Source organism: Lampetra fluviatilis, chromosome 21, assembly GCF_964198595.1.
Source record: "Lampetra fluviatilis chromosome 21, kcLamFluv1.1, whole genome shotgun sequence".
Classification (NCBI taxonomy): Eukaryota; Metazoa; Chordata; class Hyperoartia; order Petromyzontiformes; family Petromyzontidae; genus Lampetra; species Lampetra fluviatilis.
The window spans coordinates 1,752,724-1,996,516 of record NC_136295.1 but is presented as its reverse complement, the minus strand read 5'-3'; the positions used below and the strand labels follow the sequence as shown (position 1 = coordinate 1,996,516).

Here is a 243,793-nt window from a genome sequence, read left to right as displayed (position 1 = left end):
ACTCTTTTATTTACTCTGTCGAATGAACCACAAAGACAAATATTGGTATTTTTGGTTTATTTGTTATGGAGTCCGTCGACTACAAAAACTCACCAATAACTAAGACCATTTAGAACTAAAAACAATATTGAAATTAAGCAATGTTTGATTCGGAATAATGTTTGAGATTATGATATGAATATTGCAATAGTTTATATTCTGGACGGCCTATTTAAAGTTACCGTTTTGTCTGTGAACCCTGAAGGGACTCTGGAGATGCCTTCATATAACGTTGCCACAAGCGTGCTATATTGTTACATAAATTAACTCAAATTGCTACTTAACAATATCGTGCGTTAACTACAGAAAGGATGGAAGACAAGGAAGAAGTATCTACAAAGCACTTTGAGCCCGCCTTAAGTAGACAGTCTACAGGGATTATTCGAATTATCCCAAAACATTACCACTCATCCACAGCATCGGCACGGGAATTCATATTAAGACTATTTTCAACAACACTTTCTGAACTTCGTTAAAAAAATATTTGTTCCCATAAAGGCATTACAAATAATATGTAGTTTACATTATGTAAGCCAGTAGGGTATGTTTAAAAGTGTTGATTTGTTGATGCTGAAAGAATCCTGAAGTGATTGAGAGTTTAAAAAAATTCCATACTTCTGGTGTATTACAGCAATAAATTACCAACTTCAGGAAAGGTTTCCAAATACTGTCCAGATGGAAGACAAATCTGAGAAGCATGTACAGCAGCTCTACAGCTTCGAGTCTGTACAAAAGGTCTTCACCCTCCATAAAACCTTACAAAAACACATGAATCCTGTCATTTTAAGTAACTTTCCATCGCATTATGTTCTCAGTATATGCATATTTATGATTTTCAGGATCAAACCCACTGTCAGCGATATCCTTTACAGGGGAAATATTGCCAATCATACTTATACTTTTATATATACAGTACATATATTGACGTTGGAATTTCTGCTATAAGCAGTGACACACAACGGCTTGATCTTAATTTCCATATGGGTGGTGAACTGGAGCAGTGGCATGCACGGTGGTTCATTGCCTGCACTATTCATCTCGCTACCTGAGTTTGATTCTTCACCAGAGCTAATATTAGGCGGCGAGTGATATCTGCGCACTAGCCCTGGACCTCACCCATCAACACCACACTGACCAGCGCCGTGAGTTGAAATAAATCCAGTAACTGACATTGTACAGGGAGGCCTTTATCCAGCAGTGGATTTCATATCGAAATTTGCAGTATGTTTTGCTGCAAAAAAACCCGTTTCAGCAACTCCTCTCAGAAATAACCAAGAGGTAGAAATAAACTGTCAGCCCTGCACACATCGGGGCAGTGCCAATGCGTCAACTATTAATGCTGTCCAGCTGTTAAGACTTGATTCGTCAATGCCACTCAGCAGAGTTCAGTGATTCGCAAGGTAAAAAAAAAACAACCATTCAAGTAAATTCACTATCAAGAATGCGTTTCAAAACATATACCGATTAATAAGAACAGTTTCTCGAAGCCTTTATTTTTATTATCTTGAAAAATAACAAAGGACTCATAAGTTATACATGGTTAATGTCGAACATTAAGTGTCTCGATGTACTGTAATTTTAAACATTTAACACCATCTTAATGCTGCCAACTCTCAGCTTTTCACAAAAACCCATCCAACAAACTCAAAGTGCTGAATCCTGTGCACTATCACACAAATACAAATGGGCCTTTCATTCCCAATTACTATACAACAAATGCGTTTACTAAGTCGCAATGTCGCACACTAATTTTTACTGTGTGGATGACCCAAAAAGGGTTGAATTGTATTTTTTATGGACTTTGATAATAGTTCTAATGAAAGTATCATTCCATAGACATTGCATGTAACTGTGCAACAGTAGTGTTTATATGGCAGCCAAAATACTAACAAAACAATATAAGGAGTCACACTCTCAGTTTTACATAGGGAATCATAAACAAAAATCTTATAAAACGAACGCAAACATTCAAACCACAATATGCCAAAACAATAGTAAAACATCACAAAGCCAGACTTGAATAAGGCAGAGTTCTGGGTAAGCACATGCACACTAGCAATTCTAAAGCTACAATACAGTACTTATCTTATCTGTCATATGGAATTCAGTGACCTTGCCCGCTTGTGCAGGTCCATTTACTGTTAGTGCTCTCAAGCATTTACTTCACACTTTAGAAATATAATTAATTACATGAAACTCATTCGAAAATATCTTCAGCCTTCCACCTTTGCTTCAGAGTGATGGTGATGCAGATTAAACTGTACAGTGTTATGAAAATGTAGCTATGTAGTATTACGTTATAATAAGTCCGTTAGATGTGTTGGGTGTTCCGGTTAAATAAAATGAAACTTTAAGTATTATTTGCTTAGTTTCAATATGCCAGGCATACCCAAAAAACCAGGCAACTCTCTCCATTGTTACTCTGGCTTCGAGAGATTTCACTGTACATGAAATCTGTTTACATTTGCTTCAAGCAATTAAAACACACGTGGCAGGAATATAAAATGTTAAAAGAATATCATACACCACTGACAAAAAATGGTAGTTTTAAGCCAAAGAAATACAACGCCCTATGTGCATATATGAAATAGTGTCAGACATTATTTGCTCTTACAGTAATTCCACGATAAGTCCATTAGGCGAGACTTTAAAGAGTAAATATGTTAAATAAAGGCCTTTAAAAGAATAGTTCATGTTAATCCGTAGACTTCATCGCTTACTCCGATGTACTTTTCTTCAAGTAAGCAATCAGGTTGTTACGTTCGTCTTTTTTCTTTATTCCGGAGAAGATCATCTTCGTGCCAGGGATGTACTTCTTTGGGTTCTCCAAGTAGACATAGAGTGTATCTTCCTCCCAGGTGATTCCTTGATATATCAGTGTAAAGCAGATACACACATATACACATACGTTAAATTATACCAACAGAGATACAAAAAAACAAGATGTTTGACAATAAGATTTCAGGTGTCCACAGCCTTTATTATGTTCACATTTAAACTTTACTTGGATCGCACTTTAGCGTGCGACTTCATCACCAAGTTACTGCTTAAGTCTCCCTCCTCGTCGACAAGGTCAACGGTCAATTGGGAGTGGGAATGTGATGAAATGGCAAATTACATACCCTTTGACTTGTTGGCATCAGTGTACGAATAGCCTGGAGCCTGGCCCGTCTTGCGACCAAACAGGCCCCACAAATTGGGCCCAGTCTTGTGCTTGCCGCCACTCTCAACGGTGTGACACTGCGAGCATTTCTGCACAAACACTTTCTTGCCCTTCTCCACATCTGCCATCGCTCTGCATAAAACAGGGAATTCAATTTGTATTGCCAGAAAGGGTACAATATATTCTTATTATTAATCGTTTTTGATACTTGAAAAAAAGGTCCCATAGATATAACTGCTCGCACCGATCTGTAAGAGTTTCGATACTTGCATCGTCTTTATCCTGTTCACCTTTGGCGTTCTCTGCTCTATCACTGGTGAGACAAGGCCATTAAGAAGGCTGTCTCTGGTGTAGGCCAATCAGTTTCAAGGACAATGCATCAATTATCAGAGCATGTTCATTTTCACGTTTTGTCACAAGTATGTATGGTTAATGCAGACTTGATGCCTTAGAAAAGGTATCTATTTTGGTGTTTGAACATCTTAACACCTGTTTTATTGCCGAAAAGGGTACACAATATTCTTATTTTTCATAATTTTTGATACCGGCAAAAAGGTCCCATTAATATAATTATTCATTTCCAGAATTTCCATGTCGCACATGTTTTCTCTCGCCAGCACCATGAACTCATCAGGCACACTCACTACCTACTAAATATACCTGACAACTCACCAGACATTCACCATGCCTCTTACAGTCACCAGACACTCACTCGACTCTCACCGCTCACTCACCATTGACTACTCACTACTCATATAACACAACTCCCTCCGCAGACACACTCAATACATACCTGACACCACGCCTCACTCGCTACGCGCCACTTACCAGGCATTCACTATTTGCATCAGTCACCAGACACTCACCACCCACCGAACACCCCGTCCAAACACACACCACGCACCTATGACACTTCACACTTCAAGTGCTTATCTGGTACTGTGTTGGTAGCGTCACTGGATAACGTGAAATGACGCACGTTATCAAGCAGGCGATGCACCAATCATTGAGAATAGTGTGTGGTCAGGGATTTTAGTTCACCCATGTCAAAGGTGAAATTATAGTCCCACGGTTACTGGTTTTCCACTGGACCGGGGATACCAACAAAAATACTCAAGCAAATTCGTGAGAGACGGGTACAACTAAATGGTATATAAGGTGAGTGACGTCACCAAGAAGTCCAGTGACGTTGGTCAAAACGCAGAGCGTGCACATCCGAGCGAGATGACAAAGATTGACGAGTGGTGGCAGTGGTTGCTAGGGATTACATCGTGACTCTCGTTACACCTGAGGGTGCCTTCAGGGGCGCTGCAAGAGGATACAATGAATATGCGAAAGAATTAATGATAAATTATGTTAATGATTTAGGCCCATGCAATAATTTGTTTCGTGGCTATGCCCATATAAGGAATACTGGAACAGGAATCTATGCATTTTAACGATGCAATGCTCGATTAAACGGGAATCGATCGATTGTTTCGATAAGCGTTCGAGCATGGATCGAGCTTTGACATTTTGAATACAATAAAAAAAATCGGTACAGTAAAGTGATTCTGTGTGACGTTATTTTTGGCTCAAAAGAGACGATTTGTGGATCGAAAAAGCCACACGTTCGACCGCTCCTTGACGCCGATTGGCTTCCCTCATTAACATAATTGATCATTCATTGTCGCGGATTCATTATATCCTCTTTATACAGCGCAACGACCTATAGCTACTACGGATGTTTTTAACACGTATACAATAATATTAGGCTACAACTTTGTTATTTTAGTTGCAACCGTGTATTGGGTTGAGAGGAAGACAGTCTCACAGTGGCAGTATTAATAATAACGATTTAAAGGTATAATAACTATTTAAAGGTACAATACCCCCAATTAAGTTGTCTTGTGCATGTGGGTGAGCAAAACATCCTGGTGATCAGTGACAAACACCAGTAAGCGCTAGTATATTTTAGGCCTCGTATTTTTCGGAAATATTTGTTTAATTTGTAACAATGTGTTTTGGCATTCATGGTGAATTGTCGGAATTAAAAAAAATATTTTCTTTTGAAACTTGTTTATCTGTCGAGTATGGCCCTCCCGTGTTGCCTACTGGGCCCCTATGCATCGCATAACGCTGCCACATACCCCATTGGCTGCGCCCCTGGGTGCGTTCAATAGGCAGGGCGCCCCAGAACGCGTTTCTATTGAACGACCTATTAAGCTGCCAACGCATAAAAGGAGCTCACGTCTGGGGTGCCGTCTCGCTGAGCGTTGTGTACAAATTCAGTCAATTGGAGGAAACCGCACAATTCCCATAAACTCCTCGCCGTTATGAGGCTTTTGGCGTCCTAAAATAATAAGAGCCAACTTGTTCAATAATAGCCAACTTCTCTCGTAAACGCAATGGGTATTGAACGCACCCCAGTCCCTATACAACATGGCCGCCGTAAAAGTCCCCATGCAACATGGCCACCGTGAAAGTCCCCATGCAACATGGCCACCGTGCAGACCCTATGCAACATGGCCACCGTTAAGTCCCCATGCAACATGGCCACCGTGAAAGTCCCCATGCAACATGGCCACCGTGCAGACCCTATGCAACATGGCCACCGTGAAAGTCCCCATGCAACATGGCCACCGTGCAGACCCTGTGCAACATGGCCACCGTTAAGTCCCTGTGCAATATGGCCGCTGTGACACCATTGTTCTGAGTGTTGCAAATATATCCATGTTATTACTGGTAGGAACCTCGTGGTTACACCAGCCCATAGGGGATTATTGTGTCCGTCCGTCGTGCATCCAAAAATGGGAGGGGTGGGGCTGAGTGGAGAGGGGAGGGTGGGGAGGGTGGGTGGGGCTGGGTGGGGAGTAGGGGTCGGCACGGTTTGGCTCAAACCACCAAACCGCGGTTTGAACCGAACCAAATCGGTTTGGTTTGGCTCTGTTTGAACTGGTTCGGTTTGGTTTGGGGCTACGAAAACCGACTCGGTTTGGCTCGGACAGGGTGGAACCGGCTCAAACTAGTTTGGTTGGTTGTAAAGGTGACACGAAAGGACATGCTGTAGTTGCCTTTGCCTGCGAATTCACTTTGCAATTGCATCTCCATGGCTCGAGCGGCTCAAGACGGCGCCATCCCCGGCGGCTCCAGCATCACAAGGTATCTCATCCACGACGTGGAAGAGACCAAACACGCCGGTAGCGACGAGGAGCCGATGGCGAGCGAACGTGAGAGCCCGGACGCCACGCGCGGCGACACGCGGCAGAGCCTCATGCGCACCCTCGGCGCCGCAGCGCTGCAGACCACGACGCAGCCCAAGCCCAAGAAGGCCCGTGTGTCCCGAGCGCTGTGGCACGACGAGTACTTTGAGACGAGCCAGGCCGCGGGCGACGTGCAGAGCCGGACCTGCAAGATCTGCACCCTCCAGTACGCGGGCTCCACCTCCTCGGGCACCCGTATCAAGCATCTCAAGACCCATGGGATCGTCGACCCCGAGTCGCCCACGGTCGTCACGTCGCCGCCGACGGGGAAGGGTTTGCTCGTGCAGTCCAAGATGGCCACGCCCATGTCAGCGCACGCGAGCAAGGCCATGGACAGCTTTGTCGCCGAGTACATCGCGACGAGTGGTCTAGGCCATAAACACGTAACATCGGATCCCTTTACGACTCTTCTTCAACGAGCTGCCCCGGGTTACGAGCCCAAGTCTGAGCGCACGGTCAAGCGCCGCATGCTCGAGATGTATGTCGTCCTCAAGCTACTCGTGCTACAGTACTTTACTACTTTTGGCTCTTGCGTCTCCTTGACCTACGACGGTTGGACAAACGACGCCATGACCGGCTTCTTCTCGGTCACCCTCCACTGGATGGACCCGGCGTCGTTCTCCATGTGCAACTGCATCATTGACTTATTTTGGGTGGCCCCGGGCGAAGGCGTGGGCAAGCGCATGGCGCAGCGCCTGCACGAGCTGCTCGCCGACTTTGGCATGTGGCCGCGCCTGCTCGCCGTCGTCACCGACAGCGGTTCTGACGCCGTCGCATCCGCCAAGTCCCTCATGCTCCTCGAGGGGAGCAACCTGCGCTCGACGTGTTGCTTGCGGTGCATCGCGCACTGCGTCAACCTCGGCGTCAAGGCCTCATTCGGCGCGTTCGAGACACTGCTGCGCAGCCTCCGCGCGACGCTCGGCGCTATCCGCAAGACGAAGAGGGCGGCCTACACGTCGCTCGCGCGGCACTACCTCAAGTGCCCGCTGCAGCCGCCTTGCCTCGACGTGGTCACACGTTGGGGTAGCACGTACGTGATGCTCACGGCGTCGCTAAGGCAGCGCCAAGTGATCGACGCCATCTGCCTTGAGCCCGGCTGGTCGCGGAGCCAGGCCGGCTTGTCGGACGAGCAGTGGGAGCAGGCGGCGCTGCTCTGCCAGTTCTTGGAGAAGCCGGCGGCCATCTCCGATGCCATGGGCGCCGAGGAGTACTGCACCATCTCGAACGCCATCACGACGCAGGAGGCTCTCTTGAGCCACTGCATGATCCACCGCCCGAGTCCTCATGTGGTCGTGAGCTCGGCCGCCGTGACCATCTCCGACTACATGGTCAAGTACAGCGACCTTCTCTCGTCCGAACCAAGCCGCGTCGCCCGCTTTCTCGACCTGCGCCACCCCAAGCCCGCGGCCTCGAGCACCGAGTACAGCAATATCAAGGACATGATGACGGACATTCTCAACCAGCGCTACCCAGCATTGACGAAGGCGGCGCCGCGTGGCGGCATTAACATCCTCTTTGACATGGTCTACGCGCCCAACGCTCACGACGGCGCCGCCTCCGAGGTCGACCGCTTCCTGCTTGAGCCGACTCAGGACCTGAGCATGGACGTCGTCGAGTGGTGGAAGCTGTACGGCGGCAAGTACCCGCGCCTACGACGCGTGGCCCTCGACTATTTGCCTATCCCGGCGCCGTCCGTGCCCTCCGAGAGAGCAAACTCGGCCGCCAAGCGCTCCTTTCTCGACCGACCAAACCTGCACAAGTGCACGTTCAAGGCCGAGATGTGTGTGCGCTCGTGGGCGCGGATGTTGCCTAGTGTTGGGGTTTCACTGCCATTGAACTACCACACTGCGTTCAAGGACATTGGGCGTGCCAAGCTTGAGGAGATGGCTGTGGACGACATCGTCGTCCAGTACTTGCTAGTGAATCTCAATATGAAGAAAGCCTGCGTAGAAATTAGCGATTAATACACTTGATATTTGTATTGAATGTGAATATTGTTTGCCGCGCATCTTTTCGGTTCAAGCCAACTCAAGAGGTTTGGTTTAGCTTAGTTTGGTTTGGTTTTGGTTTGGTTTGGTTCAGTCGTCGCTGGTTTGGTTTGGTTTGCTCAATTTGAAACCAGTTTGAGTCGGTTCAAACCGTGCCGACCCCTAGTGGGGAGGGGCTGGTCACCCCGTGGTGCCCTTATAAAACTCAACGTTTAACCTACTCACGCCGGCTTGTGCCCGCCCTCACAGTCGGCCATATTTTCGGAATACACCATGCCGCCGTTGACCCTGGCCATTGACCAAGCAACACAACGTTCCTACCAGCTCCCTCCGCAGGAATGTGTTAACAATGTGTGATTTTGTGTGCACTTATTTGTGCGAATGTGTGAGCGCGTGCGACCACTCATGTGTGTTATTTTGCATGGGGATGTTGACTGTGCCCCTACTGGAAATCCGTGAAAAAGAGTTTCATAGCTCATCAGATTCTGATTTATGTTCGTGCCTGAGTGTTTTTGTGTATACCGATGTATGTAACTATCGTACGCCGTGTCGGCCTTCACGGGTACTAGCTCAGAGTTTGTTAAATGCCTATACAGTATGTGGAAAATGTGTCTAATTATGATATTATTTGCTTTTGTGCACGCATGTATTTGCAGGTTTTGGTGCGTGTCTCTGCGTGTGTAATTGTATCTGCCAGTCTTGCCAAGTCAGCCAAACAACAACACCTGGGCCTGTCTCGTGCACCTAGCCTGGCACAAGCGCCGTAATGTCACGGTGGTGGTTGTTGTGTATTTGGTGTTGTGTATTTGTGAGTCTGTTTGCGTGTCCGTATTGTTTGAGAGTACGTATGTGTGGACGTAATGATGGACTAAGGGGTGTATCGAGCAGCCCTTAGTTATCACAGCATGTATGAGATTTATTTCGCGTAAATACCTTATGGAATTAGGAGTTAGGATAAATCTCAGGTTACACAATTTCTAGAATTATGTAAGCTGTTCGGGTTCTTGGGTCCCAGACCGCATGCTGTGTGCTTCCTTCGAAACGAGTGCCATGGGCCCAATATTCAGCATCCAGTGACTCATCACCAGCACGAGAGGAGGGCTTTGTGGCATTGTGAAGAGCCGGCCCATCATTTGACCAATGGTGGCTTAATTTTGGCCAAACAAGTCCCATCAACAGAATGTTATCGATGTTGCCATCAAAATTTGATGGCTGGTTTTCCTTGTGAGATAACATTTAGTCCACTCCTTGTTTGGTAACAACCCTGCCAAAGTGATCGTGACAATCATTGAGAATTGATGTAAATGTACCCTAATTAATACGAGTGGACTATGCGGGATGGTATCTCGGTTGAGTAATAGCAGGTTCCAAATTGTAGAACTGTACACGTGGCCAAGGTCAACCTAGCCGCAGTGTCTTTGAGGGGTTGGCAAAACGCGCATCATGGACGTCGTGCGAGTGTGCACCACCACTTAATGAAGACTGTGGCAAAGAATATACTTGTCCCTGTCATAGCAAGATGGAAATCCCACCATTTTGGGTCTATAACTTTAAGACTACTGTACTCCTGCTGTGTTCAATTTTAAAGGCCCGTGTACCAGTACGCACTGAGACGCAGACTTTTCCTAATACATACGAGCAAAAAAATGCAGGAAAAAAAGTGTGTAAGTATCGTGCTCTGATAAATAGCTCGACAGGGCTCATGCTTAATATCCAAGCACCATGGTGGAGGCAGCGATAACCCGATATTGCTGACGAAGGACAAATCACAAAACGCCAATCGACAAACGTCTCGGGCAATGACCCTTATTCAGTGCAGGTAAAGGTGGCATTGTAAAAATGTGTTCTGCAGACAGAAATGTCAGAGGAAAACAAATCAATCACCATTGATTTTTCCACATTAAGTTAAATTGGTGTTCCAGTCTGACGTTAACCAATAGCAATAGATGTCAACCGTGTAGCTATCAGATGGGTCAAGATTCCTATACAAAAGTGGTTTTCACCAGGCATTAGATGACTTAGCGTGCTGTCTAAAGTTTAAACGATGGGACCCTCACAACACACACAGCATGTGCTCCAATTTATAAAAATATTTATTTAACAATATTTTATCAAATAGATTTTCTATAGGTCTAGTCTGGACATAAAGGGGGGGGGGGGGGGTGGGCGGAAAGTCCCTATACCGCATTAACATTCACGCGCTGTGATAGCCTCTTGGGCAGGGGTATACGGACTTCCCGTCCACGCTATCGAGGCATGTCGCGAATGGCGCCTTCACTTACCTCGTGAGTCAGCGGTAAACACTGCGAACCGGGCTGCAGCACAACCACCAGGGGCTTCCCCGCTCTTCCAAGTAACTCGCAAAGCAAATAAACGCAGAGACTTGCTCCACACTCGCTGCAATCACCGTGTGGCCAAAGCCCGCACCGGCGTTCTTATGAGTGTCGCGTTGTGTAAGTGGGAGATACCAAGTGCACTGCACGGGGTGAGGATATACATCTTTAATCACTATCTTTTAAATACTGCAATCCATATAACATTGTTTTAGCCCATTAATTAAGCTGGAATTTTTTTTTTTTAAATTGTCAAACGTTGTTAAATAGTAACTTTCTATGAATATTGTGTGATGTTGTGTAATGTAAAAAAAATGCCCTCCCCGCTTTGAATGGATCGGTCTCGCGGCATGTGGGGGGTGATGTCAGTGGCGGTGACGTCACACGGAGTCACCCTTCAACTGCCCGGTGATGATAATTATTTTTTTACCCTTTTATCTGGCAACAAAACTGACACCTTTTTTACAAGGAGTCATGTTTGCATAGACTACAATACCTGCGATCAAAATGCAAACAAAAAACACAACTCTGATAATGTATGCACTGTCCTTGAAATTGATATCAATTTCAGTTTTGTTGCCAAATAAAAGGATAAAAAAACCAATGATCATATTTTGCTACTGGCAAAGGAGGTTCTAATGGTGTCAGGTGATGTTTTTGCGTCGTCAATGCTACACAAATAACAACATCAACATTCAACACGTGTCAATTTGAAACAACAAAAATATCTCACAACAAAATAAGTTATGCCCTATAAAGAAGGGCTATTGCCCGAAATTTCACCTCCGATATATTGTCTGTGTTACGAAGGAGGGTCATTGGCCGAAACGTCGCCCAATATGTATTTTTTCATTTTAAGGCCAGTGTTTTATATTCTATTGATAAATGCGTTGTTCCCCCCCCCCCATACACGCAAAGAACATACTCACCCCGCCAGTTTAAGCTATCATGAATAATTAACGATTAAAATCACGCCGTAGTGACGTTTGTGAACCGACTCATTGAAATGTAAAAGTGATGTCATTCTAAACAATAAGAATACGTTTTACCCGTTCAGGCAAACATATTCTTACTTGTTCATACTTTGATACTGGCAAAAAGGTCCCATTTTGTGATGCCATTCATCGTTACTGTTAAAAAACTCACATTTCGTCAAGAGTACTACGGCCTTAAAATGAGAAATGTATAACAATCGACGTTTTAGGACAAAGTCAATCTTCACAGCACATGAATAGAGGTCAAATATACAGTGGAGAGTGAGAGATGCAGGTTACACTTAACACCATTGGGCCTTGCTGAGAATTACATTTGTTTAAATGTTTTCTGATTTCTATGATATTGGCATATTAAGTCACCTCAGTCCCCTCGTAGTACGTAGTGTAACATACAAACGCTTCAACGTTACAAAAAAATCGAAATACATTTATTTATATTAAAAGTAAAATTATAACACTGGCACACTGCATTTTTGGAAGCTTTGTTCTGGTGAGCACAAGGCACAATCCACTTATCAATGCATTGCTGGGCCTAATCACCATTTCAATGACAGTATTTTTAACTGCCCTAAGTTCCTGAGGCGGATAAATCTGAGAAATACAACAATGTAGACATTCATGAAAGTAAAGTAAATCAAGTTAGTGAGCAATACTTTTTGATTACGGAAGGATTTGTCTGTTACCCAACAGCTACTATTAGGTAACTATTCATATATCACCAGGCCCCATGGTGTATAGTGCAGTCTCCAACTCTATCCTGTTTAATACGTAGGCTTTTGCGACCAATATTCACATTTCACAACAAAGGTTTTATGGGTTAGATCGCGTAAATATACGTAAATGTTATGGGTTTACTTTCCAACACACCGCTGTGCTGAACGTGTAACTATTTGGCACGTTTTTGTTTACATGACAAACCTAAACGACACATGTATGCGATCTAACCCATAAAACCTTTATTATCTTACTATCCACTCTGTCACTCCATAGAGTGCTATGCAGAAAGGTCTTCGCTCAAAACATCGCCTTTTAGATATGTTGATTTTAAGGCCGCAAAGCGTTATTGAAGAATGTGTTGAGTTTTAGTTTGTTACATATCGTTATATTTAGCTTCATTCTCCAAAGGGTTTTGTGGAGCGGATGTGTTCTAGAAAACCAATTGGGATGTATGAAGTTAGTGGCAGAGCGTATCTTTACCCATTATAAACACTCTCATGTTTAAGCTCATTATCACGTAGATCACTATTACATAGCATTAAAAGGTGGATTATCAAAATGCAAGATTGAGAGACCATCCAGTAGTGGATTGACCATGGCTGATATTTTTTAAGTGGATATGCAATCACTGTAAAACATTATCTATACTGTACTACTGTATGCATTTCCGACGAGGTGACGCATTACGACTGTGTCCCTTTGAGAAGAAGACGAATAAGAAAAACACCCCGCGGCTCAGTTATTATATAAGGAGTGCTCTGTGTTCACGTTGCTGCGTGGCTCGTGTGTTTAATAAGGCCCCGTTGTGAAACACTTGGCACGTTTTACAGAACACGTTTTCTGTTAGCGTTGTACTGGATAGGTGGGGATGTCCGATTCTCAAAGTAAATCGATTGATCACTGGTTAGAAATATTTGGGATAAGAATTGCGCCTTAATAAGACACGGGAGGACATATCCTCACTTACGAGAATATCATTAGGATTAAGCTTAATATCTTTAATTATATTTACGAGATGTTCAGAGTTTTTGATTAACGAAGAGGTCCTACCGATGTAGAGCTGTATTTGTTTCGTTACGTATTGTGCTAATTTGTACATGGCACAGCCTATTGTAATATGGTTCTTAATGGGACATGAGGTTTGTGAAATTTTTGTTGCCCCTAAAGTCTTGTGGTTTTGATGCCCTTGGTTTGATCAGGTATTGCTCTTCCGTGGGAATTGATGACTTGGCAAGAGCGCAGAAGCGTGGTCACCACATCTACACCTCAAAATAAGGAACGAAACAGTTACACTTCTCCACAAATCTGGCTGTCGCCTGATGAAGCTAGTTGTAATTAGTGGCGAAACGTCGTACTCAGATTGTAAATGTTGTGGCTTGGCTCTCCAACGCACCGGTGTGCTGTACTAGTGACGAATTGGCATGTTCTGTTTACGTGAAAACCCTTACTAGTTGGCTGTGTCGGGTGGTTGCGGGTTTAACGACACATTTACGTGATCTAACCCAAAAAAACCTTTATTATGGAGTATACTGTATTAATGCGGAACAGACTATACCCCAGAACTGATGCCAAATGAAACCGTATTTGTTGTAGATTAGCAGCTTCCAATTTTCCCATTTTCTGTCAGATAGATATTATTTAAACCAATACAGAGCAGTTCAAGTAGCAACAAAAACGGTTACTAGTCTTATCAAAATCGTGGAGTATCCATTGGATCTCAATGGCCTGATTGTGCAACGGACAGGCCCTGAAAACAGCTTGTGACAAGGGGCCACGGGAAATAAGGGGCGCAACCATAGTTACTCCGGAGCTCTTGCTTTATCTCCCTACATGAGGTGCGCATCTCATAAACACCCTCTCGAGACCTCGCCCACGTATGCCAAGCTTCCTTCAAGTGTAATATGTTTTGTGGCTCTGGTTCACATCTTACCGGAATGCTTCCAGGATGAATTAAACCACAATCTTGCTTGAGGTTTCTCTGAGACGAAAATTATAATTTTGCTGCATGCATCATTTGGTCTGACTGTCTCGGTTACTATTTAAAGAGCAATTGAGTGATTTACCTATTTTTTTCCCTCTATTGTCAGCCATCTTGGATATCAGTGTCAGATCAGGCACAATTCAGGAGGGCTTCTAACCTACATTTTTATGCAAGGACCCGAAAGACTCAAGCAAAACGGAGTGCTTTTATTCACCCAGGAACAGTGATTATTCTCACCTAACTATGCTACATGTACTGTCTATTGGTACAATTAGAGCAAAAATTGGTGACTTGAATAGAAGTTGAGAGTTCCACCATATCGCACCACTGCTAAGTGCGCACTACTTTGCATTGATTTGCGCGTGTTAATTGCATATTGACGGCATGAGGACGTTTCCCTGGTGAAGCTGATTGTTGTAATCGCCAGCAATACGTCGTACTCAAATTGTAAATGTTGTGGGTTTACTCTCCAACACACAAGCGGTGTTCTGAAGTAGTAACTAATTGGCACGTTTTGTTTACGTGACAAACCTTGCGAATTGTCTGTGTCGGGTGGTGGCAGGTTTAACGACACGTTTATATGTATGCGATCTAACCCATAAAAGCTTTATTATGGATTAGGCAAGACACATAATGACCAATAGACACGAGTGTTGACAGAATAGCAGTAATATCAGTGACCACACTCAAGGTGCAGAGATGGAGTGACCAGCAGATTGAATACTGGAATACTGTGCACCAACAGCGAGAACTGAACAATATATCTCAATGAAAAGACATTGGAATTGATAATGTAATTCAATGGAGTATTTATTATACACATTACATCTTAGCACTAACATTAATATACTAGTTGTATATTCACCATAGACATATAATTGGGTCATATAATTGGGTCATATCACTGCATATATACAAGTACATATGTCTACACAACGAACCACACGAGTATATGTTGTTTCCATTGCAGGTGCTCGATGTAGGATTGCCACCTTTTTCCAGAGACCAAACCCAGATTAATTCTCACTCAGCCTAGGTCTATCAGAACCTTGCAGTACAGCACATACTGCAATACATTTAAACACAATGACCTCCAGATCTCATTAACAAATAATTCATCCGACCAACCAACCGAACACAGACGCCAATTCCCGGACCGTACGGGTCCATAACAACGGGCAGGTGGCAAACCAAATAGCGTCACGTGAATGGGGCTCTGGGTGAGAGATCACATTGGGCTGGCGGAGTCCCCACCCCTCTTGCCGAAGCGCTGCGGCCGCGTGCGGTGCCAGAAGGGCTCGGAGCGGCTGGCGCGGTCCGCGTTGCCGTCCTGGAGCCCGGCCCAAGACGCCGCACTCTCGGGGCAGTCGGCAGCCGGAGGAGGCACGCCGCGACCAAACCTGCATCGTCCCCAGTGCAACAAGCAAAGCACCCGTGCTGTGTCAAACCAAACCAAGGTGCCAGGGGGGGGGGGGGGCAGCGGTGGCGCAGTGGTTTACGCAACAAATACAAGAGCGTCACATGGCCTGCACGATAGTCACATTCTCAATATTGTCTTAAAGGAATTTAGTTAGCGCCTTAACTAAGGCGCTTTACACAGACTTAACAATGGTACATATGGATGTAATGATAGAGATTAGGTGAATGTAATAGATGAGAGGGAGCAATGGGGGGCACATCTGTGATGCGTGAATTTGGTGAAAGCGAAATTGATGGCAGTAAACGATGATGAATGGAATGAATGAATGGGGAATGAGTGAAAGCCATATCATGAGAATATGAAGAGGTAAAAGTAACGGTGGTGGTTAAGAGGGGGTGATTAACGGCTCGTGGGGTGAGCTCTGGAACTATAAGTGAGTTCTGAGTGGAGCAGAAACGAGCGAGCGAAGGTGACTGCTTAATGTGGAAGGGCAATTTGTTCCAGTGAAGGGGGCGAGAAGAGCGAGAGAGAGCGAAAGCGTGCATTGAGCGCAAGGAGAAGGAGGAACAGAGAGGGAGAGAACAATGTAATTGCGTCTCGACACTCAAGCAGTGGTTCTTCACTCATTTTCAGAGGGGCCACATTTAGTTATTGCTTCTTGAGCATGGATACCAATGTGAGGAAAGCTTAACTTTGGCAGAAACCCACAATTATATCGGAGCGTATAAGCATCAGCATTGTGCTTTATCATTATAAGTTTTGGGCCTTTTAGGATCATTAATATATATTTACACCATTGTCATACGATTTAATTGTTTATCTCAATTCAAACTCTACACACTCTGTCCCTATGCAAATGATCAGTCTCTCCATTCGAGTCACTAATAGTTGCTCACATTGCTCTAGATTTCTTTCCAATTTTTTGTTAATCAAATGTTTTATGGATTGATCAGTGGGACAACAATTTAAAAATATGACTTCCGCATCATACAGATGAGCTTTTATTCCTGCCATTTTAGTTGTACTCTTAGCATCACCTAAGTAAACAAACCATCTAACGGAGACCCCAACATTTCTCGAAAATGTGAATAGAAGACACAGCCGCCGTGTACCTATTACTGGAGGTGCATATACTGTACTGTGATAGATTGACAGTAATGTGAATTCCATCAGATGATTAGAAAGAGGAACACACGGATCAAATGCAAATCAGAGACAACGTATTGACCGTTAAGTAAAGTAAGCGGCCTTTTGGCAGGCACACACGCGGTGTCCGGTGGACAAGACTGGTGACAAAATAGCAGCCAAAGCAGAGAACGCAACCCGAGAGCATGTCCACCACGGAGATGGGGCCTTTAAGTTAAACTCAGGTGCAAATATGAGAATGGGCTGTGGGTGACGGTGTGGCGAGACCCCCGTCCAGCGGGCGATAGACAGTGGCCGATGATGAACATTGCTCTACGTATGTACGTTGAAATTATTTTGCACCGTATGTAGTTAACCGTGCTAATCGGAGGTGTGGAGAAGTACAACATACACTTAGACACAAAAAGCAGTTTTAAAGGTGGGGCGACTGTGTGCACAGGTGAGCGAGGGCTGCGAGGAGATGGGCCAGGTAATTTGACGACGATGATGATGGTAGTAGCAGTAGTGATGGTGGCTGATAATGGCTTAATTCCTCACTCGATATTTTCTGGGACGCTGCAAGACCGACAACAAACTAAACACGACAAAAGCATTTCTCAAAGAAAAATTTAGCGATCAACGTAAATTGGGGGAAAACCCGTGTGCGCGAGGGTTAGGAGGGGTTCGAGAAAGTTTCCGTGTGCAGTCGCGTACCGCTGAGGCTGGAAAAGGGTTTTGGATGAGCGACCCTGCCCAGCTCCGGAGCGCAGGGCGGCACGGTTCTCACGGCTGCCTTGGACCTCGTCTGTGGCAGCAACGCCGCAGTCCTCCACCTCCTCGACCATGGCTCCTTCCAACGCCGTATTCATCTGCAACACCAGCAGGTTGTTGAAGCGCCATTCGTTAATCCAACAAACACACACACGCGCGCACGTGTCCTGTCCACCATCTGGTGCTTTCACGTTTGCCCGTCGGCAAAGTGCAACGTTACCGATTGTGCTCATCCGGGAAAGTCTTAATTAATCTAAAGAACATTTTTTTTAAATCGGGGTCCTGCATTTGAAAGCTTTGCCGTTGACCTTTTTAAAGGTGTATTTTGCGTTGAAGTAAAAATAACAGAACCTGGAGAAATGCCACACGTCCGAGGGGAATGTTCACAAAGATCACGAACCCACTTGCTGCACTGCCCTCTTTTGGCCACGTCGCCCACCCAGAAGGTTCGAGCATCACACAAATCTGTGTGATCCACCAACCCTCGCGTCCAAGGGATGCACCGTTACGATTAAGATTTCGCTTTTGCAGCATTGATCGCTTACACATAACAAAGCAACCAAAGCTTTGTTTTTTGAACCTACATTTTGATTTATCCTGCTTTTCAAAGCTTTTAAAATGTGTGTGTGTGATTCCTAACTATATTCAGGGGTACGAATAAAAGGTAAACTATTGTGGGGAGCAAAGGAAACAGACAACGTTAGAACTGGGTGATCTTTGTGGAATACTGTGGCAAAGGTTCGTTTTGCAGACACGGTTCTGACGAGTTTGAGATTAAGTTAATGGAATCCACTGAAGTGGTCATGGGATGTTACGATTCACAGTTGTCGATCTCTCTTCTGATTCTAAAATAAACAGAGCTCTTCTTCTCAGCTGTCCACTGGTCTGATAAACTCGTATATCTCCCCATAACCCATTTGGTTGTACATACACTTGTCGATTCATATATTAATACATGTATATTGGATTTGTACGTGTGAATATATTAGCATATTGATAACATGTGGGCTACATATCGACGTTGTTTCAGATATTAAATGTGAACTATACTGCACAACACCAAGGCAGCCCCCCATATCCGTGGTGCACTTCAACGCTTTGTGGACTCAATGAACATTTGTTCGAGTCAACTTTCGAGACAGGAAATTTATTTAGATTAACATTGGATTATATTATTTGTGTTCACCGTTTTCAATTCCTCCCGTAATGCGGCTGTTAATACGATGATTTTTACTCGCTAAAATTCTTGAACCTTTGTTTCATTTGATTCCTTTTACCATTTTGGTGAGCCCACATTACTCTTGCAAACGAGACTCTATCCTGGTCTCTTGAGTTCTCGCTTGGGTTAAACTAAATCAACCTGAATCGACTGCATCGGCGGATGCGTGTGGGTAAGCGCGCTTAATATACTCACGCGAGACTGCAGCTTGCGTATGAGAAGAGCATCGTCCTCGGTCAGATACTGCAGGGCTTGGCTTTCGAGAGGGCTTCCGCGAGCGCTCTCGGGATAGGGCGCAACGAATGCGAAATGCAGGCAATGCAGCAGCAGGAAACCAGCCAACATCTTCCTGGCTCGCAGAGTCTTGATTCCCGAGCGGAGTGGGATGTCGAGGACTCGAGGTCAAGACTCGAACACGGCTGTAAATGCGATTCGGAAACGCAACGCTGCGGACGTTCCTTTTAAAGTCAAAATCATGAGCCGGGGACAAAAATACCTGGGGCAAGCGTGACGTCGGTCAGACATGCGTGGAAGGTGAACATAATCCACGGAATGTTAATCTCCTGTAGATTGTATGCCCTGTGATTGTTCAGTGCCTCGTTAATTGGAATGAAATATTTTACGAAGCGAAAGCATCAATCCAGCATTCCACGTCTTCTGCATTATGAAGGCTCGACAATTAGCAGAGCCGGTGACATTACACAACTCACAATTAGGGGACGTATTCTACAGCAGGCTATTGTGCTATTCCTCTAGAGCATGTGTGTTTGAGGATGCATCCAGCAAGGGTGGAATTGCACAATGACAGCATAAAATGTTGAGTTTTCACGTAAAAACATTGCAATGACTGGTCATTCGTGACATGTTCTCCTGATTGACACGACATTTTTGTTTATAGTTGCAGACCTGTTTCAAGAGTATGTAGGTGATGTGCCTGGTGATCGTCTGCTGCATGGATCTCTGCCGAGACATCCGCACCTCTGAATAGCACGGCTGGCTACGTATGGTGTGAAAGAAGTTCAACATACGTACATTGAGGCGTTTCTCCATGTTTCAGGATTAGCCTCCGCACAGGGTATTTTTCCCTGCTGTCTGAACATGAGTGGTCTTGAGTCCGAGTTAACAGAGGTTTTTAGTCATTGCAGTTTCATTGGCTTCCGTATGTACTGTATGTTGAACTTCTTTCGCACCAACCGTGCTAATCGGTTTCTAATTTTTTTTATTTTTTTTTATTTGCTCGAACAATAATGTCCTGCAAAGTTTTCGCTGGACGTATTTCAGATATTATTACAGACATCGATTGTTTGTACGAGTTGCCCCCATATTGGGGAATACCCAGGGAGAGTCCGCATACCATGGGGACTCACTGAAATGAAGGGAATAGGGTCCGACTAATTACCGCACATTTTACTGCAAACTACCAAGAGGTGACCGCTCCACGGCCCCGCTGTACAACCAGCAACCCCCCCCCTCCTCCCGCGCCCTCCCAAAGGCTCTCCAAGCCCCCCCCCCCCTGCCCCAGGCGTGGGTGCTGTGTTTGGGAGGGGGCATGAGGGGGTGGCAGTGAGCCCTTTGCAGTACTAGGAGGTAGTTTTGCGAATTGTCATGACAGATTCTATTTTATTGTTTACTTATTACGCTGGTTTACTCAGGAAAGCCTCGTATGTGTGTATGTATGCTGAACTTCTTTCGCACTGTGCCAATCGGAGGTGCCTCACTGGAAAGTCCTGCTAGGTTACCGCAGTATGGGACAATTATTACTTTGCACAGGGAAGATAATACTTTATGTGCAGGTTTTCATTAATAAATATTCCTTTATTATGTATCATCCACTTGGGTGTTTTGTGGACAATTGTAACATTTGTACCGTGTTCCTAGGTATTCGATCCAAAGCTGCTTCCATTCATAGATATGGACTGTTTTCATTTCCTTAAAAAAAAATGACACCTGCATTTAGAAGTCTGTGTCTGGATTTTGGGAACATTACCTTTGGAAATATTGTGAACGTATGCGACGGATAATTGAATTTCTTCTGCACTGGCAACAAAAAATGTTCCCCGAAATGACGCCTGTCTTTTCTTTTTCTCCAGACTGTTCCAGTCCTATCGGATGATGAAGAGAATTCAACACCTCACCTATCAACGTGATTGGAATAGCACCGCCACAGCCAATGCACTGGCAATGATCTCACACCTAATACGGCTGAAGTATTTGGCATTTTCGTCGGTATGACACGCGATGTAATGCCACGAGGGAGGGTTTGACCTCAAATGGTTATTTTAGATTGCCAACCGCACCGTGTCATAATCAGAATGTATTTATACTGCTGTAATCCGATGAGCTATAAAGCTCTTTTTCACAGAAGAAGACACGAGCTTCGAATTGTTCCACAGTTGTGCAAAAAGCCAAACAACAAACATCCTTTCCAAACGCCCGACTTTGCTAGCATCGTGTAATCAACATTTTTCACCTCTCTCTCCCCCTAGCTCTCGTCGCCACCGCATATCTTATTCTGCCCCCCCCCCATCTCTAGCCCAACCCATGTACCCTACCTATATAGTCTATATAACCTCGTGCCACGGCAGCTCTGTCGCCTACTTCAGCAGTTTTTTCTTGCTGTGGTTGTCCCACCTGATAACGTGTTGCGATCGAAACGTCGTGATTTATTTTATTTCTACCTGCGTGACTTTACCGAAAGAACCAAAGAGTATGGATTCCTGCAGTCACGAAAGCTCCAAATCTAGATGAAAACATCTCTCGAGCTTCTAACACCACGTGTGCCCTCGGGACGCGTTGCCATGCCTTGCCCATGCTCCGCTGGCCCCCTTCCCTTCCCTCCCTTGCCGCGCAGGTCAAGATTTGGTTCCAGAATCAGAGGCAGAAGGAGAAGAAGCTCATGCGAAGGCAGCAGAGTGGAGCCGCGGCCAACGCCACCAACATCAACAACGGGAGTGGTGGCACGACCGGCTCGGCCACTCTCCCGTGAGACTCTCGCCTCGGCCTCTCCTCGCCCGGCTCCCCACGTCTCTCCCCCCCCACCCCCAACTCTCTCTGCTTCAAAAAGCTTAAAATCAAGATTGGGCGAGTGCAGTTACGAGGGAATTTTTCCCACTGTCCCCATGACATCCCACACAAGAGGAGATTGACTTTTGACGATTACGAGTAGAGAACCCATTGCTCTGCAATGGGAAATAAGAAAACGAGCGTCACGTTGACACCCTTCTCACAACCATGTACTCGGAGTACAAAAAGTAATCTGCTATTTTATGTAATACAATGGCACTATGTGTTTAGTTTGTTGTCCTTCCCCCGCACCTCCAATTAACACGGTTGGCTACGTATTGCAAAACAAGTTCAACATACAAAAATACGTATTGGGGTGGTTTTTTAAAAATAAGTATCTAGGATTTAAATAATGTTATGGCGAAAAATTGCATTAACAGGAACACAAGTATTAAATTTTGAACATTTTTAAATTAACTGTCAGCCTTCTGTATTCGTTACTCCCACCTCTTCTATTATACGTTGTCTGAATGTCTTCGTCTTTCTTCCGCCGTTTCAATTAAATGCGATGAAATGTGTATTCGTTCCATGAAAAATCCCAATTAGCCAGTTACCCAGCTTGTTTTGGTGACAATGGCCCGTAACGACTAACAACAGAGATGTTGTTGGAGTGGAGAGTAGCCCAGCCAGCAGTCAGCTGGGAAATTTGAGGCATGGATTAGTATTAATAGTATAATCTATTAGCATAGCTAATTAATTAACCAATTTAGTACTTTGGGATTCTGGAAGGGTGTGAAGATCATCATACTGTATTCATAAATTGGTTTATTCCAATAAATGTTCTTCTTGATGAAGCTAGTTGTAATTACTGGTGAAACACTCGGATTGTAAATGTTGTGGATTTGCTCTCCAACACACCGGTGTGCTGTACTCGTGTAGTGACACAGCGCTAACAGCTGTACAGCTGTACAGCAGCAGCAACTGCAGGTGGACACAGCGCACACGCCGTTCAGCATATACACGGTGTGTGTGCCGGCAGGGCGGAGGAACTGGGGCAAGGGAGACCTCATCGGGAGGCCCTTGGAACCTTCTGGTGGATTCGAGAAAGGAGGCGTGGCTAGGGCGGAGCCAAGCCGCACCGAGGGGAATATAGCAGCGGAGAGCAAGAGCTCCGGGCTGCCGGTTCTGGGAGTCGTCTCGTCGTTGCGGTCGTCATCGCCGCCGCCTTTGCCCGATCATTGCGCGGCCGGACAGTAGCTGGCCGTCTCGGTCGACGCCATCGGTGCAACGCGGACAGGGTCGTGTCTGGGCCAGGCCATACGGCAGCATGGTCGTGAGAGAGGGGGCTGGAGTTGGTGGCATGAACCTAATAAAAGAGAGATGGTGCCGAGTGCGACTACCTAGTCTCCGACTGTGTGCGCTGCACGCCACCCACATAGGCACGCCTCGAGGGAGAAGCAGAGAGTTACGACACTACATTTGGTGTCAGAAGTGGGGTATTAAAAAACCCACCTGTAGTGTCGTTGGGACAAGGACGGCGAGATGGTCATCCCTCCAACAGCCCTGGGACCCGGGACCCCGGTTACGAAGCCCGTTGGCTGCGGGGCAGCAGAAGAGCCACCATGGATCGGCGGGAATTGGCATGTTGTTTACGTGACAAACCTTACTAATTGGCAGTAAAACATATGATAATTGGTTTTTACCCTTCTATCTGGCAACAAAACTTACTGGCAAATGAGGTTCCAATGGTGTAAATGCTTACCTCGAGCTCTCATACTCTGATGGTGCATTGTCTTTGAGTTGTGCGCCTTTTGGCGTCATCTGGTCCAACCCATATGAGACTAGGCTCTAAGGAAAGCTGTCTCGGGTGTGGACCAATCAACTTCAAGGACAGTGCACATTATCAGAGTTATGTTTTTTGTTTGTATTATGACTGCAGGTATTGTGGTCTATGCAAACATGACTCCTTATGAAAAGGTGTCAGTTTTGTTGCCAGATAGAAGGGTAAAGAACCAATTATCATATGTTTTACTGGCAAATGAGGTTCCAATGGTGTAAATGCTTACCCCGAGCTCTCATACTCTGATGGTGCATTGTCTTTGAGTTGTATGCCTTTTGGCGTCATCTGGTCCAATCCATGTGAGACTAGGCTCTAAGGCTGTCTCGGGTGTGGACCAATCAAGTTCAAGGACAGTGCACATTATCAGAGTTATGTTTTTTGTTCGCATTATGACTGCAGGTATTGTGGTCTATGCAAATGTAATAATCCTTCGGGAGACGGCTTCGGAATCAGTCCTTTTATTTCCACTCCACAATACACTTTGCTCACTCACTCTCCGTTGCTGGCAGACAACGGAGAGAGGACAGACTACGCACTAAGTCCCCACCGCGCACGTGGCACCCCGAGCCCCCGTCCGCGCGTGACCCTGCTCTTGTCAGTTTCAGTCTGCTCCCGATCGTTCTCCCTCACTCTCTCTTAATACCTTCGTCACGTGGTTCCCCCAGCCAATCGTTCATGGAAAGCTTCGACCATTCTCGATGGTTCCCTGTCAATCCCGGGACCACGCCCCTCATCCGGCTCCCCATTAGCTGGGGCCCCGAATGGCTAGGCCAATCACTCCTGATGACCTGTCGTGATCACGCGTGGGCCATGGTCCCTATCTCAACCCTTATTGGCTACAAGCAGGACCGGCAAGCCAATCCCCACGTGAACCCTCTATGACTGTTATTACATCACCCCCCACCCCCCCCCCCCGGTGAAAAAATTTAGCCGTCTCGGCTGGGAAAAGGGTGAAGAACCAATTCCACAACATCTTATTAGGGCACCAAGGTGCGTTTAACAATTTGAGGGTGAACCGGCGTTCCCGCGCCTAACAACATTTAAAACAGTCACCCATAATAATAAAAAAAAATCACAACATACATTAGGGCGCCCCTGCAGCGCGGTAACGACAGGGAATCAGCGAACGATCAAACGTTAACGAAACGGAAGAGATTTCGACCGCGTACGCGACGCGGGACCCTCTCCGCTCCCAGCGCAAGGTCACTTTGCTTCCGGATGGACAGGAGGTGGCAGGCTCGAAGAAGAAGTCGGTTGTTGGTGCTTGGTCACGTCCAGGGCGGGCCCCGTTGGAGGGGGGGCAGCGGGGGCTTCCTCAGCCCTCAGAACCTGTTCATCTGCAGGAGGCACAACACAGTCCCCCCTGGGATCAATGGGCGTGTCAAGCGGCGTAGTCGGCCCAGCAGAACCCGGCAGGTCAGCTATTGGGGATGAAGGACCGACACGCGCGTCAACATAGGGTTTAAGTCGCGAGGACTGAACATACCACCGACGTTTGCCGTATTGAACGCGGATACTTTGCGAGTTCCGAACATCTACGAGCGTCACAGGCCCCCGCCATGGCCTGTGCAGTTTAGGGGATGTGCCCGCCGGTACCTGGGGGCAGTGGAGCCACGCCAGGTCTCCCACTGACCAAGGCATGCGAGTATGCGATCGACGCGCGTACCGTTCGTTCCTTGCCTGAGCACGGGCCGTCGCACACCGGGCAGCCTCTCGCGCTTCCGTTACTCGTTCAAGCGAGTCACGCACGTGGTCAGGCAGGGAGCGGGACGGTTGTTTACTCGGCGTACCCAGTTGCACATCGATGGGAACATTTTCAGGGCCATACATAAAAAAAAACGGTGAGTATCCCGTGGACGTGTGCGGAACCATGCGGTATGCCACCAAGACGCCTGGTATGTGCAAGTCCCAATCGGTTTGCTTTTCACTGACCGTGTGACAAAGCATAGCGGAAAGGGTACGGTTGAATCGTTCCACCATACCATCTGTTTGTGGATGGTATGGGGAGGTGCGAACTTTCTTTGTACCTAGCACGTCACAAACTTCCCTAAGCAATTTAGAGGAGAAATTCTGGCCTTGATCTGTGAGCAGCCTTTCAGGTGCCCCCTTGTCCATGACATACCCATTCAAGAAAGCGTCGGTGATGGACGCTGCCGTTTGGTCGGGCAGAGGCCAGGCCATCGGCCATCGAGAAAAATATTCCACCCCGACCAGAAGGTATTTATTGCCCCTAGCTGACGGGGGAAACGGCCCCAGAATGTCGAGAGCCACTAATTCGTTGATACGGGACACTTCAATGGAACGCAACGGTGGTACATAGTGGTTCCGAGGCGGCTTCCTCTTCACACAATCATGGCACGAGCGGACAAAATCATTGATGTCCGCCGTCATACCGGCCCAGAAAAAATCCTTTTGCATCGTGGCCACAGTCTTTTGGACGCCGAGGTGCATCAACTTATCAGCGTGCAGAGCACGGAGCAGGTCGTAGCGAAGCGAAGTAGGCACCACCAAGCGTGGTCGGTCAGACACCCCGTCGGTACACATTAGCAATCCCGACTTACCCCGGAACATCTGCCACTTCCAGCCCGCCAATTGCGATTTCTGTTTCCCAACCAATTTACGTAGCGGAGACAGCGAGGCATCGGCCTCCTGCTCGCGCAACCAGACCGCGTGCGGCAGCCGTAAGGTATCATCGGTGTCCACCGACACCTGCTGGTCCTCCTCCTTCGCTTTCGCCCCTGCGTCGTCCTCATTCGCTATCGCCCCCATAACCGGGCAGGGCGACGTGGGCGGTGCGGCGCAGCGGTGCGTGCCCGTCAGGCAAGTGCACGGAGGAACGGGCGGCAGCCTTGAGAGCGCATCAGCGTTCGCATGACGGGCCCCCTTTCGGTATGTTATATCGAAGGAAAATTCCTGTAACGATTCCAACCACCGGGCCAATTGGCCTGACGGCTGATCCAATTTGAGGGAATATTGCAAAGCCGCATGATCAGTGCGGACCAGGAATTTCCGTCCATACAGGTATGGTCGGTACAATCGAACAAAATGGACAATTGCCAAAAGTTCCCGCCTTGTCACGCAATATCGCGTTTCCGCAGGGGACAGAACCCTGCTGCCATACGCCACCACCCTCTCAACCCCGTCCTTACGTTGCGACAAAACGGCCCCAATGCCGATATCACTAGCATCCGTATCAAGGATGAACGGCTGTGAAAAATCTGGGTAATCTAACGTAGGCGCCGTGGCGAGGTGGTCCCGAAGTGCCATAAAGGAACTTTCTTCCTCCGCCCCCCATTTAATCCTTTGATTTTTGCCAGTCAGAACGTGTAATGGTTTTGCCAACGTCGCAAAGTTCTTAATGAAGCGGCGATAATAGGAAGCGAATCCAATAAACCGCCGAACATCACCCACTGAAGTAGGTGTGGGCCACTCACGTAGACACTTCGTTTTCAGAGGGTCAGTGGATACACCGTCCGAACTGACAATATGACCCAGGTAACGGACGGAGTGTTGCAGGAGGTGGCATTTCCTCGGTTTAAACTTAAGGTCAGCCGCACGCATTCTTTGAAAAACTGTCTCAAGGCGTTGGAGATGTTCCTCGAACGTGCGGCTAAAGACAATTATATCGTCTAGATATATGAGGCACGTTTCCTACTGCAGTCCCGCCAACACCAATTCCATGAGCCGCTGAAACGTGGCCGGAGCCGCGTTCAGGCCCATCGGCAACCGATTAAATTCAAAGAGGCCTTGCGGCGTGCGGAATGCCGTTTTGGCTTTTGACTCGTCATCGAGGGGAAGCTGCCAGAAGCCCGAGGACAGGTCAAGGGTGGAAAAGAATTTAGCACCCGATAAAGCATCCAATGAGTCATCCATCCTCGGTAAGGGGTACGCGTCCGCTACCGAGATTTGGTTCAACCGGCGGAAATCAACGCAAAACCTCGTACCACCATCTTTTTTCTTAACCAAAACGACGGGCGCGCCCCAAGGGCTGTTGGATGGCGAGAAAATATCCGCCGCCAGCAATTCATCTACCGCCCCACGCACGTGTTCCCTTTCCGCCGGGTTCATGCGGTGAGGGTGCATACAGACAGGAGGCGCCGCACCGGTTTCAATATGGTGCGACAAAAGCGATGTGCGGCCGAGGTCCAAATCATTTCTGCTGAACACATCAGCGTACTGCAGCAACAGCGAACGCAAGGCGTTCCTATGTTCATTTGACCAGGAAGAATTCTCTCCGCATAAATCCGCGATCCAGCGTTCTTGTGAACGATCATGCGGAGGCCCATCCGCGGGCATCCGAGCGCGCGGCGGTTTTTCACAAGAGGCGAAATCGGTAGTGGCGTGAGCCAGCACCGATCCCTCCGGAACAACAACGCGATCAGGTCCCCCATTCAAGACCTGTATGAAAGGTGCCTGACCTGGGCGCACGATCGTTTGTGCCGCCGCCAAAGAAAAAGATTTCGATACGGAATTCGATGGGGATAATAGCACGCCTTTCGCACCCCTTCCCATTTGAAGTGGTTTTCGGCAACGTAGCGGAATAAGCATTTGCGCTCCCGATGGAACCTCCACCGTAGCCGCAACTACAGCAGTAACTGCGTTACCTGTAGGCGCCTTGGCCAGCAGGGAAGGCAGGAACGCCATCCTACGACCCCCCAGCATTTCCAAACAGTCCTGGTCGACCCGTATTCGCAACGGCATCCGGCGCAGGAAATCCGTACCCAACAAGCATGGAACAGCTAGCGAGCGAGAAATTAACACAGGTCCTGCGGCGGTAATATTTCCGATAGCGATGCTCACATACACCTGTCCGCAGATACCTATGCTCCCCCCATTGGTGGCAACACACGCATCATTAACCTTGCGTATTCTCGACGCAGGAATGGACAACAAATGAAAAATTACATCCGAAATGATGGTAGCCGATGCGCCAGTGTCCACCAAGATACGGACGTCAACGCCGTCGATGGTACCGCGTACCGTCGACGAGCCCGACGCCGCAGCCACAATCCTGCGAGCCAATTTCTTCCACTGTGTAGCAGAGCATGTCAATGGAGCAGGAGAAGTAAAATTATCCTTAGGAGTGTAAGAATGAGTGCGAGTGGATGAGTGATGTGACACGACCTGCCGGGTGTCCGATTTGTGCCGACTCGCCCGAGGTTGTTGCAGCTCCGCAGCAGGTAGAGGAGATGGAGGTCCCCTTGGCGGAGGAGGTGACAGCAGAGGTCGGCAGCGGCAGTCACGGGCGAAGTGGCCCCGTCTGCCGCACTTAAAACACGCGGCCGACGTCGGCCGGTGGTCGGACGACCCGGCCCTCGCACGCGGTCGGCCCGTGTAGTCGCCCCGCTGGTCGCGCAGCCGCCGTCCCGGAATCCTATGCAGGACAGCAGCAGTCAGCATGTCGTCGTCGCCCGAGTCGTCGGAGCAGTGGACAACCAGTCGCGGAGACCACCCCAGAAGCGGCCCGTCGATCTCGGGTTTCCCCGTCCACGCCGCCATCTGGTCCCACCGCTTGATATTAAACTTAGTGTCCAGGCAGCGCGCCACCCACCGCGATGAAAGCGGTTCGTGGCCGCACACTGGTAGAGAGATGTTGAGCTCCTGAGACAACTCCAGCATGCGGGAAAGGATGAGTGGATCCAAATGCTCGGCCGTTGCGTCGGGGTAGGCGGCCATGGCCATCGCCATCAACGCCCCCCGATAGGCCAACGGCGATTCCTCCGGTGCCCGGCGACGCGACATAAATTTTCTGGTGGCCGATGTCGGCGGGTCGTAAAATTCCACCATCTCTGTGAACGCATCCCGCAGTGTCTTCTTCTTGGACGCCGGGATGGAGCGGAAGACTCCCAGAGACACATCATCGAGCAGCATAGGTAGCGCTCCCAGCACTTCTTCCTCCGTCCAGTTGACAGATCTAAAAGCTGACTCGAAGCGCCACGTAAAAGCACTCCAATCGCCCCCGGCGATAAATTATTTTATTTGTGGAAGGCGATGTCCGCGGTGGCAGGCGCGTGCCGCGGGCGTCTCCGGCCGCCGTTCCCGCTCTCCGCTCGGTGCAGACAAAATGGCGTCCGGCGGCCGCGTGGTGGTAGGCGCGCCCAAAATGGCGGCCGACGACTCCGGCGCAGCCGCCCCACCCAAGACGACGGCGTCCTCCCGCGTGGCAGGAGCAATGGCGGGTCCCGCTTCCATAGCAGGACCCCTTCCCGCGGCGTCCAGCTGATCGGCGATCTGGCGACCCACGGCTGGTGAGGACGCCACCACGGTCACCAGGCTTAGCAGAATCGCGCGCAACGACTCAATCTGCTCCGCTATCAGCCGCCATTTGTCTCTCGGTCCTGCGGTGGTCGCATCCTCCCCCGGTCGACGCTGAGAGGCGTCGAGGCGAGCGTCATCAGCCGGCGGCACCAGGGCTGTAGCTCCCAACAGCTCATCTTCATCCGTCTCGACCTCTTCGTCCGATAGAGGCACGGGCAGGTTCTTTTTTCTGAGGTGCTTAGACATCTTGACGATCGTCCAAACAGTCGCAGAATTACTTCTGACACCAGTGTAATAATCCTTCGGGAGACGGCTTCGGAATCAGTCCTTTTATTTCCACTCCACAATACACTTTGCTCACTCACTCTCCGTTGCTGGCAGACAACGGAGAGAGGACAGACTACGCACTAAGTCCCCACCGCGCACGTGGCACCCCGAGCCCCCGTCCGCGCGTGACCCTGCTCTTGTCAGTTTCAGTCTGCTCCCGATCGTTCTCTCTCACTCGCTCTTAATACCTTCGTCACGTGGTTCCCCCAGCCAATCGTTCATGGACAGCTTCGACCATTCTCGATGGTTCCCTGTCAATCCCGGGACCACGCCCCTCATCCGGCTCCCCATTAGCTGGGGCCCCGAATGGCTAGGCCAATCACTCCTGATGACCTGTCGTGATCACGCGTGGGCCATGGTCCCTATCTCAACCCTTATTGGCTACAAGCAGGACCGGCAAGCCAATCCCCCCGTGAACCCTCTATGGCTGTTATTACACAAACATGACTCCTTGTAAAAAAAGGTGTCAGTTTTGTTACCAGATAGAACGGTAAAAAAACAATTATCACACTTTTTTATATTTCGACAAAAATCTTGGTGAAAGCAAACGCATTTTCTAAATAAAATATAAACAAATCTTGACTTAAAGCTTTCGTGACTGCAGTAACTCATATTATTTGGGTCTTTCGGTAAAGTCACGTAGATAGGTTCAAAGAAAATAACAGAAAACTACGACGTTTCGATCGCAACACAAGCGCTCGTCATCAGGAAAAGGGGGGTTAGCTTCTAAAGACAACTGCTTATAAAGGTTTGAAATGGGCATAGCCCAAAAGTCAGCAGCCAATGCTAATGCAAATGGTGGGTAGCGACCACGGCGGTGGTGGGCTTTCCACCAATCAAAGGGCTGCCAGGCAAAAATTGGCATGTCAATGCAAGATCGCCGAGCATCCTTCACGGCAAGCGTGCCAAGGTGGCCATGAGAGATCAGCATGTTAATGTGAGAGATTAGCATATTGATGTGAGAGATTAGCATGTTAATGGCAGATCGTGAAGCAGCAGCCTCGAGGATGGCGCACGAGGTAGCTGTGTTAGTGAGAAATGCAATCTGTTAATGTAAAAAATCAGAACCGAAAATAACAACTAACATCGGAAGGCGATAGGTTGGGAACATCACAGCCAGTTATGACTTAAACTGGTTATTAATAACGTCATTCCAATGATTGCTCAGTTTGTACCCATCTTCTCGGTTGAAATTGTCTGTGTTTGTATATCTGGATGGCTTCATGAATGAATCTTTGTTGATAGCCAGTGGGTTGCAGAGTACCTTCGTCTTGTAAAAATCTATTTCGTGTGAGCCCACCGCATTAAAACAATGATCAGCCATGGCCGAGATACTGGCCCGACCATGTTTAAGATCTGCCTTATGTTGACGAACACGGTCCGAGACATGTCGATTAGTTTCCCCAATGTAACTACTGCCGCAGACACATCTTAGTTTGTAGACGCCGGGGTATTGCACGTCAGGGATCACATCCTTCACAGATGGGATCAGATCACGAATTTTACGTACTGTGTTGAATCGAACCTGGATCTTGTTTGTTCATGATTTGGGAAATCTTTTTGGTGACCCCCTGCTATGTATGGCAAGGTGATGGTTTTTATTGGGTCCTCAGATAGGTCTTTCCCACTGGTTGGGGTAATAGCTTTACGGATTGTGTAGTTTTAATATTCATTCATCTTGAGAGCTTGGTGTACGTGTTCCAGTTCACTGGCTCGTTGATGGTCAGAAATACATAGAGCTCTATGGTGTAGAGTTTTGATGAGGGAATTCTTCTGGGATGGACGGTGGTGGGTGTCAGGTTTTAGGTAGTCATCCGTATGGGTGGCTTTCCTGTAGACAGTGTCCCATTGAGCCATCTGGTCTCTTTTCGATTAAAACATTAAAGAATGGTAACTTGCCATCCTTTTCCACCTCCATGGTGAATTTGATGGCTGGGTGCTGCTTCACGATCTGCCATTAACATGCTAATCTCTCACATTAACATAGCCACCCTGGTGCAATCACCATGAAGGATGCTTGGCCATCTTGCATTGACATGCTAATTTTTGCCTGGCAGCCCTTTGATTGGTGAAAAGCCCACCACCGTCGTGGTCGCTGCCCACCACTTGCATTGGCATTGGCTGCTGACTTTTGGGCTATGCCCATTTCAAACCTCGCTGCTTCAGCAGTTCCACTGCTGGATTTTTTTTCCGCCCGAGGACGAGCGCTTGTGTTGCAATCGAAACGTCGTGATATATTATTTTTTATTTTATTTTTCTACCTACGTGACTTTACCGAAAAAAACCAAAGAGTATGGATTCCTGCAGTCACGAAAGCTTCAAATCAAGACTTTATAAGCAGTTGTCTTTAGAAGCTAACCCCCCTTTTCCTGATGATGACCGCTTGTGTTGCGATCAAAACGTCATAGTTTTCTGTTATTTTCTTTGAACCTATCTACGTGACTTTGCTGAAAAACCCAAAGAATATATATAAATGAATTGGAATCTTTTAACAACTCTGATTGAATTTTGATACATGCGGGATGAAACTGGAGTACTCGGAGTAAACCCATAAATGCAAGGTGGGGGTGGGGCAACGCTGTCCATGTACAGATGGCAAAAGATGGAGATTAATTTTGCAGACAAGATGCAGCTAGAGCTCCTGACAGCATTCTAAACTAGACTATTTTAAATTTTAGCAGGTAAGGCCCACTGAGCTATACAGCTCTTTTTCAGACATAACCTGGCTATCACAAATGGTGGCTCATAGAAGTGGCTTACCTTGTGGAAAATTTATAACAGCCAAATACACGAAACGCATGTTGATTCTAAATGTGGAGAGAAAACGCAGAGGACCCGTAGAAAAATCCACGCGACCACAGGGAGACGGGAAACCTCCAAATATACAGCAGCAGGCGTCAGGGTTGGGATCGAAACCACGACCTGTATACCAGGCAAGGTAGTTAACATCTCGCCATCAAGGCACCCCTACACAGGTCAACCAAATGGCATGCTTGGGTAAAGGAGTTCCAGCCTGGGTGAGCATTGAAGCTCGTCTTTATTACGCATTCCGCACAGCACGTCACAACATTAGGGGACCACTCTGTCCAGGCGGCCCGAAACCCCTTCTCTACCCCTGCCGTTATTCCCTTCACCATCTTTTCTGGAACTTTCCACGACTCTCCACAGATCCCATTCGTTTCTCCCAACGGTCTCCCCCAACCCGACCCCCTCATTACCATTTAAGTTACCCTGACGACCAATCCGATTTGAATGTTTTCCACCTTCGAATCCGATTGGGCGTGCCCTACGTCGGCCCCTCCCTCCTGTGATAACTCCGAGTCAATTAGAATCGAGCGCAATATTCGAACCCATGAGCCGCTAGACCCAGCGATTGTATACTTATTTCCGAATAGGGTTCAGACTCTCCGTTATCCCTTACACTTGTATCAGTGTGAGATTCTTATTAAATGTCGGGTTAAAGCCGCCTCACTCCTCGACAAGGCAAGTGTACCATCATCATAACAACGCTTGTGTGTCAAGCCACAGCATTGGTGTACATTCGCTTGGGATGTACCATACCTAGTAGCTGCTTGCAGTCGGATAAGTGAAGAGGTGTGTGTGTGCTCATGGGAGAGTAGAGTGGAGCAACCTTCACAAGACATGGAGGCATCCGAACACGTTTTCCACATGGCAACATGGATTCCTGTTGCACCGGTTGAAATTCTGGTCTGCACTCAAGGTTCATTTGTATTGTCACAAAGTTAATTTGTAATGGCACCTACTGCCGTGGGCTTAGGTCCATTATGTATGGCACTATCCCATATATTCTGTACTGTTTTGACAAATGAGTGCAGAAGATCCCTGGTTTTGTTCTTCCACGAAACTCATGGTCCACCCTAAACTGCATCGCACAAACCATGGCAGTAGATGCGGATACCTGATGCACAAATGGAAAATTAAAAACTCTCCAGTGTGCGACGAATCATCCAGAACAGACCAATACAACATACGACGCAATGCCTCGATCCACAACTACGAAGGAGACATCACAGCGATGATACACTCCGCTGTTCCTGACGCGGTTAATCTGGTTTACATCAGCCGTACGGAAGGCGTGCACATCTGCAACTGCTGCATCAGTGGGCACTAAAGAAATAAACAAAATGTTAAAGAAAAAGTGTGCTTCTCTAATGGTCCCCCTAAATTGAGAAAAATATTAGCAAATTGCAACATTAAACATCTTAGCAAATTGCAACATTAAACATCTTAGCAAATTGCAACATTAAACATCTTAGCAAAGTGTTTTTGTCAGATGTTTTAAAAATTAAGGTAGCATATGTAATTAACAAAGACTTACAAATGAATCCCAACTGTCGAACAATTTTGAGAATGCAGCGAATATAATTAATGTCTAAACGTTAGAACATAATTGCGCATGGTGTTTTTTCTTCATAATTGCTAATTTAGTTCCTTTATAAGTTACCGTTTCTTGAATAGTTGAACGAATATTTTGTTGTATGCCAAATGAGTCGATTGCCAATTACACATCATCACAAAGTGGACTCCGTAAATGCGTACAATGCTCAGAAACCAGGTAACAACGCATTTTTGCGAGAGGTATGTGACATTTTCTAATGCTGAGAATGTTAATGTGGTTTGTGAGCGAATCGCCCACAAAGGATGGAATGCACGGCCATCAACTGCAATGACCGGCGTCTCATTCCAACACGACAACCGCTACTGCACACATGGCTTCAGCTTTCAGAATAAAATTAGGAAGTAACTTTTCCTTTGCTGTGCTTATTACTCACTTTAAAGCCTTATTTTGAAGTATAAACATGTAGAATACATTTTGAAGAGTAGTCTGTTCGTATGGCATTTGAAAAGCAACTGACAAAACATTGCAACTGTGTTTGGAGTTCAGCAATTAATTTGATGGCTTCGGGAGTTGCTTGATATGTAGCGTTAATACCTCCTGTATAAGCATGTAATGGGAAGTGGTTGGTTGTACTTGAATAAATACATAACTAACACAGTTGCGTGCAGCAATGTATCGACAAGGCTCAATTATTGCAATTCACTACTCTAGGGGACGTATGGCAAAACATTACCAAGCTGCAGCGTGTACAAAATTCTCTGGCACGTGTCGTGATGGGGTACTGCAAGATCCGACTATGTCCGTCCAGTGCTCAGCGAGCTGCATTGGCTTTTGGTTGCCGGACGAATACATCATTATAAGGTCGCGCACATTACACACAAAGTGCATGCCACAAATGAACCACAATACCTCACCAATCTCGTCAAGGAGCATAAACCATCACGCGAATACCGGTCATCCTCGCAGCAGCTTGTGGCTATGCATTGAACAAAGATGGTCACCGCATCGCGCGCTTTCATATGCACTTCTGTGGCCGTCTAAAATGCTCTTCCTTCCGATATTAGAAAGACACTGGAGTTATGCATTTTTAAATCTAGTATGAAAACTAATTTCTTTAGAACTGCTTTTGGCGTTTAGATTGTTGTCCTTCCCCACACCTCTGATTAGCACGGTTGGCTATGTACGGTGCAAAAGAAGTTCAACATACATGCTTCATCAGTTAGAATAGGGCGACTCATTTATTATGTGTAGAAAGTAGCCGCACCTGCCATGTGCCATTTGAATGCAATTGAGCAGCAGTGCATTGCGCTCTCTGCACGCTGAAGCTAGGTGTACTTCCTGTGTCGGGTCTCCAATAAGTTGCTTGTCCAGGACATCGCAGGCCATCCAACTTTCACGCCACCAATCGCGGATGTCATTTTTGCTCTTTACAAGCGTCTCAGCATTACTCCAGAATGGCGTGCGGGACTTTTGCCCCGCTTGGTGGCACATATCCTGATGTCCTAGTGTATTGGTAGTTGTGTTGGCCATGATCGTATTGTACTCTAACAGTGCAGTGGCATCTTGCCTAATGTTCTATGGCAGGTTATTGGAGAGAACTCTTAGGGCGTGATGCTGATCGTTCTCATTGTGGCATCGATTTGTCTGTAAACACATTTTTTTATGTGAACTGACACAGACACAAGAAAAGTAGTTTAAAGGAAATAGCCAGAAGCTCCAAAGTGTGACAAAATACATATTGAAATGTTGCCATTTTAATTCAGGCAGTCAATAAATGGATTTGAGGGAAGGCCCATTTCAGCCAAGAAGCTATTTTTCAATGGCGATCCATAATTGGCTTCAAAACAGAATTTCCTCTGCTTACTTCCGTTCCCATCTCTAGGGTTTACCCCCCTTCGCCGTTATGTCAAATTGACACTGGTGAGGGGGAAATGCATACTGTATTCTCACGTGCTACGTTCATTTTACAATGTAAAAATCTGCATTTTTTCCAAAATAAAAAATAAATATCACTTCAAACAAAAGTAGAAAAAACATTTATTTTTTTCCATACGAAAAGCAAAGACAAAGGTAACATGTAAGGCATTAAAAAAAGTAATTTAAAACATCAAACTTGTTTTTAGTAAACAGTGTTTAGTTTGTAAGCTCCACGTGGATTTCTAACATCTACCGTTGGTGGTGTACTCGTTACCTTTCACTGTAGAGAAACATTCAAAATACACGAAAGCTAAAAAAGGCATAGGCCTACTGCAGGTGAAACTAATCACTTAAATTGGTTAAATAAGCAAGTGAATCATATCTAGCACGTGAGATTAATACTTACAGCAAAAATCCTTAAAAAGTAACTCACTGCAAAATCACTTTAGCACTGTCTTGTCAATGGTGATCACAATGATCATTGGATGTTGTTCTTTGATAGAAAAACAATCTCCAACAAACGACACAGCGCAGATAACAAATTAAAATGGAAAAAGGCACTTTCAAACACTGCTATTATTTATTGCGGTGTCCCTGCCTTAATACCATGGGCAGGTTTAGAGCTCAGCTCTTAAAATTGTTAAATTTCATAGCGAGTAAAGATCAGCCTCGGTATGGCCACTGATTTAAGGATCCTTGCAGACTTATTTCAAGAACGCTACTTGCCCTACACATTGAATCCTGCCTTTTAACGATTAAAAACATTGGAAGTGGAAGCTTAATCCGACTTTTTTTTTGCTTGAGTAGGTTTCATTATTTTACCACGTGTGGACGACGCGGTTGCGAGGATGGGCGAGGGGATTTGGGATGGGGCTCGTTGCCCAAAATGTTTCTCATCTGCAATTGAAGGCACAGTTGGTTCCCTGTAAAGAAACAAAATAAATACTGAAAAGTGTCGCAAGCCAACCACTTTCTTCACGAAACATGAGCAGTTTTTTTTATGACATCCAAATTCACATTTCAGCAGGGACACGATACAAAGAACCAAATTACGAGTCATTGTCAAAAGGTAATGCCAGCCCAGATGAAAACCTAACCCTCGAGGTTTGTTCAACACGAGTTTGAATCTTTAGCAATTAGAGACAGACTTGCAAGTCATATACATTCTAGTGGTAACAATTGTAGTACAGTTACACGGGATTTTAAAACCTCTTCCAAGACGTGGAAAAGTAGCCCCCAAATACCCTGTAGAGGGGCCCTCGAAACCAATGGTTCTCAACCAGGGCTACGTGGCAATGTCCCACGGGCTACGCGAGGCGATTTATAAGTGTGTGAAATTACATCATACATGACAGTTATTGGTGAATAATCATGTATGAAAAATAATAATAGGGTTTACCCTTTCTGGCAACAAAACAGATGTTAAAATGTGCAAAGAGAAACCTTTTGCAAGGAATCAAGTCCGCATTAACCACACGTACTTGTGGTGAACATGCAAACAAAACATGCTTTGACAATCATGTATGAATCTCCCAAAAATTTAACTACGAGAACATTTAAATTAATATGGTAACCTAGAATGATATAAAAGATCTTTCTAAACTCACTGATCGTAAACAGTGGTTACCAAGGGTAACCAGCGAGCGCAAACACATTATGTTACGCATGCAGAGCGTCCGTCGATTTTTGTTGTTGTTATTTCGCTTGTAGTTACTAGCTCGTTTGGATACCTCACAAAATGGACAATTGGTTTAAATATTGGATGTTCATTATTCATACGTTTATTTCTCAGAATCATGTTGGGTCCAGGCAAGGGGGTTAACTCGGTTGAAACAAAATTCAACAAGGGGGGTTCACAGCCAAATAATTTGCGTCATTGTGGAGAATTAGTAACAAAAACTAGCAGATGGTAATGCCTCCTTCCAATTGCAGGGCTGCAACCTTTACCGCTTGTCGATTCTAAAAAGGTTTTTCCTAATTTAATGAAGCTTCAAGCTTGTGTTGGACATCCCCGGGACATATCTGGGCCTCCACTAGAGGGAGCGCGCTCAAAAGGTATTTGGTCAACTCTACCTCCACTGTACCCCACAACGCGCAACCTGCCAATTCAACTTACTGCAGTGGACCCATTCATATTACTGGCTGGGGCAGAGGCAGATTGATAACCTAGCCCCATGATTGCAACTGCTGTGCCGGAAGGTAGAATCGAACCGGTGACCTCTGGACGGCAAGTCCATTACACCATGGGGTAGCTCCGTAGACTTTATTTAAATTAAGAGATTTTTTGTTGTATTTCTTTTTAGGAACAAACAAAAAGACCGGAAGAGGATTGACGAGCACTGGCCCACAGTCTAATTCAAAAAATGGCGTTTTGTGTCCTACAGTGGCGTGGGAAGTACTCACAGCGCTCCGGCGAACACTCTGGATGTACTGGGAGAAGACTCCCTGGGAAGCAGAAGACGAGTGGGAGGCTGCTGCAGCAGTGTGGCTGCTCCCTGCATCCTCCTCACTGGGACTACGGCATTCCTCACATCGCCAACCCTGCCAGAATAACAAGCACGGCCGTGCCACGTTGGACAATGTATCGGGGGGGGGGGGGGGGGCATGTTTTCTCAGTCACGTTAAGTGTACGATTAAAAAAGGAAGCCACTCAAATTGACAATCGTTTGAACGTTAAATTGTTTGGCGATGCCGCGTTGGGCAGTGGTGCACAAGCACAAATAACAAGAGACGTCAAACGTTCGTCAAAAAACAGTGGCCTTACAAGGTAAATAAATGTAACCGGTGAAGATTCAGGCAATTTCCCTTCTTCAAACCATATATATAGTAATGTTTAATTTATGTATGTAGAATGTCTTTCGGATCGTGCGTAAACATCCATGCTAATCGTAGTTGTGGGGGGCCATTTCCCAAAACTTCACCTATGATATATTTCCCTTTTAAGGCCACAGTCTTATTGACGAAGCGTTGCGCTGCGCTCGATTCGAACGTCGCTGTATGTGAAGAAGTGGCAGTGCAGTGCGCAGTGAGTGCAGGCTGGTGGTGGGGGCCTTGCCTGCTGCCCTCCCAGGCAGGTGCAGGTGCACATTGCACCACGGTAGAGTTTGCGCCACTGATCGCCGGCCTGGTACATCTTCCCTTCATCGTAACACGACGCCTCATCTGCATTAGCAACAAAAAATATAGATTTTTTTAATGTTTTGTATTACATTTAAATAGGAGCCCGGTAGAAAGCACAAACCGCAGCGTAGGGGAGAGGGCTACAGAAACTCCGCAGACACAAGTCCCAAACGCTGTGCTGCCGAGTTGAGAGAAGGGGGCAGAGACTGGGCTAGCTGCTGCCCCACCGAGTGGGGACCGCGAGTGGGGCGTGTGTACTTTTATATAGGAGGGGGAAGGCGAGGAAAAAAATTACTTAAGGGAGTGTGGGGAGGGGGGAAGGGGGGGAAACAAAAAAAAAATAAAGATGCATCTTGTTTCTTAAATCAGAAGTTCAAATCACACTGCAGTATTTTGTTCACGACTTAAAAAGCTTCCAGCACGTGCAGTAAAACAGTTGGGCGGCACGGGGTACACATAACTCGTAAGCACGTTGCAGAACTATACAATGCATCGAGCAACACCTATGCAGCCGTAAGGCTGGAGTTGAATTAACCCTTTCCCGTTACGATGCCGTATGTGTACATTATTTAAACAGTTTGGCACCAGCTAATCACAGAGTGCGATCTTGTCGCAATAGTTCTCTGCGGTGAGGACGTTTTTAAAAATAACGGCGCTACCACTACGCCTCTCTAAACAAAATGAACGCAGAGCCGCTTGTGTGTTCCGAGATTCAGCGGTGGAACGGGACACCCACCACCCTGAACGGGGACAGGGGGTTTAAAATGCTGCTCGCAAACAGGAAGCGGGCACGGCACTTACGCGGCTCGCACTTGTACTCCCCCTTGCCGCGGCCCAGACACGTGCACGTCAGCATCTGCCCATTGTCGGCCGGGCGGTCCCAGGTCTCGCCCTCCCTGTAGTTCTTACCACTGTCGTGGCACCAACCTGCAAACGTACGGGGGGGGGCACACATTTGCCCAGCAAAGGGAGCCGCTTGTTTACACGGCAGAGGTTATTGGCTACAGAGTACGTACATGTCGAAGAGAGTTCCTGCTGGAACGAGTTGAGGCGTACATGCTCATCTCTTGTGTACAACCCCCCGGGACAGTGGTGGAAATTCCACATTCCTATGGTGGGGGCTAAGTCTGTGCGTAGGAAAACCACTGTTGACTTCCCCACAAAGTGGTATCCGTGTCTATATATATGGATACCATTGCAAACATTGTTACATTTTTACGTAATGTGATTTCTGAAAATGTCTGACAGTCAAGCAATGCAAACACTTTTACCTAAATAAAACTACAATAAAACAAGTCACGTAAAATACATAACAAAAAATCTATCATGAGTAAAACGAGAAATAAGTGTGCTCATAAACTTGATACGTTCCCGGTAACCACAATTCCACTCCATAAATCAGTAATGAGCATTATGTATATCTGCGATAACCATATGGCTCTCTAAGAATCTCAAGGAGGCATATGGTCATGGAAGTATACACATGGGCTCATTGGGGCGAGCAATGACTCCAACAAAGCTTTGCAGAACCGCAATGTGACTCATTGTGTTCACTGTGAGGACAGGCAAGCTGGGATCGGACTCCCATTAGACAAGCACCGTTAGAGGTTAGTGGTTCCCAAATTCTGTTGCAGCGTAATCTCTAAATATAACATCAAACACGGTTCCCCATTGGTCTACTCAATTGTTATTGTGTCTGCCCGTGACCGAGTCTACAGTCACCGTTCCCGACCTGAAGACATCTGCTAGGATGGGTGCCAAATGGAAAACATGTACTCAAAATAGTTCCCTTACTGTTTAGCCTCGACAATAATTACAACCTGCCGAATGCTACTGTAAAATATTGATCTTGCAACGGTTACTCATTTCTACAAATGTTGGTACTTGCTGAAAGAGTTCACTCAATGTTTATAGGTTTAGTGCATCCATTGTTAGAGGCTGACTGGAGGCTGACAGGCGGTGAGGGCCTTGGTTACTGAAGAGCCAATTGCAACCGAATCTTTACCCGTGAATATTTCCTGCCACAGGGCCTGGTCGTAAACTAATACGTCATTTAAACTTTGTATTGCTCGATCGTCATGCTCAGTAATGGGCCCCTACAATAGCTACACACTCGGCACGCTGTACCCCCCAGTTTCCTCCGTGGCTCTACGTCGAATAACCGAGAACTTTGTTAAACCTTCAGCTGAACACGCTGACCAATTAGGTTCAGTTCGGTTCTGGCAGACCCTGCGTTCACATTTGGGAACCACCGCGCGGGAGGGCTCACTCACGCGACGAATCACAGCGGTAATGGCCATTGCCGAAGCCCAAGCAGCGGCAGTAGAGCATGAAGCCGTTCTCGGAGAGACGCTCCCACTCTTGGCCCACCGAGTAGTAGATACTTGTGGCTGTGTCCAAGCACAGGTCTTCATCACTCTCCGTCATAGAACCCTGGCCCCCTGCACCACACGTCAAATTCAGAAAGGCAATAGGAGTCCTTTAAATACTGTTACACGATTTTTTTTCTACGGTCAGCAGAGCGTGCAAGAGGGGAAATTTGGGGATCGGCTCCACGCCTAAGCGGTGCTTGCATTAAACCGACTCGAACGCTCTCTCTTCCTGTAAACCATTAGAAATGTGTCAGACAGAAAAAATTAGTGCAGGCGGGAAACAAACGTAGGTAATTGTACACACAGATGGTTATTTTGTAGACAACAAAAGGTGACATTGCGACCTTAAGTTCAATCCTCCCAGCAAGCCATGTGTGTAACATGACATGCCCATGCTGCACAAGTAATGTGCACACAGGCTTGCTTTAGAACACTGCTCAAAATTGTAGCCACGTAATTTTAAGCAGCAGTAGAAAAAAATAGACAACTGTAAAACCTGCTTCCGTTGCCCCCTTAAAACTCATCTCTTCTCCCGAGCCCATCCTACTGCTACTCCCTAAACCCGCCCCACAGCTACAACCAGGCCTACCCCCCATCACTACCCCAACCCCCATCACTACCCCAAACCCCATCACTATTCCTACCCAAACCCCTCCATAACCACTCGCACCTCTTCTCCTAACTGGCACAGTCCACGATAACACGTGAGATGCGTACGCAGGCTGAACAAAGACTGAGGCACGTGGGTAGCATCTAGAAGCATCCAGCAGCATCCCACAATGCCTCGTGCGATGCTTCGCTGAGGCAGCCGCACGACCGCTTATTCCTACTCGCGCGACGTAGTTCCGTTCACTCAATCGCGTTATATCCAATTTTGCATCGGCGTTATAAAAAATGTGTTCCCTTATAAATTCATCGCGTTATATCCAATTCACTTCATGAAAAAATGCAGCGTTATAGGAAAACGGACAAAGACTCCCCTATAGCCTGAAGAGACTGTTGGGGAAAGTGTTGTTATAGTGAGCACCTATGAAGGCTGCCACAGCAAGGGGGTGGGCGGCCAACATCACGCCCAGTCGCCTTTGTCTCCCCAGTGGCGATGCTTATACACCACACCAGGTACTCATTTGAGGCCGAGTCGACCTAGAGGAGGCCCAGGAAGAGCTCAGATAATCGTCATCGGTCTTGGCCGTGAGCGGCAATCGAACTCGAGTCGCCGGGTTTGTAGCGCAGCGTGCTAACCACTACACCACCGCTCCCCACAACAGACTCTGTACATACGTACAGACAGGCGTCCCTGGCTGCGGTACCGTACCTACGCCGTCGTGAGGGGTGCTGCTGACGGCGCGCGCCGTCACCACCTCCTCGTGCACGCGGTAGCGCTGCGTGCCCTGCAGGGCCTCCACCACGATGCTGTACTGCATGCCGTCAGCCAGCCCCGCCAGCGTGGCGCTCGACGTGCCAGCCGGCACGCGGATCTGGCTCACAAGTGACGACACCACATTTACCACCCACCCATCTATTTAAGACCGAAACAAAAGGAGGGCTTCTCCACAATTCTGGCTGTCGCCTGATGAGACCGCTTGTAGTTACCATTACTACGTCACACCACACCGGTGTTGGAGAGTAAACCCCCATTTACAATTTGAAAACGACATTTCGCTGAAGCTGGTTGTTGTAATTACCGGCGAAATTCACGGTACTCAAATTGGTCAAGGTTGTGGGTTTACACTCCAACACACCGGTGTGCTGAAGTAACAACAAATCGGCATGTTTTGTTTAAGTTACAAACCTTACTATTGGCCGTCAAGGGTGCCTGCGGGTTTAACGACACATTTATATTTACACGATCTAACCCAAAAACAAAACCTCTTTAATGGATAATTCCAAATTGTCCGCTCCCATCGAATGCAACTTTCATGCATTGTCAACCCTTCACACGCAGAACATTAGTTCAGTGTTATGTATGAATTGGTTGAAGTTTTGCCTGGCTGTGATATTCGTTGAATAAATTCACACTTTATAAGTTATAAGTTAAATATGTTTGTAGAGGTGTCATCACATTGGCTATTTGTGTCAGTTGATGCCCTGAACAATAGATGTTCCAAACGAAATATTTGAATCAATAAAAATATTATATTTAAACTATTTAAATTTTACCAGGTAAGGGCCACAGAGTTGTATAGCTATTTCCCAGAAGCGACCTGGCCACACATGATAGTCCAATGAAGTGGCTTATCACGTGGAAATTTATAGCAGCCAAATACTCGAAATGCATGTCGATTCTAAATGTGTAGGGAAAAACTGGAGGACCTGGAGAAATATCTACGCAACCATGGGGAGAGAGAGACACGTAAACTAAAATATACAACAGGCGTCAGCTTCGGGATCGAACCCACGCGCTCCTGTATACCAGGCGGGAGGTAGTTAACATCTCGACACTGTGGTACCCATATTTCACAGTATTGGTAACTTTTAAAACCTTTTTTTGCCCAAAAAATTACCAAAAATATAGGGAAGACGAAATTTTATGCAGTAATTAATTTATTTTGTGCTAAACATCCTACTTCAGCTAACTGTTCTACAGCGCCTCTATCCATAAATTGGTTCCAATGCCATATTCTCTGAATGCCTCTCACCACTACGTCTATTTGCTGCCAAGAAAATTTTGCTGGCCTTCTTTTGAGCAGCTGCAATATATATAATGGGGACACATGAGGGCAGCAGGAAATAGGAAGAGTAACGTTATGGAAATAGACTGCCTAAAGTTTTTTTCCGGCAGCAATTATGTCGTAACCAGTTCCAAAAGAATGGTGACAACATGACGTGGTCATCACCAGCACCGATTACAAAGGGTGAGTGCAAGGGTGTCCCCTGCTTTCAAGAGTAGAATTCAAGAGAGCTGCAGATATAGATCACAACCTCATTACCTCAGAATCACAATTAAGAATAGCAACGCTGTCAGAGGCGATGTCGTATTTTAGACAAGTCGAGATAGGAGCAATTTTAGCAATAACTTGCCGATGCCGACACTTTGACAAATGGTAAAACTCAAAAAAGTACAACTGAAGTTTCAGAGAAGCATTGCAAGCCCTTTGCAGGAGGTAGCAAATTTGAAATCATAAAACAGAGAGGGACATTTTAAAAGCTCCCCCAAAGGCACAAACGAAGATTCAAAACTCAAGGAAGTTGAAGATGCTTGGCATGGTTACCAAGGGGGAGATTGGAGAAGGGGAAATGTTGAAAGAGATAACATGCAACTGGTTTAAAGCATGAATAGTTGATTCATTGTTGGCGGAAGTAGACCGAGGAGATGAATAATCTCAAGAAGGAAACTAATATACAGGATACCAGGGTAGGAACAATGCATTGATTGAATAATATTGATACTTAAGCTAGTGCATTAATTGCATAGATTCCCAGAGCCGAATGTTATCATGAGATACATGCACTAATGTGGCTGATATTTAAGAGATTCCTCGCAAGCTAGTTTATGACTCAATGAATAGAACTGCGCGCTCTGTAGTAAAAAAACGATGCTATAAGATGTGAAAAAAGACTATCACACGTTTCCAAGAACATTTTTGTAAATAAATTTGCTTGACTAGACGTCAGAGGCCAGGTTGAACAGGAACAATCTTACATTGACCATGTCAAGCCAGATATAATAAAAAAAAACACCAATTAAAAAAATACAAGCACAATACATTTGTATCAACGCTATGCTTGTGTAAAATATGTGAATACAACACGACATTTGAAAATGCCGTAATGTGTATTTAAGTGCAGGATAATGCAGTTTTTTTGCAGAGTGCGCTATGTTTGATATAAACCACAAAAGAGCAAACACATTACCTGTGTTGTTTCTCCCTCTCCGCTGAGTGGGTAGCAGGACAATAGGTACTCGGACGCCTGTGGCTGCGGAGACCAGCTGATAGTGGTCAGAGTCTTTGCAGCTTCTTGGGGGCCCAGAATTCTGTCCTCAGTCTTGATTGGTACCAGGCCACGGTCCATGAACACCACCTCAGATGGCGTAAAGCCAGCCGCACTTCGGTCTGGCGAGTGGCTATCAATCGCAGCGATTCTGGCTTTGAAAGGACGGAAGTTACCGAACACTGGCTGCTGTCCTTCTGGATGCGACCCCAACTGCGGCCGACCCCGTTGGTGTGCCTGCGGTTCGTATGACGGAGTGACTGCGCTCTCCGCCAACTCGTCGGGTCGCACGAACCTCCCGGGAATGATACGCCTGGTCGTCTGCGAGTTTGCTGGCTTGTACTGCGCATTCGCAGGCTTGTGCTCGTCCGTCGTGTCTACGAACCTCGGTGTCAGCGCGGCGAGGAAATCGCCGACAGTTCTCTGCCCAGACAGAGGCCTGCCACTCTGCCTGTTGTTCAGAGGCCTTTGTCGCGTGTGATATGTCGGGTTACGCGATTCGCTGCTCGGGTCTCTCTCCAGGACAGTGGACGAATGCTGGGAGGACGTAGGGATGTCTAAAAACGGGGGAATGTATCGGGCGGGAAAGTTTGGCGGTCTAGTAGCCAATTGCGGAAGCTGCAGCTCTTGTTCTGCACAAAAAACCCAATGTGGATTGGAGAAGGGAATGGGGAAGAGGGGCGAATGTGGTTTGAGGGTTAACAAAAAAGCAAGCAGATCACATGTGTACGCATAACCATGTGATCAATGATTACAAGATCGCGTTAATAAAGCACCATTAAGCTTTTATTAAAGCCCAAGTTTGTGTATATATTCATGATATAGTTTTAACCATGTTAATTTACATGGCATCATTTCAATAAGGTAGTTGCTGTATCGCAACAGAAAACATATAGAAATGTTGAGTTCATTCAACACATCTCCACATGAAATATTAATTGCATCGATGTCCATATGCACTGTCCATTGATGACAAGAATTACAAAGTTAAATATAGTTCACATAGATCTGACCACAGCAGATCTGGTAATAAAAGGCTGGTACGTATTTTTCAGGCCTTAATATACAGCATATGTGTAGGCCTGCATCCTGTGGTCATCAATGAATTGAAGATAATAGACATTACAAACTAGGGCTTTAATATATAGATGTTGTACCAGTTGATAAAGTAAAACGCCACAGATAAACATACAAACACTGGCAGTGGGAGACATTTAACCATAAAAAAACAAACTATTTCAAGATATTAAAACATGTTCAACGGGGATGTGGGAGGGTGGAAAAAGGTCAAGGACTCTGCTCGGGTAGGCAATGTACCGAGAAAGGTGCAGTACATGGCTTACCATGAGCTATGCCCTTCTTTTACCAGTGTTCATAAAAGGTTTACCGAGCGGGTTAATACGCACAGAGACACATTGCACCGCCACTACTTCACCTCGCCCCCGGCGGGCTCAAAACGCCGCCATTACACGGCAAGGAGCCAGCCGGTGGCGTCGCGGCGCCGGCCACTCGCCGTCGGTACCTGTGCGGTGCTTTCCGGTGAGCTGAGCGCTGCGCATGCTGTTCTGCACGGCGTAGATGCCGATGGTGTAGCGCGTGCTGGGCTGGAGATCTGTGAAATGGGAGGGGTGCCGACAGCAGCCGTGTGTGGGCGAGCATTCTCTCTTGTCTACCAAAGCCAAAGTTAAACCTACGTTATAACATTTCCTCTCGCCCAATGACAAAAAAGGGGGGGGGGGGAGGTACGAGTAACGCAGATAGATGCCAAAAGCAATTTGCATTTGAATTCTCTTGTGGTGCAAAAACAGGTAAAGGCGTAGCAGCCCCCGCAATTGCTTGTGAAAGTCACTGCTGTCAGAGAGTGTTCTAGAACCCCTCAAAGGGTTAATTTGGCCTCTTCTTCCACACTGGGTAGATGTTTTGGAAGAGGTAGTACCCGCACTTTACCTCATCACAATTAATTTGGCTTTGTGCTTTGGCCCAATAAAAATATATCGTACAGTACTTCATTACATATCCACCTGAATATAGTATGGCAGTCACTGCGAGGATGACCAGAGTTCGCGTGATGGTTTATGCTCCTTGACAAGATTAGCGAGGTATTGTGGTTCATTTGTAGCATACGCTTTGTGTATAATGAGCGCGACCTGATAACGTATTCGTTCGGCAACCGGAAGCCAATGCAGCTTAGCGAGCACTGGACGGACAAGGTGGATCTTGTCTCTTGCCAAACATCTACCTAAGGTAACTATTTATATGCCAATTCAAAAACTTGTTGTCAGAATTGTTTTTTATGAACTTTAACTCTCATCGGGCACAATGGCGTGCAGTGGAGTCTCCAATGCTCATCGACAACATCTCTGGCCTCGGTATTTATGTGCCATGAAGTATGACCATGACCAGAAACATCCCCTATTGCAGTCTGTTCTCCTATAACGCAGTAGAAGAGTTGCATTCCTGAAGAACAGCGCGTTGTGGACAAATCGCGTTATAAAATATGAGATACGACTGCAGGCTGAACAAAGACTGAGGCGCGGGAAGAAAATCCAGTACTCAGATTGTAAATGTTGTGGATTTGCTCTCCAAAACACCGGTGTGCTGTACTAGTGTTGAGGAGTGGAGTGCTGACGTCAGGTCACACTCGCCTCGGGGGAATGCCGTCAGGGTAAAGTGACATCATGCCCCCCGGGGTATTTGAGGGGAGACCCGTGACGTGGACGGGGTCTTCGCCGGGAATTGAGAGAGTGAGTGCTAGGGGAGTAGGGGGCTCCGGGATAGAGGGTAGACAGACAGGCTAAAGGGCTACTTTACCGGGCTGGCCGAGTTGGATGAACCCTCGGTCAGCGCTGTGGGAAGAGCCCGATAGCCTGGTGGGGTGTAGGGAACTCCCAGTACCCTTCCCCTGGGGAGCTTAGTTAATAACCGTTGTGTTAACCCCTTCCCCTGGGGAGATTAGTTAATAACCCTCGTGTTAACCCCTTCCCCCGAGTTAGGCGTAAGCCCTAAATAAACAGTTTGGCGTCAGCCCCTACACGACCGGCTTCAGCGTCCTTTTCTACCACACAACACTAGTAACGAATTGGCCACGTTCTGTTTATGTGACAAACCTGACTAATTGGCTGTGTCGGGTGGTGGCGGGTTTAACGACACATTTATATTTACGCGATCAACCCTAAAAACCTCTATTATGGGCGTTATACCCAACTTGCATTATGATAAGACGCAGCGTTACAGACTGTATATATTATTCCTTTCATGGCCACACAGTGTTGCTGTTGTTGTTATCATAGAACGTGTCGAGCGTTTTGTTCACTCTACTTGTAATGGTGGCCGAGGTGTCCCTGGGCCCGGGAGCTGGCGTGAGCCGGTTGAGCGAGCCGACTTCGGACGAGTAGGTGACGACGTAGCTCATGATGGGCGCGCGCGGCGGCTGCCAGCTGAACGTGATGCTGTCCTGGCTGGCCGAGTCGAAGCGGAGGTCCTTCGGTGCATCCAAGGCTGGGGGGGGGGGGGGGGGGGCAGGAAGGTACTCGTACGTGAAACGACTCCGTTGCATCACTAAAGCTACGAAACTGTTTTTATTTTACCAGGTGAAGCTCACCGAGATGTAGAAGCTTTCTTTTTTTCAGAAGCGACCTGCCTATCGTAAATATTTATCTCAGCGAAGTGGCTCATCATCATGCGGAAATTTATAGCAGCCAACGAGGTGGTTGCGTTCCTGCAGAACACCGCTTTGGAAAAATAGCATTATAATAAATAATATATAATATAGGGTAGTGCACAGTCCGCGACAAACACATGAGATGCGTACGCAGGGTGAACAGACTGAGGCGCGCTTATTCCTACTCGTGCGACGCAGTTCCGTTCACTCAATCGCGTTGTATACAATTCACATCCGCGTTATAAAAAATGTGTTCCATTATACATTCATAGCATTATATCCAATTTGCCTCATGAAAACACGCAGCGTTATAGGAGAACAGACAAAGACAAAGACCCCCCCATAGCCTGAAGAGACTTTTGGGGCAAGTGCTGTTAGCGAGCACCTATGAAGGATGGCACAACACACGAGGGGGTGGCTGACCAGCACCACGCCCGGCCACCTTTGTCTCCCCAGTGGCGATGTTTATACACCGCACCAGGTACTAATTTGAGGCTGAGTGGACCTAGGGGAGGCCCAGGACCGGTTCAGATAATTGTCACTGGTGTTGGCCGTGAGCGGGAATCAAACTCTGGCCGACGGGTTCGTAGCGTAGCGAGCTAACCGCTACACTACCGCTCTTCAATCATTATATATACACACACGCAAGGCCGCATAGCAATTATTACCTGTGGTAGCGGTCACTGTAGCAGGCTGACTTCTTGTGTTTCCGCTGACGGCATAGATGCTTATGGTGTAGTGAATGCCTGGCAGCAGATCTAAAATATAAAAAAAAAATGCACTTTAGATGTACACGTCACACATCTTAAAAGACAATAACAGAAGACAAAGACAAAGGTTTCTCCCATATAGCCTTTATAGACTTTGGGGCAAGTGCTATTAGTGAACACCTATGAAGGCCTGCACAGCACACGAGGGGGTGGGTGACCGGCACCACGCCCGGCTGCCGTTGTCTCTCTCGTGGCGGTGTGTTCACACTGCATCAGGTACTCATTTGAGGCCGAGTCAACCTAGGCCGGGGGTCGGCAAGCAAAATACCAAATAGAGCCATTTTATTTCGAATTCGGTAACCAAAAACTCAATATTTCAAGAGCCGCAATGCAATGTGAATACGAGATGGTGGTCCATAATAAATAACGTCATTAAGAAAGTTCCTTAAAGAGCCACCGCACGCGGCTCCGGAGCTGCAGTTTGCCGACCCCTGACCTCGGGGAAGACCAGGACCAGTTCAAATATTCGTCAACAGTGTTGGCAGTGAGCGGGAATCGGATTATATACATAGACACACACACACACACGTCCTCAATATGTTAATTTAGTTATGCAAACATCTAACAGAGAATAAATACATAAACACTACTTTTGAAATAAACTCCACACCCCTTGCCACTCAACCATAACACATGGCACATGGCACACATTCGATGTCAACAGTTTTTTTCATTTCAGCAGCCAAATTGCAGGAGTGATGTTTACACACCGCACCAGGTACTCATGTAAGGCTGAGTCGACCTAGAGAAGGCCCAGGAGCGGTTCAGATAATCGTCACAGGTGTTGGCCATGAGCGGGAATAGAATTCGGGTAATAGCCGGGTTCATAGTGCGGCACGCTAACCGCGACACTACTGCTCAATCCCCAATACCAATACACACCATTTCCCACTAAGTGACGTTGAAGTCACAACGGCTCCTGTGCCAGGCCAGGTGCAATGAGACCACATGAAGTGTCGAAGACTCGCTAACAGGAGGTCACGGGGACAGACCCAGGTGCCATGGGTTGGCTGACTGAGATGACTGGCAGATGCACCACCTGTGCACCCCCTACTGTGCCAACCTGCTGTATTTCAGCTGCCCGGCGCGTCACTCGTTGTTGTGAGCGTCGCTCCTCTGCCCTCAGTTGTTGTTAGAGGGTGACTGCCTCCAACTGCCCAGTAGCGTCCTTCACGAGCCTCCCCCACAGAGGCCTATCTTGACACTGTTGGTACCAGTCTTAGGCAAGTCCACTCAGCTTTTTCCCCACACATGGACACACACACGGACACCCAGAAGGCATGCCCCACCAGCGATGGTGAACTGGCGTGCATCTGGTGAGAGGGTCTTCTCGACACTGGGAGCGGTGGAGGACGGCACGACGGAGATGAGAAACCCAGACAGTGTGTCGCTCTTGGCCCGCCAGTTCACCGTGATGGAAGTCTCCGTCACGTTCACCACGCGCGGCTTGCGTGGAGGGCTGATATCTGCTCAGGTCGAGGATGAACACAAAACGGATGAACACAAATTGTTGAACATGAACGGATAAACACAAAACGGATAAACATTCTCCGCAACCAAGCGACCTCGCCTCCAATGTTAACTCCACATTCAAATGCATGCTGTTACATAATCCAAAGAGTGAGTCGACTCAATATTGTTTGAGCTTTAGGGACTTCTAACCCCAGACTAACTTGGGTTGGGGAATGTGAATTATTAACATTACAACTAATAAGCAAATGCATTTCTGAAATAAAGCCAAGTATCGTGATACTTGGTAAATCCAGCAGAGGAATTCACTTACCTGCCCCTACTGGACAGCTGTAAAAAAGAGCTTTATAGCTCATCAGATTCCTCGAGTATAAATATTCTGATTTGGATTCTGCTTGAGAGAAGACATATACCCTCCAAGTAACCACATGACCTCACGGATAAATATTCAATATTGATTGTATATATGGAGAACCATAAAGTAGCTAACCGTGCTAATCAGAGGTGTGGGGGAAGGACAAACTAAACACGAAAAGCAGTTTTCAAGAAATGAGAGTGACTGTCTTTGTTCGATCACGAGCCAGAAGCAGCTGGAAGGATGACGCCGAGTTCACAAGTGATAAAATTGTCTGGAAGGTTTCTAAATTGTAAAGCATTCCACCTCTCTCTCTCTCCCGAGAGAGAGAGAGTAGTGAGATTGAAAAAAAGATGAGGGAATAATTTATTGAAATTTTTTTTCAGGTAGGAGAATAAAAAAGTAGGCATTTAGAACTAAAAGCAACAGAACAGCATGTACAACCAATACCCTAAATATTATTCAAATTGATACCAACCACAGATGTGCACTCCAAATGAGGCATTAAAAGTCAGTGTGGAGATGGCTCTGAAGGGAATGGAAGTCACTGGCGTGCGATTACTGGTGTATCTGCTTGGGAACGCCTGTGGGAAGATTCACACATGTATATTGTAAACTCAATGAATGCATTTGGGAATTTGTTTCTCATTATAGGTTCAACATCGGTCAGCCATTGTCTATCCACTGCCAGATGAAGGCCTTGCCATCTATACATCAGCTCAAGCCTCCTGTGAGCCACGTGACTTGTGTGGCCACTCCCACTCGATCTCCCCCCACCCTCTGAGAAAACATGCTGCGCTCGGTGCAGCTCTCACTTCTGCCCACTCCATCCTTCTCTCCCCACCTCTTACCTCCCCCCCTCATCATCATCATCATCCCCTCTCATACCCAACATCTTGACCCGGTCATTCCTTCTCCCCTTCCTCTCTTTCCTGCTCATAGCTCCTCCCTTCTTCCACGGATCATCTTGCTGGAGCCGTGCCCTCCGCCGTGGGGACTTTGATCCTGGAATCCCCTTCCCTTTCCCGGTCATCTTGCCCCCCCCCCCCCCCCCAACTGCTGCCTCCTTTGCACAACTTTCCTTTAGAGGAACAACAAGTAAAAGCCACCCAAAACTTTGCACAGTGCATTTCTCTACTCCCTATCAACTCGGTGTATGTCTATTGAACTTCTTTTTCACCGTAGGTAGACAATCGGAGGTGTGGGGGAAGGCCAACAAACTAAAGTGTGCCACAAAGGTTTTATTCCACCCAACTGTTGGCTGCTGCCCGGAAATTCGTCCCTTGTAACGGGAAGGCAGTGAGGGTGATGCATGTGTACAGAATCATGGGATGTCTTTTTTTAACGTGTTGCATGAGCTCACACGTGCTAAGCTGCTGACAACTATACAGCAGCTTGTATAGAATGTCAGAGTTGACTATCACTTGACAGGACAATCCATGCGCACTGCCTGTAGAAGTGTTTAAGACAGAGGGGATCGGCATGGAAACTGTCAACTCACTCTCCAGCGTTGTGAAGACATCCTGCAACGGCTTGCTTGTGTGACCGTTCTTCAGCGCGTACACGAACACGTTGTACTGCGTTGCCACCTGCAAACAAACACCAAATAGTTAATTGTACGCAGTGCCAGCGCAAAACGGAATCGTAAGATTTCACGGTTCTCATTCAGATTTTTTTTATTTCACGGTTGTCAAGCACAGGCCCCCAAGGCCCCAAAAACGCCAAAGCGGCCAGCAACAAGCAACAGTCTCGAAGTTGTAATAGATCAGAGTTAACTCGCTTCTCATGTGGAGCTAGATTACGAGAGCTTGAGTAAAGGAGACGATGGGAGGAAGGGAATTCTAAAGTGGAGCGGTGCGAGGGAAGAAGCAGAAAGATAAGCGCTGTGACCTGCAGTACGGTGTGTGCGTGCGTGAACACGGTGTGAATAAGACGACGACGACACAACCGTCACGCTAGGGGCTCACCATGAGGCTGGGCAGCGTGAACGAATTGACATCGGCAGGCACCATGTGGTCCCGGCTCGGTCCGCTCTTCTCCCGCGGCGTCACCACCACGCGGAAGCCGCTCACTTCGGCCGAGGGCGGCTGCCACTGGATAGACAGGCTCGTGGAGGTGGCCTGCACAAGCTTCAGTGCCGTGGGTGGAGGGATGGCTGTGTGGGGGGGAGACACGGACAGCGGTGCCTGGGGTCAGTGTGTGGGGAGGGAGCTCTGGAGAGAGATTTGAGGCGGTGTTGGGTGCGTGGACGTACCGAACGCTCTGCCTTGGTAGAATGTCTCATTCTTTTTATAAAATCGGAACTTTTTATGAACCTAGAAGCAAACGTTCATCGTCCCACCTATTGTGCCAGACATACAAATCCAAAAACGTCTTGAGGGAAATCTATAAATATGGACCTTAACGGATGACGAGTTGGCTTTTGCAGCCAATATTATAATTTGTTACAGATTTTTTTGGGTCTGGCCACATTATATCGCCCAACCTAATAATCAACTATTAACCCTATTACAAAAATGTACATATAAATATGGAACACATTTAATTTGGTGATCATAGTCTATGCTTTGAAAATGCTGGACAAGTAATGCCAGACGTTTCATGCAATGCTCCTTCTGAACAGGCGAGATAAGAATCAATGTTGCTTCGCCATTTCCCACAATGTTGTTAAATAAATATTACTTGACTTTTAAGGCCCACGGTGTTATTGACACATGCGCCGAGTTGGTTGTTGGGTGTTGCTTGCGCACCACTGCCGAGGCAATCTCTCCAAATAGCTGGTCCCAAGGTGATTCCAGGTTCCAGTCATTTAACTCTGTTAGATTCACCTGTGCCGCTAGAGGGGGACATGGCTCACTGGGTTCCTCCATCACAGAGACAGGAAGCTTCGGCACTCTGTCCACTAACAGTCGACATAAAATCTAACCAGAAAACTATAAACAGACATATTAGCAGACATATCACCAAGATACATAGAGAGAGCAACACAGGTAACAGAGAGAGGTGATCGTCTCTGTGGGGTGGCCTTAAATAGACAGAGGAGGGCGGACGCAGAGAGAGGGAGGGGGGTTAGAGAAAAAATTAGCATATCAATGAGTGGACAACAAAACGTGGTGCTGCAAGTGCGATGACACGGCAAGCACTCATTGATATGCATTTGCACTAAAGCTCTATTTGTGTTTGCCGTCAGCACAAAACGAAATTATGTCCTTGACGAGCGGCACAGACCCAACTGAGGTGACAACTTTGGTGGCACCAATGTATGTACGGTATGTTAAACTTCTTTCACACCATACCGTAGCCAACCGTGCAAATCGGAGATGCGTGCCAATCACCTCGTAACATACGTGAACTTAATAACAAAGCTAGAGAGCCCGCTGAGACAAAATTATATTTCGCTATAAAACAGAATGAAACCACTCGGGGACTGACAAGTCTTATGCACTGCACGTGAGACGTGTGATTTGCAGTGCAGCTCCTGTATATTTTCACATGCGCGCCTCTAATGGTCATGGTCACTCAACCCTGCACTTGGGCAAATAAAAGGAACACAAAAGAAACCACGCACACACAGGGGCTACAACGATATGCAGCAGGTGAGAGCCATCGACTGGCACGCTTCCCAGCATGAAGCCAAACGGCAAAACTAAACACTTGGTTCGTTAAAACGCGAATTATTTTAATGTTTTTGGATGAGTCCAAGTATGGATTTCCACGATGGGACACGTGAAATGAGCATTTTTTCTCTCAAGCTTTTGCAACGGACCACTAAATTGCCGCCCCCTATAGTCCGTATAAACCGCCGTGCCCCAGTAGTCGTACCGACGCGTGGGTCTGTGGTGCGCGCGCGGTCGTGGTCGCGAAGCCTCACCGGTGGCCTGCGTGCCCACGAGCGGGAGGCTCTCCGTGCCGTGGTGGAGCGCCGTCACGCTGACCTTGTAGTCCGAGCCGGGCTGCAGCTGGGAAATGACGGCCGTGTCAGCGTCGCCGTCCGGCGCCGGCGACAGTGTCTGCGGCACGCTGTCCTCCAAGGACTCGTAGAGCACACGGTAGCCCGTCACCGTGCCCTCCGGAGAGTCCCACGAGATGGACATGGAGTCCACGTCCACGTCCGTGAAGGTCAGGCCCTTGGGGGCATCGATACCTGGGGACCATCGACGAGCGAAGAAAAAGGAGATAATCGTTGCTATCCACGCTTTTCCACAACAACGCTAATTATTGCGTTGAGCCACGGTGTCATATCGTTTAGGATCCGTATCTAACAGAGGGGTCCTTTCCGATAAACAACTGTCAGGTCACCAGCATTCGGTTTAAGCAAGCCTGATCCTGCCGATGAGTCGACGAATGTCAAAACTGGCACAGAGTTTGCTTGTAGTCAAATAATTATGCTGGTACAATACACTCCCAGAAAGGGCGTGGGGCTGATGGAAAGTAGAAAACAAAAAAGTTTTTGTGGTGCAACAAACACGGGAAGGAGGCGTGTCGTCTCTGTTAATTTACAATGTATGAGAATCTGGTCCCACAGATGGCATTAATCAGCAGATGCAGAATGCAACAAACATATCCAATCCTAACTCGACGGGCTAAAGACAGAAGTCTGTTAGCGATAAACTCACAGCGACCAAACCCGGGCAAAACTCACCTGTCACCACGTTCTTCGAGGCGGGCAGGCTCTCCCCGTGGTCGCTCAAGGCGTACACGTTCACGGCGTACTCCAGGGTGGGCAGCAGCCCGTCAATGGTGACGTCCGTACGGCCTGGGGGGGGGGGGGACATGGGCCCACCGTCGCTCACACAGCTCGCTCCACTGCAGCGCAAGAGCGGCAAGCGTTCGCAGTGCTGCCCTGTTCGTGACACAGCAATGTATTCGCATTGCGCACGTTAACCAGATCAAACCAACGGCGTGCTGTGCGATTGTTTAAAGTAGCATTGTGGGTTAACTGCTCTTGGCCAAATGACGTGGCAATGCTGTGAAGTTCCACCGCACATTCACTCCATGTGGTATCTTACGGCCGCAGCAGCAGCAACTGCAAAAACGTGGCAGGATTCTCATGAAAAGAGTCTTGAGACTCGGTGAGGCTTCCTCGGGTAAACATAATGTACGAGTTTGACAATAAAATATTTTCCGTTTCCATTTATCTTTTATGTACTCTTTAAGTAAGGACTCCTAAAAACTGGCATTAAACAAACTAAACATCTGCATTATCGATAGTCTACTTTACTATTCATATGCAAGAAGCATTCCCCTGCAAATGCTATTTATATTCCAGGTGATAGACGAATTGCCAACTTCAACTCGCAACAAACTGCGTGAATTTTTGGTGAAGTAACCCGCGAGACCGACACGAGGCATGGGGGGAGGCCCTCATCCAGCAGTGGATTGACAGGGATGGGCCATGTGCAAAAACTGAGTTTTCCCACACTGATTATTTTAGATCAGGGGTCGGCAACCTGCATTTCCGGAGCCACGTGTAGTGGCTCTTGAAGGACTGTTGCTGCTTCGTGACTTTTATTTATTAAGGACCACCACCGTATCATATTCACATTGCATTGCGGCTCTTGCAATAGTGTTTTATCGAATTAGAAAAAAAATGATCTTGTTATTTTGGTTGCCGAACCGTTTTCGACGGATCACCATTTGCAACCAAGCTCCTCAACATAAATTGCCTTAATTACAATAAAACTGTATTCGCCATAACTGTATCTTCAACAAATTGTGTCATTCACATATCAAATGAGCCTGGCAGTTAGTCGAGCCAACTTGGCTTGGAAGGATGTCTTTCAATATAAATACGCGATCCGTTACACGTTCAATGAACTTGAGCGTCCGACTGCATTTCTCTTACCCGATGGAAGCTCACGTGTGTCCTGCGTGCCGCGGCCTGTCTTGGGGATGGACGTCACACGATAGCCATTGATGGGGGCTTTCGAAGGCGCCCAGCGAATGCGGATTGTGCGATCGGTCACCTCCATGACCTCCAGGCCACTTGGAGTGTCCACCTCTGTGCCATGAGCCGGTGCCGTACCACACACACACACACACACAAATATCCCCCATATAGCCTTTAATAGTGTTGGGACAAGTGCTGTTAACGAACACCTATGAAGGCCGGCATGGCACACGAGGGGGTGGGTGGCCAGCACCACACCCGACCGCCTTTGTCTCCCTAGTGGCGATGTTTACACACCGCACCAGGTACTCAATTGAGGCCGAGTTGACCGAGGGGAGGCCCAGGACCAGGTTCAGATAATCGTCACCTGTTTGCCGTGTGCAGGAATCGAACAAACACACACACATTCACCAAGTGGCATATACCTCCAAGCATTTCAATAACTTTCAGCGTTAAGCTTATCCATGTGAGATAAAAAATCGTTCTTAATAAGACAAGACTTTTATTAACAATGATTCGTTTTTGATCGAGAGCCCTTTTCACTGGGGCTTCTCAAAGCAACATCGCATTTAAAATATTTCAAAGGGCACGGGGGAGCTGCTGAGGATATATTGCTTCCAAGGGCACCCACAGTGGCAGCTATCTGTGGGCACAAAATGATTGAGCACCTGCTCTGCAAGCGGGCATTAATCTGCCAGTAAGGGGGCGATGAGTGGGGCCATGTACGATGCCAAGTGAGCGACCACGTGGGTTATATTTTCACTTGGCAAAATTGGGCCACGACGTCGGCACACGATGACCTCCTTGTTTTGAAAGACGTCACGGGATCTTTGACGTCCAATGTTAAGGAGACTGCAAATTTTTTTTCATGGTTCATGGGGGGTGGGTAGGTGGGGCGGTAAAGTGGGAATGCTCCAACCTCTCATAAAAAAAAAAAACCCTCATAATTAATATCACATAGCGTCATCGGTCATGCAAATTGCATCTCATAATCGCCGAGGATCCACAGACAAGCTGGAAGACTGCCAGGCGGCGAGCCAGAGCTAACAATTGCTTGTAGTTCTCTATATAATCAGATGTTTACAGCCAATTAGTGAGTATAGATTACAGTGAGTGTGGGAGGAAACATTGTCCTATCCACCAACCCTCGTGCTGGATTACAGACATGCATCACCACCGCCTGGGCCAGCTTGGAGGAAGAGTAGGCCAACATACCTTCTAGGGGGGGCTTTCTGATTGTATGTAGAACTTCTTTTGCACGGTATGTAGCCAACCGTGCTAAATCAAAGGTGCGGCGGAAGGACAACAAACTAAACACAAAAGAGCAGCTGAGGCTCGTCTACCAACAATGGCAAAAACTATCAAATTAATGGAGGGGCGGGGGGAGTTGCACTTGCACCCCCCCCCACTCACCCATCCCCCCGCCCCCACTGGCAAGGCCACTCACGAGTGCTCTCCGTCTTGGTGATGGGCTTGCTGGTGGCGGGGCTGTCTCCTCTGCCCGTGACGGCATACAGCGACACCGTGTACTCCGTGCCGGGCTGTAGGCCCAGGATCACAGCCGAGTTTCTTGTGCCCGGGATGGTGAGCTCTGCTGGGGGCCGCCTGCTGCCTGTAGCATAAACAAAGATCCCGCCCCCAACAGTACAGCCTTAACAGACTGTAGGAGCAAGTGCGAGTAGCACCTATGAAGGTGCTACTGGCACGGCACACGAGGGGGTAGGAGGCCAAGCATCACACCCGGCCGACTGTCTCCATAAGTAGCAATATTGAAACATCGCACCACCTAGGGAAGGGCCTAGGATTGGTATAGAATAATCGTCACTGGTTTTGGTGGCCGTGAGCAGGAATCAAACTTGGGTCAGCTGGTTCGTAGCGCAGCGTGCTAACCGTTGCACTGCTGTTCCCCACTGCTGCCTGAAGCCCACACACGCACGCACGCACACACGCACGGTCCACAGCAAACAAGTCACCGCCGACCATAAAGACAGACTAGTGGGCTGCTACGGACGTGGCAACACAAACACCGACGTCACCGAGGAGCCGACTGTGGAAGCACCGGGAGGACTCCTCTCTCCCCCCCACGGCAACTACGGGGACATCGCTACACCAAGTCCGGACGTAGCGTGGGCGATTGATCACACAAGGACATTAAATAAATCTATTTCAGTTCATCACAGCTTTACCTGCTCAAAATTGCTCACGCAAAACATTACGATTGAGAGTTATACAAATAACCAACAGCATGCAATCAAATACGTATAACTCGTATGAGGGGGTACCACGCCACATTCCACACAGACAGATTCAACAACCGAATGGTGTACCCGCCATCTCCTGGCCAACTCGCAGCTCAAGCTCACAATAACTGGTTATTTATTACAGGATAAATCTTGACTTACCAGCTTTTGTGACTGCAGGAATTCATATTCTTTGGGTCTTTCGGTAAAGCCACGTAGATAGAAAAATAATAAAAATATCACGAGGTTTCGATTGCAGCACAAGCAATCGTCATCAGGTGAAAACATGTCATCAGGTGAAAAAAAAATTCACCTGATGACGGAATTGCTTGTGTTGCGATCAAAACGTCGTGATATTTTTACAATTTTTCGATCTACGTGGCTTTACCGAAAGACCCAAAGAATATTATTACAGGATGTTTTAATGAATCCTTTTATTAATAAGCTTGTTGGGGCATCTACACTAGCACGGCACCCACTCGTGTGTGGATAAAACGGTGTGGAGCGCTGTACCGGTCTCCACGTAGCTCAGGCGGTAGTAGCGGACGCTGATTGGAGGCGGCGTCCAGGACACGGAAAAGGTGGTGGGTGACGTGCGAGTGATCACGAGGTCGGTGGGGCCGTTTGAGTCTACAACACACGACGTCCAATCGCATCAGCAGGACGTACCAGAAACAAAATCTCCGAGGACACGCAGCACTGCCACACGTATAAAAGCCTTTAAACAGGCTGTTGGGGCAAGTGCTTTGAGCGCATAGCAGCACCTATTAAGGCCGGCATCGCAAACGACAGGGTTGTTGGCCAGCACCACCTTTGTCTCCCCAGTGCTGAGGTTGACACACTGCACCAGGTGTTAAGGACTCTGAGCGCTGCACCTACCGAGTTCTCGATCGAACGTTGCATCCGACTCGCAAAATATGTTTCTCGTCATAAATTGTCTTTGTTATTATTTACATTTTTTAGCCGAGTCGACCTTGGGGAGGCCCAGGACTGCTTCATATATGGCTGTGAATGGGAATTTAACTCGGGTCGCCAGTTTTGCAGCACAGTTCTACAACCAACTGCACTACCGCTCCCCACAAATATAAATAAAACAGAAAATGCACGGGTGCCTGCCTGATCGTGTGGCGGACCAGCCACTGAAATTTCTCGCTCCATTTGGCCTCAGTTTCTGCTGTAGTTGACGCTCACAGTAACTCAGCTGCATCAATTAATTTGTGTTTTTTTATGAGGAAACCCATCCTCGTGTGACGGGGCGAGCGACCACCAACTAGCGAGACTACCGCTTTTGTCCACCAGCTACCAAGTGTGAACGATGTAATATTCAACTCATCTGGACAGATGATTGTGTGTGTGGGTGTATTGGCATTGATATGACCGACAGGCATAATTGTTCACCTACAGCTTCATGGCATTTATAGTTCTGGGTGCTGCCAGAGCATTAAACAACAAAAAAAAATCGATATATTTTACCATATTAATCCGATGGCAAATTCCTTTCTCTCATTTGTCGTGCAAATTGATTTCACACGTTTAATTATGACTCTGTGGTTACATCATCAGCTCTTGCATGGCCTAGAATAAATAGACAGGATGATACTATCGAGAGGAACGAACAGGCTTCAAACCCGACAGAAATTTTGCCAATAAGAAAAAAAAACATTGAACATGACCAGGGGGGGCAACTCGCGACAACATCATCACGCCACGCGGTCCCACCACACAACCACTTAAAAACGCAATGCGATCATTTCAGCACAAACACGCACACGCACTCACAAAAACAAAGAGTTTGTTCACAAGCGTTTAGAGGGATACTCTCCCTTCCACTGTATAAAAGTGAAAAGTGGATATTCCAATAGAAACGACCAGCCATGGTGCATGCTGGTGGGGCTTGACGGGAGGGGATAGGTGCATGCGGTACTACACCCCCCCCTCCTCCGGGGACGGACAGGGGGTTATTTCTGCTCTGCGGGAGTGACTGGTTGAGGAGTTCGCTGGGTGCGTTGAAGTTATCTTTGCTGAAGTGCTCCTCTCCTCTCTTCCTCCTACCCTTTTTACCCCATTGACACCCTCCCCCCTCCTTCTCCCATCCCCTTTACCCCCTCACTTTAGCTCTCTTCCTCCCTCGTCTTCCCCTCCCCATATCAATGTACATGCTCCCGCGCTAGCGGCCCCCACCGAAGAAAGGCAGCGAGCCCAATTTCATCTGCCCGCGAGTTCTGTCCGTGGAGTTTCTGTGCCCCCTCCCCCATGTTGCTGTTCGTGTTATGTACCAGGCTCATGTTAGGACAAAAAAAAAACAGAACAGCCATGCCACAACCATCCCCATGCTATGTGACGTGGTGTCGTGAAGACTGCACATGCACCGCCCCCGATGACACTCACTGGTGGCCTGGGAGCCGACGAGGGGCCCGCTCTCGCGGTGCACGTCGCGCCCGATGGCGTACACGCTGACCGTGTACTCCGTGCCGGCCTGCAGGCTCGCCAGCACGATGGAGGTGCGCTCGGGCGGCACGCTGTCCTCCGCCACGTGGCCCAGCAACTGCGGGCCGTAGGCCACGCGGTAGCCCGACACGGGCGCGTTCGACGGCGTCCAGTAGACCGTGAAGGTCGAGTCCGTCACGTCCAAGAACTCCATGTCTGTCGGAGCGTCGATTTCTGCACGGGATTTAACGGAGACGAATGAATTAACGAAGACAAAGATCCCCCGTGTAGACTGGAGGCGTGAGTGCCGTTAGCAAGCGTGGCGTAAGGAGGGGCGATGTGGCCAGCAGCACACCCGGCCCTCTATCTCCCCAGTGTCAATGTTTACGCACCCCACCAGAGACTCATTTAAGACGGAGTCGACCTTACCAGCAATGATATTAGCCTTGGCCGACATTTGAACTCAAGACTGAAGGTTTGTAACGCAGAGCACTAACGAACTACACTACCACTCCCCACTGACATCAGACAAAGATCCCCCGTATAGCCTTAACAGACTGTTGGGGCAAGTGCTATTAGTGAGCACCTATGAAGGCCAGCACGGCACACGAGGGAGTGGGTTGCCCAACACCACGCCCGGCCATCTTCATCTCCCAAGTGGCGATGTTTACACACCGCACCAGGGACTCATTTGAGGCGGAGTCGACCTTGGGGAAGCCAATGACCGGTTCAGATAATCGTCACTGGTGTTGGCCGTGAGCGGGAATCGAACTCGCAGCGCGCTAACCGCTACACCACCGCTCCCCATTACATGCAGCATAATGGCTACGTGTGAAATGCACACACACAGACTCTTTAGAACAGTGTCCAACTAAGGTTGAGAGCTGAACAAGTATATTTTGGAAGATAATAATTACGATTGATAATAATAGATATTTGGGTAAGGCCACGTTATAATCTGGTCAAATTCCAGTCAAAAGACTCTCCACCACACCACATAGCCAGACATATTACGTTGTCACGTTACAAGCGTTTAACGTGCCAATTACTGTTGACTTCATAGATTTTAATCTGAGTTACTAGATTTCTAATTGCTAAACTTGGCTGTGAGAATTGCTCTTTAACTTACCAGTGAGCTGGAAGAATAACAATTGCCACGTTAAACAAATGTACACCACGTGACAATTTAATGATTTGTTTTGTCGGGTGGTGGAGGACCTTACAATACAAATTTGTCCAGATGATTATATGGCCTAACCCAAATATAAATTTTGAATATCAGGTTGAAAGCGTTAAGGCGTTAGCTCTGTCCAATTGTCCGTAATGGGGGGGGAAACTATATAACCCTCATAAAAATCATCTGATATGACTCGCACTTTAGTACAGTGTTGTTGCGGTTAGGGACTTAGATTGGTCGTAATTAAAAGTGGTGTACAAATGGTGTGTACACACAACTTTTTTCGCTCCGTACATAGCCAACTGTGTTAACCAGAGGTGCAGGGGAAAGACAAGAAAATAAACCAAAAAGTAGTTACAAAGAAATGAGCTTTTCATCGATATTTAAAAATGCATAGCTCCAATGGCTTTCGTTCTTTGATCGATGGTTAGCCAGGCGATGCCGTGCAGGGACAAGGGCCGCGGTACCTGTGCCCTGAGTTCCAGAGAGGCCCACGCTCTCGTGTCCGCGAATCACCGTGTGCACACTGACACCGTACACGGTGCCTGGCAGGAGACCTGGACACCGTAAAAAAGCCTGACATGAGCACATTGGCAAAAAGGTGAAAATGCACAATTTTTTTTGGCGACGAAAAAAAGTGTGGCAGTAAAACGTCCTGTACATTTTTGGTGAATTGTAATAAATGGTACAATGAGCAGCACATGTTTATTTTGTCATGGCATGGTAAAAATCCCTCGATGTCCTTTTAAAATTGGCGACTCACTCGTGGCCAAGATGTGGATAGGAATTTACTTTCTGAAGGAATACAAAGGAGTTCTTAACCCTTCCCATTCTGATGACATACGTCTAAATCACTCATCTCGATTCCGTTCCAATGGCGTACATGTAAAATTACTTTATCGGTACGTCTTCAGGTCAGAAGATGTACAGAGGCTCCCACAAGGCCATGTGGGAGGGCATGTATACATGTAATGGCCGCCTTCACACCACGTTCACTCATCATTTCGAGTATATTATTTGTGCGCCTATGAAAGGGCACTTTAACCCTTTCCCGTTCCGATGACGTAGGTGTACGTCATCAGTTTTTCTTCCGATTCCATTCCGATAACTTTATTGGTACCGAGGCTCCCACAAGGCCATGCGGGAAGGGTGTGGCACAGTTTAGCACCAGCTATCGTAGAGTGCGGCGGTCATGTCACTACAGTTCTCTGCGGGGAGTACAATGTCTTTAAAAACAACGGTGCTACGGCCTCTCAATAAAATGAATGCTGAACCGCTTGCGCGTCCTGAGATTCAGTGGTGAACGGGACCACCCACCCACGCGCTGCAGCTTTACCTGTCAAAATAACCTCAAACTCGTCGGGTGAGGTGCTGACTTCGGACAGCAAATCCTCGTGGCGCAGCGGCGAGTAGCGGATGAGAAAAGATTCCGTCGTGGAGATTGGAGGCGCACTCCAGCTCACACGGAAGCTGTCCAGCTCTACTTGCGTGAAACGCAGGTCTGTTGGCGGAGGCACAGCTGCAAAGACAAATGCACAGATCGGTGAAATTTTAAAAAGTTACGAAACAAGCGGGGGCCCCGATTCCACTCATTTCATCCCCCTTTCGTGCGGTTCCGTCGCGCCGGAATGGATTACCGCAGATTTGTCTGTACCCCCCCGTTACCGGAATTTTTCAGTGTGATGTTATCGGGCTCTCGTTTTGCCAAAATAAAAACAAAAAGTTACGAAAAAGGTTACAAGGAAAGAACACAATGAATACACCAGTGGCAAGTTTCAGATAACATTACAATCATTTTGATCAGTGGCAAAAAAAGTTAACAATGCTGCTTTGATGACATGGAAGGGGGACCCCACACAATGAAATGAAGAACATGAAAGCTCAAATTCACACAAGAGGGAGGTAGATTGTTTTAATATATAGTTATCAAGCAAGGGCACCAAGGCTCAGAATGGCGAGTGGACAGCAACATACATCACTACCGCTGTTGTAATAGATTAAGAGATAATAACACATTTATTGAATTGAGTAACGTTATAAGAGCGGGGGAAAGGAGGCAATGGGATGAATATATAGCGCCTTAGTCCAAGGCGCTTTACAATTATAAAAGTGTACATTAGATGATAGCGGTTGAGATAAAGAGTGGGCTTATTAACAGTGGTGGTGTAATTTCGATTTAAAGCTTTCGTGACTGCAGGGATTCATCTTCTTGGTTCTTTCGGTAAAGTCACATAGAAGGGAAGTAATAAAATAATAAAAATAAAACATAATAAAACAATTCTCACGACGTTCCGGCCACAACGCAAGTAGCCATCCTCAGGTGAAAACCAGGTCTGTCGAGGCGACAGCGTCCGAATGAAACAGCACACGTGCTTGGAGCATATATATAAGCTGGGTTGGAAGGGGCGAAGAAAGGGCGAGCCTTCACAAAAGAATATGCATATCAAGAGGAATTTAGCATATTTATGGGAAATGCAGGTATGTGATTAGTACTGCATATGCCCGTGCATTATGCAGGATTAGCAGCATCAAAGGGAGGGGGTAAGGGAAATGCAGGTATGTGATATGGGAAATGCAGGTATGTGAATGGTATTATTTATGCCCGTGCATTATGCAGGATTAGCAGCATCAAAGGGAGGGGATAGGGGTAGCATTAATGAAGGGAAGGAGTGTTAATAGTATATAGCTGCAGTAACTAAACCACCACGTAAACAACTAAAGTATAAACTACATATTATCATCAGTATACAAAATATACTCTACAATAAGCGGAGTTACTAACAGTAAGTAATACATTACAATTCTATGTCGTAAACAATATAATATGCTTCCATCCAAACTTTATTCTCTTACATCACATGAGTCTACACCGTACTATATACTGCCATAGACAAACCCAACGTTAAATTATATACTGTATTGCTATAAACCATGTATAAGATATAGGGTAAAAATTCCTCTTGATATGCATATTCTTTTGTGAAGGCTCCCCCTTTCTTCCCCCCTTCCAACCCAGCTTATATATATGCTCCAAGCACGTGTGCTGTTTCATTCGGACGCTGTCGCCTCGACAGACCTGGTTTTCACCTGAGGACGGCTACTTGCGTTGTGGCCGAAACGTCGTGAGAATTGTTTTATTATGTTTTATTTTTATTATTTTATTACTTCCCTTCTACGTGACTTTACCGAAAGAAAAAAAAAGAAAAAAGTGGTGGTTTAGTTATGGTAACAGTTAGGAATACAGGTGGAAGTGGTTAGGGAGCAGTTGGGGTAGTGATAGGGGTCGGGGTAGTGATAGGGGTTGGCGTAGGCCTAGTCGTAGCTGGTGGGTGGGGGCAAGGAGTTGCAGTAGGATGTGCCCAGGATAAGAGATGGGGGTTTAATGGAGGAACAGAAGCAGGTTGGTGAAGATGATTCTTCAGTGAAGATGACTGTGTGGTGACTGAGTGGGTGAACCGAGTGGGTGAACTGAGTTGTTGTGACCTGCAGTGTGGTGGTTGTACACAATATGAATGAGACCAAACAATTCGTCTGGTAGATTGAGTGCTTAGCATTGGTGGAGGAATCGACGAGTGAAGTTAATATGTTTCCCTTTGTCAATCCACTGCCGAATGAAGGCTTCATCACACCGTGTCGGTGGTGCGGTTGATTTTGAAAGGGATGGCTGTTCAAATACCACTCGCCATGAATGTTAATCGTGGCGTGTCGTCGAACTCAGATCGCCGAATTAACGTCACAGTACGCTAAACGCAGGTGCCACCGCTCCACCCAGTTTCCACTTCAAATTTAAAATACCCCGAGGCCGTTTTTGCATTAACGCTCAGTCGCAGTTGCCAAAGGCAGAGATGTACGGCGGTGAATGAGTCATTACCTGTTGTGAGGGTAGTGGAAACAGCAGTGCTCTCTGCAACGCCCTTCACGGCCGTGATGGTGATGTTGTACTCCACGCCGGGGGTGAGGCTCTCCAAGGTGAGGGACGTCTGGTCGGGCCTCACGACTTCATCCAGGGAGTGGCCTCGCTGCCCGTGGAGGGGAGTCCCACGCACGCGGTACCCGGTCAGGCCTGGAGGGGGGGGGGGGAGACACGGCAAGGAGAGAGAAATAATATTGGTGAACAATTGGCTCAAGGGGGCAATGCTTTTAAAAATGCAGTTGAATTGTATCATGAAGCAATTATCGAACAGCAACGGTTGAATTTCATTTTCAATGAGTAATTCAGAAAAAAATTGCTTTGCATATTTAGAGCCACGATCAAAAAAAGTTAACCATCAACGTTAACCCTCTTAAACAAGATGTGCTGGCCCAATGAGCAGCGTATACGGCCAGTCCCCGAGATACGAATGTCTGACTTACGATTATCCGCACTCACGAACAAACCGCCACGAGACGTTATTATTTCTAACCATGCAAATTGTGAACGTTCGGTCGTAACTTGCGAACCTGAACTGCCGAACTATTTTGTTCGGCGGAGCGATCCTCCGCGAGATGTAAACAGTCCCAGCATCCCATGTGATACACGACAGTTCAATTAAACGGAAGTGAAAACAAAACTATTTTTTTCCCTTTTCATGTTACTCTCTTTTGTTTTCTTTTTAATTCACTATACAATATTTCATACAGTATTAAATGCAAGTGTACAATATGTTTTCTTATTTGTGAGTTCAACAATGCTTCTCTATTTTGTTGAACCATAACACATTTTATCACCACTCACCGTATGTACAATTAAATATAAATTCCGAGGTACCAACAAATCGCAACCCGTTCATAAGTCACGGCCTGCCTGTATATACGTATATACATCTACACCTCAGTTCCATACATACATCAGTTCTACACAGGAGGTAGCTCATATGCACGTTCAGCTTTATGTGGACTGGTTAGAGCGGCAGGTGCTACCTGGAATGGAGACTCTCTCCCATGTGATGGTCACTTCTCCGCTCTCGGAGCTCGAGTCCACTTGCAGGTCCTTTGGAGGGGTCACAGCTGGGCATGACAAGAAAAGAAATCGTCAAGAACCCATTCTTTATTTCAATATTTTGTCTTGCTAAACAACTGGAAAAGAAGCACGGTTAGGACTTTCAAAAGCATCATGCATTAGGATCCATAAGAGAGGTTTTTGGGTTAGATCACGTAAATATATAAATGTGTCATTAAAACCCGCCACCACCCGACACAGCCAACTAGTAAGGTTTGTCACGTAAACAGAACATGGCAATTTGTCACTAGTAGAGCACACCGGTGTGTTGGAGAGCCAAGCCAGAACATTTACAATCTGAGTACGATGTTTCGCCAGTAACTACAACCAACTTCATCAGGCGACAGCAGATTTGTGGAGAAGTCCACCTGTTTCATTCCTTATATAGAGGCATAGATGTGGTGACCACGTGTGCCAACAAGGACACTCAATTGATATTGATAACGTTGAAGTTCTGTGCAAAACTAGCTACTACTGGCTAAGACTAATTAGAGAATGTATCAAAATTGAAAGAAGTTAAAATAATCTGTAGGGAACTCACCGGTGCTGTGCGTGTGGCGGGTCGGCTGGCTCTCTCCGTCTCCCGCCAGCGTGGTGACGCCAAAGTCGTACTGCACGCCGGGCTGCAGCCCCGAGAAGGTGTAGACGCCCGTGTGGGGCCCCACCGTGTCCTCGGAGAGGGCCTGGGACTCGCCGGGCAGCGAGATGGACACGCGGTAGCCCGTGATGCCGTCGCGGCGCAGCGGGGTCCAGCGCAGCACGATGGACGTGTCGATCGCTTCGTCGGCGTGCACGTCCTTGGGTTTTGGGATGTCTGGCGTGTCGAAACAAAAAAGGAGGTTGGGAAAAAAAACCATCGCGTGCGTTAGAGTGCACGCATAGTTACTAAATAATAATAATAATAGCTCTCGTCTTGGGCCACTCGCCTCCGTATTGTCACTCGTCTACCACTGCCGCTTCGGCTACCGTTGCCGTGAACTTCGCTCAACCGATTCCTCCACCCATGTTGAGGTCGCGACGGAACCGTACGAAAGGGGGAGGGGAAATGAGGGGAATCCACCTTCACAAACCCACACGGGCCAGGATGGGTGAACCATGGTTCAACAATCCCCATCACCTGTATGGCACGGGGAGAGCCTCATCCAGCAGTGGGTTGACTATGGGGCTAAACATATTCTTAGGTTTTTTCGGTAAAGTCACGTAGGTAAAACATCAAAATTAATGAAAATAAAATAAAATAAAAACAAAAACCACGACGTTTCGGAGGCAACATAAGTCTCCGTCATCAGGTGGGACCGTCACAGCCGAATTAGCTGCATCAAGTGAGGCAATGATTCAAGAAGTAATCCCTTATAAGCAAGTTGAAGGGGGGAGGAGAGGGGGGGGGAGCTCATCAGAATGTGGTAGCCAATGAATGGAACGTATCGGGAGGGAGGGGGGCGGGGCTCAAAGATAGCACGGAGTGCTAAGTACAACGTATCGGGAGGGGGAGGGGGGGGGAGCGGGGCCAAAACAATGGACGACGGCTTGGATGCGGTTGCTGCTGCACACGCCAACACAATGGACAGAGAGGGGGGGGGGGAAGGGGGGGGCTAAACATGTTCTACAGTTATCACAGTTATCACACATCGACGACCCCATCATTGCGCCACAAGACATTGATCTGCCAAGAAAATTACGGAGCTCCATCAACCGCTTCAGAAGAGCAAATGGTCGCTGAGCCACACACCTCCTCCACAAGTGGAGAATTAAAGACAACCTATGGTGTGACTGCGAACCACCACCCGAACCAGGCAATGGGACCCGTATCTCGAATAACTGCATCCTACGCCAGCTCTCCGGCGGACTGAGCAGTATTAGTCGCGCAACTCCCGAAGCTATCGCATAGCTCACAGACTTAAAACTTGTACGTGTGATTTCCACATACTTGCCATACGCTAGAGAGAGAGAGTTATCGCACAATGCTCTGACGATGCCTTGCAAAAAAAAGTATAAATTTGGTGTTTGAACATCTTAACCACCTGTTTTATTCCAAGAAAGGGTAAAATCTGTTCTTACGTTTCATCATTTTAATACCGCCAAACAGGTCCCGTAGATATAAATGCCCCTTTTTGTTTACAAAATCGTAGCTTCACCATTGGGGGAAAAAAGCGAGTCTAGCAGAGGAACAATGATGAGTCTACGTTTCTCCGGTCCCCCTTGGCTAAACGAACGAAGTTGCAAGCGGCGCAAAGTTTGAAGAATAGGTTTTACCCTTTATGGCAATAAAACAGGTGCTTAAGATGTTCCACCACCAAGTACGTGTGGTTAATGCAGACTTGATTCCTTGAAACAGGTATCTATTTGGCATTTGAACATCTAAGTCAAGATCTTAACACCTTTTTTATTGCCAGAAAGTATAAAACCTATTCTTATTTTTCATCAAACTTTGATACTGGAAAAAAGGTCCCATGATATGGTGTCAAGTTTTGTTAACGCGCAAAGCTCCCGAACCTGTGGTGATAGTTGTTGACACCGGAGGACTCTCCTGGTCATCTACGACGGCCGTGATGGTGATGTTGTACTCCACGCCGGGAGTGAGGCTCTCGGAGGTGAAGGACGTCTGGTCGGGCCTCACGAGCTCGTCCAGGTGGTGGCCTCGCTGCCCGTGGAGGGGCGACCCACGCACTCGGTACCCGGTCAGGCCTGGAGAAGTAAACAAACATTCACGGTATCAGTGAGTTTTACTCATTTTTTTCTCATTTTTTTTTTCTCATTTTTTTTTTTAAAGACGTTTCGCTTTGTTCAGAAGCCGGCTTTTGGGAGGTGTTAGCGGCGGTTGTACTGCGTATAACTGGGTGGCGACAATATCAGCAAAAACAGGTAAATAAATTCAATTATTAGAAGATCTTGCACTACAACATTGTTCTACTTTCTCTTTGAGATAGGTACAATTAAAGTTTGTAATTTCTGGTGAAGTATATTTACTGTGAGCTTGAAACTGGACTTTTCTACGTATGTAAACCATAAGTTAGCAAAATTGTGAAAATAATATGAGACAAGATACCTGTGAAATTATCCCACGTGAAAGTGATGTGAAACATCGTTTAAAAGGTGACAAATGAACATCAGTAATACCTTACCGGACCATAAAATACAATTCAACTTAAAATTAGCAATGAAAAAGGGTTACTCTAAAAAGTTAAAATGTGTATTTGTTACAAACATTAATTCAAAATATTGAGCGTCATTGCTGTGGAATATAGATGTCAAAATAAACAATCAGATCATCCTTTACATATTTCTGCTTTATTATATTGCTATTTACATTCTCCACAACAACGCGAGCGATTATTTTGAGTTACATATCGCTATTTAATTTATTGTTGATGCAGGATCTCCCTTATCGAAAAAGAGGGCCTCCCCCCCCCCTCCTGCCGGTACGATCGGCAGTTCACCAGCATTGATTCAAGCGAGGCGAACTCTGCTGATGAGACCCTTAATTTCAAAACCGGTCCAGAGTTTGCTTGCCGTCAATCAATGCTGCTGAAATTACGTACTCCCAGAAGGCAGTGCGGCCGATAGGTTGTGTAAGAAATTAATAATCCATAAGAACACTGCTTAGGGATTATTTATTATTGTTGTTTAAAAAAAAAAGGATTGTTTAGACTTCAGAGGGAATCTATTCTAATACATTGGTAGCTAGTGCTGCTTATGACTGGATAAAAACCAAAAAGCTAAAAATTCTCAGAGTATTGTCACATATCACCTTAGAACCTTTCCCCATTTCATCTTTGTAATTGTCATTCTCCCTATTATTGCAATTTTTGTCAAATTTTGTATTTTCATTTAAGATTTTTACATATGTAGCATAGACTCAAGAATGTGTTTAAACCCATCCACTGATAGCGTTTGGCATGTGCCAGTACAGCTATGTTTTTAAACGACCACGTAAAATAACAGAGATGTTGTAATAATGCAGCGGCTGAGTGATGCTGTGGTGATACAGTACGATCTTGGTTGGAAGGATGGATGTCCCAAATCATTGTTGAGGGCTCTCTTAGCCAATCATCACGCATACAGTAGTCCCTCGGTTAATGCTACTAATCCATTCCATGAAAACTACTGTAAACCGAAATAACGGTTTATCGAATTCGCTTATAAGTTAAAAAAGTTAAAATCACTTGAGTCTGCAAGAGAGAACGTGATGTAAACAAAGCCAGTCGAGGTCTAAACGCTCATGAATGGGTGTCGCCGATTGGCCGAGGGCATGGCTCGGCCCCACTTACAAGTGCTCGGATTGGCCAAAATAGGCGCCTGCGTGCATAATATAAACAAATCGTTAGTCAGAATGTTAACATTAATTGAAACCATGGGTTCACTATGGGAGGCGAAACGTTAACCGAAAAACCGTGAACTGATGTCACTGTTAACCGAAGGACTACCGTACTATTTTGTGCAAAATAAAAAGTGGCTCTCCCATGGAGAGACCACTCCCTGCCAGAGGAATGAGGAATTCCCACCAATAGCAAAGGCTCGCCAACATATAACAGCATTGAACTACTCTTATTTGCACAGACGGAAATATTTCAAAAGGCTTTACCTGGTATCGTCACTCTGTTCCATGTGACAGTCACTTCTCCAGTCCCCGATCCAGTGTCCACTTCAAAATCCTTTGGTGGATTTATAGCTTAACGTGAAAAACAAAGCAAGACCAGACGTGTTTAAGAATCACACACCACCACCAACAACAACAGATGCCATTCGCCACTTGGTAGTGAAGATGTCACCACGGCGCTTGTGCAGGCCACGTGTACTCTGAGGCCACGTGGCATGTCGAAGGATCGTTGCTTGCAGGTCATGGAACGGATCCAGGTGACATTCGGTGACAAAACTCTGTTGCCAAGAACAACACGAAGAGGATGGAGTCCTTCCATAAAAGATGCCTGCTGAGCATCTGCTGCCCAAACAAAATCCACAACACCGAACTGTACAAGAAGAACGGTTGTCCTACCACATGAGACATCAAGAGATGGCGACTCAGACATGTACTCAGAATTGATCAGGACCGTATACCAAAAATTGGCAAAAGATGGATATCACCGGGAAAAAGGAAACCTGGGAGACCCAAGACCACCTGGCGCAAGACCGTGAAGGATGAGCTGGCAGCAGCGATGGATCTCTCTTGGGGCAAGGCTCAACATGTTGCCAAGGACAGGAAAAGGTGGAGGGAACATTGAGGCCTTGTGGGGGATGAAGAGGATTAACTAAGACACAAAACTCTACAGGTACAACACGTAGCCCAAGACCATTTTAAGTATGGAACCAAATGTGAGTAGCTGCTCAAACATGAAGTTGGATTCGTCATCATCATCATGTAAACCAAGTCAAAGCCCAATAAAAACTTGTTCAAGAAAGTGGGTGACAGAGCAACACAGTAAACATGGAAAAAGATCTGTCGTATAGATGATATAACTCAAGCTCAAAACCAAAGAGGCAAGAGCCATGACCAAAACAACATTGTAAAGTTTAAAGATACAACTTAATTTTCATCAAGGAACGTTGTAATTATAGTACAAGGTATAGTTCAAAAACACAACGACAAAGTAATGAATCCACATTTTCCGCGAGTTAATTAAAGAACAGTTGTGAGGCATAAAGAAAGTGAAGTTATTCCATGTGCAAGACACGTCAAGGCAAAGAGGAACATTTTCTATAAACAGCGCAGACTCTGGAAATTTACCACAAAAACACTGAGACCCGTCTGAAAATTGCATGTGGAATTGATAAACCAGAAAGACTTCATAAGTGTCTTAAAGATACATTTATACCAGTGCACAGACCTCTATTCACAACGGGAAGCTAGCCCCCAGGCAAATTTCTGAGGTCACACTGATGGAGAGAGTGGTTCTCATAAAATTTTTTACTGCAAAACTGAACGGAGAACCATGGCCAGAGGCAATTACAACTGCACTGTGAGCCCAAGTGTCAGACTGTCACTCGTGTCAGGCCATCCTCACCGGTGCTCTGCGTGTGGTGGGTGGGCTGGCTCTCCCCGTCTCCCGCCAGCGTGGTGACTCCCACGTTGTACCTCACGCCGGGCTGCAGCCCCGAGAAGGTGTAGACGCCCGTGTGGGGCCCCACGGTTTCCTCGGAGAGGGCCTGGGACTCGCCGGGCAGCGAGATGGACACGCGGTAGCCCGTGATGCCGTCGCGGTGCAGCGGGGTCCAGCGCAGCACGATGGACGTTTCGCTCGTGTCCTCGGTCTGCACGTCCTGGGGCTTGGGGACGTCTGCGGAGAGCAAGGGGTGGCAGCGCTCGTGAATCCCGAGTGACCATCGTTTATGCGGCGTACAAAAACTGGCAATGCTTGGACACACGCGTAGGATGGAGAGCAACAGGAAAATGTAAGTGTGTTGTTTGGAAAAATGGAAGGAACCGAAAACAGAGGAAGACCTCGCAGAGAATGGCTTAACAATGACATCATCAGAGAGTGGTGCCAGAAAGATGTGGCACTATTTGAACATATTTGCACAAGACAGAGGAAAGTGGAAACCAATTACGAAATGTGCAGTGGACATCTACGGGCTATCCGCCCATGGATCGTGATGATAACAAAACATTAGTACAGATTGGGTTACTTAATGTATCTCAACATTTACTGATGTGCCTCGAGGTTTGCATTGTGTCATGCAACCGGGGGGGGTGAAAGGTAGACTTCATTAAATACAATACTAAAATCAAAATCAAATCGCATTTATCAACAACACTGCCTTAAAATGAAAAATATGTATATAAATCTGTTGACATTCGGGCAATGGCCGTTCTTCACAGCAGATCACATTTTTAGCAAATGGGCATCATAGTGGCGAGATGTTAACTATCTCGCCTTGTATACAGGAGGTCGTGGGTTTGGGTTTGATCCCAACCCTGACACCTGTATATTTGGAGTTTGCATGTTTACCCTGTGGTCATATCGATTTTGATCTGGTTCCTCCGGTTTATCCCTCCACATTTAGAACATGCGTTTAGAGTATTTCGCTGCTATAAATTTGCACGTGATAAGCCACTTCGTTGAGATATAATTTTGTGGCCAGATCGCTTTTGAAAAAGAGCTATACAGCTCAGTGGGCCTTACCTGGTAATATAAAAAAAATAGTTGAGTTTTATAGTTTTAGTTTGTAATAGTGCTTGTGCACCACTGCCACCACAGCGTCGCCACCATATTTATATTCTATCATAATCTATTATACGCATTTAATTTATAAACTTACATTTCCGCAAGCTATGACACAAAAAACAGTGATCAAGGGCATGTTCGTCCACTACATTGCTCAATAATAATAATGAAACAACAACAACACCATAGCAAATACCTGCGGTAAGAGTTGTTGAGAAGGGATTGCTCTCCAAGTCGTCCTTGACGGAGGCAATGGTGATGTTGTACTGTACTCCGGGCGTGAGGCTGTCCAGCACGAGCGACGTCTGGTCGTACCTCACCAGCTCGTCCAGCCAGTTGCCCTGCTGCCCGTGGAGCGGCACTCCGCGCACGCGGTACCCCGTGAGGCCTGGAGAGACAAAAATGATTAGGGAAGGCGCGTGTGGGATATTTTCTTTGCTAGTATAAAATTGATGACACACGACAAGAATAGGTTTTACCCCCTTTCTGGCAATAAAACAGGTGAAACACTGGCAAAAAAATGTCACCATAGATATAAACTGCTCATCCCGAGTTGTAAATGCTCTGATAGTGCATTGTCTATGTATTTCATTTTATTATGTTTTATTTTTATTATTTTATTACTTCCCTTCTACGTGACTTTACCGAAAGAACCAAGAAGATGAATCCCTGCAGTCACGAAAGCTTTAAATCGAAAAATGTCTATGTACTGTTCACCTTTTGGCGTTCTCTGGTCCGACACTGGTGGCGAGATAAGACCCATAAAAGAAGGCTGCTGTCTCTGGCGTAGGCCAAACAGTTTCAAAGACGATGTAGATATCAGAGAACGTTTGTGTTGCATACCACAAGTGTGTGTGGTTAATGCAGACTTTATTCCTTGCAAAAGGTATCTGGTGCTTATTTTAACATCTGCTCTTTCATTTCCAAAACATGGTAAAACCTATTGTTGTTGTTTCATTGATTGGAAAGATGTGCACTGGTTGTACGACACGTAACTCGGGAGACACAAGCGGTCTCTCGCTAACGGTACTACTATCATTATATCCCACTTTGATGACAGAATTAACTTGCGAAGACGTGCTACATTAGATCGATAAGAAAGTTTGATTTAAATAAAAGCACAGCCTTACGTTGTTTAACATTTTAATATAGTTCCATCAATTTCAGATGTACACAAGTTACAAAAGTTGGGGATTTCATCAAAGACATGACCATTTGGATAATCAATGGACAGCTACGTATTCCAAAGGATGCGCACACATGACATGGCCTAGCAGTAGCACATTCGGTACTTGTTGCAGAGGATCACCGTTCGAACGAGGCGGGCTGTCTCGGTTATTACTGTGGATGCATTAACCAAGGATATATGCCTCACCTGCTTCGCAGTGAAAGATCACGTGGCGTTGTTCAAATAGAATAGGCGTATGGTGTGTGCTGCATCATGGTCCAAATTTGTCAAATTCGAAAAATTACCTGCAAATTCCTCCATCAGGAAACCAATGGCACCCACCGTCCATTACCGGCAGACTAACGCCCGCTTGCAGGTCAGGTTCTGTACTAAGCAACGTTTTGCCGCACGGGAACAGCTGCCGCTGGCGGAGCCTCATTTCAAACGTCTCAGACGAGACGCGAGCCGTTTAATCGCATGCACAGCACTCAAAAAGGTGCCCGGATGTAAATGGCAGATAAGTATTTTTTTTTATTAAAACTCTCACCTGGCGATGAAACTCTCTGCCACGTAATGGTGAGTTCGCCGGTTTCATCGTTCGATTCCACCTTCACATCCCTGGGAGGGCCCAGCTCTGTTGACAGACGCACACGTTCGTGGATGAAGGCGCGAGAGCATTTTGCCCGTGTGCTCCGCGGCATGCGCCCCGATAAAAGCACAGCAGCGTTTTGGCTTCTTTACAATGAGCGGTAAGGGTGGAGCCCTGGAAATGCTTGCCGACGATCCCGATGACCGTATGACCTCATCTCGCGTGAGCTCAAGGAGGGTGGTTTTTGGGTCTACCCTTCCATGCTAGCCAGACGCCTTTCAAGAGGTGGGGGTACCCACACTTTACCCCACCTCACGTGATATCCCCCCCCCCTCCATTTACACCACTGGGTAGTCAAGAGATGAGAGGGCGGGATTTAAGGAGATGGGGCCATTGTTTTGATAGCCACACCGGGAGATCGAATCAAAGCGGTGACCTCTGGGGATTGCATTTCCAGTTACACCACCGTGCCAGAATCCCTTTACATCCACAATAATGTGTGAACAATTATGTCTACAATATATTAATATTAAACCATACTCTCTGGTTCTTTCGGTAAAGTCACGTATGTGCCGTGACTTTACCGAAAGATTGATATTAAACCAATAAAGTAATAATAATAATTTACACTCCTCGAGCACCTTTCACCTGGAGGTCACAAGGCACTGTACACACAAAGGCAAAGATTTCCCCGTGAAGCCTGAACAGACTGTTGGGGCAAGTGCTGTTAGCGAGCACCTACGAGGGCCGGAACGGCACACGAGGGGGTGGGTGGCCAACGCCACGCCCAGTCGCCTTCGTCTCCCCAGTGGTGATATTTACACACCATGCCAGGAAATCATTTGAGGGCGAGTCGACCTCGGGGAGGCCCAGGACCGGTTCAGATAACTGTCACTGGTGGGTTCGTAACGCAGCGAGCTAACCACTACACTACCGCTCCCCTGCACAAAACATGCACACACACACGTGCAGGCTTACACGAATAAAATCTAACCCCAAAAACATGTGGAGGGGGGGGGGGGGTCAGCAGATCGAGCGTCCAGTGACAGTGAATTCCACAACCCGGGGCCACGTGAGGAGAGGCCAGGTGGTCACCCATCATCATCGTCGTCGTCCAGAGACGCGACCTCGGCACACGCACAACGGGCCAGACTCGGAAGGGTGAAGAGTCCTCTTGTTGGTAACATGGGTAAAGGAGGTCCTGTATATGTACTATGTAATCTAGCAATCCCTGACCAACAGCTGAGGTGGCGAGATATTAACTACCTCGTCCGGTATACAGGAGGTCGCGGGTTTAATCCCGACCCTGACGCCTGCTGTATATTTGGAGTGTGCATGTTCTCCCCATGGTCGAGTGGATTTTTCTATGGGTCCTCCGGTTTTACCATCTGCATTTATAAACATGCATTTTAGAGTATTTGTCTGCTATACATTTCCACATAAGACACTTTGTTCAGTTATCGCTTGTGGCCAGGTTGCTTCTATAAAAGAGCTATATAGCTCAGTGGATTTTGCCTGGTAAAATAAAAATTGTTTAGTTTAGTTCAATTGTTTAGTTTCGCATCCACGGTTTTCCTTCGGCATACCAATGTTCTCACCGCGGTATGGAGTTTTGCGTCTCCGCGGTTTAGCACGGCAACCGGCACTTGCAATCTTAAATGACCCCGCATTGACGTTATCTCCGTGCATCGTCTATCTCCCAGCTCCCACCACAGCTCTCTTCCCACCACCACCAGGTGCAGGGTGGGCAAAGCCCCTCCTCTTCCTTCTAACAACCCCATTACCTCATCAAAGTCATCAACATGGACTTCAACCCTCAGTCTTAAAAGTTAAATAACATGATTGTATTGTTTTTAATCATTTTATTTGAACATTTATTGTTTTGTATTACGTTGGTGTCTAATTTATTTGTGTTTAGTGACGTAACGGGCAACATTACTAGTGTGACCACCGCGGTCGCGGTTGCCCCTAACCCCCCATTTCCCACAAGGCCTTCGTATAGCCAACCACGGCGGTTTTCAGGAACATAACCCCCGCGGTTGTTGTACGCGCATTACAGAACCATTACAAGAACACTGCGATTATATAGAAAAAAATCCCCATTAATGCGTTTTCCCCATCTGAGAGTGTCCACAATCACCAGTGGTGTGCGAGCGCCGTGCAGGATCACTCTCCCCGTCCTCCACCAGGGTGGAGACTCCAATATCATAAACCACGCCGGGCCGGAGGCCTTCGACGGCGTAGACCCCCGTGCGAGGCCCCACGACGGCCTCCAGGAGGGGCGAGGAGTCGCCCGGCAGAGACACCGTCACGCGATAGCCCGTGATGCCAGGCAGGGAGAGCGGGGTCCAGCGCAGCACCAGAGAGGTGTCGCTCACGTTGGCGAAGCTGAGATCGAACGGCTCAGGCAGGTCTACGGCCAGCCAGCCAGCCGGCCGCAGCAGCAGCAAAGCGAAATTAAGGATCAGCAAGCGCAGATTAAATGCAGCCGAGTTAGACGAGCGAAGAACAGCAACATTATTTCCAAGCGCAAAGCCAATGGTGACAATTAACAAACGTGCATCATTTGGTCAAGCATTTCGAAGCAACACGTGGTTTTGTTGGTAATGGTTTAGTATAAAACTCACTGAGAACAACGGTTGTTTTAACCACCACACGTAAATACAGGCCTTGCGATAGTGATGTTAAATGGGGAGGACGTTTGGGCTTTCAATGAGACTCCAAAAAATGTCATGCAAAGCTTTGGGAATTAAATGGATGCAAAACAATTTTTTATCAAATGATCACTAATGTAGTGGATTTTATGCACAAATGTAAATACGTATTCATATATACAGTACAACTCCAGTTATCCGTGGTCTGGTTATCCTGGGGATGGTTTATCCGTGGTGTGGTTAACCTGGGGTTGGCAGATCACAGATCACTCTTCCAGTTATCCGGGTTCTTTATCGAGCTAAATTATTTTTTTCACTGCACCCCATCCCCCATGGAGTTAGGGTCCGCACTTCTGGCAGTGGTTGTTAGATGCTAACAGTACCTATACCCATGGTCAAGTATCTTTTTGGTACAGAATACAAGGGTAAATATAGTAAGCTCCAAAAGCTTTGAATTCGCAACACTTTCAAATTATGAACGTACAAAACCGGCAACAGACGAAGCAATGGAAGAGAAAAGCGTTTAAACAAAAAACTAATTTGCAAGAGCAGCGTTGAGCAGCACCATTCGCAGAGTCGTTAATGCTGCGTCAGAGCCAGCTAGGTGCAACGGCAGCGTCAGCAGCCTGCTGAAGCCGCCGAAAAAGCAGGGCAGCAACGAAGCAGCAAACCGTCGCTCACTCACGCTTTACGCTGCAGCGTCACGCAGAGCGCACCCCTGGACAGCATGACGCTGCGCCCTTCATCTGGGCGCCCAGTGAAGTGTTTAAAATGCGAACGGTCGTTTTTCCTGGTGTTTCTCTTCCAGCGGCAGCAAAAAATTCAACGCGAGCATCTCGGATGAAAACAAACAATCGAACAGAACGCTGGCTCGCGAGTGGACTTTACCGGTGGTGAGCGTGGTGGAGAAGGGTTTGCTTTCCAGGACGCCCTTGACTGTGGCGACCGTGATGTTGTACTCCACGCCGGGCGTGAGGCCGTCCAACGCGAAGGACGTCTGGTCGGGCCTCAGTAGCTCGTCGAGTGAGTTTCCACGCTGCCCACGCAGGGGGACCCCGCGCACCCGGTACCCCGTCAGCCCTGCAAGCGGCGGGAGGGGGGTGGGAAACCGGCAAAAGGGTCAGCGGATAGCGCACGGCGCGCGCCCAGAGCCGCGGAACGCACAGCCGGCACGAGAACCGGTGAAACCACCACTTTCTTAGTTGAAGCGTATCGACATGGCCCCATGGCTTCCGTTCTCCGTGGTGAATGGCTCATCTCAGGTGCACTCTCTCCCGTGGCTACCATTCTCATCCATCCCTTCCAGTCTTGTCCAAGCCCATTTACCAATGGGTTTTTTTGTTTTTACAAATAGCATGAGGTTTGTTCAGTTAGTATGAAGATGACATCTTCTCTATTGTGCATTCTATTCCTCTTCCCTCGCCCCTCCACTTTCCCGTGCCTCCCCGAACTCTATCGTGATCCCCAAGTATCCTCCATAGCGGTCACTCATTCCTCATTCCTTGTAGCACGAACCCTGCCATCTAAATCATTCTATTCTGCCATGGTTTTTTTTTTACTATGTTAAGCCCATGAGGGAAGGCTCCGTGTAAATATAAAATTACATTCTATATTAGCTTCTTTATGCACGAGTTGTTCTCTCTGTCGTTCTAAACGTGCACAGCTCCACATTTATTCGCGTACTTTTCAGCTTTTGTACCATTTCATCTTTCAGGGTTGCGAGTTTCCTTGCTTTGCTCTCGTGTCTATAGGTTTAACAGCGGGAATTCATATTTTCAATTGTCCATCTCGCCAAAAATAGGACCTGGATGTAGGCATTGGTATGAATTGGCAAGCCATGGTCTATAGCCTCACACAGCGATAACATGTGAAGTGTTCAGACAGATGGACATCATATTTCCTGTAAATAACAATTCTATTCCATTTAGAATTAATAAAGCGCCCTTTCCAGGGCGCTTTACAACGCAAACCAACAGCGATACACAACGGGGCAGAAGGGGATGAACGCGTGGGGTGGAATGGCTGTCAATGAGGGAGGTGATGGAACGGACGGAGGGACAGGGGCTGGGAATGGACCTGATTTTGTAGGGGTAGGGAAGGAGGAATAAGGTGGAGTGTGATAGTGAAGGAGGGTGACAGATGGGTGCAACGTGGATGAGTGAAGTGATAAGATAGATAGGCGCTGTTGCTGGGCATGGATGAGGGTAGGTGAAGGATGGTAGGGAAAGAGGTCTGGTGGCCAGATAGTTGGGCTGATTGAGGAGCACGGTGGAAGGCTGGGGGAGAGATCTGGTTAGGTGCACAATGACGTGGCTGATTGGCTTCCTTAACGATAAAACACATTGACGTTTCAAAGGCTCACCGGGCACAGCGACTCTCTGCCAGGAGATGGTGAGGACTCCACTGGGAGAGTTGAAATCCACTTGCACTTCCTGTGGTGGCATGAGAACTGCAAGTACATACGGACAGTTCGTTAGAAATCTATTGATATTGTTGATTTAAAAAAATGTTGAACTTCTTTCTCACCGTACATAGCCAACCGTGCTAAATCGGAGGTGTGCACTAATATCGTACACCGATCGTCAATGTCTTTGTGAGTTTTAGAAAAAATTAAATTGGCACGAGGAAGAAGAATTGAGAGAAAGGATTTATATTCTTTACTTGTTGTCTGCGAGCGCCGTGCAGGTTCACTCTCGCCATCCTCCACAAGAGTGGAGACGCTGATATCATAAACCACGCCAGGCTGGAGGCCTTCGATGGCATAGATCGCCGTGCGAGGCCCCACGACGTCCTCCAGGAGGGGCGAGGAGTCGCCCGGCAGAGACACCGTCACGCGATAGCCCGTGATGCCAGGCAGGGAGAGCGGGGTCCAGCGCAGCACCAGAGAGGTGTCGCTCACGTTGGTGAAGCTGAGATCAGACGGCTGGGGAATGTCTACAGCCAAACAGAAGAAAAACGGGGGATATGTCATATTCTTGAGAGGGCCACTTGAATTCAATCTCCAAAATAAAATAATAAATATTTCAGGAACTAATGTAAAGTATTAAAGGCTGAGTATTTGTAGATCCGTAGAATCAAGCAATTTTTTGTAAATGTAAGTGTTTTATACATGTTTTTGTGTTTAGTTTATTGTCCTTCCCCCGCACCTCCGATTAACATGGTTGGTTACGTACGGTGCGAAAGAAGTTCAACGTGCATACATTTTAATCTAGTGAATTTAATCTCTCATCTACCTCGCATGGCTTCAAATCAACATTTCAGAAAATGTATTTAGGAAATCCCCACCATGTCATTTTCAGAAGGGTTCTGCATGAAACCTTTAGAACAATTCCTCAACAACTTTGCATGTGCTAGCACACCACAGTATCCAGAAAAAAAAACATAAGAGGCCAGGTAGTAAGTTGGTAATTTGAAATATTTTGGGAAATTATAGCTTCGCGCACAACACTACATTAACTTTAGTGTAACCATTAACCCATTTAGAACAATGCAACCGATTCGCAAAAGATGTGCGCGATTTAAATTACGTTTATTATTATTCAAATAACTGATACGTGTTTGTAATTACATTTGTGTACATGTAATGGCTGCCTTCACACCACGTTAACTCGTCATGTCATGTACATTATTTGTGCGCCTGAGAGGGCACTTTAACCCTTTTACATTCGGGATGACGTATGTGCACATCATCAGTTTTACTTTCGATTCCGTTATGACGGAAGTGTAGATCAAAATTAAACCGGAAGAAAAACTAAAATAAAATAACTTGATCGGTACCGAGGCTCCCACAAGGCCATGTGGGAGGGCGTGTGGCACAGTGTAGCACCAACTATTGTAGAGTGCGGTCGTGTCGCTACGATTCTCTGCGGACGAGTACAAGGTTTTCAAAAACAATGGTGCCACTACGTGCCTCTCTGAACAAAATTCATGCAGAGCCGCTCGCTCGTTCTGAGATTTAGCGGTAGAAATGGACACCGTTCCACCCCACATCTTCAGACGTCATGGAACGGGAACGGGGGTTAAAAGAGGGCAAAATACCGGTGGAGATTGTGGTGGAGTAGGGTGTACTCTCGCGGCCATTGCTGACGGCGGTGATGGTGATGTTGTACGAAACGCCGGGCGTGAGGGCGTCCAGGGAAAACGAAGTCTGGTCCGGCGCCACAAGCTCATCCACAGAGTTGCCTCGCTGCCCGTGGAGGGGCGTCCCGCGCACGCGGTACCCGGTCAGGCCTGGCGATGGAAAAAAATATAACACACGGCCAACGATCCACGCACCCCGTGCCGCGCGTTTCGCAAGACCGTCGGTCGCACCTCGCCCAACACTGTTTTATCGAACGAGTCTTTCGGCTATACACATTTAAACACGTTGGATTTTGCGACCAATATTATCTATAATTAATCACAATTCTGCCAAGCTGGTTGTAATCACCAGCAAAACGTCGCTCGAATTGTAAATGTCGTGGGTTTACTCTCCCACACACCGGTGTGCTGAAGTAGTAACTAACTGGCACGTCCTGTTTAAGTGACAAACCTTACCAATTGGCTGTGTCAGGTAGTGGCGGGTTTAACAACCCATTTATATTTACGCACTTTAACAAAAACCCACCCTCCCCCTTTATTATCGGCTACAAACGGTTTACTTATTTTTAGGAACGTTGCTAAGATTCTCAACTCCGCGTCGACAAGTAGGGGATGGGCCACTCTACTGTACAGTACAGTAGATGAACGTCTCGTCACCATCTCCCCTCCCCAACACTCACGCGGTGTTCTCTAGCCCCACGAGCGGCCAGCATCTCGTACACAGTCCTACACCACGGAAGCCCCTTCCAACAACCACACCAACATCTTCACCTTCTTAATCATCATTATTCATTGTTAAATAAAATAAAATAAAAAGTGTAAAAGATTTGAGTTACGTCCCAATTTCTATTTATTTACCATGTATGTTTTGAGTATGTTTTTATTTTTGTGTGATGACAAGGGGGGAATCGTGAAACATTATAATTAAACAAAGAGGGAGGGGGTGATAGTTGACATTTGAATCAGTTTACACGATGCCATTGCATGCATTTAGACAGTTTGGTTGCTAGAAATTTCCACATAGACCACTTCGTTGAGCTATCAAAAAGTGATATGGAGCTAAGTAGGACTTGCCCTGGTATTGTAATTCACATTCACATGGCTAATATAACGTTTCTCTCTCAGTGTCACAGACTCCGCTCGGATGAATGCGGCCTCCTCCGCGAGCAAACGCTCATTCCGGGCAATTATTGGCGGCCTCTCTTTCAGCGCCTGTGCCCAACGCCCTCCGAAACTTATACCCCCCCCCCCCCGTTCATCGTATATTTGATCATCTGTGCTTTCCACCCTCCCGAGTGTATCTGCTGAACTTCTTTCGCACCTTATGTTGCCAAAACTATGCTAATTGGAGGCGTGGGTATCTGGGAAAGGAACTCGATAACACAACAACCGACTTCTCCTCCCTAGGCAGTACCTGGAGCCGTCACTCGCTGCCACGTGATCGTCAGCGCCCCCGAGTCCGGGCTCAAGTCCACGTGCACATCCTTCGGCGGTCCAACAACTGTGACGCAAACACGCGTGCGCACATTTTACGATTTCTTAAACGTACACACGTAACGTACTAACATGTTCATGACGTAAAAACTCGCATGCCATTTTTTATAAATATGCACACGTACGGTACAAGCATGTTCACAAGATAATTGAGAAGTCCACAGGGGCGACGGGTAACACACCACTGGTGAATGTTGCTTGCCCTGTCTTATCCGTGAGATCGAGCTGTTCTAGGATTCAACTTGAGACACCAGGTCTCACTCATGCGCAAATTCACGTATAACTATAACACTGTATAAACAGTGCGCAAAAGCAATACAAACTTTACTTTTATTCCTATTATTCACATTTAAAACAGATAAGTTGTGCTATTATTTCTGTTATTTGCAATCTTTTGCAAAATAACTGGATCACGGGGTAGGTGATGAAAAATAATAGGCTTTACTCTTTCTGGCAATAACACAGAAAGTGGTAAGATGTTCAAACACCAAACAGACACCCATTGCAAGGCGTCATCAAGTCTGCATTAAACATGCAAACAAACGTGATGTAATGTATACATTAAATCTTTACTTAAATCTTTCGTGACTGCAGGAATTCATATTCTTTGGGTCTTTCAGTAAAGCCACGTAGATAGAACAAATATGGGTGGCTTTCCTGTAGACAGAGTGTCCCATTGAGCCATCAGGTCTCTTTTCGATTACAATATTACGACGTTTCGATCGCAACACAAGCAATTTTCGTCAGGTGAAAAATACAGCGGGAGAGCTGCTGAGAATACATCATGGTGGGAGCTCTGCTAAGGCAGGGAGTTATAAAGGTTTGAGATGGGTGTAGCCCAAGGGTCAGTGGGCGGGGCTAGAGATGAAATTTGCATGTAAATGTAAGATCAGAGAAGTCTTGACAAACGAAGCTTTGGGGGTGGCCATTGTATTGTGAGAGATTAGCATGTCAAGGCATTTGCTTGTAAATGTGTAATAACAGCCATAGAGGGTTCACGTGGGGATTGGCTTGCCGGTCCTGCTTGTAGCCAATAAGGGTTGAGATAGGGACCATGGCCCACGCGTGATCACGACATGTCATCAGGAGTGATTGGCCTAGCCATTCGGGGCCCCAGCTAATGGGGAGCCGGATGAGGGGCGTGGTCCCGGGATTGACAGGGAACCATCGAGAATGGTCGAAGCTGTCCATGAACGATTGGCTGGGGGAACCACGTGACGAAGGGATTAAGAGCGAGTGAGAGAGAACGATCGGGAGCAGACTGAAACTGACGAGAGCAGGGTCACGTGCGGACGGGGGCTCGGGGTGCCACGTGCGCGGTGGGGACTTAGTGCGAAGTCTGTCCTCTCTCCGTTGTCTGCCAGCAACGGAAAGTGAGTGAGTAAAGTGTATTGTGGAGTGGAAATAAAAGGACCGATTCTGAAGCCGTCTCAAGAAGGATTATTACAAATGTAAGCTCGGAGAGAGCTCAGAAAAAACCATCGCAACATGGAGATGGAAAGAAGAAGCCAGATCCATACATTACAAAGTTAGATGGTGACAAGATTGTCATCAATCAGAGCAACAGAGCAGTTATTTTCGACTCTCTGAGTTACATGTTGCAATGGCTCTTTCCAAGCTTACATTTACAAGCAAATTTCTTACATTGACATGTTAATCTCTAACAATTAAATGACCATCCCACAGCTTCGTTTATCAACATTTCTCTGATCTTACATTTAAATGCAAATTTCATCTCTAGCCCCGCCCACTGACCCTTGGGCTACACCCATCTCAAACCTTTAAAACTCCCTGCCATAGCAGCGCTCCCACCATATATTCTCAGCAGCTCTCCCCGCTATATTTTTCACCTGATGACGATTGCTTGTGTTGCGATCGAAACGTCGTGATATTGTAATCAAAAAGAGACCCGATGGCTCAATGGGACACTCTCTACAGGAAAGCCACCCATGTTTGTTCTATCTACGTGGCTTTACCGAAAGACCCAAAGGAAAATGTATGGATTGTCTTTGAAACTGATTGGCCGACACCAGTGACAGCCTTCTTTATGGATCTGTCTCACTGGCGTTAGACCAGAGAATGCCAAAATGCAAACAATACGAAGGCAATGCAAACATTGAGGAATTTAGAGCTTGGGTGAGCAGCTATATTTATATCTATGGGACAAATGATCCCCAAGGTATGCACAATGCAAAAAGCTCACTTGCACAAAATACTCCCACATGCAACCTTGGAAGTACCCTCATGAAATAGATCCAGGAATGTTTTCTTGGTAAACGAGAGTAGTCATTAAAAAACGATGAAACTTATGTCTGCATGTTGGACTTCTTTCGCACCGTACGTAGCCAACCGTGCTAATCGGGAGGTATGGACAAATGGCTGTGACATTCACCAGTACTCTGCGAGCTCCGTGCAGGATCACTCTCCCTGTCCTCCACGAGGGTGGAGACCCCAATATCATAAACCACGCCGGGCCGGAGGCCTTCGACGGTATAGACCCCCGTGCGAGGCCCCACGACGGCCTCCAGGAGGGGCGAGGAGTCGCCAGGCAGAGACACCGTCACGCGATAGCCCGTGATGCCAGGCAGGGAGAGCGGGGTCCAGCGCAGCACCAGAGAGGTGTCGCTCACGTTGGTGAAGCCGAGATCGGACGGCTGGGGGACGGCTATGGCCAGCCGGCCGGCAGCAGCGTGAAAGCACAGTGGACAGAGTTATCAGCAAGCGTAGGCTTCAGTGCAGTCAGCTGAGAAAGCTTTCAAGCAACGTTTTGCCGATTAGATAAGCGTAGCATTAATGATAATGGATTACTGCTGCAAGAGCACAGCAGTTTACAATAAGCTGCGGGCTAGCATGCTCAAATAATCGTTTCGGATCATGTTCTTACTTGTAAGGTTTAAAATATATTTAAATAATCTGCAGGTCAAAATGCAACTATTTGTCAATGTTCTATACAACAAGTGCATACGACACCCTGCAGCTGCCAGAGGCAGTAAATTTAAACACAATGTCATACCGGTCAACCTCTTATTAGTGCCTACCTTATTACAGACCAATTCAGACCTTATTGGTCACCCCGTGCCCTTATAAATCTGAACGTTCATCCTACAAAGTCCCATCACAAGGGAGAAACACAAACAAATATATATTTTTTGCCCGTATTGAAACGGCCATACACCGTATGAACCTGAAAACTCAATTTCAATGGAAAGAATACGGGTAAACCGTATGGGTTGGCAGGTATGCAATATTGAGAAAAAGATTAAATCACTTAACCCAATCATGAGCCAAATTGTGAACATTCATCACATGACAAAGAGGGTGAATCATTGCATGAATAACAAGATTCCAGGGTCAGAGAGCGCGCAGCAAACCAGTCAGCAATTTTAAAGTACCTTACTAGGCTCGCATAAGCCGTGCCAAGCAATTTTCATTGCAAAACATCAGATAGACCATTGAGGTGCGTTACCAAGCCAAGGAACCTCACCATTTGAAACGATGGTGGACGAAGGTTTGCCCTCCTGACCGTTCTTGACGGCCGTGACGGTGATGTTGTACTCAACACCGGGCGTGAGTCCTTCCACGGTGACCGATGTCTGATCAGGCCTCACCAGCTCGTCAACCGAGTGGCCGCGCTGGCCGTGCAGGGGCGTTCCACGCACTCGGTAGCCCGTCACCCCTACACAGTGTCAAACACAACGTGGGATATTACACTCCATATGCCGTCTCCCAGCTTAAAACTAAAAATAACCTGTCAAATATCCAATATCAAACGGCACTAACATTTCGGCAGCATCACTTCAACGCAAGAAAAACCTCTGGACGGGTTTCAACATTCAGCATCTCATCAGCAGTTAGGGTTGCCTCTACCAATGCTCGTGAACTGCACAATGTCTATGGGCAAGGACCCCCCACCCCTCCTCCCTCTGTTGGACATGGATCCCACTTCGATATTGAAATCACACCAAAGACAATGATCAATTGCATCGTTGCGGAGAATATAAAGTTACGAAATAAGCCAAGTTGGTAATTCGTCTCCCGCACAACTATAACATTAAGGAGGTAGAAATCGATTTCTAGTGAGGGACTGAAACGGTTATCTTTCATTTCCCCGATTGTTGTTATTCGTGAACGTTTTGGGAAAGCGGTTTTTATACAAGTGCGATATGAATACAAATTGTGAAGGTATAATTGCATTAAATGGAAAAATAAAACCAAAAATATAAACAATGTACTTTACGGTAACATTAAATATTTGACACATAGATAAACATATTTTAATCTGGCTGGACGGTGCACTTGAACTCTCAATCTTAAGTTTAAATATTCTAATAAGTGTCATGAATCAATTCTGCAATCCTTCAGGATTTGTTAAAATGAGCATCACTGTGGAAGGAGAGGTTATCATTTGAATAGACTGGCCCCTGCCAGAGCAATGTCGAGTTTGCTCCACTGCTGAAGGAGGCGAGCATGGCACAGGGAGACCACGGTTTTGATTTGAAGTAAAATTACTCTCCTTACATTCTTAAGGATGAATTCAACTACGTTTCAGAGACACAAAGAACAATGGGGACACTGCCCCATCATCACACACAAACGGACATACATGTGCAAATGCAGATGCACAAAGACCCCCTTAACAGACTGTTGGGGCAAGTGTTGTTAAGAGAGCACCTATGAAGCCCAGCATGGCAGACGAGGGGGAGGGTGGCCAGCACCATGCCCAGCTACCTTTGTTACCCAAATCGTGATGTTTACACACCGCACCAGGTACTTAAGGCAAAGTCGACCTATGGGGAGACCCAGGACTGGTTCAGATCAGCCACTGGTGTTGGCCATAACGTAAATTGGACCCGGGTCACTGGTTTCAGAGCGCAGCGTGCTAACCACTGTGCCACCGCTCCCCAAGATGTACACGCACACACACACACATGCTCACATGCACACAAGCCCGTGTCTATATCCACACCCGTAGCCACGCTTCGTGAAGGATGTTATTTACCATCGCTGAAACTCGCTTAAAATCAAGAGACACATCAAGCCTCCTTTCCTTTCACAGACTTCACGGGTACCAAAATGTAACTTTAAAAATTACATCTCAATCGAGACCACAAAACATCGCACCTCCTGCCTCTGACATTCCTCCTCGCAGACACCGGTGTAACCAATAACTGCATCAGAACAACAACACGACTATGTGCTCATTTCCGTCATGAATGGAAAATTAAAGAAAAGCCACAGCAGTGGGGTTGTGGTGGCCATGCAACCCAAACTATGGGCCGTATAGGAAGCCACGGTGATCTGTGCTGCCTCAATGGAGGAGGAACAACAACAACACTACACAAAACTCTCTCCTGAAGCCCTCTAATTGTGGCCAGCAGACTCCCCAAGATTGGCATTTAGCTTCCGGATATATCACAATCAAGAATAGAATGACCAATTTGTTTTTGATAAGAGTGCCTCTTTTACGCCAGGGCATCTCGCTTTACACACGACAAGCAACGTACATCTCATCTCGAACATTTGAAAGGTCACCTCCCCCTGGAACGACCTGGGGTAGTGACATGGCCGAGCAGTTATGCATACGCCACTTGTCATAGGATCAGATTTTCTAATTGAGCGGCCGTCCCGATAAATACTGCGGGTGTATTAACCGTAAAATACAACGTTCCATCTGCTTCACAGTGGGCGTTTTAAAGCTCACGCGAGGCCATCCGGAAAACAGTGCAGAATGAGAATTTGTATTTATGCCGGAGGAATCCAATGAGCTATGAAGATCTTTTTCACAGATGTCCTCTGGGTGCCAGCATCACGGTCTGAATTTTAAAAATGTACTCCCAAAAAAATACTCTTTTTGAATCTATGAAGCAATTATCGCCCCACACTCGAAAAACACTTGGCAGGCCCTCATGATAACACGTGCGTAACTAGTCGCCATGCGGCACAAGGTGACTCAAGCAGCTGGTCTGCAAGAACATAGTCAGCCAGTAGGGGACCAATGACTGCAGCATGCAATCCCAATTGAGCAACTTTGCCAATACACTTAAAAGATGGACCTACTTGATACGAGCACGTGAAATAGTCAGCAACTGACAAACGCTGAAATTAAATAGAAGGCAACTCTCCACATCGACGTCAAATATAAACTGCACCTGGAGTAGGAACCTTCTGCCAGGTTATGGTCAACGCTCCGGTATCCGAGTTCAGGCTCACTTGCACGTCCTGCGGGGAGCCCGGTGCTGCAGTGGAGACAGGAGAGAGAAGACGACTTTAAATCTGTGAACTCGCGTGACAATAACTTGACACTTGTAACGCGTATAAAAGTAAGGCTGGTTACGTTTCGAGGTTAACAACTCCCAATGGTTCTTAATGCAGAAATAAAGTTGAGCAATGATGGTGCAATGCGAGGCTAGGAATGGTGCAAGACAAAAATAAACTGGCACAATGTGATATCAAATTGAACGAAAGATGAAGCAAATGGTTGTGGCATTCACCGGTGGTCTGCGAGCGCCGTGCAGGTTCACTCTCCCCGTCCTTCGCCAGTGTGGAGACTCCGATATCATAAACCACGCCGGGCCGGAGGCCTTCGACGGCATAGACCCCCGTGCGAGGCCCCACGACGTCCTCCAGGAGGTGCGAGGAGTCGCCCGGCAGAGACACCGTCACGCGATAGCCCGTGATGCCAGGCATGGACAGTGGGGTCCAGCGCAGCACCAGAGAGGTGTCGCTCACGTTGGTGAAGCTGAGATCGGATGGCTGAGGGGTGACTACGACCACCCGGTCGGCAGCTTAAAAGCCAAACGAAGAGTGAGGTTAGCGAGCATGGTTAAATCAGATGCACTTTAAGCTTGATTGCATTGTTCAACATTCTTTAAAGAAAATAAAACACATTCAGCCTTAGCCACATGAACCTACACATGCTAGGACAAAGGCATTAGGATATTGGATTATGGTGAACAACCATAGAATATAAATACGTTTGTATATCTGTAGCATATATGCAGGATTGCAATTCTCTCACATTACATTGGTATTAACCTTAAACTGAGAAGTGACTGAAACACACTTGCATGCACAGCTGCAGTCAATAATTGTCTTGCCAGATTAAAGTCAGACTTATTTATTAATTTAAATATAATTCATGATAACCTCTTGACAAGGAATATCTCATTTGTAAGTGTGTCCAGTTTGCTCACTTTCAATATATGACATTGGGGCATGTAAACAATTGGTTATAAACTGTGCAACTCACTAACATCACCCCATTTTAATAAAAGCAATTATAATTAAAAATATATGTTAATAGTGTTTTTATTCATTGTCACATGAAGAGTGTTGGTTTACCGCCAGCCACTTAAGCTTTGCTATTTTTGGTTTTATGAAGAGTATTTTCAATGTCAGAATATACAAATTAATCTACAAATGCAGATGGCAGACATTTATTTTTAGTCGAATTGCAATGTGTAATAACATTTGGAAATCGCACACAATGCACAATGCCCCAGACAATAGTTTAAACTGGCAAAACAGCTGGAAGGAAAAACAACATTGGACGCAAAAAAAATATTGTTTTCAGAAAACAATCAAAATCCAGCAAAGCCAAGGAACCTCACCAGTTGAAACGATGGTGGACGAAGGTTTGCCCTCCTGACCGTTCTTGACGGCCGTGACGGTGATGTTGTACTCAACACCGGGCGTGAGCCCCTCCACGGTGACCGACGTCTGATCAGGCCTCACCAGCTCGTCCACCGAGTGGCCGCGCTGGCCGTGCAGGGGCGTTCCACGCACTCGGTAGCCCGTCACCCCTACACAGTGTCAAACACAACGTGGAATATTACACATACTCCATATGCCAAATCTCCCATTAGGCCCATGACTTAACTAAAATGTACCCTTCAAATAGCTACAAATTCGAACTTAAATGCTCTAATACAATGTGGATCACTGGAACATGAAGTTATAGATGCGCACACGAACTTGGCACATTTATTATTTACACAATCTAACCCAAAAACCTTAATTGTGAATTACACTGGTCAACAAAAAAAGCATTTTTTCTGGCCTGGACTTTTGCAGCTGTTTTAGACTAATTTCAGGGTGCCGATTCCAAATCTGATCTCAGAATTGCTCTATCACATCTCATTTTATGCTATCGGCATACCCTATTTTCATTGATTTTACCCGAAATTAACTCTGTCACTTATGATTGCAAGTTGTTGCAAGTCAGTGACTGCTTTAGTGTAAAAATATGGTGCTGTATTTCTAGGATAGTGTGTTTATAATATAATTTTATGTAGATATCCACATTTATTTAATATTTTTCTGCTGCAGTTTTTTATTGAAAATGCAATATTTGATATCTCAAAAACCTGATGTGATAGGCAAAAACTGATGCCAGATTTGGAATCAGCACCCTTAAAACCTTATGCCAGAAAAAGTGTGTTGACCAGTGTTATCTAACTTGCATCCAATAGAAATACGTAATCTCAATTATTTTGTAAACTGCATCTAAAGAACACACCTCAAAGTAATTGGTAATGTGCATCTAAACTAGGCGAAACGAGGTTAATTTGTAACTAGATTACTCAAAATTTATATGTAAAATGTTGTCCATCTCTGTAGGTGTTATTTACCATGGTTTCATTTTACTACCAAGTAAGAGAATGCATCATTCCACCTACTTGAGCTGACACAGTAACAAAAAAGGTAAACTTGATTGTTGTTTGGGTTAGGCCACAATCATTTGAAAAATAAAGTGTCACTCAACCTTTCACCTCCCTGCACATGTATCATCCGTGTTGATCTTCTTTGAAAATTACTTTGTCACGTGAAATACTAGGCAGCTGACAAACGATACATTTGTAATTTGTGCCTAGAGAACATAACTGCACCTGGAGTGGGAACCTTCTTCCAAGCGATGGTCAATGCTCCGGTATCCGAGTTCAGGCTCACTTGCACGTCCTGCGGGGAACCCGGTGCTGTGGTGGAGACAGGAGAGAGAAGACGACTTTAAATCTGTGAACTCTCATTACAATAACTTGACACTTAACGTAGTTACATTTCAAGGTTAACTCTCCCAATAACTTCTGAACTCAGACCTCAAGTTGAGCAAAGATGGTGCAAAGTGAGGCTCCCAGTAATGCGAAATGAAGCTGAACTGGCCAACATGATGTTAAATTGAACGACAGATGAGACAAATGACTGTGGAATTCACCAGTGGTATGCGAGCGCCGTGCAGGTTCACTCTCCCCGTCCTCCGTCAGCGTGGAGACCCCAATATCATAAACCACGCCGGGCCGGAGGCCTTCGACGGCATAGACCCCCGTTTGAGGCCCCACAGTGTCCTCCAGGAGGGGCACGGAGTCGCCCGGCAGAGACACCGTCACGCGATAGCCCGTGATGCCAGGCACGGTCAGCGGGGTCCAGCGCAGCACCAGAGAGGTGTCGCTCACGTCGGTGAAGCTGAGATCAGACGGCCGTGGGGTGACTACGACCACCCGGTCACCAGCTTCAAAGCCAAATGCAGAGTGAGGTTAGCGAGCACGATTTAATCAGATACAGTTCAAGCTTGTTTGCAGTGGTCAACATTAATGAATAAATGCACATATTCTGTCATTGCCACATTAACTTCTGCATGTTAGGACATGAAAGCATTAGATCTTGGATTACGGTGAATGGCATTAGAATATATTTGAACTCCACATTTATTTGAGGGAACTGAAATACACACGTGTGCCAAGCTGACTTATCCCTTCAGATTGAACATAGTGTGAAAGGTTGTCAAGTTTGCTCGCCTGAAATTTTAATACAACACTGCGGCATGTTAACTGCTCGCTACAATAAATGCAACTCACTAATATGCCATTGTAATATTTAAGTACTCCAAGTTGTTCAAGAAAGTACTCTTTGAATTTTTTTTTTCCGTTTTAAAAACATTGTTTTACCTTGACATATCAGCCAGTCAGTTTGTATCGGGTCAAGCCCATTGAGCTAAGAAGTTTCTTTTCAAAGGCGACCAGGCCAAAACAGCTGAGCACGTTTCATAGGATGGGAGGGTTCACAGGGGCTGCAGAGAATGGCTGGTACGAAGATAGAAAGCATGTCACATGTGAAGGGTTGGCTTTGGAGGAATACTATTGCACGATTACACTGTAGGTTTCATGCCAACTAGCTTAAAATTTGAAATAAGATTTTATATTATGGATTTTTTGTATTTATAATTTCTACAAAAGTTGATAGAAATGTCTATTTTTAGTAACGTGTAATAATACTTTTAAGTTCCACGCTTTACTTTAAGTGTGTCTCGATGTACAGGTTTTACTAAATAGTGAAATGCCAATTACCACAAATCTAGATAATTTTAATTGACAAAAACAAACCCGAAGCAATAAAAATAGAGAAGCTTGCCGCAAGAGTAAAGCCAGACCCCAGATAATTTTTGTATTACAAAATTTCACTTGGCTGGACTAGGTCGGCCAATTTCAAAATCTCTTATAAGCTGTGCCAGGCCATCTTAATTGTGAAACATCAGATGCACCATTCATGGGCAAGCCAAGGAGCCCTCACCAGTTGAAATGATGGTGGATGAAGGTTTGCCCTCCTGACCGTTCTTGACGGCCGTGACGGTGATGTTGTACTCAACACCGGGCGTGAGTCTCTGCACGGTGACCGACGTCTGATCAGGCCTCACCAGCTCGTCCACCGAGTGGCCGCGCTGGCCATGCAGGGGCGTTCCACGCACTCGGTAGCCCGTCACCCCTACACAGGGTCAAACACAACATGGATTTTACACATAATCCATATGCTAAGTCTGCCATTAGGCTTATGGCTTAACTAAAAAGTACCCGTCAAATAGCTACTAAACCGAACTTAAATCCTCTAATACTATGCAGATCACTGAAGCATGAAGATGTAGACATGCACACGTACTTGCACACAAGTACTTACAAACACATTCACAAGTGCATGTTAGCACCCACGCACATCTGGGCGCGTCTTGTGAGAAAGAGGTGGGCATTGTATAATTTGATTTAACACTCAGTCGTAGTAGGGCTTACACGACAAATATTAGTCACAATAAAAGGTTTTTGTGATAGATCGCGTAAATATAAATGTGTCGTTAACCCCCCACCACCACCTCCTGACACGGCCAATTACCAAAAGACCCAAAGAATATAATTGGTAAAAACTTGATTTGGAGCTTTCGTGACTACAGGAATTACTTTTTGGTTCTTTCAGTAAAGTCACGTAGAAAGAAAATAAATTAAAGAATAGAATACAACATTTAGATTGCAACACAAGCAATCGTCATCAGGTAAAAATGAATGAACCACCTCTACGGGGAAGATTTAAGTTTGTTTTCTCTCTATGTGTGTGTCTCCATGTTGTCTCTGTGTGTTTGTCTTTGTGTCTCCGTGTCTGTGTCTTGTCTCTCTCTCAAATTTAGGTTTGTTTTCTAAGAACGTTATCAACCAGGTAGGGTGTTGACTGTTATGTTAGCCGACTCTCTGTGTTGTATTGCGTTATAGCTCTAAGTTTATCTTCTTGGTTTTTTCGGTAAAGTCACGTAGAAGGGAAGTAATAAAATAATAATAAAAAAACATAATAAAATAATTCTCACGACGTTTCGGCCACAACGCAAGCAGCCGTCCTCAGGTGAAACCAGGTCTGTCGAGGCGAGAAGCGTCTGAATGAAACAGTACACGTGCTTGGAGCATATATACAAGCTGGGTTGGAAGGGGGGGGGAAAGGGCGTCTTGACAAAAAAATTTGCATATCAAGAGGAATTTAGCACATTTATGGTTAATGCAGGTATGTGATTAGTACTACTTATGTCCGTGCATTATGCAGGATTAGCAGCATCCAAGGGATGCTGCTAATATAAGTAGTACTAATCACATACCTGCATTTCCCATAAATATGCTAAATTCCTCTTGATATGCAAATTCTTTTGTCAAGACGCCCTTTCCCCCCCCCCCTTGTTACCCCGCTTATATATATGCTCCAAGCACGTGTGCTGTTTCATTCAGACGGTGTCGCCTCGACAGACCTGGTTTCACCTGAGGACGGCTGCTTGCGTTGTGGCCGAAACGTCGTGAGAATTATTTTATTATGTTTTATTTTTATTATTTTATTACTTCCCTTCTACGTGACTTTACCGAAAGAACCAAGAAGATGAATCCCTGCAGTCACGAAAGCTTTAAATCGAAAAGCTCTAAGTTTACTACGTTTGTTTTCTCATTAATTCGTACCTGATGACGATTGCTTGTGTTGCACTCGAAACGTCGGATTCTATTATTTAATTTATTTTCTTTTTACGTAAATTTACCAAAAGAACCAAAAAGTAAAAGCAATATAATTCGTAATTTGCATCTAAACAAGGCGAAAAAAGGTTACTTTGTATCTATATTAAATTACTAAAAATTTCTATGTTAAATGTTGCCCATCTCAGCGGGTGTTATTTACCATGGTTTCATTTTACTACCAAGTAAGAGCCAATGCCTCATTCCACCTACTTGAGCTGACACAGTAACTAAAAAGGTAAACTTGATTGTTGTTTGGGTTAGGCCATGTAATCATTTAATAAAACTAAAAGTCTGTCTGAACCTTCCACCATCATGCACATGAATCATACGTGTTAATCTTGAATCGACTTTCCAACTTTGTCACGTGAAGTATTAGACAGCTGAAACACTAGACATTTGAACATGAGGTAACTCTTCACAATGTTATAAAACACTGCACCTGGAGTAGGAACCTTCTGCCAGGTGATGGTCAACTCTCCAGTATTCGAGTTCAGGCTCACGTGAACGTCCTGCGGGGAGCCCGGTGCTGCGGTGGAGACAGGAGAGAGAAGACGACTTAACATCTGTGAACTCGCATTACAATAACTTGACACTTGACGCAGTTACATTTGAAGGTTAACTCTCCCCATACTTCTGAACTCAGACCTCGAGTTGAGCAGAGATGGTGCAAAGTGAGGCTCCCAGTAATGCGAGATGAAGCTGAACTGGCCAACATGATGTTAAATTGAACGACAGATGAGACAAATGGCTGTGGAATTTACCAGTGGTCTGCGAGCGCCGTGCAGGTTCACTCTCCCCATCCTCTGTCAGCGTGGAGACCCCAATATCATAAACTACGCCAGGCCGGAGGCCTTCGACGGCATAGACCCCCGTGCGAGGCCCCACGGTGTCCTCCAGGAGGTTCGAGGAGTCGCCCGGCAGAGACACCGTCACGCGATAGCCCGTGATGCCAGGCACGGTCAGCGGGGTCCAGCGCAGCACCAGAGAGGTGTCGCTCACGTCGGTGAAGCTGAGATCAGACGGCCGTGGGGTGACGACGACCACCCGGTCACCAGCTTCAAAGGCAAATGCAGTGAGGTTAGCGGGCACAGTTAAATCAGATGCAGTTCAAGCTTGGTTACAGTGTTCAAAACCCATTAAATTCATAAATGCACATATTCAGTCGTTGCCACATCAACGTCCGCATGTTAGGACATGAAAGCATTAGCTCTTGGATCATGGTGAATGGCAGTAGAATATATTTGAACTCCACATTTATGTAAGGCAAGTGAAATATACACGTGTGCCAAGCTGACTTATTCCTTGAGATTGAACATAGTTTGAAAGGTTGTCAAGTTTGCTCACCTGCAATTTTAATACAACACTGCGGCATGTTAACTGCTCGCTACAACCAATGCAACTCACTAATATGCCATTGTAATATTTAAGTACTCAAAGTTGTTCAAAAACGTATTCTTTGAAATTTTAATTTCTGTTTTAAAAATATTGTTTTCCCTTGACATATCAGCCAGTTTGCACCGGGTCAAGCCCATTAAGCTAAGAAGCTTCTTTTCAATGGCAAACAGGCCAAAACAGCTGAGCATGTTACATAGGATGGGAGGGTTCACAGGGGCTGCAGAGAATGGCTGGTAACGAAGATAGGAAACATGTTACGTGGGAAGGGTGGGTTTAGGGGGGCTGCACAGTACGGCTAATGCAACGGTAGCAAGCATGTTACATGTGAAGAGTGGGCTTTGGAGGAATACTATTGCACCATTACACTGTTGGCTTAATGCAAACTAGCTTAAGCTTTGAAATCACAGATTTTATATTACGGAAAAATCTAAATAAGTCAAATTTTGTCTGTCTGTCTCTGTCTGTGGATGCAACTTGCAACGGTTTGAACTCACAAACTGTAGGGTTTAGATATTTTAACAAGTACCCAGATACCACATAAGCCCCGGGGTGAGCCAGCGCGATTCGTATTTAACATCCGTCAACTGTAAAGTAGCAAAATTAACAATGTATTATTATTTATTATTATATTACTACGCCAAGCGCATGCCAAAGCACGCATCTGCGCATGCGCGAGAAAGCTGACCCGTGGTTGCCCTAGCAACACACACACGATCGGTGGGGGGAGGGGGGAATTTTTAATTCGCGTTCAAAATGCAACAAAATACACAGGACTGAGCAAAAGTTTTCACACCAATGTTCTCTTCTCACCCCCACCACCCCAATGTGTGCAGTTACTACTATAGAGTCGGTAGATACTACGACTATAGTCCGTAGATACTACTTTAGTGTGGGCGGGGGGGGGGGGATGGTGAGAGTGGGGTTAGCGGCCCAGCCCCAGCCTGCCAAGGTGCCACCTCGGCCAGCTGAGCAAACTAGGCAAGGCCGGGGATTCTGCACGGGAATAGGCCTCACCACGGCACTGTTAAGTTAGTAGTTAGTACTATAGTGTCGATAGATACTATTATAGAGTCGGCATATACGGCTATAGAGTAGGTAGATACTACAGTAGAGTCCGGAGATACTACTGCAGAGTCGGCAGATGCTACTGTAAAGTCAGTAGATACTGCTATACAATCTGCAGATACTACTAAAGAGTCTGCAGATACTGCTATAGTTAGAAGTTACTACTAAAGAGTCAGTTACTACTATAGAGTTAGTAGTTACTACTATAGTCAGTGGATACCAGAGGTGTGGACTCGAGTCATGTGACTTGGACTCGAGTCAGACTCGAGTCATGAATTTGATGACTTGCGACTCGACTTGGACTTGCATAACAATGACTTTGTCCCACCTATGAGATGTGGACTCGAGTCATGTGACTTGGACTCGAGTCAGACTCGAGTCATGAATTTGACGACTTGCGACTCGACTTGGACTTGCATAACAATGACTTTGTCCCACCTCTGGTGGATACTACTATATAGTCAATAGATATGACTGTAGATTCTGTAGATACTACTATAGTCATTAGAAACTACTGTAGAGTCAGTATTTCTACTATAGAGCTGGTTGATACTACTATAGGAGGCGGCAGATACTATTGATCGGTAGATACTACTCGCTCTATTGTATGCAGGGTGTGTAGGTATATAGCCGAGGTGGGAGTAAAAAAACAAATATTGAGGGGGGGGGTCGACAATTTTCGGAAAACATTTTAGATCAACCATTTACCCACCACTTGCTATATAACTTTTTGGACTTCTGCAAACCTCGAATAATTGTGATGGACAAATGGACAGACAAACGGAACGCCAGGCTTTCACAATAGCTTAGTACTTGTGTATAGTTTTTAAATATTTTTTTCCCCCCAAGGCAATGCCGGGTACTTCCCGCTCGTGTATTGTAAATTTCCTACAACAGTTGGCAGAAATGTCTATTTTTAGTAACGTGAAATAACACTTTTAAGTTCCACGCTTTACTTTAGTGTGTCTCGATGTACAGGTTTTACTAAATAGTGAAATGCCAATTTCCACAAACCCAAATAATTTTAATTGACAAAAGCAACCCGAAGCAATAAAAAATGTACCCGTAAAAACAAAGTTTTTCACTATAAATTCTTTATATGCGTGGCGGCTAGAGTCCTCTCGTCCTCTGGCTTGAGATGGCTGCCACCTATGGGTCAGATGAATGGCTGCCACCATTAAGCAATTGGTAATTAAATATAATTTATTTTTTCCTAAAAAGTGTAACATTTTGGAAAAAAATGTTCACGAAAATACATTGTCACGCACAACGAGTCTGTGTGCAAAATGTCAGCTCGATTGGATCACGGGAAGTGGGTTAAAAAACGACCGAAAAATTTGCACGTCGTAAGCAAGCAAGTGAACTTAATATAAAGGATTTAAAAATAGAGAAGCTTGCCGCAAGAGTAAAGCTAAAAATAAAATCGTTTTCAGTGTTCAGTCAAAGCGCAGCTAAGCCAGACCCCAGATAATTTTTGTATTACAAAATTTAACTTGGCTGGACTAGGTCAGCCATTTCAAAATCTCTTACAAGCTGTGCCAGGCCATCTTAATTGTGAAACATCAGATGCACCATTCATGTGCAAGCCAAGGAGCCCTCACCAGTTGAAATGATGGTGGACGAAGGTTTGCCCTCCTGACCGTTCTTGACGGCCGTGACGGTGATGTTGTACTCAACACCGGGCGTGAGTCTCTGCACGGTGACCGACGTCTGATCAGGCCTCACCAGCTCGTCCACCGAGTGGCCGCGCTGGCCGTGCAGGGGCGTTCCACGCACTCGGTAGCCCGTCACCCCTACACAGGATCAAACACAACATGGATATTACACATACTCCATATTCCAAGTCTGCCTTTAGGCTTATGGCTTAACTTAAAAGTACTCGTCAAATAGCTATTAATCCGAACTTAAATCCTCTAATACTATGCAGATCACTGAAGTATGAAGTTGTAGACGCGCACTTGTGCACAAGTACTTACAGACACATTCACAAGTGCATGTTAGCACCCATGCACATCTGGCCGTGCCTTGTGAGAAAGAGGTGGGCATTGTCTAATTTGATTTAACACTCAGTAGTGGTAGGGCTTACACGAAGAATATTAGTCACAATAAAAGGTTTTTGGGATAGATCGCGTAAATATAAATGTGTCGTTAATCCACCGCCACCACCTCCCGACATGGCCAATTAGTAAGGTTTGTCACGTGAACAAAACGTAGAAAATTAGTTACTACTGCAGCACACATTTACAATGTGTGGGTTTTACTCTCCAACAAACCGGTGTGCTGAAGTAGTAACTGATGAGCACATTTTGTTCACGTGACAAACTTTACTAATTGGCTGTGTCGGGTGGTTGTTGGTTAATGGGACATTTATTATTTACACGATCCAACCCAAAAACCTTTACTGTGAATTGTTTAACTTACATCCCATATAAATACGTGATCTCAATAAATTCTCAACTGTATCGAAAGAACACATCTCAAAGTAATTGGTAATTTGCATCTAAACTAGGCAAAACAAGGTTCATTTGTAATTTGTATCTATATGAAATTACTCAAAATTTATATGTTAAATGTTGCCCATCTCAGCGGGTGTTGTTTACCATGGTTTCATTTTACTACCAAGTGAGAGCCAATGCCTCATTCCACCTACTTGAGCTGACACAGTAACTAAAAAGGTAAACTTGATTGTTGTTTGGGTTAGGCCATGTAATCATTTAATAAAACTAAAAGTCTGTCTGAACCTTCCACCATCATGCACATGAATCATACGTGTTAATCTTAAATCCACTTTCCAACTTTGTCACATGAAATATTAGGCAGCTGAAAAACTAGACATTTGAACACGAGGTAACTCTCCACAATGTTATAAAACACTGCACCTGGAGTAGGAACCTTCTGCCAGGTGATGGTCAACTCTCCGGTATCCGAGTTCAGGCTCACTTGCACATCCTGCGGGGAGCCCGGTGCTGCGGTGGAGACAGGAGAGAGAAGACGACTTAATATCTGTGAACTCGCATTACAATAACTTGACACTTAACGTAGTTACATTTCAAGGTTAACTCTCCCCATACTTCTGAACTCAGACCTCAAGTTGAGAAGATATGGTGCAAAGTGAGGCTTCCAGTAATGCGAAATGAAGCTGAACTGGTCAACATGATGTTAAATTGAACGACAACTGAGACAAATGGTTGTGGAATTCACCAGTGGTATGCGAGCGCCGTGCAGGTTCACTCTCCCCGTCCTCCGTCAGCGTGGAGACCCCAATATCATAAACCACGCCGGACCGGAGGCCTTCGACGGCATAGACCCCCGTTTGAGGCCCCACGGTGTCGTCCAGGAGGGGCACGGAGTCGCCCGGCAGAGACACCATCACGCGATAGCCCGTGATGCCAGGCACGGTCAGCGGGGTCCAGCGCAGCACCAGAGAGGTGTCGCTCACGTCGGTGAAGCTGAGATCAGACGGCCGTGGGGTGACTACGACCACCCGGTCACCAGCTTCAAAGGAAAATGCAGAGTGAGGTTAGCGAGCACAGTTAAATCAGATGCAGTTCAAGCTTGATTGCAGTGTTCAAAACCCATTAAATTCATAAATACACATTCAGTCGTTGCCACATCAACATCCGCATGTTAGGACAGGAAGCATTAAATATTGGATCATGGTGAATGACAGTAGAATATATTTGAACTCCACATTTATGTAAGGCAAGTGAAATACACACGTGTGCCAAGCTGACTTATTCCTTGAGATTGAACATAGTTTGAAAGGTTGTCAAGTATGCTCACCTGCAATTTTAATACAACACTGCGGCATGTTAACTGCTTGCTACAACCAATGCAACTCACTAATTTGCCATTGTAATATTTAAGTACTCCAAGTTGTTCAAAAACATATTCTTTGAAAATGTTATTTCTGTTTTAAAAACATTGTTTTACCTTGACATATCAGCCAGTTTGTACCGGGTCAAGCCCTTTAAGCTAAGACGCTTCTTTTCAAAGGCGACCAGGCCAAAACAGCTGAGCATGTTACATAGGATGGGAGGGTTCACAGGGGCTGCAGAGAATGGCTGGTAACGAAGATAGCAAGCACGTTCCATGGGAAGGGTGGGTTTAGGGGGGCTGCACAGTACGGCTAATGCAACGGTAGCAAGCGTGTTACATGTGAAGAGTGGGCTTTGGAGGGATACTATTGCACGATTACACTGTTGGCTTAATGCGAACTAGCTTAAGCTTTGAAATCACAGATTTTATATTACGGAAAAATCTTACCTAAATAAGTAATTTTTGTCTGTCTGTCTCTGTCTGTGGATGCAACTTGCAACGGTTTGAACTCACAAACTGTGGGGTTTAGGTTTTAAAAAAGTACCCAGATACCACATGATAAGCCCCGGGGTGAGCCAGCGCTATTCGTATATTTCCCATCCGTCAACTGTAAAGTAGCTAAAATAACAATTTAGTACTATTTATTATTATATTACTACGCTAAGCGCATGCCAAAGCACGCGTCTGCGCATGCGCGAGAAAGTTGACCCGTGGTTGCCCTAGCAACACACACACACACACGATCGGTGGGGGGAGGGGGTAATTTTTTATTCGTGTTCAAAATGGAAACAAAATACACAGGACTGAGCAAAAGTTTTCCCACCAATGTCCTCTTCTCCTCCCCACCACCCCAATGTGTGCAGTTACTACTATAGAGTCGGTAGATACTACGACTATAGTCCGTAGATACTACTGTAGTGCGGGCGGGGGGAGATGGTGGGAGTGGGGTTAGCGGCCCAGCCCCAGCCTGCCAAGGTGCCACTTCGGCCAGCTGAGCAAACTAGGCAAGGCCGGGGATTCTGCACGGGAATAGGCCTCACCACGGCACTGTTAAGTTAGTAGTTAGTACTATAGAGTCGATAGATACTATTATAGAGTCGGTATATACGGCTATAGAGTAGGTATATACGGCTATAGAGTAGGTAGATACTACTGTAGAGTCGGGAGATACTACTGCAGAGTCGGTAGATGCTACTGTAAAGTCAGTAGATACTGCTATAGAATCTGCAGATACTACTAAAGAGTCTGCAGATACTGCTATAGTTAGAAGTTACTACTAAAGAGTTAGTTACTACTATAGAGTTAGTTACTACTATCAAGTCAGTAGATAATACGACAGTCAGGAGCTACCACTATAGTCCGTATATACTGCTGCAGAGTCAGTAGATACTGCAGATACTACTATAGAGTTAGTAGTTACTACTATAGTCAGTGGATACTACTATATAGTCAATAGATATGACTGTAGATTCTGTAGATACTACTATAGCCATTAGATACTACTGTAGAGTCAGTATTTCTACTATAGAATTGGTTGATACTACTATAGGAGGCGGCAGATACTACTATTGAGGCGGTAGATACTACTCACTCTATTGTATGCAGGATGTGTAGGTATATAGCTGACGTGGGAGTAAAAATAAATTGAGGGGGGGGGTCGACAATTTTCGGAAAACATTTTAGATCAACTATTTACCCCCCACTTGCTATAACTTTTAGGACTTCTGCAAACCTCGAATAATTGTGTTGATGGACAAATGGACAGACAAACGGAACGCCGGGCTTTCACAATAGCTTAGTACTTGTGTATAAGTTATTAAATATGTTTTTCCCCAAGGCAATGCCAGGTACTTCCCGCTCATGTATTTTAGATTTCCTACAACAGTTGGCAGAAATTTCTATTTTTAGTAACGTGAAATAATACTTTTAAGCTCCACGCTTTACTTTAGTGTGTCTCGATGTACAGGTTTTACTAAATAGTGAAATGCCAATTTCCACAAACCCAAATAATTTTAATTGACAAAAGCAACCCGAAGCAATAAAAATAGAGAAGCTTGCCACAAGAGTAAAGCCAGACCCTAGATAATTTTTGTATTACAAAATTTAACTTGGCTGGACTAGGTCGGCCAATTTCAAAATGTCTTACAAGCTGTGCCAGGCCACCTTAATTGTGAAACATCAGATGCACCATTCATGTGCAAGCCAAGGAGCCCTCACCAGTTGAAATGATGGTGGACGAAGATTTGCCCTCCTGACCGTTCTTGACGGCCGTGACGGTGATGTTGTACTCAACACCGGGCGTGAGTCTCTGCACGGTGACCGACGTCTGATCAGGCCTCACCAGCTCGTCCACTGAGTGGCCGCGCTGGCCGTGCAGGGGCGTTCCACGCACTCGGTAGCCCGTCACCCCTACACAGGATCAAACACAACATGGATATTACACATACTCCATATTCCAAGTCTGCCTTTAGGCTTATGGCTTAACTTAAAAGTACCCGTCAAATAGCTACTAATCCGAACTTAAATCCTCTAATACTATGCAGATCACTGAAGTATGAAGTTGTAGACGCGCACTTGTGCACAAGTACTTACAGACACATTCACAAGTGCATGTTAGCACCCATGCACATCTGGCCGTGCCTTGTGAGAAAGAGGTGGGCATTGTTATAATTTGATTTAACACTCAGTAGTAGTAGGGCTTACACGAATAAATAATAGTCACAATAAAAAGGTTTTTGGGATAGATCGCGTGAATATAAATGTGTCGTTAACCCACCGCCACCACCTCCCGACACGGCCAATTAGTAAGCTTTGTCACGTGAACAAAACGTAGACAATTAGTTACTACTTCAGCACAAATTTCCAATGTATGGGTTTTACTCTCCAACAAACCGGTGTGCTGAAGTAGTAACCGATTAGCACATTTTGTTCACGTGACAAACCTTACTAATTGGCTGTGTCGGGTGGTTGTTGGTTAACGGCACATTTATTATTTACACGATCCAACCCAAAAACCTTTACTGTGAATTGTCTAACTTACATTCCATATAAATATGTGATCTCAATAAATGCTCAACTGTATCGAAAGAACACATCTCAAAGTAATTGGTAATTTGCATCTAAACTAGGCAAAACAAGGTTCATTTGTAATTTGTATCTATATTATATTACTCAAAATTTCTATGTTAAATGTTGCCCATCTCAGCGGGTGTTGTTTACCATGGTTTCATTTTACTACCAAGTAAGAGCCAATGCCTCATTGCACCTAGTTGAGCTGACACAGTAACTAAAAAGGTAAACTTGATTGTTATTTGGGAGAGGCCATGTAATAATTTAATGAAACTAAAAGTCTGTCTGAACCTTCCACCGTCATGCACATGAATCATACACGTGTTAATCTTAAATCGACTTTCCAACTTTGTCACGTGAAATATTAGGCAGCTGAAAAACTAGACATTTGAACACGAGGTAACTCTCCACATTGTTATAAAACACTGCACCTGGAGTAGGAACCTTCTGCCAGGTGATCGTCAACTCTCCAGTATCCGAGTTCAGGCTCACTTGCACGTCCTGCGGGGAGCCCAGTGCTGCGGTGGAGACAGGAGAGAGAAGACAACTTAACATCTGTGAACTCGCATTACAATAACTTGACACTTAACGTAGTTATATTTCAAGGTTAACTCTCCCAATACTTCTGAACTCAGACCTCAAATTGAGCAGAGATGGTGCTCCCAGTAATGAGAGATGAAGCTGAACTGGCCAACATGATGTTAAATTGAACGACAGATGAGACAAATGACTGTGGAATTCACCAATGGTATGCGAGCGCCGTGCCGGTTCACTCTCCCCGTCCTCCGTCAGCGTGGAGACACCAATATCATAAACCACGCCGGACCGGAGGCCTTCGACGGCATAGACCTCCGTTTGAGGCCCCACGGTGTCGTCCAGGAGGGGCACGGAGTCGCCCGGCAGAGACACCGTCACGCGATAGCCCATGATGCCAGGCACAGACAGCAGGGTCCAGCGCAGCACCAGAGAGGTGTCGCTCACGTCGGTGACGCTGAGATCAGACGGCCGTGGGGTGACGACGACCACCCGGTCACCAGCTTCAAAGCCAAATGCAGAGTGAGGTTAGTGAGCACAGTTAAATCAGATACAGTTCAAGCTTGTTTTCAGTGTTCAACATTAATGAATTAAATGCACATATTCAGTCATTGCCACATTAACTTCCGCATGTTAGGACATGAAGCATTAGATCTTGGATCATGTTGAATGGCAGTAAAATATATTTGAACTATACATTTTTTTGAGGGAACTGAAATACACACGTGTGCCAAGCTGACTTATCCCTTCAGATTGAACATAGTGTGAAAGGTTGTCAAGTTTGCTCGCCTGAAATTTTCATACAACACTGCGGCATGTTAACTGCTCACTACACTAAATGCAACTCACTAATATACCATTATAATATTTAAGTACTCCAAGTTGTTCAACAAAGTATTCTTTGAAAACGTATTTTTTATTCAAGTATTGTTTTACATATCAGCCAGTCAGTTTGTCTACATGTCAGGCCCATTGAGCTAAGAAGCTTCTTTTCAAAGGTGACCAGGCCAAAACCAACGAGCACATTACATAGGATGGGAGGGTTTTGCAGGGGCTGCACAGCACAGCTGATGAGACAGTATCTAGCTCGTTACATGGGGAGGGCAGGCTATGGGAAAGATACTATTGCACGATTACACATTTGGTTTACGGTCAACGAGCTTAAGCTTTGTAGTAACAGATTTGATATTATGGAAATTTTAATTATAAATTTCCTACGACAGTTGGCAGAAATGTCTTTTTGAAGTCACGTGTAATAATACTTTTAAGTTCCATGCTTTTTTTTTGGTGTGTCTTGATGTACAGGTTTTACTAAATAGTGAAATCCTGTTTGCCACAAACCCAAGTCACTTAAATTGCCAAAAGCAACCCAAAGCAAAAAATAAGAGAAAAGTTTCCAGCCAGAGTAAAGTTCAAAAATTAGTTTTCAATGTCCAGTCAAAGCCCAGCTAGCCAGACCCAAGCACATTTTTTTATTACAAAATTTTCCTTGGCTGGAGCAGGTCGGCCAATTTCTAAATATCTTACAAGGCTCACATAAGCTGTGCCAGGCCATCTTCATTGCTAAACATCGGATGCACCATTTATGTGCGTTACCAAGCCAAGGAATCTCACCAGTGGAAATGATGGTGGACGAAGGTTTGCCCTCCTGACCGTTCTTGACGGCCGTGACGGTGATGTTGTACTCAACACCGGGCGTGAGTCTCTGCACGGTGACCGACGACTGATCAGGCCTCACCAGCTCGTCCACCGAGTGGCCGCGCTGGCCATGCAGGGGCGTTCCACGCACTCGGTAGCCCGTCAACTCTACACAGTGTGAAATACAAGATGGATATTAGACATACTCCATATGCTCCAAAGATATTTTTGGGTTAGATCGCGTAAATGTGTCATTAAAACCCGCCACCACCCGACAGTCAATTTGTAAGGTTTGTCGCAAAAACAAAACATGCCAAATAGTTACTAGTTCAGCATACCGGTTTGTTGGAGAGTAATCCCACAACATTTACAATTAGAGTACAACGTTTCACCACAAATCAGCTGATGACGCTGGTTGTAATTACCGTCAAAACATCGTATTCGAATGGTAAATGTTGTGGGTGGTGGATTTAACGACACATTCATATTTACGCAATCTAACCCAAAAAAACCTCTTATACATAATATTGGTCGCGAAAGCCTATGTGTTAAACACTCCATATACTGTCTAAATGCACTAACTTTAATTCCTCTAATACAAGGCAGGTCATTTGAGAAAAAAATGTAGACTGTTGAACATGTGCTTTTTCAGAAAATAATATTGTGATAGTTGTCAAATGTATTGGCAATATACCTATGTTAAGATGGGACATATGGAAGGTCAACTCCAAGTAACCGCACATTTGTTTATTGTGGAATCGATTGACCACTAGGTCTGGTGGCATCTGCTCTTTAAAACCAAATGGGGCGCCACAGTGGTGAGATGTTAACTACCTTGCCGGGTGTATACAGGGGGTCGTGGGTTCGATCTCAACCTTGACGCCTGTAGATTTAGAGTTTGCAAGGTCTCCCCGTGGTTGCGTGGATTTTTCTCCAGGTCCTCTCTTGCTTTCCCTCCACATTTAGAATCAACGTGCGTTTAGAGTATAGAGCCACGATACATTTCCACATGACGATAAGCTACTTTGTTGAGCAATCATTTGTGATGGTCAGATCGCTTCTGAAAAAGAGCTATATGCAGCTCAGTGGGCCTTACCTGGTAAAATTTTTAAAAAATAGTGTAATTATGTGGCGACTTCGTGTGTAGTGGGTTCACCTCTAGCTCAGTTTCCGAGTGCTGTTTTCATTCAGCAAATGACCAGAAAGGCCTCGTTTCAGGACCAGGGCAGATCGAAGGATGACTATCCAACTCAAGATTTTGCAGTGTCCGAAGTAGGAAAACCCTCAAAGATTTTTTCCCAGAATGCACAACACAGCTTTTGCATCAGGCAAGCCCCGAGTGCGCCGCTCGTGTAATCCAGCCTGTCGAGCTACCGAGCACACATCGCTTGCGAATTAAAACGGAGCGTTGCACCAAGGAAAGCTCTAAGCAGGACTGCCGGTGAGTAAACTTTGCTTCACGCAAGACAGATTTACGCAACGTATTTTCTCAAGTGTGCTTCTATATATGCTTTCAGCTGAACGCACTCCACATTAAGCATGCGTGCGATTGTTAACAATGCTTGGTGCCACCAGCCACTCCCTCCCCCTTTAATTGAGCTGGTAATACACAGCTACACTCTTTTGCCACATGTGTATGCGATAAATACTAGGCGGCTGACAAACGATGCGTTTAGAACATTGGGTACCCCCACACAAACACTGTTATGAAACATCACTGCACCTGGAGTGGCAACCTTCTGCCAGGTGATGGTCAAAACGCCGGTGTCAGAGTTGAGGGTCACGTGCACGTCCTGCGGGGAGCCCGGTGCTGGAGCGGAGAGAGGGGAGAGAAGACGACTTTAAATCTGTGAACTCGCATGACGATGACTTGACACTTGTAATGTGAATAACAGTACCACTGGTTATGTTTCAAGGCCAACCCTCCCCAACGTTTCTGAATGAAGAAAAAATAGTTGAGCGCTGATGGTGCAATGCGAGGCTAGGAGTGGTGCGAGGTAAAGCTAAACTCTTCATAATAAAGGTTTTGTGGGTTAGCTCGCATAAATACACGTTTCTCTAACCCACCACCACCCGACACAGCCAATAAGTAAGGTTTTCCACGTGAACAGAATATGCCAATTAGCTATTGCTGGCAATGTCGTACTCAATAATACATGTTGTGGATTTACTCTCCAACATACCAATGTGCTGAAGTAAAAGTTATTTGGCACGTTAGGTTCACGTGACAAACCTTGCTAATTGGCTGCGTCGGATGGTGGTGGGTATACGACACATTTATGAAAAGTAAGAATAGGCTGTATTTACCCTTTCTGGCAAAAACACAGGAGGTGTTAAGATGCTTAAACACCAAATAGATACCTTTTGCAAGGAATCAGGTCTGCATTAACCACCACATACTTGTGGAGAACATGCAAACCAAACATGCTCTATTAATAATAGCATTGTCTTCGAAACCGATTGGCCAACACTTGAGACAGCCTTCTTCATGGGTCTCATCTCACCAGTGTCAGACCAGAGAACAGTACAAAGACAAGGCACGTATTAGAGCATTTATAGCTTGGGGTGAGCAGCTATATATTGCCAGAAAGAATAAAACCTAGTCTTATTTTTCTTACTTTGATACTGGCAAAACTGGTCCCATGACACATTCATATTTACGTGATTTAACCCAAAGAAACCTTTATAATGAATAATCTTGGTTGCAAAAGCCTACGTGTTAAATAAATGCTAAACTGGCCAAAATTACATTAAACTGAACGACAGATGAGACAAATGGTTGTGGATTTCACCAGTGGTCTGCGAGCGCCGTGCAGGTTCACTCTCCCCGTCCTTCGTCAGCGTGGAGACCCCAAAATCATAAACCACGCCAGGCCGGAGGCGTTCAACGGTATAGACCCCCGTGCGAGGCCCCACAACGGCCTCCTGGACGGGCGAGGAGTCGCCCGGCAGAGACACCGTCACGCGATAGCCCGTGATGCCAGGCAGGGAGAGCGGGGTCCAGCGCAGCACCAGAGAGGTGTCGCTCACGTCGGTGAAGCTGAGATCGGACGGCCGAGGGGTGACTACGACCAGCCGGCCGGCAGCTTCAAAACGAAACAGAGAGTGAGGCTCGCGGGCACGGTTAAATCAGATGCACTTCAAGCCTGATTGCATTGTTTCACCATTAAATGAATACAATGCACATATTCAGCTTTTGCCACATTAACTATAGCATGTTACGTTTTTTCATTTTCTTTAGAACTGCTTTGTATTTAGTTTGTTGTCCTTCCCCCGTACCTCCGATTAGCACGGTTGGCTACGTACGGTGCGAAAGATGTTCAACATATATACATGGCATAAAAGCATTCAATATTGGATCAGGGTGACTAGCATTAGAATATCAACACCACAGTTGTAATTCCATAGCCTGTATGTGACCGCACATCTCTCGCACACACACACACACAAAAAATTTATACTCCTGATTTATTTTAGAGGCGAATGAAATACACACATACATGCAGGTGCAGCCACACATTTTATTGCCAGATTAAAAGTTTCAGCATTGATCAAAATGAGAGTTTAGTAAAGAAGTTCAGATATCTTTCCTGAAAAATCTGTTTATGGTGAACATCTCTCATTTGCTCACCTTAAAGAATATAACTTTGTGGCATTTTAACTGCGAGCTACAAGAGTATAATGCCATTTTAATATTTAAAAATATTCAAGAAAGCATTATAAAAAAAAAATCATTAAACGGTATCTTTCAGTTCACATATTGCAACACATTTGCATTGGTGGTGTATTAGCAACTGAAGCTTCAGAACAGATTAAATCATAAATCCACTAAGGTAGATGGCAATAGCAAAATGTGATTTGCCACAACGTTAATCATTTGAACAGCTGGAAGTAGAACAAAAATACGTTTTCAGCAAGATTAAAGATCAAGACAGTAAACCCTTGTTAATTCAACACATATGGGGCTCTGGCCTTGCCAAATTATCCAATATTATGAATTATGTACAATGGTACTGCCCCAGTGCCTCCTGCCCCAATATGCATGAACACACCTGCATCAATCATATCCAAAACTTTGGACCAAGGGATTTTTACTTCAGTCCCTTTGTATTCTTGATGTGGGTGTAGACAACATTTCTGAGAGGGTTGGCTTGCACAGAGTGCATAAACAAGGTCACGTCCAAAGCGACGGGTCTGCACTCACGCACGCCGCCACCAGACTGAGTCGTTGTTTGGTCGTGGCGCGTGGCGTCGCCCCACGTGTATGCCAATATTGGACCATTCGGTATGGAAATTCGGCTTACTAATATACCCTATATATGCAGAAAGCGCAGCCGTGTAGAGTTATCCCCAATTACGAATGATCAAATACCGAAATAGCGTGTGTTTTCAGAAAACAGTCAAAGTCCAAATTAGCCATATTACACATACTTAAACAGACCAGGTTGGTCAAATCCAAAGTACCTTACAAGGCCCGCATAAGCTGTGCTAGTCTGTTGTTTTCATTGCGAAACATCAGATTTACCATTCAGGTGCGTTACCAAGCCAAGGAGCCTCACCATTTGAAACGATGGTGGACGAAGGTTTGCCCTCCTGACCGTTCTTGACGGCCGTGACGGTGATGTTGTACTCAACACCGGGCGTGAGTCCTTCCACGGTGACCGATGTCTGATCAGGCCTCACCAGCTCGTCCACCAAGTTGCCGCGCTGGCCATGCAGGGGCGTTCCACGCACTCGGTAGCCCGTCACCCCTACACAGTGTCAAATACAAAGTGGATATTACACATACTCCATATGCAAAGTCTCCCGTTAGGCCCACGGCTTAAAACTCTAAAGAACCCGTCAACTATTAAACTGCGCTAACTCTAATTAATCTAATACTAGGCAGGGGAATTGAGTAGAATTATGTATACTGTTGAAAGTGTTCCTTTTGATCAGAAAATATTACGGTGATGGTTGTCAAGAGTACTTCCAGTGTACCTATGTCAAAAAAAAAATTACCTTTCAAATATCAAATTGCATTGCAGGAATCCCCCGCTGTTAAGTTGCCATATTTTGCGTTGTTTCGCATAGACCAGACATGGGCAAAGTACGGCCCGCGGGCCGTATACGGCACGTTGGGCTTTTTAATCCGGCCCGCCGAACTTGTCAAAAATATTATTATTAAATTTAATTTTACCTTCCTCCTGTAATGCCCCCATTTCCCCATTAGATGGCGCACTTTGTGTAATTCAACAAAACAAACAAAACTTAACTCCGAGTTCTCTCCGAATTTCACGAGTCCGTTCTAGACCCTACAGTTTTTTAAAGAGTTTTAAGCACAGAAAACATAATTAAAGTTTGAAAAATCATTAATTATACAAACTTTTCAATAATTTCCTTCTTCACTTCGATTTAAATTTTCTTTAAAAACTTCTTCTCACCAACATTACCACTCATTACCGCTTTCTCCGAAGGCAAGTTTGTAAAAGAATACATGGTACAGACAGCAGACATCTTGTGTCCGGAGATCAAAAGCAAATTTGAAAAAGTCAGTTTATCACGCAGGACAGTGACTCGCCGTGTGGAACTGATTGATAAAAATATAGCCAGTCAATTAAACAAAAAGTATGATTCCTTTGAATTATATTCACTAGCACTGGATGAAAGTACGGACGTAAAATACACTGCTCAGCTCCTCATTTTTATCCGAGGCATTGACGACAGTTTTACGAAGAGAAGTTTTTGACCATGGAGTCCCTGAAAGGAACAACGCGGGGAGAGGACTTGTATAACCAGGTATATCTGCTGTCATCGAAAGAATGACGCTACCTCAGAGTAAACTTGTCAATGTCACCAAATTTAACTGGAAAAAATGTTGGGCTGCTGAAAAGAATCCAGGATAAAGTGAAAGAGGAAAACCCTGTCCAGGATCTTATTTTCCTTCACTGTATCATCCATCAGGAATCCCTGTGTAAGTCTGTATTGCAGCTTAATCATGTCGTGAATCCAGTCGTAAAACTTGTGAACTTAATACAAGCAAGGGGACTTCAGCACCGTCAGTTTATTACGTTCCTGGAGGAAACTGATGCGGATCATCAGGACTTGCTGTACCACTCTCGTGTCCGCTGGTTAAGTTTGGGGAAAGTGTTACAACGAGTGTGGGAGCTAAAAGAGGACATCATCGCATTTTTGGAGTTGATGGGGAAATCTGACGAATTCCCTGAGCTAAGCGACAAGAACTGGCTTAAGTGACTTTGCGTTTGCTGTGGACATATTTTCACACATGAATGAGCTGAATGTGATACTGCAGGGGAAAGATCAGTTTGTTCACGACATGTACAAACATGTGAAAGCCTTCAAATCCAAGCTCACTTTGTTCTCCGGACAAATTGCGAACAAATCTTTCGCTCATTTCCCCACACTTGCCATGCAGGAAGAGGCACCGCGAAACGCAAAATATATACAGCAAATCGCTTGAGGACCAGCACGGAGAATTCTGCCGTAGGTTCTCTGATTTCGAAAACATTGAACAGTCACTTCAGCTGGTGTCCTGTCCCCTGTCACAAGACCCTAAAAACAGCACTACAGGAGCTGCAGTTGGAACTGAGAGATCTTCAGTCTGACTCCATCCTAAAGGAGAAGTTCAACTCTGTTAAACTGAATCACTTTATGCTTCACTTAACAGAGCCACGTTTCCAAACCTCCGGAGGACTGCACAGAAGATACTGACTTTATTTGGCTCGACTTATGTGTGTGAGCAGACAATCAGCGTCATGAACGCCAACAAAGCCCGTCACAGACCAAAGTTAACGGATCAGCACCTCAGATCTATCCTGAGAATTGCCACAACCAAAATATTTCCAGACTTGGATGCACTGGCAAAAATGGGAGATCAACAACACTGTTCCCACTGAAACTGAAAGTGATGATCTGTTGCTGCAGCGAGGTTGGAGCCAAATCTCCATCACACAGCATGCGTGGCTGCTCTAACCTGTTAATGTAGATAATAAAGAAGTTCAAGTGAGGTCATTGGTTTGGGCGCAGGCCTCAGATGTTTTCATGATGTTTCATCAGTCACGTTACGACATGTTTTGTATTGTTCATGTTCGTGCAATTTGTTAAATTGCCTTGCAAATAAATGCTTTGCTACCTGTTAAAGGCCAAATCCTTTCATTTAATGATTTTTACATGTCATTTATATTAGTTCACACAAACACTCCATCCATCTGTTCCTGGCCCGGCCCCTCTGTCAAATTTTAGAACCCATTGTGGCCCGCGAGTGAAAAAGTTTGCACACCCCTGGCATAGACGTTATTGATGAATTCAGTAACATATTTCCTCTTAAATTATTTAGAGCAATTTTTTTTTTAACCAGGAATGTACGCGGTGAAATATTTACTATTTTGCGATGTAATACTGTTGTCTACAGGCATAGCGCATACCATGTGTAGGCAGTGTGAGCTCACCTGTGATTAACCACGTGTATAATTGTGCACTCCGTAGCTGTGCCAAATGGTTTCTTAAGTTACCATATGCTACAGAGAGCCAGGTGCGTCTTTATTAATAAAAATGTACACTTAAAGAAAGTTTCACCCAGAGGTCGCAAGGCGCTGCACAGAGCTGAAAGCAAGTAAGTAAATAACGCAATTCTAAAACCTAATTTTAGCACACAGGCTCATGATTTAACCACGGGTACAATTACACTGTGTAACAAAAAAATTGCTCCTGGGTAGTAAGTGTTATTTCCTAATTGCTGCCTCAAAAGTACAGAAAATGGCTATTTTATTCCCCACAAACCTTTGCTTTTGTGACCAGGACAGTGATATTGAGAAATTACCTATTTTCAATGAGAAAACGGGTGAATGTGTGTCTTTTCGTTCACATAAAGTCAGGAAAAACAACATACGAATCAAAATTGACATGTATTTATACTAAAGTAATACAAAAGTGACTAGTAAAGATTTAGACACCAAGGTGCACTACCACAGGCGGGACTGGCCACAGTGGACCGAGTTCTCTGTGGGGAGGAACAATGTCAAGTGGGAGCCACTGGTGGACCCCCGGAAGGTGCCGATTCCACCACTGCACATCATATTGGGCCTTATGAAACAATTTGTCAGAGCTGTAGATAAGGAGTCGGCAGCCTTCAAGTACCTTCAAGACTTCCTCCCTAAGCTGTCCGAGGCAAAAGTCAAAGCCGGTGTCTTCTTAGAACCACAGATAAAGATCCTGGAGTGCAATTAATTCCCCAGGAAGCCCACTAGTAAGGATAAAGCGGCTTGGAACAGCTTTGTCGCAATGGTTCGTGGCTTCCTGGGTAATCACAAGGTCGAAAACTATGTGGAGCTGGTTGAGATTCTGGTGAAGAACTACAGCACAATGGGCTGTAGGATGTCCCTCAAAGTCCATATCTTTGATCAATTCAAGGAGAACATGGGAGCGCACTTGGAGGAGCAAGGCGAGTGCTTCCACAAGGATATACTGGACTCTGAACGCCGCTACCAAGGACAGTATAACGAGAACATGATGGAAGACTACATTTGGGGCCGATTCGTGAAAGTGATTTACAGTATAATCGTAAATCTCGAAAGACTACTCCCTTCTAAATATTTTGTAGTCCTGTTTGTATTACTTTAGTATAAATACATGTTAATTTTGATTCATGTTGTTTTTTTCTGACTTTATGTGACGAAAAACACACAAATTCTCCCGATCGTTAAACGAGCTGTCCAAATAGGCCTCCAGGAGGTTCTAGTGCTATTTTTGCTAGGACACCGATTAGCAGGAATTGGAGACTGATGTGCGAGCACCACGCAGGCCCAGTGCTGGTTGGTGGGAAAAGTAGACCCAAGCGGGTCCATTCTGACGGCGATAGAAAAGCCATTCCTATCATGTGCAGAAAAACATCGCGGAAGGGATTGTATGACTCTTTCCAATGGGCCGATTTGAACATACCACGTTGTCTGGCATCGTAGAGTGGGTGTCAGTCTTCAGACAATGCCGGATGCCAAGCAAATCAACCCCATTTTTGGCTTCTGAAATCCGTAACGTGGAACCCAATGAATGTATGGTCTGGTCCGGTTTGGGCCTAGCAAATGAGCAGTTTGTACACAGGACGGGGGGGGGGGGGGGGGGGGGACGGAGGCTGGTACACATTGGCGATGGTGGACTTCACAAAGCTTGGTGGGTGATGGATGGTGGCATTGCCAGAGTTGGGAAGCAAAAACCACCACGTGCCAAAAGGCTTCCTACTGATATACAGCAGGCCTTGCCTGCTGTATATTTGATACTTTAGTGAGTAAAAGGTAAACAGAACACATGTGATTTATGATCAACGTTTGGGTTAGGCCATGTCTTGATCCAAATAAATCCGTGTCATTAGGAACCCTCTACCACATGAATCATATTTTCTACAAAACCTACAAGTTACATTTAATAGACGTCACTAATATTTGTGTCTCGTGTGTAGTATTTGGGTGCTCACAAAGAATGCATTGTAAACGTTAGGTACTCCGCACATTGATATCAAATATCACTGCACCTGGAGTGGGAACCTTCTGCCAGGTGATGGTCAACGCTCCGGTATCCGAGTTCAGGCTCACTTGCACGTCCTGCGGGGAGCCCGGTGCTGCAGTGGAGACAGGAGAGAGAAGACGACTTTAAATCTGTGAACTCGCGTGACGATAACTTAACACTTGTAACGCGAATAACAGCAAGGCTGGTTACGTTTCAAGGATAACCCTCCCAACGCTTCTGAACGCAGACTTCAAGTTGAGCAATGATGGTGCAAAGTGAGGCTCCCAGTCGTGCGAGACGAAGATAAACTGGCCAATGTGATGTTAAACTCAACGACAGACGAGACAAATGGCTGTGGAATTCACCAGTGGTCTGCGAGCGCCGTGCAGGTTCACTCTCCCCGTCCTTCGCCAGCGTGGAGACCCCAATATCATAAACCACGCCAGGCCGGAGGCCTTCAACGGTATAGACCCCCGTGCGAGGCCCCACGACGGCCTCCAGGAGGGGCGAGGAGTCGCCCGGCAGAGACACCGTCACGCGATAGCCCGTGATGCCAGGCAGGGAGAGCGGGGTCCAGCGCAGCACCAGAGAGGTGTCGCTCACGTCGGTGAAGCGGAGATCGGACGGCTCAGGGGTGACTACGACCTGCCGGTCGGCAGCTTCAATGCCAAGCGCAGAGTGAGGTTAGCGAGCAAGGTTTAATCAGATGCAGTTGAAGGTTGAGATTGCATTGTTCAAGCATTCCTTAAATAAATAAAAGCACACTCATCAGCCTTTTTTCCACATTAAGCTAAGCATGTTAGGGTGTGGAAGCATTAGATCTTAGATTAGGGTGAATAGCAGTAGAATATCAACACCACGTTTGTATTTCTGGGGCCGATGTAGGGGTTTGTAATTCTCTTTCACAACCACACCGCAATTGAAAATCTGCTTACGCGAGGAGGCGACTGAAATAAAAACGTGTCGAGCTGCAGTGAAACGTTTTCTTTTCCCATCCATTATCAAACTGAAGCAAGTCGGGTTTTGCATGTTCTGCGGTCCCTCTCTACGGCCCTAGTCGAGTAATGTACTTCTCATGGACCTAACCGCAGTATCGGCAGCCTGAAACAATGAACTGTGAACTGAGATTTATAATAACATTCATGTCCAGATCCTGTAGACTCTGTGATTTATGGAATTGATGAAGGGAATGGATAAATGTAGTTTTCCAGTCATTCGATTTTTTTTACTTGTTCATCTGTCACATTCAGGGGCATTAGGTATCCATAAAGGAGTTTATTTTTACAAAGGCTTACCAGAAAAGAAAAAAAAACACATTTACAATATCCAAATTTCCTTCCCCAAAATTTGAGTTTCATCTAAAAAATGAATTGCACTTACAAAACGTCTAATTTGTTATGCAGTGACAACGGCAGTGTGGATATCTCACCGTTTGAGATGACGGTTGAGAAGGGCTTGCTCTCCATTTCGTCCTTGATGGCCGTGATCGTGACGTTGTACTCCACGTTGGGCGTCAGCCGGACCAAGGTGAAGGACGTCCGGTCCGGCCCCACGAGCTCATCCAGAGGCTGTCCCCGCTGCCCGTGGAGGGGCGTGCCGCGCACGCGGTACCCCGTCAGACCTGTGCGGTGATTTTAACGTTGAACTCGGGCGCACCACAGTTTGAACGACATCATCGTGAGAAGAGCGGTCACGGTGTTTTCTGGTGTGGTGACGCGTGGCTCGGCGGTAGCGCGTTCGCCGCTCATTGCAGAGGTTCGAGATTTGCACCCGGGAGGGTGTGCCCCTGGCTAATACCGCGCCTGTGTTCGCTGTGAAATACTACGCGCCGTCTGCTTCATAGTGGGCATTATGGATCGTGTGATGCCAATCAAAAAACATGGGGCCATTGTGTGGTATGTATGTAGAACTTCTTTCGCACCGTACGTAGCTAACCGTGGTAATCAGAGTTGGGGGGGGGGGGAAGGACAAACTAAATACAAAAAGCAGTTCTAAAGTAATTAGTGTTCATAAATTTGATTTAAAAAGTGCATAGCTCCAGTGGCTTTCTAATAACGGAAGATCATTCCAAACGGCCGCAGAAGCGCATCTGAAAGAAAGCGTGCGATGCGGTGACGTTCTTTGTTCAATGGCCAGCCAAAAGCCGCTGCGAGAACGATCGGAGTTCACATCCTGGTTTATGCTCCTTGACGAGATCAGCACGGTATTGTGGTTCATTTGTGGCAAGCGGTGCATATCTCCAACACACACCTGGAACCGTCATTCTCTGCCAGGTGATGGTCAGCTCTCCGTTGTCGGGGTTGACGTCTACCTGCACGTTCCTGGGCGGTCCCACTTCTGTTAAGAGATACGAAAGCGGTTAAAGCGTAATAATTAAGCTTCTATTTCGTTCTAATATTCATCCACCATGACACAATGACACACGAAAGCATAGCCAAATTGATAAATGCAACACATCTATTAGAACTCATAAAAACACGAACAATACCATGATGCAATGCTCAGCAATTTTCTCAGCTTTAAATGATGTTTTCTTTTTTTTTGCGTCGGTTTTGCAAAATGCATCTCACAACGTGATTTGTAATGCGCACAGCTCTCACCACGGAGCCGTGGAAAACCACGCTTGTGACCGAATCTCTAGCGCAGGAGTCGGCAACCATAAAAGAAAAGAGCAATTTTTTTTCGAATGTGCTAAAAAACTCAATAATTGAAGAGCCGCAATGCATGTGAGAATATGAGAATGTGGTCCTAAATAAATAACGTCACGAATGCGTCCTTAAAAAGCCACTTGCAGCTCAGGAGCCGTGCATTAGCGTCCATTGGAATCCTTTTCAAAGTGGGAAAACCAGGCGCTGCACAAAACGCCCGTGATAGGCATTCCACAAGCAAATGATGTGGCACTTTGTTTTTTTCGGTAAAGGCACGTAGGTAAAATAAAATATATGAAAACTAAATTAAATCACGACGTTTCGGGCGCAACACAAGCGTCCTTCTTCATAGTGGGCATTATGGATTGTGTTGCGCCCGAAACGTTGTGATTTAATTTAGTTGTTTTCATTTTTTTTTTACCTACGTGACTTTACCGAAAAAACCAAAGAGTATGAATCCTTGCAGTCACGAAAGCTTCAAATCTAGCATGTGACAGTTATAATGCAATTAGGGTCTATATAGCATGTATGTTGAACTTTTTTTGCACAGTACATAGTCAACCCTGCTAAATCGGAGGTTAGATATAACACGAGTTTACAGAGACAATTCCCTGCTAATTCCCACACCACTCCCACTATGGGAGAACCAAACACGGTTTAAACTGCATGCATGTGGCAGCCCCCTGATGTCTGGAACAGAGCAAAAATGTTTGGGATCAAAACCTCACCAACCTTGTCCCCCACTTTAAAATCACTTTTAGACCTCAGATTTCCTATCACATGTACGTGTGATTGATCGCGCAAGCTTTGCAGACTAAAGTAAGAATATTATTTTTATTTAATGCGATGTGTTCTCCCAGCCCTGTTGTATTCTTTGCGGCGATTGTACCACGACGTTGATGCATGATGGCCTTGACATTCAAAACTTGACTGTGTACAGTTATGTTGGGTTGTTTTAGACCCATTTTTGTTGTTGTTGAAACTGGGTTTCTGTAACCAGATCCCCATATAAAAAAAACATTTACTACCCATTATGTTGTACCTATGCCAGAATAAAACATTTCAAAGACAATTTTGCTACATTTAAATATTAGCTCTAGCAAAAGTCTCACTTTTAAAAAGGACAATCTCTTTTTTTTTGACAGAGGATAGCATAATACAGAAGTCGGTGGCGAAGGATTGCCCAAAGTGCGGCCAATCCTCGGATCGAGGATGGCTGAAGACAAGCGTGTTGAACTTCTTCTTTCGCACCGTAACCTAGCCAACATCGATAACGCTTCCCAAGAAAAACCGTGTACACATTTTCTGAACTTATAAAACAACAGATCTGCACTCACCAGTGCTGTGCGTCCCGCGTACGGCTTCAGACTCCCCATTCTCCACGAGCGTGGACACGCTGAAATCGTACAAGATGCCGGGCTCCAGCCCGTCGATGGAGAACGCCCCAATGCCGGGTCCTACAGTGTCATCCAGGAGCAGCGAGGCATCCCCGGGCAAGGACACGGTCACGCGGTAGCCCGTCACGCCGGGCAAAGGCAGAGGCGTCCAGCGCAGCACCAGCGACGTGTCGCTCACGTTGGTGAACGCCAGGTTCGTGGGTCGGGGGATTTCTGTGGCGAACCCAGGAGGAGGGGGAAGCACAGAGTGAGGGGCATCGAGGAGAACCGCGGCGATTACACGGCAAACGTAAAAAAACACATCGCAGACATCCTATTTCAAACTGGTGGCTTATCTTGTGAAAGGCCAGAGCATTGAACAACAAGGGGTAATTAACACAAATGTGCCACATGCAGTATGGTTGCAGTCTCAACCAGAGTACACGTTTCAATGCCCAACTATTACACTCTTTATCAACTTTGCTGCTTATTTCTTGCAACAATAGGATTCTTATTAAGCACCGATAGACGGCAGGGTAGGCCACAGCCCGACCTTCAACTGCCACTCGGATATGACCTTTACCATTTATGTACGGTTAAATGACGACATGCGAATATTCGAAATATGACATTGTGGTAGAAAGAACTTTCGATTTATTACCATTATTTCACAGTGAAAATAAAGTAACATACACCTTTAAATCACTAAATTAATACTATATTTAGCGATCTGTTTTTTTACAAATACAAACAAAATGTTTCTTTACTTTGTTCTTTGATTTATATCAGTTTTTAAATGTAATACTGTACAGTATAAAATATATTATTTTCAATGCAAATGGTCTTTGCTTATAATATGAACTAAGTTTACCAATAGGGTTTTTCCCCTTTTTTCTGGCAACAAAACTGACACCTTTTGCAAGGAATCATGTTTACATTAACCACAATACTTGCAGTGAAATGCAAACAAAAAACAACACTCTGGTAATTTATGCATTGTCTTTGAAACTGATTGGTCCACACCAGAAACAGCTTTCTTTGGAGCCTCGTCTCATATGGTGTTCGACCAGATGACGCCTTATGAGACGAGGCTCTAAAGAAAGCTGTCTCTGGTGTGGACCAATCAGTTTCAAAGACAATGCATACATAACCAGAGTATTGTTTTTTGTTTGCATTTGACTGCAAGTATTGTGGTTAATGTAAACATGATTCCTTGCAAAAGGTGTCAGTTTTGTTGCCAGAAAAAAGGGGAAAAACCCTATTAGTATATTTTGGTACTGGCAAAAGAGGTCCCATAATGAACTAAGTTATTCATTGTTGACTGACATTGAATGTTTAATAGCACTCATGTTATAAGTTATTCAGCATTAAAGTTTCAAAATACGAATAAAGCTCCAGGAACGTACCGACTTCGTATATCGAGGCATTGCTGTAAAATGTACCTACACAAGTGAGGAACCACGACAACATCGGGCACTTACCACCGGTGGCACTGGAGGAGAATGGGGCACTCTCCACGCCATCCTTGAGAGCCGTGATGGTGATGTTGTACCTCACTCCGGGAGTGAGGCTCTCCAGAGTCAGCGACGTCTCCTCGGGTCTCACCAGCTGATCCAGGAGGTGGCCTCGCTGCCCTTGGAGGGGCACCCCACGCACGCGGTACCCGGTCAGGCCTGGAGGGGGTGGGCATTAGAAAACGGACAGTGAAAGGTTGTTCAATGAGGATTTGTATGCAAGTATGTTGAACTTATTTGGCACCGTATGTAGGCAACCGTGTTAATTGGAGGTGCGGGGGGGTAGGAACAAACTAAACACAAAAAGCAGTTTCTAAGAAACTAATTTTCAATCTAGATTTAAAAGTGCATAGCTCCAGTGGCTTGCTAATATCAGAAGAACGTTCCAGACGGCCGCAGAAGCGCATCCGAAAGCATGCAATGCAGTGACCATCTTTGTTTGATGACTAGTCAAAAGCCGTTGAGAGGATGACTGGAGTTCGCGTTTTATACGGGAACATGACACAGTCTACCTGAACTGCTGACAACCAACTTATTTACACACGCATACGCGTGCCTCAAAATAATAAGCTTCACTGCTAAATAATACAAATTGACCATCATTGCCACTTTGCAATTGATGTTCTCTTAACTCTTAACAGAGACAGATGTTCTTAAGTTTCCCACTGACATTGAATGTTTAATACATTTTCAATTTCTACCAAGCAACCAAAAACTATTTTTTTTCAATTCAGCAACTATGAAAACAGCATATTCTGGTTATAATACTCTTTTAAATACGTTTCCCTTCTATATAAATACTTCAGGCTCCACCAGGAAAAACCCCTTCTTATCAACAAGACATAAATCGAACACAAATTATCATCATCATCTAACATAACCGTGTTATTTTATACATTTTATTACAATGCACACCACTAACCCTTTCCCATTCCGATTATGTAAACGTACACGCATGTCATCGTCGGAACGGAACCGGAAAAAAAACTACCACAAGGAGAAACATGGCAAGCTCTGACTCTGGGGCACTTTAAAGATAACACCAACAAATTGGCAGGTTTCATCGTTTGGTGGGTTTACACATACATGAAATCTAATAAACATTGGGCCTTATTGCAAACAAAAGCATTCTATTATGCCCGCTCTCTGGCGAACTAGACAGTGTTGGTTGCATTACTCTTCGAAACTATCACGAGGCCCACAAACTTAAGCCTGGACGTATAAGTTACACATACTTGCTATACACTCGGAGAAGAAGATTTGAAAGGTTTGCCAAAAATTGCTGCTCGGGCTAATGTACAATATCAGATAATATATATTTTTTATGGTTTCTATGATCAATGAGTGTATCATTAAGGGGTTGGATACGATACATGTAACACACCTGACACATAACATTAAAATTATACAGGAATCACACCAATAACTACAGAAAATATAATCTTGCATCCCCTGCAAAAAAGCCTCAAGAAATTTACAAACAAACACAAAAGAACGCAAAAAAAAACCTACAAATACAAAAATAATGTAACAGGTATTGACCAAATATCTCAGCGCTGAAAAGTTACCAAAAAATTACTCGATCTGGATTATACATTTTAAAGATGACACCCCCCCCCCTCCTGCGAAAATCTGGAAGGACCCTCCTGAAAAAAAAGACTTGTGACTCCGTGAGGCTTTTTCTGGGTGAACGATCGGCACGATGAACAACCACACCGAGGTAGTAAAGAGGCCATACCGGGGATGCTGGATCTCTCCCACGACAGCGTCAGTTTCTTTGTGATGGGGTTCACATCCACCTTGACGTTCCGGATTTGAGCGACGGCTGCAAATGCACAGAAAAGTGTAAAAAAATTTACACGCATTTATGCAATTAAAATTATACTCCAACGTTAGAGAGCTGCATTTCCCCATCGCACGAAATGGGTCTTCTTCGAGTGCTCCAGTTTCCTCCAACATGTATAACCACTCGTGAATTGGCCGAAAACATCTTAGAATATATAACGGGCCTCCCATGTTTGTGGATTTTACAGCCTTGCGAGTGAAATGCAGTTTGCAATAATGACGCTGCTATAAATATGCTTATTAAAACTTACAAAGAAAGGAGACCTCGCACGTTACGCCGACGTGTCTCACCGTCACGTAGTTGGCAGAAACGGAAAATGGACTCGCATGCAGCAGACGAGTTGGCCCAGAGTCTGCATATTATGTTCCACGTAACATTCTATTGAGGTAATGGCTTAAACTTAAGCTAGTAATTACACCGTTGGCGATAACGACAACAACAATTATTTTAAAAATTCCCAAAAAACCAACGGGGTGAGAAACGGCGGCGCACGTGTGGTGATGGTTTTCGTGGCGGGCCGAGCAATCTGCCGCCCATCCCACAGGATGGAGACGGTCACGATGTACTGCTCTCCGGGGGTCAAGCCGTCGATCAGGATGCTGCCCGACTCCGACGTCTCCGTCCTGAAGGGAGCCTCGTGCTCGGGGAGCTGCACCGATGCCTGTGGGTGGTAACGCGCGGACACGCGCGCTCTACTCGTTACAGCCGTTCAATCGGTTACACGCGCTCTACTCGTTACAGCCGTTCAATCGGTTACAACAACAAAAAAGCTAATAAAGAGACAGCCCCGGGCAACGGGGGGTGTGGTGGGGGGCTTGCTTTTTGCCACGCATAGGAGGGCAATGCGCTGCGCGTAAATAGCGTTTAGGAACGACGTACACGGCTGGGGGCGTGGGGGGGGTGGGGGGGGAGCGGCAACCTCCTCCACAAAGGAGAATGACGGAGTCACTCCCCTATTGCGGCGTGATGGGAACTCCCTCCCCTGGTATACAGGAGGTCAGAGGTTCCTGACCCTGACGCCAGTTGTATATTTGGAGTTTGCATGTCTCTCTCCCCGTAGTCACGTGGATTTTTTTCCAGCTTCCTCTGGTTTTTCCCTCCACATTTAGAATCAACGTGCATTTAGAGTATTTTCCTGATATAAAGTTCCACATGATAAGCTACTTCGTTGAGCTATTATTAGAAAATATATATAGTTCAGTCGGCCTTTTCCTGGTAAAATAAAAATTGTAGAGTTTTATTTTAGAATGTGAAGCGCAATCTATTGCACGCGCGAGGTAAATGAACACTTAACATCAAGCAACTCCTGATACCAGACGAGACAAAGTTATTACGTTTCATCAGTTGCTTTTCAATTTCCTTACAAAAAAGACATTATTTGAAGTCAAAGCGAATTTTTCCTCAATTGAGCATTGAAGAAGCATTCATGCTCATCGCCTGTTTATAGCCTTGAGCCAGTGATGGAAATTCCCCATTCCTATGATGGGGTGAGTCTATCCATAAAACAAGCACTCGACTTCCGCCACAAAGTGGTAGTTATTGTATCAACTCCAGAGGGCCGATGGGTTGCGTAAACCCCCAATCAGGATTGGAACTCGCAACCTTCCGAGATGCGAGCCGCCCCACTCCAACACCGCTGGGCAGACGGTAAACCGAGACAGCTTGAACACTTCCATTTTATTTTATTGATAGAAACTAACACTGACAACTGGTAACTACAGCGCAAGTCATAATTAAGAGTTAACGTTTACTAAAACACACAACCATGTGCGCCACACATTATTAGTTTTTTGCACTCCTGGAGTATACTAAAAACACTACTGCCAGTTTGGCACGATTAATTTCTCATAAGAGCCCCACCTAAATACATGTGTTTATTTATATACTTTAAGCGTAAATATGAATCCTTTTCACTTCCCTTGGAACCATGCTTGACGAAGATGGGAGAAAAAGTTTAAACTTGTAAATGTACATATGTCAAGAGCTTCGCAAACCATAACAGGATATAATTCAAGTCAAATGAATACGAGATATCAATGGGTTAAGGTACATGAATTAGTTTGTATGTATGTTGAACTTCTTTCGCACCATACTTAGCCAACCGTGCTAATCGGATGTGCGGGGGGGGGGGGGGGACAACAAACTAAATACAAAAAGCAGTTTTAAAGAAATTAGTTTGTGAATCTAGATGATTTTAAAGTGCAGAGCTGCAGTGGCTTCCGAATATCGGAAGGAAGAGCATTCCAGACGGCCGCAGAAGCACATCCGAAAGCGCACAATGCAGTGACTGTCTTTAATTAATTGATATTTTCTCCCTGCCATAGGAATGTGGACTTTCCAAGGCTGGCTCAGGGCCACCAATATAATTGAGTACCACCCCACACACTGGCACATGAAGTGTCCAACGGCTATAGATCTCCAAATACCTTTCCTAATGTCACTACTACCACAACTTTTACTTTCAAAAAAACACGGGAAAGGGAATTTTTACTCACCAGGACCGAGACGCTGGCCGTGGGTTTCCACCTGAAAGTCAGCGACGTTTCCGTGATTTCCGTGATGATCTCGGGCAGAGATCCGGGCAAAGGCCCTGTCCGTTCTGACGTGTCAAAAGGGCCGACAACTGGCTGGCGCGGATGGGTATCTGGCTGGTGCGGACGGCTGTCTGGCTGGTGCGGACGGCTGTCTGGCTGGCGTGGATGGGTATCTGGCTGGCGTGGATGAGTATCTGGCTGACGCGGATGAGCGCCTGGCTGCCGATGTGGGTGCAAGTCAGAAGGAGTGCCAGGCTGGGTATCTGGATGAGGATAAGCCTGAACGCCCACTTGGGAGCCCGCTTCAACTGGGAAAGGCAACAAAGAGAACGCGCACACACACCAACACAGACACACACACACACAGACACACACCCACACGCCCGTCACGAGTACGCAAGCAGCTCAACAGTGCACACTGCATCTAAGTGTCCCTCCTTTCACTGCAAAAAAGGGACGTTGCAATCAGTCTAGAAAGGCCATAACAGCAGCAAGGTAAAACATTCAACAAACCAAAATACAGTGGTACCTCGGTATACGACCGCTTTGGAATACGTCGAATTTGGTATACGTCGTGTTTTGACGAGAAAAAAATGTCTTGGGATACGACGTCTTGCTTGGGATACGACGTGCTTGCTAGAACTTGTATGGGTGGGGATGAGTCGCTGCGTACCCACGTAGACCCCGTTCACGACTAAAACAAAGCACCGCTCTTCAGTCTGCCTGTAGATCTCGTTCAGTGCACAACCCGTGCACAACCCTTAATTTATTTATGCATTTATTTTAATTTATGTATGCATTTTAGTAATAAGTAGTGTCTAAATTATTTTATACATCCCCATTTAATGCATAATATGCCATATCAAATATAATTTCTTATACTCAGGAACGGATCATTTCCCTTCCCTTTATTTCTTATGGGAAAAATTAATTTGGTATACGTTATTTTCGGTATAAGTCCTACCTTCTAGAACGAATTAACGACGTATACCGAGGTACCACTGTACTCAAAGCTCAAATGTTTGACAATGTAAATGTAGCCCCACTGGAAGAAAGAAAAGTGGCTCTTCAAAGATTTTTGTTCCACACACACAGGCAAAAACACTATGCTAAGACAAGATAAAGCGGCAACGATGATGATGCTCCTGCGCCCGACGGAAACGCGAGCCATGGGGCAGGGGGGAGGGAGACGTACGTGTCGTGAAAATGGCGCTGAGCGGCACGCTGCGCTGCCCATTCTTGACGGAGCGCAGCGTGATGGTGTACTCGGTTGCGGGCCGCAGGCCGCGCTCCGTGTGGTGCCGCGCCTCGGGCGACAAGGCCAGCGACTTTGGCCGCCCGGCGCCGGCGCGCGTGGGGCCGTAGCTCAGGTGGTAGCTGTCGAGTGCGGCCTGTGGTGCCGTCCAGTTGATGGTGACGCTCATCTCGGTGATCTCCACGAAGCGCATGTCCGACGGAGCGTCGACCACTGTGCCCCGGCAGAAAGCGAAACGGAGGATTCAACGTCGCGCGGTGAATTTTTGAAGTTTTGCCCCGTGGATAACATGAGATTTTGATTTGGGTCGGCAGACACATGGATAAACTGCACGGCAATGGCCTAGGCAGATTTTACTGTGCACAGTAGAAACTACACTCTATAAGTTGGTCAGATCGGGGCGAGTTACATGCAGAGATAAACTTACACACGATGATCTGCCTCAGAATAATTCAGATGCTAAATTGCCTACAATCCGTTACAAGTGTAGAAAACATGACCTTGTGCGTGACGTCAACAGGGGGTGGCGCTTAACTACCACATGGTAGTAAGACAGTTGAGATACGGTATAGAGAGAGATGGATATGGATACTGAAAGGTAGTGCTTGTTGTTACTCACTAAGTAGTAAACCAAGACTTTTTCATATTCTTGGGTCTTTCGGTAAAGTCGCGTAAATAGGTTCAAAGAAAATAATAAAAAATAACAGAAAACTACGACGTTTCGATCGTAATGCAAGTGGTCGTCTTCAGGAAAAGGGTGGTTTAGCTTGTTATTTTTTATTATTTTCTTTGAACCTATCTACGTGACTTTACCAAAAGACCCAAGAATATTAATTCCTGCAGTCAAGAAAGCTTTAAGTCAAGATTTAAAGACTTACATTGTTTAATAAAGGCTACAAATGGTTATTTATTTTATCATTACAAGACCATCCTGAGCGCAATCCCTTTAAACTTCTCGATTAGCGAGCTGCCGAAGGAAAGGAGGAAAAAAAACAATAGACAACAACAAATACAACTAACCCTTAATGGCGTAACAAAAAAACCACCACGCGTGACGACGTTACCACGTGGCGTTTGTGGCTTTGCCAGTCAAAAAGGGACCGAAACGAGAAAATTTGTTTCCTGGGTTCCGTGCGGACCCAATTCCGCCGAGCGGGTATAGCGCACACACAGGGCAGTGAAGGGGGGGGGCGGTAGGGGGGTGGACGTACGTGTTGTTTGCTCGCCGACGAGCGGCTGGCTCTCCTGGCCGTCCTGGTGGTACACGGCGAAGACCTCGAAGCGGTACGTGATGCCTGGCTGCAGGCCATCCATGTCGGCGAAGGTGTGCTCCGTGAACGGCACGCGGAACGGCTCCTGCGCCCGCCCCAGCGGCGTGACGACGATGCGGAAGCCCATCACGGCGTCGTCGGGGGCAACGGGCCGGTTCCACATGAGGACGATCTTCGTCTCGGTCACGGCGACGAACTGGAGGTCCGTCGGAGATGCCAGGATCAATTCTGCGAAGAACAAAAAACAAAACCGTGAGCTTCAGACGCAAGACGGACACTACCCACTCACACAAATATCAATCAGCAGGATTTCGAAAGCACCGGTAACAGTTTATTTGCTTTAAATGTAACCCAATGATAAAAACAAAGTAGTATGAATGTTCACCACTTAGATATTTATCCTGACAAATAATAATCTGCTGATAATTCATTCATATCACACAGGTTGATAATAAATGATCAGACTCCATGGCTAAGTAGCACACACAAGGATGTGCGAGATGACAGAATGTATATTGCGACGAGGCGACGGGATAGAACTGGCAGATTTAGAGGTTTGAAGTCCTTGCCACCTGGCAATCGATGATATCCGTCACTGAATAGCATCGACTACACCGAATTACATGCCTTCGTCACATGACGCTCCTCGTGCCAGACAATTCTACCCCAGTGGTGGGCATTCCTTTACCACATTAGTGCACCATCATCTCTCCAACCATTCATTACACAGATCATCTGCACTCTCCCTTGGGTAGTGCTATGGTGGCAAAGTGCCCGTCATTTGGAAGGTCGAGTTCAGGTCGAGTTCAAATCCCAATTGAGGGTTAAATTATACAATCATGATTCAGATACGCTTGGGTTTTGCCTCATAATTATCTGGCCCAATGTATGTCGTGACACTTGCCACCACCTGATATCGTCATTGAAATGCAATTGTCACGTGGTGTACAAGCTTTTAACAAACCGATTATTATTGTTGTTTGAACTTACCGGTGAGTTGAAGAAACTTGGCCAGATCATTATGTGGCCAAACACAAAGATTAATTCCGAATCATATTATTTACAGCAAAAAACAATGTTCTAAGTTTACGTAATCACCATTCCCCGGTGAATAAAAGGGGGCAAATAAAAAGAATGATGCCAAGCAGGAATTTTGGACATCAAATGCAAACAAGACGTACAAAAGTGCATACTAAAACTAAGAATGAATAAAAAAACAGACATATTTACTGGGCGGATAATGCAAGCGGGGCCGCAAATGTCATTATACCTCGGTGTTGGCCCGTGCCAGGCAGTGTGGACTGCTGGATGAAAATGGGTTCACTGTCCTGCGTCTCCCCCACGGCCGTCAGCGTGATGTTGTACGTGATTCCCGGGGCGAGGCCGCTGAGTGTCACCGAGGTGGACTCGCTGGGCAGCGTGAGCTCCGTGCTGGCGAGCTCCGGCCGGGAGCCCTCCTCCACGGGCGTGAACACGATGCGGTAGCCTGTGCAGAAAGCAGCGCGCGAGCACACACTTGTCACTACGGGCCAGGGTAGCCTAACCACCAGTAGTGGGAGGGATGGGGGGGCACGTGTACGTGCGTGTGTGTATGTTGAACTTCTCAACGCACCACCGTACATAGAACACCGTGCTAATCAGAGGGAGGCACGGGGGAAGTACAAACTAAAGACAAAAAGCAGTTCTAAAGAAATTAGTTTTCAATTAGATGGCCTGTAAGCAGAGGTCGCAAACGGGTTTTTATTCCTTACCCGTACCCGGCCGCACCAGGGTCGCAAACGGGTACCCGTATCCGGCTGGGTACGGGTAGGGTATGGGTATCGGATACCCGATTGCGACCTCTGGGATGAAGCCATGTTGCAGGCGCGGGTGGGCTGATTCAAGGAACTTGAATTGTGAGAAGAGACAAGACGTTGGCAAATGAGTGACAAACGGTTACTCACCAGTGACTCACAGCCTACCCGTACCCGTACCCGTCCCCATCCGCACCAGGGTTGCAAACGGCTACCCGTACCCGGCCGGGTATTGGGTAGGGTACGGGTATCGGGTACCCGATTGCGACCTCTGCCTGTAAGGCCAACAAGGGTTGGTGGATCACAAAGATCCCCGATGTAGCCTTTAACAGACTGAGGGCAAGTGCTTTACCAAGCACCTATGAAGGCCAGAATGGTACACAAGGGAGTGAGTGGCCAGCACCATGCCCGACCGCCTTTGTCTCCCCAGTGGCAATGTTTACATACCACACCAGGTACTCATGAGGCAGTCAACCTAGGACCAGTTCAGAAAATCGTTACTGGTGTTGGTCATGAGCACGAATCCAACTCGGGTTGTCTCGTTTGTCAAGCAGCGTGCAAACCACTGCACCACCCTCCCTCACTACACACCCATGTTGAATCTAAATCACTCTCTCTGAGAGCGAGTGAAAACTACGAATCATAAAATCATCGTTAAATATTCCAGGACTCGTTGAGTAAAAACTATAATCAAGTGCATATGAAGAGGGGAATACACACGTTTAAATGTGACATCTTAAGCTGTAAAAAGTGACACATTTAAATGAATGGTTCATTTGAACAAAATTTCTATCACAATGTTTAGTTACTTTTAGCTTAAAAGCAGTTTAGTTAACTTGAATATATAGTTTTAATATAATATTTTTTAGTTTAAGTTTTCATTCAATAATACTTAGCCTTCCACAATTGTTGTTTTGGTTTCGATCCTGAAAATATAAATCTGTTGTTAAACCTGCCACCACCCGATCAGTAAGGTTGTCACATTAATAAAACGTGCTAATTAGTTACTATTTCAGCACAGTGTGTTGGAGAGTGAACGAAACCCATATTTAAAATTCGAGTATGAAGTTTCGCTGGTGATTACAGCCAGCTTCATCAGGCAATCAGCCAAAATGTGAAGTCGTCTTCCTGTTTGGACAATATTGGTCGCGAAAGCCTACATGTTAAACAAAACTTAGCCTTGCTATGTACAATAACAAATATAACATGCACTATTCTTTGGGTCTTTCGGTAAAGCCACGTCGATAGAAGATAATAATTTTTAAAATAACTATCACGACGTTTCGATCGCAACAAGCAATCATCCTCAGGTGAAAAAAAAGAGGGAGAAATCTGCTGAGGCAGTCTGTTTATAAAGGCAGGAGGCTCAGCGGTAGAGGGAGCGGTACACAATGGGAAGGTTACTTGGTAAGATAAAAAATAGTTGAGTTTTATTTGTATAAAAATTTTTCCCAGTCATTTGTTTACCTTTCCTATACTTTGCGATCCTATCGTAATTTTGTATTTTTGTTGTTCGTAACGTTCTGACCTGCTCCCTACTAGACATCTGTGAAAAAGAGCTTAATAGCTCATTGGATTCCTCAAAGTGTAAATAAATATTCAGATTCTGAGATTGTGAATTCAAATCCTGGTTGTCAGGTGGGAAGTTAACTGCCAATCATTCGGAGACGATAAAGTGAGAACAACTTTGCGGGGAATTTAACGGTGGTTGCCGTATGAATGGACAACTCACCCCCGTCATAGAAATGTGGAATTTCTACCTCAGTGCTCATTTCAGCAGGAAATCACGTGACTTTTTTACAACTCCATTTATATCAAGCGATGATGCAGTACAACCTTACCTCTTATGGGAGCCTTTGGGGCGATCCAGCGGATTACAAGGGATGTGTCCGTAGCCTCTGTCACTTCATATTGTTGAGGGGCATCCGGAGCTGCATACAAAACACACGCACACACGCACATTGAAATGGCTGCTCAAAATGTTTGAGATTTGAAAGATAATTTTAAACCACCCCTATATCGAGATATTTAGATGCCTGTCAATCCCTACAAATAAAAGACACCAGACATTAATATGCAACTTGTGTTTATTACGATACTCAATATCCAATACAAAGATCCCTCGTGTAGCATTAATGGACTGTTGGAGCAAGTGCTGTTAAGCGAGCACCTTTGGCCAAACGGTATTTCAGCAAATAACCGGCATAAATCCTATTAGCACGGTTGGCTTCATACGGTGTGAAAGTTCAACATACAAACATAAATCTTGACTTAAAGCTTTCCTGACTGCAGGAATTCATATTCTTTGAGTGTTTCTGTAAAGCCACATATTTTTTCTATTTACGTGGCTTTACCAAAAGACCCAAAGAATGCATACATAGTAAATTATTCTTGGACGGACAATTCGATGCACGCACCCTGAGAATGATAATTTTTTATTATTATTTAGCTTGTCTACACAAGATAGCCTCTTTGTCTCAAGATTTTTTCAGGATACCCACCAAGTGTTCGCAGTAGGGGGTGCTGCTGCTGCGTGTAATCCCAATTGTTTGCAAGGCAATTTTTCAGCACCGAGAAGTTTGACCAATACCAGCTACGAGAGGACACCAGAGAACCAGGAGGAAACCCGTGGCAAAACCAACAGGGGAAGAAGAACACACAGATGCCCGAGCCAGAAATCTTACCATCCCCACCCCCCTCCCACTGCTTCTTGCTGCCAAAACAGATTTTTAACGACGAATCGTTCAATGGCCGGCAATCGCCTTCAGGTAACACTCACAGTGAGCATTGACGGTGCGGAGGGCCGTGCGGCATTACCGGTGGTCTGCGTAGTGATGAGGATGAGAGAGTCGTCCTGTCCCTCCGTCACCTCGTACACCTTCACGTGGTAGCGCCTCCCAGGGAGCAGGTTCTCCAGTGACACGGAGTTGGCCGTGTTCGGCAGGTCTGATTGGCGATATGAGAAAAGGCACGCGCACCGGCGTGTTCAGGACGAAGCAGCAGGATTGCGGTGTGTAAAAAAGCGCTTTTCTTAAGACGTTGATGAAACCCTCAAATAATTGTGGTCGGTCATTAAGTTCAAGAACTTCAGGTACAATGACTCGTTGGTTCCCAACTCAAATTAATTCAAGAAAAATTCTGGATTTGGAAGCATAACACCTTAACCTCCTCAAAGTTTTTTATTTTTGTTTTTCCTCTTAACAACATAGTGGCTACCACACTGCGGTATGAATCCCGAGTTTCATTCTCAGTCACGGCTAACATCAGTGGCTACTCATATCTAGATTGGGCCCACCCCCACTCTGCCCTTAAGCAACCTACACTAACCAGCGTGGTGGCAAAAACCCCCACGACCAAACTGCCCCTACAACCCATGTCAACACTCATCCCGCCCGATGTTGTCTATCGTCGCGTCTCCTCCATCCCCACCCAAGACTTTGTCTCTCTCTGCACACACACCACACCTCTTTTTTCAGTCCTCCTATCCATCAGATCTTCATTGTGCGGGAATCGAGGCGAAGTCAGGAATTTTGTAGCGGTTGGGAAGCAGATGAAATAAATCCCGAATAAAACACCGTTTCGACTAAACCGAATTTAAGTGAGGGAAGGGTAATCTCAGATTTTAAATGTTGTCAGATATATACTTTAGCATATTTTTTCGCTTGTAGATTTTATATAAACACTGTAAAACAGTTGGCCAAAGTGCGCGCGCTCAGGTGCCAGCGGATGGAGAACTATTGAGGGGCAGGGGCATTGCACTGCCACTAGGTGATGCCTGCACCTCACGTGAGATTTCATGGGAACGGTGGTGGAGGTTTTGCACTGACCGCTAGTCGGGCTGCACGTTTAAATCTGATTCATAGTGGGCTGCATATGACACTTTAATTAATTAATTCCGTGCACCGTCAGAGGTACAATTCTCCCCTCAGTGTCACTCCATCTTCAACTGATCTCTTCATCTGTTTGCATGTCCTTCCTTGTTAAACATCTAGAGCAGTGTTCTTCATTGCAAGGACTGTGGGCTACTGGTGGCCCCTAGTGGCCTTTAGTGAGGCCGCCGACAAAACATAAATGTGAAAACACTCCATCATTACCGTGCTGTCAAACCCAATGTTCAAATGTGTGGCGGCCCTCATATTGATGATGTCTTATCGATAAAAGCGACCCCCCTCTGAAAATGAGTGAAAAACACTGATCTAGAGTGATCAACCTTTCTCTTCCTCTTGGACTTTTCCCAAAGAACCTTCTCCTTTGATGAGCTTCTTCCATCCCACTACGACTTGCTCAATCACTTCCTCCAGCAACGCCATTCCCTCTCACTACCACCTCCCACAATAATTCAGGGCATCTTCCTTTCCCCCCCGATTAATCGGAGGAGTCCACGTTCTTCTCTCACCTGACACGAGAACCTCTCTCTCTCCCTCTCTCCATCTGCGTTGTTTTCTTTCCGCCCAGCATATTTTCACAACTCTCCACCAAATCCATATTTCAAAAACCTTCCAACGGAGGTTCGGATTACTTTGAATGAAATTGCAACGGGCTGCAATTTCCAAGAGGGATAGATCAAGGCGCAGTGGACTTGCTGACAAAACTGCTGGCGCCACTCGCCCAGGTCCCACTACCCACCGTGCCGCCCCTGTGGCACGCGCACAAACGCCGTGGCACCGTGCGTGCCCACGGTATGCCTGGCGGCAACAAGGGAACGGGCGGCCGCAGGGGCTCACCTAGGCGGTGCGTGACGGCGCCGTCCTCGCTCAGCTCGTACTCCACGCGGAAGCCGGACACCGACGACGAGGTGGATACCCAGGAGACGAGGAAGCTGCTCGAGGTGATCTCGGTCATCGTCTCGGAGGCGCCCGAGAGAACGGGCGGCACGGTGCCCCCGACGAACGAGCTCTGTCGCGTCTCACCCTCGTTTCCTCGGGTGACTGGGGGGGGGGAGCGATAGTGGAGCGAGTGTAAGGTCAGCGTTTGCTGACATCTTGCTCACGACTTTGTTCTTTCATGTTAAATCGATACTGCAGGTTACGAACGTCACAACGAAAATATCCCAAGCGTGCTCTCTCTTCTGCAACATCCATAAGAGTTTTTTTAGTTAAATTGCATAAATATAAATGTCCATAATGAAGGTTTTTGGGTTAGATCACGTAAGTATAAATGTGTCGTGAATAATGTTGGTCGCAAAAACATAAATGTGTCACCCGGACACAGCCAATTAGTAAGGTTTTTCATGTAAACAAAACATGGCAATTCGTTATTACTTCAGCGCACCAGTGTATTGGAGAATAAACTCACAACATTTACCGTCCACGTACAATATTTCTCCGGTAATCACAACCAGCCACATCAGGCGGTGCCGTGGCCTCATGCTAGCTCGTCTGCCACCTGCTGTCGAAGTTCACGGTTCGATTCCAGAGGCTGCCCAAATACTGCGGGCGTTTTAATCGAAAAATGCCGTTTGTGTCACAGTGGGTACGCAATTGTGGCCGAGTCGACCTAGGGGAGGCCCAGGACCGGTCCAGATAATCGTCACTTGTGTTGGCCGTGAGCGGGAATCGAACTCGGGTTGCCGAGCTCAAGACATCGACAAAACAACAACATCAGCCATTCACCACTAAGTGACAGTAACGTCACCATGGCACCTGCGCCAGGTCAGACACACACACACACCGACAGGCGTGCAGCTCTTACAGTGGTGCGTGACAAGCGAGGTGGTGAACTCGAAGCGCGTCACTTCGCGCAGGCCGGACACCAGCAGCGTGATGAGCTGCCCCTCGTACGTCAGGCCCGGCTTCAGCCCAGTGATGGTGTAGGAGTTCAGGCGTGCCGGCACGGACACCTCCCGCCAGGACAGACGGCTGTTTTTCTGCCAACAGAAGTCATTGAAGGAGCGTGTGACATGGGAAGTCGAAGAACGGGGCGTGCTTTCAGAATTCGCAACGGCACGCTCGACGCATTCTTAAGGAGGTTTCGGTGGCAGAGGCACAAACTGCACACATGTTCTCCCGGCGAGCAAAGTTGGCAACACGCCTCCGATATTAATGCACTGCAGATTTTACGGCGATTTTTCTTCTCTTCCGAATTTAATTCCCATTTCATTTGTTTTACTTTTACTTCACTATACTCAACAAAAAAATAACAAAATTGTTACCAACCATATTTTTGTGTTTACGACACCTTGCTGTGATTGGCCATCCCCCAAAAAACTCAAAATCCTACCGTCTGTTTTATTAGCTCTGGCTAGGTGCCATTACCCAGAATGCCAGCTGCCGTTTCATTTATAGCTTCACAAGTGAGTGCGAATGATGGTGGGAAAATGATTTAGCCTCTACTGGATAAACAAGCGTGTCAATTATTTTCAAGATACTCCGAGTGTTTGCAATGAGGCGTCAATGGTAACCTGCATTGACAAACTTCTCAAAGAGAAAACAGGGAAATAGGTTGGGCAATATTTACTTGTTTTTTTATTGAGGTAGGTTTGTGCCAAGACCTATGGAGGTGAGAACTATTGCCTCGGAGAAGACCGTGAATTCAGAATCAGAATATTTATAGTGGAGGAATCTGATGAGCTATGAAGCTCTTTTAACAAATGTGCATTAGGGGCACGGCATCAAAACTTTACAACAACAAATAATACAAAAAATACGATAGGAGTGCAAAGAGCACCAAGAATTGTTTGGCATCGTTAAATATTCTTAGGGGTGGAAGACTTTGGGTTGTTGTTGTTGTTGCACCAATTGCTTACAAACATTAAATAATTACAAAAGCGCTCACAGTTAATTGGAACATGGGTGAAAGAGAGCTTTCTAGCTCATCGGATTCCTCCAGTATAAATAAATATTCTGATCATTAAAACATAGTTAGCAAAAGGCACGCTAATAAGCGAAAGGAAAATGCCGCTAGTGGAAATGCTTTAGACGCCGCCGGGCTCATGCTTCGGAAGGGGGCGGTACCTGTCTCCAGCGGAGCAAGTAGCCCATGACGTGAGGCAGCTGGGTGTTGGCCCACTCGATGCGCGGGTGGGAGCTGGTGGCCTGATTCGACGCGTCCGAGATGAAAACTTGGATGGGGGTTTTTACTGCGCAACACACAGACCAGGGGGGGGGGGGGGGGCAACATACTCTCTGAATACCAACACACGGACGAGGAAACATAATAAAAACAAACACGCACAGACAAAGCAAATGTACTATACATACATACACACAGACCAAGTAAAGTATTAATACAAACCTCGCACGAATCAATATACTCATATTATAAAAATAAATATAAAACACACACACACACAAAGCAATTTACTATAAATATAAACAAACAATGCAACGTACTATAAATACTAGGAATACAAACATTACACACCAAGGTCTCGACTGTACCCCGGGTTGTTGCATGAACATAAAGATTGGCAATTCATCAGTTGTACGGACCATCAAACAACTCCGTTGCTCGATGCAGTTATATCAAGCTACGGAAGTGCGTAGTTGTGTACGATCACACGCTGGGAAGCATTATGCAGTCATATTCTGATATGGGTCTTGTTTATTTATGAAACTGTCAAACAATAGGACTCTGGATGCCAAATTCCGCCTTGGAACCTCGCGGTTTATTTCCTTCAGCCTTAGAAGACAGAAAAGTTTTCAGTTATGTATAGACAATTATATAAACTTTTGACATTTTAGTTGCCGTTTTTTTTTTACTTTGGGTGACAATAATATCACATGCTGATCTACGGTTAGTGGCAGTGTCCTGGGTGTTAGTGAGGTAATAGGATTTTCTTTACCCAGGAAGGCTTAAAAAAAAAATTCAGCAAAATGGAGCTCACTGCCAACTGATGAAGCTCAAAGAGATTGGAACAAAAACGCCATCAGGCGTTGATGTTAAATTCAAAAGCCTTCTGCCACCGGTGAGGAGGAACGTTGTTTATAACTCGATCAGTACATCGGAACGTATTAATTAATTAATTTGTAGACGTGACTGACAATCTTGTCAGGTGGTGGAGGGCTCGTGCATAAAATGTTGGCAGAAAACTACCAAAGTGGCCCAACCCTAAAGATAAATACAGAGTAGAAACAAAAACTGATATTCAGCTGGGGGAGGCGCAGGCCCCTCTGGGTGCGTGACCGCACTGCTGCTCTGTCAAAGCAAGCGTGCCACACGCGAGAATCACTCAGCCACATCCTGTTGTGGCTGGAAAACCCACGGCCAATGTGGGCCGCCTCATCACATCAGAGGTCCAGTCGAAACAGCGAGACGTTAGTACAGATGGTGCCAGTTGATGACAAATATACTTTCGGACCAGGACCTCCTCTCCCCACATCTGCACAAAACGTTTACTAAACACCGCAGCTGCTTTCGTGCGAGCGAATCCAGTCCTCAATCTACGCCTGCCCGAGTCGTTTGTCATTTCCCGCACATCTCTAAACGAGCAGACGTAGATGAATGTGCGTGTGTGTAGTAACCCACACGGCGCATCGCTTTGTGGCCACCGCACAACTGAGACATGCCCAGCAGCGTACAACAATTGTGTAAATATTAATGTGCTATATTAATAATATGGAAAATCAGGCCCAGGACTTAATCAACCAGAATGCAACTGACCTTATTAGCATCTTGAAAGGTTGAGCCTGGACATTGCGTGTATGGATGACCACAATGCATAACAAGTGTTATAGGTTGCAAAGGTACATGGTGGGCAGTGCGCACGACCCTTTAATGCAATGTACTGTTCTGGTATGCTCCCTACATCTATACTTCCCGTTTCCATCAACCCGTCGTGATCAGTGTGGTAAAGTATGGAATATAACTGCCACAATTGTTCAGCAGTGGATTCATGTGGTTAAATATTTACACCAAATCAAGATTTGTATAAGGGAGCATCTAAAAAAAATACGTAATAAAATATTAATTTATATATTCAACGTTCACTACTTAATGGTAACAATATCACCGTAGTATGTTTGCAAAATACCTTTGCATTACATTGGCAAACAGGTATCCAAAGCAGGCCTCAACTTCTGCAGCAAGCGGCATGCATTTTAAAGCCCCATGAGTACCGTTTCATGCCTCATTTGTTTAATCTGAAAAGGTTCAAATCTCGCTCCCCCAGCGGCACATTTCACATCGCGTGTTCACCTCAAAGTAAAAAAACACCACACAGTCATCGTATGGCGTTCCACTTCTGGGCTGCAGCCGCTCGCACAATTCAAGGGAAGCGGTTCGGACATTTTTCACCATGTAGGGGCAAGATCTCCCCCTCCTCGCGCAGCAGAAGAGTTGCCGCCCCACCACTAAGCCGCGTGCCAAAAGAGCGCGAGGCGAGGCAACCCCTCTCCCCCCCCCAACGGCTTGCAGCATCAGCAACGGTACCAGGTGGACTTGCTGCATTTGGAAAAAAATGCATACGATTGTTTCATTCTCAGTATAACCCCGCTTAACGACCACTCCTGTTAATGACTAATCGCTTAACGACGGGCCTCCATAGAGCCCAATGTGTAGTGTATAGTGTAGACTAGTGTAGTGTATAGTGTAGTGTAGTGTGTAGCGGTGAAGTGCCTCCACAGAGCCCAATGTGTTCACTTACCGACCATTCCCCTTTTAACGACAGGCTGTTGTCGGTACAGTAAATGAATTATTGCATTGATTAACCATGCTCCTTTTAATGTTATGTGTTTATACTGGTGTTAGTATTTTAATGTATTAATATCCATTGTTTAAATATTAGAAAGTACGTTTTTTGGGTGAAAAAAGGGTAACTTTCGATGCTATCAGAACGCATTAAGCCTTTAACGCACATTTCCTATACTCCATGACCAAATCACTTCACGACCGGTTTCATGGAACCAATTACCGTCGTTAAGAGGAGGGTTCGACTCCAATTCCATTTATTTCATGCTTTTCATCAAGGACCTCAAAGTGCTGTACAGGACATAGCAGCAGCAGGCACTCAGCATAAAAATAATTATATTCGAAATACATTCTAAGAATCCATTTACGAAATGAACTAAAAGATGAATAAGCGGAAGCATATAAATAGGTTTTAAGACGTATTTCAATGTCCACAGACTCGGAGAGTTCCCCGATATCTCGTGGAAGAGCGTTCCATAGCCTGGGGGCGACACGGGGACAAAACCTCGCTCACCCGTAGACCCAAACCTCGACCTGGGAATGCAGAGAAGATCTGCATCTCCAGATATTAGGCACCTCGAGGGCGGCATATGGGTCAATGATGTAGGCTGGGGCAAGACGATTCACTACTTTGTAAGTTAATACGATTGTAAACTGAAACGGTAAACCATTGTTAATTCGACACATGGGGCTTTCTGGCCTTGCCCAATTACCCAATATTCCGAATTTTGTACAGTGGTACTCCACAATGCCTCCTGCCCCAATAAAATAGTTTTTCCAAATTTGTTTTCAAAATTCTTCACACACCATACACATTGACACACCTGCATCAATTACATCCAACACATTAGCTTTATCTCACAGACTAAGGGATTTATACTTCAGTCCCTTTCTATTACTCCTTGATGTGGGTGTAGACGACATTTCTGAGAGGGTTGGCTTGCACAGAGTGCATAAACAAGGTAAAGTCCAAAGCGACGGGTCTGCACTGACGCTCACCACGCTTGCCGTCACCAGACTGAGTCGTTGTTTTGGTCGTGGCGTCGCTCCATGTGTATGCCGGAATTGGACCATTCGGTACGGCAGTTCGGCTCATGGCGAATAAGTAATATACCGTATATATGCCGAAAGCGCAGCTGTGCTGAATTATCCCCAATTGCGAATTAACAAATACCGAAATAACGAGGTTTTACTGTATTCTATGTGTGTACATTGAACTTCCTTCGCACCGTACGTGGCCAACCGTGCTAATCGGAAGAATAAACTCCTCAATCGCAGAGTTTGAAAGTCGAACCTCGACTGTGCCTTGGCTGTCACTGCAAAGACGGTCACCGCATTGGTCACCGCATTGCGTGTCGCTTTCAGACGCGCTTCTGCGGCCGTCTGGAACGCTCTTCTTTCCAATATTAGGAAGCCGCTAAGAGCTATGCACTTTTAAATCATCGAGATTGAAAACTCATTCCCTTAGAACTGTTTTTTTGTTTAGTTTGTTGACCTTCCCCCGCACCTCCGATTAGCACAGTTGGCTACGTACGGTGCGAAAGAAGTTAACCATACATGGATACGAATGCTGAATGCTGTTCGTCACACTTTGCTAATTAACGCGCACGAACAGCAGTGACGAGTGGTGATTGGCGCACTGCGCTGTAAACTTGGCTGCCCTTTCACAAACCCGCAGTGACCAGCCTAGTGAAGTATGGTCAAACAGTTCAACATTCATACATACTCCTACTGATACTCCTGCTGTTATGGAGTGACTCATGCTGCCAGCTATGGCTGCAAAGTTTTGTCGTACATGTTATGTATATCGTTTTTTGTTAAATTTGAATCACAGTTCCTATGATCACTGTTACATTGTTTTTATAGATTTATTTTGGTAATTTAAAAAACGTTTGGTTTAGCCATGTTTGTTTGTTGAAGTACAGAGTTAGCCTGATAACTTTAATCTAAATTGACTTATGGTTGTTATTGTTTGACTTGCATCCCACTGTTTTTTCTGGAAGGAAGACTTTGCTGTTTTTTCCTGTATGTTTCTGTTGCGCGTCGTCACTTTAAGATGTTCTTTGTTCATGTTTTTGTTTGTTGCGGTTGCACCCGAGTCAAGTGCCGCATGGCTCACAGGGCTATACGTAATGAATAAAAATGAAACTGAAAACTGTGGGATGTGGTGGAAAGGAAGCAATGGCGAGGTGCAGTGGCACCAACAGCATTGGCCATGAACAATGTTCTACTTAAGTGTCGTCAGGCCATCTGGTGCTGTGGGGATAGAGCCACTCGACTGAACGGGGAGGTGGTCTCGTAGGCTCAAATCTTGGCTGGTGGTCGACTCGGACCCATCGGGTTTCTGGTGTTGACAATGTGAACCCCGCTGTGCGAAAAGTCAACAGCGGCTGTTCTCACCACCGGCGCAGGGGTGCCTTGGAAGTTGGAAACAGAGTCCCGTGGTTCACTTGACCACGTGGATACTTTGGTTCTCATTTACAGTATGCCGCTGTGCGTGCGGGAGAGGTGCTCGCTAACAACACTTGTGCCAACAGTTTGTTAAGGCTAAACGGGGGATCTTTGTCTCTAGCGGTTAGCCTACTGTGCTATGAACCCGGTGGCCCGAGGTCGATTCCCGCTCATGGGCAACACCAGTGACGATCATCTGAACCTGTCCTGGGCTGCCCCGAGGTCGACTGGTACAGTGTGTAAACATCGTCACTAGGGAGACAAAGGCAGCCGGATGTGGTGCCATGCTGGCCTTCAGAGGTGCCCTCTGACAGCACTTGCCCCAACAGTCTGGTGAGGCTATGAGGGGGAGCTTTCGTGTATATACGAAGGAATTTATATTAGAGCACAATGCTGTCACGAATACAGTTGTATATCACTCGACTCTGGCAACATTGTAGGAATGGTCCCTCACCATTAAAGCTTCATCACGTCAAGCTGCACACATGTTTTTCATAATAGCACGGTTGTAAACTACCGTATTTAGAATTGTTTAATAAATCCTTCAGGCTTCCACCAAGAGTAATCGCAAAGTCTCCGGCCCTCACTACGACTACGATGGTGCTACCAGACTCCTCAATCACAACAACAACCACCGCCATTCACCACTAAGTGGCGGTGACATCACCACGGCACTTGTGCAAGGCTATGTGGACGTTGAGGCCACGTGGACGTTGAGGCACGTGAAGTGACGAACGCCCGCTGGCAGGAGGTCACGGAGCAGACCCAGGTGCCACAGGTCGACTGACTGAGATGACTGTGCCCCCTACTGTGCCAAATTGCTGCGCTTTAGCCACCCGGTGCTTCGCTCGTTGTTGTGAGCGTCGCTCTCCTCTGCCCTCCGTTGTTGTTGGAGGGCTACTGCCTCTAACTGCCCAGCAGCATCCTTCACGAGCCTCCTCCACAGAGGCCGATCTTGACACTGCTGGTACCAGTCATCGGCAAGTCCACTCAGCTCCACGTCCTCCTGTACCACATCACTCCATCTCTTCTCTGGCCCGTGCCGCGCTTGTTTAGCCCCCTCTAGCCGGCTGAACAAAAGCTGTTTGAGGCATGCGGTGGCTGGGCATGCGGGCTGCATGACCCAGCCAACGCAGCCTTGCCTTCCGGAGGAGCTCACCGATGGGACTTTGTCCACATCTTAAGGATTTGTGAGCTCCTCACACAATCCAGCCTGGTTAAACCCAAGATGGATCGTAGGCAGGCCAGCATAAATTTTTATAACCGGCGAAGATGTTCCAATCACGAGCATGCCAGAACATCCGTTCATTGCAGTCCTCTCACCGGCAGCGATTGTAACTTAGTTACGAAGGAGGGAGAGGACAGCAAATAGAGCTGAAGAAAAGTGCCCAGTCGACTGTACCTACACAGGACACGATGGGCCTTTCTCTCCACCTTTACAAAAACAAAACGCATTAAAACGCGTTCCAGAAATTACAGTTTGAGAGGTAAACGTAACCGACGACACATTTATCAGAAAGGGGACTAAACCACTGCCACATGTGCAACATTAAGCCTAATACGAGCATACCTCAAAACCGAATGCTGATTACTGCCATGTGCCACTGGCCGTTCGTTTAACGGGCCCTAAATTACGTGGAATTTAGGGGCGACTGGAAAACTCGTGGTCGGTTTATTTTCCTGAGCCTTTAATTTATTTCCCACCACCAAAAAAAGGCAACAGCTTAATTAATTAAATATAACCTAATTTTCTTGAAAATTATGAACAACGCTCCAGCGAAAATTTATACATTGAGATGAACACGAAATTACAGATTAAATATACAAAATGCCTCTTTCACAAACAGGAGAAAAATAATATTGATTTAACCTCAATTTACTGTTTTCCTTATTTATTTACTTATTTACCAGATGAAGCCCATTGAGCTATTAGCGCCTTTTCAGAGGCAACCTGGCCACACATGATGAAAGTCCATCGAAGTGGCTTATATCATCACGTGGGAATTCATAGTAGCAGCCATATAATCTAAAGGCACGTTTCTAAAATGTGGAGGGAAAACCCATAGGAACCCACAGAAAAATCGACAATCACTGAGGGGAGAGAAATTGCGCGGACTCCAAACGTACGGACAGGCATCCCAGGAACTGGGATGGAACCTACGACCTCCTGCGTACCAGGTGATGGAGATGCCATCTCCTCAAAACTGCAGCACCCCATGATCAAGATGGTTAAGATAGTGGAAGAGAGTAAACCACTGGGCGATTGATTGTTGATCACACTACTCAAGAGACTCTCTGATCAACATCAGCTTTCAGCTGGAGCTCGTCCGTTTTCACCGCTGCTGAGCCAGTGGTGGAAATTCCTCATTCATATGGCAGGGGAAGTGTCTTAACCATTTGACACAACCACTGTGGCTGACTTTTCCAAGAGGAAGTATGGGCAGAGTCAATCCCCCAACAAGGATTGGAACTTGCGACCTTCCTATTACGAGCCGCAAGCTCTGCCACGGAGCCACCCGGCAAGATGAATATATTTATTACAATAAATCCAACCTTATTTAAGACATGGATAAAAATTCGTTTGAAATGCACGACCCTTCGTACCTTCGTTCAAATTCGTCTGAGGATTGCAGCTCCATTCGCCAATGCCTTTGCCGAGGCAGATGCACATGTACGGCGAGCCCTCCACAAGCCGCACCCACGTCTCTCCGATCTGGTAGAACTGCCTCGAGTCCGTGTCCTGGCACTGGTCTGTGGACCACACACAACAATACGACCACAAAAGCAGGATTTGAGACACGGTGTGGTCAACGGTGATGGGGGGGGGTCAACGGTGATGGGGGGGGGTCAACAGTGTACAGTCCTCCACGCCACACCTTTGGAGTAAAATAACGTTACGTGGGAAGTTTGATCGCTTCAGCCCAGTGACATCATATACGTAATTTTGATGCAAAATAATTTAGCAATTTGGCTACTTCTCGTTTTACGGAGGGGGGGGGGGGTGTTCTTGACAAAACGACACATAACTCAAAAATCGCTTACAAATAAACGGAATGGTTGGGGTTAGGGAGAGCACACTATCGAACCTCATTCTTATGACTAAATATTTTATTGGTTACAGTACATATTATATTTACAATACTGCCATACATGTATTAAAGATAGTAACAGCCTATTTAAAGAAGGATTTGGAGGCATCCTTGGATGTGGCTGGACGTTTACCAGACATATTGGTATACAAATGTGCACAAGACAAAGTTCACGCAGACAAGATCTTCAATATGGCGAGCTATAAAGTAGACGCTGATGCTTCTGCCCTTGCTTGTGGTTGCTGTGCTGCACCTCAGAGAGCATCGCTATAAAGTAGACGCTGATGCTTCTGCCCTTGCTTGTGGTTGCTGTGCTGCACCTCAGAGAGCATCGCTATAAAGTAGACGCTGATGCTTCTGCCCTTGCTTGTGGTTGCTGTGCTGCACCTCAGAGAGCATCGCTATAAAGTAGACGCTGATGCTTCTGCCCTTGCTTGTGGTTGTTGCTGTGCTGCACCTCGGAGAGCATCGCCGCTCAACTTTGCTGCCTGACTAATGATGAGCTCGCAGCGTGTTCTGTACACCAAGGCCAACACGCTGGAGTGTGATATTTCGACAATAGTTCGCACATAACAAGTGTAAGTTAATCTAACCCACCTATTTCAAAATCGTGTTACGTAAACGCGCGTAAAAACGCGAGGCGACCGTGTAGTTTGCCCGCGTGATGTTAGCACTTTGCGGCCGTGCGAAATCACCAACAGGTTCGGTAAAAAAAGGCTATTGTTGGTCGACGGGACGCTCTTAGCGAATACTATGGGGGGGTGGGGGTAGCGTGGGAAGGTTATAAATGCATTTGCCTGGAAAGGATGGGTGGGGCACTGAGAATGTTTGTAAACGTTCATAATGGCTGTGTGGTTTTGTTAATTTCAAATCACGTTAGACGAGAAGGAGGGGACGAGGCATAGCCAGCTTTGGCCACGTTCGAATGAAGACACCGGACATTTTTGTAGTACAGCAAAATCTTCACGGAGTCTTCAAAGTTTCAACGCCAATTGTCAAGGCAGGTGGAGATGCATCCGGTGGAAACTCATTTAGGACCATAGATTATTTAGAGTATTTGGCTACTATAAGTTTCCACACGATAAGCCATTTCGTTCAGCTTTCATTTGTGGCCAGGTCACTTCTGGAAAAGCTGATAGCTCAGTGGGATTTAGCTGATAAAACCAATATTCTGATTAAGTTTTTTGGGGTTTAGATCATTGTGTATGTGCAATGTTATTTCATGTATATATAACCCTCCACCACATTGATTCGACTGGCACGTGACAACTCGATTTGATTGGCTCTGTCAGGTGGTGGAGGGTTATATTGTTGAAAGAAACTGGACATTGAACCTACACGATCGAACGGAAAATAAAACCAATTATGAATCACCCCCTTTTAATAATTAGCCCAGATACAAAAATGCACTGTGTTGTGTTTTCCAGCTTTGTTTCTCCAACAGCTATTTCCTTTTGTTCAGGAGAATTTAGACTCTTTGGTTCTTTTGGTAAAGTCACGTAGGTAGAAAAAAAAACGTGAAAAAATATATCACGTTATGGGAACCTCATTTGCCAGTAAAAATATGATAATTGTTTTTTTACTCTTCTATCTGGCAACAAAACTGACCTTTTTACAAGGAGTCATGTTTGCATAGACCGCAATACCTGCAGTCATAATGCAAACAAAAACACAACTCTGATAATGTGCACTGTCCTTGAAGTTTCCAGATAGAAGGGTAAAAAACCAATTATAATATATCACGTTTCGATCGCAACACAAGTGGTCGTCCTCAGGCAGAAAAAGGAATCCAGCAGTGGCACTGCTGAACCGATAAAATGTCCACATCTGACTGGGACCTTGTAGATAACAGGACTGTTTCTTCTGCTACCACAATGTCAAGCAAATGTAAAGTTATCCCGATTGCTAAATTCAACATCCTGTCAAAAAAAAAAGAAGCCAGATCCACATCTTAAAAAGTTAGATATTAATAAGATTGTCGTCAATCTGAATAACAGTCCAATTTCCGATAGCCTAAAATCGGTACTAGTTAAAGGGCTGAACTTTGCAGTCACCCCCCAAACACATCCCAGTGGATGATATCATTGCCCAGGTTGACGTAGCCCTCAAAAGGTTTGGGTCACATCCCAGCAGATGTGGCAAGATCTGAAATCGCTGCCATCCTCAAAAACTCGAACAAACCCATTAGTAACATCAGCAGGGACGAGCGCTCTGAACTCGCTCAATTGAAAAAGAGAGATGACATTATCATCCTTTCAGCCGACAAGGGCAATGCCACGGTCATCATGGATAAACCCACATACAACAACAAAACCCAGGACTTTAAGTTATACCAAAATCAACAAAGATCCTACCAACCGCCTGGCTACAAAAACCAACAATATCATCACCAATTCGACTTCTCTAATCGAACCGACCAAGCAGCTCTCTCTAAAGCCTTTGCCTGTTAGTAGATTTTATGGCCTTCCAAAAATCCATAAAGGAGGTACTCCACTCCATCCTGTCGTTTCTACCATCAACTCACCTACCTACAAACTGGTCTGATTTCTGTCTGAGACCCTGCTTCCATTCACAGGCAAGACCACCTCAGCAGTACTTAACTCAGCTCACTTGATTTCTTGAATTCAAGGACATTTCACTGTCTCCAAATGATTTGCTTGTCAGTTTCGACTTGGTCCAACAGGGACCGAATCCTGATGTACCAACTTTGGTAAGGCACTGCCTTACCAACACTTATTTAATCTGGAATGGTACATTCTACAAACAAAATGAAGGTACCCCCCTATGGGTTCTCCCTTATAACTAGTGATAGCGAATGTATTCATGGAGCAATTTGAAATAGATGCCATCCTGACATCCACCCTACGTCCTTCCCTGTGGAAGAGATACGTAGATGACACTTTCGTCATCTGGCCACGTGGCTAGTCAGCACTGAACCAATTTTTCAAACACATCAATTCCATACACCCATCCATCAAATTCACCATGGAAGTGAAAAATTATGGCAAGCTACCAAGAGGCCCGATGGCTTGTTGAGGCCCACTTTGCATCCTTCTTGGTTCTAAGTTTCAATCAGTTCCACGAGTATATCGTCAACGTGGTTGTTGTAAGGATTGTCGCCGGCGAATTATACTTTCGCCCATTTATCTTCATGCCTTTATTTATCCGATCTAATTGCGGAAAAGTATGTTCCAGTGTCACTGAATAGCCTCGGCGAGATTCACAACTTGTACTTAAGCTCCTGAAAGCTGCTAAACCCCTCTCTCCATTTGGTGGAATTCCATTCATTTCTATACCCAACTTACTGTACAATGCATCTTGGAGATGCATATGCCTTTAGAAGGCAAAAACTAAATGCTAAATGTTACGTCCACGCTTCGGCCGGTCAAGAAAACAAAGCACTCTTGTTGTCAGGGTGATTAAATATTACCTGCCAAGCAGCAAAAGCCCACGCTGCGACTTCTGCAAAGCCACAGTTTAACAAGAGGCAACGTTTCTACCCTGCAGCTATATGGCCATTAAAATGATTGCTACCAAACTTTTGTAAATAAATACCAACGTGAACAATTCATAAAAATACCAAACTTTTTCGGACAAGAATTACAAGTTCTTTTTTGCCATTATATGTACTGGCTGCACATATTCCACCTAATGGTGTTATAAAAAAATATATATTTTGTAACGCTCGCAGCCAATGTGCTTTCTCAAGCTCAACGCTTGTCGATTCCGCCCAAATGTTGTGTATAATCTACGCATGAACGAGAGACTAATACTCGCACAATTCAGCACGCTCCAGGCCTTTTGGAGTTCGATGACATGAGGACACCTTCATGAAGTTTAACAAGACCAAAAATATATATTTGAAAATAAAGTGCAAGGGCTTTTCATGTAAACCGTGTTAATAACAAAATACTCAATCGAGCATTTCGATATCGAATTGCGTTTATTTGAAAGTTCACAGGGTTTTAGTGGTTTTATTTCATTATATTATTCGTGCACTCATTGTTTGTTTTTAGGAAAGGACTTGCCAAACTCCGGAGACTCCACATTTGCGAATAATTATCTTTTGGCGTAACTAACAAGTGGCGGTGAAAGATACCCCAGTGCAGCCAAAGGGTGGACGTAATCTACAGCATGCGTCTAATTTGTTTTATTTCTAGTGGAGTATTTGGCAAACGCATGTCCATAAAAGGTCATTACTTGCCAAGCATTTGCCTTAACGATCTAAATTGAGTTTTGGGGAAATGGGTCTGAAAATGTTGAGAAGAATCGCTCGAGATTTTCATGATAAACTGCGTGGAGGATATCTGGGAGCCGGTGTGAGTAGTTACATAAATAACAGGAACCTTGCTGTGCCACCATAAACAACCGATCCCATATCGGCTTTCATTTTAGCAAACAAAAATAAACCTCAGGTTTGTAGGTGCTTCGTTTCATTTTCAGCCTACAGCAGCCAATGTTAGCAGCAAAATGTTCTTGAAAATGTAAGTTGGTACTAAATTAGCAACATTTTAGAAAACAAAAATGCCCAAATAAAAATACAACAATATATATAAAAAAAAATTGGGTTTACATCGAAAACCAAACTATATATTGAATATGGAATAAAACCAAGCATATGCATGGATTATGCTTTGTCCTCATAAGTATTTAATAAGGGACAACGATAGTGCTCGTGCTATATGTACAGGAAACAACAAGTAGCTCATGACTAGACAACGGGGCTTGGATTTGCCAGTTTTAATGTTGGACAATTCCTTAAAAGCAACAAAAATATATTTAAATTTATATTGGATCATTTTTGCAAGAGTTATCATGCCCCCTTTAAGAACGGACGGAACTAATACATAAACGCTTTCAATGCCAGTTGCAAAGCGTAAAAGAGAACTCTGGCTGAAAACTCAAACACAAAAAGAACAACTAAAATCTGTTTACCCCAATCATACATTTGGCAGCAGAGGGTGGTACATTGTGCCTAGATCTGCCGACTCACACTTGCCAAGTTGTGAAATTAAATCCTAATCTGGGCATCAACTCGGCCAAAGGTCCCTCCAGGGTGAATATCAACGAGTGTTATTGTGCATGACATAAAGTGTACATCGCACAGAATAAAACTTGCTGCTACGAAGCAGGTCTCTGTGAGAATATACTCAGACTAATTTGTGGAGCCACACATCGTTCAGAGATTATTCCTGACTAACAAATCAGTGTTAAACTAATCATTGGGCCATGCTACTCCATTGGCAGTGGTGCACCAACACAAAATCTTTTTTTTATCTCATTCGTGAATAACATTGCCCGAAAAGTCACCGTAGAAAAAGGCCTCTATGTGCTGTAAACAAGGGCCATTGTTTGAAATGCAGCCTATTCAAAACGTTTCCTTTTAAGGTAGCATTATTAACGAATGAGTTTTTTTTTATCATTGTATCCATCAGCTGCTGGGACTCGGTGAACTTGAAATGGATCCAAAGTTGCCATAATTTGCAAAAGCGGAGTAAAACATTCAAAGTTAATGCCTGCAAGTTGGATGGACGACAAATGTTTTTTTTAAGCGATTGCAAAATATCCAGCTGGGCCGCGATTTGGCATTTAATTCCTTTGGAGAGGTCAATAATATTACCACCAATTTTAAAAAGACACTTTCGGCTTTTGCGACCAATTTTAAACATGATGAAGTTCATTTGGTTTAGATTGCGTGTCGTGAACAAACCTCCAACTGGCACAGCCAATTTAGTAACCTTCCAATTTGTTACTACCTCGCTCAAATTTGTGTACTCAAAGTGTACATGTTGTGGGTTTGCTCTGAAACACACCGGTGGGTGTGCTGAAGTCGTGACAATTTGGCATTGTTTACGTGACAACCCCAACCAATTAGCTGTGTGAAGGTGGGTTTACAATACATTGACAATTACGCGATCTAACCCAAACAAAATGATCATGAAAAATGACCATCGCTTTGTTGAAGGTCAACAGTGGTTGCGGTGTGGACTAACTCGCCTGTCCAGCCACGAAATGGAACCGCCACTCCTGGATTTGGGTTAAAAACAGGAGGCAAGTGCGTGTTTGATTGTAAAAATGTCAAACTATAATATTTTCTAATTTTAAAATGAGTCCTCAATTCTGATTTATATACTTAACAGAACAGTTTTCTTGCACAGACACTTATCTCGGCTTTATATATATACATGACAAGATCTTTAAACTGTATATATCACGGATTGGGTAAATGGAGAGACTGTGGTAAATGTCACCTCAAGAACCTGGTGTACAGCTTAAGACATTTTACATTTGAAATGTGTGAACTCAGCATTGATGAGGACGATTGACAGAGTAGTAGTAGATGAAGCTTGACAATGGATAATAATGACGATAACAATGGCAAAGGACATTGCTGAACAATGTTAATAACTCACCCATCGCATCGCACTTCCAGCGTCCACGGCCCTGTCCCAAGCAGGTGCAGTTCATCATGTGGCCCTCGTCGTGTCTCTTCAGGAACGTCTGGTTCACGTTGTACGTCCGCCCGTCTATCACGCACTGGTCTGCAATGCACACAACACAAGAGTATTGGTATGGCCTGCAAACTTCATACACCACACACACACGTTATTATACGTTTAGTCGCGAAATTACCCGTCGTTAACACTTCAAGTACAATTGAGGATAGATTTTTCAGTCAGATCGCCTCGTGGGTGAAATGCGAATTTGTGTCGTACCACCCTCCTCCACCTGACACAGCCAAAGAAATAAAGTTGTCATGCGAGAAACAAACGTGTCACTTTCTTCCTGCTTCAAGCAGCACCAGTTAAATGGTGCAGAGCGATCCACACACATTTAACAACAGAGTACAACGTTTCACAGTTCTGGCAACCGGGCAATTGCCAGAACTGTGAATGTCCCCCAGTCTGGAGCGTTAAACAAGTGGTGTGATGTCATCAACATCGTGCCTCCACAAACAAAGCCCACATGTTGAACTTCATAGTACAGGCGTGCCAGGTAACGGGCGAACGGCATGAGCATTTCACCCCGTGCATTCTGCGATTAAAGCTCAGCACAAAAAATGTTGAATTTATTTAAAAAAACACGGTGCCACTTCACTTGCTCCCTCCCCTCCTTCATATGGTCCAGTTGCATTGGGACCGCCCTCCGCGAATTGCGATACCAGATCATGCAAGTCACGCGGCGTGCTGTTCTTGCAATAAAAAAATAATAATAACTCCGACGTCGCGTGAACAAGCTGGAGAGAAACTGGCGAGCGGTGTGCGAGCGCGCGCCGGCGTGACTGCGCACGGGCGCCCACCGAGGATCTTGGTGTAGGGCACACATGTCCAGTCGCCGCGGCCACCACCGATGCATGTGCAGCGCATCGCGTGGCCAAGCTCGTGCGGCCGGTCCCACTGGTCGCCCACGCGGTGCTGCACGCCGTCCGCCGTGCACACGTCCTCGTGAGCTGAGCGGAGGGGGGGGGAGCAGCATCCACCCACAATTATTTTCGACAAATTCTGTAAACTCCACACCACACAATATAAAGAGTTGCTAACGTTGCACCTCTCATGATGTGACGATATCATTCAGCGTGCATGGATATTGTACCAGTTTACAAGAGCAATTGGAACTGAAGTTAAGTGATGGCAATAACAGTCCCAATGTGTTTGTGATAAAAACACTCATCACAGCTTACATATCTGTGAAGCATTAACCATTTCCTATTAAAAAGTATATTAATCCATTTTTATCTCCAACCATTTTTATTTATGGACATGGATTCCCTTCGCTGCAGGATGCATTTTCTATTTCAATAATTGAATGAAAGTATAAAAAATCTCGTCCAATTCTGGTTCACTATTTTCACTGAAAACAACATAATAAACACCAACACGGTGTTTATTATGTAGTTTACATCCCTGGAGAAACATTATGCGTGTTCCTCTGAAAACGTTTACAATGTTTATTTTTTGTCGACAGATGTGTTTTGTTGGCCGTACACAGACACTGGAGCCCTTTGCTCAGCGGCAGTTGACGGAGCCTCAAAGTCCCTGCCATCAGCAGAAATCTCCGATGCTATTTTCTCCAAATAAATTGCCCTTACGAAAAGAACCCTCATTCAGGACAAAATTACCACAAAAAGCTAAAACATCGGGTGTGATTTATATCAATTTTATCTCGAGGTTAATAATGGTGTTGTGATTTCAATGTCATTATGAACACTGATCATTATAATTAACAGAAATTTTTAAACTAGTGCACGTGTGTAAATAGTGATAGTGCAAATAAGACGGGGGGGGGGAGGGGGGGCTGCCCCTGAAGCACCCGAAAACGTTTCGGCTCGGCGTGTTTCAGACTCCGCTTCTGGGCCGTGGTCCCATCATCAGGGCGCCCCGGTGGTGAGATGTTAACTACCTCGCCTGGTATACAGGAGGTCGTGGGTTCGATCCCGACCCTGACGCCTGCTGTATATTTGGAGTATGCGTGTCTCTCTCCCTGTGGTCGCGTGGATTTTTCTCCGGGTTCCTCTGGTTTTTCCCTCCACATTTAAAATCAACGTCACGCGTTTATAGTGTTTGCCTGCTATAAAGTTCCACACAAGCCACTTTGTTCAGCTATTACTGGTGGCTAGGTCACTTCAGGAAAAGAACTATACAGTTCAGTCGGCCTTTTCCTAGTAAAATAAAAAAAATTGTTTAGTTTGCATGCCTCCCTCTCCCCTCTCTTTTTCAGAATCTACCTGGGCTACAAATAAGTCGAATGAAGTGAATTACTGCCTGAATTTTTTTTATAGCAGCCAAATACTCTAAATGCACGTTGATTCTAAACTTGGAGGGGAAAAAACGAAGGACGCAGAGAAAAGTCCATGCCATCGCGGGGAAAACATGCACACTCCAAATATACAGGAGTAAGGGTCGGGATAGTACCCACGACCTCCTGTATACCAGGCGAGGTGGTTAACATATCTGCCTCGCTCCCCGATATGTTCGAGTTGTATCGAGTGTCGGTCAGCACATTGTCCACGCGATTGAACCCACGACCTGTATACCAGGCGCAGTAGTTTACATCTCGTCACCGTGGCACACTGACATGACCACACAAGCAGCCCCCCCATTTCAACGTACTGCTTTACAGGTCCACTCCAACATGCCAGGCTATAAGCCAATCCCGTCAATGTGTAGCGTACCCATCCGCTCCCCCACCACTCCTCAATGCACCATGCTATCCGGTCAACTCCTTCCTGACTTGCTAGGCTAGACATGTCCCCCAGTGGGCAATTTTAGTAAGGGTGGTCCACGTGGATAATGGGCTGTGGCGAGAAAAAAATGCAGTGGCAAAGTAGTGGCTGGCGGGCCTTAAAAGGCTTCAGAAGGTTAGGAAACGCACACTGAATATTGCATGTATAATGCACACAGTTTCTGGAGATTCAACAGTGTGGGAAACCAAGCAAGCGGGGGAAGGCTGCCGGAACCGGCACCAACAATTGCCCAAGCTCTGTTGCCCTACATTGGGATGTATGTCCAACTCCAGTGATGTAAGAGGAAACCAGAACACTCGGAGAAATCCCACACACGTGGGGAGGCAACACTAACCTTGCACAAATGGAACACGTGGAGTCCACATTTTCTGTTGGCAAACCAGGGTATGGTAACCTCACTGCCCATGGGAAGGGAGTTTCACAACGTTTGCATGGTCCACCAACCCTTGCCCTCCAAAGCGCTGGACTACAGTGTAGAATTATTTTTTTTACTTTTTAGTGTACCACCACGTCAAAGCCATAGCCTTGGCTTAACAGACAATGACGTCATGCCGTAAAGGTTTAAATAGAAGTCGATGGGGAACCAACTTCCAGACAATTCTACCAATAAGACATGAGGCACGCGTCTCTCATTGGTTTGTATTGGATGTTTCAGGGGTAAAATGTGAACTGGGAAAGGCGACAATTTTGTGGGTGCACCCTCGACAAGAAAAACATTTTCCTTTCGTCTTTTTTTTTCATGCGATACAGAATGTGAAGGATAGACACACGTGCATTCAATATTTTATACTCCGAGCTTTTCACGCAAATTTAATTCCTGCACCCAAGTAACATCGTGGCAAGGATGCAGCTGACAATGCTAAGCCATCAGCTGAAATACTCGTTGCAGATCAGCTCAACGCTTCATTGCTCCGAGTTACATTATAGCAATTAGCACGTATGGCTATATACGGTGAGAATAAAACTACTTTCACTCTATTTTATTTTTAACAACCTAGACCTCCAGCATCCTTGGGGCCCACGGCCGTACACACACCTGCCATGGGGCAGAAGCCGTAGCGTTGGTCGGTGTCAAAGTTGGCCGTGGTACTGCACCACTTCATGCCGTCGGCGCGACCCTCCGAAGTGCAGGCGACGTGCTCTCGGCCACCGAACACGAACGGGAAGTGGCACAGCGCTCCATTGGAGTTCCCACCCCTCGTGGTCACTAGCGTCACCGTTGTTCCTGGACAATGACGACCGTAACCGGAAGAAAAACTGATGACGTACACGCACACGTAATCAGTTTTACTTCTGGTTTCATTACAATGACGTACATGCTTACCAACCGGAATGAAAACGAATATAAAATAACTTTATCGGTACCGAGGCACCTACAAGGCCATGCAGGAGGACGTGTGGCACAGTTTGGTGACAGCTATCATAGAGTTCAGTTGTGTCTCTACGGTTCTCTGCCCCCAAACTAGTTTCGCTACCATATACGGATAACAATTTAATTAAAACCACGTGCGATTCAGAACAGAAAAAACTAAACAAAATGAAGCTATCGTTTTTGGAAAGCGAAGTGGTTGCAACGAGTGGGGTGGGTGGGGGGGGGGTCACCTTCTTCCTGGCTGCACAGCGAGAACTTCTTGTCGTGGGCGTAGTCGGCGGTCGTGCTGCACCACAGCTTGCCGTCGTCGCGCCCCTCCGCCGTGCACGTGCTGTGCACGCGCCCCTCGTGCGTGAAGGGGAACACGCACGGAGCCCCATCCGAGTTGCCGCCGTGTGTTTTTATGGCTGGGCCGCGGAGCAAAGCAAGGGGGGGGGGGGGAGAGAAGAGTGGCAGCATTGTTAGGCAATTTAGTATGTACCGTATTAAGCATCAATAAACGATTTGGATGTAGCGTATAGTGCCGATAAATGATTTGAATGTACCGTATATAGTGTCGGTTATCATTAACGGTACTTGCTGAGATTCATAAAGACAAACTGATGTGCTTTTGTTAATTGTGCTACTTTTTTTGCCTATGGGTACATGGCTTTGTTGGTATGACACACTAGTTTCGCCGGTAAGCCGAAACAATAACAGTTGGTGTGTTGAACACTCGATGCACGCGGCAGTTTCATTTCTTTGACAATGTCAGGTGGCGGAGGGTTTTACAACAGACATTTGGTCAAAATATAAAAAACATCTTATGAATCTTTAACTTTTTCCGGCCGTACCGCAAGCCCTCACTTAACACGTGTTCACACTATCACGCGTTTTTGCTCAAACGCGGTTCTGCTATGAAGGAACACTTGTGGCACAACGTGGAACGTACACCGTTATTAGGTGGAACGTACACCGTAATTACGCGGAACGCGCAGCGTTATAACGCGGCAACCATTATAATGCGGAACACGCACCCCGTTATTACGCAGAACGTGCACTCTGTTATACTGCAGAATGCGCACCATTATACACGCAGTTTCTGAGCGGTCGATGGGACAAACCACTTTCTTGAGCTGCGTGCCTGAGCGGTACACAATACAGTACGCTGAACGATACAGTACCACGGTGGCGTATCCTCATCTCAGTTTTTTTGTCCCGCCATGGAAAGACTTTACAGTGCAAATGCAATTCGGCAACGAATATTCCTCACTTAACGCGGCCTTCTTTCGGGAATGCATCTACCGCGTCGAACAAAAAATCACTAATCATCAATGAAAAAAAAAAATCCCCAACAACTTCCAAGGTGAATGTATCCACGGGGCTTACTGATGGTCTGGCAGTTCACTCCACTGGGCTGACAAGTGCACAGCAGCTGTCCCCCTTCCTGCGACTTGACCCAGCGCTCGCCGGTGCTGAACAGCACGCCCCCGTCCGACTCGCACTGCACCGTGGGCCGGTACATCGACGAGTGCACGCTCGTGTGCACGCTCGTTTGCTGCACACTGCTCTGGTGTGTGGCCGAGTCCTGCACACCTGCCTGGTGCAGCTGTCCTGTACCTACAGATAGAGGGGGGGGAGGGGGGGGGAGGGGGCGCACGCCGCCGACAAACCATCGTTCGCACGTTGAACTTCTTTTGCGCTGTGCGTGGCCAACTGTGCTCGTCGAATGTGTGGCACTCAATCGGGAAGAGGGAACTAATTGTAACTTGTAACGTGCCGCAGCTGCACTGCATTCACACCTCTCTCGAAGAGAGAGAATGGCTCGAGAGGCACGAGACAGCACAGACAAGCGGGAAAGAAGCAGCCTGCGCAGCGAGCCGGCACCATTAATAGCCCAAACTCTGCGGTCCTCTGTATATGAAGGTGTTATCGGCCAATTAATGAGTGTTTACATGTGGGACAAACACCATCTCACACAGAGCGAAGAGGCCAAGCCCACATATTTGCTGTACTGTGTTTTCCTGGCGAGTCAAGGTATCGCTACTCAATGCCCACAGGAAGAGGGTTCCACAAAATTTGTATGATCCTCCGACCCTCGCTGCCTCCACAGGGCTGGATTGCAGGCCACGTGCATAGCCACCACCATCAGTAGTGTTTGCGTGAGGGCACAACTGTGGCATGGTTAAGCCCCACAGCTTTGCTGTAACTTTGCAACCTTGATAACACAGTAGTCAACATCAAAACACATTATTTGGTGATGCTGCTTTATTAGCAGTGGTGCACAAGGACAAGTAACATCCAAGGACTCGATAAAGGCCACTATGTGACCTTAAAAGGAAAACAAATATAAAACATATATATATTAGGTGACGTTTCAGGGAAATGGCCCTTCTTGGGTTTTGTGTTTTGTTAGGAGTTAACATACTCGCAAGAAAAAATATTTTTATTTTACCAGGTAAGACCCACTGAGCTATATGGCTCTTTTAGAAGCGACCTGGCCACAAATGACAGCTCAACAAAGTGGTTTCTCATGTGGAAATGTATAGCAGCCAAATACTCTAAACAACGCACAAAGATTCTAAATGTGGAGGGAAAAACCGAAGAGCGTGGAGAAAAATCCACGCAACCATGGGTGGAGAGAGAGGAGACGGATAGGCACGCAAACTCCAAATATATGACCTCCTGTATACCAGGCGAGGTAGTTAACATCTCGCCACCGTGACGCCACTAGGCCGCCAGGCGAGCGCGACAGCCGTAGACAAACGTGGGGGGCAGTGGCGGCAGTGACTCGGAGAAGCCTTGTGAAGGAGCGAGGGCGGCGTACCCGTGGCGGTGACGCTGGAGGTCTGGCGGTCGCACTTCCACTCCCCGTTGCCGTTGCCAATGCAGAGGCACCGCAGGGGCTGCCCTCGCGCATCCGTCCGGGACCACGTCTCGCCAACCTTGTACGAGCGTCGCGTCTCCTGGTCGTTGCAGCGGTCTGGGGGGGTTTTGAACAGAGTTGAAAGGCAGACGGTTCGATCGGGCGGCTTTAGAGCAATTATACGTACTATATATTTATTTATTTTGATATAGATGCTAAGCACACCAGTTTGACTCAGAACTGTAATTTAATGCTCGAATGAGTATTGAGGCAATGCCCATTTCCAGAGCAAGTGGTGGGCATTCCACATTCTTATGGGAGGGGCGAGTCTATCCATCGGACAACCACTGTTGAATTCGCCAGAAAGTGGTCCTCATTTTATGGACCCCCCCCCCCCCCAGCGGGATGATGGGCGGAGTCAACCCCAACCAGGAGATGAACTCGCGGCCTTCTGATTGCGAGCCGCTCGCTCTGCCGCTGAGCCACCTGGCAGGGTACTACAAAAGAGGGCATTTGAAAATTTACTTCCCTCCCTTTGCGATGAATTGTCAAAATTCGATGCCACAATTCAATTTAAGATTCTCTTTTCATACACCACTGCGAATGTGGCACCCCTCCAGTGGCTGTAAAAGTCACGTGAACAAATTAAAATTAAATATACGAGCGGAAAGCACGATCCGATGCTTTTCATACTTTGCTTATTTTCTATAATCTTTCTGAGATAAACGTTGCGACAGGTGCAGCTCCGCATCTGCTTGCTCATGCCACTGCTGACAGAAGAGCCTCCCCCATTAGATGAAGCTCAATGGCGTCCCCCCCTCTGGAACGTACTTGGCCTACTCTTCCAGCAGGTACGGTTTCATCTATACGTTTAGATATTCTCCAAACAATAAAGATCAAGGTACCGGGCCGAATTGATGTCTTAAAAGACTGCCCATAAATAACTGACAAAAGTGGCCAAGTTGCCATACTTGCCATAGACCTGGAAGGTTTTTTTTGTGCAAAAAGCAGTGGAAAGTAGGAGGACTTTTGCTGAAACAACAGTCAACCCCTACTGTAAACACAGAAGCTGCGCGACCCTTTAATCGTCATTGCCGTCTGTGCTATTCAGATTTGTGTATTTCATCTCCAACCATACTGGGTAGGTGCGATTTTACTTTACCATCGCACAGTTCCTTTTATGCTCCTACACAAAAGAGCCTTCTGCACCATCTAAAGTAGGTTGAGGTCATGGGAAATGACCGCACCACAATATTATGTTGTTACCAGAAGTGCTCCCTTCCCACGGAGAGTGCTCAGCTGTTTTGGCCAGGGTCACCTTTGAAAACGAGCTCCTTAGCCCTATGGGCCTTCCCCGAAACAAACCGACTTGACCGATATCGATCACAAGTTTTAAATAGAATTACGATAGAAATTCATTTAATTTAACTGCCAACTTCAATGTAAACATCCTTACAAATGTGGACAAGTTTAAACAAAAAATAAATAAAGAGCCAGAAAAAAAGCAAGGTCGTCTTTCCCAAGTAAAGGTCTCCACGGTAACTTCAACAGTACCAGGAGATTACAAAATGTGCACCTCATGAGGACTCTCCTTTGCCAGTACCAAAATATACAAATAGGGTTTTTCCCCTTTTTTCTGGCAACAAAACTGACACCTTTTGCAAGTAATCATGTTAACATTAACCACAATACTTGCAGTCAAATGCACACAAAAAACAATACTCTGAAAATGTATGCAAAGGAAGCATCAATGTAGATGCTTACCCCGAGCTCTCATTACTTTGATAGTGCTTTGTCTTTGAACTGTGCGCCTTATGGGCGTCATCTGGGTCGAACACCATATGAGACTAGGCTCTAAGAAAAGCTGTCTCTGGTGTGGACCAATGAGTTTCAAGGAGAATGCATACATTATCAAAGTATTGTTTTTGTTTGCATTTGACTGCAAGTATTGTGGTTAATGTTAACATGATTCCTTGCAAAAAGGTGTCAGGTTTGATGCCAGAAAAAGGAGAAAAACCCTAGTAGTAAAATGTGCACCTCTTCACAAACTACATTTTTAGGTTGCTAGGAAACTCAAATACACGTTTCACAAATAATCCTGAGGTGAACAGTACGTTTCTTAGTGAACATTTAAAGTTCCACGCAGAAAAGGTGCCCGAGTCGGGGATCAAACCCAGGTAACTTCTTGCTGCGGGGCACACGTGTTACGCAACTGCGCCATGCGTATCCCTCCTCCCTAGGGCGAGCATTCAAAAAATCTTCATGCGAAATCTACGCACCACGGCGTCATCTACACCATAGCGCAACTCCCAGCGATGCACAAGGAGAGAGTGAGAGCCGTCTATTACGGAGTTTTTTGTTTGTTAAATTGTGTGCATTCACAGTAACACGGTATCCATACTACATCGAGCACGATATGTTATTCTACTGTGGAGGCTTTAATGGTTATGCTATGTCGATTTGATCTCGGATTGTACACCGCTATTTTCAGGCAGGAATGATGCTCCCGGCACATTGGAGCGACCGACTGGGCGAGGTTTATTTTTCTTGGCTAAACGAGCATAATCCTAATTGCAATCAATTAATGTTAATTTGTTCCACGGAAAGTCCCGTGTAGCCAGTCACCCAGCCAGTGGTGCAAGGGAAACCCGTGGTGCTTCAGCACAGAACAAGGACAACAACGTCGTCGGAGCAGGCAACAATGCAACGGAACGCTTCAAGGAGGTGCTGGCAAGCAGTAGTGCTTAGAGAACAAAATTGTGCAATACTAAAACAAAAACAGGCGCACTTGCACCAAAGCCAAGGGGGCGAGGTGATGAACGGTCAGAGAGGAGGTGAGCACGAGGCAAGACGAAGAAGGGAACGCGATCGAGCGAATAGAACAAGCAACACTCCGCGGCAACGCGGGGAAGCATGGATGGCTGATGAACTTACTCTGCACTGTACATGAACATCCATGCTAATCGGAGGTGTGGGGGAAGGACAGCAAAAAATGCTTTCTCCGAAGACAGCCCTCACCAGTTGATAGGGGATGGGGTAAAGCGATGTCAAACGGGTCCACCGCCGTCGCCGCGTTCCGAGCTGGGAGCGATTTGAACTCGGAGCTGGAGGGAGGGCCGATGGGAGCGGCCGATGGGGGCTTCTCATCGGCGAGTGCAGGGGGGTGGGGGGGTGGGGGGGTAGGGTTGGAGGGGGACGCCCACTCACTGCGGGACGTGCAGGCGATGCGACCCTGGCCCTCTCCCAGGCAGGTGCAGTCCACCACCATCCAGCCCTGGTACGGCCGCTCCCAGGTATCGCCCACCAGGTGCGCCGAGCCCAGCGTGTTGTCGTAGCAGCGCTCCTGGGAGCCGGCTAAGTGACAGGAGTGGGGGGGGGGGTGAGAAAACACGTCGCGTAAGTGAAAGTAGAAATCTGTTTTCATGTTTAATACCGACAACCCATCGATCATCAGTTACAACCGGGCATCAAAACACATGCCACTGGAAAGATGCCATTCGCCTCATCCTGTATGACATCTTGTACCTTGTGAACATATACCATCACAATAAATGAAGACACACCAAGCTAGATATATATATAGACACACACACAAACAGCTCGTTTAAAAAAAATGTTATTATTATCGTCCGATAATCTTGCAGAGGCAGGAGACAGCAGCTTCACCTGCAGCATGGAGCGTTAGAGCTCCAAGACCACTGGCAAGTCCAGTCAGGGGCACACTTAACAACAATAAAAATAATCATTAAAAAAGGACAACCTGAGTGTATACGTTTGCACAACACCATATATACCAACCGTGTGAATACATGGAAAACAAATCACACACAGTGATATTATAATAATGCACACGCACGTTGTTTTCCCTGGGGAAACCGAATCGGTTTCACAGGACGTTTTAAACATTCTCTCTGCATTGGGGTACTAGCACTCAATCTCGAAGAATGACTCACCGATACACATCTGCAAGTGTTCATGGGCTTCAGCACAACTATCCATCAAGCCCTGATGTAGCATTCCACCCCCTAGTGTGCCAAAACGTGTTATGTTGTCCGTGTTCTTTCCAGCGTAGACAAAAAATATATATACATTTAATGTGCAGTCTATAAATTAACAACAATCTATAATGGCATTAAAAAAAAACGGATTTATATCCTACACCTCCGATTAGCATGGTTGGCTACGCACGGTGCGAAAGAAGTTCAACATACATACATAATGTGTGGGTTTCAGCATTGTTGTTCATGATCTTGTCTATTAAAGCTGGATCAGGGACTGAACCTAGTTATTTTTCAGGAGACGAGCATAAACAAGTCAAGGACCTATTGTTTGTCAATTCCCCATTCGCCATTTAAAATTGTTGCCAACAAATCAAGCGGGATTGTTCTTTCAAAGCTCTCGTGTGTTCGCTCTGCAGTGGAAACTACAAGGACCTCGGCTAACAATGGAAGAGCTGTGACACGCAGGAAGAAGCTTGAGGCATGGGGGGATGGGGACAGATCGAACAAGATGGAAGGTAAACGTGAAGGGGGAGGAGGAGGGAGGTTGAATGGCAGAGGACTGTTTTGGAAACTTCCCAAGGTCCATCTCGAAAATAAAAAAAACTGACAATATCCACTCACTTTACTACTATTTATATTTTACCAGGTAAAGCCCCACTGAGCTGTACAGCTATTTTCCAGAAGTGACTCGGCCACAAATGATAGCTCAACAAAAGTGGCTTATCATTTGGAAATTTATAGTCGCCAATTACTCTAAAGGCATGTTTCTAAATGTGGAAGGGACAAAACCGGAGGACCCGGAAAAAATCCCATGTGACCACGGAGAAAACATGCAAACTCCAAATGCACAGGCATCAGGAACGAACACACAACCTTCTGCATACCTGGTGAGGTAGTTAACATCTCCCCACCGTGCGCCGTCAGGGCCAATATAACCTCCTTGCCAGACCCACTCTTTGCAGCAACACAACTGCACCAGAGAATCGTGGGCAGCCTACAACGTAGCCTTAATAAACAAACACACTGCGCGACACGTTTACTTGGAATTCGTCACACAATGTTAAATATAAGATGCGGTGGGGGGGGGGGGGCTTGCTGGGGTAACAAATGGGCAGCCCTGAATGTGGCCCCTCAGGGTTGAGTATGGCAAGTGTGCCGAGTGGTGCGAGTCTGGCGCGAGTGCGGTGGCGAGTGTGTCGGTGCCGGTGGTGCGGTGGGATGGCGAGACTCACACACTGGGTTGCAAATCCACTCCCCCTTGCCGTTCCCCAGACACACACAATCCATCATGTAGCCGCCCGACTCGTGCACCCGCCGCCACTTGTCTCCGATCTTGTACGAGCTGCCGCCTTCGTGGCAGCGACCTACGGGGCACACGCACACCAGCAATCACTCTCACGCTCATTTCTGTAGAACTGCTTTTTGCGTTTAGTTTGTTGGGCCTTCCGCCCCACACCTACCATGAGCATAGTTGGCTACGTATGGTGCCGAAGATGTTCAACATATATACATACATAGTAGAGCACTTGTGAAATACACAACAACCAAGACCACCCACCCTCACCTCTCCCTCCCCTCAGGGCCTTAACAGACTGTTGGGTGCCAGTGCTGTTGGCAAGCGCCTCTGTAGGCTAATGCGGCACACACAAGGGAGGTGGGGGTGGTTTTCAGTCCGCCCAGCCACCTTTGTGTCTCCCCCGCCCACCTCCAGGGTTGATGTTGACGCAACATCCCGCGATACTCATTTTAAAGGCCGACTCACCCTAGGGGAGGACCAGGACTGGTTCAGATATTGGTTGTGAGCGGGAATCAAATGTGGGCTTCACTGGGTCCACATCGTAGCGTGCCAACCACCACACTGCCACTCCCCACCAACTACCCAACATACAAAGCATATATAGGAGCCGTAAACATCAATATAACTGATTAAAAAACATTTATTTCACTTTATGAAAGACACAGGTCACGCCCTATTGGGTGAAAGCAGATTCAGTGAAAGTTACGATAGGAAACACGGTTTCACGTGCACACATTTTGTTAAATGCTTTCACTTGCCTCAACCGTGTTGTGAACATATCTGACTAAAAAGAAACATGACCAGTCTACAGCATGCAGACACCGATGCCAATGTCCCTTCTCGGGCTCGTCTCGTCTCTATGCCATACCCTGGCATAGAGACGAGACGAGGAAGTCCCATGCCATTCACTGCTGGTGTGTATGCGAGGAAACCGTGGCTGGATTTGTGGCTTCCGACCGTTTACCTTCGCACAGTCCACCCATGGCCGTGTTTACACCAATGGGCAGGAATTCACACGAATAATTACATAACCACAAGTGGCAATTCCTATCAATAGAAATGTACCATAACCCCTGAAACGTTAACAAATCATTCTAAACTTGGTTCATTATGGAATGTCCAGCAGCTCAAATTGCATCTTCAATGAAGTGCAAGTGCTGAAGTCGAGATTGTCAAATGTTTAAAATGCAGTCACATAGAGTGAGGTGGTGGCACATGCCTGTAATCCCACGCCCTGGAGGCAGCGTTTGGTAGTAAAATACACATTTCATCGTGTGCATGAGACTTTTCACATACTGGGCCGAAGTGGCCTGGAGAGGGAAGCATGCTTCTGCATTGGCTTTTAAAGGCATAAACCCCTCAAAGAGTTAGGGTTTTCTTTCGCCTAAGCCATTCGGTGTCCGCTCGCAAACCACTTCGCAATAAATTTGCCAAACATTCCTAAGCAATCCCCTTCTGGATTAAGACCTGCCCACGTCGTGTGGGTCATCGGGGTTAATTGGCCATACTTCACACTGGTCAACATAGCGGTCGCCAATCCCAGCACCACGATAACGAACAATATTATGGTATTATTGTGTACAAAAATAGACAACTGTTATTATTCTCAAAATCCTGTTACTCAAAAGCACTAAAAGTCATCTGTTTTTTGTATAATAACATAATGCCAACATAGTATGTATTGAGGTTTTTTTTATATATTCTCTAGGATTTAAAGAATATTCTTGCAACAATTATAATGATGGAAGCACAATTTGGAAGTTTACAGCAATTTTTAATTAACAGTGTCAGTATTATGTATGCATTACTCCCACCACGTGACAACCCTTACTAGTTGGCTGTGTCGGGTGGTGGCGGGTTTTAACGACACATTTATATACTTACGCGATCTAACCCAAAAACCTCTATAATGGATGATATTGTTCGCAAAAGCCTATGTGTTAGGAGGATGATTGTAAATGTCTCAATGTATTCGGTATTGTAACAGGATTATATTTTTGATCAAGAGGACAAAAAACTTAATTATTTTTATTTTGCCAGGTAAGGCGCATAAAGCGATATAGCTCTTTTTCAGAAGCTACTTGGCTATCACAAATAATAGCTCAACAAAGTGGCTTACCATGTGGACATTTATAACAGCCAAATACTCTTAATGCATGCCCCACATTTATGACATCAACCAACACAAGGGCCTTCCGAATCAACGTACGATCGCTCGTTCGTATATATTTTGTCTCACGGGCAGGGTGTGGCCTCTTCAACAAACACCAACCGGAAACCAGCGATTAGGGGCAAGAGACGTGCCCCAACGCTATGGGAAGCAAAACGAGCAGTGGCAGAAAAATGCATTACCCATAATTACTTTGCAGCTACCCACAATTCCCCTTGGGTAGCAAATTCACGTAATTATCGTTTGCCAAAAAAGCAGTACTGGCTCCGCTGTATTAAATAGTCGTGAGTGCTACGCCTATGCACACTACTGGATTTTTTTTGTATTTTATATTGAGCTATATAGCACTTTCAGAAGCTACCTGGCCACAAATGATAGCTCAACGAAGTGGCTTATCATCGCCTGGAAATGTATAGCAGCCAAATACTCTAAAACGCATGTTTCTAAATGTGGAGGGAAAAACCGGAGGACCCAGTGAAAAATTACACTGGAACGCTCTCCTTGTTCTCAAGAAGAAGTGCCAGTGCCTGCAATGTCATCTATTAGACGTCTTCTTCAAGGCAATGTTGTTGGTGAATACGTCGAGTTGTTTTTTGTTCAACGAGCTTTTGCACCAATGCCAAAGCTGCACCAAATAATTCCTTGCTCAGGGCATCCCCACTCCATTTCAACAACTTGCCTCCCTCTTCTACACTACCCTCGGCTTATTTTGTTAACCTCTTCACAACACACAGACACACGCAAAGGGTATTTATCATCCGGTCAACACAGGCATCAAAATCGTCGGCCATGTTCTATCCACTACTGGACAAAGGGTCTCCCACCCCTGACGCCATTGCCACCCCACGTGGCCCCACAATGGCACCCTCCGTCTCGCTACTACCCTGCGCACGCAGCTTCTCACCACTCCATCTCTGTGGCAATCGTCCCCCCTGGACTTTTTTTTTCCCCTTATGCTGCCATTTTGTCACCAGTCTCCCCCATCGACTATCGTCCCTTTGTTAGCGACGTACCACCATCCAAGCCCATTTTACGTTCCTCAACTGCCAGCAAAACTTGTTTATAACATAGTATAATGATAGCATGGTAGCGTATCGCGTGCATTTGCGTGGGAAACACGACCGGGGTGGTAGGTGGTTGGGGGCCTGGGGGGGGGGGGGGGCGTGATGTCATCACGACCCACAAACCCGGCTCGACACTGTGGCATGCGGATGACATCATGACGTCACCGCCACACACATGCGCTTACGTGGCCACACGCCAGGAATCCAGCCAGGCAGTCAGGAACCCATCCAGCAAAACCTTTTTCTAATATCATAGCGACATACCCCATCCAAGTCAGCTTTACGTTCCTCAACAGTGAACAATTTATGATCATCTCCGTCCACCCCAATTACCTCAAATTGCATTTGTCCCATGAAATGACTCAATTTAAATCTATGTAGGGCAATCATTGCCTCCTGAAAAAAATGTCAGGACTTGGTGAGGCTTTAACGAGTAAAATAAGCGCAATTGATCATAATAATCGTCCCATCTCCGTGTAATTGCAAATATGCGCCCTCTCTCAACACTTTTCAGCCACCTTCTGCTCATTTTCTTTACCAGGGAAGTATTCACGCATTGCTTGATCGTTATCCGTTAAATACTCTCAACAGCACTCCATCTTGCTCCGCTCCACCTCATTTTGTAAAGTCCGAGATTGGTTGCATCTCAGATTAAGATACATCTCAGATTACACGACTTGCTTTGAGAACCAGGCATTTGGATGGAAAAACCAGCAGCCCACACATCCTTTGGACGTGAACGGCCGTCTGTCCGTTCTACCATCACTCCCTCCCTCCAGCGAGCCAAACTTTTTTCTAATCTAGTACAATATGATAGGATGGTAGCGTATCTCGTACATTTGCGTGTGCGCGAGATCCACGGCCGGGGTTTAAGGCGGTTGGGGTGGGGGGGAGGCATGACGTCGGTACGACGCATGAACCTGGCTCGACACTGGCGTGCGCATGAAGTCATCACACAGAGGTGCGCGGTGACGTCACCACCGCGCACAGGCCCTTGCGTGATCGCACGCCAGGAATCCGGCCAGGCGGTCATGAATCCATGCAGCAAAACTTTTTTCGAATATCGTATGATACAATCCTTAAAAGCTCTCTTCAAAAAGCCTCCTACATGAATAAGGATCATGAAGTTTTACAGACACAGCCCTCTACTCGAATCTAATGGGCTTTATCGCAAACATTAATCGCAAAATATAAATGTATATTTGCGAGACCATAGTTTGTGAAAGATCTGTCATGAAAGATGGAGGTAATGAGTTTAATCGGTGTTTTTAAACGCATTTCCATCCCTGCGATATAATGTTTGTGCGCAAGGGAAAGTCAAGTCTGATTGGGTAGCTGTGGATGGATTTAAAAAACCCGGCAGTTCACCATGTCAGGACCGTCTCAGGTGTTGCAATGTTCGGCTATTTGGGCGGCTGTAGCATGCACGGCACGAAACACTCAACTATTGTCAACTCAGCGAGGAGAGACTTGGCCGCCGCAGAGGCAGGAGACAAAACTCCACACGAGACACAGACCTCCTTTGTAAGAGCGAGCTTGCACTCGAGACTGAACAATGTAAAGGTGCGGTAATTTTACCTAAATAAATGTCTAAACTACGTAAATATTTACAATAAAAACACTGTAGTCACGACTAGAAACACAACTCGGCGATCTGAATCCATAAAACCTGTGTTATCATTGGCAACTTCTTTTGCTCTCGAGCGTGGTCTTGCACTGAAAGCTTATCTTTCCCAAGGGACTTGAAACTATGTTTGCCGAGCACAGTTGCCCTGTTGTACTGAAATGCTGCGAGCTTTGAAAGACGCTGACGGATCGCTGTCCCACCGTGCACATTACGCGCATTCGCCAAAATACGCAGTTCCGTGAAGTGAAATGCACAAAGCCGAGTGACTGAAACAGAGTGAACACGAATAATACCACAAATCTTCCAACTGCAGATTGAATATCCTATTAAATACCCCATTAAACCTACAACGAACACACAACACATTTAAATGGTCAAAGCTTCAAAGCAGGAAGGAGGCATTTCAACGTTTCCATACCTATATTGAGTTTGACGATAAATGCAATAGGAAATATGTAAATACACTTTAAAAATAACATGGCAAGTATGAAAAAAAAAACATTCTGTAGACTCTCCCCATCCCATCTCCTTCTAATTCCCCTCCGCTCGCGTGCCACTGGGATTACTCCGCAGGACAGCGCGTGCGGGGCGACTGGCGGGTGCGTCCGTGCAGTGGGGGGGCGAGGGGGGGGGGGTCTCTCACTGGCAGTGGTGCAGCTGATGCGGCTGACGCTGGCGCCCAGGCAGGTGCAGTCCCACACGAGGCCCCCCTTGGGGCGCTCCCACGTCTCGCCGGCACGGTAGCGTCCCCCCGTGTACTGGTCGAAGCACGATTCGGCTAACCAGGGCACAAGCGAGCAACAAACGCGTCGTGTCAAAAACCGTGCGTGCGTGTGGGGAGCGGTAGTGTAGTGGTTAGCGGGGAGCGGTAGTGCAGTGGTGAGCGTGCTGCGCTATGAACCCGGCGACCCGAGTTCAATTCCTGCTCAGGGACGATTATCTGAACCGACCGTGCGCCTCCCATAGGATGACTCGGCCTCAAATAAGTACCTAGTGCGGTGTTTAAACATCGCCACAAGGGAGACAAAGGCGGGTGGGTGTGGTGCTGGCCACCCACCCCTTCGTGTGCTGTGCCGGCCTTCATTAGGTGCTCGCTAACAGCACTTGCCAACAGTTTGTTAAGGCTATACGACCGATATTTGTCTAGGTTTGGGGAGTGGTGGCGCAGCGGTTAGCACGCCGAGCTACGAACCTGGCGTCCCGAGTTCGATTCCCGCCGACGATGATTAACAGGTAACAGTGGTGAATATCTCAACCAGTAATGGGCCTCCCATGGGTCAATTCAGCCTTAGTTTTATCTGTATACATCTTTCAAGTGATTTGTTTTCCTTTCTAATATTTTGCACTCCTATGGTGTTTTGTGTATTGTCTATTGTTGTAACGTTCTGACCCGCCCCGACTGGTCATTTGTGAAAGAGCTTCATAGCTCAACGGATTCCCCCAATAAAAATAAATATTCTGATTCCGAGTCTAAATGAGGACCTTGTGTGATGTGTAAACATCGCAGCTCGAGAGACAAAAGGCAGCCGGGCGTGGTGCTGGCCACCCACCCTTTCATATGCAGTGCTGGCCTTCATAGGTTTTCAATAACAGCACTTGTTCCAACAGTCTGTTAAGGCTGTAAGGGGGATCTTTGTCTTTGTATGTTTGGAAATGGTCTCAGTTTTTACTTAAACCTCATAAGGTTTGGGTCCTCACATGGTTTACGCATTCCAGGAAAAATAAAATAAGGCGAATGGTCCAGCTTATAGTTATTACATTAATAAGATATCCCAAAATAAATGTGTCGGAATATAAATAATTCACCACAATCATAATCATAATTTAGACATTAGTCAAAACAAAATTCCCTTCGGAGTAATCATAAGACGTTCTTCTTTAAATAGCCTTCACCTCTGCAAGTGATATTTATGGAAGCACACTTCTGAGGAAGCATTATTAAACTTCAAGGCTGTTATGCGAAGGCTGCAATGGCACACTTGAGCTTAAGAACACGCTTGGTAGCACTCAGTATTGTGTGCATAAGGTCCACAGTGGGATTGGTTTATGCGCAAGGGCAGGTGCTTTGGCAGGGATGTATTTTTCACTCGTTTCACTCATTGTGCCTACTAAATCCATCATTGGAGTAATGCAGAAAAAGCCAAAGGAATAAAAATGGGAAACGCGTACAATGCAAGTTTACTCGCAGAGTACACAAAGTTCAATGCCGATTTTGAAAAGATTTAAACCTGGATAGTACTATAAATTATTGCGGTTTATCCCGGCAACTCGGCATCTGTGCACAAGGGGGAGGGGAGAATGTTTGCTCCGTGCATATTAACCAGGCTCAAGTGAGACAATCATTTAATTTAAAGTTACCGTGACATTGTATTCTTAATAGTAATGTGGTTAAGGCCATTGAACAGGCTAGATATGACAACCTGGTTTTTCCATATTGGCTGGAAGCAAAAGTTATCCGATGCCGCGTGTTGGAGTTAGGCCTGACAGATGCCGACAGAACTTCTTCGGGAATGACATTGCATTTTCTGTGAGGTCATGTGCCCGATTCAGGACGTAGTGTAAAAAAAAACCGTCGGACATCGTGCCGAACAACAAGCAGTACAACCTGCACAACCGGTGGGAACCAAGTTTAGAAGACCAAATATCTCAGCTGCCAATTCAATTGTGACAAACAGCCGCAACGAAAAGGACTTTGGCGACTGGGTGCATTGCGAATAATTACGTTCAGGTTTGCCTTCACAGGTCCATCCACGATCACCGCCAAAGCAGGTACAGGTGAGCATGCGGCCCAGGTAGACCCGCTCCCAACGCTCGGCCACAGAGTACATCTTCCCATTCACGTTACATCCACCTGCATATGCGCACACGCATGCACGCACGCGCAACAATGAGTACAGTATAATATATAGAACACATAGCATGCGGGCGGTTGTGGCTATGTACATCGGTAATCCAGCGCTGTGGAGACAAACGAGGGTTGGTGGATTACACACATGTTGTGAACCTCCCTTTCATGGGCATTGAGGAACCGTACCCTGGCTTGCCAGGGGAATGTGGTACAGCAAAAATCAGGTTTAGTTAATGTAATCCGTTCCTTCTGTATGGAATAGAGGTATCCCCTCACACGTGTAGCTAATCTCCAGGTGCTCCAGTTTCCACCACCATGTATATAACACTCATTAAGTGGCTGAAAACATCTTAATATATAAGGATCACAGAGCTTAGGCGATTGTTGGCACTGGCTATCTTACAGATTATATGTGGTTTCTCAACATTGTGAGATGTTATTTGCATGAATGACACTATGTACCATTTAAAAACGTATTATGTAAATGTTACACTACGGAACACACCATCTATGACAACAGGCAGGCCCATTAAACCAAGGGCAATTGCACATGACTGAATTAACATTGTGAGAGCACAACTAATATACAGTTATCGATATTTGTCGACCTCAAATTGGGTAAATAAACCAACAGCTGTTGTTGCACAATAGTTAAGGTGCAATCCAATAGGTGATCTTAATCAATATCTGAAAGACAGCGTATTGCAGTGCATCGTAATTGCACGTGACAAAACCCCTGGGAAGGCACCTGATGCCATCACATGGGTGAAACGAGTTGTCACCAAAAGTGCCAACACTGCTTTGAAATGTTCACCCACCGTTAGCATTCCTCCGACAAGATTTAGCCCTCCAATGATTGCGTTTGACTCCACCTACACTGCCCTGAACATCTGGCCCCCTGGGCAGTCTTCACCCAGGGGGGACATGCCCGCCACCTGCAGTGATGGCCAGAATGCGGAGGGGCTAACTGTGTCTCCGAATTAATTATTCAACGTAAAATTGTTCAAATTGATTGACTAAATCCGTAAAATCCCACGTCAGGTTTAACAGCACACGGTTGGATACGTACGGTGCGAAAGAAGTTCAACATGCATGCTACAATTCCTCATACAAGCTAGAGACATTATCAGGGACCTTTTATAAGAGAACATTCCCCTCTATTGAGCTCGTGGCCAGCGCAATTTACCACTCTGCGGGCCCACCACACGAGTTACAGGCGTTGGCTGCGTCATTTTCCAGCCTCCCCTCCACCCCTCTCGTGCTCTCTAGCCAGGGAGCAAACATTCTTACCACAAAATGCATTACTTTGATGTTCACTAGAAAAAGCAGATTTCTATCCTCGTCAAATTTCCACGAACCCGACGTGGAAAGAAGAAACTCGAGGCCGTGGGCACTGTAAACTCTCCCTCGTATGTCGCGTGCCGGAAAATGGCCCGAGCAGAGAGTTTTCCACTTGTGGCAGTGGCTCCAAACTCATTGCTTGTCGTGCAGCCCCAACCACACCTATTAACCGTCTGCGTACGCCTACCGTTAGAGTATTTTATGTATGTTTAACTTCTTTCGCACCGTACGTAGCCAACCGTGATAAATCGGAGGTCTAACGTAAATGTACATTAGGACTGGCAAGAAATTCGGTATAATGAGGAGTGAAACTCAAGTTAGATATACTTCTCTGGAAAACCTGACCGTGATACTGGAAAATGGATGAGAAGCGGGAGAGCTGAGCAAGGTCAGGGAGGGAGGAGGCCACCAAACTAATCCAAACACAAAAAGCAGTTCTAAAGAAATGAGTTTTCAATCTAGATGATTCAAAAGTTCATAGCTTTCTAATATCGGACGAAAGAGCATTCCGGACGCATTTGAAAAGTGCGCAATGCGATGACCGTCTTTGTTTGATGGCGAGCCAAAAGCTGCTACTGCTACGAGGATGACCAGAGTTCGTGTGATGGTTTATGCTCCTTGACGAAATCAGCAAGGTACTACCCTTCATTTGTGCCAAGCAGTTTGGTGTAATGCATGTGACCTTATAAATCAATGTACACAATTTTTTTTACACAAATTTCATGGAGACAGACCTTAAGAGCAATTGACTAAATAGTTTAATTCAATATGTTTGTTTAACCCAGGGGTCGGCAACCAAAATAACAAGAAGAGCCATTTCTTTCCAATTCGGTACAAAATTCAGTATTTCAAGAGCCGCAATGCATCTATGTACATACGTACATATCGTCAAGAAGCAGCCCGTAAAGAGCCGCATGCGGCTCCGGAGCCGTAGGTTGCCGACCCCTGGTTTAACCAAAAAAGCCTCACCGACTCTCAAGACTCTTTCAGGAGGGTCCTGCCAAAAATGTTTTTGCAGTAAGGGCTCGGTGATTGCTTTGTACATTTCAATCGATGAATTTGCAGTAATATTTATTTTTTGTAACTTGAACCATGACAACAGCCCGCAACAACAGCCAACCCTTGCAAACGACCTCACGGGATCTCTAACGTCCACCGCGAAACCGAAGGCGCGCGGCGTCGTTGCGCTTTGGTACTCGCGCGGTAAAAACCGCACCACTAGATTCGAACCATGAACCCCTGCAACAAGCGGGCGAACGCGCCACCGCTCGGCCACGTACATGCTTTAAAAACACTTAAAACACTCACTCGTATAGAATGCACGAATCAACTGCAATCATTACGACCGCCATGCAGCCCCCATACTCTTTTTTCCCCCGTCACGCGTGAGGACACAAGACCCAGGGCCTTCCAGCCCGCGCGAGCCATACAAGGCAAGGAAGCAAGGAAATGCCATTCTAATTCAATTTAAGTGATTTCAGTGGGGGGTGGAGGGGGGAGTCAGCAAACCCGCTTGCTAGAGCACGAGCAACTCGGCAACAGGAGAAATTATGAAAATACCAAATACCGAAATTGTCAATAACGGTTATACTTTAATAAAGCTGACGTAAAATAAACAACCTAACAATGCATTTACGTCGTAGTTAGAAGAACGTCACATTTCCACTCTGGCGGAAGGGGAACAATCTCCGAGAATGGCAACCAGTGAGAAAATGGAACAATCGGTACTCATTTTTGATAAGCCAGACAGGAGATCAACCCAGGCTGGAATATCATACAACAATCTCATAACTGCAAGAAGTTACCAACTAACCTATACTCTCGTTACGGTATTACAAACAATAACACTGTACCAATGTAAACAAAAATTACAATACCATGGTATAATTGAGAACAATGGAGTGGCAACACACTGGACTCAAAAAACCTGGCGAACAGAGTCCGGTTCCCGCATACAGCCAGCAACCATGGCTGGTGATATCTAAAACAATTCTGGACATCATCTCTTCACCAACCTCTACGAACCTCTACTAAATTAAAAACGAATTTCTTTAGAACTGGCTTTTGTGTTTAGTTTGTTGTGCTCTCACAGCAGCTCCGATTAACTTGGTTGGCTGTGTACGGTGGCGAAAAAAGTCCAACATACATGCATAATAAGACCACCATTGCAAAAGTATGATCAAAAAAACCGCGACGAGTATCAGACGGTTTCAGTTCAGAAGTGGATTGACAAAGGGCGAAACATTGTAATTCTCTGCAGTGAATTGTAGTGCCCCAAGTGGCTGCAGGGGTACTGCAAACCCATGATATACAACTTGATAACGAAAACCACGCAGATTCTTACACGCAATTAAATGCATGAATCAGGCGTAGGATGCCACTCAAGTTTGTCGTGTTCAAGGTCGTGCCTCCTGGTTTTATTCATTTGCCTGTTACGCTGAAACACAGCCTGTTTAAAGACAAGCAACATTTACTGGTTGCTCAGAGTTAAACAATGCATTAGAGTAAATACATACGAGTCATTGAGGCAGATGCAGAGAAGAATCGGACAAGATCCTAAGCAATCTGTAAATACGAACCAAATCGAATGAGAGTCCCAGCTGTTGACTTTTACTCAAAAAAAGTAACAAATGCAGGGGAGGGAGGAAGAACACCGAAACTTTGCTTTCCAGATGCATCCTGCGGGGCACCTTAATCAGGAGCAGAATAATTAAAATGTATCTATGCATCGTTCCACCCCTACCTAAAAAGAGCAATCAAGCATACATGCGAACATGTTGCAGATGTTATGAGCGAGTCATTGAGGTCACACGGGTTTAACGCCATTTCTAAAGTCTTGTAAAAATGGCAGCTAGCCGTCCTGAAACAAGGGGTAGGAATTTATTGAAAACAGCTTTGTTGTTTTATAAAACTAAAACTTGTACTTGGGGGATATTTCCTGATTCCTGTCTAGTTATAGAGCCAGCTTTGTGGCAAGGAGGTGTAACGCTTCAGTGAAAATTAACATTTACAGTACAATATGCAGAGTTTGGTACAAACAATAGATATAACATGCACAAATTCGTGCACGTCAATAAGATTTAATTAAACAAAAATAAGGGCAAAAAAGTGAACAAGGACTTGTATTTTTTACTATTTATAATCCAGCCGGGTGAGTGCCAGTAGTGGTTCGAGTAGCCATCTGTGAAAGGGCTTTATAGCTCATCGGATTCTTCCAGTATAAACAAAATGTTATGATTCTGAGTGTGCAGCTCGCGATTGAAAGGTGGCCGGTTCAAATCCTAGCCAAGGGTAGTCTCGGCCCTTCACGTCTCTCCTGGGTCAATAAAACGAGCAGCAGCTATATGGGAAGCCACTGGCTCGAACAGTAAATATTCTCGATTGAGCAGGAAACCACATTGACGCCTCGTGACCACAGGCCAGTGGCTGCGACCTGTCAGGATGGCAGGCTTTGTGAACCTCTTTTCCCATGCGACCGTCAACACGGCCACAGCAGCCCGCGAACACCGTGGGGAGGCGAAACTTTCATCGGTGCCCCAGGAGTGATCTCATTTCTCAACGAAGCGAGATTATCCTTCACACACCACCGATGCTCGTTAAGGCGACCTTTGATGCCATAATTTCACGTGTACGGAATTAGGCCATAGGTGGTGGAATAAAATCATGGAATTCTTTCACGGAGGCCACAAACAGCATGGGAGCTGGGAGGGGGGGAGGTGGTCCAGTGCCGTTGCTGGTGCTGTTGCACTCCACCAAACCGTGTCACTACGTGGGTTTTCACACGTTCGCGGAGGTTTCACGCTGGCGGCTGCAGGCCTTGACGCCGCAGACGACCAAGCTCCAAAGTCTCGTCGGTAGCTCATCACCAACACTCCTGCTGCATACCAGTACTGCCATTATCTCCTCTAACTTAGAGAGGGGGCAGTGCGGAGGCTACAAAAACATGAGGGTGGAGACACCTGCCCAAGGTTAAGGACCAGGCTCTCACCACTTATGATCCAAGCTACTAATCGGGCAGCCTCAAGAGAGCACTTACTACCTACCCATTCTCGGGACTATTATTATAACAATGACTAATAATTACCATTGTGAAATATCTTGCCCCTCCGAGGACGGTGTACCTCTTATTAACCCTCCCCAGCCCAAAGGCACACTTCCCACACTGCCTGAGCAAAATAGGCTTGAGACAAAATGGAAGAAATCGAGCCTTGACATCCACTACCAGAACTGGAAGGTTCACATTAAGTTGTCTCGGTCAGCTCAGGCAAAGCCAAAATCGGAGCTCTATTTTACTCTGATATCAAATGTTGCTGGATAGACATCGTGGACCGTTTAAATGTAGAATGACCCAGTTAATAATTTGTGTACGTTACTACACCTCTGCCATTTAGAGCGCCTAAAATATCCCGACGGATTACTAATGTAGAGCTGCAAAAACTGTCCAATTTAGAGGCATTTCTTTATTTGCAACCTAAACAAGTAAACCTAACTTTACTTCACTATATTAATGTACAAAATAGTAATATGATACCATGCAGTACTATTTGTTTTTACATCCACATGTAATGATTATAAACAATGTATTAATGGCCTACATCAAGTTGTTTTTTGCAAATTGAGTTATGTTAAGAATAGGTGTTAGGATGTTCAAACATGAAATAGATATACCTTTATCAAGGAATCAAGTCTGCATTAACCACTGGTGAGACTAAGCCATAAATAACCCTGTCTGTAGTGTAGGCCCATCATTTTCAAAGAATGCATATATTATCAGAGCATGTTTGTTTGCATGTTTTACACAAGTACGTGTAGTTAATGCTGACTTGATTCCTTGCAAAAGGTGTCTATTTGGCGTTTGAACATCTTAACACCTCCTGTTTTATTACCATAAAGGGTAAATACAGCCTATTCTTACTTTTCATAATTTGATAAGAGTTTTTTTTTATTCGTGGGAGAAAGTTTCCATCTACTAAAATCATAACCATTGCGCAAATCCTAACGATCGAAACAGAATGTGCCCAAGATAAGCCTTGGGTGATTTTCAAGGCTTTCAAGAAGGGTCCCATATCATCATGTTTGGACCAATATAATTGAGTGCGTGTGTGGCATGTTGCAGTAAACTGGTGTATCCGGGGTGATACCCACACACAAACAAAGGGGGTTACCACTCAACACAGCTGTCTCAGCCTGCACAGGGGGTCAGAAACCAAAATAACAAGAGACATGTTTTAATGCATGTCAATACGAGACGGCGGTCCTTGATAACTAACGTCACGAAGCCAGTCCTGAAAGAGCCACCGCATGCGACTCCGGAGCCGCAGGTCGCTGACCCCTGCCCCAACCCCATCCGCTCCACACCTACAACTTCTGACAAGCCTTGGCAGTCACCCATCCAAGTACTAACCAGGCTTAATTTGGGGTAGCTAGCAACTCCCAATCAACCCACTGCGTTTTGAGTTTAGTTTGTTGTCCCTTCCCCTGCACCTCCGATTAGCATGGTTAGCTACGTATGGTGCGAAAGTAGTTCAATGTAAAACATGCATTAAATTCGCTGGTCTAAAAAGAAAGTAACGTTTCAGCGTTGTGTCAATGCGCAACACAAGCCCACAATTCGTCCGTCTCCATTATTATTCTTCCACAAGAGCGTCAGGCTGCAGCACCCACCCTTGCACACAAGTTCCGTGACAATTGGCCGCATCATCGCAACTTACAATGTCTACCTTGTACGCCGTAGAACAGTACTTGCAAAGGTACTTGAAAGTGCATTTTTTTTTTACTACTCGGTAAACCATTCTTACAAAGTATCGCACACTACAGAACTATACGCGAATCACATACAAACGGTTACATTCACGAATAATCCAAAATTGACAAATATGTACATAGAACTTACAAGTCTAAACACAAAAATAAGAACATCTGATTCATATAAAAATAAAAAGCCCACAATCATTAATAAAGACCATACATGTGTATATATATATAAAACATGTGACTTTTTGGGTAATAGCCCTTCTTCAATAACACCACCTTCATGTTGTGCTGTGACCAGGGGTCAGCAACCTGCCGCTCCGGAGCACTGCTTATTTATTATATGGACCACCACATACCTGTCAACCCATACGGTTTACCCGTATTCTTCTACATGGAAATGAGTTCAGGTCCATGTCGTAAAGCCGTTTCAATACGAGCAAAACAAATTTTGTCTATTTGTTTGTGTTTCTCCCTTGTGATGGGACTTTGAAGGATGAACGCTGAGATTTATAAGGGCACGGGGTGACCAACAAGGTCTGAATTGGTCTGTAAGAACGTAGGCACTGATAATGGGATGACAGGTATGTAATCAACATGCATTGCAGCTCTTGAAACAGAAGTTTCTTGTTTACCGAATTCGAAAACAGATGTCTCTTGTTATTTTGGTTGCAGACCCTTGGCTATGCCGAATGTGTTAAACTTTGTTTATTGTGCTTGTACACCACTGCCAACGAAGCAGCATCAACATCATTTATCTCTGTCATGCAACTCGGCGAAGGACAGATAGCGTGTGTAAAACGTGCAAATCGTCTTTTTAAATCGACTCCCACTATACCACGGTAGCGAGACGTCAGCTTCCTCGCCTGGTATGCAGGAGGTCGTCAGTTTGATCCCGACACTGACGCCTGCTGCTGTATATTTGGAGTTTGCATTTTAGAATCAACATGCGTTTAGAGTATTTGGCTGCTATAAATTTCCACATGAGCCACTTCGTTGAGCTATCATTTGTGGGCAGGTCGCTTCTGAAAAAGAGATATATAGTTCAGTGGACCTTATCTGGTAAAAATAAAAAAATAGTGTAAATCTTTTAAATAGTTTATGCCCGTAGCAGTTCAGGTTGCACGCTTATTTAGTTTAATAAGGTGAAAGAAATCAAGTGACCAGGATAGTATCATTTGCATGATGGCACGTCTGTATGGTGAACTCCTTTCGCACCGTACAAAGCCAACCGCGCCAATCGGATGGTGGCTATGATGATGTGATGATGATGGAGGAGTGATGACGACGTTAATTATGAGGGTGGCGTTGATGCCACGTTGGTGATGTTGTTGGGTCCATAAAGGAGTCGTTCAGAAGTCGTTGCCATGGCCACATAAGCAGTTAATTAACGTGAACCAGATGTTGGTGGGAAAAGTTATTTACTATTATCTAAGTCAGGGGTCGGCAACCAAAAACAACAAGAGCCATTTTTTTTCGAATTCGGTAAAAAAACTCAATATATCAAGTACTGCAATGCAATGTGAACACGAGACGGTGGTAGTCCTTTATAAATAACATTACGAAGCACAGAAGTCCTTATAGAGCCGCTGCATGCGGCTCCAGGAGGGCCGAATGATACAATAGGCATACAAAAAAATTGACCCATGTGTTTTTTGTTTGTTTAATGAAAAGGAACAAAATATTTCTATAGCAAGAATAAGAACGGTGGATATACAAAGAGGCAGACATGACAATGTCAATCGGTTTTTTTTTTGCACAAGGCGAGAGAAATTAACACCGGAGATTAACTTTCCGATATTGTTTTTTCATTGCAAATTTACCAAATTCCATCTTCAAACGGTGTTCCCGCCCCACACACAACCTCATTCTCGAGAGAGAGGAGTGCAAGAGAAAACAAAGCGGCGTTGTTGCCCTATGGTTGATCGGAGTCGGTGCTTCTCTCTCAGCTTTAGCTTGCAACAACAAGTTAGTCATTCACATTTGGGGGGCAGTAGTCAGTGACCGACCGCATAAAGTCATCACTGAAAGCCGAACGAAACAGAAGTTGCCCAAGGTGCCTCCAAGAACCTTCATGGGGGCCCACAAGAACCTTCATGGGGGCCCACAAGAACCTTCATGGGGGCCTCCAAGAACCTTCATGGGGGCCTCCAAGAACCTTCATGGGGGCCTCCAAGAACCTTCTTGGGGGCCTCCAAGAACCTTCATGGGGGCCTCCAAGAACCTTCATGGGGGCCTCCAAGAACCTTCATGGGGGCCCACCAAGAACCTTCATCGGGGCCCACCAAGAACCTTCATCGGGGCCCACCAAGAACCTTCATTGGTGCCCCCAAGAACCTTCATTGGTGCCCCCAAGAACCTTCATGGGGGCCCACAAGAACCTTCATCGGTGCCCCCAAGAACCTTCATCGGTGCCCCCAAGAACCTTCATCGGTGCCCCCAAGAACCTTCATCGGTGCCCCCAAGAACCTTCATCGGGGGCCTCGGGAGCAGCAGGTTGCCGACCCCTCCCCATGGCTCTGAAGTGAACCCACAAAACGTGCCGCTTGGAGGCACCACGCGACTCACAACATATCGGGGCCCCCCTCCTCCTCCTCAACAACGAGACGATCGTTCAGTCGACTGTACAACGCAGTAATTATAGACTGTAGCTTGCACCAAGCCGAAGTGTGTACATGGTACAGTCGTTATAGACTGTAGCTTGCACCAAGCCGTAGTGTGTACATGGTACAGTCGTTATAGACTGTAGCTTGCACCAAGCCGAAGTGTGTACACGGTACAGTCGTTGTAGACTGTAGCTTGCACCAAGCCGAAGTGTGTACACGGTACAGTCGTTATAGACTGTAGCTTGCACCAAGCCGTAGTGTGTACATGGTACAGTCGTTGTAGACTGTAGCTTGCACCAAGCCGTAGTGTGTACACGGTACAGTCGTTATAGACTGTAGCTTGCACCAAGCCGTAGTGTGTACACGGTACAGTCGTTGTAGACTGTAGCTTGCACCAAGCCGAAGTGTGTACACGGTACAGTCGTTGTAGACTGTAGCTTGCACTCCTAGGTTGGTCCTATTGCGTGGGCAACCGTGACGGTGTTTCTATGAAGTGACCGTGGTTTCTTCATCTATGAATAAAACCATAAACCATCATCTATGAACAACCCGTCTCCCGCCACGGGAACGTGGAATTTCCAACACCGGAGCACGGAACGTCTGTGACCGGGGGGACGCGATCGAGTGATGATTTGCGGAGCCCTATAACTCATTACGCGACCTGTAACAACTCAAAACTCCGACTTATCTCGTGGATAATAAGAACACAACACATTAACGCCGACACCAACTTAGGAACCCGACTAAATTCCGATTAATTAAAATACACAAATAAAACAAAGTGGTAACAAACGATTTAAAGCCAAACATGGCAAACGAAACAATTACCGGCAACACAAATAAGAGGAAACTGGTGTTGGGGGGTCGATAAGGTCACGGAAACTTTGTTGGGAGCTGCCAAAAAGTAGTGAGACTAGCAGCACCGATGAAGGCACGGCACACGAAGGGGAGGGGGGCCAGCACCACGCCCGGCCGCCTTTGTCTCCCTAGTGGCGTTGATTACACACCGCACCGGGCTCTCATTTTAGACATCAGAATATTTATTGTTGGAGGAATCCGATGAGCTCTCATGCTCCGTTTCACAAATGTCCAGCAAGGGGCAGGTCAGAAAGTTACAACAATACAATAAACACAATAGCGGTCCAAAATACATGAAAGTTAAACAAATAACTTGAAACATATACACAGAAAACGAAGGCCAAGTCGAACTAGGGGGGGGAACCATGACTGGTACAGATATTCATCACTGTTATCTGTTGTTTGGCCGTGAGCGGGGATGGAACTCGGGTTCGTAGCGCAACGCGCTAACCGCTGCACCACCGCTCCCCCACACGGACCCACGCACGGTAAAACAGATAAATAAGGAATACTTTGCGCTGCAAACACGAAGCATACCGCTGGTAAATACATATCACAAGTCTCGTATTTATATGCCTTCCGTCACCCGAAAGTCGATTTTGACAAAATAAAATTGACGGCCGGGAAAACAAAAACAAGTAGCGCCTAAAGAAGTAGATCTTAGCGGCACCACTTTTGACCGAGCTGGGAGCCACAGCGCCGACTCGGGCTACGGTGCAGGGGGCATGGCAGGGCAGCAGCAGCAGCAGGGCACGGCAGGGCAAGGCAAGGCAGGGCAAGGCATGTAAGGGCAGCGAACGGGGTATTGTGGCATGGCATGATAAGGCAGCAACAGGGCAGGGCAGGCTCTCTCACCTTGCGCCAGGGAGGGTCCGCTATGCACGGGGGTGGAGGAGCCCGCCCCCGGTTGCTGCTCCTGCGGCTGATGTGGCGGCTGATGTGGCGGTGGAGGAGGGGGCTCTGCCCGGAGCCCGCGGGCCACCACCAGCAGCAGCAGAGCGAGCAGCGCCATCAGCGCGCCGCGAGCCGCCATGCCCCTCCGTGGGTGGGTGGCTCGAGTCGGCGGCTTAGAAGAAGATCCTCGTCCTCCCTCGTGGCGAGTCGACAGTCACCGCGGGAGTCGTCCTTGTCAAGGGTCCCCACCCCACGCCGTCTCTCGGCTCTGAAAGGCGGGGAGGGAGGGAGGAGGAGGGGGTGGTGATCACAGACACCGCCGCGTTACCGTGGAATGTGTCGATGTGCGTTGTACTTCTATTGCACCCGCACGGAGCCCAACCGCGCTGATCGGAAGTTATGAAGGAAGCGACGTCGGTGCCACCGCCGGCGTCCTCGATAGCGAATCCATCACAAACATCTCTCGCTCACTCGCACCAAACTTCATTCTCTCTCTCCCGTCACCAAGACGCCGCCACCACCACCACAAGCGCCATGTGGTGCGCGCCGCACAGACGGACCCCCCCCCCCTCTTGTCCACGGAGCGCCGCAAGAATGCGCCGTAAATTACATGGGGAGGGATGGCGAGAAGGGGGGTGGTGGTGGTGGTTGCCGTCTTTCTTCGCACTTACGTTTTGCCACGACCGCTGTGTAATAGCGGAAGACTTGGGGGGGGGGCGAGTCAATGGAGGGAGCGGCGGACGAACGCGGGGGGGGGGGGGTCGCTGCTGCTGCTGCCGGTGACTGCGTGGAGCGCTCGGGTGGCGGGCTGCGAGCCTCGGTGGTTATATAGGGGCCTCCTCCTCCTCCACAACCTTCTTACTCCTCCTACTACACAACCTTCTACTCCTCCTCCACCACGGCCACCACCAACCACCTCCACAACCACCAGCAACCTCCTCCTGCTCGTCTGCTCTCTGCTCCACCACCAATCCTACCAACTCCCACCCCCCCTACTCACCCACCCGCTACTCACCCACCCGCTACTCACCCACCCCCATTCACTACTCACCGCCGCCCCACCACCAAATACCCCAATTTACCCTTTCGCTTCCAGAGCCCCCTTCCCCCATACAGCGTCGTATCCACTCCAGACTCGGAGCTCAGCGGAAAAAAAATCGCTCCCCCAACCACCACCACCACCCCCCAACCACCACCACCCCCCAACCACCACCACCCCCCAACCACACCACCCAACCCCCAACCACACCACCCAACCCCCAACCACCACCACCCCCCAACCACCACCACCCCCCAACCACCACCACCCCCCAACCACCACCACCCCCCAACCACCACCACCCCCCAACCACCACCACCCCCCAACCACCACCACTCCCCAACCACCACCACTCCCCAACCACCACCACCCCCCAACCACCACCACCCAACCCCCAACCACCACCACCCCCCAACCCCCAACCACACCACCACCACCCCCCAACCACCACCACCACCCAACCCCCAACCACACCACCACCACCCCCCAACCACCACCACCCCCCAACCACCACCACCACCCCCCAACCACCACCACCACCCCCCAACCACCACCACCACCCCCCAACCACCACCACCACCCCCCAACCACCACCACCACCCCCCAACCACCACCACCCAACCCCCAACCACCACCACCCAACCCCCAACCACACCACCACCACCCCCAACCACACCACCACCACCCCCCAACCACCACCACCCCCCAACCACCACCACCCCCCAACCACCACCACCCCCCAACCACCACCACCCAACCCCCAACCACACCACCACCACCCCCCAAACCACCACCACCCCCCAACCACACCACCACCACCCCCCAACCACCACCACCCCCCCCCAACCACCACCAGCACCCCCCAACCACCACCACCACCCCCAACCACCACCACCACCACCCCCCAACCACCACCACCACCCCCCAACCACCACCACCACCCCCCAACCAACCACCACCACCCCCCAAACAACCACCACCACCCCAACCACCACCACCACCCCCACCACCCCCCCCCCAACCCCCCCACTCCCCTGGCCCCGTTCCCTCCTCAATTTCCCTGCCCCCTCGTACAGACGCGACGTCTAGCGAGCGGTGAGCAATATGGGGGGGGGGGTGGAGTGGGGGGGGAAAGAGCAACTTGTGTAGAAAAAAAAATCATGCCGAGGTGGTTTCCGGATGAAATCACGTCTCTGTCGCAAGCCCAACACACAAAGGCGGCGGCGCGGCTCGCTGCTGTTGTGAGCTCTGCACGCGCTGCTGGGTGATGTGGACGAGGTGGTGGGGGGGGGAGAGACGCGTGCCTCTTAAACTCCGTCGGAGCCGATCTCAGACGCAGTCGAGACACTGCTTAGACGCAACAAATGCCAAAGGGACACACACGCGGCGCGCTGTCAGACGCGCTTCTGTGGCCGTCTGGAACGCTCTTGCATCCGATATTAGGAAGCACTGGGAGTTATGCACTTTTAAATAATCTCGATTGAAAAGTAATTTATTTAGAACTGCCTCTTGGTAGTTTAGTTTGTTGCCCCCCCCCCTGCACCTCCGATATAGCACGGTTGGCTTAGTACGGTGCGAAAGAAGTCCAATACACACACACCTGAATGTTTGATGGCTGTTCACGACGATTTGCTAATTAACGCGCACCAACAACGGCTCCATTCCCCATGGGGCTCCACTTTCGCAAACCCGCAGTGACCAGCGAAGTGAAGTATGGTCAAACAGCCCCCCACACTCCACCCATGAGTGAAAGGCTCAAGGCTGAGACCTTCATCCAGAAGTTGATTAATTGAGAGCTGTAAAAGACGAGCGGATGTGTGGCGTGCTTCTGTGATGGCACGTGCGTTCCGACTCGCCGCTTCCTGCCCATTGTCGGCTAATTGATTATTGCCACAATCCACGCCACGGATATAATCAAAGCATTGGGGTTGTCACGCCGTGGCGATACTAAAAGCTCCGCGAAGCCCAAACAGAGGCAGCTATTTTCAAATGTTTTCTCCAGGTCCCACGGGCGCACCAATCACCTAACGCAGCCAATGACAACGATTAACAATGATAATCGAACAAAGTTTTGCTGGCTGGTTGGCTGGCGGGACGGTCAGTCACGTGCAAAAAGACACGCGGGCTGCTCGTACTGTGTATAGAAATGCGACTTAAGTTGTGTTAAACAAAATATATAACTTCGGATGATGAATGGCAGCTTCTAGAATCGAATATTGTGTTACAGCTCCTTACCAATCGACTGCTGGATGAAAGTCTACCCACGATGCGTCTATCATGGGGGTTGTTTGACCATACTTCACCACGCTGGTCTGTGCGAGTTGGTGAAGCGGGGGGAGGGCAGGGGGGGTTGGGGGGAGGCGTTGCAAAACCGGTTCAGATATCACTAAATCACTCGCAAATGATGTTAGGGGTGGCCGAGAACGGCCTCTAATCATAGCCGATGGTAATATTACTGCACAGACCCAGGCTCTATAGGGCCGGTGAGAAAGATGGTGGTGGTGGTAAGGCTGATGCGTCACTGCGTAATTGTCCCCTATCAGTCGTGTCGAGTTCCGTCTGCTTATTAGGAGAAGAAGAAGCAGCCCTTCCTTGCCCACGGCGATCCGTTGGGAATGGGTGCGGCTCTGAACGGGAGGCACTCTTACGGATGGCTCGGAGATTGTACGATAAGTGAAATCATTCTCCGAAGCAGTTTCACAATCTACCACGGGCTCCATTAGCGTAGATGGCAGGTACAACTGCATCTGCAGCACGGTGTCCCCCCGTTGTCTCTTCGACCACCAACAACATCCCCCAACTTTAATGACCCTTCTGTCATGGAAAGCGCGCTCTCTGTCGACGCGGCCTTCGTGAATAGGGGCCACATGCGGTGCGATTTAAATGCCCGGGCGACACACGCACACAACGCCGTCCCGGTAGGTGGCCTTTGTATGCGAGCATGTGTGTTGAACTTCTTTCGCGCCGTACGTAGCCAACCGTGCTAATCGGAGATGCGGGGGAAAGGACAACAAACGAAACGCACACAAAAAGCAGTTTTAAAGAAATTAGTTTCCGAACTAATTTCTTTCTTTAACCCAGCGAGTGGGATTATTGTGCGTATCCGGGCGGGCGGGGGTACCCACCACCACCCATCCACGTCAACAGGCAAACTACCACACAGAAAACTCGGATCAGAGCTATCGATGGGCACAATGAACAATGCACGATCAGCGGCTCAGTGACATCTGAACCGGTGCCGAGCGTCCTCAGGGTTGACTCAGCCTTAACTGAGCAGTACCTGGTGCGGTGTGTAACTCTCAACACTGGGGAGACAAAGGCGGCCGGGCGTGGCGCTTGTCCACACCAATGCCTCGTGGGCCGTTGCGGTCCTTAATAGGTGCTCGCTAACACCACTTGGCCCCAATGTACGTACGCATAGGAAACGGGGGGGGGGGGGTGAAGCCTCGATAATAATTCGTCTACATTGACCTTCAAATTAGTTAGATAGTCCGTCGGTGGACTATCTGTTTGCTTAAACACGTTAATATTATTAATCCTTGATCGTTTCTGCGTGGATTAAATATCGGCCGTTCTATAGGATTCGGGGGGGGGGGTGCATCAGGCGAACGTACGCAGGTGGGGGGGGGGGTAAAAAGTCCGCGTTGTACAGAGAGGGGGGGTCAAGTTTTGACGGATTTTTGCGAACCTACTAAATGGATGGCCCCAAAGGGCGCGCTGCGTAAACATGGGTTAATGCAGCGCGGCTATTATCGGGCATACAGTTCAACTACATACTCCGGTACCAGTAATGTAGAAATAAAACAAAGCTCACGGCGTAAGTCTGTAGAATAGGTCAACGTTTCCATTAGCAACAAAACAACTCAACACATTCATACATCACACACTATTGGCCTTAAAATAAATATGAAAGGCGACGTTTCGGGCAATGGCCCTTCTTCATAGCATACAGAGGCCAAAAAAATGTAGCGGAGATATATCACTGCAATCTTCACCACCGCACCGTACAGAACATGATGCAGTGTTCAGCGACAGGAGATGTGGAGAGGGTTACAAAAACTACACCCTCACCACGAGCGGGCGCGTTCAGCCACCGGTAAAACTTGAAGCGCAACTCAGCACCACCGTCTCCAAACAGGACTGCAACCCCACAAGGGGAGGCTCATGAACACTATGGAGCATACCATGTAGGTGGTACAGAGCGGGGGTGCGTGTGTTTCAAGGGAGGTAATGGTCTATTCCAATGTAGAGTGATTTTCATGTTCGCTTAATGATTCGCTCGTGTTCGTGAGTATTGTGTGTTCAGGAGACAATGAGAGCTCAGTTCAACAGCGCTACCTACAATTCAACGTGCCTGCAACATTTCAAACACATGAGTCTACGACTCTACGTAGTAATGCGTTTTCTTCGTCGTATTGATGGGGTTGTGACTCAATATCTAATGATAGGTAATTTTTCACTTTCCAAATTAATAATAAAGTTTTTTTTGGGTTAGATCGCTTACATGTAAATGTGTCGTACGCCCACCTCCACCCGACGCAACAAATTCGTAAGGTTTGTCACGTAAACAATAAAACCAGCCACCAGTGTGTTGGAGAGGAAACCCACAACATGTACAATTCAAGTACGACGTTTTGCTGGTGATTACAACCACCTTCATCAGGCGATTTGCCAGAATTGTGAAGAAGTCTTCCTTCATAAAACTGTTTATTAGGAAACATTTTATCAGGCCCCATGGTGTAAAGTGCAGTCTCAAACTCAAATTATCCACTCTCTCTCCGGTCTCTATCTACATGCCATGAAGACGGATAATTGCCCGAAACGTCGCCCATTATATATTTGACATTTGAAGGCCATGGTGTTATTAACGAATGTGTTCAGTGTTTTTGTTGTTTTGTGCTTGTGCACGAATACCAATGCAGCATCATTAGCAAATAGTTTGTAGACGGTATTTGTTATGTTAAATCAGATCGATATTCTTTGTACAGAATCTGTCTTCCTTGAACATTGCCATACGTATTTACCATTAACGCGTTTACTGTGTAATATGAAACTAGACTTAAAGCTTTCGTGACTACAGGAATGCATATTATTTGGGTCTTTCGGTAAAGCCACGTAGATAAAACAAAATAAAAAATGTTATTATTTCTATTATTTTTCTATCTACGTGGCTTTGCCGAAAGACCCAAAGAATATTAAACTACTGTATTAAGCCACTCGGAAATTGTAAAGTGATCTTTATTGGTAAGATGTAATCAACTGATTTCTTTAGAACTGTTTTTGTGTTTATTTTGTTGTCCTTCCCACGCACCTCCGATGAGCGCGGTTGGCTACGTGCGTTGTGAAAGAAGTTCAACACACACACCGTACATGCAATCGATCGGATTCATTGTTCAGTGTTGTCGCAGCACCATTACAATTATCGCCTAATTGGCGGTTGTCCCAGTTTACTTATTAATCAACTGAGAGCATTGATAATCCTGGCCGCGCCACTCCCTTACCCGATTCCAACTAACCCGCACTGACAAGCGTCGGTGAAGTATGGTCAAATAATCCCCAAGACCGACACGGCACGGGGAGGGCTGCATCCGAACAAAGGCTGCATATATTGTGCTTAACACCGTGTGTATGCTACGCGCGCCTGTAAAATACAATAGTACTATTAAACTAAACACATTTATTTTTTACCAGGTAAGGGCCACTGAGCTATATAGTTATTTTTCAGAAGCGACCTGTCCACAGATGATACCTTAACGAAGTGGCTTATCACGTGGAAGTGTATAGCAGCAAAATACTCTAAACGCGTGATTTTGATTCTAAATGTGGAGGGGAAAAACCGGAGGAGCCGGAGAAAACGCCACGCGACCACGGGGAGAGAGACACCGCAAACTCCAAATAAACAACAGGTCGGGATCGAAGCCACGACCTCCTGCACACCAGGCGAGGTGGTTAACATCTCGCCACCGTGGCCCCCAATACGAGAGCGGGTGGGGGGGGCATTGATTTTAGAGTTTTCACTTGCCCAACAGTCTGTTAAGGCTTTGATATGGGGAACATCTCCAAATCAGCAGTTTCTCTGAGCTGCCACCATCTCTAACAATTGTCACACAAATGAGTCATTTCTGCACATCTCTAGAATGCCGATTGACTATTGCAGAAATGTACGAAAAACAATTCCATTTACCGGCAGATTAAAGTGAATGTTAGTGTAATCCATATCACCACGCGAAGTGCGTGCGATTGTTTTCTATACTAATTAATACGATACCGTAGAACAGTTAAACATCGAAGAATGCTCGTTATTTTCACGAGCAGCGTCAGTCCTGAAGCCGTTTAAACTATTAGCCTAACTAGAGTAGGCAGCTTAAATCGGGTGTCTCTCTACTCGCATCAGAAACGCGTAACGGGAATGCACGGATATGGCCGCAGGATGTTAATATGCAGAGGATCGGAACCATTTCCATCACAAGCATAGGGCCAGTTGAGGACGCAACGTGTCTCCTGACAAAGGAATACCTGCGAAACGCGCAGGAAGCCACAGAGTATACGTAACGTCTTCAGCACACGGCTAGTTTTGTTGTGCTTGTCATCCATGGCCTATGGGGAGAATACGTCTGTCCTGTGCATTGTTAGCCCGTGTCGTCTCTGGAAAAGGAAAAAAGGCCCGACAAGTATGTCTCACCGCAGACAAGCCACGGAAGTCACGTCTCGAATTCGAGACGTCACAGATATCGAGTTATCAGCGCAAAACTATGGGACGGGCTCTTTAATAGATAACTCGGAAGAGCAGGGCAGTGGTAACAAATGTGCGTGCGAGAAGCCTGCAGCATCATCATTGTTAATTGACAACATATTTTTCAAATGACTTGGTGAGATAAAACATTTTTTATGTGTATTCGCGTATTATAAAAAAGGGATTTGTTTATCTTTCCTATACTTTGCACATGCATCGTGTTTTTGTACTGTTTATTGTTGTAACATTTTGAAACCTGTCCCTACTGGACATCTGTGAAAAAAAAGCTTTAGAGCTCATCGGATTCCTCCAGTATCAATAAATATTCTGATTCTTATTTGTTAGTGCAAAGTCACAAAGTAAATGTAAGAATAATTAAAAAGAGCGCGCGTGTGCGTTTGTATGGGTAGAATCCTTGAAAATTGTACGCTTGTAATTACGCTGAGAGGCAGATAGAAACACGTGGACAAGGGAACAATCACAACTCAGAGACATCACAGGGACTGTTCGGGAATGAGCATACGGGAGCTGGGACACGACACGCCAATGGGCTGAGACTGGTCGTGGGATTGCAGCCAAAGGATGGAATACGTGAACACGAGGATGAGCGGCGTGCAAGGGAATGGAGCAGTTTTGAGAGGGTGGCATCGCAGGGGCAACAAGGTGGCGGGTGGCGAGGACGAGGTGGGGCATCCTTCATCCAGCAGTGGACAGAGCATGCCTGACGATGACCGCGCCGGGTAGGGCCACGGTGAGCGGCTTTCACGCACATCGACGATGCCGCGGCATTTGCGTTTCGCCGCGGAATATGAACATCGGGGACGGTGCGTCGCTTCTGCCGTCCATCGGGGGACACGTTCATCTGAGGCTTCAGCCTCACATTCCGCTGACGTGCGCCAAGTTTTATTTTCAGGCGGATGCCGGATTTGGGGGGGGGGGGTCCTCGCAAATATTGGAAACGTGAACTCGCACGTTCGCCGCACGCTGCCGCGGTGTTTGACTTCGTCTCCCACCCCGCCGCACACGGCGAATCGCCTAGCAACCGCGACGGTGACACGCAGATTAACACCAGATGCGTCGGACTGGGTGAACCTTTCTCGCCTTCGCCGTTCATGTGGTGAACCTTTGCCGTTCATGCGGTGAACCATTGGGTGAACTTTCTCGCCTTCGCCGTTCGTGTGGTCACTTGCTCCGTCGTCATCGGGCAGGGTGTGCAAAAGCCACACAGCTCTCCCCCTCTCTCTCTCTCCGGAAGCCCTCTCATTGTAGCGGACAGACCTCGACATTGGCATTTAGCTCCCGAGTTTCCATCGTCAAGAGGAAGAAGAAGCAAGTGTGTCGGGGTGATGGCGTTGATGGCTGGTGGCACCATTACCACTGTGCGAAATAAAATACTCGTGTTATGTATAGTGCCGCGGTCAAGTCGAGTAAATTTTGTTTTCGTTTGCGTACGCCTGTCTGGAACACATTTCCCACTCAAAGCGTCACCACATTAGTCGTGTCGCGTCAAGACATTTTCCGTGAGGTCTCTCTCTTTTCGGTTGCTTCCATTTTTCCGAACAGCACACTTTTAATTTCCCTGTTGTTGTCCATTCTGCATATGTGTCCGAACAGTGCCAGTTTCCTTCTCACCACTGCCTGCATTATCATCAGGTCGCCTTCTATGCGCAAACTTTTTATTATTTATACGTTGGTCACTCTTTGGGTCCAGCTTAGACGCAGTTTCCTTCTGTAGCAAAACATTTCTAGTGGCAATATCGTATCTCTGTCAGTCTTTTTGTAATGTCCAAGTCTCCATCACATTAATACTCAACATAAAACAAAAGAAACATCTGCAATTTACAAATTCTACAGAAAGATTGCCCCATTCAGTATATCCACTTTTAATGATGGAGAAACACTTGGACCGAGGGTGAGGAGGTGTGCCCATTTGCCCGGTGTGTGTGAGCGCGAAAGAACGGGCCACGTGGCTTACGTCCTCTAGAGTCAATCAGCTCCTTATCTCATTCACGTCGTCTCGAGACTGACCCCACGTGCTCGCGCTCGAGACAGACCTCTCCAACCAGGCAGAGGGGCAGTGGAGACTCGTCACTACTTCGCTGCCACAATTAGCCCAGGAATGCTTTCGGAATGAGGCTTGGCCGAGACAATATCACGACCGGGGAAACTGTCGGCGTTCTGCTGTCTCGTTGTGTGATGGAGCAGGGGCGAGCTGGGCGGTCAAAGGTGGTCAGAGCATTCGATTCACAAACAGAAGGATACCGAGTTAAAATCCTGGCCTGGGCTACACTCAGCCTATCATCCCTTTGGCTCGATAAAAAATAGTTGTGATGGAAATGGTTCTACTATAGACATTCTGGCCCCCACTATGAGACCTCCTTTACCAGTGTCAAAATATAGTGATAGGTTTTTACCCTTTCAACTGGTACAAAAACTGAGACCTTTCTACAAGGCATCATGTTTGCAATAACCACAACACAAGCAGTCAAAATGCAAACAAAAAGGAACAACTCTGATAATGATATGCACTGTCCTTGAAGTTGATTGGTCCACACCCGAGACAGCTTTTCTTAGAGCCTAGTCTCCATTGGTGTTGTTTCTTTTTGTTTGCATTTTGACTGCTTGTGTTGTGGTTATTGCAAACATGATGCCTTGTATAAAGGTGTCAGTTTTTGTACCAGTTGAAATGGTAAAAACCTATCACTATTCTGGCCCCCGCCAAATGAATGTTCATGTGAAGTTTTCCAGGACTTCCCCCTTCCTAGTAGCTCACAGCAAGAAGACCTGGGTTTGATTCCCGACTTGGGCATCTCTCTGTGTCGAGTTTCTATTTTCGTCTCCTCTTCTGCGCGGGTTTCTTCTCAAAGTTATAACAAACAAAATAAAACGTAACTGCTATTGGTCAAAACATCAACATGCTGAAAATTTACCCGCAAATTACTCAATTGTCATTACACGAAGCAACATCACATATTCCGACTTTCCTGGGTTAAACAAACATAATATTACCCTAATGAAAGCTCAGGAGCTCCCATTAGGTTATTTGGCCTCTTCTTCCACGCTGGCCAGACGTGTTAAAGAGGGGCGGTGGTAGTACTCCACACTTGATCCCACCATATGCGAACTACCAATCGATTGACTGCAGTTGTACCCATTTCTGCTGCTGTGTGGGCAGAGGCAGGAGGGATTTTACCCGAATAGAAAATGCTCCCATTGTTAACACTGCGGGCTTCAGCACAACGCCACGATAGCTCCCTTCGACTCTGTGAATGGAACAACACAACGTGGAGTCATGCGCCACGCTTCCACCGCCACTGGCAGCCCGATTCCATTCCGTGCCTAGCCCAGAGCCTGACCTCAAGATGAACCGACATTGCTCATCATGCCCAGCGTAGCCGGTGTGAGCTCAGCCTGTGATGAATCACACGTGTAACTGTGCGCTTTGCTAATGGCTACGGGTAGCCGGGTGCGTTTGTTTTCTTTTTTTAAAATTATTATTTAAGCGAATGCATTGGCGACGAGGGATAGATAGAACTCCGAACCCCGTGTGCACAGTCGAGTGCTGGGCACGCGCCCCCAATTTATATTTAGGCGGAATTCGTGCTGAGAGATTGAACTGCGATGTTGTGACGTGGAGGATACACAAATGGCCTTCGGAAGAACACTTCCAAATTAAGTTTCACCCTTCCACACCCCCCTGGTGCTCAGCTGTTGTGGAGTCGCCCACTTCTCCGGAGGACAGAACGCAACGCGGAGTACAGCTACTCGTCGTCTCCGAACTTTGTGATTGTTGTTGTTGTTGTTGTCGTCTATTTAGCCGACCTGTCCCCCCCGTTAGGTATTCGCGACGGGAGGAGAGGGGCAGGGGCTACACCAGCCTGGCGAGGAATGGGAAGGGAAGTGATACCTCAGTGAACTCTGTTATGGCTCCTGAGCCAGCTCTGGCCTTTATTCGTGACGGTGGACGGGTTATGAGTGCCTTGTTGGCTCTTTAACAACCTATACATATTTAAAACTAGTTTTTATTTTTATTTTACCAGACGTAAGGCCCAGTTAGCTGTGTAGCTCTTTTTCAGAAGCGACCTGCCCATCACAAATGAGAGCTCAAGAAAGTGGATTATCACGTGGAAATGTTTAGCGGCCAAATACTCTTCAGGGCACGTTGATTCTAAATGTGGAGGGGGAAACGGAGAAGACCCGGAGAAAATTCACGCCACCACGGGGAGAGGGACATGCAAACTCCAAATATACACTGTAAGGAGCGCATTGCAGTGTTTACGTTTGTTCCGATTTCTTATCTTCATTTGCTCTACTCGCTGTTGTACGTGTGTTGAACTTCTTTCGCACCGTACGTAGCCAACCGTGGCGAATCGGAGGTCCAATTGTTGTGGCCCACGTCACTCTTGCAAAGTAGAATTATGCTGGTCTCTTGAGTTCACGCTCGGTTAAACAAAATACACTTGAAAGCCGAGTTCATTTATAACTCTGCTTTTGATTTAAAAACAAAAGCATACTTATTTCATACGTTCCATCAATTGCCGCTGACGAACATTGGTTTTTGCAACGTTTTCAAACACCGGTTGAACCACGTGTCCTGGACCCTAACGTCACCCTCGTTCTGAGTGTCACGAGCGCGCCCGCTGTCGACTCACTGTTGCCCGCCTGTGTCTGCGACCCCGTGGGCCTCGTGGAGTCGGAGCTCGCAGAATTCGGTCGCCGCTCGTTGGATCAATAACTTCCCCCCATGGAGGGGGGCAGGGTGGGGGCCCACGTGATGATCCACACGTTGATTCGTTGCCCCCACCACCAACACTACCACTTGCAGTGTTTTACACCGACATGATGCAGTCACTTGTTTTAGACTCGCACCAAAAAACAACAACAACACACACACATCTGGATTCGGCACACTCGTGTGCCGTTCTTGACTTTGTCGAGCGGCGATGCGCAACGCCAACTGGTCTGCACAATTTCACTCGTCTCCTCTGCTTCGTTGGGTGCTCTGGAACTAATGGAACAGTGTGTCCCGTGCTGCTGTTTACATCAGGAGGAACTGCCCCTCTTCTCTGGGTGAATTGTTTGAATGTTCTTCCCAACCACTTTCACTTTTTTCCTTTCAAATCGGCATTATCCACTTTTATTTCCGCAACAATTTTGATTTACGTAGGGGGCAAATATTTTCGGGGAACATCTGCATTTGATCGGAAACCTTATGCCTTCATTGCATTGAGAGTGGTATCTTTATTTTTTATTTTCGACTCCAGCTTTGAGATGCGTTGTCCAAGTGTTTGATTGATGACTCCGGAGTCAAAGAGTCACATTTACACATCTGCGAATGTTCTTTCTCCATCCCGTTGTGGCGGAAAATATGCGAACGTCTCCGTTGAACAAAAAACCCAAATGCGATCAAATCACCAAGGCAATGCGTTTCGACCTTTCTGCCAACAAACAGAATTGTGTCTGAAGTCTTCTTCCAGCTCGAGTGAGTGTGGGTGGTGGTGATGCTCAGTCATTCGCTGCCCTGAGCCAGTGGTGATTATACTCGAGTGTGTGTGAGCCCAGTCTTGCCATTCCACAACAACGACAACTGCTGACTTCTCACAAGGCAGCACTCATTGCACTGACCCCGAGGGATGATAGGCTGAGTCATGGGCTGACCGGCAAATGAACTAGCGACCTCCCAATTGTGTTTGTTTGTTTGTTTAAATCACGATTGCTTGAGGACAGGTTCCAAAAGGCCCAAAAATGCCAAACGGCTGGAAACGAACAGCATTTCAGAATCAGCAGAATTTGTTTTATACTGGAGGAATCCGTATTTACAACGTATCAAAGTTGGCATTGATAAGAGTCAATACTGCTTTTGAATCGAGCAAGGTCATTCATGGATACGCACTTTGGAATAAAGACTGCGAGAGGGTTTTTCTAAAGTTGAGTGGTGCCAGGAAATACGCGGAAAAGAAGCGAGGTGGCCTGCAGTGTGTGGAAGAGTGGGTGGATGGGTGAGTGTGTGATTGGGTGAGTGTGTGGATGGGTGAGTGTGTGACTGGGTGAGTGGGTGGATGGGTGAGTTTGTGACTGGGTGAGTTTGTGACTGGGTGAGTTTGTGACTGGGTGAGTGTGAGGGTGAGGGAGTGAGAGTGAGCAGTTAGTCAGTCGACCTGTGGCACCTGGGTCTGCCCCGTGACCTCCTGCCAGCGGGCGTTCGACACTTCACGTGGCCTCAAGGTGCACATGGCCTGGCACAAGCGTCGTGGTGACGTCACCGCAACTTAGTGGCGAATGGCGGTTGTTGTTGTGATCAGTTCGCGTGCTGCACTGCGAACCCGGCCACCCAGGTTCGATTCCCACTCACGACCAACACCAAGGACGATTGTCTGAACTGGTCCTGAGCCTCCCCTAGGTCGACTCAGCCTCAAATGCGTACCTGGTGCAGTGTGTAAACATCGCCACTAGGGAGACAAAGGCGGCCGGGCGTGGTGTTGGCCACCGACCCCCTCGTGTGCCGTGCCGGCCTTCATAGGTGCTCGCTAACAGCACTTGCCCCTACAGTCAGTTTCAGGCTATACGGGGGATCTTTGTCTTTATGTTGCTGTGACCTGCTGTGTGTTGGCTGGACGCAGTTTGGATGAGACAAACCGATTCCTCGACGTGGTGGAGGGAATCAACGAGTGGAGCTCACGGCCACAGCAACTACGGTAGTAGCGACAGAAGAGGCATACGGAGGTGACTGACCGGCGGTGAGTGAGCGGCGTGGAGGGCGGCCAGAGGCAGCGATGCGTCGTTCGGTGCAGCACGGGCTCTGCACTGGGTGCAGCTGAGCAGGTGACTTGAAGTGCATCGGTGAGTGCGGAGATGGGTCACCCTGACTGCTCCATATCACGTACAGTGAGGGAAAAAAGTATTTGATCCCCTGCTGATTTTGTCCGTTTGCCCACCGACAAAGAAATGATCAGTCTATAATTTTAATGGTAGGTTTATTTGAACAGTGAGAGACAGAATAACAACAAAATCCAGAAAAACGCATGTCAAAAATGTTATAAATTGATTTGCATTTTAATGAGGGAAATAAGTAACAAGCTGAGATTAGGAGCACTCCCTTTAAGAGTGTGCTCCTAATCTCAGCTCGTTACCTGTATAAAAGACACCTGGGAGCCAGACATCTTTCTGATTGAGAGGGGGTCAAATACTTATTTCCCTCATTAAAATGCTAATCAATTTATAACATTTTGACATGCGTTTTTCTGGATTTTGTTGTTGTTATTCTGTCTCTCACTGTTCAAATAAACCTACCATTAGAATTATAGACTGATCATGTCTGTGTAAGTGGGCAAACGTACAAAATCAGTAGGGGATCAAATACTTTTATCCCTCACTGTAACTACCGCATACAATGTTACTAATTGTGGAAAAGAAATTGGTACGAAAAATTGCATTGTTTGCTCAATACAGTGTTACAATCACGAGGATATATATATATTTCCCCCCATCAGACGCCAATAGCACATCCAACACTCTCTCGTGATGCAGCGAGTACACAATTATTTGGCACGTGTCGTGACCAGGTCCGTCCGGTGTTCGTCGAGCTGCATTGGCTTCAGGTTTCCAGACGAACACATTACGAGGTCACGCTCATTACACACAAAGTGCTCGCCACAAATGAACCACAACACCTCGCTGATCTCGTCAAGGAGCACAAACCATCGCCACGTGAACTCCGCTCATCACAGCAGCAGCAGCTTCTGGCTGGCCATTGAGCAAAGACGGCCACCGCATCGCGCGCTTTCAGATGCGCTTCTGCGGCCGTCTGGAACGCTCTTCCTTCCGATATTAGGAAGCCACTGGAACTACGCACTTTTAGGTCGAGATTGAACAAATTTTTTCTTTAGAACTGCATTTTGTGTATAGTTTGTGGGCTTTCCCCGGCAACTCCGATAAGCACGGGTGCCTGCGTATGGTGAGAGTGGATTGCAGGGAGTGAGAGTGGATTGCAGGGGGGTGAGACTGTTATCGGAGAAATATCTGTGGGCAAATTACTCTTCATCTCCTAATTTGCACTAACAGGAAAACCAGTTCACAAATTACAGGAAGAATTACAGACAGGCCAAGCATCGTGCATAACAAGACGTGCTGATCAAAAGTTTCCACTTCACGTAGCAATGTGGTCTCGTTGCTAGTTAAGTTAATGACCTACCACCCTTCACAACAACAGAGCTTCGTGTTCTGTGACATATTCTTGCCAATGGACTGAGCACTTTGCTTGATGCTGTGCGCGAAGTCCAATCTTGAACAATCCGGGGTGGTTAGTGGCTACTGTACACACGTGTAAGTCCTTAACCCGTATTCACTAGCACCGTCATAGATAGCAGCTTGGAGCACGGATGTTCATTCACAGATGATGACGACGATGAATTTTCGGACACTTGTTTATATGCCGTATATTGTTCCTAATATTCTAAATGCAGTGCTTACACATGCGTCTTTGGTCACCTCCCATGTTGGAACACCACCAACCTCTTCTGTATCGCGTTAGTCATCAAAAGCAGCAGCAAAAACAATCATAGCAGCAGCGTCATCATCGTCAATATAATCATAATTACAATCTTCATCATCATCATTCAAACCTACAGCATAAGCCATAATTCTATACATAGGTTCTCAAAACCAATACGATCAATACGTCGTTTATTTTGGGTTAGTTAATGTTGCTATAACTATTCTGGATGTAACATCCAGCCAAATGCCGTTCAAAATAGGAAACATTTTCCTTTTGGACATTCCAGTTTTGCTGATGAACTGAAACAATTGGCATACAGTATTTGCCCTTCATTTGATTGACTATGTCGGGGAGTAGAGGGTTATAGTGAACACATTTACATTCTACCCACTCGATGTAACCTAAAATAACCTCATTATTAATCAGCATTAGTGAAAAGATCATAATTCTGTTTAATCATCATCGGCATCTCCTTTGTGTTGCCACCACTGCCACCTTCACGCAGCAAAGTCAACAGCGAGGAGACATTCCGCTCTCAATTTTACGTGGAAATCTCAAGCGGCGGCGCGCAATGGAGCACGACCAGACACGGCGCACATGAATGTGTGCGGTGTCCCCCCCACACCCACCCGCTCCAACACACATCCTGCCCTGCTGCTGCTCCCTACACAACATCGAGACGTCATCGTGGCTAAAGAATCGTGTCGTGTGTATGTACACACGACACGATTCGGCACAATGCCGAAAGGTTCCACACATTTGCGTAACCTTTTGCTGTTGCCGGCTCCGTTCGTAAAACTCTCCCGTTATGGTCCCATGCCACCACTGCGCCTTGAGGAGCGCGTTGATTGGAGCGCAATTCATCGTTAAGCGATTGGCTGCACATGAATTGCAAAACGAGGCGAAGGTTTATTTCTTTACGATTTCGTTCGAAATTGGCCATTGTTCTGCCAAACAAGTGGTGGAATGACGTCCAAAATATCGACACGAATTGGGTCCCTGAGTTAGTAACGACATCTTCCACGCCAGTGCTTCTTCTCAACCTGTGGTGCACCCTGCACCCCCTGGGCGTGCGAGATGCCATTTCTGGGGTTTCGAGACGTGGCCAGATTTCTTTTTTTAGAAGGTGAACCATCGAAAACACAAGTACAACTTACTTTGTTTCATCAAACCCCTGTGTATTTGTTAACATTGTACATTGTTTAAGGATTGAGAACCAAAGGGGTGCAAGGTTGCAGTGAAGGTGAAGAATCACTGCTCTAAAACATTCTATAACTGGACGGCGAATCAATTTCGAAACCCGATGAAGCAAAGCGGAAAATCCCGCGCGTAATTTTGCACCGCACCGATATGGTTGCGATTAATAGAAGGGTTGCATACAACTAAAGAGTCGATGTCTGTCAGCACACCAAGAAATTGCTCCCATGAGATTGATTTGGCCTCACGATGACACCCACTGACCGGCATATGAGGTCCAGCCATGTCCAAAGAAATATAGCGCGAGCATTAAACACGCTCCTGTGTTACTAGAATGTGGTCCTACTGTACCAGCATATTGTAAACACAATGGCAACATGTGTTCAATAACTGCATTCCATTAATCAGGACACGCAATTCATGCTAATATCACGTGAAGCAAGTTCCTAACAACAATATGGAGCAATGAAAACAAAAACCTGATAACAATAACTTTAAAACTTACACCGTGCTTTGATTTCCTGTCGATGCATATCACTGAATTCTGTATATAAAGCTGCTGAAATTACCAATTCCAACTAACGTTCAGATATATTCTAAACTTCTTTTAAATTTCCCAGTCCTCCTGCTACCGAGAAAACAACAATGCCCGTTTCGGGGAAACCACTTCAGTCGCCACGACGCACATCCACTCCGAGATCAGCCCGTTCCACCAGTGTGCAAACGGCACCACGTGGGACCCATCGAGTTGTCACCATATTGCGTTTTTTTTCCCTTCAAAATATTATTTCAATTAATCCAAGTGTTTGTACAATTTGTATTGTTTTACATTTTTATTATTTTATTGTTTCCCTTCTACGTGACTTTACCGAAAGAACCAAGAATATGTTTGTACAATTGTTTTTTTTTTGGGGGGGGGGCCTTTCGAGCGTGTACCTCGTTCGACAAAACACAACAATCGCGCAGGTTACATTCTTAACGAAAATAATACATTTTTCCCCTTTCGTGTATTCAAAACGCAAGTCATCGGCTTCAGCTACATTCTTCTGCACGAGAACGACATCTGCACTGTAATGTGTTGTTCCTCTGGTGGTCTTTTCAAAGTAATTGCAAGGAGTAGTTTCTTACCCCCGCCCCCCCGAAACCGTAGCCGTAGGTGGGCCACATCACATGCGTGTGCAATGCAAAGTTAGTTGTCATGATTCCATCCCCACGTGGGAGGTCAGCCCACTCGTGACCCACGCATTTTACAGACAGGGGCGCATTTTACAGCAAGTGCTCGATTGATGGGGGTGGAAAAACATAGCATTACTTTTTTTTTCACTCAAATTGGAAGCAGATGTTCAAGAAACCTGCAAGTGTACAAGGTCTAGGCATGCGTAGACAATCCCGAACGCTGTTTTTCTTTCTGACAAAGAAACCCCAGTAGTTCCCTTAAGATTGGGCTTCTCATATCTACTATAACAAAAACACAGAGAGCATGCGCGTATCTGTGTATGGGATGGGGTGTCCTGTGGTGGTTAGCGCAATGTAATGCCACAAAGCCCGATTACCGAGTTCGATTCCCGCTCACGACCAATAACGGTGGTGAATATTTGAACCGGTCTCCCTCCTAGGTCGACTCAACCTTAAATGAGAACCCAGTGCTGACGTGCACGCACATCAGCACTGGGTAAACAAAGACAGCGGGGGGGGGGGGGGTGTTGGCCACCCAGCTCCGTCATGCGCCATGCTGGCCTTAATAGGGGCTCGCTAATAACACGTTCTTCAGCGGTCTGTTAAATACTATACAGGATCTCTTTGCCTTTTATAAATACTACTACGATTTTTTGTAATGAGCAAATGCAGCTGTATCTGAATGGACTGTACATGGAAAAGAGACTTGCCAACGGTGAGGTTTTTGGAGAATAAGGGGATATATTTTCTTATGAAAGTAAAATGGGAGTTTCTGGGCGTGGAGGGTAGGAAATGGAAGGTGTTGGATGGGGGTCTAAGAGGGCTAAGGTACAGGATAGGTGAGAATTAATGGGGGGCACCACGGTGACTAGGAGATGTTAACTACCTCGCCTGGTACACAGGAGGTCGTGGGTACGATCCCGACTCTGACGCCTGCTGCTGCATATTTGGAGTTGGCGTGTCTCTCTTCACGTGATCGAGCGGATTTTTCTCCGGGTGCTCCGGTTTCCCCTCCAGGTTTATAAACACGCGTTTAGAGTATTTGGCTGCTATCAGGGGCGGTTTCTTCATTAGGGCGATTGGGCGACGCACCACCAATGTCATTCAACCACAGAGTTTCGCGAGCCGTTACTGTGCCTCTGGATATAGTCCAATCAGCGTCATGTCACGTTCTGTGGAGTACCGCCTCTTTTTGGGCGATTTCACTCCGGCTGAGAATCGCCCCGTGTGGTCCCATAGACTTACATTCAAATATGTTTTTTTTCGAACGGCGGGCGCTGCAATGCATTCTCTATGGCTTCCGGGAGGGCTCGCACTAACGTGCTTACGTCATCATACGTAAGCACGTTTCATCCAACAATATTATTTGTCGCCACCTAGTGGAATCTTTAATAAAAGAAACTGAGTGGATTGTATTAATAGTGAGTATAGAAACAAACAAGATGTATTGTAAGAGTCACTTTATTTTTCATTAATATTAAAGAAGTGAAGTTGCCTTTACATGTTTAAGCTGTTAATTTATCCATTGCATGGGTGGACCTTATCCTTATCAATCATCCAGACATTTGCCCCCCCTGAGAGATTTTGCAGGAGCCGCCACTGGCTGCTCTACGTGTCCGCAAGATGAGTCGCTTCGTTGAGTTATCATTTGTGATAGCCAGGTCGCTTCTGAAAAATAGCTACATAGCTCAGTGGGCCTTACCTGGTTAAACAAACATAGTTTAGTTTAGAAGTCACTGCAGAGAAAGTTATAAACAAAGAAGAGGAAGGATTTAAACCTGCCTGGACCTCAGCTGGCTCAGGGGATCCGCCAGTATGGACAGCCGGCGCGGTTGTCATTTCTGAGAGTGCTTCCTTTATCCTCATTGCCAACAAAATATATGTTTTACTTGGCAGCCGCCTTTAAACCAGGCCAACTCTTTGCCTCGCACAGATGTCTGTGAGATCCTGTGTTGTCGCTGCCCATTGGCTGGCTGGTTTGGAACCCCAACAGCGACCCTCGTGCGAAAGAATGCTCCAGGCCGGTGGCAACTGCCTCCCGTGTTCTGCAGACACAAAATTAACGCGCGCTGCTGCTGCTGCAAGTTCGCTGCTGCTGCTGCAAGTTCGCTGCTGCTGCTGCTGCAAGTTCGCTACTGCTGCTGCTGCAAGTTCGCTGCTGCTGCTGCTGCAAGTTCGCTGCTGCTGCTGCTGCTGCAAGTTCGCTGCTGCTGCTGCTGCAAGTTCGCTACTGCTGCTGCTGCAAGTTCGCTACTGCTGCTGCTGCAAGTTCGCTACTGCTGCTGCTGCAAGTTCGCTGCTGCTGCTGCAAGTTCGCTGCTGCTGCAAGTTCGCTGCTGCCGCTGCTACACAAGCCAACCTGGTCCGTAGCAAGCGGCTGGTACAGAGTAGCGATCGGTAAGCGTCACATCTGTGCTCGCTGGCAACATCAGCATTGCCCATCCTGTTACATTCCCACCCCTGATTAGTTCGTTTGCCTGTGTGTGGGGGGAGATAACGGAGACTGGGGTCGAAGGAGGGCGAATTGAGCAATGCCTGGTGATGAATTCACACACGCATTCACGTTAAAATAATCACCTAACATCTGAAAATTGGGTTGGCACGCATTAGAGATTGAGTACATTTGTATTTGTTACTCGGATGATGATCCCGTTGTGGCTGTTGCCCGGCTATTTTACACGTGAGATCCGTGGTGCCGCACGAGCTACAGCAGCAGCAACAAACCAAAAGACAACATCATCAACATTGCAGAGACAAATAGTCCAGGGTCCTTAAGAAACATTGCACAACTAACAGACGAGGTATTTAACGGCTGTAGACGAAACGCCGTCGCTAAGAACCATAGGCAGCAAAAAAGGCCATTGAACAAATGCTGAAAAGCACTCAAAGGAGCGTGGCGAGATGCACACTTGGAATTAGACTGAGAGACAGGAATAGGAACGTGTGGATTCGAGAACACACGCCAATAAGAGACACCAAATTGACTGCCAAGCAATGTGCGTGAGCCCAGCCGAACGCATTATGGCCACAAGGAATGATGGCCCACGTACCAGAAGCAGAATCAGAATATTTATGTATCCTTGAGGCATAAATATCCTAATTGGTACGTTTTGTTTACGTGACACACCTTACTAATTGGCGACATCGGGTGGTGGCGGGCTAACGACACGTTTATACTTACGCGGTCTAGCCCCCAAAAAAACCTCTATTATGAATATCCTGGAGAAATTCGATGAGCTATGAAGCTCTTTTTCACAGAATGTCCAGGAGGGGTGGGTGAGCACGTGAGAACAACAAACAATACAACAACACGATCGGAGTGCATGGATGCTGATGCCAGGCAAAGGAGGGGACGTGCCTGAAAATGGAGATGGATCTAATGTGGTGCAGGCGTGAGATAGATCGTGGCATCGTATGAGGAGGCCTTCATCCAGGATTGGACAGAAAATGGACAATTATGATCATAGGTTTTTCCCCTTTTTTTGGCAACAAACAGGTGTTAAGATGTTAAAACACCAAACTGAAACCTTTTACAAGGAATCATGTCTGCATTAACCACAATGCTTGTGTTCAAAATGCAAACAAAAAACGTACTCTGATAATATTTGCACTGTCCTTGAAACTGATTGGTCCACACTAGAGACAGCTTTCTTTTGAGCCTCGTCTCAAAACGGTGTTAGACCAGAGGACGCCAAAAGGTCAAAAGGCGTCCTCTAGTCTAACACAAAAAAAGGGGTAAAACCTATTTTCATATTTTGGTACTGACAAAGGAGGTCACATGAAATGGACAATTATATTTAGGCTCGTGGCATGCAGCATGCTCATTTGTGAATGTTTCCAAGTGACAAATACGTTGGTAATTTATTGTTGGCTAACACCAGACACGTTGAGTCATATGTCGTCTCTGTTGGAAACCGTGATGGACCGTGGGGGTCATGCTATGCGTACTTTTCTTTGAGCACGTAAACTTGTCACATATTTGTAACACTGAAAAGCACTGTCTGTCTTTCGGCAATTGAAGCTATCTGCCTGCCCAGAAGAGGGAGGATTGTCCGGTAATTAGTGTCCAGACACCACTGCCCACAGCGCGGAGTGAGTAATGTTTCAGTGCCTTGGATACCAACATTGTTCAATAATAACACTGTGGCCATAAATGGGAAAAAAAAAATAGGTGACGTTTCAGGCAATAGCCCTTCTGCATAGCATGTATAGTGGGAGGCCAGAGTCAGAGTGGATAATACGAGTTAGAAACTGCACTTCATGCCATGAAGTCTGATTACAATACATTTTTTCGATGACCAGTTTTGTTTTTAATCGACATACAAATAGTGACGTAACATGTTTGCACGACGAGCTGACAGAAGATATTGGGCCAAAATATATCACCAACATCTTCTTGTGTCAGCTCGGCGTGCGGACAGCCATATCCAACCCAAGTGGCACGCCACTTCAACAGCATGGACCACAGCCCCAGCGACATCTCGGTGTGTGGCCTCGTCGGCATCTCTGATGGGGGCAATGAGACCAGGCATGGGGCAGAAGGCCTCTTATTCAAACTGAACGCGGCATTCCCTCGTTATTCGCGAGGGATACGTTTCCGGAGATGCTTGTGAAGAGCAAATTACGTGGATGTATGTACGCATGTGCGTAGAACTTCTTTCGTACCGTACGTAGCCAGCCGCGCTAATCGGAGGTGCGGGGGATGGACAACCACACTTAACACAAAAAAGCAGTTAGAAAGAAATGGATTTTCAATCTAGATATAAAAGTGCTTAACTCTAGTGGCTTCCTAATATCAGAAGGAAAACTTTTAATGAACTTTAAATATACATAAATAAGACATTATAAATAAGCTATTAAATACATGCAAATTTTCATAATCATACAAACATGGTTATAATAAGCATGAAGTAAATAAAATATATATTAAGTATTAAATACTAGTTTATAAATGAACTTACCTTAAATTACGATGATGCTATGTTTCATCACTTTATCTCATCACTTTCTCGCATCACATTCTCCATCATAAATTTGTCTCATCACTTTATATTCATCACTTTCTTTCTCTCTCTCTCGATACAATAGTCGTGTAGAGTTCCAGTTGCGATTCGCGGATAGCCAAAATTGCGGGTAGCAAATTCGTGGATAACGAGGGAATGCTGAATATTGCACATCTGGCAGAACTGAGTGAACCCCGAACCTTTACTTGAAGCATTGCTGTATTATTACGTGCTAGACACACATTGTTCCCTTTTTAGTGTCGCTTCATTAAAATGTCATATACAGACTCTTGAGTATCCGCGTGCAGCTTGGAACTGTTTATTACAAATCGTGTGCTTAAACCGAACAAAGATGTGCTCCGATTAATCCAAAATCTACGTGATCGCCTCTGCAGTACAGTAGTTGCAGATCTTTACTAAAGTGGGCGGAGTTTGATGTTGATTGGCGTGGCTCTGCTGCTGTTCACTTTGTGGGCCGAGTCTTCTGTGCGGGAACAGGAAAATGTTATCATTGAGCACGAGTATCGATCGATCGTTAGTATTTGTTTTAAAACGAAAGAGTATTTTTTCTACTTTAACTGTACAGTATTAGTGGTTTTTAGCGAGATTTTGAATTATCTGCGGCCATCCTCCCCGTCATTAGCGTGGATAATCTAGAGTCTACTGTATGTCTACTGTATGTGTACCTCACAAATATGAAATTAGTTTCCGTAGCAGCAATAGGCTGATGTACACCACGTATAGTGAAAACCCCCATAGTAAACTAAATAATACTAATAACCTGGGTTAGTTGTTCTTAGTTTACTGTTTGTTTCTATAGAAAGGCTGTTTGTAAAGACAACACCTTTGGAGGTGACCTCTTATACGAGGCCTGAACCAATAAACAGGGCTGAGTGATTTATTTACAACAGATAAACAACAACATCAGAATCCATTGCATGGCGTGAAACAATGAGTCTCAAGGGTAATCCGTGAGATTTTAAATACGTACAAATATGTTTTTAAGTGGGAGACATTTAAACACTACGGTAAAACCAGGGAAAATGCAACAATATAATAAAGTACTATTGTCCTAAACGTAATTGGTCTTGTATGTGTTTGAAGATTCTTTTTTTTTGCAAAAATAAATAGTAATAGGTCATATGCAGTTATATTCTGCACAGTGATTACAACTTTAAATGCATTTACGACATCAATAAATGAGGGCTTCTTTGAAAAATAACATTTTTGGTCAACAAAATTTGACTGTGTAATTCTGATAAATAAAAGTTGTGTCTTATGAAGGGACATCATGAAAAGGGCGCACAAACATTTGGAAATGAGAGTCACGTGAGATGGCCACTTTTTCTGTGGACGCACAGGAAACAAAAAGGCATGCCTGGGCAACGTCAGCCAAGCTCAGGAAAAGTGGGCCGGTGTTCAATTCGTTTTGAACAAAGGGTTTCCTCGCTTCATGAAATGCACATAACGTACCAAGGAAATCACAACAGGAATGAAGTGAGTTTAACACGCGACAAATGTTATCTATAATAAATGTTTTGTTTTGTTACATCGCGTAAATATAAATGCATTGTTAAACCCACCACCACCCGACAGAAATGTGGCTAATCGCCTGGTGAAGCTGGTTGTAATCACCAGCAAAAATGTGAAACTCGAATAGTAAATGTTGCGTGTTTACTCTCCAACACACCGGGTGTGCTGAATTAGCAACTAACTGGCATGTTTTATTTACGTAACAAACCTTACTAATTGGCTGTGTCGGGTGGTGGCAGGTTTAACGACACATTTATATTTACGTGATCTAACCCAAAAACATCCTTTATTTGAGTAATTAAGTGAGTGCCACGATAGAGGTAAATACAGCAGGTTGTCTTAAAAACAAACTCAACACAATCATCAGTGACACCGTGGCCTTAAAAGGAAAATGCATATAATAGGTGACGTATCAGGCAATGACCCTTTTTCGTAGCACATACATGAGAGGCCACAGAGAGATAGAGTTTATGGATATCGCAATTTACAACAGGGACCTGACTAAAATGTAATTTTAAATGTTTGCCACGTGAACAGTTACCTAATATCAGCTATTGGGTAACAGACAATCCCTTAAATTATCAAAAAGTATTACTAAATTAACATATTTATATTAAAAGTATATATTTTTATTTTGCTGGCACATTGCATTGTAGGAAGATTTGTTCTAGTGAGGACCAGGCACAATCCCCCCAGCAATGCATTTCTGGGCCCAGTCACCATTTCTACAACAGGAACTTAACAATCCTACGTTCCCGAGGCAGAGAAATCTGAGAAATAGAATGTGAAGTACACATATGTGAAACTAAAATAAATACAATCAAACAAAAAATGGATAGAGTTCATCTAGCCCGGCGTTCTTCATTGCGAGGCCCGGAGCCCACTGGCGGCCCCTGGTGGCCTTTAGTGCGGCCCCCGACAATACACACAGCACGTGACACCCCCCCCCCCATCGTCATCATTGTGCCGCTGTCAAACTAAATGTGTGGCCCCCGACAATACACACAGCACGTGACACCCCCCCACCCCATCATCGTGCTGTCAAACCCCCAATGGTTTCGAATGTGTGGCGGCCCTCACACTGATGATGTCTTATCGGCGAAAGTGGCCCCCCCTCTGAAAATTAGTGAAGAACAGTAATGTAGCCACTTGCCTTCCCATAAAATCTAAAATTTAAAATAAAACTGTTTCTTTACTTTTCATATATTTTATTTGTATTACTACTAGCCGTGCATATGCTATTCATTGCGTGTGGTTGCAATTTACTCTGCTCAACTGCTGCTGAGGTCGTGACAGATTTCTGTTTTCATTCCTCTTGCTCTATGCCCCCCCCCGCTCCTCCATGTGCCGTTCCGTTTTAATGTGCACTGTGATGCCCACTACTTTACTGAGGACGATATTGGCACGTAAAATAAAGATTGATTGAAAGCACTAAACAATAAAGTTCCGTCTTAGACGTTCTGAAGTAGAACTCAGGTTAAATCTTATGAGTTTATTGCCAAGAATACCACCTCTGACCGGTTAATCATGCATTACAGTATTGTGCTTTGATACCTGTGGGAGCTTTACAAATGTATACGACAACTAAGGAGAGGAGGATGAGAGGGGGCAGACTTCTTTCTGCGGCGTTTCTCATGAGGCGGTGGGCAAGTGTGGGGGGATTGACAGTTGGAATGTAAAGTCAGCAGACGATAATAATGCACCCAGGTGCACCTGGGGAGATTCACCCAATCGATTCACCTGGGGAGATTCACCTGACCGATTCACCTGGGGGAGATTCACCCAATCTATTCACCTGGGGAGATTCACCTGACCGATTCACCTGGGGGAGATTCACCCAATCGATTCACCTGGGGAGATTCACCTGACCGATTCACCTGGGGAAATTCACCAAACCGGTTCACCTGGGGAGATTCACCAAACCGGTTCACCTGGGGAGATTCACCTGACCGATTCACCTGGGGGAGATTCACCAAACCGGTTCAACTGGGGGAGATTCACCCGACTGTACGGACCCAATTTGAAGGAAATAATGATGAAGGAAGTGATGATGAAGGAAATGATGATTAAGAAAATTATGAAGGAAATTATGATGAAGAAAATAATGATGAAGTAATGAATGAAATGATGATGATGATGAATGAAATGATGATGAAGTCACTGCCAGTTGGATTGCAGTGAGTGAGGTGAATCATCTGCACGTGTCACCTGCGAGTGGGGAAAACCCGAGGCGGAGGTTCGCGTCTCTCCTAACCGGAGCAGCTCTCTCTCTCTTTCTCGTTGTATGAGTTCAGTGCACGAGAAAAAAAGTGCGAGTAATTAATTAATTTACAATATATCCCACCTGGAACATCTCGTTTGCGATAATCTAGAGGGTGTCAACTGACACGCAAACATGGCAAACACGTGATGACGCTTGTGTACCAACATTTTACATCGGCAACGTGCACCGTGTGTATTTATTCAGTCAAAATCGCACCCGGTCAATTAAATAAACGCGTAAATAATCCCTCGGTGCACACCGCGGGTTCGTTTAGAATCTACTCAAGCCGCAGCAGTCGCAAATGTCGTGCGAGTTTGGTGCTTATTTGCAGATTTAAATCAACTGAGACTGGCGGCTTATTTTGCTCTGCCTGGGCAATGGTTCCCTGCGGTGAAAGCGAAGCTCTTGTCGGTGTGTCTGCAACGGGACAATGCAGCGACGTGAGTGCGAATCCACGACTGAGCCGAGCTGGGGGCGGGGCGGTAGAAATACGCAAAAGCTTCAAAGTCATCTTATTCCACGCGTTCGTCCCACTCATGTCCGCTGCCCTTGCCGCCCTGTCCTGCACCATCTCTCTTTCCGCTACTCGGGCCACCACGTCCGATCGCACCGCATCGCCCCACATCGCCCCACCTCTTCTTCTGCCCTCTATCTCTTTATCTCTTTGCTTCCCCTTGCATCACTTGCACCTTCTGACCGACGTAATTTTCCTGTCGTCTCTCAACATGACCGAAGTCAAAGATGTAAAAGTGCTCCAATACCGAAACGACCTTTGGGCTATTCATTCAGATTACACATTACTATGGCAAGGGATCTCGCGTTGAGGATCTACGGCGTCTGAGTGTGTCCCCTGGGTAGCAGATGGGGGAGATGCTAATTATGGGAGGTTGTACCGGATAACAGGGAAGATGGTGCCATGGACCAATAGACCCCAGGCGAGGAATATCTCTGATTCCAAACCCACGATGGCAAGATGTGAACTACCTCGCCTGGTATACAGGATGTAGTGGGTTCGATCCCGACCCTCACGCCTGTATATTTGGAGTTTGCATGTCTCTCTCCCCGTGGTGGTATATATTTTGATCCGGGCCCTTCATTTTTCCACCTCTACATTTAGAATCACACGTTTAGAGTGTTTGGTTGCTATACATTTCGTTGAGCTATCATTCGTGGACAGATCGCTTCTAAAAAAATAAATCTGTATAGCTCAGTTGGCCTTACCTGATAAGATAAATAGAGTTTATTTTTGTAGTCTAGGAGGAAAACTACGATTTCACACCCGGGTGGGCTGTCCTCGTCAGCATTTCTTGACAAGCAGCCAGCCCATGAGAAGGACAACTTCAAAGACAAACCTCTGCTGCCTTGTGAGTCAGATCATTGGAGGATCAAAGGCTCGTTCCACCACCACCACCACCACCACGGACATGGTGGTTAGCAATCAGGAAGGGTATCTGGCGGTAAAACTTGCGCTCCAAATCGTTTTGTCGGGACTCTCTTGAACGCGACAGAGCTGAGGGCATTCCCGAAAACGCGACGGAGCAGCCACATCCCCCGGTTGGCTGTGGTTAGTGGGTGAGCGGGGGCAGCGATAAACGAAACATTGTATTTTATTTTACCAGCTCAGGCCCACTACTGAGCTTCGTGGATATTTTTCAGAAGCGACCTGGCCATCACCACTGATAGCTCGACGAAGTGGCTCATCACGTGGAAATGTACAGCAGCCAGATACTCGAAATGCGTAATGATGCTGTTTTAGAATCATCGCTGCTCAAAATGATGCACACCCAGAAGGCCGTCGGGCTGATGGTTGTGTAAATTAATGCCGAACTTTTTCGTTGTTGTTAATGTAGAGGGACAGATACGCGAAGGAGTCATGTTGTCCGCTTATCTGTTTTGATACTAGATCATAACGGAATGATTCTTGGGGCAGACTTAAATGGTAATTTTGGAGAGAAAAAAACAGAGCGAGGATTCCTCGTGGTCCGTAGAGGAAAGAAGGACGTGGATGAAGAGGGAGGAGAACATTTACTTGAGATGGCAGAGAGCAACTTCCCACGGATGAGGAGTTGATGACAGACAAAAGTGAACAACATATCCAGAAGACCACTCGCTTGGAGGGGAGAACAGAAAACAAACCCGCGGGAGATGGAGCGGGCTGGTGCTATTGGGACTTCAGGACCAGACTGAGGTGGGCTCGATGCCTCGACCAAGTGAAGTTCTTTACGTCGTGGGGGAGAGAGTGAGGGCTTGTATATGGGGGGGGGGGGGCAAAGAAGGGAAGAAATAACCAACATTCTAAGGGGAGACTGTGAGGAGTTTAAAAAAAATAAAAAAATAAAGATTACAGGAAGGAGAGAGAGAGAGGAAAGTTGAAGATTCTATGGAAGGGTAACACGACCAGGAGACACGTGCGAGTGGCTTGAGGTGACCACACCAGGGGGTGGCGGCCGTCCACAGCCGGGTGGAGGATGAGGAGGGAGGCCCGGGTGGCTGACCCCCATAGCAACGCGGGGGCATCGACCGTGAGGATCCGGAGGTCGAGAAAACTCGACCTCCGGATCCTCACGGTCGATGCCCAACTTTCTCATTGGAAAGTTGGGAAAGTTGAGAACATCGCAGCACCACCTGGATGGTTTGCAGGACGATTGATTTCCTAAAAGTGGCCTCTACCACTTTCCTGCGTCCGTGCTGGTAACGTTCTGAATGCACGAGTGAGGCATATGTTAGTTATTACTGGCAGGCTCAACGTTTCTGAATAACAATAAAAAAAACCTGCTCCTTTTGCGGATGGTGAAAACAGGGTTCCACAGGAAACTTTATTGAGCATTATATGCATCAGACCTTTCAGCACATATTACTGACTTCAAGGCATTTTATTGACATCAGCAAATGGTTGCTTATTCACACCCTGAGCTCTTCATCTTGATAAACACGTACTTCTGTTTAACCAGCCACATGCTCTATGAGATCTCTTTTACCAGTGGCAAAATATGATAGTAGGTTTTTACCCTTTTAACTGGTACAAAACTGACACCTTTATTCAAGGCATCATGTTTGCAATGACCACAACACAAGTAGTCAAAAAAGCAAACAAAAAGAAGCAACTCTGATAAGGATGATAATATGCACTGTCCTTGAAGTTGATTGGCCCACACCCGAGACGGCTTTCTTTAGAGCCTAGTCCCCATTGGTGTAGGGCCAGATGACACCAGAAGGCGTACAACTCAAACACAGTGCAATATCAGAGTATTGAGAGCTCGGGGTAAGCATTTACACTATGAGATCTCTTTTACCAGTGGCAAAATATGATAGTAGGTTTTTACCCTTTTAACTGGTACAAAACTGACACCTTTATTCAAGGCATCATGTTTGCAATGACCACAACACAAGTAGTCAAAAAAGCAAACAAAAAGAAGCAACTCTGATAAGGATGATAATATGCACTGTCCTTGAAGTTGATTGGCCCACACCCGAGACGGCTTTCTTTAGAGCCTAGTCCCCATTGGTGTAGGGCCAGATGACACCAGAAGGCGTACAACTCAAACACAGTGCAATATCAGAGTATTGAGAGCTCGGGGTAAGCATTTACACTATGAGATCTCTTTTACCAGTGGCAAAATATGATAGTAGGTTTTTACCCTTTTAACTGGTACAAAACTGACACCTTTATTCAAGGCATCATGTTTGCAATGACCACAACACAAGTAGTCAAAAAAGCAAACAAAAAGAAGCAACTCTGATAAGGATGATAATATGCACTGTCCTTGAAGTTGATTGGCCCACACCCGAGACGGCTTTCTTTAGAGCCTAGTCCCCATTGGTGTAGGGCCAGATGACACCAGAAGGCGTACAACTCAAACACAGTGCAATATCAGAGTATTGAGAGCTCGGGGTAAGCATTTACACTATGAGATCTCTTTTACCAGTGGCAAAATATGATAGTAGGTTTTTACCCTTTTAACTGGTACAAAACTGACACCTTTATTCAAGGCATCATGTTTGCAATGACCACAACACAAGTAGTCAAAAAAGCAAACAAAAAGAAGCAACTCTGATAAGGATGATAATATGCACTGTCCTTGAAGTTGATTGGCCCACACCCGAGACGGCTTTCTTTAGAGCCTAGTCCCCATTGGTGTAGGGCCAGATGACACCAGAAGGCGTACAACTCAAACACAGTGCAATATCAGAGTATTGAGAGCTCGGGGTAAGCATTTACACTATGAGATCTCTTTTACCAGTGGCAAAATATGATAGTAGGTTTTTACCCTTTTAACTGGTACAAAACTGACACCTTTATTCAAGGCATCATGTTTGCAATGACCACAACACAAGTAGTCAAAAAAGCAAACAAAAAGAAGCAACTCTGATAAGGATGATAATATGCACTGTCCTTGAAGTTGATTGGCCCACACCCGAGACGGCTTTCTTTAGAGCCTAGTCCCCATTGGTGTAGGGCCAGATGACACCAGAAGGCGTACAACTCAAACACAGTGCAATATCAGAGTATTGAGAGCTCGGGGTAAGCATTTACACTATGATATTACACTTTGTACCAGTTAAAAGGGTAAAAACCTACTATCATATTTTGCCACTGGTAAAAGAGATCTCATAGTGTAAATGCTTACCCCGAGCTCTCAATACTCTGATATTGCACTGTGTTTGAGTTGTACGCCTTCTGGTGTCATCTGGCCCTACACCAATGGGGACTAGGCTCTAAAGAAAGCCGTCTCGGGTGTGGGCCAATCAACTTCAAGGACAGTGCATATTATCATCCTTATCAGAGTTGCTTCTTTTTGTTTGCTTTTTTGACTACTTGTGTTGTGGTCATTGCAAACATGATGCCTTGAATAAAGGTGTCAGTTTTGTACCAGTTAAAAGGGTAAAAACCTACTATCATATTTTGCCACTGGTAAAAGAGATCTCATAGTGTAAATGCTTACCCCGAGCTCTCAATACTCTGATATTGCACTGTGTTTGAGTTGTACGCCTTCTGGTGTCATCTGGCCCTACACCAATGGGGACTAGGCTCTAAAGAAAGCCGTCTCGGGTGTGGGCCAATCAACTTCAAGGACAGTGCATATTATCATCCTTATCAGAGTTGCTTCTTTTTGTTTGCTTTTTTGACTACTTGTGTTGTGGTCATTGCAAACATGATGCCTTGAATAAAGGTGTCAGTTTTGTACCAGTTAAAAGGGTAAAAACCTACTATCATATTTTGCCACTGGTAAAAGAGATCTCATAGTGTAAATGCTTACCCCGAGCTCTCAATACTCTGATATTGCACTGTGTTTGAGTTGTACGCCTTCTGGTGTCATCTGGCCCTACACCAATGGGGACTAGGCTCTAAAGAAAGCCGTCTCGGGTGTGGGCCAATCAACTTCAAGGACAGTGCATATTATCATCCTTATCAGAGTTGCTTCTTTTTGTTTGCTTTTTTGACTACTTGTGTTGTGGTCATTGCAAACATGATGCCTTGAATAAAGGTGTCAGTTTTGTACCAGTTAAAAGGGTAAAAACCTACTATCATATTTTGCCACTGGTAAAAGAGATCTCATAGTGTAAATGCTTACCCCGAGCTCTCAATACTCTGATATTGCACTGTGTTTGAGTTGTACGCCTTCTGGTGTCATCTGGCCCTACACCAATGGGGACTAGGCTCTAAAGAAAGCCGTCTCGGGTGTGGGCCAATCAACTTCAAGGACAGTGCATATTATCATCCTTATCAGAGTTGCTTCTTTTTGTTTGCTTTTTTGACTACTTGTGTTGTGGTCATTGCAAACATGATGCCTTGAATAAAGGTGTCAGTTTTGTACCAGTTAAAAGGGTAAAAACCTACTATCATATTTTGCCACTGGTAAAAGAGATCTCATAGTGTAAATGCTTACCCCGAGCTCTCAATACTCTGATATTGCACTGTGTTTGAGTTGTACGCCTTCTGGTGTCATCTGGCCCTACACCAATGGGGACTAGGCTCTAAAGAAAGCCGTCTCGGGTGTGGGCCAATCAACTTCAAGGACAGTGCATATTATCATCCTTATCAGAGTTGCTTCTTTTTGTTTGCTTTTTTGACTACTTGTGTTGTGGTCATTGCAAACATGATGCCTTGAATAAAGGTGTCAGTTTTGTACCAGTTAAAAGGGTAAAAACCTACTATCAGCCACATGCTATGAAGAAGGCATATTGCCCAAAACGTTGTCTATTATATACAGGGGGTGTCCGAAAATAAATAAACCAAAAATAAAGTTGAATCGTTTTATTTCTATTCGAGATACTGAAATAAATTTGATATGAATATATCCATTGGACTTTAAAGTTTTTGTTTGTTGTGAAGATTGAATTGGTTATTTCTGTTTCAGGAGAAACCCCACTTTTTGATATAATGACAAGTCCGCCCGCTCACCCGACTTAACGCCATTAGATTTCTTTTTATCTGTGGTAAATTTTTTTTAAAGTCTTACACTATCAAACCAAGGGACCTTAAACAACTTAAACATCGTATTGTTGATACTGCTGCTGCTGTGTGATCATCCATCCCTACAGCTGTGTTGGAACATGTTTTCTCAGAGTTCCGAACGCCAAATTTGATTGCTTATAGTGAACGATCGACCACATGTAGAAGTTTATTAATACTTCGAGATATCTAATTAATACCATACTTTTTTACAAACTAAAATTCACAAGCTTATGTATGTCAATATCTCGAATAACAGCAAAACTATTCAACGTTACTTTGTTGGCATTTTCGGTGAGACCCCTCTGTTTGCCCTACCAAAGGCCAAAGTGTGATTGATGGACGAGTCGGGGGCGATCGTTGTTCGTGCTTCGTGTCCACCACTGCCAACGCAGCATCACCACAGCATTTGTTTATCGCTCTATTGCAAGGTCACTTTTGGACTCTCTGGCAGAGACACCGTGTCCTCGTGGTTTAGATGATGCGATGTTTGTTTTCAAATTGGCTGCAATTTTCTTCCTCGTCTTCTATTGTAACAAAAAAACGCGAGCCCGCCGCGAAACCAGGTGTCGTCACATCTCCCCGATGCAACTGGACCATGTCAAGGTGGAGGTAAAATGTGTGTGGGGGGGGGGGGTTTAAATGGGGGAAAGGGGGGATGACGGGGGAGGGGAAGTATAACCAAAAAATAGGGCAGGGGTGGGGTGGGATTAGCTAATCATCTTAATATCTTCTACAGTGAAGCGTTACCATCTGGTGGACCTGTCCAACGAAACACACACACACACACTCTCTCCTTCACTCAAATCACCACAAAGTAAAGCTCCGGCAAGCCTCAGACCAATTACTACATTCACGTGCGGTGTTGGAACATCGTTTGAGGTTCATCTAAAGCAGATTTAAGGTGTCTGCAGCTTTGATGATGATATTCTAAGGTTATTCGGGTACGACTAGAGACATTTTTCAAATAAGATAATGCACATTCATAGGGTGTGGCTCATTCGGGAGTTCTTATTCTAGGCGTTATGTTACCCACAATATTGTAGGTGGCAGAATTCATTTCGGTTACAAGTCGGTTTTCCATAAAAACAAAATACTGTACAAATAATCAATATACAGTCCTATAGTATCCTTGAACTAATGTTTTCACAAATTAGAATTGATCTTCTCCACCATGCATTTGACCTTGTTTGATGTATTCAATATGTTGACGTGGGTCAACACAGACGTATGTCATATAATACATAATTTTATTAAACAATATAGCATATTCCACGGTTGACACCTGTCTGGGCTTGACCAAGTTTGACCCAGACAATGCGGGAATTGGCACCTGTGTTCAGGTGGCAGGAACTGATTTGTACCGAGATCCGGGGCTACTGTGTCTGGTGGTACAGTGTTGCTTTGAACTGATATGCACCCAGGCGGTGAGCTGGTGCCAACAATAGCCCAAGCTCTGCAGTCCTCTATATCGTAAGATGTTTTCAGCCAATGATGGTGTGTTTATAAGTGACGTTTTGCACAGCGGCCATTCTTCAAAGCACATGCAGGTCCATAGCTATGAAAGGGGTCATTGCCATACCTGTCAACCCCTTATCAGTGCCCCCACCTTATTACTAACTAATTAAGATCGTATTGGACACCCCGTGCCCTTATAACTCTCAACGTTCATCCTGCAAAGTCCCATCACAAGAGAGAAACACAAACAAATAGACAATCACCGCCACTACACTCACCACTAGTAAAGTTACCACGACACTCACCACTTGTACACTCACCACGAGTACGCTCATCACTACACTCACCACTAGGACAATCACCACTACATACCTGTCAACCCCTCATCAGTGCCCTACCTTATTAGACCAATTCAGATCTTATTTGTCACCCCGTGACCCTTATAAATCTCAACGTTCATCCTATAAAGTCCCATCACAAGGGAAAAACACAAATAGACAAACATTTGGATTTGTTTTGCTGTACGCCGTACGGACCTGAAAATCTCCCCGTACAAGACTACGGGTGAACCGCACGGTTCGACATGGTGTACATTGCCTGCAATGTCGCCTATTATGTTGCAATGTTTTGTTCTTTTTATTATTGCCGAATGCGATCAGTCTGTTTTGCTCGTTGTGCTTGTGCACCACTGCCAATGGCGCAGCGCCACCACAAATGTGTTGCACCGCACGTAGTATTATTATTCTACGGTCCTTGTACCGCGGTTTCCACTTCCAGTCGACGGCGCTGCATTGGCACATGACATTCACGAGATCGTTACTCTGGTTTAAAAAAATAAATAACGCAGTTGCCTGAGCACTTGGTGCCTGCCTAAGGCCCAACACGTCAAGGGGCCAGCAACGAGCAGCACCGTCAGCGTTGTAACAAGACACGAGTGAAACACGTTTCTTGAATTGAGCAAGGTTGTTATTGTAAGAGCTCGGGAGATAAAAAATATATACGGTGGGAGGGAATTCTACAGTGGAGCAGTGCGTGGCAAGAAGCAGACAGACAGAGAGAGACTTAGTGGTGTGACCTGCAATGTGGTGAGTGAGCAAGTGAGTAGGAGTGCGTGAGTGGGTGGTTGAGCGTGTGGTTGAGTGATCGAGTGGGTGAGTGTATTGTTGCAACCCGCAGTGTGTTGTGTGAATGCAGTGTGGATACGATGGTAACCAGCCAGTCAGGTGCAACCGAGTCCTCAACGAGGGTGGAGGTAATCAATGAGTTACGTTCACGGGAATAGTAACCGTGGTATTCGTAGCAGCGATAGAAGTGCGAAAAGAAGGCGACTGACCGCCGGTGAGCGAGTGACCGGAATGAATTGGTGAGTGCCCGACCATGAGCGAGCCTGATCATCAGTCACCCCCGCTGCGAGATGTTAACTTGCCCACCGAGACGAGGCCAGGAGTTGAGTCTCGTGGGATGTGTGCAGGAGCCAACGTCGCTTCTCAAGCCGGAAGCGAAAGTAACCGCACGCCGTCCATGTGTGGCTGAAGTGTTTTCGGAGTTTGACGCTCGTCCGCTTCTTGTTTGACCCTCCGATGCCACAGCCGCAATTCCCGACGGCCAGGGGAGGGATGGCCCTCTCAACATGATAAACCCAATGAAGGAACTACAGTTGAAGGCTACGGTTTGCCCAATATGGCTCTGCTAGAAGTCCAACAAAAAACAATCCCACGTCGTCAATTCTTTTTGAAAACCACAAAACAGCAGCTGCTGTAGCAACCACGATAACACGAACATCAGCACATCACACTCTAAAAAAAATTCCAAATCAAATACCACAGAAAACAGGGAGCCTATTTGATACACCAACAATCAGTACAAGCGATTAAACATGGGCCCAGTAGCTGGCTGAAACAACAAATACGAATTGTACGTGGGGATCACAACAAAATAAATACACCGATAATTCACCTTCCCATATCTGTTCCTCCACACACACACAATTGCATTTTTTTCACATCCCATCTGAATGCCATAAGACACTAAATGTTGAAGCCGTTCCAGTTTACTTGTGGTTCAATCGACGCTGCTAAAACTATGCACTCCCAGAAGGCTGTGTGGCTGGTGGGCTGTGTAACAAAAAAGTTACGTTTTAATGTGGGTGGACAGATATCGGGTGTAGGCGTATTGCCTACGGATTTATATTATTTTTCTAAATTGCATGTGTATGGCAGTATGGGTAGAAACCCTTGTGAAGAATGCAAACTGCAATGGCTACGACATATGCTCATGAGTCACCAGAAAACTCTCCTCTCGCTTGGAGATGAGCATCGCGTGGGCAGATGTCTCGATGAGCCTAACGGCTGCCGTCGTTCTTGGAATATTTTCTTCCCTCGATAATTCGAAGATACTTTGGCAAACTGGAGGGGAAAATACGCAGGGGTTTCTCCTTGAGTTTATCAGGCTTGAACATCCTGTTTCAATGCAGTTGCACCACGCTGAGGAGTCGGTGCAAATGGCGCCTCGGTGGCTAGGAGATGTCAACTTCCTCGCCTGGCATGAAAGGAGGTTGTGGGTTCGATCCCGACCCTGACGCCTGCTGCTGTATATTTGAAGTTTTCATGTTCACCCCGTGGTCACGTGGATTTTTCTCTGGGTCCTGAGGTTTTTTTCCCTCCACATTTAGAGTCAACACGTGTTTAGACTATTTGGCTGCAATAGATTTCCACACAATAAGCCACGAGTTGAGCTATCATTTTTGATGGCCAGGTCGCTTCTGAAAAAAGAGTTGTACAGTATAGTTCAGTCGGCCGTACTTGGTAAAATAAAAATAGTAAAAAAATTGAAATGTGTATTTTCCTAAGAAGAGAGCTTGCTGTTGTCCATTTTTTTTCTCCATACATAAATGTGGAACACTTCAAGATGTGGACACTGAGTAGGCATATATGGAGAAGCAGAAGAGACACTGTGCTCTGCCGGCTAAAGAATGCCGTTTCATCCATGGCGCAGTGTGTGTGTGTAATGGGGAACGGTAGTGTCGTGGTTAGGGGCCATCCATTTATATTCTTAGGTTTTTTCGGTAAAGTCACGTAGGTAAAACAATTTAAATTAATAAAAGTAAAATAAAATAAAAATCACGACGTTTCGGAGGCAACACAAGCTTCCATCTTCAGGTGGAACCGTCACAGCACAATAACTGTATCAAGTAAGATAAATTCCAAGAAAACAGTCCTTGTATATATACTGGTTGAGGGTGGGAGGAGCCAAGGCAGGCACCTGGATATTATTATTGTGAGGTTCGGTGCGGCTGAAGCACGCTGCTAGGAATGGGCCTTTGTTGTGTAGACTGGTTGAACTGGGAGGTTCCAAGAGTTGTTAAGGTGCGGCTGATGTAAAGGTGTGGCTGCTGTAAATGGGACTGAGCCTTTGTTATGTAGAGGTGGTGCGGCTGAAACCGCTGCTAGGAATGAGTCTTTGTTGTGTAGACTGGTTGAACTGGGAGGTTCCAAGAGTTGTTAAGGTGCTGCTGATGTAAAGGTGCGGCTGCTGTGAATGGGACTGAGCCTTGGTTATGTAGATGAAACAGCACTTTGCTACGTTGCTGGGATTAATTCTAGATTTGCCAAATATGTGTGGTAAAACTTAAAGCAGGAAAACCAGTGTGTGAAAAAAGAAGAAGAAACTATACGGTAACTGAAGAATAGTGCCTGTCAAATAAGATGGTCCAAATATGTGTGGTTAAATCTTTTTTGCATGGTTAATAACATCTTTACAATGATTACTAAGTTTGTACCCATCATCACGGTTGAAATTATGTCTGTGTTTGTATATTTGGATGGCTTCGTGTACAAACCTTTGATGGTAGCCAGGAGGTTTGCAGAGCACCTTGGTCTCGGAAAAGACAATTTCATGAGAGCCCACAGCGTTGTAGCAATGATCGGCAACGGCGGAAGAATCAGTTTTGCCGTGTTTCAGATCTGACTTGTGCTCGCGGACACGATCAGAGATATGAAGTTTCGTTTCTCCAATGTAGCAATAACCACAGATGCAACTCCGTTTGTAGACTCCAGGGTATTGTAAGTCAGGAATGACATCTTTCACAGATGGAATTAGATTACGGATTTTATGTACTGTACTGAATCGGACTTGAATCTTATGTTTGTTTAGAATTTTGGAGATCTTTTTGGTCACGCCTGCTATGTATGGCAACGTGATAGTTTTGATCGGAGTTTCATGTGGCTGTTTTTGTATGGTGGGAGAAACAGCTTGGCGGATGGTGCGGTCAGAGTATCCGTTCATCCTGAGGGCCCGATGTACATGTCTTAATTCACTGGCCAGGTGGTGTTGGTCTGAAATGCCATGAGCTCTGTGGTATACCGTTTTGATGAGATAATTCTTTTGAGATGGGTGGTGGTGGGAATCAGGTTTCAAGTAGGAATCTGTGTGGGTGGCTTTCCTGTAGACAGAATGTCCCAAGGATCCGTCACGTTTCCTCTCAAACAGAATATCTAAGAATGGTAGTTTACCATCTTTCTCCACTTCCATGGTGAATCTGATGGATGGGTGTCTGGCATTGATGTGGTCCAAGAAGTGGTTCAATGCTGGGAGGCCATGTGGCCAAATGACGAAAGTGTCATCCACATACCTCTTCCACAGGGAAGGATGCAGGGTGGATGTCTGGATGGCGTCTGATTCAAACTTTTCCATGAACATGTTGGCAATCACTGGTGACAAGAGGGAGCCCATAGGGGTACCCTCATTCTGTTTGTAGGAGGTGCCATTCCAGGTAAAATAAGTGTTGGTGAGGCAATGCTTAACCAGCGCAGGTACATCCGAATTCAATCCATGTTGGACCAAGTCCTCAATTATTGTTAGGGTGTCAGGTACTGGGACTTTGGTAAACAGAGATACTACATCAATACTGACGAGGATATCATCAGGAGATAGTACCATGTCCTTGACCATAGAGACTAATTGGGTTGAGTTGAGTACTGCCGAAGAGGTCTTGTCTGTGAAGAGAAGCAGAGTATCTGATAGAAACTGGAATAGTTTGTAGGTAGGAGAGTTGATCGTCAACACGATGGGTCGTAGCGGGGTGCCTTCTTTATGGATCTTGGGAAGACCATAGAGTCTGGGAGGTCTTGTCGCCGATGGTTTTAGAGAGGTACGTTTTGTTGGTTCGATTAGGGAAGTCGAACTCGTGATGATTTTGTTAGTTTTTGTCGTTAGGCTGTTAGTAGGATCGTTTATAATTTTGGAGGAACTCCCATCATTAAGTAGGTCCAGGATTTTGTTGTTGTATGAATCTTTATCCATGATGACCGTGGCATTGCCCTTTTCTGCCGAGAGGATGACTATATCATCTCTCTTTTTTAGGTCCGCGAGTTCAGAGCGTTCGTTTTTGCTAATGTTACTAGTGGGTTTCTTAGCATTCTTAAGAATAGTGGCTATTTCAGCTCTTGCTACATCCTAATGGATGTGTCCTATGCCTCTGAGGGCTACATCAATCTGAGAAATCACATCTTCTACCGGTATATATTTAGGGGTGACAGCGAAATTTACTCCTTTGGCCAGTACCGTTTTCAGATTGTCAGAAATTGGGATGTTACTCTGATTAATAACGGTCTTTTTGACATCCAGCTTTGTGATGTGTGGCTCTGGTATCTTTTTAGATAGGAGGTTGAATTTAGAAATCAGGTTAGCTTTGCATTTGGCTGACATTGAGTCAGCAGAAGCAGAAGTCATGTTGTCAACGTGGTTCCAATCGGAAGGGGACATTTTTTGTGTTAACATTAAATGTGTTTGTAAGAGAGTCTTGTCTAAATTTTCGAGTTCAGATCGGAGTAACCTTATTCTCTCCGAGATTAGTGATAGGCTAGCTTTAAATAAAATCTGTTTAGAGTTCGGTGAGGACACAGCAGCAGATGTGAGTGTGAAAGCGATGGGTATTATCTTGTTTTTACCTTGTTATCTTGGCACTTTACCGAATAAACCTTATATGAATCCTTGCAGTCACGAAAGCTTCAAATCTAGAGCCATCCAATTAGTTTTTAGTAGGTACGCAAAAATCTGTCATAACTTGACCCCTCTCCCCGCTCCCTGTACGCACGCGGACTTTTTACACCCCTCCCCCCACCTGCGTATGTATGCCTGACGCACCCCCCCCCCCCGAATCCTATAGAACGGCCGATATTTAATCCACGCAGAAACGATCAACGATTAATAATTTTAACGTGTTTAAGCAAACAGATAGTCCACCGCCGGACTATCTAACTCATTTGAAGACCAATGTAGACAAATTATTATCGAGGATTCACCCCCACCCCCCCCCCCCCCCCCGTTTCCTATGCGTACATTGTCAGTAGACCCCCAATATGCAAGCGTACGCATTTGGGTTACCCCCCCCTTCCCCCTCCATGCGTACGTATTAAATGGATGACCCCTTATAGCAACAAATAACGGTGGCAAATATATGAACCGGTCCTGGGCATCCTCTAGGTCGCCTCAGCCTCAGATGAGTACCTGGAGCGGTGTTTAAACATCACTACTGCGGAGGCAAAGTCAGCTGGGCGTGGTGCCGGCCACCTACCGTTGAGTGTGCCGTGCCTGCATTCACAGGGGCTCGCTAACAGCACTTGCATCAACAGTCGGTTGAAGGGTATATGGATGATCTTTTGACTTTTGAAGTGGGATCTATATTTTTCGAAAATTTCACCGCAACTACTTTGTAATGATCGATGCAAAATCACAGTGTTTGACTTACAATCACGTCATTAAAATTTTAACATGGCCAAGGAATGATGCAGCCGATCCTCTTCTTGGGTAGATAAAATTGATACCACCCTGTGAGACGTCAAAGTGGTGGTCTTCCAGAGAAACTGATCTCTATCATAGGAATGTGGAATTTCCACCAGAGTTTGAGGACCGTCACACAGTGGTACATTGCATCAGAATATTAATTAATACTGGCGGAATCTGATGAGTTATAAAGTTTTTTTCACCGATGTCCGGTTGAGTGGTCATGAACTGATTGCATGACTCATGACGGCTACAATTCCCTTGTGGAGCAGCTGTTCATGCGGACAGGGTTCCGTTGCAAATGGCAGAACTTGTGGACAAGAGAAGTTCTCTTTATATGGTACAAAGGAGGCGATCTGTAGCCTGCGTTTAATTGGAGTATGTGATCGGTTCAGTATGGGATTGGTCTGATTCTAATCATCAGTAGCTGTTACACATCGCTCCTGTAGCTCAGTGGTTAGATTACCTCATCCTAATTTATTCTAGATTCGAAGTTTTCGTGACTGCAAGGATTCATACTCTTTGGGTTTTTTTCGGTAAATTCACGTAGGTAAAACAATTAAAATAAATTAAACCATGACGTTTCGGGCGCAACACAAGCGTCCTTCTGCAGGTGGGGACAACTTAGCGAAAGCACAACCACTTAGTTGTGTATGTGTGCTTTCGCTCCACCTGAAGAAGAACGCTTGTGTTGCGCCCGAAACGTCGTGGTTTAATTTATTTTAATTTTTTTACCTACGTGCCTTTACCGAAAAAAACAAAGAGTATGAATCCTAATTTATGCTGCGTCAAGCTCTAGGTCCCATATAGTTGAGAGGACACTTGCCTCTAAGATTGTGGCAGTCGACCAGCGTTGCTTGAGGCAATCCTGACCCTGCCGATGAGACGCTGCGTGTCGAAGCTGCTCCAAGCTTGGCTCGACTTCAATCAATGCTGCTGAAATGATGAACTCGCAGGGGGCCATGTGTTGATGAGTTGTGTGAGAAGTACTTTACTGTTTTATATGTGCAGAGACGGATATGTGATGAATACTTGTTGGGACTGCTAATTTGGTTTGTTATTTATATTTCCCACAATGAAGCTCTAACTATTACGAGTTTTGAATGTAATTGAGGATATGTTTATGTTCTAATGCAATTAAAATTGATCTGATAAAAAAAACACTTCTGTTCAAAAATACATTCCAATCATGCCAAGTTTCAAAGGCGTTCAATCTGAAACGTGCGGGTTCTTAGTACACAACACAAACTAATCAAAAGCGTCGTTGGGTACAGAGGAGGTGAGTTGGCCTCAGAATTGAACCTTCCAAGGTGGCAATCAATGACATCACAGCATTTTTTACTAGTTACGTAATGCTCATGAAAAATAAACGTACGTACAAATATATTCGTCTGAAACATATATTTAGCCGAATATATTTGTCTTGTATTTTTATTTATATCGGTCGGAGCGGACTGCTGAACACGTGGTAAATACATGAACTAAGCACACCAAGGGCAGCTTGTGTCCAGCCACTCGAGCTGGACCTGAGCCACGGGCAGGGAACCGCTCTCTGCTCGTGCAAGCGGCTCATGTCACACTACACACGGGCAGACAGAAGGGGGTGGGGGGCAAAGGGAGTGGGGAAAGCAAGACAGTGAAAGGGGCAATGCAAGTCAGCGGGGGGGAGAGGAGCGACTGTGACTCACGCCTTTTGCAAGATGACGAGACAGTGTCTATTGTCTGTCTATTAGACACCTGCTAGTCTGTATGTGAGAGCTGGATGCTATTTGATGCGCAAAGGAATTCCCTGGCTCGTGATCTGTTTTTTGGTTTCTATCCTCAAGGATACACCTTCAGTTGTCATCCTGGTTTCTTGAGCCTGTGTGAGTGCTCATGGTCAGGATTGACGAGCGTTAACTGAGCGGTGATTGCGAATCCGGGCAGTGGTGGCGATGCACGCCCGTGATCGAGCACTGTGGAGGCAGCGAGGCTTGGTGGATCACATACAGATGTCGTGTCGGTCCCTTCCCATGTGCGTCGATGTGCCCACCTCCCCCGGCTTGCCAGGAGAAGGCAGTACAGAGAATGTCGACGACACCAGTCCAGGCTCATCTCGTCTTAACGAAATTGCCACCCACGTGTGAATATAATGGTGAAGATGAAGCGAATACAATTGATGAGAGGAAACAATATAATGGGAATATGAAGAGGGAACAGTAACGGTGCTGGTTATGAGGGGGTGATTAAGGGGTCGTGGGGTGAGCTAGAGAACTATAAGTGAGTTTTGAGTGCGGAGCGGAAACGAGCGAGCGAAGTTGACTGCTTAATGTGGAAGGGCAGTTTGTTCCAGTGAAGGGGGCGAGAAGAGAGAAAGCGTGGATTGAGCACAAGGAGAAGGAGGAACAGAGATAGAGTGTTGCCCCCTCACACACACGGATATCCCCCATGTGCTCCAGCCCCCCCCCCCCGCCCACAGTGTAAGCATTCATAAGCTGATAGCATCTTAATATATATAGAGGACTGCAGAGCTTGGAGGACTCACCACCTGGCTGCCTTTCCCGCTGGTCTGCGGTTCCTCATGCCTCTGAGTCATTCTCTGCCTTCGAGAGTGAGTTAATACTGTGCAGGGCTTTACAATTAACGTAGGCAACTGATTATGAAAAATAAGCGCCACAGTGACGAGATGTTAACTACCTCGCCTGGTATACAGGAAGGTCGTGGGTTCGATCCCGACCCTGACGCCTGCTGTATATTTGGAGTTTGCATGTTCTCCCCGTGGTCGCGTGGAATTTTCTCCAGGTCCTCCGGTTATTCCCTCCACATTTCCATATGATCACCCTATTCGCTGGGCTATCATTTGTGATTGCCAGGTCGCTTCGGAGAAACAGCGATATAGTTCAGTGGGCCTTAGCTGGTTAAATACAAATCGTTATCAAATCGTATTCGCACGGTTGCCTACGTACGGTGCAAAATATAATCGACAACACATACACGTTTAAACTATTTTGTATTTATTAATAATGCATGTTAGTGAGTGGTGACTGACGGGTATTAGTTGTAGAGACAGCGGAGTTTGGGCACACACAGGTGCCCCAGACACTGAGGCCCCATGAACCGAGACTCCAGAGGCCGATGACTAGTCACCATACAGCGCGCCATTCATGACGAGTCAGCGTGGGGGATCGAGGTCGTGCGGTGGTCTCCAGCTTGAGCAGCCAGTCGCGGTCTGCAGCCGACACCAACCTGCCCGCGGACGTTGCAATCATGCGGAGCAACGCGCTTGTCAACTCCCCCACCTACCCACACCGCAATCGCCGAGTCGCCCCATATGCCCTTAAAAGGTTTCATCCCACCAAGGGGTTTGGGGGAGGGCGTACGAGAGCGAGCAGCGTTAAAGCGAGTTGTGGGTGGGTGAGTCATCATTTCATGGGTGCTGCTCGACTTGTTGCGAACGGTGATCCCACAGCCGTGCTGATAAGACACCACTCCAGAGGTTTTTTTTTTAAACGTAGAACCAATGCTACTGAAATCGTGCACCGCAAAAGCGTACCACTCACTCACGTTTACCAAGCTGGTACCTTTAACTAATAGAGCCCTAACCCGTGTAAAATCTGACGAGGGGCAGAACGGGGCAAGTGAATCGCGCGTGAGGGTTTCGCAAAACCGCGGCGGCTCCAGTTGTGGCACATTTTGACCTGGCAACGTTTGCTATCGTATTTCCAAGCGGCTGGAAATTTTTAACGTGATTGATGTGTATGAGACGAGCAACGTTGTACCCGTGGCACGCACCACGCAAAGGGGAGTAGAGGCAAGGATATGTTGCACAGGAGAATAAAACAAGGAATGGAAAAGTTTCGAGAGAATATAAAAAACTGGAAATACGATGACAAAAAGGATGGGAACGGAATGGAAAAGGAGGAACAAAGGGTGAGGAAAGTTGAGGACATCAAGGCCTTGACACTGCCGCATGGAGCAGCGTCTGTTTTCTGCAGCGGGCGGAGAGAGGGATGGGATTCAGAGTGGGAGTGGCCACGCGATTTACGGAAGGCTTGGGGTCATCTAAATAAAGCGATATCAATATTTTGTATCGTAAGCTTATAACACAGTAAGATGCTGAAGCTTCGTAGCTCGTATGCTGGTTACCGCTGGTCATTACCACAGCACATTTGATGTATGTTGAATTTTTCGCCCCGTACATAGCCAACCGTGCTAATGTGATGTAATGAGATGAACTAGACAGCGTTACATTTTTAATAGGCAAGACTGTGTGCAGATGGAGTGGAATTTAAAAACCTCCCGAGTGAACTCAGCTCAGTCAATGCGGAATTTCTGCAACTGGCTTAGAGGCGCCAAATATGCTAAGAACAGAAAAAAAACTATTCCAAAGGCATTTGTGCAGGGGAGCCACTGAACTATACCCGAAGCCCTGTGTCCAGAGACAAGACCTATTCTTTTCAACGCATGTGGTCTTTAATTCTGGAGGTATGCCATTTCCGTAAATAAGGGTTATTGCCTTTTAAGGCAGTCATTTAGGCTTCACTGTTAATACGCTGCAGATGGTTTCAGCTAGTATTACAGGTCCCACCACAGAAAGTCACGGATGTTAATGGATGTGATTTGCTGGAGGTCACGGTGGATTCCATAAATAAGGCAAATGGAATTGTTGGAGCAATTGGAGCAATCTCAGCTTAAAAGACTCAGTACGCGAGTAGCCTAGCTTCGTATAAGGCCATTGTCACTGTGTATTATTTCACGTGTGTACAGTACAACCCTTTTTGTCAACCCACTGCTGTATGAGCGCCTCTGCACACACTACGGATCGTGGGGTTATTTTGAGCATCCTGCCCTTTGCTGGGTGTTTCAATGAGCAGACCTCTGCTTAGGTGTTACAATATTAATATGTTCATCGATCCGAATGTGTGACACGGCCTATGAGCCAAATCTCCAGTAGTGTGCAAGATCCTGCAAAGGTCGTGGAAGCTTTGTAGGGTTGATCCTGGACAGTTCTCGAATTGGTGAGCACATCATGCACGCAGTGCAGGATTATCCTCGTAGCAAAAGTAGCATATGCTACGGGTCCCGCACTTTCAAGGGCCCCGCGCAAAATTATTTCAAGCTATCAATTCCGGTTCAATGATTCTGCACTTGCTCTATTACTATAGTACTATACCGCCTTCAACTTTTATGAACGACTGCGTGTTTAAGGTTAGCGAATTGTCATATTATCTGGCTGCATAGCAAATGAAAAAATACAATTACTTTACTTTACTATGCAAGTTAAACATTTGTGTTTGAATATTTACGTGTTTTTATTTTATTTAGGGCCCCTTTATAACTTATGCTACAGGCCCCGCACTAGCTTCATCCGGCACTGCATGCACAACAGGCTGTGTTATACACGGCTACGGGGTGGGCAGCAAGTGGCAGTGGAGAAAACACCCATTGTTGTACTGTAACCCTATGCTCCTTGCCTGCACCAACCAGCACTGACCAGCGTGGTGAAGTTATGATCAGACAGCTCCCACGAGCCACATGACGTGGGGTGGCCCTCGTTCGGTAGTGGATTGACCAAGGAGTGGTACTTGTACATTTCAGGTTACTTTGATGAAATATGTAAAGAATATCTCAAATCTTTCCATTTTACTCATCGAAGCAGTGTGCCCAAGTGGATAAGCTGATCACAAAGAGTCAGCGTGCGCTCTGGGTAACGTGAGCATTTGTTGTGTTACATTTGTACGAAGGAAAAACAACTTAAGGACATGAATCAAATATGATTGGGACGTAGCAGTAGTTAATTCACAGTCAATAATTCGCGTTCCTTTTCTGGTATCTCCCCATGTCCGTCCAGTGCACACTAAGCTGCATTGGCTTCCAGTGGCCGAACGAATTAACACATTGTGAGGTTGCACTCAATACACACAAAGTGCTCGCCACAAATGAACCGCAACACCTCGCTGATCTCGTCAAGGAGCATAAACCATCGCCACGTGAACTCCGCTCATCACAGCAGCAGCAGCTTCTGGCTGGCCACCGAACAAAGACGTCCACTGCATCGCGCGCTTTAAGATGCGCTTTTGCGGCCGTCTGGAACGCTCTTCTTTCCCATATTAGGAAGTCCCTGGAGCGATGCACTTTCAAATAAAAATTGAAACATTTCTTTAGAATAGCGTTGTGTGTTTCGTTCTTTCTCCTTCCCCCGTCACCTCCGATTTGCACGGTTGGCTACGTACGGTGCGAAGGAAGTTCAAATTACGTACATGTTGTCATGCACATTGTTGGTGAATGCGTCCGTGACTCGTGCACACGCGGCCAAATTCACACACACGCACGAGACATCGACAAGCAGGCACACGCACGGTGTCAACAACAAATGTCAGCCTTCGCAGAGCACTTTATATTGCTAACGGCTGATACAAAGGCACCATGTTAATGTACTGTAATTGATTGTGACGGTGTGAACAATAGCTGAGACGTCACAATCTGTGTAAACGTTGACCCACTTCACAGACTTCGACACCACCCGGTATCACCACGTCGGTGTGACACACCCACACCGTGACACACCCACACCGTGACACAACAACCGCCATTCACCACTAAGTGGCGGTGACGTCACCACGACGCTTGTGCCAGGCCATGTGCACCTTGAGGCCACGTGAAGTGTCGAACGCCCGCTGGCAGGAGGTCACGGGGAGACCCAGGTGCCACGGGTCGACTGACCGAGATGACCGAGATGACTGGCTGATGCACCACCTGTGCCCCCTACTGTGCCAACTTGCTGTGCTTTAGCCACCCGGCGCTCCGCTCGTTGTTGTGAGCCTCGCTCCTCCGCCCTCCGTTGTTGTTGGAGGGCGACTGCATCCAACTGCCCAGTAGCGTCCTTCACAAGCCTCCTCCACAGAGGCCGATCTTGACACCGCTGGTACCAGTCATCGGCAAGTCCACTCAGCTCCACGTCCTCCTGTACCACATCACTCCATCTCTTCTCTAGCCCGTGCCGCGCCCGTTTAGCCCCCTCGATCCGGCCGAACAAAAGTTGTTTAGGCATGCGGTGGCTGGGCATGCGGGCTACATGACCCAGCCAATGCAGCCTTGCCTGCAGGAGGAGCTCACCGATGGGACTTTGCCCAGATCTTTCAAGGATTTGTGAGCTCACACAATCCAGCCTGGTTAAACCCAGGATGGATCGTAGGCAGGCTAGCCTAAATGTTTCTAACCGGCGCAGATGCTCCATTAGGGGGGGTCCACGTTTCACAAGCGTAAAGGGAGGGAATGACTGTGGCCGAGAAGACCTGAAGCTTAGTGCGAAGCGACAGTCCAGGTAGCTTCCACACAGCGTTACGCAACCGATGAAAAGATATTGCCGCTCAGCTGATTCGGAGTGAGACCTCTGCTGTTAAACTGGAGCCAGTCAAAGCACACTGCCAAGGTATGCTCTCTCCACAATTGCCCCATCACCGATTGGGAGTTGTGGGGGTGGAGTGTCCAATGGTACAAAATCCCCAGGCAGGTGCTTAGTTTTGGTGGGGCTGATGGTAAGGCCCCACCACTTAGTGGCACATTCCAGTTTCAGCAGAAGCATCTCTAACTCCTCCTGTGACACACCCACACTGTGACAGGCTACACCCACACGGTGACACAGGGGAGGCCAGAACAGGTTCAGACAATCGTCACTCATGTTGGCCGTGAACGGGAATCGAACTCGGGTGGCCAGGTTCGCAGCGCAGCGCTGACCGAGTCTCGCTGTACCCAGACTTGGCGTTGGGGTCCAGGGCCCTTCCTCCAACTTTGCTGCTGCTGCTGATGATGAAGCAGCAGCCGCAGCTGTCGCATGGATCGGCAAGATGAGCAAACAATAATTACGTGTACAAATATGTATATAAAGCGTGGATATCAAACTGTTCTTTCTTTCTGCGAGACCTAACAAGAGGTTTACAATAGCTTATATATATAAAACGTATCACTATTTTCACTGCGAAATGTTATACAACAATACGCAAGTGCCAATGCGGTTTTTTTCCCCCCCTACAGTCAAAGTTAATTTGGAGTCTCGCGCGGCTCTTCCGTGAAGACATCTCCCTCGGGAAGATCACGCCGTTTCCAGCGAAACCACGCAAGGGCCCCGAGCCTCCAGACTCAATTGAGTCGGGACGCAAAATCTGTCAAAGTTTGACCCCTCCCCCCCTCCCTGTAGCACGCGGACTTTTTACACCCCCCCCCCCGAATCCTATAGAACGGCCGATATATTTAATCCACGCAGAAACGATCAAGGATTAATAATATGAACGTGTTTAAGCAAACAGATAGTCCACCGCCGAACTATCTAACTCATTTGAAGGCCAATGTAGATAAATTATTATCGAGGCTTCACCCCCCCCCCGTTTCCTATGCGTACATTGTCAGCAGAGCCGCCCCCCCATACGCAGGCGTGTAATGTAGCTCTCAGAGACATCGTCTTGTCTCCTGCATATTTATTATGAAGTCCACCGACAACTCAACGAGTAACACAGCTTCTGGTCTCAAGACAACTCGCAATCGACGCAGACGACGGTGGTGACCCCCCCACACCAACAGCCCCCCCCCCACACCAACAGCCCCCCTCCCACACCAACAGCCCCCCCCCACACCACCAGCCCCCCACCACACCAACAGCCCCCCCCCACACCAACAGCCCCCCCCCACACCAACAGCCGCCCCCCCACACCAACAGCCCCCCCCACACCAACAGCCCCCCCCACACCAACAGCCCCCTCCACACCAACAGCCCCCCCCACACCAACAGCCCCCCCCCACACCAACAGCCCCCGCCCTCACACCAACAGCCCCCCCCCACACCAGCAGCCCCCCGCCCTCACAACAACAGCCCCCCCCACACCAACAGCCCCCCCCCACACCAACAGCCCCCCGCCCTCACACCAACAGCCCCCCCCACACCAACAGCCCCCCCCACACCAACAGCCCCCCGTACACCAACAGCCCCCCCCACACCAACAGCCCCCCTCCCACACCAACAGCCCCCCCCCCCACACCAACAGCCCCCCCCACACCAACAGCCCCCCCCCCACACCAACAGCCCCCCCCACACCAACAGCCCCCCCCCACACCAACAGCCCCCCTCACACCAACAGCCCCCCCCCACACCAACAGCCCCCCACCAACAGCCCCCCCCACACCAACAGCCCCCCCCACACCAACAGCCCCCCGCCCTCACACCAACAGCCCCCCCCCACACCAACAGCCCCCCCCACACCAACAGCCCCCCATCAACAGCCCCCCCCACACCAACAGCCCCCCCCCACACCAACAGCCCCCCCCCACACCAACAGCCCCCCGCCCTCACACCAACAGCCCCCCCCCCACACCAACAGCCCCCCCCCACACCAACAGCCCCCCACCCACACCAACAGCCCCCCCCACACCAACAGCCCTCCCCCACACCAACAGCCCCCCCCCCACACCAACAGCCCCCCCCCACACCAACAGCCCTCCCCCACACCAACAGCCCCACCCACACCAACAGCCCCCCGCCCTCACACCAACAGCCCCCCCCCACACCAACAGCCCCCCCCCACACCAACAGCCCCCCCTACACCAACAGCCCCCCCCCACACCAACAGCCCCCCTCCCACACCAACAGCCCCCCCCCACACCAACAGCCCCCCCCCCACACCAACAGCCCCCCCCACACCAACAGCCCCCCCCCCCACACCAACAGCCCCCCCCCACACCAACAGCCCCCCCCCCCACACCAACAGCCCCCCGCCCTCACACCAACAGCCCCCCCCACACCAACAGCCCCCCCCACACCAACAGACCCCCAGCTCCGGCTCGCGACGGCTCTGAAGCCTCGCCCGGTGCGGCCACGCCCCGATTCTAGAATCCTCCTTGCGGCACCTGCCGCTGTCACTCACCGCCCTAAGGGGCCGTCCATAAATGACGTCACGCGATTTTTGACGATTTTTGACCCCCCCCCCCCCCATCGTCACACGGCGTCACGAAAGTCAGACCCCTCCCTCAAATATGACGTCACAAAGCTCTGCCTCCCCCCCCCCAAAATAAAACATGTTTCAAATCGCTTTAAACTGTAATCGTAGTGCGTATTTAATGTGGCGCTGCACTATGATGTTGTAGGAGAAACCATTTATTAAAATTCTATTTAATTAAGTAGAAAGTGTTGTCTATATTTATTTAAAGTTGCGCCTTTTGATATGACGTCACATTTCTCAACCCCCCCCCCTCATCACACATCGTCACAAATGTCTGACACCCCCCCCCCCCAGGTGCGTGACGTCATTTATGGAGGCCCCTAATTACACTTCCCTCGCCATTGGATCCCGTGCTCCCCCTCACGTGGCCCTGTCAACGTTTGTCCCATCAATCATCGTGAGAACGTCCATTAGTAACCATGGTACCGGGGGACCACACTGTCCCACTGTCTCTCCGTACTGTCGTTACATACGGACTAAATGGACGGCGCCTGACGGGTCCCCCCCCCCCCCCCCCTTGTCTTGCTTCAGGCAGAGCAGAGCCGCGAGAGGAGGGAATTTGCTGTCCACTCACTCCCTTCACGCGCCGTCCCGGCCTTCACAGATGCGACTCGCTAACGGCACTTGCCCCGAAGGTCTGTTCTTTGAAAGTTCCTGAACAACACAATTGACTACATAACGAGAAAATATGCATTTGGCACCCTCTCCACAAGATAATCAGAAAATATTCCATCGTTATCCTTCTTCATATGTTGGTGACGCTTCTTCTTCTTCGTGTGATCACTCTGCAATGATGTCGTGAAGATCCAATAGAGAGCGCTTCGTGACTTCTCGTTGTTTTCAGTTCGCGCACCGAACCGCAGTGTGAGATCGAGACATGGCGGTGCGGCCACCGCCTCCTCCTCCACGCCCGGGAATTTATGGAGTCCAAATCTGAGTTGTGACTGTCGTGAACTGCAGTCCATCACTCACACACCACGCTGTGCTGGACAGTGTGTGTCTCTGTGTGAGCCTATGGGTTTCTTTGTGAGACTGTACGTGAGAGCCTGTGGGTCTCTCTGCGAATATCTATCATCAGTGTACTTGATCGATATTCACCGGTCACAATTAGAAGAAGTATCATTGTGATTGGTGAAGAGAAATCCATCACAGCACATTGTGTTGTACAGTATGGGTCTCTTTGTGAGACTTTATGTGAGTCTGTGGGTCTCTATTTGAGTATCATACGTCTAATTGTGACTAGTGAATATTAATCCATCACTCACAGCACATTGACTTTTGTATAGTACCGTATTTTCCCGCATATAACCCGCAGACGCATATACCCCGCAAAAATAGCGTTTTGTGTAAAGCAAATTTCAGATAGCCCACACCTCCATATACCCCGCATGCATTCATATTTTAACATCGTTACCGCAGCTTAATTCCATCATATTAATACAAAATTAACATTTGTAATACATTCCACTATCAATTGTTAACATTTTAATCATAACGTGCACAAAGAAAACAAACTAACCGGAAACGAGTGAACTTAAAACAGTAAATTAGTAACAAAAGTAAATATCCAATAAATAAGTAACACATAACTGGTAGATAAGTACCGTAAGTAAGCGTACTGTTAGGCTTATCAGCATTCGACATCATATTACAGCTACTGGACTGGTAGTTACCCCTGTACAGTTTTAGCACTGGTAGATTGCGCACTGCGCAGACAATAGTGGCACTTACGGTAACGCCATTGCCTCCTGGCAATAAAGCCATTGGAAGTTTGAAACAAAGCTCATGGTCGCGACTGTATAGTGCTCAGCTAATAGCAGCGGCCTAAGGGACTCAGCATTTATGATTCCGCGTCTGGTAGACGCTTGTTAAGGCTCTTCCCATTGTGCAATCCATAGCCTCAGCTGAAACTTTCGCACCCCCCTACAGCCACTGAAAGTATTACGGTAAACAAAGTGCGCCCACTTCAAACATTGTCGTTTCATTGTACAAACAATTCGAATCATTTAAAACGTGATAACATGTGCAATCTTAATTTAGGAGCTTTCGTGACTGCAGGAATTATTCTTTGGTTCTTTTCGGTTAAGTCACGTCTAAAAATAAAATAATAAATTAAAATAACATATTACGACGTTTCGATTGCAACACAAGCAATCATCATCAGGTATAAAAGAAATAGCAACAAAAATCTAACTAGAAAACTATAGACAGACATACAAGCAGACAGACATCACAACGGCACACAGAGAGAGGACACAAATCGGCACAAAGAGAGGGGTCGTTTCTGTGACGGTCCCTTAAATATAGAGAGGGGGGGCGGCGGGGACGGAGAGAGGGAGGGGGCAGAGAGAATTAGCATATCAATGAGTGTACGGCAACGTACTGCTGTTGCAAGTAAGATGACAATGTGGAACGGGCACGCAGAATTGAAAACGGGCACGCAAAATTGAAAATTAGGAGACAGGCACACGAAAATTAAATAACCTAGCAAAATATCGAAATGTGATGTAATACAACACAGAGAGTCGGTTAACACACAACGCATAGCCTGGTTGATTACGTGTTTCAAAATTTGCTAAGTTAGAATTTTAAGTGTGAAAATTCCAAAGAGAGGACACAGGCAGAGAGAACAAATAGCCAGAAAAAAAAGGATAAGCTTAAAACTTCCCCGTAGAAGTGGTTCAATCTTAATTTAGGAGCTGATGATGATTGCTTGTGTTGCAATCGAAACGTCGTAATATGTTATTTAAATTTATTATTTTATTTTTAGACGTGACTTAACCGAAAAGAACCAAAGAATAATTCCTGCAGTCACGAAAGCTCCTAAATTAAGATCTTTCTGGCTATTTGTTCTCTCTGCCTGTGTCCTCTCTTTGGAATTTTCACACTTAAAATTCTAACTTAGCAAATTTTGAAACACGTAATCAACCAGGCTATGCGTTAATTGTGTGTTAACCGACTCTCTGTGTTGTATTACATCACATTTCGATATTTTGCTAGGTTATTTAATTTTCGTGTGCCTGTCTCCTAATTTTCAATTTTGCGTGCCCGTTTTCAATTCTGCGTGCCCGTTCCACATTGTCATCTTACTTGCAACAGCAGTACGTTGCCGTACACTCATTGATATGCTAATTCTCTCTGCCCCCTCCCTCTCTCCGTCCCCGCCCCCCCCCTCTCTATATTTAAGGGACCGTCACAGAAACGACCCCTCTCTTTGTGCCGATTTGTGTCCTCTCTCTGTGTGCCGTTGTGATGTCTGTCTGCTTGTATGTCTGTCTATAGTTTTCTAGTTAGATTTTTGTTGCTATTTCTTTTATACCTGATGATGATTGCTTGTGTTGCAATCGAAACGTCGTAATATGTTATTTTAATTTATTATTTTATTTTTAGACGTGACTTAACCGAAAAGAACCAAAGAACATGTGCAATTTTAGTGTGAGTGGTTTATTCAGCAGTGCTTTAATCAAAGGTATGTGTTGCATAGTGGATAGTCCTACCATGAAAAAATTAAACGAGAATATTTTTGGGATAGCTCTCACCTCCATATACTCTGCAGGGTCTTGTTTTGTTTGTAAAAAGTGGTATACCCCGCGGGTTATATGCGGGAAAATACGGTATATGTCTATGTGTGAATCTGTGGGTCTCTTTGTGAAGTCTGTGGGTTTCTCTGTCTCTGTAATGTGTATTTGTGACTGCAGTACAATCCATCACACCACTGATCATTGCCTAATCCATGTTATTACAGGAAGTCCAAATGTTATCTATCTGGTGACACCACCAAATGGCATTTCCAAAGTTAAAAACAAAGAACATCCGTGTAGCCTTAACAGATTTGAGGCAAATGTTTGTTAGTGAGCACCACCTATGAAAGCCGGCACGGCACACGTGGGGGCATGTGGCCAGCACCACGCCCGAACGCCTTTGTATCCAAAGTGGTTTACACACTGCACTTGGTACTAATTTGAGGCTTAGTCTATCTAGGGGAGGCCCAGGACCGGTTCGAATATTCGCATTGTTACTGGTTGTGAGCGTGAATCTAGTTTGTAGCGCAGCACGCTAACCACTGCGCCACCAGACTCAACGTACGGTTACAAACACAATTTATTGATCAAGCGCCTTACAAAAGAAAGACTGCATGATTTCATTTCTTAAATTGCTCTCATCCACACTGTACAATACTTTATTCAATACAGTAAGTGGAACTGTAGTGCATTGCGAAAACACATTTCCTAATGTGTAAGGGGTTTACGTTCAGCATGACGACAGTACTTCTGTGCCAGGAACAGCAAACATCGAGCCAGAGCGGCTGAGCCTGGGGGAATTAAATTCCATGTGTCTTCTTTTTGGAATTTGGCTGCAGTCTGGCTGGCTCATGTTCAGCTGGAATATTGAGAAGCAAGTAACAAGAAAGCCCCCCCCCCCTTCCAAATGCACCACTCCAACTCTCCCACCGTTGTAATCTTCCCAGATCGCAGTGTAGCATCAATTTGTTTAGCCCAACGTGCCGATTTTTCTTACATTATACACGATGCAGTGCCAGGTCCCGACAATTACACACTCTACTTTCAAATGCCCTTGCCACCCTTTTCTCACGTGAACATCGTCACCTCATTGTCGCATTGCCACATGTCGCCAGTTTTGGCTGTCCAGTTTATACCAGGTTATGCCAGTCCAGTTCATACCAGTTCATACCAGTTTATACCAGTCCAGTTCATACCAATTTATGCCAGTCCTGTTTATACCAATTTATTCCAGTCCTGTCATACCAGTGTTTGCCAGTCCAGTTGATACGTGTAGACCTACTGTCAGTGTCT

At 46.3% G+C, this 243,793-nt stretch overlaps 3 protein-coding genes across 6 annotated transcripts; all 3 read right to left on the bottom strand.

Annotated features, from left to right (window-relative positions):
* Positions 1-507: 507 nt before the first annotated feature.
* LOC144938036 (cytochrome c, somatic-like) lies at positions 508-10,874 on the bottom strand. Its single transcript, XM_078865726.1, has 3 exons — positions 10,715-10,874; positions 3,162-3,334; positions 508-2,904 (listed from the first exon to the last, which is right to left on the bottom strand). The coding sequence occupies exons 2-3, from the start codon at positions 3,328-3,330 to the stop codon at positions 2,756-2,758; spliced, it is 318 nt and encodes a 105-aa protein (XP_078721852.1). The 5' UTR covers positions 3,331-3,334; positions 10,715-10,874; the 3' UTR covers positions 508-2,755.
* Positions 10,875-15,232: 4,358 nt separating this feature from the next.
* On the bottom strand, positions 15,233-19,361 carry LOC144938035 (uncharacterized). The gene is made up of 2 exons (XM_078865725.1): positions 17,718-19,361; positions 15,233-15,858 (listed from the first exon to the last, which is right to left on the bottom strand). The coding sequence occupies exons 1-2, from the start codon at positions 18,005-18,007 to the stop codon at positions 15,687-15,689; spliced, it is 462 nt and encodes a 153-aa protein (XP_078721851.1). The 5' UTR covers positions 18,008-19,361; the 3' UTR covers positions 15,233-15,686.
* Positions 19,362-36,801: 17,440 nt separating this feature from the next.
* On the bottom strand, positions 36,802-187,630 carry LOC144938130 (tenascin-X-like). Of its 4 annotated transcripts, XM_078865842.1 has the most exons (85): positions 187,550-187,630; positions 186,840-187,146; positions 175,303-175,431; positions 173,224-173,358; positions 167,655-167,786; positions 165,629-165,775; positions 162,383-162,538; positions 160,945-161,175; positions 159,807-159,983; positions 159,241-159,429; positions 156,261-156,410; positions 155,374-155,502; positions 148,476-148,622; positions 140,747-140,871; positions 139,485-139,659; positions 138,518-138,721; positions 136,611-136,739; positions 135,635-135,724; positions 133,271-133,486; positions 131,941-132,228; positions 130,670-130,942; positions 129,436-129,782; positions 127,433-127,601; positions 126,833-126,919; positions 125,062-125,253; positions 123,542-123,814; positions 121,807-121,893; positions 120,986-121,177; positions 119,922-120,215; positions 119,582-119,668; positions 114,618-114,809; positions 112,851-113,144; positions 111,782-111,868; positions 110,035-110,226; positions 108,630-108,923; positions 108,318-108,404; positions 107,035-107,226; positions 104,200-104,493; positions 103,878-103,964; positions 102,600-102,791; positions 99,300-99,593; positions 98,978-99,064; positions 96,800-96,991; positions 95,448-95,741; positions 95,125-95,211; positions 93,847-94,038; positions 92,728-93,021; positions 92,386-92,472; positions 89,721-89,912; positions 88,629-88,901; positions 86,157-86,243; positions 84,701-84,892; positions 83,324-83,596; positions 83,025-83,111; positions 81,551-81,742; positions 80,149-80,421; positions 77,967-78,053; positions 76,448-76,639; positions 75,091-75,363; positions 73,674-73,760; positions 71,585-71,776; positions 69,633-69,905; positions 69,013-69,099; positions 67,985-68,176; positions 65,450-65,632; positions 64,581-64,670; positions 62,898-63,170; positions 61,023-61,139; positions 59,717-59,881; positions 58,225-58,380; positions 57,022-57,135; positions 56,251-56,523; positions 54,347-54,534; positions 53,881-53,968; positions 51,844-52,020; positions 50,453-50,542; positions 49,442-49,621; positions 47,646-47,735; positions 46,046-46,755; positions 43,506-43,668; positions 42,092-42,259; positions 40,620-40,745; positions 39,754-39,860; positions 39,102-39,239; positions 36,802-37,621 (listed from the first exon to the last, which is right to left on the bottom strand). In XM_078865842.1, exons 2-85 carry the CDS (start codon positions 187,015-187,017, stop codon positions 37,592-37,594), a joined length of 15,144 nt encoding a protein of 5,047 aa, XP_078721968.1. In that variant the 5' UTR covers positions 187,018-187,146; positions 187,550-187,630; the 3' UTR covers positions 36,802-37,591. The 4 variants fall into 4 exon arrangements, with proteins under 4 accessions (XP_078721968.1, XP_078721969.1, XP_078721970.1 ...); XM_078865843.1 differs by lacking the exon at positions 80,149-80,421; XM_078865844.1 differs by lacking the exon at positions 88,629-88,901.
* Between the last annotated feature and the right edge of the window lie 56,163 nt (positions 187,631-243,793).

Coding starts and splice junctions, on each gene's coding strand:
- LOC144938036 (XM_078865726.1), bottom strand. CDS start 3,330: ATGGCAGATGTGGAGAAGGGCAAGAAAGTGTTTGTGCAGAAATGCTCG. Junction 2,905..3,161: donor TGATGCCAACAAGTCAAAGG/GTATGTAATTTG, acceptor TGATATATCAAG/GAATCACCTGGGAGGAAGAT.
- LOC144938035 (XM_078865725.1), bottom strand. CDS start 18,007: ATGAGCACAATCGGTAACGTTGCACTTTGCCGACGGGCAAACGTGAAA. Junction 15,859..17,717: donor ACCCTTTTCCAGCCTCAGCG/GTACGCGACTGC, acceptor GGGACGATGCAG/GTTTGGTCGCGGCGTGCCTC.
- LOC144938130 (XM_078865842.1), bottom strand. CDS start 187,017: ATGGCGGCTCGCGGCGCGCTGATGGCGCTGCTCGCTCTGCTGCTGCTG. Junction 156,411..159,240: donor CGGCTTCTGCCCCATGGCAG/GTGTGTGTACGG, acceptor CCCTCCGCTCAG/CTCACGAGGACGTGTGCACG. Junction 83,112..83,323: donor ACGGCGCTCGCAGACAACAA/GTAAAGAATATA, acceptor ATGTACTTGCAG/TTCTCATGCCACCACAGGAA.